The 276,953-nt window shown below is 37.0% G+C and overlaps 9 protein-coding genes, 2 long non-coding RNA genes and 1 other non-coding gene across 13 annotated transcripts; 8 read left to right on the plus strand and 4 right to left on the minus strand.

Annotated features, from left to right (window-relative positions):
• The first annotated feature begins 1,728 nt into the window (after positions 1-1,728).
• On the plus strand, positions 1,729-4,629 carry LOC134745448 (serine/threonine-protein kinase RIO1). The gene is made up of 4 exons (XM_063679490.1): positions 1,729-1,939; positions 2,220-3,362; positions 3,654-3,846; positions 4,259-4,629. Exons 1-4 carry the CDS (start codon positions 1,868-1,870, stop codon positions 4,414-4,416), a joined length of 1,566 nt encoding a protein of 521 aa, XP_063535560.1. The 5' UTR covers positions 1,729-1,867; the 3' UTR covers positions 4,417-4,629.
• Positions 4,630-5,133: 504 nt separating this feature from the next.
• LOC134745466 (ATP-binding cassette subfamily G member 4) lies at positions 5,134-75,528 on the minus strand. The gene is made up of 12 exons (XM_063679510.1): positions 75,060-75,528; positions 47,082-47,142; positions 30,325-30,445; positions 29,536-29,638; positions 28,964-29,118; positions 22,306-22,492; positions 18,957-19,071; positions 15,756-15,994; positions 14,613-14,751; positions 12,377-12,541; positions 8,846-9,102; positions 5,134-7,980 (listed from the first exon to the last, which is right to left on the minus strand). Exons 2-12 carry the CDS (start codon positions 47,134-47,136, stop codon positions 7,639-7,641), a joined length of 1,878 nt encoding a protein of 625 aa, XP_063535580.1. The 5' UTR covers positions 47,137-47,142; positions 75,060-75,528; the 3' UTR covers positions 5,134-7,638.
• Positions 75,529-82,188: 6,660 nt separating this feature from the next.
• Positions 82,189-82,264, plus strand: Trnag-acc (transfer RNA glycine (anticodon ACC)). The gene has a single exon. It is a non-coding gene; the product is annotated as a tRNA-Gly (tRNA).
• Positions 82,265-84,114: 1,850 nt separating this feature from the next.
• LOC134745461 (uncharacterized) lies at positions 84,115-99,111 on the plus strand. The gene is made up of 3 exons (XM_063679506.1): positions 84,115-84,506; positions 91,507-91,696; positions 98,972-99,111. The coding sequence occupies exons 2-3, from the start codon at positions 91,519-91,521 to the stop codon at positions 99,094-99,096; spliced, it is 303 nt and encodes a 100-aa protein (XP_063535576.1). The 5' UTR covers positions 84,115-84,506; positions 91,507-91,518; the 3' UTR covers positions 99,097-99,111.
• A 1,353-nt stretch (positions 99,112-100,464) lies between these two features.
• Positions 100,465-110,138, minus strand: LOC134745419 (WW domain-binding protein 11). Its single transcript, XM_063679454.1, has 11 exons — positions 109,924-110,138; positions 109,711-109,836; positions 109,372-109,469; positions 108,436-108,582; positions 106,919-107,032; positions 105,927-106,085; positions 104,823-105,026; positions 103,957-104,003; positions 103,487-103,650; positions 102,280-102,597; positions 100,465-101,984 (listed from the first exon to the last, which is right to left on the minus strand). Exons 1-11 carry the CDS (start codon positions 109,985-109,987, stop codon positions 101,773-101,775), a joined length of 1,653 nt encoding a protein of 550 aa, XP_063535524.1. The 5' UTR covers positions 109,988-110,138; the 3' UTR covers positions 100,465-101,772.
• A 3,547-nt stretch (positions 110,139-113,685) lies between these two features.
• LOC134745454 (arf-GAP with dual PH domain-containing protein 1-like) lies at positions 113,686-134,284 on the plus strand. 2 transcript variants are annotated; one of them, XR_010128182.1, is made up of 8 exons: positions 113,686-113,857; positions 119,090-119,315; positions 122,712-122,885; positions 127,295-127,471; positions 130,902-131,137; positions 132,074-132,268; positions 133,395-133,726; positions 133,838-134,284. XR_010128182.1 is itself a non-coding variant. In XM_063679496.1 (7 exons), exons 1-7 carry the CDS (start codon positions 113,776-113,778, stop codon positions 133,460-133,462), a joined length of 1,158 nt encoding a protein of 385 aa, XP_063535566.1. In that variant the 5' UTR covers positions 113,686-113,775; the 3' UTR covers positions 133,463-134,284. The 2 variants fall into 2 exon arrangements, 1 of the variants encoding a protein (XP_063535566.1); XM_063679496.1 differs by having other exon boundaries at positions 133,395-134,284.
• A 138-nt stretch (positions 134,285-134,422) lies between these two features.
• On the plus strand, positions 134,423-138,364 carry LOC134745467 (uncharacterized). Its single transcript, XR_010128183.1, has 2 exons — positions 134,423-135,832; positions 136,231-138,364. It is a non-coding gene; the product is annotated as an uncharacterized LOC134745467 (long non-coding RNA).
• A 2,544-nt stretch (positions 138,365-140,908) lies between these two features.
• On the minus strand, positions 140,909-157,188 carry LOC134745459 (basic helix-loop-helix transcription factor scleraxis). Its single transcript, XM_063679504.1, has 4 exons — positions 156,940-157,188; positions 154,412-154,499; positions 153,932-154,076; positions 140,909-141,294 (listed from the first exon to the last, which is right to left on the minus strand). The coding sequence occupies exons 1-4, from the start codon at positions 157,028-157,030 to the stop codon at positions 141,007-141,009; spliced, it is 612 nt and encodes a 203-aa protein (XP_063535574.1). The 5' UTR covers positions 157,031-157,188; the 3' UTR covers positions 140,909-141,006.
• A 5,331-nt stretch (positions 157,189-162,519) lies between these two features.
• LOC134745420 (glucose-fructose oxidoreductase domain-containing protein 1) lies at positions 162,520-165,497 on the plus strand. The gene has a single exon (XM_063679455.1). The coding sequence runs from the start codon at positions 162,726-162,728 to the stop codon at positions 163,926-163,928; it is 1,203 nt and encodes a 400-aa protein (XP_063535525.1). The 5' UTR covers positions 162,520-162,725; the 3' UTR covers positions 163,929-165,497.
• A 795-nt stretch (positions 165,498-166,292) lies between these two features.
• On the minus strand, positions 166,293-166,909 carry LOC134745422 (10 kDa heat shock protein, mitochondrial). Its single transcript, XM_063679456.1, has one exon. The coding sequence runs from the start codon at positions 166,782-166,784 to the stop codon at positions 166,473-166,475; it is 312 nt and encodes a 103-aa protein (XP_063535526.1). The 5' UTR covers positions 166,785-166,909; the 3' UTR covers positions 166,293-166,472.
• Positions 166,910-175,720: 8,811 nt separating this feature from the next.
• LOC134745423 (juvenile hormone esterase-like) lies at positions 175,721-179,630 on the plus strand. The gene is made up of 3 exons (XM_063679457.1): positions 175,721-175,887; positions 178,039-179,333; positions 179,431-179,630. Exons 1-3 carry the CDS (start codon positions 175,756-175,758, stop codon positions 179,606-179,608), a joined length of 1,605 nt encoding a protein of 534 aa, XP_063535527.1. The 5' UTR covers positions 175,721-175,755; the 3' UTR covers positions 179,609-179,630.
• Positions 179,631-218,815: 39,185 nt separating this feature from the next.
• On the plus strand, positions 218,816-247,262 carry LOC134745469 (uncharacterized). The gene is made up of 2 exons (XR_010128185.1): positions 218,816-218,882; positions 246,982-247,262. It is a non-coding gene; the product is annotated as an uncharacterized LOC134745469 (long non-coding RNA).
• Positions 247,263-276,953: the final 29,691 nt, after the last annotated feature.

Consider the following 276,953-nt stretch of genomic DNA (forward strand, 5'->3'; position numbering starts at 1 on the left):
CAACCCGCTGGGTAGACACTGTAAAGTGGGCCTGCCCCCTGGCAGATATGAAGATTTCTTAGATCCCTATCTACACAGGCGCCTATTATCAGGAAGGGAGAAAATCGTGCAGAATGGAGTCTTGGTGCACAAAATAACGACCTCATGTGGTCGCGGCCCTCAGTCATGAGGAACCGAGGAAAAAAAAGAAGAATATGAAAATTGTAGATTTTGATCGTTTTTAACTCCTATCTCCTATAGATATTTTAAACTTCTGGCCTTTGTAGCAGAAAATATCTACATATATAGGTAGTACATTGTTGAAGAGGCTAGAAAGTGATCTATACCTAGATGGATGAGTTAGTTTGAGCCCGAATAGCGTAACCTCTCTTTATCACTCTTCCATATTAGTGCGACAGAGACAGTTACGTTTCGTTCGCTACGGAGCGTAAACGGTTGGTATCTTGGCTAGGCACCCTGGTCATCTGGAAAGCGAAAGATATACGGAACGCGTTTCTACTACCCATTTCAGAGGCCAGCTACAGATTTGGTTTTAATGTAAACTATAGGTACCTAAACGGTTGGCATCTTGGCTAGGCACCCTGGTCATCTCTGGGTACAAGTATGTATATTTTCTTAACATAATAAACTGAATTTACTACTACCATGCATATAAAATTAAATATATAGTAGAGTGGCTATAATAATAAAAATAATGTTACTTGCTATTGAAATTGACAACGATCAAGATTATTCTTCTCTGCGTTCAAACGCGTTATAGTTGCCGGCGCTCGAGTACCGCGCGTCAACGCCGTCTATTGAGTGTTATTTCGTGAAATCGGTGAACGCTCCAGGGAATGAGGGCTCTTAATTCACATTTTTAATAATTACACAACGGTTATACGTAATTTTTATCGATATCAAGTAATAAAATTAATTTTATTTGTCCTCGCACTATTAAACGTCAGTTCAGATTTGCCCCCGTCAATCCGGTGTTTGTTTATAAAAATACGATAAAATGTATTTAAATATGGATAAATGATTTTTTTTATTTGCATTAATTATTTTTATTATTTTGACCCATGGTCTTCCACTGATATGCGTTAAAATTGTTAAATAACAAACGAAATCGTCAACGCCCTCTATACGAGAGTAGGCCAAAGGAGGTAGTGGCGCCATCTGATCGAGAATCGAATTTTCGTGATTTTCGAGGCACGTTTTTTCCTTAGACTGTATCCATTTATTTCTATTACTATTACGGAGTTATATCTATCTTTGCATAGACAGAGAGAATCATACTATCTTTGTCTTACACTAGTACTAGCTGCTAGTACTTATATCTTTGAGTGAGTTATATCTATCTTTGCATCGACAGAGAGAATCATACTATCTTTGTCTTCCACTAGTACTAGCTGCTAGGATGAGTACAGTTTTTGTTCTTATTTACTGTCAATTTGGTTTGACCGACTATAGCACTTGCACTGCGTGTGCTATCAAAGTCTTTGCAGACTTTTCTTGGTCTAACTTCTAGTCTGTGCGGAAAGAGAAGAGTCTTGGAATGTATGGGGGCTATGGGACCATTTATGGGACCCAATACATTCTATGATTCTTCGCTTTCCGAACAGGCTTTATCTATTGTCTATTCGACGCGATAGGAGAGAATGCTTGAGATTGGTTACTACAGGAAAAGTATTCATGTCCAATTCGGACTCAACGTGGAACGACACATTGCAAATTGACGTTATAAACGTCAATGTCAAGTGGCGTAAATCGTAAAATAGACTGGGAATAAAGAGCTCGACACGTGTTTAATAAATATTAAAATTAAGTGCGATTTTTAATAATTAGTTCTTGTGTTTTGACCTCAAACACTTTAAATTTTATTATAATGTCTGACGGTAGCGACGGCCAATTTAGCGATTACGAAAATGACATTTCCAATAAGGTTAAGTCAGTACGGGTGAGTTCGATTCTTACAGAAATATTTAATTGCAGTTTTAATTTATACTGATAGTGAATTTTTTCGATCAGCTAATAACTGAAGTTTAATTTCGTGACCAGTGTAGAACATTTGTATAATATATTATATTCTGCCTACGTAGTGACATAATTTTCGAACTTATTTCTCTGTCTGCATATAGATCTTAAGCTGTCTATAAATTGTTAACAGTCACTAGTTACAGTGGAAAAGCATGCATTAAAATTACTTAGAGAATCAACTTTACATTTTTCTTTTCCAGTTTGCTGAAACACTGGATGTCAAAACACTCAGCAGCAATGCAGAGAGTGACTATGATTCTGATGAATACTTCCAAGACTCAGATGATCCAACAAATAACTCGGGAAAACTTAGAAGTAATTCTCAGATACCTTCAAACAAAATCAGCACATTCCAGCCCACTGAAAAGTTGTTTAAAAAGTATGTTAACAAAATCAATGTCGATAGTTACGATCCAATGGACCGTACAAATAAGTTCATTGATAACAATGACAGAAAGGTTGACAGCGGCAGGATTAGAACAAAGGATAAGCATGACAGAGCCACCGCAGAGCAAGTCATGGATCCACGCACAAGAATGATTCTCTTCAAGTTGTTAAATAGAGGTATAATCAACGAGATCAATGGTTGCATATCTACTGGTAAAGAGGCCAATGTTTACCATGCTACATCTAAAGATGGAAAGGATTATGCTATTAAAATCTACAAAACATCAATCTTAGTGTTTAAAGACAGAGATAAGTATGTATCAGGAGAGTACAGATTCAGAAATGGGTACTGCAGATCTAATCCTCGTAAAATGGTGAGAACCTGGGCTGAAAAGGAAATGAGAAATCTTGTCCGAATGTACAATGCAAAGTTAAATGTTCCGGAGCCGATAATCTTACGAAGCCATGTACTAGTCATGACTTTCATGGGAGATGACGGTTGGCCTTCTCCAAAACTCAAGGATGTTGAAATTTCTCAATCACAAGCCAGATCTTTGTACCGGGACTGCATAATAATGATGTGGAAAATGTTCAACATTTGCAAACTCGTACATGCAGATTTATCAGAATATAATCTTCTGTACCATAAAGGAAATGTAATAGTCATTGATGTGTCGCAGTCTGTGGAACATGATCATCCTCATGCATTTGAGTTTTTAAGGAAAGATTGCACAAATATATCAGATTTCTTTAGGAAGAATGGTGTTGCAACACTAACTGTGAAGGAACTTTTTGATTTCATTACTGACTCTGCTATAAATGAGGGAAATTTGGAAGAATGCCTGGAGAAACTATCAGAAAAAGCATCTACAAGGAATTTTGAGGCAATGACAGCCCAAGAACAAGTAGAAGAAGAGGCTTTCAAAAATATCTATATCCCTAAGAGACTTACAGAGGTGACTTTTTAAGTTTGAATTCTAACTAATTAAAGTGTTTTCACTGGTCCCTTTTCAAAATCACAGATCTATTATCACAATGACTAAAATTTATTTTAAATATTTTGGTTGATTTTTGCAATAAATTACTATTTAATATTAGGTAAAACCTAACATTTGGAAAGTAAACTATCATTTAATTTTATTGTGATCTTACTAACATATATCTAAGGTGTTCATATATGTACAGATATGATTTCGATTTGTAATGGCGACTAATAACCTTCACATTTTTTTAATGGTTTATTACAGGTTATAAACTATGAACGGGATATCAACAAAGCTAAAAAAGGTGAAACGGAAGATCTAACATACAAGAAAATTGCCGGCTTTAATGAGGACCTTAGTACTGTCAATAAACCGCAGATTTTGGAAGAATGTGATATTTCAGGCAGTGGTTCTGGTAGCGACTCAGAATCTTCAGATGATGAAGATGGAGATTCACGTAAGTAATTTTTGAACAAACTTTTGTCAGCTGAATTTATATTACATTTTAATTTGTAACACACTCAATATATTTATTTCTTGTGCTTTTATTGGCCTTATACTTTTCTGTGAATCTGTATATTTTTGATTAGGTGAAGGGTCAATTGTCAAAACAGTTATGGAAAATACAAAATACAAAGTGTCAACCGCATTCCATGTCCCATCATCGACAAATTGACCATTCTCAACTTTATTTCAATGAGATAAGGTTCATCAATTGTCACGAAGTGTGTTGCTGCTGAATTGGCAGTTGATATTGGGATTTTAGTTAAATTTTCATACATAACATCTACATCTCTGGCACTTATTGTGTTAATAAATTACTTTACCTTATTCTTAGTTATTCAATTTAGCAATGTAAAAAATTTCAGATCCCAAATTTAAATCGTCTGCCCGACCAAGAGACGAATCTCCCAACACTAAGAAGGCAAGGAAAAAAGCAGTCAAAGAAGAAAAGGCAGAGAAAAGAAAGACGAAAGTCAAGAAGCACATTAAAAAGAGAAGGGACAAAGGTTCAGCGAAAAAGTAAAAAGGCAACTAACCTAAGTGAGCAATTTTAAAGGTGTCATTCAGAGAAATTTGTGCCTGTGATGAAGTGAGAAAAAATTACCTTTAATGAAAGGTGACGAAGGTCCCGATTTCTATAGAGTGACACAAATTTATATTTATGGAATAAATATTATACAGTATAAATAGGTATGAAATTATATCTACTTACAGAAGTAAAACAAAGATTTAATTTTTAGGGTTCTGTACCCAAAGGATAAAAACGGGACCCTATTACTAAGACTCAGCTGTCCGACTGTCTGTCTGCCCGTCCATCTGTCTGTCTGTCACCAGGCTGTATCTCATGAACCGTGATAGGTAAACAGTTGATGTTTTCACAGATGATGATATTTCTGTTCCCGCTATAAAAACAAATACTAAAAAGTATGGAATCGGTGGGCGAGTCCGACTCGCACTTGGTCGTTTTTTTTTTCAGGTTAGGTAAAGTTGCGCATGACAGGCAAGATTGGGCAATTTTGCGACCCCTTAAGGTATACCTTTAGGTATCCCTTCATGTCCCATAGTCTTGGAACACCCTGTATTCCCCACCAGAGAGCTATCTATGTCTTATTCCTATATAACAGTAATAAGACTTACTGGTTTTTTTTTGCAAAATTGCGCATGAGAGGTAGTTAAGCAATTACAGGGTGGAGTCAGGAGTCCGACAAATAATAAAACAAAAAATTTACTCATATCTGTATTTCCTCAACATTACATAGAAAGAACTAAATAGAGAAGACTGACGTTCCCTATTACCTCCTAGTGCCTCCTCATTGTTGTACGACGACGTCAAAGATATGTTTACATTTTTCGCCTTATTGCAAAGGAGTAAGGTGCAAAAGTGTGAACATATCTTTGACGTCGACTGTACCTAGAGGTACCTAGTATTGTATGTTTGCGTTTCATATAGTTGGTCAAGTAAATCTTGTCAGTAGAAAAAGGCGCGAAATTCAAATTTTCTATTGGACGATATCCCTTCGCGCCTACATTTTTTAGATTTGCCGCCTTTTTCTACTGACAAGATTTGCTTGACCAACTATAAGTTAAGGCTTTTTAGGTATGGAAATTAAAGTATCTACATATATATTGCAAATATTTTAAGTCACACAAACGAATTTACGCTCTCATTTAAAAACGACACGCTTAAATTACATGAAACTTGGCATGAATATTTGTGCCATTTTCGACCAAAAGGGTACTTATTTTCGCTTGTCAGTAAGGCGCTATTTCCATATAGCTTCAATTAGAAATCAACAAGCGACAATGTGGTACCTTTTGGTTGAAAACGTCACATTTACGTAACATATAACTTCCAGAGGCGGATTTGCAGTCTTGGCCGCCATAAGCCCCAGGCCTTTTAGTAACTACTAGCCGCCCATTTCTCAGCACCCATCATATACACGGTGGCTAAAAAATAAGTGCATTCCAGTTGTCAGGGAGGTTTTGGGATTATACTGAGCAACTTTTACTATGGGACCAACCCAGAAATCGCGAAAAAAATTTTGGCTGTTTCAAACATTTTGGTTGGTCCATTTTCTATAGGAGGGTAATTTTTTTTCGCGATTTCGTGGTTGGTCCCATAGTAAAAGCAGCGCAATTTCAAACTAAGTGTACAGAGACTGTCAATCTTCTCTTTACCTCTGCTTTACCTACTCTTTACAAAAGTACAAAAAATATTAAACCTTATAGGTACCTTATTTCATAAATATCTTCTAAACAGTCTGTTTCATAGGCTGTATGAGTTTTGGTGATATTCTTAATTATTGTTGTGGCACTTAGCTTAGCTGAATATTCCTTGAAACACAGTGTGCAAAGTAAAAAAGGATTCGTTATCAAAATATTTTTTGGAGACAGACACGGTCTATTCGTTAACAACAGAGAGAAGGCTGATATAGGTATAAAAAAAGATTATTATGAAAAAAATATTAATCTGTACAAAAAATAGAATGACTTGACGATTAAAGGATTAAGTTAACAGTAATATCAAGTTTTATTGTTACTCGCAAGCACGCAAGTAAACCCTTTGCGTATGCGTTATTGGATGCGGATCCGCACGCCGCTCCGGTGTGAGAGCGGGACATCTCACACAAAGTTACACCGGAGCGGCATGCGGATCTGCATAATTGTGTAAAAGCTGGGGAGCGTGCATACTTGTCGAATGCTAAGTCAAGTGCCATAATTTAATGTTAGGTATTTATTATCTTTACTGGGTTAATTATAATATTTTAACACCATCTTCAGACAAGAACTCACTTTGACAAATTAGGTAAAAGCACTGTCAAACCGTTAATCATAACTCGCATTTTTTTTAAACAGGCTAGTTCGGAAAGGCTCTCTTCAGTAAATCTAAACACAATAATTCTTTTGATTTGCTTTACCTATATTAGACGAGAGTAGAGTTCCGTTCCCGGGAACGGCACAACTCTAGACGAGAGCAACACACAAAACGCTCAATATTTCACATTTTAGTCTAGCTAGTTGTCAAATTTTCAATCTTTTATGAACCCCACTTAAAAATATAAGTACTAATTAAGCACAGATAAGAACAATACACTCTTACAAAACAAATAACATGAACTTAAAGCGGATGAAACTAATAGTTCAAAACAGCTTTAAGGGTCTTTAAAGCCCTATACGGCGACCTGCTGCTAGGTTTAACGATTCAAGTCTGTTTAATTGAGATTGTTTAAGTGAGTTGTAGATATTCCCAATAACAATATCAACAAACAACTCAAGGTTCTATACAGTTAGGTGTGGTTAACACACAGATTAGTGTTTATTGAGAGTTTGTACATTTGAACTCGCCATAAACATAGACACTAATCCCTAAAGTGAAGGTCAGGTCAGCCACACGCTTACCCGTATTGACCTTATCTTAATAATAAATAATTAAGCATCATTCAAGCTTAGCTTCATTTCATTTATCCATTTATGGTGAATTAGGGACTAAAATCTTACTTTAGGTAATTCAAGAAGTGTACCTAGATACTATGGAAAAGTATCTTTGGCTTAATACATTCCTTTCCTTGAATTAAATACGGTATAGACATTAATGTCAAGATTCCATAATTAAACTAACAGAATCAAACATAAATAAATTTTAAACTAAATTTATACCCTTAAGATCACATGCTATTAAAATCTTTGTACTGGCAAAAGCCATAAACTTCAAAACAATATCACAGAACTTAAACTAGCTGAGGAATCAGGTGGCAAACCGCCATCTTAGACCAATATAGCATAGTGATCTGAAGACGAGCATAATGCCAACCATCGTCATAATTTCTATCCAAACTGAGTTTCTTTCGATGTCTAAGTATTTCAATAAGACATCAGGTTTGGAGAAGTGGCAATAGACGTCTTTGCACTCCAGAGGCGTTCGTCCGAAGCCGAAGATGGTGAGGACCATGGCGACGACGCCGCAGCGGATGAAGGAGGTCTTCATTAGGAGGTTCATGAGGAGGGGGATGCGGTGTGCGAAGTCGAAGCCGTAGATTGCGAGGCCGAGGAACGGGGCGATGGCTGTTGGGCCGATGGCGCAGCCGTTCTGCAAATAAAGTAAGGTATAGTTATAGATAATAAATCCGTTTATAAAGTTTTATTTAATGAGTAACTATCGCGGTAACCGAAGACCATATTATATAGGCAAGCAAGTCAGATTAATAAACCCCTTGCTGCGTAACATAGACGGCTTTTTATTCTGACAATATCACACATTATTAATTTCCGAATCAATTTTAATATATTTCAGTATAGCCTTCCTAGTTTTTTAAAATCATTTACGATGTTTTTCTGTCAACGGATAAAGGATGACTCACGCTAGACCGGGCCGGAGCTTCCGGCGCTTCGTTCTCAACTGGACTCAATGGAAAGTACCACGTGATCACCCACATAGAAAATGACATACATGTCGGACGCCTCGGCTCGATCTAGCGTGAGTCGTCTGAAGAAGTAGTACCTTTGGAAGGTTTAACAGTCTAAAGGGGTTACACGTACAATATCTATCCAGTTGCTACATATTCTGCTGAGAGGGACAGATAAAGGTATAAGTATGTTATTTACCTGTCGCTCTTAGTAGCAACATAGCAGAAAGTGTCCGACGAAATGATGGATCTGATAACCCCTTAACTAAACACTGACATTTAGTATAAGAATCAATATTCGTTTCAATTAAGCATTTTAATTTGATCCAAGGGATGGCCCAAAAATACGTTGACAATTGACATATAATTTTAAAGATTATTAAACGATTTTTTTCAAAATGGCATTATTGACACTAAAAAACGAATAATCTTCAAAATACCCTCCTTTAACTTTGATACACAAATGCATACATTTGTGGAAATTATCAACAACTTCAACTATCAACCCTGTTAGTATAACTTTTTCTTTAAAACAGAGTTCATACTTACTCTAACATTAAATACTGATCCAATAGCCATGCCCATGCCCTCAGCCACCAGCGACACCACGTTTCCAATTAAACAGAATGCAATGAATCTCGCCACTTGGAAGGGCACTCCCACCATGAAGTACACAATTGTACAGAACACACAATTAAGCGTGATTTGTACTGGTAACTTGGACACTGTCAAGGCCGCGTAGTAAGGCGTGAGGCTGTACCAGCGGTTGAAATGCTCTTTTTTCACGAGTTTCACTTCTTGAGGATCTGAAATGAAAATTTAACTGAGTATTTTTAAAATAGCGCCATCTGTTACCAACAAGGCAAGAACTATCATGATTTATCTATAGCAGTATTTTATGCGTAGATGTCGTTGCAAACAGATAGTAGTAGAGTCGCTTGGCAGCAAAATAAAGTTTTAAGCTTGTTTTCGCAAATGTATATTTGGATTTTGACTTAAATATAAATCATGTACGAATTAATATAATGGGGTCATACACATTTTATTATATTCTTAACTCGTTCGCGTCTTTCCTGTAGACATTGCAAAGTTAAGAGAATCAAGCTAACTGCACCCTTACATTTACAGTACCTACTCAAATAAGAAAAACGTGATATAGTATGTAAACGGCTCGTTAACTATTGATGTTTTGTCTACCTTTGCCTGAAATGTCTAATGAATTGCCTTTCACTAAGTTTTATCTAATGATTTTTTTACAACAATGGTGTTCTTAAAACGGCTTTAACCTTCTCGACGCCGTGTCAAACACAAAAGCTGTCACTCGGACGCCACGCTACCGAAGTGTCAAAACTGAAATTGAACTTTATGCAAATGCATGTAGGTCTATGTTGCTCTGTGGTCTGTGATGGATTAATCGGTCTTTGGCGTTGGACCTACGCTGCCGATATATCCGTTATAGGCGTCCAAAAGGTTTACGATTTTAGGAAGTGACGTGACAAATTTTTGAAATAGGTTTTTTTTCTCTCAAATAATAACTATTTTCTCATGGTCGCTTTGGCATCTAATGATGACTAAAGTAAATCTTATTCATCTTACCTTATCAAATCAACAGCTAAGTACTCGTATCTAGCACATTCTATAATTAACTACAGTCAGCAAAGCTATTAGTTTAGCAGCCCTGCATACATATTTGTACGCCGTAGGGGTGCAAAGCATTAGTCACACAAACTATTAAGTTTGGCTGACTGTATGTACTAGTATTTTTCCTTATAATTTGTGTAGGTACCTAAATTAGGCGATGGAATGCGTCCAGTGGTAAACACGTTAATCATAAATTCATAAACCTAATTTACAAATGATAACAATTCCACAGGCATTAATTAGTGTCTAAATACACTTGTATATAAATGCATCTGCAGGGTGACAATTAACATGTCATGACAACTAGATAAGCAGTTGGATAAGTCACGGTTTGGTTAATGTCTTATTTAGAACTTACTGTATAGCTATGTCATACAATGTTACAATGCAATGTATTATTGAAACACTTTACGATGTTAGGCCATCAACACCGGGGCAAGGAGAATACTTTATGGAATCGTCATAGTGCATGTTGCCCAGAACAAAATTCACTACTCTTCTTACCCTATCTCACCTAATCTCCTTTTGTTACCCATAATAATTTTTAAGAAATAAAAACCGACTTCAATGGGGGATGCCGCTGAAAGTTCACTTATTGTTGATGGTGCACTCTTAGATTCCAGACAATGAAATGAAAAAGACAGCATCTTTTGCCTCATTATGTAGAAAAGGAGGTAAAACGACCCACTTTACTAGTAGCATTTCGTTTTTGTAAGGGTCGCAGTTCTAACCTAACCTAACCTACTTTTCTGATAGCATTTCGTTTCTGTAAGGGTCACAGCTCTAACCTAACCTAACCTACTTTTCTGATAGCAGTTCTGTTCTGTGAGAATCGCAGTTCAAAACCCACCCACCCACCTAACCCACTTTTCTAGTAGCATTTCCGGGTCCTTATACGAGTCCGGGTCCGTGTCCGGCTGTCCGGGTCCAAGTTTGGGTCAGAGTTCGGTCCGGGTCCGGGTCCGAGTTAAGGTCCATGTTCAGACCCGGGTCCGGGTCCGAGTCCGGGTCCAAGTTTAGGTCTGGGTCCATAAGGACGAAAACAAATCGCCAAACGTGAACTATGTGTCATTGAAGAGTTCCATTCTGATCATTATCAGCAGTTCCACTTCCAAATGTCACTTTTTTAAATGTAAATGCTGGATTTGTGATGAAAATACAAAAATCACTATATGTATGCCTTTCACATTTGAGGAGTTCTCTCGGTTCCTCGTGGGTCTCATCATCAGAACTCAAGCTTGACAAAAATATGTCTTAAAAACTTAAGTTGCTTAACAAACATAAAGAAGAGGACAAATCGCCAAACGTAAACTATGGGTCATTAAAGAGTTCCATTCTGATCATCAACTGCTGTTGATGATCAGAATGGAACTCTTTAATGACCCATAGTTTACGTTTGGCGATTTGTCCTCTTCTTTATGTTTGTTCCACATCCACTTCATCAAATGTCACTTTTTAAAATGGAAATGCTGGATTTGTTGATAAAAATACAAAAATCACTATATGTATGCCTTTCACATTTGAGGAGTTCCCTCGATTCTTCATGGATCCCATCATCAGAACTCGAACTTGACAAAAATGTTTCTTGAAAACCTAACTTGCTTAACAAACATCGTCAAGAGGACAAATCGCCAAACGTGAACTATGCGTCATTGAAGAGTTCCGTTCTGATCTTCATCATCAGTTCCACTTCCTCAAATGTCACTTTTTAAATGTAAGTGCTTGATTTGTTGGTGGAAGCCAGAAAAGTTATAAGGAGAGCGAAAAGGATGCACTTAGACAATATAGTCCGGGAAATGGAGACTGATTAGAGCAAACGAGTCAAGGAAGTTCTACAAAGAAGTAAAATCTTGTAAGAAAGGTTATCAACCCACAACTCAAGTGCTAGAAGACGTACAAGGCAACCTGGTCACGGATGGCGAAGAAATAAAAACCTGCAGGCGTAATTACTTTTAGGCGCTACTGAACTGCCCTCCGCTCGGACAGAGGATAATGAGGACGAGATAGTGGCACCCCCGAGTTTTGATTAGGAAAAACATACAACCGAATTGAGAACCTCCTCCTTTGAAATCTTGAAGTCGGTTAAAAACAAATAAAGGGCAAAATTATTACTATACGATAGTGTCAATGCGTTTTCCAAATCAAACCAGGAAACGCGGAAAACTATCCATGCCTAAAGTACCCAACTTTAAAGCCTTATTTTCTTTCTGAACTCTCCTACTTCTTAAAAACTTCGTGTTACAAAAACTTTTTTAACTTAATTTCGTATCTAATCTAACGCCTATCGTGCTCAGCGCATCATCGTGAACCGCGTCGGAGATGCACGAATGTGGACATTAGGCTGTATTAGCCACACGTCAGTTGACGATTTTGGTGGCCAAAGGTACCCTGTGAAGGGGCAATAGGTATATACCTATAATTAAAACCGCTAACACTTACAGACTAAAACTGGCACCATGATCTGCGTGTAGGCGAAGAATATGACGAGCCCCACACACATCTTGAGGTGGTTGAACATCTGCGTGCCGTCGTTGGCCATGTTCAGGAAGCACAGCCCGATCAGCACGCCGCACATCACGTGGTGGATCAGCTGGATCCAGAGACCTGGAAATAAGGTGTGAATGAATTAGAATCTTGGTTGGAATGAAACCAATTTCAAGGAAAATGAGACATTTTAAAGGGTATAGCCGTGTTTGTATGGGGCATCGGCCCCAGAAGCCAAATTGATTACCGTTTTGCCAATTTATTAGCTCAGATGTAAGATGCTATTTCACCAATGAAATTGACGGGTATATAGTAACAAATATCCCTAGATTTAGTCTCGTGTATTTTGATAACGGTCGGTCACGTACGTCGCATGGACCCTGAGAGACTACCACGCCAAGTTATGCTGGGTCAGATAGCGGACGTAAAAAGACCTGTTGGGCGTCCAGCTCTACGGTTTAAGGACTCCTGTAAGCGGGACATGGACAGTTTTGGCATTCGGACCGACAGTTGGGAGAAACGTGCTGAAATGAGACCGGAATGGCGTCACGACATTAAAGTCGGAACATCAAAGCCCGACGATGACTGGCTGGAGAACCTTAAGCAGAAAAGTCTTCGTCGTGCTCTACCACCTCCTGCGGACTCGCGTTTTGTGTGCGATCGATGTGGCAAGAAATGCCGCGCTGCGATAGGACTTTACATCCATCAACGGCGATGCAGGACCCCATAAACCCACAAGCGCCGCAACAAGCATCTACAACAGATGAGGTGTCCAATGATGATGGATTTTGATAACAGCATTTGCATCCGGCATGAACTAAGGACCGAAACATTGCTATCATTGTGACGACCTAGGCATCATGTTTATGTTTATTTTCTTGTGATTGAATCCGACGTTAGTTAATGTCCACGAAAATAGAACTTAATTATTTAGTATTTAAAGCAATAACTACAAGCGAACACAGTATTGCCAATGTTAATCATAAAATAGGACACCTTATCAAATGTAATGTGCAATTAATGCAAATAACTTTATGAGGTGTTTACTGTAACTAATGCAGACAATTATCGACTTTATTTTAATCTTTTTATGGTCGCTAACTAGGCACCTCAAGACCTGAAGACACTAGCCAATTTGTATTTATATCAATGCAACGGAGATGGCATTGTGTTTTACAATTGTTTACAATTATCATTAAGATTATTATCGAGTAATAATTTGTATAATGATTTACTATCCGTAATTGTGTAACTAATTAACTTAATTGGAATCAAATTAAGTGCCACAACTATTAATTATTAGTGTTCTACTTAACAGGATAAAAAAACCTCTTTACTTTAGAGATAAAAGAGAAAATATTATTTTTGTTCAGAAGAATGAAAATGAGAATCCGGTTAAGTGCGAGTATGTTTAAATCGCGCACCGAGGGTTCCGTGCAAATTTTCAATAAAATTATCTCATGTAACTATAAACACAAAATACTTTTGACTAGAAGTACCTACGCTCAGCATTATTATGCACAACGCCATCTATCGGCAAATCAGCTAACTAATATTACTCGCGTTTTTGGTTGGTTTGTCATGTGAACCGATTTCAACAATTTTTATTTTATTTAAAAGACGGTATTTTTTATTGTAATCTCATAGAAATTTCAAGTATAATAGACACGCAAAGGTGGCAAAATTACAAATTAAATTCGGGAATTTTTTTTGATACTTAATTAAAATAAAAGTTTTCAAGATAGAAACGTGATTAAATTTTTCCTATAATATTTATGATAATGTTAATGTTATGTAAAAAATTCATTATTTTTCATTGGTAAACTTCGGAGACTAGGGGGTGGTATTTTTTTACATTTTCCTTCATTTTCACTGTAAAAAAAAAAACAATAATTGTTTTCAAATGTGCAATTTTAGCTCTCAGGCCATTTTTTCTTCCATTACCCAACTATCGATATCGATAAAAAAATGTTTTTAACTCTAGCAAGATTGCGACAGTCTTTTGTTTTGCCGCGAAATTCCGGGCTCTGCAAACTGCAAATGACAAACGAAAAGAAAATGCATCGGGATGACGATGCTACGAAAAGTCACATGAATAAATATGTATTTCCATACATTTCAGTATTATTTAAATAAGTTTCGCTTGGAATTTCCTATCAACAATTGTCACTAACCTAAGTTTGGAACTAACCTTGTCGATTCCTGAATATCTGCGTCATCATCCGACACAGCAGGGTGTAGAATTGCTGGAGATACGTGGTCGGGTACCCGCATGAGTCCGACTGCTCTTGCACTTTCATCCAGTCCATTGACGAATTTATCTGTGAAACCTGTTTGCAACACGTGCTTCATTAAATATGGATAAAAACAATTTGAATAACAAATTTTCCCTGAGGCACTGACATTAAATATTAATTAGGTCGGGTCTGCGTCGGGCCACCAACGCGAGCGCTCTTTGAAAATGCTCCTCGTTATGGAGCGAAACATGTCGAGCAATCATCGACTTTATAAACGTGAGTGAGCCGGTTTAATATATTTAATATGGATAAAAACATACGTTTTTACTGCAAATGGTAGATGTTCTACTTCCCTAGTAACTCGCGTAAGTTTTTATACGGGAAAATGTTTTTGTTATGAACAAAGACGGACATGTCTTTAAAGAAATAATCGTATAATACAATAAGAAGTAGGGGACAGCTAAATACTCCATCAAATCTAAATCTGTATGGGTATATTTAATCAGTGATTACTGCACGTTCAAATACATACTTAATGTTAATAATGTGCCATTCTCAATCAAAAGGGTACTTATTGTCGGTTGTCAATAAGGCGCTATTTCCGTATAGCTTCAATTTGAAATCAACCTTATAGACAAGCGACCTTTTGGTTGAAACTGTCACATATGAACTCGCATATTTGTTCTTTAATGTTTCAATAAATAAAATTAAGTACTTACAAAAAAAACTCGCACATAAATATCTTCTAAGTGTAAATTCATGATTAGATTCCGTACCAGGGGGAGTGACAAATTCTGACAATAGGTAAGTACATAGGTAGCTATGGTCTATTGGTATTAATTATGTTCTTACTCTGATTAATTTATATTTCTGGGTCATACACAGATTCTAAAACAAAAATTGCAGTGTATGCAACCCTAACCTAGATAAGGTATTATACAAGGATTGAGTGTGTTGACAGATTAAAGGCATCCTCGGAAGCTATGGATTATTTGCATAAACTGCAATTTTTGTATACCTAGATACCTACTTAAACTTATACATGCATAATCATAATCTGCTTACCTAATGAATGGTGTTATTATTTTTGTGCTTACCTGACTAGTTAAAGAGCTGCTCGAAGTACTGCCATTATACTTCGGCACTTTATAAAGACACTTCTCGTTGCTCAGCATGATCTCGGTCTCCTGAGCCTCCTCCGTCTGGTAACATATCTTCAGCTCCATGTTGTTCACCGGCTCCGTCTGTTCGAGCTTTGATGATTTGTACAGTTGTCCGTTTAGTATTTCTTCGCATAGTAACGTTATCTTGTCGGGGTTTTCTGTCACTTCGATTACTGGAAATAAAAGGACATTCAATGATTTATAGCGTCCATTCTTTCCCATTTTATGAAAGGTTTAAATATGGTTCCTAAAGATTATGATAGCCGTTTGGAAGATGTCAGCTTGTATTAAATACGTCTACATTTATTGTTGTGCTATCTGTTTCTGGTAAAACATGTAAAAATAATAGTTTACGATCGAGATCTCGTTGCGAACGCGAACGCCGTGGGCCCGCCGCGCCGCGCCACGCTGCTTCCCTTCGCGTGTGCGAGTTGTTCGCACATTATATCGCCCAGAACTAGCTCCGACATAATTTTTGAGAGAATGAAAATTGTGAGCAGTTAAATAATGTTAAGACTTTTGGTTTATAGAGGATAACATAACAAGTAATATATTTTTAGACCACTACTCATAATTTAGCTAAGTACTGGTTTAAAACAACCTTGGCCTTCTCGTAATCGTAGCTGTCTCGGTTGGTCTTTACATTGTTAATTGTAACATTAGTTTAGGCAATACTAAAAGCGACCGGTCGTCATTTATTTTAATTGTTGTGTGTGTGCTCTCACGCGAAGTTATCATTAAGTCCATCCACAGTTCAGTGGCTACGGATTAGTAAACATTTTAAAACATACCTGGTCTACGTTTTACTTTGTTTACTAATCTAATACGACTGTGGGTACTACTTTTCCCCAACATTATAACTGTAATACTAACTAATAAATGTATTTAATCATAGAATCTGGTCACTAAATTTCACGAGAAACGGTTAAGCTTAGTTAATTGCGACCTGTAGTAGAACATCCGGACATACGAAAACAAAATGCCCAAGTCAAAGCGAAGACCTTCGCTAACGCTTCGGTCAATTATAAACTTAGTTACTAAGTTTGGTTTGCAGATAGTTATAGTCTCTTACTGTGGCGCGGTGTCAAACTACTGCGAAAATCGTAATTTCGTTATCTGCCTCTCTAATCTCTCTATTGTTTGAATATGCAAGAGTGATATAATCAGATTTCGTTTTCGATTTTCGCGGTAGGCCCTCAGAAAGGGAAAACGCTTTAGCTTGTCATTATAGTCACAAAACATGAGTTTTTTTTAATTACTTATTTTATTACTTACCCGAACTCAGTTCTTGCAAAGAGTACAAACAGTCTTGAAACCAGTTCACGAGAAGGTATGAGCACTTAGATTCGCTTTAATTTAATAGCATAAAAAAGTACTTGTTTTTATAACTTGAAACTGACGAAACGGACCAGGATGTAAGTGTGTTGTTTATTAATTAACATCATTTTATCCTCCTAAGGCCTAGCCATAGTAGCCATGCAACAAAAAAAAAGATTATTTGACCTTGAAATATTAACCTATCTCTGTCTCTCTCTCCTTAGCATTATTATTCCTATCTTATTGTGAGGTCTGCTTTTCTTGTCCTTTCTCTCCACTTAACAAAAACAACCCAAATAAATGAAAGAAATAAAGTTGATTTTTTTTTGTTCGAAAAACGAACGAAACAAAACAAATGCAACTGTGTTCCGATACTTCCGATTGCAAATTATTTTAATTTCATCGAACCTATGGGTAGGTTGTTACTTAGGAGGTTATAACAACAAAAATGTGGGATGTCATGCCACTCACGCATCGGCCTCCACAGTCACCAAAACCGTTGTCTAAACAGCAATTCATAAATCGTCTGCAATAGACGCAAAGGCCTGTGATGATTTATAACACCGTACGCTGCGTACAACGTCACATCGTTATGTGAAGAAAGCATTTCTTTCCGTAGAACGTGACGCTGCTACTTGCCCTACTTGGTGGCAGAAACTCATTAGTCAGGTGGGTTTTGGTGCCGTGGACAAGGCAAAGCAACACTTTGATGTGACAATATAGCGACAGCTTCGCCACGGTAGGTTGTGCGCCAGACCAACACTCTGAAGATAAAGCACCAAAGCGAAAAAATAACCCTCGTCTTCCAAGTTATACATGTCGGCGGCAGATCGTAAAACCGGGCATATCGAGATATTCCTAGGCATATCATGAAACGCCGCCATTTCACGATCTGACTAGCGACTACCGGCCATATCGTTCAAACCTCAACGTTTGACGATTTGCCCGGCGACGTTTAGACATATCAAATAAGTAGGGTGTGATATTCCTAGGCAGATCATGAAACGCCGGCATTTCATGATCTGCCTATCGATAACTAGCCATATCTTGCAATCTTCAAGGGTTTCAAGTGGAAAGATAAATAGAATTATATTGTATTAAGCGACTATATTTTACAGTTTTACAACAAAACAAAATGGAAAAACAGCTGAATCACATATGATGCCGTAGATAAACTAACAATTAAACTCGATCAGCTGATGCTTTTCCGCCATTTTGCCGTAAAACCAAACTACGAAATCGCCGTGAAGGGGTGATATGCCTAGGCAGATCATGAAACGCCAGCATTTCATGATCTGCCCAGCGACCACTAGCCATATCGTGCAAACTTCAAGTTAGTTGTGATATTCCTAGGCAGATCATGAAACGCCGGCATTTCATAGGTAGCTGTTTTTCCATTTTGTTTTGTTGTAAAACCGTAAAATATAGTCGCTTAATACAATATAGTTCTAATTTATAATTGATATTTATCTTTCCACTTGAAACCCTTGAAGATTGCACGATATGGCTAGTTGTCGCTAGTCAGATCACGAAATGGCGCGTTTCATGTTATTTTACGATGCGCCCGGTATGAAGCTAGGAATATCAACGAATGCAATTGGTATGATCGATCTGCCGCCTCTTTTATTAGGCAGATCGTGATATGCCTGGGTTATTCTTAGTCAGATCGTGAAAGGGCGGCGTTTCATGATATGCCTAGGAATATCTCGATATGCCCGATTTTACGATCTGCCGCCGACATATAGATTGCTACCGTGGTTTTTTTTCCTTTTTTCTGCTACGAGGGTTACTAGTGAGTTACTTGTGGCAGGAACTTACTAAAGTCAGCTGGGTTGTGGTGCCGTGGACATGGCAGACCGACGCTCTGCAGGTGAGGTACCATAGCGGAGGTGTCCCCCTGGTAGATGCAACGACCGTCAGCTAGCACGTACACCTGTAATAGAGATTTAATTAGTCATTTATTTACAAAAACAAACGGCATAAATACACACTCAAAACTTACATTTAAATAAAATGATTAAATCTATATACTAATAGGTTATAAATATTATTATGACGACAAAAATGTCGACGCGACGCTCTTATGAGTAATACTCGTAAGGTTGATCTGAAACCTCTCAAACTTAACCTTCGCTTCAAAGCCAGGCACAGGTTGCATCTCCTTCGTTATTACCCTTTGTTTTGAATAAGGCACAGCGTTGGCATTTTAATTTTTTTTTAACCGCACTACTGCTATAAATGTATACGCACGGTTAATGCATTTTACCTCTAGTAATTAGTAGTTAGTAGTTTTATAGTAGGGCAACCTACTTACACGAACAGTACAGTAAATGGCAAACCATGAAAACATGACATGTATAATGACACTCTTACACTTTGTTCTGTCAAAGTTTGTAGCTTAGCGGACTCTGAACTCATTATGCGAAAACGCATACATAATTAATAGCTTCGTGTTGAAGTACCATTAGCGACACTTTCGACGGAAACAATAGACAACAGGAAACTAACAATTGCAATTACAATAAGGAATTGAAATTTTTTTTGCGCCTTTAATATAAAATTGCAATTGCAGAATGTAATTAATTAAAATTTTAATTACATTTTGAAATTGAAATTTTAAATTAATTAATTTACTCAATTACAAATTACTTTTATTGAATACAAGTTTTCGATCATCTTTATTTGCAAAATCATATTAAAATTATGAATGAGCTCTAAGTTTGACTAACCTTACAAATCGTACACTGTTTGATTTTTTGTATAAAAATGTACCTAAATGAGTATTTTTGCAAGATTTTGTCGAAGGGGAAATAATAAATAAACAAAAACCGGCCAAGTGCGAGGCGAACTCGCGCACGAAGGGTTCCGTACCATTACGCAAAAAACGGCAAAAAAATCACGTTTGTTGTATGGGAGCCCCACTTAAATATTTATTTTATCTTTTTTTAGTATTTGTTGTTATAGCAGCTATAGAAATACATCATCTGTAAAAAATGCAACTGTCTAGCTATCACGGTTCATGAGATACAGCCTGTTGACAGAGAGAATGACAGACGGACAGACAGACAGTGGAGTCTTAGTAATAGGGTCCTGTTTTCACTCTTTGGGTACGGAACCCTAAAACACAGTTTTATGTATGGGAAATGCATGTTAGACTTTTATACCATCAGGTTTTGGTAAATGTATACAAAAAATGTTCTACTCGCGTCTGTAATGGTTGAATTAAGATTTCGTAAACCAAACTGTAATTGGGTACATTTCATGTTTTTCATTGTAACTGGTTACAGTTTGGCGATGCATAAATTTTATTTGTAAGCATGTACCCTTTGTGTAAATAAAAAAAATTTAGGCTCTCAACTCTACTATAATATTCATATCGAAATCACAGCTCGCCGCGGTCAAGAGAACGAAAACGAAACCAAAGGCAACGGACATCAACGAGCCCCCTTGTCAGTAGACTCTTACTTAATTTGTTTATTTATTCAGGTCGTTTAGTAGAAAATTATATTTTCGATATGTTCCTACATTTTCTAAGATTTTTGGGGGAAAGATATTTTATTATTATAACCACATAGGCTTCATAGATAAAATTATAAAAAAATCCGGCGTCCGAATGTTTGTTTTCGAGTTATAAATGTAATGATTGTTTTTTTGCTATAAGTCAGAAGATAATATGGAACTACATGTAGCAAATGCTCGTACTTCACGTGTAATTTTTTTCGTGTTCAATATGTCCGGGTCAGAGTTTACGTTGACCATCCATATCGCCTACTTGTCGACCATTCACCATACCTAATGACCGGTTATTACTACTTGAACCTTAAGGCTTAGAATGAAAGGCAGATATACTTTATGAATTTTATGAAATTATATGAAAATATTTTAATTGTACAGGCTTTAATCAAATAAAAAAAGTTTTTCTTTGTAATTACTCCACGTAAATTTGTTCATCGTCGTAAATTTAAAAAAGTTAACAAAGTAATTGAGTAAATTAATTACCAATTGATGGATGTAATTGCAATTACAAATTATGTAGCAAATTGAATTGCATGTAATTGAATTTTCATGTAATTCAAATACAAACAATTTAATTACAGGCGGTTCAACTAGTAATTAAATTACACAAGTAATTAATTGTGCGGTGTGCCCAACACTGCCAGTACGTACCGTAGTGCACTGCGAAGTTATTCACATCGCTTATAAGAGTCATTAAAATTTTGTTAAGTACTTTATGTTTCCTGTTCGAAGTTACCATGCGAACTTGGGCTTTATGATCCGTACAGTTCCATACTGCTTATGTACCTAGGTACATAAAATTAATAAGATAGAAAGATTTAAAAAAATAGAACCTAACTGAGCTTGTGACTCGCCAGAGCTCTTAAGCAATAATGAACACGCGGCCAGTCCATTGTTTCTTAGGATATTGTTTTCAATTCTAATCTCTTATTCAAAAAGTTGTTAACAATGATAAGCGTGTCACACGCTATCGGTGCCGCTTGTTTGAAGGCTCGTCGTTTTTACAAGCTTATATTTAACTTGCAATGTACCTATGTAAGTATGTATGTAAAATGTTTGTAAGGGTCAAATCTAGCAAGTTAAATTATTTCAGCTTTTCTAAGCTGACAGTCTGACAGGCCTTAAAGAGATTTCTAAACAGGGGAAAAGGATGATATAATTAAATTAAATCTTAGTATACCTACTTAACAAAGGACTGGCTGACTAAGTCTTACTTAAATGTTTGTATAAATTACTTTTTCGTTTTAAACGAGACCAAGCTAATTGGCACAACAATAGCATACCTACAATTTGCTCGAAGCTCACGCTGAAGATGTATGGCGCCAGCAAATTCGTTTGGTGAAGTAATATAATTGATAACCTATCCAGCTTATACCTGATCAAACAGCTCCAATAGAGAGGCAGCCGGCTGGTGGATGGTGCACACCACAGTGCGACCCTGCCGCGCCAACTGTTTCAGCAGCTTCACACACTGCACTGTGGTGACGGTGTCGAGGCCGCTAGTAGCTTATACCTGATCAAACAGCTCCAATAGAGAGGCAGCCGGCTGGTGGATGGTGCACACCACAGTGCGACCCTGCCGCGCCAACTGTTTCAGCAGCTTCACACACTGCACTGTGGTGACGGTGTCGAGGCCGCTAGTAGGTTATACCTGATCAAACAGCTCCAATAGAGAGGCAGCCGGCTGGTGGATGGTGCACACCACAGTGCGACCCTGCCGCGCCAACTGTTTCAGCAGCTTCACACACTGCACTGTGGTGACGGTGTCGAGGCCGCTAGTAGGTTCATCCAAGAAGAACACTGGTGGATTGTTTACTAGCTCGAGGGCGATCGATAGCCTGTCAAGGAAAAAACTTGTTAAATAAGCTGTGAAAAACTCAGTTGTTTTCCAGCTACACACATTTCTTTGCATGTTATTGTTTACATTTTTTGTTTTATTCTTTGAAATAATATCTTGACAGTCGTTTTTTTGTTCATCAACGCATTGTTCATGTAATTTTATTTGGTTTGTTGTACCTATAAGGTAAACGTCTTAGTGCCTGACGGCCTAATTTCAATTCTTGACACACCGTAAATTATCTCTATTGATCGGAATTAAGAATGAAGTTAGCGACTATATCGTCGGCCTGAATGGCATACCTCGTAACTCCATTTTTTTTGAAAATCATGTTTTGACACTTTTAGATAGTACTATTCTAAACGCATCCAACGGCAAAACTCTTAAATACCAAAAATAAACCGTTTACGTTTAAAAAGCAAAATAGAAAACCTCGCAACTCCCGACCGCCATTTTTGTAAAAAAAATACCTCGTATCTCCCCCCGCCGCCACTCCCATCAGTACAGTTTGCGATGGCGTTGCGACTGCTCGTCAGTTTTGTGTAAATATTTAGGAAGAAAACGGGTGCTAAATAACAGGTATGTGTAATAAGGTTCTACGATTTTACTGATTGTTTATTCTTGATAGATATTTATCATATTTAAACACATTAGACTATTAAAAATGTTGTTTGGTTGCGTGCCATGGACATACAAGGTTTGCTTCGCGTGGATCTTTACTTATGAAGATTAGTTACGTGGTTTTCTGCTGGTAACTAGATTTAAGAGCTTGCCTCTGGAGGCACCTTGTGGACACAAAAAAATCTCTTTTCAAGCCACGAAATCTGCTCATCGTGATGAGAACCGCTTATCATAAACCAGAAGCTTTGCCACATAAAATGTGTGTGGATCAATGTGGCTCTAGAATCCTCATTTCGGGATCTGACTAAGATGCGTGCGAAGCGTAGGCTATAGAAGGATTTGATTTCAGAGAGAATCCCCGACCGGAGGGTACAACAGCCCCATCAGTTGTTGTGGTCTACTTCGTCAGGTGGCTTCTTCCAAGGGACTGGAGAAAAACTTTTGACCCCCGATTGCTTGCTCAATGAAGCGTGTATTAGAGCATTGGAAGTCACGTCGTACTAGTTTGCCGATCTTCTTGTTTAGAGCCCGTCGCTGTGAAGACTTCTTCCACTCAGGGAGGGCCCACCCACCTTCCTTCTTCTTCTGCCATTTGGCAGGTGGGTCTTTCCCGTCGTTCCATCATGAGCCGGAGGGTTTCCTCTGAAAGCTTCGACTTCCGGCTTCCGGCTTTACGCTGTACTTCACAAGATCTCATACCTTCTTTCCTGAGGATTCCAACCACATTTTTGAGGGTCTGATTTATGTCAACGGCATTTGTGCTTTCCACGGCAGCGAATCGGTTATCCAGGTTCGACTGAAATGCTTCAGATCCTACAATAGTTTGGAGCAGCCTAGGTCGGAAGTCGGAGCCTGGACTTATCAAACGGACACGTTCGAGCTTATAGTTGAAATTCAGAGAGCCTCTAACAAGTCGGTGATCACTACCGGCGTTGAACCTGTTGATCACTGAGACGTCTCTGAATATATATGCTTTTTGTCGGTTACGATGAAATTGATCTCATTTTTTGTCATAGTATCTGGGCTCCGTCATGTCCACTTCCTTTGGGGCTTTTTCTTGAATAAATAAATAAATATTATAGGACATTCTTACACAGATTGACTAAGTCCCACGGTAAGCTCAAGGAGGCTTGTGTTATGGGTACTTAGCCGACTATATATATAATATATAAATACATAGAAAACACCCATGACTCAGGAACAAATATTTATTCTGTGCTCATCACACAAATAAATGCCCTAGAATGGTTGAAGAACGAATTTATTACCAACTCACTGCAATTCAGAGGCTTTTCTGTTTTTAAGTTTAATAAATATTTTTTATTTGCAAGTTATTTATTTTTCTAATCCACAATTACCTTGTTGAGATCGAAAGATTATCCTCTATTTTTACGGATTTTTATAGCAAAACTCTTAACTCCCGATTAGCTTTCTAGAAATTTTCAAGAAAAACTCGTAACTCCAAATTTTCCAGGTTCAGGTGATTTATAAAAAATAGGTTGTAACAATCTGATGGCTAAATTAAACTTAACATTATCTAAAAAAAATACTAAGCAAGTCTTCATGCAAAATTTTTGGTAATGAAGTTTTTTGTGCCTCCTGTAAAATTTGGTCAGATTGAGGTTTGCGATTTAGGCCGAATATATGTGTCGTTTTCAAGCAAAAGGTACCACATTGTCGCTTGCCATAAGGACGCTTTGACAGGTTTTTCGTATAAAGTTACAAGCAATTTTCGTCCTTATGGTAAGCGACAATGTGGTACCTTTTGATTGAAAACGTCGCATATATATATATAATGTCCAGCACTGGGACATTTACTTCACTTACGCACAACATGTAACTGTAACTACGCATACTTATTTTGTATGCGGGCTCCGTTCTGATAGCTACGCTGGTTCCCACTCTTTTTAGATTCAGAACGGAAGCTCTGCACGTAAATGTAAATACATATACACGTATATAAATATATATCTTTAGCAAGACAAGGCTTTTCGGTATCCTGAAATAAAAAGAACAATAAAGTTTTCTATTTTATTGTAGACTGTGTGTCACTAATGTGATAAGTATCTCGTGGCAAGATATCTCGGTTGATGCATTGCAGTAGTTAGTTCCATGCATTTGTCCAAACGTTGGCAATGCATCCAAACGGCTGTTAGGGTCAACGCCCCTGAAACAGCGACGGCAGTTGGCACCAACCTTCACCAACATCGGCCAATGGGTCAACAGCCGTTAAGCTTTCTGATTTACACATACAACCGGTGTCAAATATATGTACACGTGTCTCAACCTAACTGCAATGACATAAGGTACACAAGTCAAAACATATATTAGACGTCGAGGTAGCTACATATAACGTAATAGTTCGCAAGCAGTTCTCAAATTTCTCCGGAAGAACGTCAACAAAGGCGCGACATTTAAGTAAATCTTATTAGCGACAGATGGTAAATTCCTAAGGCTGCTGTTTTATAAAAGAAAAAATAGACTTCGATATACCTTATCCTTATAAGTAGGTAACTCATGTTTCGAACAGCAAAATTTACCTGGTTGCCGGCGACATTGCAGTTTTCACAAAAGAGTCACAAAAGATACAGTGGTATAAATAAAGCAATTGAATAAGAGCATTTCAGTCTGGCAATAATAATAATAATACGCCGAGAATATAGTCAGGTGGCAACCAAAACTCACTAATTACCACCACAAGTTCATAGTCATAGTGAACCATTACTAAAATAAGGTTGATTTTTGTTTAATTATTTTTAGTAATTAGTGAGTTTTCGTTGTCACCTGACGATAAGTGCATTACGCTATCTGTTTGTCTTGTTTTTCACGTCCACACAGTGTCGTTAATATTTTTTTTATACAAGTATTTATGTTTCGTTAATTTTAGTTACTTGCGTCCGTACCAGATATTTTTTTGCTCAATTTGTTTTAATTGATCTTTGCATATTATTTTTAGAGCACGACAGATGCCATTTTACTAAACTAGTTAACCTTGTTGATACCTAACATAATTAAAGGATTCTTAAACCGAATTAAAAAATATATTATATAATATACAAAAAATATGGCTTCCAATTTGTTTGTTCTTATATCATGATTTGATCACGTCTTAAGTCCTAGATTTCAATCATAAATTATATAATTAGGTTCCTAACCTTACCTAAGAAGTGGCAGCAAGTATTGAGGTATATTATCTGATTGGCAAAGAAATGCTAATGTGAAATGTGCAACTTCATCGGCTCAAGGACCCATAGTGATAGCTCGTCGCATTGACTACATTTCATGTCGTAATTAAAGTTACTATACTACTATATATATTCCTTTCAAATTCCTATTAGAAGGTCTACACTAGTGCCCTTAATAAAACTCGTAGGTATAAGTACTCGGCGTCGTCCTAAAAGAAGCGCCTCAAATTTTCATAAAAACCGGTATAACGTGGGGACAACGCTAGTAAGACGAAAATATTTGTATAATTTAGTATAGGTAAACGGTGGACCCCATTAAACATACAATACAAAATAGAGAAAAGCAGAGAGCAAGGTCGACAACTGTTTCTCTGTTTTGTTGACCTTGAGAAAACATTTGACAGCGTGCCTCGTGAAGCCCTCTGGGTAGTTCTGGGCAAGCTTGGATGTACGGAGAAGTTTGTAAGACTAGTTAGACTCCTGCATGACGATATGGAGTGCTGCGTGGCTATCGACGATGAACAATCGGACTTCTTCCCCGTTACGTGCGGGGTGAAGCAAGGTTGCGTCCTAGCACCCACTCTGTTCGCTTTGTATTTTTCGGTCGTAGTCCGAGAAGTCTTATCGACATGCTCCGAAGGTGTTCGCGTCCGCTATCGCACTGACGGCAACATTTTTAACCTGGCCAGATTTAAAGCACGCACAAAGGTCTCATACGCAGTGATCACAGAAATTATGTATGCAGACGACTTGTGCTTTGTGACTGAGTCCCCGGAGGGCATGCAGCAGCTCATGTCCAGTTTCGACGAGTCTTGCCGCAGATTTGGGCTCAAGATCAGTGTGAAGAAGACTGAAGTCATATCGCTGGACGTGCTCAGTCAACAGACACTGGTCGTTAGACTCGGCGAGGACCAGCTGAAGCAGGTTGACAAATTCCGCTACCTGGGGAGCACGATAACTTCTAAGTGCGATCTTGATGCTGAAGTTAACAGCAGAATCGGGGCTGCGGCTGCAGCTTTCGGTAGACTAGATCACAAGGTCCTCAGCTCACACGACTTGAAATTGGCCACTAATTTGATTATTTTTATTTTAAATAAAGTGACATTTCTAATAATATTGCATGCGCTAGGTAACCAAAACCATTGTACGTCGCAAGACATATTACAGAGAACAAATTGTTTATAACACCTGTATTCATTACCTGTAATGCAAAATTGATGAATAAATGATTCTAAGATCTCCGTACAGTGTACTGCCTAACCTTCTTTACTCTGCTGAAACGTGGACCGTTTATCGCCGCCATATTCGTGTGCTGGATCGATTCCACCTCAGATGCCTACGTAAGATACTGAAGATCCGATGGTCTGATCGTGTTCGGAATACAGAAGTGCTGCGTAGACCAAATGTGAGTGGTATCGAGGTATACCTCATGCGACGTCAACTTAGGTGGTGTGGTCACGTTTCGCGGATGAACGACCAGCGTGTGGCTAAGCACATCTTTTATTCTGAGCTTGAGGAGGGCAAGCGGAAACAGGGCGGCCAATTCATCAGATACAAAGATGTGCTTAAGTGTCACATGAAAAATTGTGGCGTAGAGCCCTCGCGATGGGAGCAGCAGGCAGCCGTGCGTACGGAATGGCGGGCTGCAATAAATGCCAAGATAACCGATTTTGAGTCTCAGCGGCGCTTAGAGCTTGATGCCAAGCGCGATAGAATAAAAGCCAGACCACCCGCGGCAATACCCTATAACTATGTTGATGGTGTGCTCACATGCCCGCAATGTTCGCGAACTTTTAGTAACAAGATCGGCTACATCAGCCACTTGCGAGCACACCAGCGACAGCAACGGAGTCGACAGCAGTCGCCGTGGCCGAAGTCGGCCGTGGAGTTATTTATATTATTACAAAATACTGTTTATTACACACTTCAATAAAAGAAAACAATACAAAAGAAAACAGAAACACAAGCAGAGGTAAACAACAGGCGGTCTTATCGCTAAAGACCACAATAAACAAAACATATTGTATTGCAAAAGGGGCAAGTTTCCGCAAATTTACGAGTAGTAAGGTTCAGTTTTTGGATTTTTTTCAAAATGACGGAACTATGGGGGTTTGGACTTTGGACGTCTACAGCTCACAAAGCCACAAGTTCAATAGTATTTAATTAAGATTGCAAATTATACCTAGGTACCTACATGTTAATTCAACTACATTGATTGTCCACTGTGTACGATTTAAGTATTTTTGTAAACTTTGTAGCGTGACCTCTAGAAAGATCAGTTACAACAGCACAAAATGTGATATTTATAATAATAGCGTAAGCTGTTTGAACAGAAGCAGATGGAGAAAGATCGTAAGAGAGAAAGTGATACAAAAGGGAGGTCACGACCCTCAATACTGAGGAATACGACGCAAGGAGGAGGAGGAAGCTGTTTGAACAAAATGGTTGAGCAAGGGAGTTGATGATGCTACTTACATAAATCATACCTTCTTAAAGACTAAAAAACCTGAACATTCAAGCGTCCTTAGTGTCATCTTTGTTAATTTTTTTAAATTTCTTGTATAACGTTAAATAATGGTGCATTCCAATCAAAAACGGTTACATTTAATATGAGAAATTTACGTTAACAAGATCTACTTGGATAATTATACTTTGGAATAGCTCACCTCTTCTTCTGGCCTCCCGAAAGCAAATCTGTCTTCGTATGCTGATGCTCCAGCAGTCCCAGCTCTTGTAGTATCTCCGTAGCGTGCGCCTGCGCTCCTCTAGGCAGCTTCAGTTTCGCTGCTACGTCCATGGCCTCTCGTACTGTCAGCAGAGGCTGTAAATAAATGTCAAATCTTACACATGTTTTTTTAGAAACTGGCCAAAGATTGACCCTACTTAACCTTATCTGATATTTAGATAGGAATAGGCTTAATGATCCATCAGACTATTCAATATTGCCTTGCAGAAACATGATTGTATTAGTCAATATAAAAATTACATACACAGACGATGAGAACGAATTCCTCTTCTAATTAATAATACCTTGGTGCGTATAAACGGAATAATCGTATATTGACAAACGCAAAGATGCACTCACTTTCCACGCCTGAATGAATTTTATCGTTATTATAAGAACGGGAATGATAGAATCCATTGGTGCAGTTCTAGCACATGCATCACAATTTGAAAATCCTTATGTCATTGATAATAATTATTTCAGCTGTCCAGTAGGCTTTTATTATTGTAATACCTGTAGTAGATCTTCTTGTGTGATGTAGCACGAGGAACGTTGGAACTGGTGCTCGTTTCGAATTTGTCCATTGACTAGGAGCTCGCCTGTTACCCCGACAGATCTGCATAATTAAAATGATATTGTGGCTGATATTTTGTGAAAACAAATCTAATCGAAGCTCATAGGTACCGTATAGTTGCCAAACCAAACATTGGGATGAAACTAATAACGTTTCCCCGGTTGCATTCTGATGAAGCTATAGTTCAATTCAGCTTCTAAAATCCAAGTACCTATTGACGTTAAAGATGTAGAAAGGTATGCTAACTATGCGGTTACATGCGATGCGTTACACATTTCTTAACTACTTTCAAATAAGTAAAAGAAAATGTGAAAGCACTACATTTTTGCATATTAAAGTATAGACTACACAGACAGACAGACAGGATAATATAGTTATGTTTAACAATACGGTCTATAGTCTGATTTTTATTCTTACGGAATAAATGTAAACAAATGTGTGACACCGGTGAAAAGAAGCTTTTGCAGCATTTTTGAGATATTTATATATTTTTTATATCCAGTTTCTATATTTATGCGAAACTTACTTTTATTATATTTCTAAGATTTTACTTCGTTGATAGAAAAAAATAAAAATACTTATATATTTTGTCCTTGGATAAGTTACTGCCTATTTGCCTGAGCGATTACCGTCGCCCATGGACTTTTGCGACACCACATGGGTTATAAGTGCGTTACCAGCCTTAATATGCGAGTACGCTCTTTTCTTGAATGTTCGAAGAGCCTTACCGATATCCAGAGATGGCGTTGAGGAGAGAGCTCTTCCCGGCGCCCGATGGCCCCATGATGGCCACCAGGTGTCCGGAACGGAACCTGCCGTGCACCCCTTTGACCACATCCCGCCGTTTTTCTGTAACAAATAACATTTAATAGTTATAATAAATATAGATTTTTGTATGACATGGAACTTGTCGCGTCGTATCGCTATCTAAGTACGTTCCTAAATAATCAACATAATTAGTTTACACACAAACATGCCACGAAGTTCACCTCAATTTGCGAGTGGAAACTATGTTCGATCCTTCATTGACCAGCTAAGTAGGTAGTAATAGCGACAATTGATATTCCGTACATAATTCACATTGTCACTCGCCATGACTTGCCATGATTAATTAAAACGAAAACTTCCTCATGGTCACTTTATTTTCTTCGTTAAGAATTCAACGATACATTATATCGTATAGGAAAGGATTAATAGCTGTTTGTTTTACAAGGGGGCAACGTTGTTATATTGTTTAACCTCTCGTGCTAATATTGATACCCTAGCAAGCGGAAGTGGTTCGAAAAATCGAATCTTGAGCGATGCGAGGGTTAAACAAATTTTGCGGTGGCAAACACAAAAAATTTCACCACACCAACACAAGTAAAATACTAATTGTAAAATATCAAACAAAATCAAAGCAAATCGATTCAAAATGAATGTTATTAAATATTTATCATTCAAAATCATAATTTCAATTTCAATTTTACCAGCAAACATAAGAAAACAACTCATTTGATTACTTTGTCTCACGTGTGGATAAAATGCAATTTTCTTATCAGTTTTTGAACAATCAAGAGAGCCTTAACCAGCTGGTGTGGTGAAAAATAATTTGTCACTCATTTCAATGCACAGGTCAATCAGAAACTGAAAGTGATTTCTAACTTTACACTTTGTTCCTACCTACACCTATTTACTTAAAAAAGCCTTTAGACCCTTTAGTAGGTATTTTTTCACGGATTTTATGGTTGTGGTTTAGGAAGGATATTAGGTAAATAACCAACCACAGTTGTCTACGCTTTTATCATCTGAACCACAAGTCTAATAAGTACAAGACAGTAACAAAGATCAGCATATATGTTGGAGACTATTTAAATTTTAGATCTTAACTAATCTCTCATGATGCGCCTAGAAAAAGTATTCAATCAACAAGGCCAGGTTAGCTTGTTGTTAATTTGCAACCTTAAAATGATCATGCCATGCATAGGTATGCTTTCAGCTCGCTTAGTTCCGCTAAAAACGTTAGCAAGGTTGGGCATTATGTCAAGACAGTAAAACAACAGCGCATAAATTTAAGTCAAACTGTCTTACTTGACACACATATGTTTACTAACTAATTACCCGTTCATCAAAGTCGCCAGTCATCAATGTCATCATTTATGGACATTCATACAAAAGAACGACTATACAATTACCGAAATGGCTACGGCGCTCTAGTTTTTGCGCCAATAAAGTAATTTAAATTTGGATCTAGTTATGTCATGCTCGAGTGAATATTGTATGTATGGAATGCATTGCAACAAATGAAACTCGGTGTGACAGATTGATTACAGTGATTAATAGCACAGACTGTGTTCCTGCAGTCCACAGGATTTAGAAATCGGGTAGGATTTTGCTCTACATTTAGTTTTTTTGCATAATGATTTTAGATTACAGAACTAAACTGTGCAAATAATAATATATGTAAATAATGTATGTGATTGTAATTATTTACTTCATCGAACAATCCCAATAAAACCAACCTATTCACTGTTTTTATGTCCCCGATACTAAAATTACAGTTCGATTACCTACTTACCTATCCAGGTTTGTGCTAAAATAACTGTTGGACTGGGCAGATTGGAGTAAATTAGAACCTATCTAGTATTGTACTAATACGACAATTGGTATGGGCGTGTATTTTTAATCGAACTGTCACTGTAGTATCTGAGACATAAAAACAAGTTGGTTTTAACCTTTGGGTAGAAGGTGAAATGGCAGTTACTAGTGCCTGTGCTAATTTATAGGATTAGGTTGCTGAGCCGACACCGGGCTCCCTTTTAGTAAGCTGTGGTAAAAAGCCGGAACAAAAGGATTCAAGTATCATAACCTTTAGTGTCGTACTATTTACGTCGCAGTGTTGTCAGCATAGCAATATCCGTAAAATAGCACCAAGTTTTATGACCTGAATTTCTCACACCATAACTCGAAAAGCGGTTAAGGTCCCACTTCTGTTAACATTTTAAGAACCTGGACACCTTTTTTTGACTAAATATTCATTTAACGCACTGTTTCAAAACCGAACAACAAAAGCATACCAAATGCAAATGTTGCACTTTACGTGTGTAATTATTTTTAACTCGGCATCTGCCACTGCAATTAAACTGCCAGAAAGAGCATCATGTACGAAATAGGTATAATTGGCACTACATTTACGCAAGGGAAATAATGGTGTAAGTTTCAAGGAGAGAAATTAACCTATAGTAGTTAGTTCAGTCAACCCGGATGGAGGAAAGTGGCTTAAAGTTCGAAAATGTCGATAAAAAGTAGGCACTCCTTTATCCCGCGTTAATACAATATAATACCATGAGTCAGGCGGTGGAACTGTATTCCAAAAGGTTAAAGTGCAGGCGAACGATCGACTCAGCGATATCTCTTAACATCGTAATATCCGGAACTCTATTGTTTTCCATATAGTTTTAAGTCATAATGTATTGTTTGTCCACATTTTCGTTAGTCATAATTTGGTTTTTCTCAAAAACGCGTAACTTTTCAGGATTGCCATAAAACAAACCTAACCTAACCTATCTATAGGATAACCTGAGTAAAATCTTGAAAAGTTAACGGTTTCAGAATTATGACTAGACAATCATTACATTAAGACTTTCAATAATTATGTCAAACAAAGGGACCCCCGTAATATCCACCTGAGTGGATCACCCATATCAAACGAATGTATCTAATTAGGTCATCCAGGCAATTCAATTCAAAGCCGTTTCAGAATACCAATAGATCCAGTAACATCCTCCAGAAATTGGATACATTTGTCCACTAAACCCACCAAGAGAATAATACTAGTCTAGCTATACAGTCAACTAATGGGATCTTTTGGGTATCTTGAGTCATATTTGTCTGATGTAATCGTTCCGTTAGATGATTCTGCGTTGTAGTTACGGTTCTTGTGCCTGAGTGTTTCCGAGAAAAAGCGTAGGTCATCAGCGTTCATAGAAAAATTGCGGGACACTTTTGGCCAAGACTGTAGACCGTGTATGAGTAGCGTACTTTAATTATGTATTCAATAAAACTGCCTATCCTTAGATTACCTACAGGACCGGAGGATGATTATGTTCCACCCGATCTTGGAGCCACACATATACTGGTTCAATGGAATCTGACGCTCGCCAGCGATATACAACCGATGAAAATAACTTGCAGATTGGTTACCTACACTTACCTACCCTGGGGTAATGTACCTATGAGTTATGATTATAACTTAACTATCTCTTACCAATAGCTTTTATGCCGCTAATTATGTCTTCGATACGCTCTGTAAGATTTACAGTCTTGTGCAAGTGCATGTATCCTCATGGAAAACTATAAATCAAATATAAATTGAAAGGGATGACCATGATCACGATGTCTTTAAAGAAACCAGGAGTTTTGGTTTCATATTTCATCAAAGCGTAATGTATTTGTTTTATTCGTACGTAAATACTACGTTACGTGCTTATCCGAACTTTATTATATTTTTTTGGGTCTATAGATATTTTACAAATTTCTTAAAACGATATAAGTACCTAAAGACACATGCCTACAAAAACTTCGTTGCCTCGGTGAAAAAGAAATCTAAATAACCGTTAAATAAGTCCTATTTTACCAGAAGTTATAATCAAATAAATAAAAAAGTAAGTACCTAGCTGAGGTTAAATACGTACAAGCATCCAAAAAAAAACGTTAAATGATGAGAGAGTCCGTCAAAGCTAACTCACAACAAAACACGGTGCAGAGTTAGCTCTGACAAAATTACAGCGTGATAGAATTAAAGTAACTGGTTATCGATTTACCGTTAAACGTCCCTAATAATCTATCAAAGAAACGGTCATATGAGCATTACAAATATGATTAAATCTATCAACAAGTCCGGTGTAAAAACATCTGGCTTTTAAAGCCAGCAGTTTTACGGTACTTGTACACAGCTCACAGTGTGCGCAGTTAGATAGCCACTTCATAATAAAGTCGGATATACCAGTACATAACGACTTGAGAAGCCCGGACCCGTTATATGACCTGCTGCGCTGCACTTGACTTAGTTCACTTGATCATGAACATGGCCTTCTATATTGCACATTACTATTTACTAAAAAGTAGTAAATGTGTTGTTCGTTTAAGCATTAGTAACTACCAAGGAACTACATACGAAGATACTTAAAGACCCATTAGGTAGTAGGCTTTACGATAGTGCAATAATAGAATTCACAAAGGATTCATTATATATTTGCTTTGGGTGGTTAGGTCATAAGTATTCCGTTGAATTGAAATAGGGCAAATATGTATTATGTTGACCGGACGTTGTAACATTATCAATATTAATGTGTCGCATTTTGCATTTTATCAGCAATGTTATTTTTTTGGTGAGTAACAACTGTATAGTGTATTTGTTATTGACATGGACGTTATGGTACTAGCTTATGTATTGTTTCAGCTTGGTATGGTATGGAATGGAGGGAAAGGTCAAGTAGGTACTACTACTGTGCCACTTTCTTGGTCCAGCTTGAACTGCTCCTTTAGGATGCAAACAGGAAATCGACAAGATAAAAAAGTCACTGGCTATATTCAATTAGAAATGGAAATTAATTGTAATAAAATGCACAACTGTCCCATTTGACGTAGTATATTCACATTAACAAGTATTATTAACCATGTATAATATCTAGTAATTATACAATTATCCACATGCCAGCTATTTTCGTAACCACAACCATTAATTTTACACCTCTAATTCCTCTATAAGCGATGCGCGTGGGCAAATGACTAGGGAAACTAGGCAAATTATAGATGAGTTACGGAATTTCATTGCTCGATTTTAGTGTAGTTTAACTGCGGTTTATATTACGGCATAGTTAATAATGTTTTCCTTGCAAATGTTTGTGGTGTCTCGAGAATATTATTTCATATTACTTTCGGTCACCGTGATATTAAATGGGAATATATCGAACGATTGAGATCCACCTATTCCAGCATTCAAGGTTAAAACGGGTAGACGGGGTTTTATTTATTCACTAAATAAATTAATAAAGTAAAGATTAAAAAGGACAGAGTGGACATTAACATGTTATTAAAAAAAGAGATTTGAAGGTTGTAATACCATTATTTGGGGATGCCTATTTAAAAAAAGCAGGAAACTCCCTTTGGCTAATAAGATGATGATATAATAGCAATTACAACGAGTATCAGATCGGTCGGTAATAGAACCACTTGTGACTTATTTATTTGCTTATCGTTTTCTGATTTGCATTTTCCTATACGATAGGAAAATCCACAGACTAATTTTTCTTACATTGTCAAGAATCAAGTAGTGCATAGATTACCATCTTACGTCAATAGAGGTACCAAATCTGAGGGGCGATTTTTGAATTTCGACCGCTCGCTTTCGCCACTCGAAAATCGGTGAAAAACAGCGAAACGCAAATTTTTGAAACACGAGCGATATAAATTGGGAATATAGTGGTATTCACCACTCGTTTTCATTTCTATTAGTAGAATTTAAATGCCTAGTAGTGGATATATTCTTGAACGGAATTTACGAAATCGAGCGGTCGAAATTCAAAAATCGGCCGCCTGGTCGAACGTAATACTTGTTCTAAGAAAACCATGAGCCAAACTTCATTTGTATGCCGGAACAGTTAAAACTGAATAACGCAACGAAGGTGACCGCAGGCCGACAAATGCATTTGCCACAGAATGCGTTAAGCGTCATGCCTGTACTGTGTACAAATCGTTTGTAACTAGTGAATCATGCAGGCACGGTTCTGTTGCAGTACTGACAATCCATCTCATTCAACTATTACAGCCATAAAGTTTCCCGTCTTGATACATGTGACTCCTCCGTATTTCGCCATCGGCATTCTTGTCAGATCTACTTTTTAAGGCGGAACGGAAAACTGCTGTTATCTTTTACTCGCTTATGTTCACAATATACTCGTACCTCTAAGGTGTCTCCAGACCGTAGCCCGGACGACCAACACTACGTCATAGTATTTAAAAAAAGTCGCTTCCTGCTGTCTGGATGGATGTCTATCCCTATGTATGCTTGGATCTTTAAAACCACGCAACGGATTTTGATGTGTTTTTTTTTAATAGATAGTGATTCAAGAGGAAGGTTTGTATGTATAATACATCAGCATTGCATCCGTGCGAAGCCGGGGCGGGTCGCTAATATTATATAACCCCCAAAACTTTCCTTGTCCACCGACTCCGGTCATTCTCGTTGTTCTGCCTATACTTAACTACTCCCACTGACAATATTAACTGCAAATTGATCGCCGCAGATAACAAAGATTAAAAGTACATTGACTTAAACGAACGGCCAATTAAAATCGCTACATTATGTCGGCGAGAAGGCTTTAACATGACGATAAGTGGGTACGTTTGGCGAGACTGTTGCGACAGTAATTCCACTCTTTACGAATGATCTCCTCGCATCGCTCGTCGTCGTACTAAAGGTGTCACTGGAATCATTTATCTGTATATTGGTAAATCGGGTGTGCTGCTGCTGTGAATGCAAGAAATCGAACAGTAGTCACAGTTTCAGAGCAGTTTCGTGACATAAGCACTCCATTTGTGAAATGAGTTGACTCGGTTATCCATAGGATTAAGAGTAGCTATGAGGTGATTTAAAAACGGATTTTTCTTATATTTAATGCAACTCTTACTCTTTATATTCAATCAGCCATCGGCATAATTGGTATTATTTATTACATTTTATACGGTAACTTTTGCGCTCCTGCGGTCGTCCATTGCATTGCACATTATCTTAAGGTAGTCAATTGCACATTATGAATACAATTAATTACTTTTAGAGAACGTGTTTCATAAAGCACTTCATTAAACCATATTTGTCCTACAATGTAATAAACATTACCTGTTCAATATTGCCATTTAAATAACTAAGTAGTCATATGTGCTCACTTTTGCTATTTTACAATTATAAAAGGTTAAAACACTTAATTTCGTCTCACGACGTCTCGCTCTCGAATGAATTAAACGAAATTGGACCTTAACATAATAATAAAATGAGGATTAGAGTAGTATTTAATAAAATAATTCGATTTGTTCTTTATATTTTGCTACAACATTCAAGTATTTTTTCAATCGGCATTAGTTTTACCTATAAAGGATGACTCACGTTAGACCGGGCCGTGACCGGGCCGGAGCTTCCGGCGCTTCGTTTTCTATGGAAAGCATCACGTGATCACCTGTCATGTCATAGAAAAGTAAGCGCCGGAAGCTCCGGCCCGGTCACGGCCCGGTCTAACGTGAGTCATCCTTTAAGGTGTCTTATAAATTATATGTTAAATGAGGATTATATATTAAACAGTCTTCGTAAACCAAGACATACGGTATGCCATTCCTTATATCGTGAGTAGGTAGAAGAAATCTTCCGATACACTAAATAAAACAAGAAACAAAAGAGTTTCTTGTTTTAACTTTTAAAGTTAAAAACAACATGTAGTACAAGCATTAAAATATAAAAGCTTTTTGGATCTTCAATGAATCCCATAATTTTTATAAATATTGAATAAATATACAGGTATGTTTATTGTTTACATGCCTGTAAATTAAATCATTTGCATATTAATCTATGGCATTCGTTTGTCACATAAGAATAATAATTATGTAGATATCTATCTTCTTCATCTTCAGGTGCCTCTCCAACTAATGAAGGTTAGCAGTCAACTCCGCATATTTTTGTTTGTCCTTGGCGAGGCGAAAGAGTCGGCCACCCTTTTAATCCCGGTCCATTCTCGGTTGTTACGCAACCACGATTTCCTTCGACCGCCATATTTCCCTTTTCCTGGTATCTATATACTTTATATAACAAAGTACCTAGAAATAAAAGTATGAAATCTGATTATATCGCGTATATTGAATTTATAATAGATCCCGACGTTTCGAACCCTTCACAGCGCTCGTGGTCAACAAAAAATTATGAACCATCATAGACTATAAACTTTAAGGCTGGTTGTACATGCAAAATCGGTTCATAAGGTTAGTTACACAAGGGTTATTATTTTTTGTATGTGGGTATTTTTGCACTTTGTAGTTTTTCCTCAGGCACCCGTTGACCACGAATGCTGTAAAGGGTTCGAAACGTCGGGATGTATTATAAATTCAATATACGCGATATAATCCGTTTTCATAGTTTTATTTCATGAGTAACTATATAGAGACAATATTAAAGTACCTAGAGTTAAATAGAAGTTTCTCCAAAGGATAATAACAAGAAATAAACCTGAAATATTGAGAAATAAAGCTGAAGTAAGCTGAAGTGAACTTAAATTGAAATCGTCTAATCGGCAAATACTTTACTGGAAATATTATAGTGTGGCAATAGTGCAACTACAGTGCCATTGCAATGTATAAACAGAAAATAAATTTCGTCATAATTATAATTCAGGTTATCTGTGTCAAATCCGTTGAGCCGTTTTGAGTGATTGAACTGGACTGAACAGTGTCCGTCTAAGCTTACTATATATATACACCAACTTAAATATAACCAAGTGAGGGAGTGTCATTATAAATGATGACATTGCCTCTCTTTGCCATTAGACCAACAAGCGCCCAATATCACAAAAGCTTGCAATATCACGTATTAGTAAGAAATACAGATCCTTCTAAAAATTGTCGTTTTTAATTTCCGCCTGTAAAAAGCATCCTGTATCGGCTGACGTAACTATTAATGCATAATATGCAGATAACCGTTCAGCCTTAGGATTGGTATAGCAAGTTCAACTAGTGCCTTTGACTTACACGTCTAAGTGGGTCACTGTCAGTCACAACGAGTATTGTAGATCCTCTATATCATGATATTTATTGCCTTCAAGCTTTTTCTAACAATATACATATGTATATGTGCATAAATTGTGGATAAGGATGACGAAGCCAGTAGCAGATACCGTCATTGGTTTGTGTGGCACAAAGTCTGATTTACATTTGTTTCCATCTGATAAAGCCTGGGCTGCGGATCGGTAGGTATTAAGGTGCAGTAGGTTCAGCCAGCGAAGTTTTTGAAATCTAAATAACAATACGGTTGGGAAAAAATTAATTAGCAATCTTGAGTCTCTCTAGTAACTTCATCGAATCGAAACCTGATTTTCTGACTTTCGCTCGATAGTAAAAAATCACCAACGAAATATTACAAGAGAAAAATCTTGGGCACAAGATTTTTTGGAGGCCGGAAAAGATAGCAAATATCCCTATGCCGTTTTAATTTGGCAAGCGATGGACCAGCCCTGTATATTTATGCATTGGAATTTTATCTGGCGTACAGCTTTTCTACGACTTGAGTCTAGACTAAAATTATTTTATATAAACCAATTTTATCGGTGCTGTAATATAATTTAAGCCTTTATTTCCGACAACCGCTGACTTAACTTACGTAAATTAATTTTACAACTTACTAATCAGTTCACTGGTGCAGTTCATTAGTCATTACCAGCTGCTATATGTCAATAACGTGATTAATTTTTAAGATAGGAGCAAACATGCGCAAATATATCCAATTTCCTTATTAAGATTAAACAGTTGCATAAGTTAATACGTAATTTAAAAAAAAAGCATTTATTTCAGACAACATGGTCCGTATTTTGTTAGCACATCTTAACAATTAAAAACATATCTACGGTTAACTTAAAAATATACTCAAATAACTATCTTAGGTACACAAACATAAATGCAGACAGGACCAGTGCCTTATTAGGCCACTGATTAATGATGGATGTGGTTGGAATGAAATTTAACCGAAAACACTAGTTTTACGAAAAATCTATTAATATGCTTTTTAAATGTAGGTAGGTATCAAAAAACTTGTACGCAGTATTTAGACATATATTAACTAGGTACCCCGAAAAGAGTTGTGTAGGTGTAGGTACACTTATACCTAAACAGCTGAATTGCCCTTTATCTTTATTTACAGTTTTGTTGATTACGAGTATATATCCATTTATTATCTAATATCCTCGGTATATTATTATTTAATTTCGTTTTGTTATTGTTTTATTTGTTTTACTTATATTCCATTCTGAGTCTCGAAGTCGCGTCTCACATGATATTCCATGCTGATCATTCGAATGGTTGCTGATGTTATAAATCTTTTGTCTTAGGTACTACTTTTTTTTAACTGATTATTATAATAATAATGTGCTCGACTGTAAATGTATCATTACGCATGCGAGGTGCAAGACTACAATCATACACAGAATTATCGGAATAATTAAGAGTAATTAACGTAATAAAACCGGCCAAGTGCGTGTCGGACTCGCGCACCGAGGGTTCCGTACATTACACAATTTACACAATGTATTTTTTATGTGAAACGTGAGTGAAAGGTAAATTGCGGTGTACGATTTATGACTTCTGACATTTTTGAAGACCTATCCATAGATACCCCACACCTATCGTAAGTTTCAGTTCTAAGTATGGGGAACCCCCAAAATTTATTGTTTTTTTTCTACTTTTGTGTGAAAATCTTAATGCGGTTCACAGAATACATCTACTTACCAAGTTTCAACAGTATAGTTATTATAGTTTCGGAAAAAAGTAGCTGTGACATACGGACGGACAGACAGACAGACAGACAGACATGCTACGAAAAAACAAGCCTGTTTCAATTATAGTTGGGTGTACCCAAGTGTAAAATAATTACTGTTGTTGTCATGGTTTAAGATTCCTACAATGTATGAACGTATGGTATTTCGGCATCATCCGACCAATAAAAAAAAGGATATTGCACAAACAGCAACGCTGGAACTACTTATTAACTTTGACTTTGGTCGCAATCCGCAATCAACTAGTGTCGAAAACCTGCCTTTCTCATTTTCCTTCACCGGAACGTACGCTACACTTCTTGTGAGACCTGTTTATTAGCAAATTACGAAGGACAGGTGATTGATAAAGTTTGTCAATCTGCACGCAAGTTCGAATCCCAACGAGACACAAAGAGGCCTCAGAAACATATAGTTTTGTAAGTACAGAGATAGGCATTTTTCGGCTAAATCTCGATTCGAATACGAATAATCAATGGGTAATGCGTCGCTAATACGATTAGGCAATTGTGAATACTTCAACCTTTTATAAGGATTGATTTATCCCGCGACGCATCGCTTCGCTTCGCGTTCGCGTGTTGTCCGCCTACGTAGCACGCTGCGTTATTCTGCGTGGATAAATTATTTTCGATTAATGGCCAAAAATTTTTCTGAATTTTTCATTCTCATTCGCGGAACAATCGGTGAAATAGAGTATACTATTAATAAAGACATGAAACGTTGGCCTCGCGGGGCGGCGGCTCCTCGTCCTCTTAGAATAAAATAAAATGTAAAAGTGTAACATATGAAACACAAATAGGCACTAACACTAACATCTTCAACTCATCACTTGTGACACAACACCTTCAGCTTACACAGTTTTTTTCTAGACACAAGTTAGCTGACACAATCCTGCGGGAACCGAAAGATGTAAACACTTATAGGTAATAAATGATTTCTAATTCTGATTTTGATTCTGATTCGCGGAACAATATTTTTAAAAATCAGAGAGCGCTTCGACCTTGCTATAAAGTGATTTCTGTCAATAATGTTAATAAGCGCAATTTTGTATAGGTACGGACTGTCTTTACAATTGACTTATCTTTGCTACTCGTAAGGAAGTCAAGGTGTTTATGGGAAGGCGCAAATGCCATGTATCCCTTTACCGATAGTATTAAACGTACCTACCTATATGAAAGCGCAATAGAGCTGTGGTGCCTGTGGTATTAGCGTCGTTGATAGATTAGGAGAGTGCGGTAACAATATGAATGTGTATTTGATGTTGTTGTTGTGTATGTGAATTTAATTTGCTTAATGTGCTGAGTAATTTATGTAATATTTATTATTTGCGTTTTCAGGGTTGTAAAAGTTGGACTTACATATTTATTCACCCCTCAGAGTACGGTCAGACTTAATAATCACTCTGTATATGAAGCTAAGGCTGCCAGTTAAACGGTAATTTTATTTAGCTTCATATTGTATATATCGTTAATTTATCTATACTATAGCTTCTTCGAATAGAAATTTAGTGTAAGTTAAATGGTCATTTTTGTTGTTTTAGTTTTAGAAATTAATCTTTAGATTTTAAATTTTTATTTGTACACATAGTTTGCTTTAACCTAGGGAAGAGCGGTGCCTCCCGACACAGGCAATTTTTTGCTTACCGGGCGGCTCCATCACCTAAATCATGGCAATTTGTATTTTAAATAAATAAAGATTTTTGTATTTTGTATTTTTTTTGTATTTTGTATAATTCATACAACAGATTACTAGCGTCCATTATACTACCGCATCGTACGCATCAAATACGCTTCGTCATCAAAAGTTATCTAAACGGAAATGAATATTTAAGTAATAAAACGATTTTCCACTGGTGGTTTACCTAAAGTGATATTTTATTATTAGAGGCAAAATAATCACTTATTAATCGATACTAAATATTGTGGGCGCCGATAAGGTTTGTTGGTAGGTTAGTGTTATATTACGAAATTTACACTAATTTGTCCGTGCGTACAATTGTAAATTATATTTGACATTACGTGTCCATTAATAAGCAATTGCTGTTAACGATTTGTGTATTGTTTTATAGAAGACTAATCAGGAATGTTATTCAACAACATTAATAATTAAGATGACGCATAAACTTTTTAAAAGACCGAAAACGTTCTGTCTTCCTCGCTCTTAAATATAAATTATAAATAGTATTAAAAAAAAAAAAGTAATATCCGCGTAAGTCCCACCATACACAGTTTCCCAATTTATTATTTGAACCTTATTAGGATGACTTTCGTTTGTTTTACAAAACAATGAAACATAAGTACTAGGTACTTTGTCTAGTTTTTGAAAGGTTCAAATTAGATTGAAACATAAATGTACATTGTAATGCACATTGGGCCTTACGAGGATATATTATATGGGACAATGTTACACAAATCGACCTACTCCCGCAGTGGGTAAGCTTAGCAATCGGAAGTCATGATAACATTCGCAACGGCCGACATTTCCCTAGGACGCTGTTACAGATATCAATACAGATTATAGAGAAATGTGAATGAATCTTCTTAGAATATCTGGGAGCATCTAATATTTATTTTGCTATTCAGCTCTTCAAAAATCTAACAACTTAGTCAAATATTATGGCTTATCAGCTTTTTCGATTTCGCTGGATTTGACTGGCTGGATTGAATCACGAAATATTTAACGTAAGATAGATTGGTGTCGGATTTCTAAAATTTATTAATATATACATAATGTAATGGTACATAAACATTAAAAATCTATTAAAAAACAGCTAGATTTCAATAATTAAAAGTATAATCAAGAAAAATATTGTGTTATAAATAGAAAGACCGGTAGGGATCAGTATTAAAGGCGCTTTGCTACTGGTACCTACATAGGTACAGCCAGCAAAGTCATTAGCTTTGCACCCCTGCATACATATTTCTATGCAGGGATGCTAAACTAATAGTTATTTATAAGTAATTTCATTAAAAATAAAATTTAATATTAATATTTTGTTTTTATGAAAAAATAAAATGTAATAAAAAAAATTGTAGGTACATGCTTAAGCCTAAAATCGCATGATCTTTGGGTTATCTATATCATCATATCAGCCCTTTATCGCCCACTGCTGAGCATAGGCCTCTCTTCCAGTACGCCACTTGTCCCGGTCCTGAGCTAATCTCATCCAGAAGTGACCCGCAACCTTCCGGATGTCGTCCACCCAACGAGCCGATGGACGCCAGGGGCTTCTTTCATTCGAAAGCGGCCACCATTCCGTTAACATTGGGTTATCTATATATATATATATATAAACGTAAAAGTCCTAACTGACTGACTGACTCACTTAAATCAACGCCCAGTCCAAACCGTTGGACCTAGAGAGCTGAATTTTTCACAATAGATACCTTTTATGACGTTAGTATCCACTAAGAAGGGGGGAAGGGGTGGCGAAAAAGGGGTTGAAAGTTTGTATGGAGATCATAAATTTTTTTGAGTGCGGGACTTGAAACTTTGTATAAAGGCATATTATTAAAATACTGGAAAAGTAATTTCAGCGTTTTTGAAAATTCATGGTGAAAAAGTGGTAGAAAGAGGTCAAACATTTTTTTTAAGTGCGCGACTTGAATCTTTGCATAAGATGTTATTAGAATACAAGAAAAGTGATTTCAGCGTGTTTAAAAATTCATCCCCTAAAGTGGTTAAAAGGGGTTGATATTTTGTCGTGGTCCTAATTTTATTTTAAGCTAGGTACTTGAAACTTCATAGAAATATATATATAATTTTTTTTTTTTTAATAACCTGTAGTATCCCACTGCTGGGCAAAGGCCTCTCCCTTAGATTTCCATGACTCCCGTTGTTGAGCTGTTTCCGGCCAGTTATTAGTGAAGGTGTCTAAGTCGTCCCGCCATCTCCGCCTGGGCCTGCCACGTCCGCGCTTCTTTTGCGGCATCCACTTGGTGGCTATACTAGCCCACCTATCCGGATGCATGCGGCAGACGTGACCTGCCCAGTCCCACTTCAGCCTAGCGGTCTTCTCCCCTACGTCAGCTATGCCTGTTCTGGAGCGCAGTGTAGTGTTTCGGATGCGATCCGAAACACTACACTGCGCTGATATATATAATTAAAAGAGAAAAAAAAATATTTCAGCATTATTGAAAATTCATCCCCCAAGGTGTTAAAAATGGGGTTGAAAGTTTATATGGAGATCAAATATTTTTTTGACTGCGGGAATTGAACCTTTGTATAAAGGCATATATTATTAGAATACAAGAAAAGTAAAAGTTTTTAAATATTCATCCCCTAAAAGGGTTAAAAAGGGGTTCAAAGTGAATCTATTACAAATGCTTTGAAACTTCTTAGAAAGGCATTGTATAAGATTCCAAAAAAGTTATTTCAACGTTCTTAAAAATTCAACCCCTAAAGGGGTTAAAAAGGGGATGTAAGTTTATATGTGGTACAAATTTTCTTTTAAGCTAGGAACTTGAAACTTGGTAATATTAAAATAGACGAAAATTGATTACTTACACCGTTTTTAAAAAGTTTGTATTAATAGTTTCAGGAGCGAATATTTTTTTAAATAGTGGACTTGTAAATCTTCTAAGAGGGTCGAGAGCGAGAGGGATTATATCGGGAACAATTTTTTTCAGTTAGGGTCTTGAAACTTCGTAGTTTGTGAATGACAAATTTCATGCGTTGTATAATTATTAACAAATGATTAACCGTCCCTACTGATATATTTTGCTGCATAGTGTTCTATATTATGCTCATGTAGAATATATAACCACCAACATACAAATCCACGCGTACGAAGTCGCGGGCAACAGCTAGTAAAATAGTAAATATCTGGGAGACCGAGCTTTGCTCGGAAAAGATAAAAGAACTGAAAAAATGCGCGTTTTCCCAGATATAAGACCTAGCTAGATCGATTTTTCGCCCCCGAAAACCCCCATATAGCAAATTTCATCGAAATCGTTAGAGCCGTTTCCGAGATTCCCGAAATATATAAATATATATAGATAGATAGATACATAGAATATACAAGAATTGCTCGTTTAAAGGTATAAGATACGTACATATACACATGTCAACAAGTTTTTACCACTTACCGGAGCAACGGAAAACATTCACGACCTTAGCTAACGCTTATTTTATAGGTGATGGAGGTCATTTTTAGGGTTCCGTATTTTGTACCCAAAGGGTAAAAATGGGACGTAATATGTTTCTCCGACAGGCATACAAATTTACTAAGACTCCACCGTCCTTCTGTCCGTCTGTCTGTCTGTCACCAGGCTGTATCTCATGAACCGTGAAATTAAAATTTTGAACAATTGAAATTTTCACAGATGATGTACTCGTATTTCTGTTGCCGCTATAACAACTAATACTAAAGTACGGAACCCTCGGTGGGCGAGTCCGACTCGCACTTGTCCGGTTTTTTTATAACTTGTGGGGCAGTGTGGCAAATTTCGAGCTTATTAGCATAGGTTAAGGCGCTTGTTTTCATTTGTAATAAATTAATAATAAATGTGTTTGGCCGACCTCCACCAAAAAGTCGTGGGATAAGTGAAGGGTACACGGAAAGAACATGTCTAGTCACTTTTATCGGAAAATGAGATTTTCATCTCAAAATGTAGAGCTCTTAATGAACTATTAGTTATATTTTTTGCTACCACTGTATAATATAATATGTGTAACACAACTTTTTTTTTAGTTAAAGAAGACCTGGTCACATAATTACCATACATTTTGACATGGTTCCAAATTTTAAAATTGCGATTACTCAAAATGTTACTTAAGTGACTAGACATGTTCTTTCCGTGTACCCTTCAAGTGTTCTACGTTCTTGGTACTTTTATAATATAAGTGCAGAAGAGGTGCAGTGCAATAATATATGACTAAAATTTTAAACGTAAACGTTGAATAAAGATTATCATCTGTCTTACCTTTTGATAAGCGACTGCATACTGTGTATTTCAAGTTCCGAAATTCCAAGTCCATTGTAAACTGAAACAAAGATTGAGATATTTGAATACAATTGGTACCTACTTACTTAGATAAATGACAAAAACATGAAATGCCATCTGTAGTACCTATCATAAACAAACAAACAAATCAAAAAAATCGATTTTGTACTCCGGTAGTCAACTGTTTCCTCAAAAGTTTGAACAAAGAATGAATTTATGAGAGGACCAGAACTTAAAGAATTAAGAGATTTGTAAACGTTTATAGTCTGCATCTTCTCAAATGATTGTTTCGCCAAAGACCCTAATCTGTTAAACAAAAGCCTTTGTTCCTTTTCTGTGTGCGCGTGCCCATTGTTGGTAAGCCCGTGGCCATTTGTAGAAGAGCGCATGCCACTCGCTACTGTCACATGGCGTAAGGTGAAAAATGTATTCACTATAAATTATTTTGTATGTAACCAAACGGCCAAGCCACATATGTGACGTTTTCAAAGTTCAAAGTTCAAAGTGTTTTTATTTGTGAGTATATGTCAAACTGATTACAGTGGCGGTAAATAAACCAAAAAGTACCACATTGTCGCTTGTCGATAAGGTTGATTTCGAAATGAAGCTATATGGAAATAGCTCCTTATTGACAACCGACAATAAGTACCCGTTAGCTTGAAAATGGCACATATTTTAACTAAGGTATAGAGTTTGTGAAGTTAGGGCCTGTAGAGTTAGAAGCTTGGCTCTACAAAAGATCTGATAACTTTTTGACAGTGCGAGCCTTATGGTTTCGTCTTGGCAACATTTTACATGAAATGTTTTTGGTGGGATTTCACATATTTTTGTAAGTTGCTTATGACAATCTTCTATCCCCTAATTTAAAGGGGGTAATTTACTATTAAAAATCCTAAAATTTCGTATCTTTTATACAATCTGGTTTTTACTGATTAAATTCTGTTTGTTTTGCTCTCAACTCTTAGATATGTTAATTCTATATAACTTGTGTACATGTTGCATGTTGTGAGAGACTTTATTTTGCATGGTGCAATTCAGCTAAATGCGTGATTTTTTTAAATTTATATCGTTTAAGACGTTTTGTTAACCGCATTTAACGCAAATAAAGAGCTTACTACTTACTACTACTACTACTACTTAAAACATGGCGGGACCTCTGGTTATAGGCATTTACTTTTACATTTTTAGGCTCGATAATCTAAGGTCGCTTAACATTTGTGATTGTGAAATAATTCAACAGTTTTTTTTTAATAACTGCTCTCGACCTTAAAATGTCTAGTCTAGATCCATTCACCTTTAAACCAATAAAAAACTGAATTCACAATCGGATTTTGGTACCAAAAAAGAATGCATACTAATTCGTATATTTACATATTCCGTTGGCGTCATACCCGTGACCAAGTTACAAATTCAATTCTAATGATTATTCGTTATACAGGCTGGCCAACTTGGAGGTATACAACTTTTTTTTAGCTGCCATTTTGTTTTCGGTAAATATGACAGTTGTTGCATGAAAATTACTTTGTATAGATACGGCAAATTTATTATGGAGCGTTTTACGGCAGAACAACGTTTTTTAATTATTAAAATGTTTTACTCAACCCAATCATGTATTGCGGAAACTAAGAAAATTGCGGCCAATGGTTGGTAAAAGTCATTTACCATCGCGGCTAACAATAGCTCGTTTAGTGAATAAATTTGAGAAGTATGGAATCGTAAGTCGTAACAGATAAAGCAGTTCCTCATCGTGTCAGCAATTACGACAAAATATTCGAGACAGTCACTGAGATAACGTAGAAAATGTGTGAAAATGTGATGAAAAAAAAACACGATGAAAAGGGGTCTGCCATGCTGCTAGAGGTGGACATTTGTCTGACTTTATTATCCATGTTTAATTGCCGGCCCTAAATACTATATATAACAAGGAAAACTTAATATTTTTTTATATTTTATAGAACAAAATTACAAAACTAAAGTGTATACCTGTTATTTGGCCACCCTGTACTTCTTTATATATGTACATACTTGTAAGAAAGGATGCATGTAAATTGTTCAGTTTGCGTCATACGCGTGAATAGCTAATTTATTTTCTTGACTACGAGTCTGCAACATGCTAATTACTAAGGAGCTACATTCGAACTGTGAATTAACTGTCTGTCTGATACTGATATGTTTTAACTCGCAACAACGCATCTCGCTCGGATATAAGTACACGGGCGACTAATGTCGAGATGATGTCAAATTTATGCCATTTTGTAAGCTCGAATCGGCATCTACTTTTCTACTGCTCAAACATCAAAATAATTGTGACTATGAAGTTGTTATATTAAACGCAACTATAACGTCACAATGAATTCACCTTCTTCATTGAAAAAACATGTTAAACCTTTATTTCAGTTTGTTCGTTTAAGTCTCATGGCTGTAAAACAATTTAATTTTTAGGGTTCCGTACCCAAAGGGTAAAAACGGGACCCTATTATTAAGACTCCGCTGTCCGTCTGTCCGTCTGGCCGTCTGTCCGTCTGTCTGTCACCAGGCTGTATCTCATGAACCGCTTCTGTTGCCGCTATAACAACAAATACTAAAAAGTACGGAACCCTCGGTGCGCGAGTCCGACTCGCACTTGGCCGATTTTTTCAATAGGAAACGAGCCTGTTCAAATGACTCCACTTCCACTACCGATCGGATCTTTCTAGAACATTGCGCACTTTCGCGCAAACAAGCTCTGTAGCAACGAGACCGTGCGCTAAATACGGCCAAGCACACACACTAGAGTGAGGCCTTGGGAATTCTAACTGAAGTAGTGTAGGTACTGCCTAACTTGTGACATCATTTGATAAATAAAGCTCATTAGGAAATCTGTTAGCTACTTCTCTTGAATTGTGTGTAAAAAAACATTGAATCAATAGCCTTCTGTGTGCCTCATGCCGACATCTGCGCCTCTGTTGTTTTTCTATACTTAAGCAACCGTCTATTCCACCTAAAAGTAGCAGTAGAACTAGTTAGAAAATAAAATGATGTAACACAAGTATTTGGACACAAAAAACAAAGTACATAAATTACCAGCACCAACAAAATTAACTTATTTCGGTCAAATAACGGAAAACGTTGTATACTATACGATGATTAACCCGAAACGAAAGTGGCAGAAATGCATGAAGAAAGTTGAATGGCGGAGAGCTGTTTCTTATTTTAACTTTTACTGTCACACGATGACACAGAAACACGTCAAGATGCAAAGATTTTGAGGCAACCCAAAGCCAAGACAATATTTTTATTACCTACTTAGCGTAGTGACACCAATGATCGACACTTTTAGGAGATAGTTGGGTTCTCTATAAAATTAGGAGTTATTTGTGACGTTTTCAATCAAAAGGTATCACATTGTCGCTTACCATAAGGACGAAATTATATTGTATCTTTATACGAATAACCTGTCAGAGCATCCTTATGGCAAGCGACAATGTGGTACCTTTTGATTGAGGTTTTACCATCATTAAGCCAAAAGTAACGACTGAGTATGGTGAGGTATATTCTTAAGATTTATCTAGGATGTATTATTTATATTATGTAACTATACACAGGCTAGAAGAAAATCCAAAAAAAGGAAAAAGGGTATAAATCTCCAATCATCGACACTGAACCTCGACACCCAGTTATCGACTTTTAATTACCCGTAATGTGCATCTCCCAGATCACCACAATGATACCTTAGTCGGTAATAAAATAAAATAAGTATTCATTTATTGTCTACAGTACCATAAAATGGGGTAAGTAGGGTTCGCGAGGTTGGATTATGATGAGGTTGGTGGGAGAGAAGGGATGAAGGGGGGGTGAGATAGGATTTTAAGGCTACTGCTACAAAAATAATGTATTCCAATTTAAAATGGAGCTATAGTAATACTCATAATTAAAAAAAAACGATCCAACAATCTTCCAAAATCACCTTTGTCCCAATCAATCCCATCTCACCCCAATTACGAGGGACTACGGGGTGAGGTGGGATTTCCTGTTTATCGGCAAAGTTATGAAATAGAACAACCTGAAATAAAATAAAAACTAAAAAACAAATGTCTTATTATAGTTAGTATATACACCATTCAGTTTGCATATGTAAAAATAAAATGTTATCGAGGTTTGAATGTCAGTTTTGCCCCTACTCACCCCATTTTACGGTACCCATTAGGTATATTACAAACATTCGTGTTAAAGTGTAAGTATTAATTATACAAATACACACACATAATAAGAATAATAAGGTCTGTGCGTAAAAGGGAACAGTCGTGGATTCAAAGGGAACCAAAACTTTCTCTGACTCTTCTCTTCTTAAGTCTTAAGAGTCTTAAGCATGTATTTCGCTTTCTGTGTTTTTTTTTAACTTTATGGTGCACAATGAAGAATATTTACTTACTTACTCTTTCCGCACAGACTTGCGAATTTCGGTGTTAGCGGTAGGCCCTCTGGTAGCTCTACTTTGATTAATCTATTTCAAATATCTACCAATCAGGTACATCAAAAGGAATCATATTAAATAGCTTGTCAAATGAAAAATGTTTAAAAAAATATATCCCTGGAAGAGATCCCTGAAATGGATAAGTTCGCCTTTGTACAAATGATGCGTTTTTCTCTTGTTTTATGTTTATTTTTGTACAATAAAGAGTTTTACTACTACTACTACTACACTACTATATCGACACGTGTCGATTATTGGAAGTCACGTTTGTGAAAACCAGTAATCGACACCAACAATTTCTATCAAAATAGTTAACTTTATACTTTATATAGTTATAACACAAATAAATCTCATAGTTCTTATAATAACCCGTGAAAACATCAAAATCGAGTAAATCACATTATTCACATTACATTGGGATTAACAAAAAAATGTATTCACTTCCTTAAGAATTTCTATTATTTTCAAATTCTGTTATTTTCAACAGATCTCTATTAGCCGCACTGGATTATCACGCTGCCATTTTCAAACAAAAACAGAGATTTCGTTCATTTCAGTGGGTGCCAGTCAACAGTGTGCTGTTTAGTGCACGGTGTTGCAAAATTAAGAAATCGGTTTCCTACTCTTATTACCTTCGGTAAAAAAAAGTGTTGGTTATTGGTTCTTGTCGGTCATTGGTGCCTCTACGTTATCTATGTCTATAATAGATAACGGAATTCTCCTTTATCATATTTAAAAAAAAACTCATTGAATATTCCCATAACAATATTATGCGGCTATATTACTGGTCAATTCTAGGGACTATATGGAAGCTTTTATATAGTAATTGTGCTTTTGCCCTATTATACAGCTGTTTTTAGCTATTATCCCAGAACGAGTCACGAATCCAATAAGGTTCGCTGCGCACAAGCATACAAATTTACCTTTGAGTATTACCTTACTCACAACGCACTATAGTGGTTAGCCCAGTATAAATTGAATTCGAGATCCGACTATTTGCGTTCTCGCACACCTCACTATAATAAGCTAGAGGCGATGCGCTTGAAACCTTTGCAAATAACAACCAAGACAATTACAAAGACATGTCCAAAAGTCACGTTTGCTAGGTAATTTAGTTAAGTTGGGTTTTGTGTTTGCGTAACCGCGTAAAATAATAGCGAAACGGTAAACTATTTAACGGCTGTGTACTATCTTAAGGCCAAATCGCGTTATTTTAACTGATTTGGGCAACAATCAATAGGTAAGTACATATATTGTTTTATCGCGATAATCCACTGATGCATATAGATTACCTTACCTTACGAAACAAATTGAATTCAACTAGTCCAACACACACGTCTAAAGTTTTACGGACAAAGTTTTACTTTACATATAAATGTGTTGATTAGTAGCGATTAGGGTTAGCAACCCGGATCCAACTAGCATCATACCCGGATCTGGATCTAGATTCTAGATACAACAGATCTTCCGTACTATTTGGAGCCGAATTACAAATCCTACCGGAGACGACAGCATTTAAGGAAAAGGTACCTACCGTCAAAACACTTGCAATATAGTTTAATCTATAAAAATTTTAAATTAAAGGAAAAATTTAAAAATTTACACCTCCGGCAGGACTTGAACTTGCGAATATTTTACCTACGCCACCCTTAAGGCGTTGAAGGAAGGGATGGAAAAATTCGCACACATCTGGTAGGCCTCAGTGGCTCAGTTAGCAGAAGCGATTGGACCGGTGTTCCAATGGTCGCAGGTTCGAGTCCTGCCGGAGGTGTAAATTTTTCAATTTTTCCTTTAATTTAAAAATTAATAATAATAAAAATAAAGGACGTTAGATATCTATAAATGTGTGTTATGTATGTTTTATTATGTAATAAAAGTACACGATAACGCTTACAAACTAATTGAAAGGGAAGGTGGCTCAGCTAATGTCTGTGCCAAAGCAACGGACGCTGTTATTCTGCCACCGCCGTATTTATATCTAGCTAAGGACAGTATAAACATTTACACTATTACATATAGGACATGATAGCAAAACCGAACAATACGCAGTGGATCAAAAAAGTGCTAACTAAAAAAAAAAGTTTGGAATAACGCTCGCAGACGTTTCTGCTTCATAAAAAAATTTATCTGGTACATCCTTAAGTGCACTGTTTTGCATCTGTCTCCGTTATCCGATATTGTCTCGACTATCCCTCTTAATTGTCTTCAGCATTATATTTATGTGACCATAGATATACTGTACCTATGTTTTCCATTATGCCGTGTAACCAGTATTTCAGTCAGAAGCCGTGTAACCAGCACTATAGACACAGTTAGATATTATTTTTCACACGTAACATGCCCATTTTTGTAAAACGTGGCTGTACCGCCTGTACCTACCCGCGATGGCGATCCTTTTGCAGTTACTTATCTAACTTTGTTCCATCCAATACATCAAGGAGGTTGAGCACAGAAAATGTATTAGTATTAAATTTCACTTTCTCCTGTCCATAATTACCGGATTTAGAGGACGCTTTTTTACAAAAATGGCTGAGTTTAAGCAAAGACCTACGTATAAGATGAATACAGTCTAAGGAAAAAACAAGAAAATTTGATTCTCGCACAGATGGCGCTACCACCAATACCAACCTTTGGCCTATTTTCGTTGAGGGTTTCGTTTGTTATTTAACACATATAAGTAAAAGAACATGAGTCAAAATCATATAAAAAATAATAAATCCTAATAGTGGCTCCTGTGATGTTGCTTATGTCCATGGGCGACGATGACTGCTTCCCATCAGGCGGCTCGTCTACTCGTTTGCTGACTATCACATAAAAAAAATACAAATAAAAAAATAATTTATCCATATACATATATACCTATATACATTTTTTGATATTTTTAATTTAAGTTTTAATCGTGTGTCGATAGATGGCAGTAAATTTACTATGACTACAACTATGACAGTACCCTTCTATCCTATATATTCTCTTTGGTTGAAGCAAAAGTAACATTAAAAAGGTGGTGAATTAATGAACTACATTTTTAGCCTTGGTGCATCCCTCATGTAAGGTTTAGTAAGATTTAAAAAAAACCGGCCAAGTGCGAGTCGGACTCGTCCACGAAGGGTTCCGTACCATTACGGAAAAAAACAGCAAATAAATCACGTTTGTTGTATGGGAGCCCCATTTAAATATTTATATTATTCTGTTTTTAGTATTTGTTGTTATAGCGGCAACAGAAATACATCATCTGTGAAAATTTCAACTGTCTAGCTATCACGGTTTATGAGATACAGCCTGGTGACAGACAGACAGACAGACGGACAGCAGTCTTAGTAATAGGGTCCTGTTTTTACCCTTTGGGTACGGAACCCTAAAAATAATGGTTAACCGAAGTAGGTATCTACAATTCTTTAGTTTCATAGTGATAGCAATTCAAGGTTCTGCATTGTTATGTCTGAAATTGTTTTCGCTGGATGTTGATAATTACCTTTATTGTTATCCAAGCCAAAGAAGTTTTCTGACGTTTTCCATAAACACATTAATCACCAACTCCATTTTCTTGGTATATGGACAATCTATTTATTTCCATCTAGTTATAGACTTTAATAGAAAATCATTTATTACCGATAACATTAGAATTAAGTAATTTACAAGGTTCTTGGTAGGTATATAGCTCGTGACATACCCAGTCTTCAACGTGAACTGTAATGTTGATAGTTCGTGGGTGACATTGCTACAAAATTAACAAAAGTAGCTATGGTACAGTCAAGTGTAAACAATATGGGTGAACTCATACTCACTCACTCATGTCCCATAGCTCTTATGTCAGCGAATTAAGAACTGTGGGACATATTTTTGAGTAAGTTGTATGCACCCATATTTTACAAGCTTTTATTAACCTTGCAATGTACCTAACTATATATGTATGTACGAGTCAAATCTTGCAAGTTAAATTTGACCCATTTCCCGACTTCCAATGGAGCTGAATATTTACATACATATTATGTAAGTCTGGTGACAATGCAATATTATAGTACCAACGAAATGATCTGATGTTGGAGACAGGAGGTGGCCATAGGAACTCTGTGATAAAACAACGCAACCTAATTGTGTTTAGGGTTTTTAGAATTGTCTCGATGAGTATTAGTTGCCTTTGGAAAGAAAAGTACAGTCAGCCCTAAAAGCTTGTACCAAAAATGAAATATTTACCAAAAACTTATTTACACTTGACTGTACAGTAATTCCAATGTTAGCTTCAGTATAGGATAGGTTATCACTGTCGTTCATAAAAAAAAATCAACAGAGTACTTCTTTGAGATATGCAGTCAAACAAGTGCCGCAACTGACACGCTGAACATATGTTTACCCAAGAAATTGTGTCCAAACTTCTATTAGCATTGCGATCAATGTTTTCTCCATATTCTCATAGCTACATAAGCGTGGGCGAGTCGAGTTCCATGGTAAATCAGTTTATCTTGAGTTCAGTACAACTATGAGTAATTCGAGGATGCTCTTATGCTGGATCAACTTACTCGCGTTCTACAACCAGTTGGAAGGCTACCTCAGCAAACAGATTTGAAATCGGTAGGTTCAAATATTTCTCAACGTGCACTCACAATAGGTTTCAAGAACATTCGGATATTGCAACGCTGGTTAAGGCGAAAAAACCGGCCAAGTGCGAGTCGGACTCGCGCACGAAGGGTTCCGTACCATTACGCAAAAAACGGCAAAAAATCACGTCTGTTTTATGGGAGCCCCACTTAAATATTTATTTTATTCTGTTTTTAGAACCTATTTATTTCAAAATTTTATATTAAAGGAAAAAATGGAAAAAGTTACACTTCCGGCAGGACTTTTCCACTGACTTTTGACTTTTGGCGGGACTTTTTCCATTTTTTCCTTTAATATAAAATTTGGAGTATCGCTCGCAGACGTATCTGCATGTTAAAAAATTGACCTATTTATTTGTTGTTATAACGTCAAGAGAAATACATCATCTGTGAAAATTTCAACTGTCTAGCTAGCTATCACTGAGATACAGCCTGGTGACAGACGGACAGACAGACAGACAGACAGACAGACAGACAGACGGACGGACAGCGGAGTCTTAGTAATAGGGTCCCGTTTTTACCCTTTGGGTACGGAACCCTAAAAACTAGCAAAGTGCAATTAGATTTTATCGACGTTGCGCTGTTGAGCAATATAGTGGGCATTAGCTTTCCAATTATTTTCAATAGCAATTTCGACTAATCTCGCAAGATGTTGGATTTAATGTATTTGTACCGGTTGTGGGAATTTATGTATGGCTTTGTATTATTGCAACGACATAAGGCCTACCAATGTTCGGTAAAGAGCGTTTGCACACCCGTAAATGTGTAGGTATAGACAGATAGTACAAATTGAATTCAAATCAAAGTCAAAACTGAAGTTAACTAAGAATTACCGGAGTTTAAGGGGTAGTTGTAGATCTAAATCCCATGACTTGGATGCTAACCTTTACACTTATCCAATCTTCAGGATTTTTATTTTATTTAGAAAATTACATTCCACTACGTCTATTATAGCCTTAAGAGTCCCCGGCAAGCTCGGCCGAATTGCACCTTCCCATACTAACGTAGTTCCGCTCTCATTTTAAAACTACGTGTTGGATTGTAATGAAACCTTGCACATACAATGACATGAGGTGTGTCTAGGCCTGAAATTAGTTTATATAGCTCCAATTTATAAAACAAACGAAAAAAAGCAAGAACAAGTTTTCTAGAAAGTTTCTAGACTAATATTTTTTTATACAATTTTGGTGTTTGACGATCCTTTTGTGAAATTCTTATTATTAAGTTTGACATATCTATAATAATTCAATGTTTTTATGAATAATAATAACTGCATCAATAAATTGCTCTGATATTTAGATTAAGGTAATATTTGTAAAACTTGACAATTTAAAAGTGCTTGTTGCTAGGCCTATTTGAATAAAGAATATTTTGACTTTGACTTTGTTTGAAAAACTTAAATTCGCTGTATTTTTCTTAATTATGGTAGGTATCTGAAGCTACATAAACTAATTACAGACATAGATATACCTTATCCTATTGTAAGTATGGGGTTCTTCAAAAAAGGAGTGTACAGGTTTTTAAAGGGTCGGCAACGCGCGTGTAATATCTCCGGTGTTGCAGGCGTCCATAGGCTACGGTAACTGCTTACCATCAGGCTGGCCGTATGCTTGAAATGAGAGCGGAACTACATTTGTATGGAGAACCGAGCTTGCCGGAGACCCTTAAAGCCAACTGACATTGTGCATTGCAACACTCAATCTAGAAGTCAAGCCCATGAGACTTATTATTATTGCAGACTTTATTTTATGGGAGTTTTATTATAATGAGTGCACTTTAAATAAAAACTGGACGTTACTTTGTAGTGGTAGTAAATATTATCATATTAGAAAATGAGTCACGTGCGGTTAAACAAGATTGGATCTTATTCTTGAAGCATAATGTGTATTAGACATTTATATTAATATATTGTATACAAGTCATAAACCAATAATCACGCTATTATGCACAATAAAATAGTTGTTAATGGTTATGGGTTATGACCTTGACCAGAGCATACCTAAAGGAGCATCGATCTATCTGCGCCGCATTTTCTTACGTACACGTGAAAGCCGTTAAATTATAGACCTGTACCGCTGGCTATATTTTGACCCCTAGGTTATAAAAATATTAAAGTCAATTCTGTTTTCGCTTATGAATACTTTGTTAAGATGTAAATCTTACATTTTGTTTTGTGTCATATATATAATTTGCTTTTCTAGTAATTTGTTATTTTGTGGTAATTATTTTTTATTTTGAATTATTTTGGAGAAAAAAATATTCGAGAGAAAACATGTAACTGTGTTGCATTTAGGATAGTGTTTTTAGTGTGAAAACATAGTTTGTGTCAATTACGTCCACTGCAATCTGATACTATGTCATAATATTCTAAATGACACAAAAAAAAATTAGAGTTAAAAAAAATTACTTAGGTCGAATTTAATCGTTTAAATAGGTCTATTAAATGATTTTGTGTCTTATTAAGGCATAGCTTCATAAGATATTTGATGATTTTGTTGTAACAGGCTGTCACCGTTACAAAAGAATATTAAAGATATTAGAGTTTACATCTTATTAATTTGAAATGCGGGATAAATAAGATGTATGAATTTGTGTCACTTGCATCCACTGCATAAACAAATATTACAAAAATATTATTTGCGTTCAAACGAAGCTAGCGGGCGGTCTGAATGGGCAACGGAGGCCGTGCAGGGTGGGGCCGCGGCGTGACCTTGCCGTACGCAACGCATGTTTACTTCGCCTGTGCGCCAAATTAACGCAACTTATTCAAAGAAGTTACGCAAACAACACAACAACAAGCAACAAGCAAACAAAGAATGCGTCGAATTATCTTTTATCTATTTAAAACTCATAGATATTGTACAATGTCACCATTATGCAAAAGAACTGTAAGTACATGTTTGATTTGCGAGCGAGCTGGCAACATTGCGCAGGGAAATCTTAAAAATGTCGCGTTTACGTGAACGCCACATACATTTGTGACAGTGATAGGGAAAAGGTACCACTAAAGTAAAATTTGGTTATTAATACCGTGACTTTCTTTCATTCTTTGATAAAAAAAATTGCTATTTATGCAACAAGTGCGGAAATCATCTTTACGCACGTGTATCATACAATGTTTTACTATGCATTGTGCGAGTAAATAAAAAAACATATCATGGCAAATAAGTTTAATTATTAAAAGGAGTGTTTTAAATCGACACGAGTTGCGAATTACCTATTCGCACGTGTATCGTACGTTTTACAGTACATATGGCCCTTTAAACTTTCGACATATGCACGGTGTGCTCTTTTCCGCACTAGTAAAAAAAAATTGAAAACAAAAAGCACTAGTGCGGAAAAGCAGTACTTTCCGCACGATATGGCTCCGTAGGAAATGCACTTTTCGAGCACATGCATTGTAAAAAAATATATAGGACTGTATCTCCTAAACCATGCGTGGTAGCGCAAAAATAATAAAATTTTCGTTCCCCTTTATGTAACCCAAAAGTAATACATGAAAAATACAATGAAAAAAAAGAAACAAAATCTTTATAGGGCTGTATTAGCTGTATCTCCTATATCGTGCATCGTAGCGCAAAAATAATCAAATTTTCGCTCCCCTTTAAGAAGCCCCTAATTAAGATTTAAAAACGCAAAAAAGAAAAAAAAAGAGGAAAAAATCTTTATAGGGCTGTATCTCCTAAACCGTGCGTCGTAGCGCAAAAATAAACGTTTCGGTCCCGTTTATGTAACCATTAATTTATATTTAAAAAAAACGCAAAAAAAAAAAAACAAAAAAAAAACTATAGGGCTGTATCTCCTAAACCGTCGTAGCGCAAAAATAATCAAAATTTTCGTTCCCCTTTATGGAACCCCAAACTAATATAAAAAAAACACAATGAAAAAAAAAAAAAAACAACAAAAAAAATCTTTATAGGGCTGCATCTCCTAAACCGTGCATCGTAGCACAAAAATAATCAAATTTTCGTTCCCCTTTAAGAAACCCTTAATTAAAACTTTAAAAAAAACCAGGAAAAAAAACTTTATAGAGCTATTATAGCTATATATATATAGATATAATATCTCCTAAACCGTGCGTGGTGGCGCAAAAATAATAAAAGTTTCGTTCCCCTTTATGCAACCCATAATTTATATTAAAAAAAAAACGCAATTAAAAAAAAATCATTATAGGGCTGTATCTCTTAAACCATGCGTCGTAGCGCAAAAATAATAAAAATTTCGTTCCCCTTTATGAAGCCCCAAAGTAATATACTAAAAACACAATGAAAAAAAAAAGAAAAAAAATAACAAAAAAACTTTATAGGGCTGTATCTCCTACACCGTGCATCGTAGCGCAAAAATAATTAAAAAAAACCCCTTTAAGAAACCCCTAATTAAGATTGAAAAACGCAAAAAAGAAAAAGAGGAAAAAAATCATTTTAGGGCTGTATCTCCTAAACCGTGCGTCGTAGCGCAAAAATAATAAAATTTTCGTTCCCCTTTACGGAACCCCAAAGTAATATACAAAAAACACAACGAAAAAAAAAAAAAAAAAAAAAACTTTATAGGGCTGTATCTCCTAAACCGTTGTAGCGCAAAAATAATCAAAATTTTCGTTCCCCTTTATGTAACCCCAAACTAATATACAAAAAACAATGAAAAAAAAAACAAAAAAAAATCTTTATAGGGCTGCATCTCCTAAACCGTGCATCGTAGCACAAAAATAATCAAATTTTCGTTCCCCTTTAAGAAACCCTTAATTAAAACTTAAAAAAAACCAGGAAAAAAAACTTTATAGAGCTATTATAGCTATATATATAGATATAATATCTCCTAAACCGTGCGTGGTGGCGCAAAAACAATAAAATTTTCGTTCCCCTTTATGCAACCCATAATTTATATTTAAAAAAACGCAAAATTTTAAAAAAAATCTTTATAGGGCTGTATCTCCTAAACCATGCGTCGTAGCGCAAAAATAATAAAAATTTCGTTCCCCTTTATGAAGCCCCAAAGTAATATACTAAAAACACAATGAAAAAAAAAGAAAAAAAATAACAAAAAAACTTTATAGGGCTGTATCTCCTACACCGTGCATCGTAGCGCAAAAATAATTAAAAAAAAACCCCTTTAAGAAACCCCTAATTAAGATTGAAAAACGCAAAAAAGAAAAAGAGGAAAAAAATCATTTTAGGGCTGTATCTCCTAAACCGTGCGTCGTAGCGCAAAAATAATAAAATTTTCGTTCCCCTTTACGGAACCCCAAAGTAATATACAAAAAACACAACGAAAAAAAAAAAAAAAAAAACTTTATAGGGCTGTATCTCCTAAACCGTTGTAGCGCAAAAATAATCAAAATTTTCGTTCCCCTTTATGGAACCCCAAACTAATATACAAAAAACACAATGAAAAAAAAAACACAAAAAAAAATCTTTATAGGGCTGCATCTCCTAAACCGTGCATCGTAGCACAAAAATAATCAAATTTTCGTTCCCCTTTAAGAAACCCTTAATTAAAACTTAAAAAAAACCAGGAAAAAAAACTTTATAGAGCTATTATAGCTATATATATAGATATAATATCTCCTAAACCGTGCGTGGTGGCGCAAAAACAATAAAATTTTCGTTCCCCTTTATGCAACCCATAATTTATATTTAAAAAAACGCAAAATTTTAAAAAAAATCTTTATAGGGCTGTATCTCCTAAACCATGCGTCGTAGCGCAAAAATAATAAAATTTTCGTTCCCCTTTATGCAACCCATAATTTATATTTAAAAAAAAACGCTAAATTTAAAAAAAATCATTATAGGGCTGTATCTCTTAAACCATGCGTCGTAGCGCAAAAATAATTTAAAAAACCCCTTTAAGAAACCCGTAATTAATACTTAAAAAAAAAAACAAAAAAACCAGGAAAAAAAACTTTATAGAGCTGTATCTCCTAAGCCGTGCGTGGTACCGCAAAAACAATAAAATTTTCGTTCCCCTTTATGCAACCCATAATTTATATTTAAAAAAACGCAAAATTTAAAAAAAAATCTTTATAGGGCTGTATCTCCTAAACCATGCGTCGTAGCGCAAAAATAATAAAATTTTCGTTCCCCTTTATGAAACCCCAAAGTAATATACAAAAAACACAATGTAAAAAAGAAAAAAAGAAAAAAAAAAAATCTTTATAGGGCTTGATCTCCTAAACCATGCGTCGTAGCGCAAAAATAATTAAATTTTCGTTCCCCTTTATGAAACCCCAAAGTAATATACAAAAAACACAATGTAAAAAAGGAAAAAGGAAAAAAAAAATAAAAAAAACTTTATAGGGCTGTATCTCCTAAACCGTGCGTCGTAGCGCAAAAATAATAAAATTTTCTTTCCTCAACCCTTAATTTATATTTAAAAAAAAAACGCTTTCACTAAACTGCTGTAACTCGGAAACTTAGAATCCACAAAGGGGACTTTACTAAATTATGACACATATTAAAGCCTGACCAGTAATACATGATCATTGTCAAGAGGGCGCTGTTCATTCTCATGTATAGGGTGACAGTTCAGTATAGTATGAAAAAATATTGTATTTAATGAACATCATCATCAATGTAATTAATGTTGCTTGCCACGCTTAAACATAACAAAAATCACAATAAATTGCGTCTTAAAATAAACTTAAAAAGTCTACTAAAAATTTAAACAAAAGTATTTTTTAAGTCGCTGATGTGACGTTCTCAATCAAAAGGTAGGTACCACTTTGTCGTTTACCATAAAGACGAAATTTGATTATATCTTTATACAAATAACCTGTCAGAGAAAGTGGTACCTTTTGATTAGGAACGTCACAAATGTTGGTCAGTATGAGGAGTGCAGCCTACAGTTTATTTTTAATTATATTTATATACCTACTACGGTAAGATTGATAAGACAATGTAATTATGCCTCCGAATGAAATAAATACACTGTATCGCAAAACTAAGTGGCGAGACAGCTCATAATGCCATCTCTTGGTTGGTCTTAACAAGGGTAAAGGAGATAGATAGTATTAAGATCTCAGTCGCCAGCTGATATTGCGGCAAGTATAATAAGCACCCCACCCGCGTAGGTACCCTTCCCCGCGCACGCCCTTCTTGCTCAATTGAGTTTTATTTTGCCAGATAGTAAAAAAACCGTGGATCAAAATGACCCAAATTATGAATGATGTCTCAATGTGGTATTATAATATTGTAGACGTAAACTTAATAATATGAATTTTTTTTTGTGGCAGATACAGGGTGTTAATTAGAAAAAAATTTTTTTTAAATAAAAGCGGTGGATGAATTTGACACAGATTTGTTTGAATAACATATAACAATGTTCTGTAAAGTACAACACTTCACTTACCGACTCTAATATTTTTTTAGGCGTTTTAGGATCAATATTAGGTATTTATTAAATGCCATTATACCCGTGGATGAAAATGACACAAAATGCGTGTGTACGTCGGAAGCCACTTTGCCTTTACAGGGAAACAAAGAATTTCGTCTCTAATATTTTTTTTACAGAATGCTGATTGAAAAAAGAAATACCTAAATTTCTACCTAAGCAAATACCTAGGATGACACAAAATATTATTTTTAGGTTTAGTATATGGTCTGGAAACTATATATAAAAAATAAGCAACATTAATATTCTTATAACCTCAGAAGTTATTGGTACAGGTCTATTAGTTAATTACATACTAGCGGGCATATTACATATTACATGGTGGCGGGGTGGCCTAGGGGTTAATGGCGTTAGCCGCGATAGCTAAAGACGCCCGTTCGAATCCGGCCTTCACCACTGGAGGGCTTCGTCACTTTTTCTTTAATATATGACATCTATTACAGTTTTTAATTACATACTATTTTCTAAACACATATACTTATTTGTCATTTAAAAATAGAGACTGAAGCTTAAGAAAAATCTGTTCCTAAAATACATTTTCTAAGAATGATAAAATAGTTATTTGTTATACAAGGGTGCAAAGTTGTATTTTACCCGCGAGTGTGGAATTGAAACACGAGCAAGCAAAAGGATTCTATAGTTGAACCACGAGCGAAGCGAGTGGTTCTAAAATAGAATCCTGAGCGTAGCCAGTGTTTCAACACACAAGAAGTAAAATACATTTGCACCCGTGTGTAACACAAAACTTTTCCCCTCACTATAGCGAGGAAAGTGCAACATCCACAGGCGTAAGATCATCTTCATCACATAAAAAATCTAACGTTTCTTATGGAATTTTAAGGTTATAAGACTTAAAATTATTAAATAAAGCTAAATTTGGTATTTTTTATTAGATTCTCAAACCATTTATTTAATGATAATTAATATCGAACGAACCGTTATTATGAGCGTTTTAAGTTTATCTGTCAAGCTACTTAAACATGCTCCATTCAAGGTCAAATTACTTTCCCCACTAGTGGATAAAATGCGTTTTTCCCCGCTTGTTTTAAAGGATAAAAGACGGCTTTCCGAGCTAGTGAGGGGAAAATATATTTACAGTACATATGGTGCTACTTTCTCGCACTAATGCGTAAAGAGCACTTTTCGTGCATATGTCGAAACTTTAAAGGGCCATATTTACTGTAAAACGTTGTACGATACACGTGCGAATAGGTAATTCGCAACTCGTGTCGATTTAAGACACTCCCTGTGGTCGTGTTTTAATTTATCGCCACTCGTTTCGAATTTCCTCTTTTCCGCACGTGTATCGTAAATAACTATATGAATTTAGAAACAGTAGCTAAGTCTTAAATTGAAAAACTATGTTTTATTCAAATCATAAGATGATAAATTTCAAACAAATGCGTGGGTTTTCAACACAACCTTATATAATATTTTTTCAGAATTTTTGGTTTTCGATGGGTTAGCAAAAAAAAAATTCAGAACGGTCTTAAAGATCTCTTTGAGGACAGATCGATCACTCGATAGAAAAAGCTTTAAGTATAAGGTAAAACCAAAGAGAATAGATAGTATAGAGTATTATTGTCATAGTAAATTTTGTAGTCACAGTAAATATACTGACATCTATCGACATGCGATTAAAACTAAAAATGAAAACGTATAAAAATATCAAAAAAATATACATATATGCATGTGATTTTTATTTATTTAAGAACGCCATATGACTTTAATTCATTTTCTTTCACTGATATGTGTTAAAATTGTTAAATATCAAACGGTCAACGCCATCGAACCGAGTATATAGGTAGGCCAAAGGTGTGGCGCCATCGATTCGAAATTACTTTTTCTTGATTTCCGAGGCACGTTTTTCCCTTATTAGACTTTATTTATCTTATACGGACTTACATATATCTTTGGTAAAACCATTTGCCAGAAATTCAAGGCCAGTACATACTTAAAATTGTATACTTGCACTTGAAAAAAATTAAATAATAAATGCAAAAATAATCATCAAAAACCATTTTTTTAATAATTTGGTTTTTTAATTTTGTCTTCGGTTACCGCGATAGTTACTCATGAAATAAAACTATGAAAACGGATTATATCGCGTATATTGAATTTATAATACATCCCGACGTTTCGAACCCTTTACAGCCTTAATTTGGTTTTATTTATCCTTCCACAATTTAGACAAAAAAAGTTAATCCACCACGTTCATATTGTGAACGAAATGTATGATTCATAATAAATAGGGTTCAAAGGTCCAATTAGAAATAGATTCTCGTTACATTTGTGATTAACACTAAACTCTCGCGTTTTGTACACATAAATAATGTCATTACCGGATCTAAAACCCCGGTTCGGGGTTCGAGGTATGAAATTTTATCGCGTTAGACCCGGTAATGACATTAATTATTTGTGATTAAGCTCGTGCTCACAGACGAAGATCGGCATGACGCATGACCCCGGAACATAAATTATACCTATTCAATTCGCTATCGGATCTGAATGTGCAATTAAGTACCTATATGCAAAAAGTATTAAATATTGCACACTATTTTCAGTGACGTAGCATCGTACGGGCGAGCGATTCGAACTTTAAGGGGCCCACTGATTATCAGTCTGCAGGACGATAGTAAATTAACCTCTGTTAAAACAAAAATTTGACAGTTCCGAACAACTGACAGGCCGATATCGTCCGGCGGATTGGTAATCAGTAGGCCCCTTTATAATCTATAACATTTAAACCTTTCGCGTTTTGAACACATATTAAATCACATTTACAATCGGGTATATCGCGAATTTATTTTGTTACCTTTATTTACCGACGTTTCGACACAGGTTTCACTGGTCGTGGTCGCGGCTAACTGACCGCTGACTGGCAAAATAAATTCGCGATAGACCCGATTGTAAATGTGATTTAATATGCCCTTTATAATTTGTTTGAAGAAATGTCACCGTTTACAGCTGACAGATCATATCAATAACCGTTTCAAAACAAGAAATAACTATCTGAATAGGCCTCCGGGACTCATTGCCCGGAGTCGGACAATAATTCGGCGGTCTCGCCGTTAGTCGATTTATTTATTTCAATTAATAAATTTTAACAAAAAAAACGTAACGCATTTTCAAGAGCGTGAATAAAGATTTGTACGGAGCACTAAAATTAAATCCGACTACAAAGCAGTACCTATGACATCATTTTATTGTCTTTATGAGCAGTAACTTCCCCAAGTTTCGCTGTTTCTTCGAGAGAAAATGCACGAGTTCCTATTTAAAAATACACAAATCACTATAGTTTGCCATATGTTGCCTATACTAGTTAAGGAGCTCTCTCGATTTCTCTAGAATCCAATCATCAGATCTCTGACGAAAATTTATTTTTTAAGGCGAAACAGTAAATTAGTAACAGTTAATTTGTGTTATTATCTTTTAAGTTATGGTATTGTCGTCATTTTTATCAACAATTACTTAATCAAATAATCACTTTTGCCTTGTGACTGTCATTTGTTTAATCTACATGGCCACTTTGTACCCGATTTTTTTAAATTGTACAATATCGCCTGGGAATCTTAAACAAAGGCTTTTGTTGTTAGCGTTTTCGGTATCTATTTAGTTGCGTCATTCTTAACTGTAGTCTCACTTTTTTGATTGTCAGTAACAGATAAAAATAGTAGGTATCTTTTACCTGCTCCCTTACTTCGCCTCTTAAGTTCAGTTTCTAAATACTTTGAGCTGTATGCAAACTAGAAGTTTTTGTTAAATAATTTTTAAGAAAAAAAAACCGACTTCAATGGGGGATGCCGCTGAAAATTAACTTATTGTTGATGGTGCACTCTTAGATTCCAGACAATGAAATAAAAAAGGCAGCATCTTTTGCCTAATAATGTAGAAAAGGAGGTAAAACCACCCACTTTTCTAGTAGCATTTCGTTTCTGTAAGGGTCGCAGTTCTAACCTAACCTAACCTACTTTTCTGATAGCATTTCGTTTCTGTAAGGGTCACAGCTCTAACCTAACCTACTTTTCTGATAGCAGTTCTGTTCTGTGAGAATCGCAGATCAAAACCCAACCACCCACCTAACCCACTTTTCTAGTAGCATTTCCGGGTCCGGATCAGAGTCCGGGTCCAAGTTTGGGTCAGAGTTCGGTCCGTGTCCGGGTCCGAGTTGGGGTCCATGTTCAGACCCGGGTCCGGGTCCGAGTCCATGTTTAGGTCTGGGTCCATAAGGAAGAGAACAAATCGCCAAACGTGAACTATGTGTCATTGAAGAGTTCCATTTTGATCATTATCAGTCATCAAATGTCACTTTTTTAAATGTAAATGCTGGATTTGTTGATAAAAAAACAAACATCACTATAAGTATGCCTTTCACATTTGAGGAATTCCCTCGGTTCCTCGTGGGTCTCATCATCAGAACTCGAGCTTGACAAAAATATGTCTTAAAAACTTAAGTTGCTTAACAAAACATAAAGAAGAGGACAAATCTCCAAACGTAAACTATGCGTCATTAAAGAGTTCCATTCTGATCATCATCAGCAGTTCCACTTCATCAAATGTCACTTTTTAAAATGGAAGTGCTGGATTTGTTTATAAAAATACAAAGATCACTATATGTATGCCTTTCACATTTGAGGAGTTCTCTCGATTCCTCATGGATCCCATCATCAGATCTCGAGCTTGACAAAAATGTTTCTTGAAAACCTAACTTGCTTAACAATCATAACGAAGAGGACAAATCGCCAAACGTGAACTATGCGTCATTGAAGAGTTCCGTTCTGATCATCATCAGCAGTTCCACTTCATCAAATGTCACTTTTTAAAATGGAAGTGCTGAATTTGTTTATAAAAATACAACAATCACTATATGTATGCCTTTCACATTTGAGGAGTTCCCTCGATTCCTCATGGAACCCATCATCAGAACTCGAGCTTGACAAAAATGTTTCTTGAAAACCTAACTTGCTTAACAAACATAACGAAGAGGACAAATCGCCAAACGTGAACTATGCGTCATTGAAGAGTTCCGTTCTGATCATCATCAGCAGTTCCACTTCATTAAATGTCACTTTTTAAAATGGAAGTGCTGGATTTGTTTATAAAAATACAAAAATCACTATATGTATGCCTTTCGCATTTGAGGAGTTCCCTCGATTCCTCATGGATCCCATCATCAGAACTCGAGCTTGACAAAAATGTTTCTTGAAAACCTAACTTGCTTAACAAACATAACGAAGAGGACAAATCGCCAAACGTGAACTATGCGTCATTGAAGAGTTCCGTTCTGATCATCATCAGCAGTTCCACTTCATCAAATGTCACTTTTTAAAATGGAAGTGCTGGATTTGTTTATAAAAATACAAAAATCACTATATGTATGCCTTTCACATTTGAGGAGTTCCCTCGATTCCTCATGGATCCCATCATCAGAACTCGAGCTTGACAAAAATGTTTCTTAAAAAACCTAACTTGCTTAACAAACATAACGAAGAGAACAAATCGCCAAACGTGAACTATGCGTCATTGAAGAGTTCCGTTCTGATCATCATCAGCAGTTCCAATTCATCAAATGTCATTTTTTTAAATGTAAGTGCTTGATTTGTTGATGAAAATACTAAAATCACTATATGTATGCCTTTAACATTTGAGGAGTTCCCTCGATTCCTCATGGATTCCATCATCAGAACTGCTTTTTGACAAAAACGGAACCAATCTGTATGTATATACTTACAATCAAAAAAAGAATTTTCAAAATCGGTCCAGAAATGACGGAGTTATGGAGTAACAAACATTAAAAAAAAAAAACCAAAAAAAAAAACATACAACCGAATTGAGAACCTCCTCCTTTGAAATCTTGAAGTCGGTTAAAAAATATGATTTCAGCTTTTACTTTAGCTTAAAAGTAACTTCCTTAGTACATTTAACTTTTGTCTATTACATTTCGGAAGGTTAGTAGGTATGTCATGACTTAGGGTCGGTTACACCAAACCGTCTATCACCGTTAAAGCGTTCGCTAAATTTTATTGTATGGGAAGTTTCATAGATCTCTGCTGCGTGACGGTGATCAGTCTGTTAACTGTGGTTGGTGCAACTGGCCCTTAATGAGTTCAAGTGAAGTCGACGACCAGAAACTTACCTAATACTTATGTATGTTGAATTGGCTTCAAATAAACGCATACGCGCCACGGGAGCGGCATTCGAAGATAAAAATCCTCGTACTGAGCCGGTAGCTTAGATTGTTTATTTTTAAAACCGTTTTTAGTTCTTAGGGTTTTATTCTAGGTAACCTTAATACAGATAAATTCGTGTTTAGGGTTCCGTACCCAAAGGGTAAAACATTACACTCTTTTCTTTGGGCAGTCGTGTAAAAACGGGGCCTACTACTCGTTAGACGTCTATTTTCGAGTGCCAGACTAAGTAATAAAAATTGATCCTTATGACAAATAGAAACTGGTTAGTTAACCAAGTAATATTCAAATAATGACTATTGTAATAGATTTTAAGTACCTAGTATTAAGACATAATGACATGTAAAAATATTTTTTATCAATAAATGATCGTATCGTATCTATATCTTAATTAGTCATAAAAGTTTCGTGGTTGTTCATCTATTTTTTCTCTTTATGTTTACCTTACGATATATGAAACTAAGGTAAGAAAAGTAGCATTTACCAAACCATTGTAAAATGCACTCCATTCGGTTAAATTAAATAAGTAAGTACCTTCCTTCACCAATGTTAATGTTACGTGTACTGCGGACTTGGCATTGGCACACAGCGTAGAAAACTACAGCAGACGTAATGTTTCAAGAACGCTGCTCGGGGAAAATGTTAAACGATCTAAACTTGTTGAGAATTTATGTGAAACCTATAAGACTGTATATTTTTTTAAACAATTGTTCGCATGCACTAGTGCGTATACAAGTGAGTAATAGTACTTAAACAATTATATTTTTTCGTACGTTGTCGCAAAACTTAGGCCAAAACCTAGACAAAAATTAGTTCTGTTAAACTTATTTTTGTACCTACTTTTCATTTAGATAGTTATTTGGTTACCTATTGCCTACCAATGCATAAAAAGAGACCATGAGGTTAATTCGAACTTAAAAATTACGTCATTTTGATCTAGCTTTGCTATGCTTCTTTTGCACGTTACAGAAGTATTCAAATTTTCAGCTCTATCGAAAACCGAAAGTGGATCAAATTTAACTTGTATACGATTTGATTATAATATTTATAACACTGAGATAGGTAGATGACATTTCTATACATACAACATTTTTATAACCAATCTTATCATGCTAATTAAGCAATACCGAACCGACATTGTAATGTTAATTAACCTACTAAACTCTCAATAGTTCAATGTCTTTACTGGATTAATCGATACACTTATATAACTAGTTATGTTTACTAATATACACAATATTGATATTGTATAATTAAGTGAATATTTTCGAAACTGTAAATTGCAGCGAAACCGGTATCATTTCAATAATGACTATATTGTGTCAATAGATATTAATTACCTAATTTGCTATGCTAAAATATTCTTAACAGAAATTCTGAATGTATATTTTTCAAAACTATTATAATATTACGATGAGTGATTTTAAGTTATACACATTTATTTAAGAAATTGTACCTTTATTACATAATTAGTGATCATAATATAAAGGTTAAAGAATGTCATTTGTTAGGGTTCCGTACCTCAAAAGGAAAAAACAGAAACCTTATAGGATCACTCGTGCATCTGTCTGTCTGTCCGTCTGTCTGTCTGTCCGTCTGTCACAGCCTATTTTCTCCGAAACTGCTGGACCAATTAAGTTGAAATTTGGTACACAGTACACATTTGTAAGTTTGTGACCCAAAGATGGGCATGTAATGTACACAAATGAATTTTAAACATGGGAGCCACTTTTGGGGGTAAATGAGAAAATTAAAAAAAAATTTTTTTTTTTTCAAACAATATAGTGTTACATGTTACATATTAAATGAAAGAGCTTATTGTATCTCAAATATTTTTTTTTATAATTTTAGGATAAACTGTTTGTAAAAAATAACAAACAGTTTATCCTAAAATTATTTTTAAAAAAAATTGAGATACAATAAGCTTTTTTTTATGATGAATAGGCAGGCGTTTGACCACGATCCCACCTGAAAGAAAATCAAAATTCTGAATTCTGAAATTCTGGTATTCAAGAAAATGGGCAAAAAATGACCATCCCCCCCCCCCCCCTTTATCTCCGAAACTACTGGGTCTAAAATTTTGAAAAAAATACTCAAAATAGTTCTTTACCTATAGATCACAGGAAAACCTATTAGAAATGTGAGTCAAGCTTTAGAAATGTGAGTCGGACTTATTAATTATTTCGATTTTGATCCGACCCCTACGGGTTTTTTAAAGACAATTCGCTCATGTTTCACATAAAAAATGCATTCGGAACCCTTGAAACGTGAGTCCGACTCGCACTTGGCCGGTTTTTTATTTTAGTTGCGTTTAATTTAACTTTGAAGAGATCTTAAAGCATAGGGCAATGTGAAAATCGGATGTCGGATACGACTACAAAGAAGCAAACAGAAAAAAATGCCTTTTTATATTTTTTTGATATTTAATTATTGTTTGTTGTTCAAAAAAATCGTTAATAAAAGGACTTGATGCCATAGTCGGATCGGTCGGTCTATGTCCGGTTCGATAATCGGATCGGTCAATGTGGAAATGCTCTTAGCTATAACAAAAAACCGGAAAAACGGTCCATTTCATGAGTTCTTACACTTAGTACCGTAAACCGGGGTGAAAAGACACGATTTTCAACTTCAAGGACGATTTTCTCGGCGAGGACTTACTTTAAAGTCAAAAAAATCTGACTTTTAGGGAGTTTTATTAACTTATTTTAGTATCAATGTAGAGTATAAAATAGTCTACTATATACGTATCATAAAAACTCGTATTTAAATAAACCGACTTGAAAGAAAAAGTTCAAAATTACTCTATTCACCCCGCGATTTCTGGTGACCCCGTTACCTAACTACTACTGGTTTAAGTATGTACGTGGTACGGTACCTTACTATTGGTATAATAATATATGACACATCATTAGACGACATTAAATGTGACACATTTAAAATATCTGCTCATATGTATTCACCATTTTATTGAACCTACTGTTTATGTATACATGTATCTTCACTAACAGTCTAACAGTAGGTAATTCGCACAAACATTCTAAGTGACACCAATTCTGTGTCAATAATATGTTCATTACTGTCTCAACATTTTCATTTAGCTTTTATTTGTTTGGATATGATACGGTTAGGGCCCACCCATTACCAGTCCGCCGGACGATATCAGCCTGTCAGAACAAAAATTTGACAGTTCCGAACACCTGACAGGCCAATATCGTCCGGCGGACTGGTAATGGGTGGGCCCCTTTAGAGTTGGTCCAAGATAAGTCTGCAACGATTTTGATAGCACACGCAGTGCAAGTCTTATTTATACGTCATAATTTATCAGTTTATTATAAATGTGTTTATTAAAACCAATACTATGGCCCGATTTCAATTGAAACTGCACAAAGAGAACCATATAGTTGATCTATTGTTTAACAATTGCTTTAAGAGCTCTGAGGGCCTACCGCCAAAACCTCTATTCGCAAATTGCGGGGATCTTTCTCTTTCTCTCTCTCCAATGAAGGCGTAATTAGTGACAGAGAAAGATGCCCGCAGTTTGCGAAATTCGATTTTCGCGGTGATAGCACTGTTCTTCAACGTCAGCATGTAGTGGCATTACCTACTGTGAAGTAAAGTCGGGTTAAGTGAAAGTGATATTGATACTTGCTACTACTTGGGTATATTTATGTTAAAAGGGTAAAAACATAATTAAAGACAAAGAAAAGGACACTGTACCATGCTTTTACTAGACTGATCCCTAACGGTCATTATAAAGAACGTTACGGTTGGTTATGCTATGTGTACATATATACCTATATGTATTTAATTATTTATTTAGTAACATCTAGCCTTGGGCGAATGTAGGAGCAGGATGAAGTCCCTACAATATTTATTTATTAATAACACGAAAGGATCAAGACTGGAAAGTTATACGTAAAACACGATGCCTCAAAAAAGGTTCTGTCTGCCGGGTATCTTTTGTTGTCACTACTCGCATTGTTTACGGCTAATGATAATTAATGACGGTCTCAAGTGGAATCGGGCCATGGTATAAGAAATGGGGTATACCTATACCTACTTAATTCCGTTAGATTCTCAAATACTATTGGAATATTTTTAAGTAGTATCTTTATACACAGTTGTATCTAGTTGTATTAGCATTAAAACCACAATTTTTTAAAATTGTAAGTCGCATATTATCTTTATAAACTTTTTAGGAAGTGGCATAAAGTTTGACTTTTTATACGTAGGTAGGTACCTACCTGCCAGCGAAATCAAAGATTTAGACAGGCTGGTGAGTTCAAAAAAAACTTTGGGCACAAAAAGTTTAAACGGTACGTGGTTTAAAAACATATTTGTTTGTGATGATAGTGACATTAAAGGATGACTCACGTTAGACCGGGCCGTGTCCGGGCCGGAGCTTCCGGCGCTTACTTTTCTATGACATGACACTCACGCGATGCTTTCCATAGAAAACGAAGCGCCGGAAGCTCCGGCCCGGACACGGCCCGGTTTAACATGAGTCATCCTTAAGATGACATTAATCTATCAATGAATATATTTATCGTTACATAATATATGTTCTATTACACGGAGTATTCACGTGGTACCTATTAATTATTTACGCCGCGCAATTTTATTTCGTACCACGGTACCACGTGAATACTATTTAAAATTATCGATTATAACAATTTATAATCGATAATTTTAAATGATTTTAACCTGCTACTGGGGTCAAACGATGGATGAATTAATTGAATTAAATCTAATTCACCCTAGTAGCACACATGTTTCGATCGAACACAATTAATTACACAAATGACGCATAGGTTGCATTACTAATAAAACGCAATAGGTATCAACGCAACGATGCAACTAGGGTAACGATTCGATAAACAACAGATTTAATGAGTATAAACACCGCTAATATTTGAACCACTTTTATAAAAAGAGCTGAATAAAAAAACGCTTTCACAAAACAAACTGTAGCTAGTAACTAGAGCTACTCACAATCAGTAGAACTAAATATAATTAGGTAGGTACTGTACCTAATATTATACTTTGACAAAGCACAACGGGCCCACAATATCCAATTTTTTTATTCAGACTAATCAATACGAAAAGAGAGTCACACAGCAAAATACCTAAATTAATGGCAAGATTTTTTTTAAGTAATTAAAAGTATTTCTTTGTTCTAATTACACAAAAAAAAACATTTCAAAACTAGAATGTACCTAGGTACCTCTATATATATATATATATATGTACCTACTTGTATTTTTCTGAAAAGGCATGAAAGAGAGAGTATGCGGTATAGATTATTGTATGCAAATTTCACATAAATTTCACTGACCTTTTAATTCCGGTTAAAGCGCTTACAGTAATCGCATCAGCAAATGGTTACTTATGAAATAAACTGCACAATTATCACCAATTATTAATACATATAGAACGATTTATTATTTAAAAAAACTTCAAATTGTTTTAACGTCAAATGCACATCAGAAACACTAGAAAATCGCGGTAAGTACGCACGAACGAAACGCACAGCAATAAACAGTTGACTGGGCTCTGGCAGAAGGGCCGGATGGTGAACTTGTGCGGTGGGAGCCAGCACAGTCAGCTGCTGTCAAAGTGGAGCGTCACGGCGCTTGCGCGGCGTGCTCGGCGCAGGCGTGCTCCGAAATAACAAACGCGTGCATTCAGCGAGCCACGGGTTATAACAATGTCAACATTGATACATTACGCACAGGATGCATTGGGAACAATGATGTTTTAATTCATTATACAGTACAATGAAACCAACGGCATACACAATGTGTTTGCTCTTTGGACTTTTTGTGATAGCCTATTTAATGTTTGAATAGGAAATAGAATGTCTGGCTTTCTAATTATACTGCGTACTTTAGTCGTGACACTTGAACAAGAATTCTCTGCCAGCGCTATATTTTATTTTATTTTTTTAATCAGGTAAATAGGTATCTATACGTACCTTTTCTCGAAGCGCTTCGTCGTTTTTTTGAACCCTCATAACTTGGGTTTGGATTATACCAGATAAACAAAATTCTCGAGATATGATTTCAATAGTGGTCTTATTTAACATAAAAAGTTTCAATTGCATAGCTCTTATACTTTAGATTTTATTGATATCTAAAAAAAAACGATTTCGTCACTCACTGTGTCATGATACTCATGATCATAAAAGTTCTTAGGGTACTTCCTGAAGTGCTAGAAATCTGAAATTTGGTATGTTTTACCCCCGAACCCCTTAAACTAAAATTTTGATGCTATAGAGGTCTGACAATCGATATTGGCACTCCTTGCTATAAATAATAAAATACGTATTTCTGGATTTTTATTAAATAACCCCCTTCCTTTAAATTAGGGGATGGAAGATTGTCATAAACAACCTACAAAAAGTAGTGAAATCCAATCAAAAACATTTTTACGTAAAATGTTGCCAAGACGACCATATGGCTCGCACTGACAAAAAGTTATCATATCTCATGTAGAGCCAAGCTTTTAATTCTACACTCCCCAACTCTACAAGTCACAGACTCAACACCTTAGTCAAAATATGTGGCTTGACCGTTTCGCTACGTCACATGGGAGCCAGGGTGAAAAATGTATTCACTAATTCACTGATCATTGCTTTTCTGTTATACAATATTCTTGTAAGTACTAACGAAACGGCCAAGCCACATATTTTGACTAAGGAGTAGTTTGTGACTTGTAGAGTTGAGGCGTGTAGAGTTTGCAGCTTGGCTCTACATGAGATCTGATAACTTTTTGACAGTGCAAGCCATATGGTTGTCTTGGCAACATTTTACATAAAAATGTTTTTGATGGGATTAAAAATACTTTATACTATAAGGCTTATAAATAGACTAACACCATAACAATAACCTGCCTTCTTGGCCGATTGGGTAAAAAAATTAAAGATATGATATTTATGTTCAGTGCCAATTTTTATAGAAAGTTGACAACACACTACGCTACTGAGTAGAGGTAAACTTTCACTTGACTACACGCCACACAAAATGTAGAGATAAATAAATACACCGTTGGTTTTTAAAAAAGAGGATTAAGTACTGAATAGGTTAATATAATCTACCACATCTACTGTTGAGCTTATTATGTATTAGGTAGTTGCAAGACTTGCAAGCTGACGATAATAGTATGTGGTATATTTAATACCTACATACAAAGTAGAGGGTAAGAGACTAAGAGTACCTAACATTGACAACGAGTCTATTTCTAATTTTGTGGCTCTAATTTGTAATACTTTCGTTATTTCTTTTACAAAGTTGTTGTTTAACCTCTCCTGCTAATAATTTCAAGCCACGACGGTTAAACAAACTTTACTATCGAGTAAAACACAATATTTTTTCAACACACCTTAGCGAGGAAAATACTAACTGTAGGTAGGTATAACATTAAAAATCGAATCCAAATGTAGTGTAGGTATAACATTAAAAATCGAACCTAAAAATAAATATCTTTTATCTTTTATCTAAATGAACGCTATTAAATGATTATGATTCAAAATCACTAGATCGCTAGTTAAAAGTCAATTCTATCAGCCAACTTGAGGGAACGACTCAAAATTTACATCAAATTACTTTGTACCTCTTGCGGATAAAATGCAAGTTTCTTATCACTTTTTGAAGAAAAAGAAAGCCATTACGAGCTGGTGTGGAGAAAAAAAATATTTTTAAATGTACATCATGGTTGTGAGAAAACAACTAATTTGAAGTAAAATAAATGAATTATTTACTAATTTATTTACTTCAAAGATGAATCTTTAGGTCATTATCAGATCTATCGGAGCGGCCAAGGTGTTCACAATATCTGAACACGCACTCTAACGCCTTGACAATAGAGGCGTGTTCAGATATTTGTGAGAGGCTTGGCCGCACCGATATATCTGATGGCGACTCGACTGTACTGTGATACCGTGAGGGCGACTCGAACTTTATAATCTTTTACAGTATATACAGTACTTTACCGCACTAGTGCGATAATTAGCACATTACGAAACTATGTCGAAAATTTAAAGGGAGATATGTACTGTAAAACGTTGTACGATACATGTGCGAATAGGTAATTTGCAACTCGTGTCGATTTAAAACACTCCCTTCGGTCGTGTTTTAATTTATCGCCACTCGTTTCGAATTTCCTATTTTTCGCACTTGTATCGTAATGTATGTACTACCTATTTTTGAAACAGTTCAGGTATTTTCGGTTATTTAATGCCGGACGAATTTGGGACTAGTTAAGATACCACGAAAAAACAACTTTTTTAAACAGATTCTTGAAGTATTATATGGTGTAAATCGTTAAATAATAACCGTAGTTTAGACCTGAATATTGGTAATTTTTAATGTTTAACGGTTTCAATTTTGTACCTGTGTATAAATTTAATTGCTTTAAATATCCATGCCAAATTGCAGCTTTCGAGCCCTAACGGTCACAGAAATCGAAAATCATTTGTTTTCTGGCAACTAAAGGGGCACTGACTATCAGTCCGCCGGACGATATTGGCCTGTCAGTTAGAACAAAAAATTTATAGTTCCGAACAACTTACAGGCCGATATCGTCCGGCGGACTGATAGTCAGTGGGCCTCAGGTCTATAGATAGGCACACGTTACAAACTAACATAATATATATATCCAATAAAATTTTCATAAGCTAAAAAACTCATGTTCGCGACACAGTTTTCTGTTGCGGTACACGATTCGGCAGATTCCCACGGAACCGCCGAAATACCACACCCTTCGGCCAGAAGTCCGCGCTTGCGATGGTTTACTAACAAGCTGAAGTGAAGTATAACGACAGACAGACGGACATGGTGATGCTATAAAGGTTCCTAGTTAACTATGGAACCCTAAATAAAGGGCCTTAAATTTAGATCCATTAATATGGCACATACCTAACTGAAATCCCTGTCTGTCTGGTCTGGTTAATAAGTAGGTACTTATTGTTTATACTTTTCTTTTGGGTAGAAATTCCTTGGACACCTCATTAACATCAATTATACAATTAGTAAACATTATATTCGTAAATAGGATAGGACGATAGGACGGACATTTTTCAAATACCGAAGTTGTTGAGAATATCGATTCATTACACGTCATGTTAGTATGTCAATGTGTCACTAACTTCAAACAATTCAGACATTTGATATTTGATAAACAATTTAGCCCACAGCACTATCATACCGGATGGTATGTCTGTGATTTAGGAAAACACAAGTCGATGGTTAATTGTATTAAAATATATACAATAATAAGAATAATACTTAATATGGTTTTATTTTAGTTTGGGTGATAGTAAAACGAGATACGTTTAACCTAAACAATTAAATAAACAAAATTAAACACCGATTTACGTAATTTCGAATACCTAACCGGATGTTTATATGACCGGGAGGTCATATCCAATGCAAAACTTAAATTAGAAACTTTAATTAAGGTCGTATTTTAATTACTAGATATAAATGGCTATATTTACATTCTTCGTCATAAGTGATCTTGAATGATTCTGATAGAGAAACGTGTTATAACCTCGGCATTGGCGGATCATCGAGGCTTTGATGGAGTGGGCTTTGATAACTCGCAAAAATGTATCCCAAGATGTCCCAAGTGATAAAAGTGTCCCGAGATTTTTATTTCCAGTCCGTTACCATTTTTCATAGACTTTGTATGACGGTAACGAAATGGGCGGAACGAATTGTGTATCGATTAATTTATGGAATTTTTCCTGTGTAGAAATAACATAAATATTCCCAAATCAAAAAAAAGTGTAGTGTACACTGTACAGTTACCTTTACAGCTAAAATTGCCTTTTAAACGGGCGTGATCCTTTACACTGATGAGAAATGAGGTAGCCACCGCGGCGCACAAAAGAAACAATGCCTTTTGTTTAACAGCTCAGGGTTTGGGCGAAAAAATCATTTGAGATAATTCGTACTAATTGTCCTGTTTCAATAAATTATGAATGGGTGGTATTGGCAATTTTGTGTAACTACCTACTCCTCATAAAAAATAATACTCGTGACTTTATTAGGCATCGTAAAGTTAAAATTCTATAAGGCGTTCATATTTACTAGTCGGATGCCCTGTAGACTCTGGGCGTGGGTAGACTTTACACATGACACACGACATTCCAATTCCATGCATTTATTTGTATTAAGATTCACACGAACCGGCGTAGCGGCCTCCATACAATCGAAGTTACTCGCTCATTTTAAAACCACTCGATGAAATGAAATGACATGATTACATGAAACTTGACGTGAACATTCGAGTAACAAATGTAATCTTATCAGTTATCAGTCATTCCAAGAGCAAATGTGTTTTCGAGGTAATATAGGTTGTCATAGGTCCTAGGTATTAACCTAGTCTACGATATCAAATACGTACTGGCATTGGCCTGAATAATATACGTATCTGTGTGACCGAGCAAACTTAAAAAATAGTTTTGTTTTACAAGGGGGCAAAGTTGTTGTTTAACCGCTCGAGCTAATATACCCGAGCAAGCGAAAGATGCCAAAATTGAACCACGAGCGTAGCGAGTGGTTCGAGAAAAGGAATCTTGGGCGTTGCAAGGGTTTTAAGGCACGAGGGTTAAACAAACTCGCGGCGAGATTCGAGAAATGAATAGTAAAGATATGTGACATTTCACTGTAAAAGGTACATTATGGCGGCTGGCGCTTACGTCGCATAGCGTCGCAAATTATTGCGGCGCTATGTGACGTAAGCGCCATCCAATATGAATTGGAGCGGCGTTAATAATAGCGTAAGATATAATATGTGGCGTAAGCTCCAACTGCCATAAGGTACCTTTACCCGTGGGACATCACATATCTTTACTATTTCATACCCAGTGAATATCTAATTCGTTTCCCGAATCGCGCCGTTTGCCTCCGAGTGTAACACAAAATTTTTCACCACACCAACGCGACGAAATAGGTAGGTACTTATAAAATCAAACCAAATCAAATCCAAATGAACGTAATAAAATAATTATCAATTAAAATCATTATTGGAGTCAATTCTACGTCCGAATTCAAAATTTGCATCCGATTACAACAATCAAGAGGGCCTTTACCAGTTGGTGGTGAAAAATATTTTATTCAAAAATGAAGTTTTTTCATCCCAGTAAGTGCTTCTTGATAGTTAATACATTTAATTTAAACGTTTAAATAATGAACCTACCGTCCTTTTTTGATATCGGTTTAAATGTAAGAGCTTATGAGCCTAAAATTGCAGAAACGCTTATGACGTTATTCATAAACGCGTTACTGGCCCGAATTTCCTGAATCGTTTGTCTTTATCTGTCATTTTGACTTATGTATTTGTAAGAAAGGGATAAAACATAATTTAACTAAATAAAGATTTATAAATAAGGGAGTTAGTATTTTTGTCACTAAGGGTGGTATTTCATCTGTCCAATTTGCATTGCGTCTCACTCTCTCATTAAGCAAAATTAGAGACGCAAATACACATTGGACCAAGATCTTAGACAGATGGAATACCATCCTAACTTTCTACCTGCTAATAGGGTGCCTGAAATGTCAGGACTTTTGGTCCTTTGTCAGGATTGCTGGGGGACTTGGAGAGTGTAAGTTTTTTAGAACCCTCAACTATCCACTAAAAGCTGGTTAAAAGTGTGGAGTTGAGAGAAGGTTATGTTGTAGCTGGGCATTTTCACTTAAAAGTGTCCCATGTACTTTTTTTCGAAAATCCATCAACTTTTGGGTTATTTCTACTCAGAACCACGAGGACTATCGAATAAAATAAAATAAAATAAAATCCCCAAAAAAATTTCCGTTTTGTAACGCATTTTCACATAAGTACATTTTGTATGGACCGTTACAAACTGACACCCAAAATTTGTATGAAAACTGGCGACACTTTTGTTCTTTGTCTCATTCAATAGTACTCGTGATTCTTAGTCTAAATAACCCAAAAGTTGATGGTTTTTCGAAAAAAAGTAAATGGTACCATTATTGCTGAAATCCTGCTGCAGCATATGGTGGCGAGTTAAGACTTCGCAATAGAAATTATCCCGGAAATGTCAGGATTTTTAGGTTGATGTCCGGACCTTTGTCAGGATGTTCCATTTTTTTACATGGCAACCCTATCTGACTACCTGCTAATCAGTTCAAATCTACTTTTGACTTTGCCTTAGACGGGTAAAATAAAAACAGCTAATTTCCCTTCCCTTGCAATGTCCGTACAAAACACGTGGTGCGTTTACACGTGGATACTGTGGTAATAGAAATCTGCAACATTGTAACAAGACAGAAATATATCGGTGTCTGATTTGGTATTTTGACATTGGCCCAATATACATTTAATTATATATTTGGCAGATACCGCAGATGGCTCATGATTATGAAAACAATAAACAATTATTGTAAATTTAAAAGTGGAAAAATTACTTATAGTGGGAAGATTTGCTGACTATGGATGAGGTCTTGGTGGCTCAGTTGGCAGAGCGCTGGAGTACCGATCCAGTAGAGTTCGTGAGTTCAAGTCTCACCCAAGGCAGTAATTCCACTTTTAAATTTATTCTAAGCTGAATAGCATCGTTCGCAGACGTTTCTGTTTGTTAAAAATTAATATAATTATTGTAAATGTGAAAGTAATACTTATTGTAAAAAAATCATCAGGCGCTACTATTTGTTAGTGGGGCCTGATGTTTTTTTTGCGCAATAAAAATCTGTCTCGGGGCCGACTAAAGATAATCTTTGAAACCAAAATAGAACATAATGATTGGTACATGTGATTTGTCCGCTATGTATGTGTCAAAGTTATCACTTATTTATCCGCTGAAACCTTCAGTGTCACACGTGACCAAAACACCAAACTAAAGGGGCCCACTGACTATCAGTCCGCCTGTCAGTTACGATATCGGCCTGTCAGTTGTTCGGATATGTAAAACTTTTGTTGTAACCGACAGGCCGATATCGTCCGGCGGACCGTCAGTGCACTCTTAAAGGGGAAACTATAGGTATTCAGTAGACAAATGTGAACCGGGCTTTACGCTGGCTCCTGAGGACTTGGACTACATTAGTGTAATTTTGTCTATAGTTCTAAATACCTACATTACCTACCTTCACTCCTAATCACAACATACCATGACTCGGCAATAAAGACCCTTAAAATAAATCTTACATTAGGGTATTTGACTGTATTTAAAATAAATTATTTTACACGATGGAAGAAATAAAGCACCAGAAGATTAATAGAGAAACGTAGACAGCAGTTATTTTAAGACACAATTTCTATTTTAAAACTCGTATAGTCGAGTTCGTAATTTGATCGTGACGTCACATGCTAGTGTTTTATATAAATCCCATATTATTTAATCAAATCGTTTTGACAGTTCGAAAAAAGAAACTGATTTGACTAATAGTCAAATACCCTTTTCTCGTGCTCTGAAAGAGGGTTTTCGTTGTTCTCAAAGGTGTGCAAAAAATCATACGTTTCTGCACTAGAGCATTTTACGTTCTAAGTACGATTTTTTAATTTATTTACGATAAGCAATTGAAATTTGGGTTTAAATGGATTTGTTACACAATTTCCATTCTGATATATAAACTCCCCAATCCATAAATAACGATATTTTTGCCTAAATTGTTAATTGAAAGTATCCTCAAGAAATACTATAATAGTTATCTGTTTTACAAAGGGGCAAAGTTGTTGTTTAACCTCTCGTGCTAATATTGATACCCGAGCAAGCGAAAGATTCCATAATTGAACCACGAGCGTAGCGATCAGTGTCATTTTTCACCACACCAACACAAGGAAAATAGCAACTGTTAAATGTCAAACAAAATCAAAGCGAATCAATTCAAAATGAATGATATTAAATATTTATCATGCAAAATCGTCATTTAAAAGTCAATTCTACCAGCCGACATAAGCAAACAACTCAAAATTTGCATTTGATTACTTTGCCCCACATGTGGATGAAATGCAACTTTCTCATCAGTTTTTGAACAACTAACCCTCTATCCTATATATTCTCTTTGATAGGTACATTTGTTCAAAATACGAGTCAAGGAAACAAATAGGTATTTAAGCTTAAAAATACCAAGTAGTTTCGATATATATAATAATATATAATAATTTCAAGGATATAATTATGCTATAATTTGAATCTAAACTGTATAAGCCCACAACGTACAGACTATAAACAACGTACAGAATATAAGTGTACGCCCAGAACGGGCAGAACTAAGAGAGACAGACGCCACCAGACCGTAACCAAACAATAATTACTCCCTAGTAAAATCCGCATCATGAATAATTAGACACATTTACCTCCTTGTCGCTTTAGCTCTCATGACGCGCCCACCTAGTATCATAATGCACTCACATTTGCCGTCTAAAGTGACAGAGTACTAAACTCTGCAGATATTCATAACGCTTATAGGTCAGTTGATAAAAAAACTAGAGGCCGATAAACGTTGCTCCCGTTCATATTAATAACATGTTTACTCTATATTTTTAGAGCGTGTTAACTTCATTAGGAACCGCACGGCTTTGTCGAGAGGTCCCTGCACTGCAAAACAAAGTGAGAAGTAGAATATTCAATCAACGAAATTACGAAGCGAAATTGCTTCTCAACTTTCCGTATTAAAATCTGTGAGCAAACAAGGACTGATTGAAGTGATTTTAATAGCCTGTGAAATATTTTATTTACCCTTTGACTATAAAAGCTTCGGTGTTTTTTCGCGGACTTCATTAAAGCGTTGACCCTTTCGTCAGAACGTCAGAATACCAGGTGAGCTGGATTTAAATATAATAATTATTAAGCTAACAAAAAAAATACGTAGAAAAAATTATGGAACTCTGGGTTGTTTTATAAATGTTTTTACTTGCGGCAAAAAGATCACATATCTACTAACAATGAAATAGCGAACTAAGAGCATTACGATTAAATTATCTAGCTTAATATCTATTTAAGCGTGTGTCCTGACTGATTGACTTACTGACTGACTGACTCATAAACGCAGAGCCGAAACTACAAATGCTAGAAAGTTGAAATTTGCACACCAGGTTACATTTGTAATGTGTACAACCCCTAAGGGGATGAAAGTTTGTATAGGGTCCAAGTTTTATTTTGAGCTAGGGACTTGAAACTGAAAAAAGTTATTTTATTAAAATAAAACTAATTCCAGTGTTTTTGGAAATTCATCCCCTAAGGTGGTGAAAAAGGGGTTGAAAGTTTGCATGGAGATCAAACATTATTTTGAGTGCGGGACTTGAAACCTTGTGTATGGACTTAATATGGACATATTACTAGAATACAAGAAAAGTAATTTTCAACATTTCAAAATTCATCCTCTAAAAGGGCTAAATAGGGGTTGAAAGTTTGAATCCATTACAGGCACTGCTTGCCCTTAGAGCTGGTCAAAGACGCCTAGTCTTACTAAGATGGCATATAGTCGAGAAATTCGGACGGGCACCGCCGTGGCGGGGTGGCCTAGGGGTTCATAGCGTTAGCCGCGATAGCTAAAGACGCCGGTTCGAATCCGGCCTTCACCACTGGAGGGCTTCGTCACTTTTTCTTTAATATATGACATCTATTACAGTTTTTAATTTATATATAGTAGTGTGACTACTTTAAAAAACAGAAATCAAAATATTTAATAAAATAATTTGATTTGTTCCCAAAACTTGTCCATTACAGATGCTTTATCATCATTGGCCACAGCATCTTTACAGGTGATAGTTGCGACTGGAGGTATTTTGAGGAGGTAGTCTACAGTCTACATCGACTGCGGTGACTGTATAGACCAATGGCCAATCGACATTTCTTGCCACACCGATCACAGATGTGTCTTGACTCCTGGAGTGGTCCAGCAGCTCTGCGAATTCTTTTCTGCTTAAGGTGGTCCAACCAAAGATCGTCGTGCTTTGCCATGCCTTCCCGCAGGTCACGACGCCACTTGGGTCTCATCTCTCAACTTCTTAGAAAGGCATAATATAAGATTACAAAAAAACCGGCCAAGTGCGAGTCGGACTCACACACGAAGGGTTCCGTACCATTAACTATAAAAACGGTCACCCATCCAAGTACTGACCCCGCCTGACGTTGCTTAACTTCGGTCAAAAATCACGTTTGTTGTATGGGAGCCCCACTTAAATCTATATTTTATTCTGTTTTTAGGATTTGTTGTTATGGCGGCAACCGAAATACATCATCTGTGAAAATTTAACTGTCTAGCTATCACAGATCACGAGATACAGCCTGGGGACAGACGGAAAGACAGACGGACAGCGGAGTCTTAGTAATAGGGTCCCGTTTTTACCCTTTGGGTACGGAACCCTAAAAAGTAATTTCAACGTTCTAGATAATTCAACTCCTAAGGGGGTTAAAAAAGGGATAGAAGTTTATATGTGGTCAATTCAGCATTGGTCTTTTACCAAATTTCAAATTCAGCTAGGAACTTGAAATTTGGTAAAAGGGCATTATATTAAAATAGACGAAAACTGATATCACCGTTTTTAAAAATTAATTCCCTAAGTTGGTGGAAAAAGGGTTAAAAGTTTGCATCGGGAACGAAATTTTTTGTAAATACATAGTGTACTTGAAATGTCGTAAAGACACAATAATAGAAAATACGAAAAGGGACTTCAGCGTTTTTTAGAAATCTATTCCCTAAGGGAGTTAAAATGGCTTTTATTGAAAGTTTGTATTACTTAATCCCCTAAATTGGTGAGAAAAGGGTTATTAAAATAAAGTTTGCATCGGGCGCAAACAGTATTTTAAATGTGGAAGTGAATTTTTTTTTTATTTGATAGGGGGGTTGAGAGTCTTGAGAGGGATTATATCGAGAACAATTTTTTTCACTTAGGGGCTTGAAACCGTCCCTACTGCTATCTTTTGCTGCATAATGTTCTATGCTCATGTAGAATATATGTTACGGGCTCACGGGTAATGTTAGAAGTTTGATTAAACTTAAGTTTACCCGGGTATAACTAGTTTTACCCAAGCCTTTTTAAAGTCCGCAAAATTGAAAAACAACAAAAGTTTTGGGTAGACCTAGTTGTGTATGAGTAAACCCCGAATTTTCGGACTTTACCCAAAAGGCTTGGGTAACAGTAGTTATACCCGGGTAAACTTAAATTTAATCAACCTTCTAACATTACCCGTAACATATAGGTATAACCACCAACATACAAATCCAAGCGTACGAAGTCGCGGGCAACAGCTAGTATACTTATAAAATAAATAAAATATGTTGACATGTATTTATTTATTTTTATTTGGAAAGCAAACAGAAATAAGTGAGCAGGAGATGAGTTTACAAATACACATTAAGGACATTCACTTATTTCCTTAACGGTCCCGACGGAATCCCTGCTATTGTCTTGCGAAACTGTGCAGCCGAGTTGTCCCCAATATTAACACGCCTGTACCGCCTGTCGCTCGAAACTGGCGTAGTACCTTCGTGTTGGAAGCTTGCAAACGTGCAACCTGTGCCCAAAAAAGGCAGTCGTTCAGACCCAGCTAATTACCGTCCAATCTCAGTCACTTCCATACTCTGCAAGATTATGGAGCGTGTACTGAACAAGCGGCTCCTATCATACCTAGAGAATAACGATTTACTCAGCGACTCTCAGTATGGCTTCCGCGGGGGTCGTTCGACTGGAGATCTTCTGGTGCATGCTACTCATCTTTGGAGCGAGGCAATTGAGAGGCACGGTGAAGCCCTTGCGGTATCTCTCGATGTCTCTAAAGCATTCGACCGGGTCTGGCACGTAAGTTTGGTGAGCAAGCTTCCAGCATATGGGATACCAGTTGGCCTGTGCAACTGGATTGAGAATTTCCTGAGCGAACGTTCCATTCGGGTGGTGTTAGATGGCTACACATCTGACCAATGGACTATTAACGCCGGCGTTCCTCAGGGCTCAGTTCTGTCCGCGACCTTATTTCTGCTACATATCAACGACATGCTAGTCCCAGATACTTTTGGATATGCCGATGATAGCACTGTCGTGGACAGATACCTCTCCAATGCTCGGGCCAAAAAAGATGAGGTCCAATCTTGTCGACAAGCTATGGTGGACCGTCTGAATATGACACTTAAGACAGTGTCCGATCGGGGCGACGCTAACCTGGTCAAATTCAACGCAACCAAAACGCAGGCGTGTCTGTTCTCTGCGAAACGGAGTCCTTTCGGCCTGACTCCTACTTTCCGGGATGTATCCGTACCGATATCCAACCATCTTCAGCTACTTGGCACGAGTATCTCGTCTAACCTGAGCTTTGGGGCGTTTATTGAATCTCTGGCCAAATCTGCAGCTAGACGATTGGGCGTCCTCTCTAAGGTCAAGCGGTACTTCACACCGGGGCAGCTTCTTCTGCTTTACGTAGCTCAAGTCCGGTCGTGTATGGAGTACTGCAGCCACCTTTGGGATGGGTCCGCCAAATATCAGTTAGCCGCCTTAGATTCCATAGACAAACGCGCTAGGAAGCTTATTGGAGATGCGGGATTAGTAGAGGCTAGACTGCAGAGCCTTGAACACCGTAGAAAGGTAGCTTGTTTATCGGTGTTCTACAGGATACATTTCGGGGAGTGTGCGATGGGATTACATAATTTAATCCCCCCATCTCCATTCTGCCACCGTGGGACTAGACGCGGACTTACGTTTCACCCTTACGTCGTTACTCTGCCACTGATTCGTACTAAGCGCTATGCATCCAGCTTTATCATGCGAACGGCTAAGGAGTGGAATTCACTTCCTGCAAATATATTCCCAGTCCACTATAACTTGGATCTTTTTAAATCAAGAGTGAATAGACATCTTTTAGGTAAGCATGATCCATCCTAGACTGCATCGGCACTTACCATCAGGTGAGATTGCGGTCAAATGCTTGCCTTTTTTTAATAACAAAAAAAAAGCTCTCACTAAAACATGTAATGGAAATATACTACACTTAAACTACTCTTAGGGTACTAAATACAGTTACCAATTTACTAACACTAGGTGCAAGCTCATCAAACAAAATTATGACTACTAAGGGAGAGAGCCAAAGTAAAAAAAAAAAAAAAAAAAAACAAAGCATGTAGAATAAGTTAGTAGGTATGCAAAAACATACATGAATCTTTAAAATACTGGTTGATGTTTTTTTGGACTCGCCCATCAAGGATTACGTACAAATTTAACTATTTTAAGGGAGAGAGCCAAAGTAAAAAAAAAAAAAAACAAAGCATGTAGAATAAGTTAGTAGGTATGCAAAAACATACATGAATCTTTAAAATACTGGTTGATGTTTTTTTGGAATTTCCTGATTGGGGTCAGAAAAGTTACAGTTATCCAAAAATTTAATCCATCACATCGTATGATTTCCCTTACGGGTCACGGGACAGGCTTTGCCTAGTATGGGGGTCAGTATAAATTGTAAATGCTGTAATATTTTTCTTGAAATAAACTATTTATTTTGTATTTGTATTTTGAACCAATTCAAACCAGCAGATAAATATAAGTAAATAACCATTTAGCGAATTGCCCTATTATATCAGTAAAATATCACCTTTAATCCCTTGTGATAAACAGTCATATGTGTAGGACGTAAACAGAACGACGGTAATTTTCCAAAGTAGGTACCTAAACAAAATATCCGGGAGGATTAGTTCCAATAAACAAAAGGTAAGAATTAACCTTAACCTCTTATGCAGTTGTTTCTTAATTTTATTATATTGGATATATGTACATAGTACATACTAACTATAGTATATTAACCTATAGTATTTTTTTTCAATATAGGTACTAACCTATATTGAAAAAAATCAACCTAGCATACAGATTCTAATTGAGAGAATTCGTTATTAGCTAGCGTTTCTAAAAATATACAAACACTGTTTAAAATAGTTAGGTACCTAAATATTAAGGAACGCCTTAAGTTTAATTACCAAGTCGTTTAAGATAAGATAAGATAAGATAAGATATTTCTTTATTGTACAACCGTGTTACAGAGGTGTTATGTGGTGTGATACATGTGAGTTTCAACGGTAACCCAATTCGGGTATACAATGGACACTTAAAACTAAAACTTAAAATTAAAGTTTAAAATTAAAGATCTCAATTTTGAGGCACAACGTAGAGGTCGAGAAGAAGGTCGTTATTTTCAAATAACGACCTTCTTAATCAATCAGTCTTATCAATCAATCAAGATTGTTTTATAGAATTTACAACCAATTAAATAAATAGTTAGAATAGATCTGTGTGTAAGCTCTACATAACTCAAGATGAGCTACGTACTTTTAAGTTTTTCAATTTTAAAGTTTCTCTTTGGCGTAAAAACGTCTAATCGGAAACGGCCTTTACTACTTTGTGTTAAGGTTTGTTATTGTTATGATAGACGCTAGTAAACAGTGTAAACACATGTGAACGCTGACCCTTGTTACCGCGACATTCGCGTGATCGCGTCTATCTCTCACGAGCACAAGTGGACTTTTGTACGCTATATAAGAGCGCGCGAGCGGGTTGTTGCACTGCACTACGTACAATTGACAACTGTGTGGTGAATCTCCTTCACGCGTCGAATGATAATTGATCCCTATAACATTTCCTCCAATTCGCTTTAGGATAGGCTTAATTTAAAAAATAACTAAGAAATATGTTTAAAGAAATGTGTTACATTTCTAAATAAATTCATGCGATATACATATCTACTTCAAAAAAACCGACCAGGTCCGAGTTGGACTCGCCCATCAAGGATTACGTACAAATTTAACTATTTTTCCTTTTTATTTTTACAAATTTACAGTTCTGAGATTTTTCCCTGTATTTGTAGTGTAAGACGATACTACTTGCTAAATTTCATAGTTCTAGGTGAACGTGAAGTACCCTATCAATTTTTATTCCCTTGAGTGTCAAAATTTACGCTTTTTGCGGCATAAAGGGCCGCATCCATTTTTTACGTTCACTTAGAAATTTGATTTTTTGACAGCTTCTAGGGACTGTAGACTTGAGTATATGGTTTTAATTTCAACTCAATACCTCCACGCGTCCCAGATAAAGGGTCCTGACAGACACACGGGCGGACTGTCAAAAAAATGATCCTATAAGGGTTCCGTTTTTTCCTTTTGAGGTACGGAACTCTAAAAATGTCTACAAACATTTTACGTGACAGCTGCTGCATATAAAAAGAACTGTCAGAAGGATCATTATTGGACGCGCGAGGTATGTGTGTTATCGGCATAACATAGCTAAAGCGTCCCTCTTATGTTTATGTGAGTGAAGTGAAGTATTCGGACAGACGTTTCATATTTTGTTTATTGCGATGTAAGGTTTGCAGACTAAGTAATTATTTATTTATCTAAGAAGTTTGATTAACGCCGTCCACTTGTAATTTATTTTTCATGACTGGGATACCAGCTCGCCGCTCTACCAACTGGACTACCGAGACTCACCCGTTTACAGAGAATATTCCCACCATATCTATAAAAATATCAAGAATAATATTAATTGATTCAGACCTATTTATGTAACAAATATTATTGTGAAAGTTCTGAGACGTAAATAAAGTAACATTAAAAAATAAAAAAATAAACGTTATAATAGTAGGTACTTAAGTCCCAATAATCTCTAAAAATACACGCCAGCAGCTGTTACTTCTTCCTCATAAACTCATACTAGATAAGAATCTGTACCTAATTATGACGAGAACAGTTAAAATGTCTATTGTTCATTGTGTCCATTCCACGTATTGGCTAAAGAAGTTCTAAGTAGGTATACTTACTTATTAAGTATTTATTTCTATTCCACAGGAACTAGTCAAGATGATGGGGAAACTCCTCCTAGCGTTACTGGTCGCTTGCAGCTCAAATTTCGCGTCTACACATATCGTGACGTCAGCACATTCGGACCTCGCGTTCCTCAGCTGCGTTAGCTCGTTGACTCACACCGTACAGACCACTCTATGTCCTATGTACGGCAGGATCGGGGAGTATCCTATGGGCAAGTGATTTATCCCTACAAATATTAATAAGTAAGGTCAACCGGGGTAAATGCAACTAAGGATTTATTGAGTCTGTTATCTATTTCTCGAATACGATTGGTCGAAATTAGAAATGCTCTCTATGTTACGTTTTATTTCCAAGTAGCTAAGGCTTTTATCCCTAGATGACGGGAGCACTTGAGATTCACGTTGTTTAAAAAAAGAGCTCATATAGACGCAATAACACCATATAGTTGCATTTATCCCGGTCGACCTTGTCTGTTACAGATGTAGTCCATAATAGTTTTCCATCGTACTTTTTCGGAAACGTTTGTATTTGTCATGCTACTTGATTGAAATATCAAGACTCGTTCGTACGTTTCCGTGAAAATACGATAGAAAATAATTGTGCACCAAAACTCGTTTGTACGTTTCCGTGAAAATACGATAGAATTAATTATGCACTACGAACAACCTTTATTATACGCTTAAGAGAGACCACATAAGAGAGACTTTTGAGCGTCGTAGTCTAGTCAGCGCTATTGAAAATGGTGTCGTTGCGCATTGCGCCAACGTTGCGTCGAGCAGCAGCCATAGAGTTGACTAGACCCGCCCGACCCTCAGGAGTAGCTAGTGTGGGGTTTCTCTCAACCGCTGAATAAGCTATTTTATTTCATGAATCCGTTACAATAAGAAAGTTAAAAGCACAGTTTGTATTTTTATTTCATCATCATCACTTTAGCTGTGGCCTAGTCTCACCCAGAAGTTTTTCCTTTGTATTCACACGGAACCCTCCAATCCCTCCATTTTGCGTGTTCTGACCCGCACTTTCTAGTTATTTTTTTCTATTTCATAAGCTTCTTTTAATCAGTTTAATCTTACTGTTGAAATATTTATTGTGTATCTATACTTGAATGTTTTTAAGGAAAACGATAATCAAACTATCTCGCATTATTATTCAACTATTATCTTAAAAAAATATAGCAATATCTTTTTTCAACTGCATAATATTTATGTGAAAAGTCTACTGATTAAAGTGATTATCAGTTACTTACGCACAATATACGCATTTCGTGCATTTCGTTCAATAATATCTCCACTACTAGGCATTTCAATTCTGCTAATAGAATTGAAAACGAGTGGTCAATACCACTAGATTCCCAACTTATATCGCTCGTATTTCGAAAATTAGCATTTCGCCTTTTTCCACCGATTTTCGAGCAGGGACCGGCCCGCTATCCTTTACAGGTTTTGTATGGGTTTGTAGGCTTAACTCACCATACCCTTTGCCAGACGAAACCCTTTCATTTTGCTTTTAAAGCCCTTATATAGGTATAAACCTAACCCATTTGAGTAATCGCTAGCCCCTTACAAACCCCTTATCATCCGCTCACCAACACCTTGCATATCCCTTGTAAGGGTTAGCCTTATAAAGGGCTTCCCTTTTTGGCATATAAGCGTGCTAATTTAAATCGTCTACCTTGTTCATAAAGCAAACATTACTTCGAATCCGGCGAGCGATCGTCGGTGGCAGCGGCGGCGTTCTTTGACTAGATATACTAATCCTGTCTCTTTCACGTAAGGCTGAACTACGACCTTACTAAAGGGAAAGCTTTATAAAAAAGCGCTTAATGATAAGGGTAACCCTTATTTTTGGCTAAGCTTTTCGGTTAGGGGTAGTCAAATGAATATATGGGCTTGAAGGGGCTTGTGGGCTTGCAGTTCAAACTGGAAAGTCTTTCAATGTGTTAACAGTGTGACGCCCATTGAAAGGCTTTTATCGCGGAAAGGGTTGTTCGGTCCCTGATTGCAATATTTGTAGCGATAAGTTTGTAAATACCTTTTACTTTTACCCATTTTTTAGGTACCGAATGTGAACATTGTGAACCGTGTGTACGCCCGATACCACCCCGAATCTGACGCCGCGTCCCTTTGCGTGCACGACCACAGATAAGGACTTGAATTTTGACAACCCTAAATAGCCAAAAGGAATAGTGCCATGTATTAGAAAGGGACCACATGATTCGTCCCTGAACCGCTGTCAAACTTCGGTTTTGTAGGAAGTTTCCTTTCTGTACGGTAGTACATACTATTATTTATTCTGTGCTTACATCAACCGTGTACGCTCCGAGCATGCGTTTCGTGACCGGGGCGTCAGGGCAAGCCAACTAGCTATTATACAGGTTGGCTAAAAAATAAGTGCATTCCCGTTGCCAGGGAGGTTTTGGGATTATACTGAGCAACTTTTAAGACGCGGCGGTCCCAAAATTTACCCTCCCATGAAAAATGGACCACCAGCCAAAATGTATGAAACAGCCAAAAAATTTTTTGCGATTTCGGGGTTGGTCCCATAGTAAAAGTTGCTCAGTATAATCCCAAAACCTCCCTGGCAACGAGAATGCGCTTATTTTTTGGCCACCGTGTAGGTAGGTATAAACTGTAGAATCCATCTAAGCTAGTGCAGTTAGCAGCGCTGCTATATATTATTAGCATGTTATTATAACATTATGTTATACATATACGTTTAACATATTTCATACGAATTTTACGTTTATGGCGCTTCCACACTCCATCATGCCGAGTCGATACAGAATAAGCTTACGTATCGTCTTACGTAGGCGAACGACGCGCGAACGCGAAGCGAAGCGGCTAAATCAATCCTTTGATTCCCATAGAGGTGTCCTACGTAAGCGATCTCGTTGCAAACGCGACGCGGGGCGAAGCGGCGCGATTTGCACGCGAACGTCGGGCGGCGCGACGCGGCGAGACGCGTCGCGGGCGCGATCAATCCATTTGATTTTTTGACGCGAATACGACTCGGCTAGAAGCGTGGCGCATGTAAAATACCGGATTTGATTTGATTTGTCGACTCACATTTGATTTTTTATAGGTTTTACTGTAATCTATAGGGAAAAGAAATAAAAAATATTCAGATGCATGGAAATTGGCATAAAGGAAGCGCCAATAACGTATATTATAAGGCACTTACGACTATTGTGAGTTCGCTGTGATAATGACTCGAAAAAGTAATTATTTATTATTATTACATTTTTTAGGCTAATTGCGAGGTCTACAGCTCACAGAGCCCCTAGTGTCGTTTATTGAAAGAGCGTTAGTTAGCGAAGGTGTCCGTTTCCGATTGTCCGGATGTTCTCATCTGCAGGTCGCATTTCTTAATAGATTTTCGTGAAATGTGACGTTTTCAATCAAAAGGTACCACATTGTCGCTTAAGATAAGGACGAAATTGGATTGTAACTTTATACGAATAACCTGTCAGAGCGTCCTTATGGCAAGCGACAATGTGGTTTTTTGATTGAAAACGACACAAATTTTGTGAGCCGGTTTGGTAGTTAGATCTATTTTTTTATCGTTTCCTATTTATTTCTATATTGAGATAAAGGACTTAAGTGCCTGTAACGTCAATGGCACTTAAGACTATTGTGAGTTCGCTGTGCTGTGAGTATTGTGTGTTCAACTAATTAAGAATTATTATTTTTATATTTTTCATCTTAGGGGTTATGAAGCTTATCGCGAGGTCTACAAAAGCTCACAGAGCCACTAGTTATTTTATTTTTATTTCTTAAAATTCACGACAATAGCACACAATACAAAAATCTATATTAAATAAGAAAAAGGTCGATATCTTTCTAGCATCAAACCCGTGCAGGCGTGCACGTGTATTATAGACGCGCCCACTTCGGACAAGGCCATCGCATCGCGCCGCGCCGCTTCGCATTTGCGCGAAGAACGCTCACCTAGGACACTTTCATACGTATCAACGGTTTGTTTCTTTCTTTCTTCCTCGCCGGCCGCCGCGTGGGCCGCCGCGTCGCGCCGCGCCGCTTTGCGTTCGCGAGTTATTCGCCTACGTAAGACGCAGCCTTAGATCGATTCTATTACATAGCGGTAAAGCGTGGAATGAGACAGTAGGTAAGCCGCGTCTCGACCCACTCAACAGAACATATTTTTTAAATACGCACTGAACCGCTATCAATTAGATACCTACAGTATTTACTACAGTTTATCACCCATCATTCACACTGTGTAATACTTGTTTATCACTACTTGTGTACATGATCCGGGATAACTTTTTCATTGACCAATGACTGTGATAGTGGGTAGGTAAGTGGGTCAAAATTCTTTTCGTTGTCTTGTTTTTTGTCCCCAAAAAATGTGACGGAGTGGAGGTTTTTGTATAGGGTGTAGTTTTTAATATTTCTCAAGATAATTATAATCTACAGCTAGAAAGACATGCAATAGCACTCAACTTTTTTTATTTATTTGATGAAAGACAAAAATAGAAGCGTGACAGACTGGTTAAAAAACAAGACCACGAAAAGACTTTGGACCCAGTAAACAGCAGACATATTCCGAAACGTAAAATATAAAACAATTTAATTCCAACAAAATATTATTACACTCGAACAACTAAACAAGTACAAGCGTGGATATCAAATTGGTATTAAAATTACCTTTTCTGAATGACCCTCATTTTAAAACGACTAGCTAGATTGCTCTGAAACTTTGTACTTACAAGAGGATAAGGTATATCCAGGGACCGGCCCGATATCCCTTATCGGGGTTTTATAAGGGTATTGCATAAGGCTTAACTCACCATACCCTTTGCCAGACGAAACCCTTTGTTTTGGTTTTAAAAACCCTTATATAAAGCTACCACATTTGAGTAATCGGTAGCCCAAATACCCTTACAAAACCCTTATCATCCGCTCACCAACACCTTGCATATTGCTTATAAGGGTTAGCCTTATAAAGGGCTTCCCTTTTAGCATATAAGCGTGCTAATTTAAGTCGTCTACCTTGTTCATAAAGCACACATTACTTCGAATCCGAGCGATCGTCGGCGGCGACGGCGGCGTTCTTTGACTAGGCACGTATTTTCTTTCCTTTTCATACACTACCGTAGATATATACTAATCCTGTCTCTTTCACGCAAAGGGAAACCTTTATAAAAAGCGCTTAAAGATAAGGGTAACCCTTATTAAGAGCTAGCCTTATTTTTGGTTAGCTTTTCGGTAAGGGTTAGTCAAAGGTAAGGGTATGAATGGGCTTGCAGTTCAAAAGGGAAAGTCTTTCAATGTGTTAGCCGTGTTTAAGTGTCGCCCATTGAAAGGGTTTTATCGCGGAAAGGGTTGTCCGGTCCCTGGGTATATCTATATCTGTAACTAGTTTATGTAGCTTCAGATACCATAGTTAAAAAAATACAACGAATTAAAGTTTTTCATACAAAACTTGTTTTTGCTCTATTTCATTTGTTTTATAAACGGGAGCTATATAAACTAATTAGAGACCTAAATATACCTCATTTCATTGTATATGCAAAGTTTCATTACAATCCAACACGTAGTTTTAAAATGAGAGCGGAACTACGTTTGTATGGGAAGGTGCAATTCGGCCGAGCTTGCCGGGGACTCTAGACTTCGTTTACTTACATTATTGTACCTATATTTAGCAAACCAAAACGTCGAGGTGTCTAAGTAGTTGTTAGGTACAGTAATAATCAAATGCGCCTTTAATCCTACTATACGCCTTTAATTTGGACCTATGAGTTGTCTGAAAATAAACGCATTTTTTTAAATTCCTATTTAATTTTAATTTAATTTGATGCATTTTTATTCTTTTTTAAAACGAAATTCCTTAACGGACGGTTAGCCGATGGGGGGGAGGGGGCTAGGCGAGAAAATGTGTAAAATTTAGCCGTCACAGCCCATACGATTGAGAAAGAAGCAGAATGAAAATAAGGATGAGGATGACAGACACGAAGAACATGAACATAACTGAACATAAATGAACATGAAAACGTCACCCACTCTTTCTTAACTTCGTTCCAACCCAGTGAGTGTTCCAAGACACTCATTTAGTTTTTCTTCTACGAACGCTTGTATCGTCAAATAGGTACCTATGCTGCTTTCCATTTCACTAACATTCAAGAACACCAGCTAGCTCAGGGATTATATTTCATTCTATGCGAAACTAAGAAATTAACAAATTCTGTGCTAATGAAGTTTCATATTCGTCATGTTTTCCAGGTTTTAATTATATACAGTCCGTTAACTCTCAGAATGACATTAGTTTTTCGGGTAAAATCGGAGGTAATCGCGTAATAGAAAATGACAGTGTCTCACCTGATTTAGTTGCAATCAAACACCCAAAGACTGCAGTCGTCTTTTCAGCCTTAATATAGAGTAGTTAATACCACCATAACTAGTAGGTAAATATTTAATTTTATATTTTTCGGCAATTAATTGAATGGGGACTCGTCTCAAAAGGGTATTTCTATAAATGGTCAATCAGGAGCAATCATATATATATAAAGTGTATAAATATTTTTGAAAAGAAGCGGAAATTTTTAAGAAACGTGATAATTGTAAAAATTTTAATAAAATTCAAGACCAACACAAGGGTGATAGAAATAACAGGAATTTCAAAAAATACATTATTAAGAAAAATATTAAGATTCATAGATTTCCCGAATTTGATTTTTTTTATAATTTTACCATATGAATTGAAATATGTGACTGGTATTAACAACTCTTTATAATTTCCGCCAGAAGTAGTAAATGACGGTGTGACGTTCTGTTTTCAAATTATCTCCGGACGAATTTTAAATTCTGATTGTATTTTATTTAGATTATGACAAAAAGTCAAATCGCAATATAGTCATCAACCGAATATTAAGCATAAGTAATGTCATTAAATTAGGGCTTATTTTACGTTGAGACAATAAGGTATCCTTAAGTTTAAAACTTTTTGTGAGCTAATAAGAAAGCAGAACAGCAGTCTCACCTTCGCGTGTTACCGCCGATGTATCTTTCTAAAATCCGAAGGTCATTCTCAGAGTTAACGGACTGATATAGATTCGTAATTACCTTTTGTATACAAGAAACAATACAATATTAAACTGGAGGCTGTATGCCTCAAACTGACCAACATTTCAGCAACTTTTTAAAATTATGAGATTTTTAGATTATACCTTTTTCATACTAATTAAATATTATTTTCAATGTACGCTGCCATCTGTGTGTTTGACGTTGCTTGTCACCCTTAAAACATAACAAATGTTGCAATACATTGCGTCTTAGAATAAACTTTAAAGTGTAATGAAAATCAAAATACAAGTTTTTTTTTAAAGTTGCTGAACAAATGTTGGTCAGTTTGAGGAGTGTAGGCTGTACTCCTGAGCTGAGCTTAATTTAATGCTCCTGTTACAGGAAACACCCGGTATGATCTAATCTAAGTACAAAGGTCCTAATTTAATCCACTATTTATTTTTCAGAGTACATGCACCCCGCTTTGGACCCTCGCGAGGCGGAGACAATAAGAAGCTGGGAGTTCCGGAATAACATGAAGAGATGCTGTACGAGACCCTGCAGCATCTCCGAGCTGGTCGCCGTTTGTTAAACGAATGAGGTGAGGTACTGACGTTATACCTAGTGTTTTTATTTTGCTAACCAAAACCGCCAAAGACGTTAACTAACGCGCTCGGCTACAGTCCAATATCAAACCTTCGTGCCAGGAGAGCGAGTTGAGCGGCCGCTCAAGACGCGAGTGTGACGCAGGCCCAAAATACGGTTCGTTTTGCTTTTGGGTAAAAAGCTTCAACGAAGGGCGACAAAAGCCGATTTCGCTCTACCCTGATCAAGGACTCGGGCCGGCACTGCTTCGTGCATTTGACGACTGGTCTGGCCAGAGTTAACCTGGCCAGGCGTGGCTCACTCCGCGATTTCGTCGCGTCGCTACAAGTACATGCGGCCCACACCAATTTTGGTGTCTAGCCATAGTAGCTGCCGCGCACCGCTTACGGAACGGACGCGTGCTCGCGCTTGCGCCACCTTGCGATCATATCTGTCGTAATAGACGCGTTTTGTTAGAGAGTGAATCTTCTCTATACATAGTACTATTATTTATTCTGTGACCTGGAATTTAAGGAATGAGCATTATAGCCATTTTCCCTTTTTTGTAATACCACGATGGATTAAGATTAGGACGTCGCTTAATTATGCGTCGGTTTAAATATATTTTATTGTATTTCAGATACCATATTCGTGTATATCAAGATTTCGAAAGAGTGACCGGATCGCCGGCTTGTCGTATGCAACGCAGTTACCTTTGTACCTTCGATTTATTTAATGCAAGTGTATTCAATAAATATAGTTTTAGTGCAGTTATTTCTTTTCGTAAATGTATAATGTTATTCCTACGTACCATGACCCTTTCCGTATGAAAAAAAAAGAATAAGTTTTTTTTGGTGTGTTATTATAGGTTCGTAAATTACCTAATACCTTTTGTTTCAAGTTTACCGCGCCTGTTCGAGGATAAATAAAAAATTTAAACATAAATCTCCTGTATACCTCAAGTCCCTCTTTCAATATTACGGCGTTTCAAGTTAGTGAAATAGTAGATTGTACAATAAGGGCATAAAGCGATCCATTTTCATCCGAGGCAATTTATTCAAATAGTACGATTTTCTTTAGTCTTGAATAAATACGGTAAAATAACAAATATTTTTTTTAAATATTTTTGTATGTATATTTTACTCACAATCGAATTGAAAAGCACAGTGTATAATTCAGGCATAAATGTTCATTTTTATCCTCGACTCTATTGGGCCTCGCTGCGCTCGGACCAATAAATTGCCTCCGGTAAAAAAGGGATTGCTATATGCCCTTGTGGTACAATCTACTATTATGTGGTTACCGTGTATCTTGGCATATATTTCATTATGCAAAGTCAAATAACGGTAGAGGTAGTTTATGTTAAACAACTCGATACTTAACAATAATTGTATTTCATGATACTTAATTTAATACAGACACTGTATTTATTTATAGATATTTTATCTCACGATAACACAGCGAGACAAGATGCAGTCTCCGGCAGATGGCGGTAGGGAATGCAATCTCGCACCAAGATTGGCGATTCGAGATCTCGCACGAAATATCTGAAACGAGATTGGGTGTTTCGAGATCTCGACCGTCAGACATTCGAGATCGAGATTTGACAAAGTAATTAAAAATGTGTTATTTTAAAATCTCTAAGAATTCCGTATGTACTATTCTACTAGTCATGTTATATTTTGAAAATAAAAACAACAAATTATTTAAACATTTAACAACAAACCAACCTTTATAAATAAAAATTTACTTAGCGCTACTTTGCATGTGCCATTTTAAACCCCTAGTTAAGACTAACTTCACTTAAGAAACCGCGTAACAACAATATTAGGCACTAACATGCTAAGTTGATATTTTTGGCAAGCACTGAGTAACTTACAAACAAATGTAGAGTAAGCGAGCAAAAATGATACAAATAATTATGGATACGCTAAGTTCCCCTGATTCTTCCGCACACTGCTTCCGCACGCGCCACATTACTTTTATTGTCAGCTAAAGTCGGTCGCTAAGGTCATCAAGGTCAAAGATTACACAAAACAAAGTAATTCACACGGATCAATCTTCCAATCTTGTTCGAGATCTCAAAAACATTAATCGAGATCTCGACCAATATTGCAATAATCGAGATTTCCTGTCAACGAGATTGAATCTCGAAAATTCGTGCGAGATCTCGCGAGATCTCGAAATTGCGAGATCGAGATTGCATTCCCTAGGTGGCGGTGGTGGGAGATCCGTATTTTTTTTTAATTAGAAAATTTCTAACCTCAAAAGTAGTGGGAATTAACTTTTTCTTCCGAAATGATAGGGTTCCTATGATATCTAATATTGCGGTGCAATAATATGTAAACGACACTATAATTCAGTGCATAGTAACACAGATTTAATTTTGGAGGAAAAAAGATACCGCTACTTTCGAGGTTATAAAATTTCTAATCTCGTTGCAATTAATACTTACGAATGATCAGCTCATTGTGTCGGCGATGGTATGTAAATAGTTTCATTGATTGTATAGTCTAAGAAAAAATTGCGCCTGACTGTATGTTGCCGTACAGCGACATCTTTAACTCTCAAATTCTACGCACGATTACTTAGACTACTCATCATAAACAATCAATGAATGTTTGGTATAACTCAATCATGGGCTCGACTTCGTGACATAAAATAGTTCCACTTCCCCATTCATCTACAACAAGCCCTCCATTTCCTTCATGAACTGCATGTAAGCGTCGTCCTTGCTCGGGGCCTGCTTGGGCACGCTCTCGGGCCGCTGGATCGCCGGCTTGAGTTTCGTGTTGGCTTTCTTGTCCTCTCGTTTGACGCGGAGAGCGGAGGGTACGAAGCGAGTTACGTCCGCCGAGAGATTGCGGATTTGGGGTTTGGCAGTGATTGTGGCTCCTGGAAATAAAATAACAACTAGAGTCCGTCCAAAATTAGATGATTGCAATAGGTAATTTCCCTAAATACATGCCCTATTACCATATTATGGAGTAAAACTTTACATGAATAAAAGAACCTTGTATTTACGTAGTTCCTTCCCATATATATTTTTACAAAACGTTTTTCTGGGAAGTAAATATAGGTAGTTGATGATTCTTAAGGTTAGATTACGTGCGTATATTTTAAATATTAGCCTTCGAGCGGACTCTAATTTTGCATACGAGATGTCTAACGAATCGCCACGGCACAGTACCTTGAGGCCCGTCCTTCTTGTGTATGATGGGCGCGGCCATGAGCACGGAGGGGGGCATCTGCTTAGGCGGAGGCGGCGGCACGAGCGGGCGCAGCAGGCGCGGCGGCGCGCCGGGCGGCGGGCCGGGCGGGCGCAGCATGCGCGGGAGGCCGGCCGGCGGGCCCGGGGGGAGGCCGGCCGGGGGGCCCGGCGGGAGGCCGGCCGGGGGGCCCGGCGGGAGGCCGGTCGGCGGGCCCGGCGGCGGCCCGGGCGGCGCGCGCGACGGCAGGCGCAGCGGAGGCGGCCCGAGCGGCACGAGGAGGGGCGGCGGCCGGAGGCCTGGAGGAAAAAGGTTACAATTATGTATTTAAAGATTCATAGAGGACCTGCAGTAGATGTACACGGGGTCCTTAGCAGGCATGGTTTTACTTTGGACGCCTTCTGCCCCATAAAGAAATAGTTATTAGCAAAAAACATGTACGGCGACCTGCAAATGTTGAGCAAAAGAATACGATGCGACGGAATATATATGGACAAAGCTCTCACTTTTAAATCCGAAAAACGAACCATATGACTAACACACATCACTGAAAGTATACCTTCTCCATAAATATGGAGTATATTTTTGTCGCAGCTTTGAATATTGCCCAATACACCATTTCCCACTATTAAAAAAAGGTTGTTTTTGGTCAATAAACGTTTTATTTAGCTAAAAAAACGTTGTCAACATGTGCGCAGTACAGTTGAGTCGCTCGCGGCACAATCCCGTGGGGTCGTTTTTGAGTTGTCAGACTTCTATAGTAATTCTAGTTCGTTACAAACTCCTGCCCTAATATAATAGCAAAAGAGCTATTTTATGATCTATCTAGATTCAACGGTGGCGCCGTCTGTCTCATCTCGGCGCCCGGGATCCTAATATGAAATCCGAAGGCACAGCCACGTGACTTGGTGGACGTATTCAAGCTTGCTAGTTATCGCGGCGAGACATAAGCCAATCGAAATTAAACTTTACTACAAAGGTAATAAAGTTCTTTTAAACATATCAACGGTGGGGGCATCTGTCTCATCTTGACCGCCTCGGCCTCACACGGCATTCTAGTGTGAAGTCTGTAAGCATAGACGCGTAAATATCTAGCAGTATTGAATTTTTTGCGCTGTCATAGTTAGACTTTATAGCCAATCCAAATTAAACCCTATGACAACGGTAAGAGAGCTGTTATTTATGTACCTGGGGGAATCAACGGAGGCGGCATCTGTCTCATCTCGACGCCGGGGGGTTCTAGGATAAACTCCGGAGGCATAGCTGCCATAGCTGGTGGAGGCATTGGCGTTTCATTATCGCTATCGGAGTCGCTATCGCGATGGCCACCCGAACGCTTCAGTGCTGTCAATCTATAAAAAGATAAAGTGTGAATAGTGTTGTTATTGTTACCTATTGACTGTTGTTGTGTCAAAAAAATTACAACGTAACAATATTTAAAAAATGTTAGAAGACCAATGAAAAACAAATTAAGTCAATAGAATATCGATTTTCTGAAGGTATCAAAATATGTAGGCGTTAAAATTACTTCAAATCAAATATAAGTATGAACGATGCAGTGTTATTTATATAAGTATTAAACAAGAATATACGGGCCCTCTTGTAGTAAACCATAACGGGTATATAGTATAAAAACTATAATAAGATTAATAAGGTACCTGGCATTCAAGTCCGCCGCTCTATCTCTTTCTCTCTTTCTATGCACCTAAAAGTAAAACACACTTTAAAAATTCGGTCTTTGCGATCGAAAAACAAGAAAGCTACCCTGTGTATGTATTCAAAAAAGGTTTTTTTGGAGATTACGGGCAAAAATATATATTTAGCAGTTAAATTGAGAATGACAAAGAGTAAAATAACAGTCATAAAATACATGGTCCCACATCAAATTATGCTTTCTACTTCTGGATATTAGTGTAGAGCACTTGATGTCGTGAAAGCCGATATAAGCGTAAACGGGCTCACACAAGAGGACGCCCAGGATCGCGCAAAGTGGAGAAAGCCCGGTAGGAAAGCGGACCCTGGCAAAGGCCGGGATAACGCTAGGTAGAAGAAGAAGAGTGTAGAGCACTTGAGGAAAAAGTGCAGAATGATTGATGATTGTACAACAAGGGCATAAAGCGATCCATTTCTATTTTCCGAGCGCAGCGAGGACCAATATAGTCGAGGATAAAAATTGACATTTATGCCTGAGTTATCACTCTACTTTTCACTTCGATTGTGAGTAAAATATACAAAAATATCCAATGTTTTAGGTTATTTTACCATAATTATTCAAGACTAAAGAAAATTGTACTTGGTAGTGTCGGGGGTGCGCCGGGCACGCTGGTCGGGGACGCGCTGGCAGGGGTGGCAGTTTGTATGTCAGACTTTGGACTTTACTGCTAAGTCAATAAGGGTCGTAATAGTTTTACTTAATGCTCTAGAACATAATAAGCAACTTTATGTCGTCTACGCACGACTTAAAGTCGAACTTTACGAGCATCAGAAGCGAAAATGTATATTTTTAAGTTTTTTAACATCCTACCTCCTCCATTTCCTTCATAAAGTCATCTATATTCTGCCCGGACAGCGCCAACATTCTCTGCTGCAGCGACGTCGGTTTGGGGGTGGCTTTGTTCGCCAGCTCCGTGTCCTCTTCCATATGTTCCATGTCGTGGTCCATGTGTTCCGGTTCGCCGTCGAAGTCCTCTGAAGCTTGGGGGAGGCTTGTCGGCATGGGGATACATTTCTGTGGAAAATTCATTGATCTTTGTAATAAAAATATATTGGATAAATTAGAAGATAAGGAATCTATAATAATTATAATTGACCGAGCGTTAACAAAGGTCTCCGTTTCAGCTTTAGCAAAAATGCTTTCGTATGTCCGGATATTCTCAACTACAGGCAGGGCTCGTAACCGGTATTTTTTTTAAACCCCGAAATAGCCCAATATTTTGAATTTTTTAATGCTCATTACGTAGGACTGAATCATGTATTTAGGAAACAATTTTGCATTATTAAAACGTCCCATTAAAAATGAAATTATAAACAAAAGAACGAATAAGAACGTAATAATACCGGTATTTTTGTATGGAGCAAATACCGGTTTCCGACCCCTGACCTGTAGGTCTCATTTCTCAACCGATTCCCATTAAATTTGGTAAGCAGGTTCGATAATTATACGTAGGTAGAAAGAGAATATATAGGATAGAGGGTTACTGGCATAGTAAATTTTGTAGTCACGATAAATTTACTGCCATCTATTGACACACGATTAAAACAAAAAATTAAAACGAAAAAAATTATATAGATAAAGATAAAAGATATTCGTGACGATCTCAACACAAGTACGAACATGTACAGACAACAGCAAGAAAAGAAGAAATAATCAAGTGTGCATCACGAAATGGACCCAACTCAGCATAATGCTAGCTATAAAGCCAGCGCTGGTCTTCCGTAGGGCCCATTCGGTGATGCCAGCCACGACAGATAACACACAAAGAAAAAAATAAAACAATATGGATAAATGATTTATTTGTATTTATTATTTTTATATGATTTTGACCCATGTTCTTTCACTGATACGTGTTAAAATTGTAAAATAACAAACGAAACTGTGACATATTTGTGCATTTGGTTGTTGCCTTACCTCTCCAGGCGGGCCTTCATCAGGCAAGTCCGAGAACCGCAGACTCTTCTTCTCCTTGCCCGCCTCCTTCACCTCTTGCACGGCCTCTAGCAGCAGCAGCGCGAAGTCCGGCGGAGGTCCGGGCGGCACGCCGGGGGCCTCTGCGCCCGCTGGCCTTTCCTGCGATTTTACACTTTATTAGAGTGGAATAAGGTTTACATTAACAACTTTTGGGAACAAATCAAATAATTTTATTAAATATTTTGATTTGTATTTTTTAAGTAGTCACACTACTACATATAAATTATAAACTGTAATTTATATGTAGTAATTTATAAAATTAAAATACAATTTAAAATTAAACCGATAAACTGTAATAGATGTCATATATTAAAGAAAAAGTGACGAAGCTCTCTAGTGGTGAAGGCCGGATGCGGCCTACAGAGCCTATTACAGTTTATAAGGTTTACATGTATGGAAATCTAATAGAAAAAAAAGATGTGTCCATTTTCAAAATGGTCAATATGGTGAAGACCGTCTATCAGGGCCGTGTTGCATAACAAACTACAACTAATATTACAAGCGGAACTCCTTTTCTAATAAGTGGACTTAGAAAAGGAGTTCCGCTTGTAATATTAGTTGTTGTTTATTATGCAACACGGCCCAGGTATCAGGTAAAACAGTCTACAAGCTTTTTCGTTGGTTCTAACCCTTGCGTTTTTACACATACTCCGCTTACAGGAAGTCGGTAGAACAGAAGGAGCAAAGCTCTTCTGACTGTCCCTAAACAAATACAACATACCAACCAACAAATACCTTACGTAAACAAATACCTTATGACGGTCTATGAATCCAAAAATTGTATCTTCCCCATATTGACCTCATCGCGATTTTGGAAACTATTGAGCACATCAGTATAGATAACTACAACAGGCTAAGTTACAGTGAGTTGCAAAATCATTACCAATTACCAATGAGGTAATCACTTTGAGGCAATGAACTTTCATACTCACTTTGTAGACAGAGTCCTTTTTGAGAATGGGTTTCATTGGCGCGCTAGGTGGTGCTATATCCATTGGCATTGGAATTTGGGATGCCATATTTCCATAGACATAGTTCTCAGGCATCTACAAATAAATACATCCTTAGGTTGTTGTTTAGTTACAAGTAACACCACAAGTAGATTCTCCTCTTTTGTTCTACTTTTTTAGCAATAATGCTTTTGCTAAAAAAGTAGACGAAAAGAGCTGCATTAACTCCTTGCATATTTTATAAATAGTTTTTATTCAAACTTACTATTTCACATTTTTTTTATATAAATTAAAATATATCTTAGATTAAGTACAAATATTTTATATTGTATTCTGTTACCCAGAAATGAATGGCTATTTATTTTTAGGGTTCCGTACCAAAGGGTAAAACGGGACCCTATTTCTAAGACTTCACTGTCCGTCTGTTAGTCACCAGGCTGTATCTCATGAACCATGATAGCTAGACAGTTGAAATTTTCACACATGATGTATTTCCGTTGCCGCTATAACAACAAATACTTAAAACAGAATAAAATAAATATATTATTTAAGTGGGGCTCCCATACAACAAACGCGATTTTTTTGCCTTTTTTACGCAATGGTACGGAATGGTGCGCGAGTCCGACTCGCACTTGGCCGGTTTTTATTATATAATGAAAACTCCAAGTAGGATTAATATTTGTAGTCCTTTTTTCAAAAATTATGACTAATCGCTGCCCCAATATTACAGGGTTCTATGTTTCACTTTTATCCAACTGAAATTTGAATTTTATCATAGTGACTAGTGACATTAAGTCGAATTTCAACTAACTTGAAAATGTAACATAGAACCCTGTAATATGGGGGCAGCGAAATTACCTCCATCAGAAATTCTTAGTATGGAACCATTGTAGGTAAAAATTACAAAACTTTATATTAAACAACAATAATAATAATACGAATTGTAGATGTAGGTGTCCAGACCGCTAAGCTTAAGTGGAACTGGGCTGGGCATGTCTGCCGCATGCACCCTGAAAGGTGGGCCAAAATGGTTACCGAGTGGGACCCACGGAACACCATAGATGGTGCTGGCCGGGGTGCAGGCAGGCCGAAAAGGAGATGGCGGGACGACTTAGACGCATTTTATCCGGATTGGCGGGACACTACAAACGACAGGGTCGAGTGGAGGAAACGAGGGGAGGCCTTTGCCCAGCAGTGGGACACTAAATTAGGCTAGTAAAAAATAATAATAATAATTAATTACATAACAGAAAACTTCTCCAAAGGGCCTCTACGTGTTGGATCTGTATCCCCACGCACGCCTATCAAATGACCGGGATGTGTATACCCGTGAGTTTATATGAGATACAAATAATAATAATAATACAAGCCCCATTGCTTTCATGTGCAAGAGGGATAATGGCTATAGTCCCCACACTGGCCCAATGCGGGTTAGGGACTTCACATACACCTTTGAATTTCTTTGCGGATATGTGCAACCACAACTGAACAATACTCACTTGTAATGTAGGTAAAGGGATATCATCTACTTGCACAGATTGAGCCAATTTCACAGACTCGTAGTATGAAATTAGATGAGCTCTCCTTTTCTCATATTCCATTTCTTGCCGCTTCAGCTCAACCCATTTTTCCGGATCATCTTTGTCCTGCGAAATAGGATTTCGTATCATGAATCCAAATCTATTATGTGACAAAAACATTCAAAACTGTGAAAACACATTACTTTTCTGGAATAAACAGCTTCAACTATGATGGATATGTAACTTGTTAAATAATTTTAATTCTTTCTCACAAAATTAAAACAGCAATGAGAAAATTTTTGCACTGTGCTTAACACATTGAGTGCCGGCAAAGATAGATATAACTCCGTAATAGATGGATACAGTCTAAGGAAAAAACGTGCCTCGAAAATCAAGAAAATTTGATTCTCGATCAGATGGCGCCACTAGTTTTGGCCTACATTCGTATAGAGGGCGCTGACTGTTTCGATGGTTATTTATAATTTTAACGCATACCAGTGAAAGAACATGGGTCAAAATCATATAAAAATAATTAATGCAAATAAAAAAATCATTTATCCATATTTAAATACATTTTATCGTATTTTTATAAATCTTCATTTTTAGTTTTAAAGTGTGTTGACAGATGGCAGTGAATTTACTGGGGTTACAAAATTTACTATGACAGTACCGCTCTAGTATAAGTTACTCTATGGTGCCGGGAACCCGCCCGGCGGGCACTCTGTTCGTAGTTTATTTCCTCTACAAAGCAGGAAAGCGCTAGACTTGGCTACGCGTGTAGCGCTATGAAAATGTTCGCAGTCAATGCGTTAAAAAGCAGAATTGAATGAATAAAGGTCTATAGTGCACACTTTGTTTAAAACACTGAGTATAAATAAAACAAATATTTTTTGTCTCCTTTAAATCTATACTTACATACATCTTGAGCACTCTATCAAATGTTTCTCTCAACTTTTTTCTCTTCTCTTTAAGTACTTTTTCATTTAATGGTGATGGTTGTAAAACATTGTATTCTGCAAAACAAAAATTTATGAAAATTGATAGTATGGAAAACCATATCTTATATATCTGCTCTCTTCTTTTTCTACTATTTTCTTTGTGACAATAATAGTGTCAGCGTAAGAAAGAGATAAGTATATGTTCTTACTCCGGGAAGTTTTAATGACACTACCAATTTTTCTAGCTAAACATTCTTCCTTGCCTTAAGATTGGAACCTTAACTACACAAATGTTCCCTTATCTGTTTATGCTCACCCATTTCATCAATTTTCTGTAGTTCTTCTAATATCTGAGTCGGATCCTTCATTTTCAACACGGCTGCTCTAACCATTTGCCTTTGCCGCTTGTTCTTCTTCAACTCCTTCTTTCTGGCCTCTTTCCCTAGAGTCAAATAATACGTTTAATAATCTAATATCCAAATATAAACAGGAGTCAAAATGCGAGAAAAAACTAATAGTATCCACTTACTCGCTTGATCCGTTGGATTCATGTATTTACCACTTTTCGTGGTATTTATTGATCGGCGCCCCATTTTTACGAATTGTACCTAAGAACTAGATCCAATATATCCTTCACATACAAGTCTTCTCACGACTCGTAATGTATTTCCTAAAATCTAAATAGACCAAATAATTCGAAATGGTCAGAACCAAAAGCATTAGCGCATTTTGACAGTATACTGTATCGCGTTGACAACCCACACTACCCACAGATAAAAACCAAATCCTATCCGTATCCTATCTTTGGTAAAGAGCGTTTGAGACTTACGAAAAAACGCTTACCCCCTTAATTCATAAAAATTTCGCGCCTTTTCCTACTGACCAGGGCTGTTTGAGTATCTTCTTACTTTTTGCCTTATTCCCATTATTTGGGGTCGGCTCTCTTCGTTCTCATGCGCCAGGACCGTCGGTCCCGAGTTGTCCATGGGGTAAGTTGGGCTCGTTCCAAGTCGCGGATCACTGTTGCCAAGTCATTGTATGTATTAAAAAAATAAAGGTATCTAATATTATTACGGTTTTAACACCCCCTGGCACTGACTAAAATAACCGACTTGGTTTCACATTACATCTCAAAACTTTTGTAGTACAAGAACTGCGATGCGAGACTTGCATCTTTTTACATGTAATGTTTTTGATGGGATCTCATCTCTTTTTGTACGCAGTCCTTTTTTTCGTGTACTCGTACTATTTATACACATATCATAATTATACACATCTTAATTCATACTCACGTCGTACAACGTCGTGTACCTACACTTAACCTACTAATTGTAGGAACTGCAAACGTAACATTGTTATCGCATATATTTATATAGGATTAAAAACTTACTTGTGCAGTTATTAAATCATTAAAACGTGACTGATATTACAGTATTTTTAAGTTTTTATTGGCTTAATACGCTAAAAACTAATTACGTTTCAAATTTGGAGCTCGTGGGTCTGCTAGAAGTACCTTAGGTTTATGATGATTGTGAGTGAGTGTGTCAGTAACAAAACTAAGGAACTTTAACATGCAATAATTCTTAAACTACATGTTCAAATTACATGTTATTGAGAATATATCTTATCATGTTATGCTCTGTACGTCACTGAAAATTCAGGGTTCTAGCTTTAGCTATCACAAAATTACAGGACGTTGAAAATGGCCTGAGAGGCTTCGTGAAAAGGATGGTACGGCCGTGCCTCTTTGTTTTGCTCGACTTGGCGGGGGCACTGCCGTGCCCCCAGATTTGGTTAAAAGTAAATTTTAAAAGCTATCAACAGAGCTGTAAAAAACTAAACAGCCATATAAGACTGCGCATGCAGTAAAGGGTTAAGTTTAGGTTTAAGATAAAGTTAAGTTACATCAACCGCTAACACAAACACAAAGGAGCCTCGTCTGCCAACAAACCACTGTGTGGTTTGGCAGAAGACAATATGTATTTATAGCTGGTCAAGCAAATCTTGTCAGTACAAAAAGGCGGCAAATTTAAAAAATGTAGGTGCGAAGGGATATCGTCCAATAGAAAATTTGAATTTCGCGCCTTTTTCTACTGACAAGATTTGCTTAACCAGCTTTAGTTGTACGAAAGATTTCTGAATAAAAGTTTTTTTTTTTATAAAGTGAAAATCGCCACATTGTGTTTGTAAAGACCAAAATTGTCACACAAAATTCAATGCTAGAGTTAGGCCAAGAAAAGTCTGCAACGATTTTGATAGCACACGCAGTGCAACTTGCAACCCATTTAGTATCGTACAAACTACAAACGTTCGACTGTGGGTGTATAAGATTGTGTATTCCTTGTGGTTCCCGCCTTATGAAATCGAGTAAATACTATTCAACGAAAGAAATCAAGAATAATTTATTTTAACAATTTACTTACGATGCGGGATTAGTAAAATTAAAACAATTACCAATTGTTCCAGCCGGGGAAATAGACACTATTTTTCAATTTTGTTTCCACTCAGTTGCTCGTGGGACGGTAAAGCAGAAGAGTACACCACTTTTCTGCACTAGAACAGAAACGTATCACTTTCTGCGCACTTTTTAGAACAACAATGACCCACTTTCAGAGCATGAGATATGAAAACTATATACTTTGCGTTAATCAAAGAACTTCGAACTTCTATATTTCGTTATTTGCGTAATCTATTTCTATGGTAGAGATATGATTATAATTTTTCACCTCAGCAGCTCGAACACGCCTACTTTCGTCACTCCCTGGAGTGAGGAAAGAGCTACAAAGAAGGTTTTTAATTTAGTAAAGGCCATGAACTGCCACTTCATACTTCTATTACAATTTTTTTTTGTTTCTCTGTATTATTCTGTGTAATTCGGAATACATTTTCACTACTGAGGTGAAAAGCTATATATGTACAACACGAGAGCAAAGTTATTTTACATCTCGTGTTTTTGAGTCCCGAGAAAGCGAAAGATTCTATAATTGAATCACGAGCGAAGTACACTCGCAAGAAAAACCAACTATGTTCTCTTGTTGGACAAATAACTACATATATCATTGTCACCTGCAAAAATGTGAACTCTACAGTGTGGCTACCACCATTTTGGCACCGACATAAACGCTATCGAGATTTCGAGAACGTATCTTACTTTCTATGCGTCTCGCTCGTACACGCATATTAGTGCGAGCGAGATGTATAGAAAGTAAATTACGTAGACGTTAGCGTATATGCCAGTTTTGACAGTGTCAGTGACTCATGGTACGGGCTCAGGACAGGGGCGCTCAAAAATAAAATGTCGTAAAACCGACTCTATCTCAATTATGGTAGAGTTGTTAATAGACTGCTTATTCAATTAATTTGCAAAACTTTTCCAATACTTAGCTGTAGTTACCTAATTCCTTTTCTGTCGAATAAAAACAACCTTCGCTTGTTATCACGTGGGGCTCCGATGGCGGACGAACTATGTATACGTAGCGAGTTCAGTGAACTCCACGTAATCTATCGCCAGCGCTAATAGGCAAATTTAATTTATCAACTTCAACTAATACATTTAAATAGATAAACACACTTTAGAAAAAACCTTGAACATTGATTAGACAAGGTACCTAACACTTTTTAAATATAATACAATCTCTCTACTTTGCCTTAAGAATCTTAAGATTGACTGGTAGAGTGAAGAATGCTTTTGGCGTTAAGTCCACCTTTTGTACGATAAGTTTCTCTTTTGTGCAATAAAGATTTAATAAATGATAAATAAAAGTAGTTAGGTTTACATATAAACCTAAAGTTTTTTTCAATTGTCTGTACTAAATAAAACTATGTGTCATAGTTTATAAATAGGACGCGAAATAGCGGAATGAGAAATCAGATACGTCATTCGTCACAAACTGATTGGAAAATCCCCACCCCACCCTAGACATTGCAAAAGCTAGACAAATTAAACTCTACCACTCCGCCTAGATGTAAGTACCTTCAGCGCGTAAACTACAACTACGTTCATACATAACTATAGATTCTCTGTAAGTCTGTATATTTACGCGAGACGTCTCTTTTTGACTTGTATCACGTACTACGCCATACACACACACCAATACGATTTACGAGATCCAACTACTCACTGGTTTCATTCATGTACCGAAACTAGACCTCTCTTTCTATCTCATTCAAGCGTATCGGAAACGACTAGTGTATGAGTGAAACGGCGAATCATTCGATGACACGAAATGGCGTTTGTTGAACCGAACGTCGCCGTGCGTCGTCGGCCGTCGGTCGAAGCGAAGTCTCGCTCCCTCGCGCATTGGCAGAGAACGCGTTAGACTTTCGAACGCAGTACGTACGCGAGCGTGTATGTCTCAATTATTGATGCAAAAGTTGCACGATGGTTGACCATAACGAGAGATTGTTACAGGAGTTACAAACGAAAAGTGGGAACAATGTTTGTGCCGATTGTGGAGCCGACGGTACGTGAAAATCAGTGATTATTTAATAGTGATAATGTTTTCGATGTGAAGCGTGGTATTTCCATGGGGTGAATAGGCGGGGGGGGGGGGGGCTTAAGTGCGTCCATGCTTTGAAGTTCAGTGACCTCGGAGTAAAATGCTTTCAATGAAAATCAACATAGAAGCACAACACGTTTTTGAGCAAGAGAATTAAAATAATCCTTTGCCAAATTTGGGTAACGTAAGAGCGGTAAGGAAGGATACGTGTGTTGTCGGTTCCGCAAGGTGCATGGTGCACGCTAATTGAAAATTGATTTTGTGTGACCATGCGAACCGCCTCTACTACGTCTCTATTTGTGATTGTTTTGTACTTTTCTAATTGAAGACTGACCCGAATGCTTACTGAATAGCCTAAGAGAAGATATTATCCTAATCATCAAATTCGCAAACTAGTCAATAATGGTTTAAACTTTTAAAGACGCATTTTCTGATATCAAAGCTCATTTTAGTAGATAGCAGACTCGCTTTTATTAGTGTTTACTTGTTTAGTGAATTACACAACTGTTATTATTGAGATGACCAAAACGTAGCGTGGTGTTATTTACGATGTACACCAGAGGCCACGGAAGCAAGTGTGCGTTGGTGCGTTGTGATTGTGAGATTGTGACGTTCGCGTCTACGGTTGCTGTGTGCGTGAGCAACACGGATGTGTGTAGGGTAGGCCCAGCAATGCAGCTTCAGCAATAACCTATCAGCTGGTCAGTCAATGCTAAACAGACGTGCATATGTATGTAATCAATAGTAGGAGAGAGGGAAGACTTTTAGCTTAACTTTTATTGAATGTGTTTATTAAGGCCGTTCTATCGGTTTGCCGCTGTCTCTGTCACATTTCGCAAGAAAGAACGGGAAATATCATGCGCGCTAAGTGTCAATTTTGATCGAATTTTGTCGATTTTTATTTATTTTAAAAACGTTACCCTGCTATTTCGAAATTCGAAAGCTATGAAATTACTATTTAAGTTAAGATTGTTTTTTCTTCTTTATTTGTTTATAGTATCACATAATAAATAACCGAGTAAAGTTGGATTAAAAGTCCGAGTTAGAGGTTACTTTGGGAATTAATTGTATCGAGCGGTGTCATAATTCGTGTATCGGAAGCTATTATATTAAAGATAATATAGTCAAGAACTACATATATTTTTTCCACGTCTACGAATATCAACGCCTCTTAGAAAAACAGGATCATATAAGGAGATTTTTCGCCTTCTGGCTCAGGGAACCGCCTTAAGCACTATTTTTAGGGTTCCGTACCCAAAGGGTAAACGGGACCCTATTACTAAGACTCTACTGTCCGTCCGTCTGTCTGTCACCAGGCTACCGCCAGGCAGGCTAGGCAGGATGAACCGTGATAGCTAGACAGTTGAACTTTCACAGAATTCACAGATGATGTATTTCTGTTGCCGCTATAACAATAAATAGGTACTAAAAACAGAATAAAATAAATATTTAAGTGGGGCTCCCATACAACAAACGTGATTTTTTTGCCGTTTTATGCGGAATGGTACGGAACCCTTTTTGCGCGAGTCCGACTCGCACTTGTTTTTTTTTTTTCGCTTCAACTCTGGTGTAAGTGGTGTAACTTGTCGTTGGATAGGTCTTCTAAAATGAATACGGGTTATACGGGTTTTAAAAAATATTTTTTGATAAAGTGAATATTTTAGGAAATAATGGCTTCGAAAGAAAAAAATTCTGTGTGGATTTTAGTTTCGTTTCAACCATTTATGGTGTGGGATGTTTGAACCATCGGTCCAAAAAATATGAAAAAAAGCACAAAAATAGTGCTTTATAAACACATTCAATAAAAGTTAAAACAATCGTGATCAGTTAAGCCGGTTTTGAGTTATCGCTAAAAGTCTTCCCTTCTTATTTTATTTAAAAGCCTGGCAACCCTTATTTGTCACCGGATATTCGCACGCAACCCTATACCACTTATTCGCAATAAAATGAATTACCATCATTTTGATATATAACTCAAGCGTCAGGCAGATGAGTGCAATTATCGATATAACACCTGTTTAAACACGGCAACCACATAATAGTGACCGGAAAAAGATAGGCAACCTAATTTATTCATGTTGTACAAGTTGTATTTAATTTCGATTGGTACTTATTTCGATCGTCAGACAAGTCAGTGACATTTTAAGAAAAAAAATATGTTTTTTTTTATTAATTATAAATAGGCTTGACCGTATTTCTTTAGGCAACCTTATTTATTTATGTTCAGGAACATATCTTCTTTGAAAAAATATAAGTTTCACCCGCCAGGCGAGGCGTATCGGTGAAGGTCGGCCATATAGTGTAAGGTGTACGCAAAAAAAAACCGCAAATCGATGTACAGTTTAGCCGTTTAGGACACGCATACTAGACGTCAAAACAAAATTGTTGACCCGCAGTTCCTAAAAATCTTTCCTTGGGACCGGAGTACTAATCTTTTTTGTAGGGGTTTTTTTTTTTTTCAGAAACATATGCGTGTGACAAATGAGTAAACTGTACATAGATTTGCGGTTTTTCTTTGAAATTAGGCTCGTACGGCTTCCACTATAACGTATCTCAGATCTCAGACTTCAACCTTACGCAGCGCTCGGCTAATCCATTCCCTGTAGCAAATAAGCTCTGTTGCCGATGACTCACCATTTGTTTGGGTGTGACTAGGTCCTATACTTACCTATAAAAAATTCAATTGTTTTCATGATTGTCGGATGTTGACGAATGTGGGCAGTTTAAAAACGGAAACGGGTAGGTTTCACGTAGGTCTTCATCATAACACGTATGTTTTGTTTGGTTTATGGTAGAGAATGGGTTATGGGAGTAAAGTGCGCTGTTGGGTACATGTTGCGCAATACTATTTTTGTTCCTATTAATTGGTAACAAAAAGCTTTTTTTTATTTTTCATTTATTTTTTATTTAAAAGGCACACTAAACATACAACATTCTATATAAGTACTATAAGAACATTAAGAGGCAAAGGAGTGGTGGGGTATCGCAAAAATGACTTAAAGCTGAAACAAATAAAGAAATTAAACATAGGTATGTAACAAGCATAATGTGACTTAATTAGAATAAATATGAAGGGTTGGTAAAAGTAGAAACAATTGAATACTTAGGTATGTTTTAAACAAAGAAATCAATTTAACAGGAATCAAACTAAAATATGTTTTCTAAAATATCACTAGGTATTGAAGGTATCCTTCATAAATTCCGATAAACAGTAGTTTTGAATCCCTTGTACTTTCGAATCATATTCTCATTTCGATCAAATTTAATAATACCTAAATAAACAATAATTAAAATGAGTAGTTAGGTAACCTGCAAGTTGGCTAAGTAACCGCCCAAGTTTGGTCTCGGCGGGAGTTCATTATTTATAAACTGCCCTCGCGGTGTACATTTTTAGGGTTCTGTTCTGTGTGCAAAATGCGCTAACCATGCGCAAACAGATTGCACCTGTCACATTGTCCATTATTTTGATTGAAATTGCCCAGAAGAGTTCTACATATTTGAAATAGCTCATTAATGTAAATAGGTAGGTGACATAGAGTTTTAAGTATAGGTACACACCTACGAAGTTATCCATTTCAATTGCTCTTAAGTGTAATACAATAAATAGTGCAGGTTCCTAAAGATTGTTATACAAAGAAAGTATAACTATTTAATATTTACATCTTGCTCTAATTTTTTTGTACTACAATTTCTAGCAACGAAAACTAGTACCTGACATAGATATGTTATGGCTCTACACGATGGCCCAAGGTAGGCCAATTTAAGGGACGCATTTATGCGTTAGAGTGAGCAAGTAATATTGCTATCTCATTCCACCGCATAGCTGCGTCCCTCAGATTGGTCTACGTTGGGCCATCGTGTAGAGGAGCCATTACTTAAATGTTCATGTCAAATTTCAGAATGCAAAAAATGGGCGGCGGCTAGGTTTGCCTGACTCTTAACTGTTCACAATTAATCAACTTTAATTCTTCTTCTTCGCCTAGCCTTTTCCCCTATCATCAACTTTAATAAGTGAAGATATGTTTGTCGTGTTTACTCTTGTACCAACTCCGTTTCTTATGATTTGGGCTTATCACACGCATCACCCGATAACTACATAAATGCCACGGGTACAAACAAATGTTTTCGCTACGCTAATGTACTACAATCCGAAGTAGGTACCTTTGTTCTATCACTTCCATCGTTTGCCGGAAGCGTTCGTCTCGCCCAAACAAGTATAGGTTAGTGTTGGCTAAAGGGCTCGGGTTACCTTGCAAGGCTTGCAACAAATCGCAAACGAAACCTTACCCAGATAAACATGCATGTGCTTGATTATGATCTTTAAAACTTTGTTGCTAGACTAATAATAAAATTTGATGTCCATACAAACTTTCATCCCCTTTTTAACCCCTTTAGGGAATGAATTTTCAAAAACGCTGAAATTACTTTTCTCGTATTTTATCAGAATGTCTTTTTACGAAGTTTCAACTTCCTAGCTTAAAATAAACCTTGATCTCCATACAAACTTTCATCCCCTTTTTAACCCCCTTAGGGGTCTCCGGCAAGCTCGGTTCTCCATACAAACGTATTTCCGCTCTCATTTTAAAACGAGTAGCTAGTTTGCTCTGAAACTTTGTACTTACAATAGGATAAGGTATATCTATGTCTGAAATTAGTTTATGTAGCTTCAGATGTCTACCATAGTTAAAATATAACCGTTTAAAAATACAGCCAATTTACGTTTTTCATACAAAACTTGTTTTTACTCTGTTTCGTTTGTTTTATAAACTGGAGCTATATAAACTAATCTCAGACCTAGATATACCTCATAGTGTGTGCAAAGTTTCATTACAATCCAAAATGTAATAGTTTTAAAATGAGAACGGAACTCCGTTTGTATGGGAAGGTGAAATTCGGTCGAGCTTGCCGGAGACTTAAGGGCCGAATTTCTCAAAATCGCTTCTTATCTCTTGTAGCCATTATAAATATAACCCGGTGTGCAAATTTCATTTATCTAGCTTTTGTACTTTCGGCTCTGCGTTGATGAATCAGTCAGTCAGGGGCCTTTTCGAGATGCACAACTGTCAGTTTCGGCATCCACATCAGTTCAACAGTGAATGATTCGCCAGGACACGCGCATTTATATATATAGATTATGAACTAACACTATTAGTTATGACACGAATGCTTATATTATATAATTTATTCCTCTTCCAGACCCAGACTGGGCTTCATACAACCTGGGCATATTCATCTGCATGCGCTGCGCCTCGATCCACCGAGGCATGGGCGCTCACATCAGCAAAGTCAAACACCTCAAACTGGACCGTTGGGAAGACTCGCAAGTGCAGAGGATGAGGGACATTGGGAACATCGTCGCGAGGAACAAGTATGAGGAGCGCGTCCCGCCTTGCTACAGGAGGCCTACGAAGAACGACCCACAGTAAGTTAGGCGTGTTTGTTAGGCGCTCTGTTCGGTAACCAGCAAAGTGAAACACATCAAACTGGATCGTTGGGAAGACTCGCAAGTGTGCAGAGGATGAGGGACATTGGGAACATCGTCGCGAGAACAAGGTACACCTCTGGGCTGGAACTGGACTGATTGATAATGATAATGGAACAGCGCTGGGATGTTTGAAAAAAGAAATAAGTTAGACAGGTTGAGTGTTATTGGCGAGGAAAACGCTCCTTGCCGGTCCTTTGACTCGCGCCAAAAAAACCCACAAAATAGGGAGCGGTGGGCATGACGAGTAGCGCGGCCACACTACGTCTCTGCCTACTTTCCATGCCACTCGTCGAGTATGTGGCCGGGGTATAAAAAAAGTCAATAAAAATACGAAAGTGCACTTGATTGAACTTCCCCGAACAGTCGAGCTGCCAACTCATTTGAATTGTAATGTAACCATTAGGTACTAATTTTGCAGGGTACTTATATGGTTAAAGTGTTATTATATAAATGTTTTAAACCACACGATATCGTTCTGTAATAAGTACCTATTTAATGTTTTTACACGAACAGTATAAAACATGGAGGCCGAAAAACCCGCAGACTGCTGATAAGTACTAGGCATCCGGCAGTTTTGCAGTCAAGTTCGCCAGGTAAACAAGAAAAACTGTAAACCGGTTTTTTTCGTACAAAGTGCTTTTTGAAAGTAGGTCGAGAATGAAGCGTAAGTATGTGAATACGAACAAATCCGTGACACCTCGTTCATCAAAATCAGTTCAATAATTAGTTTAGAGGTTACGGTGGAATTAATACACGCCACAAACATGCCCAAATACATATGTATAGCTAGTCGGGTAAAAAAGTAAAAGGGTTAGGTAGGTACTACTGGTGCAGTTTTGAGCCACCTTTGAATAAAAATAAAGCGGGGCAGCTTAATTGTGGCTTGTGGCGAGCTGTCGGGGAGTAATGACTCCACGGACCCGATTGCTCCCGAGAGTCGGGCAGGATCTCCGTCTCCGGCGTGTCTTCGGCGATCGGAGTGGACCCAAAGGGGACTCTCGTCTCCGGCTTGCCTTCATTGGCCGTCCTGAGAGTAGGTGTTAGAGCTATATGCTCCAGTAGGGGTGGAAGTGAAAGATGCATAAGACGCTAGTTGGCACAGTGGCTCACACCGGTGTTGCTCCTGGTCGTCTTTACGACGGCAGTCTCAGGGGCCCATCTAGTCAGCGGCAATAGTCACCGCCTGCCTCGATAACGTGTGTTGGCAGGTGTCCGGACCTCTTTACAATAGCCCAGTCGCATTGTCCACCCAAACTTCAATTCATAGACAGGCACTTATACTCATGAAATAAAACTATGAAAACGGATCTAGAAAGTGCAAAAAACGAAACGAAACATCGGGATGTATTATAAATTCAATATACGCGATATAATCCGTTTTCATAGTTTAGTTCATGAGTAACTGCGCTATCACGGTAACCGAAGGCAATATTAAGGTAATATTAGGTACTTATACTGTTCACTTTTTCAACAATAGTCCCAATGCCTGCTGCGACCGGTTCATGGGTGTCTATTGTGGCGCCTGTGAACGGGTTCCAGCAGGCGTTCTACATGACATTAAAGTTCTCCAAGGGGCCCCCCAACCCGCGTAGGGGGCGTAGGGGGCTACGGGTTGGATCTATATCCCCACGCAAGCCTATCAAAAGACCGGGATGTAGAGGCCCGTGAAATCCAAGGAGATATTTTATTTTTGTTTTATTTTATTTTATTTATTAGGAAAACTTACAGCTGAAGTAACACGTTAGGTAATAACATAGAAGCAGTGAGCCAATTACAAGTTTCCACAGATAGAAACTGCGTAAAGTGCATGGTGTGCGAAATTACAACTAATAATACTTACTAACTTATAAATATACTTTACTGATCTTACTAGAGAGGGAAAATTGGTTTAAACAGTTAACAAGAAGAACAAAAGAGAGAAAAAAGAAGAGGATAGAGATACAATGTTGAGTTAACACTTTTTCCACTGTTAACACTTAACAGTGGGAAAAGTCCTGAGTCATTAGCTTACGTATCGAACTAAAGCTATCGCAGAACAGGTCGATGAGATGAGAATGAGAATGATTTATTGAGTAAGTACTGTCGTGTACATTTGTAGATGGTAAATCCTGATACAATTTATTAGTTTCAACCAAATGATACTCATATTTTACAAGTGTTTCGCTTCTAAAATTAGATTTAGTAAGACCGTAGTCAAAACAAGAGTATTTGTCATAAGAACTTCGAGCATTTCCTGGCGAGTAAGCCAATGGCATTTCCTGTAAAACGCTCAGATTGACCGACTGACAAGGCGATTGTTTGTCTGATGCACTAATGGGGCCTGATGATCTAAGTTGTTTGTCTTTAGTGTACATGGCCATGGATTACGCATTGTTAGTTATTTATGTGCAAAACAATTAAAAACTAAATACATAAAAAACACAAGTTTTGTTTTTATAGGGACAGACGAGGTTTGCATGTAATCAAAATTATGAAAAGATCCAAAATCATGCTTGAGAGTCTACGCATATTTTTTAGGAGTTCGTTTTATGATATTCCACGTTAATCAAAAATATTTTGATAAAATAATTATTCTACTAATTCTAGGCAGAGAAGTAACAATAATGAAATAAAATTATGCGAAATTATCTACTTTACAGTTAAATAATAGTTATGTAAGTCGTGTACATTAGGTAATAAATAATGTAAGGTCTCTTTCCTCTTAAAGCCATAGTGCCATCAGAGAAATAGTAGGCAACCACATAAGTTTTTTTGTACAATAATAGGAAAATGATAGTTAGTTCTTTACAAATCAAAAGTTTTGCGTGTCTGGCAGAAACGCCCACAAGGGTGGAATGGATGTGTGTGACTCACTGTCTATTCACGGAAAAGCACAAATCACTGAGAAAGCGAGCGGGAAAACCGAATGGTGGGGTGGCGACTGACGCATAACTAAAACAAAAATAATAAGAAAACTTTATTGAGTACTCACTTACGGGTGGTAGTAACAGTAGTAGTATATTCGTCGGTCTTTTCATTGTTTCATAAAATCTTAAAGACTAAATACGCTAATTATAAAGTACCTATACAGACCACAGTAACATTTTTACAAGTAAAATTTTCGTACTAACTAGCAGGTTAAGAGCAACATTTTTCATATTAGTCCGTAAATTATCCTCAAGGGGATGAAGGTTCCAGCAACAATCTTTGGAGCATCGCGTGAACCCATAATAAGTCCAATCATAGCCGCTGCTGTGAATATCTAAATATTTCTTTATACCTGTTTTTGTGGCAATCTTCTTCTTAAATTCTCATCAATCCAGCAGCAAGTAAGTTAACCATTCCTACTTCCAGAGTTTTAATCGAGCAATGGATCCGCGCCAAGTACGAACGCGAGGAGTTCTGCCACCCCGAACGCCAGAGCTACCTCTCCGGCACCATGGAGGGGTTTCTCATGAAGAGGGGAAAGGAGGACAACCGCTACCAGCTTAGGAAGTTTGTGCTCAGTGAGAGCGAAGACACACTCAAGTGAGTTAAAAAAAGTTACACTGTAAAAATATCTGGGCACCCTAATACTGGTATAAGAAGTAGATAATGAATGACGCGCGGTGACCAGATATTTTGTGTTTTTTATAGCTTTGGCTTTATTTCATACGATGGGCTTAAAATTAATGGTTCATTGCGGAGAAAGCATGGAATTTTCCGCTGTGCCTTTACAATTTACATGTCTTATAAACCACCATTTAGCAGAAAGAGATTAATGCTTTTAGTTGTATAGTTGCATCACGATCGAATGTGGTTTAATTGAAAATGAGTTTAAAGAGAACTCGAAATGTAAAAAAAAAAATAGGTTTACTACATACAGCCTTTTATGTATATAGTAAACCTATTTGAAAATTATAACTTTCAATATCCTTAATCGAAATAGTCATTAAGTACTTTTTCTCTTTCGTCATTTAATCTCTTTTTCAGTAAGTACATTTTATGGATACCTATATGGATCGAGATTTGTTAGTTAGACAGTACCTAAGTAATAAACAAGCTCCATGCCAACTTGAAATACCTATCCAGATATTTGTGTTCGCTTTCCTGTTACTAATTTAGAATACACAGATCTTTTAGACATAAGTTAGCTGACACAATCCTACGGGAATAAAAAGATGTAACTCTGCTAATTGATAATAAACGATTTCTCATTCTCATTCATACTAATTTAGGTAAATTATCCATACAATTTGCAAAATAAATGTAACGTACCTTACCCTATTATAACAACTTTATTATTTTCTAACGTGTAATATGTACATACCTATCATCACAACCATTTCAAGTTTCAAACATCACTGCCTGACATCTCAAGACATCATGATTCATTAATAATCCATATAAGTATTCTATTTTCGTCCACTGTATGTACCAACGGGAAGATTGTTATTCTACAAAAATAAATCCGGTCTTAAAATCACCAACATTGACGATTGTTTGATTCAGATAGGAAAACTGAATAAGAAAACGCTTAATCATTTTTCACTTTAGGTATAATTTATTTAAACACTGTAATGCTAAAACCAATAATTAAGACTTGCGCGAACATATAATACAACTAATACAATAAGCCAAAAGCAAAATGTTTTGAAACAATTGAATATTTTAGCAAAGCCTTGCGAAAAATAACACAGAACGCAGTAAGTGATAAATCATAAGATTAAAAAATAGATGATGAATTGGCGATTGATATTAGAACGACTTAGCTTGTTTACCGTGGTCTCAGATTGATAAGAGATTAAAATAGGCAAGATAAAACCATGCGTGTATCTAGGTCAACAGGTGCCGCGTCGTGACGTAGTCGGTGTACAAATCCCATCGGAAAAACTCCACGCCCCTGTTACCAACGTTAAAAGTAAATCTACGTAAAAACTGTTCAAATATTGACTGACTACGTAATTTTGAACTCATCGCCAACCAAGATAACGGCGTCACATTTTGGCACACCCATCTTAAATAGATGGTAAACAACGCTATGGCGGAATCTTGTGAAATTGTGACGTCGAGTTACATCCATTTTAGAGTCCTTTTTGTGATGTCACCTAATGGGGCCTTTTAACAAAATTTATTTATTTGAGGATAACAGTTGCCAAGCGAAAATGTAAATGGCAACTGAGCTGTCAATCTCATCGTAAGAATGGTACTTATAAATTCTTATACTTAAAGTACTTACTTAACATTGCAGAATCATGTAAAATCATATTTGTTTTAAAATAAGTAACCGTAATAGTACCTACTTGTAATTGAGACAAAAAATAATTTGGTGACGTTATAAAAACAGTTTCAAAGTAGCAAAACACGCAATTGAGCTATTAATGAGCTGTCAACTCATTCGAGCCAAAGCGGAATGCCTAATTTGTAACCATTAGTTATGTATTTGAATTGTGATATAACTAGAAAAACCTGGATGGTACCGCAATACCAACACTAAGTGACTCGTACGCATAAACAGGAAAATTGTAATGTTCCGTTGTATTCTCCTCGCGTTTAGTTTATGTCGCTTGTGTGGTACTCACGTTCGCATAATTTGGATCGTAATGTTATGACAGAAATATTTGCAAGAATTTGAGATTATGAGCATGAAATGTATGAAGTCAATGAAGCTTGATTGATACAAATTGACAACATTTCGAACCACTATCATGGTAAAATAAATTAAATTAGATTATACCTTAAATTAAATTAAACCTTAAGAGTGAGCCCTATTTTGATCACAAAAAACTGCATTCTAAGATACAAATACTTTTTAGGTACATCCGCTCCACCCTATCCAATAATTACTTGAAAATTATACAAATGTTACTTTTTAGGGTTCCGTACCCAAAGGGTAAAAACGGGACCCTATTACTAAGACTCCGCTGTCTGTCCGTCTGTCACCAGGCTGTATCTCATCAACCGTGTTGAAATTTTCACAGATGATGTGATTCTGTTGCCGCTATAACAACAAAAACTAAAAATAGAATAAAATTAATATTTAAGTGGGGCTCCCATACAACAAACGTGATTTTATAGCAGTTTTTTGCGTAATGGTACGAAATCCTTCGTGCGCGAGTACGACTCGCACTTGGCCGGTTTTTATTGAACACCTAATAAAATCATGTATAAGTAAAGAAACATTTTTAGTTTAAGGCACATCACATTTGAGTTTTATATTTTAGAAAATCAGTGTGAATCACTATGGTTACTTAATAAATTCAGATGAGATTTTTCCTTACAAAAACACAGGTGCCATAGACAATATCTTAATTCTCTAAATAAATTCGACTAGTTTGTAATGTGCTGATCATATTGTTTTACGTAAGCGTTAATATTTGTGAAAAATAATAACTTGTGTTTTTAAATTATGCAAAATAAATAAATAATAATTTAACAAACATTTTATTCACACAAATACAGGCAGTAGGCAGGGTGTCTTTCTAAACATAAAACAATTCAAAACTAAATTTAATCACTAAACGTAAATGTCTTAATTAAACATGTATAAAATAACTACCAACAGTACCAACTCACTGAAACCCGCCCCCGGGCGCTCCGGACGCAAAGGTGCCCATCACGCTCGCTGCATTGCCGCGTTAGATTGCGATGGACAGCCTTTGCATTAGGACGTAAAATATATAACATAATAGTATAAGTCGTTGTTTTGTTTGTACATATACATTTGTTTAATTTCCCAAAAAATGCCGTAGCCTAATAAAATATATTTTGAAATGTTGTCAATAATGTAGGTCTCGCTACTTATGCCCTGGTTGTCTAGGTATCAGCATCCATCAGACGGCTGTAGCCGATCCGCGAGTTGTCTTGATCAGTTTTTCTCTCGGCTCCGCGATCGGATCAAAAACTTTGGTCGCTCGAGGTAAGAACGTGCTATTTAAAATTTAAACCTTAATGTCTAAACGATTCAATCGAGAAAAAAATACTAATTACAAATTTTAACTCAACAACAAACACTTTGAGGTAAACAATTGTTAATATGTTAGCATCATTATCATTTCATTTTCATAAATCATTTTCATCAATCATAATCATTATCATCTTATTACATAACCCTTAATGTGTAAACTAGAATACATTTTAATCTATGTTTCCTAATGTAATGTCAGGTAGAGTATATAGATCTACGTAATTGACTATTCGGTTAATATGATTTATTTCAACCCTTAGGGCCGATACAGGCGGACTGCAAGACTGCAACCCGACTGCAACTTGTATGGGCAGTTGCAGAGTGCACTTCCCATACAAATTGCAGTCGGGTTGCAGGCCGTCTGTACCGGCCCTTACACGTTAAAACAGTATTTGTGTCGTTTTCAAACGCCACTTGGTCGCTTGCCATAAGGACGCGCGGACAGAAAGATACTAGCAAATTTCGTCCTTATGGTAAGCGACAATGTGGTACCTTTTACTTGAAAATGTCACATTTATCGCACAATTACACTTTCCTAGATGACAAACATACCCTACTTGACCTTACTAAAACATACAGTCACCAAAAAAAATCTATATCTAGTCAATATCGAGATATTTTCCGTTCGTTGTTAAATATTTTGGCAGGTAACTGTACTTTTTAAGATTCCGTACCCAAAGCGTAAAAACGGGACCCTATTACTAAGACTCCACTGTCCGTCTGTCTGTCTGTCTGTCGCCAGTTTTTTCAAATTCAAATTTTCACAGATTATGTATTTCTGTTGCTGCTATAACATCAAATACTAAATACAGAATAATATAATTATCTAAGTAGGTAGGTACTAATAATCTAAGGGCTCCAATACAAGAAACGTGATTTTTTTGCCGTTATTTGCGTGCCCTTACCCTTCGTGCGCGAGTCCGACTCGCACTTGCCCGGTTTTTAAATTCTGTCTTTAAACTAAAATTATCGATCTTTCCATCACGTCCAGGTACCATGTAAAAGAAAACAAAGAGCCAAAGGGAATTCTAAAGCTGTCGGAGTTGAACGTCGCTTTTGCCCCCTCGAAAATCGGCCAGATGAACTCCATGCAACTTACATTCATGAAGGACGGAACCACCAGACATATATACGTCTACCACGAAGACCCAGAAGTCATCAACTGTTGGTGAGTGCCTGCTACCATTTTATTTATCTAAAAGTAGAAAAGTAACAGAGCAATCTAGCTAGTCGTTTTAAAATGAGGACGGAACTACGTTTGTTTGGAGAACCGAGCTTGAAGGAGACCCTTAAGAGTCACAGTCCTTACACTTATTTGTGACGTTTTCAATCAAAAGGTACCACATTGTCGCTTGTCGATTTCTAATTGAAGCTAAATGGAAATAGCGCCTTACTGACAAGCAACAATAAGTACCCTTTTGGTTGAAAATGGCACATTTTTTGTTTAAACCCATTGTTTAGGGGTTATCAACCTTTTTGTGCGTTGAATTTTTATTATCTTTATCTGGAAGGCATTTCGCGCCCCTTGCCATTTCGCCAGGCCTCCCTAGAGAGCAGGCCCCATTAGATTGGAAGTCTTGCCTAAAAATATTAAAGAATATTGATATATAAGCAGGTGGCTCAATGCAGATTCGGCTAAATATTTAATATTTCCTGGGTTGTAAATTATCTGCATTGCTGGTTATCAATCATGTTTGACGGCAAATTCTTTTTGGAACAAAATAAGGAATATTGTTTCAAAAAACAATTAGCATATCAAATAGTATATTTTATGAATAAATGGGTAAAGTTAGATCAAGCTAAAAAAATATCGTTTATTTCAGGTTTTAAGCTCATAATACAGTTACAGTTTAGTTACTAAGTTGGCAGCTATTTTGATAACATAATCGTACAAATGATATTTCAAACGTCATAATTTCATAGAAGCTGGACGTTTAAAATAACAGTTGCACACCCTGTGCTATCAAAATCGCTGCTAACTTAGCTTGGTCTAACTCTGATAACAGGTTGTGTAAATAAATAGGTAATATCTACAATTTATGAAATATCATTTAAGTATTTATTTTGAGGTTGTGCAATAGAGAAGATTTGTATTGTATCTATACTTTGGTAACACTAGGATTACTCTTAAAAGGCAGGAAACAGATGTTCGTTTTTGTAGCTCAGTATAGGTAATAAGAGTGCGCATGGCACTTGTTTCATTCTATTGAATACTCAGGTATACATGGTCATGGTCTATCTACACGGTCAAAGCACCAAAATTATGTATACGTGAATAGATATTTTAGTCCCTTTATCCGTATCGAATTGTTGGCCCTTAACTGCACCATCGGCGTACCTGGAACTTAATGGAATGGGATTATAGTGTATTGTGTCTAACTCATAGAAACAGTTGACGGCTAATAATATAACACAATAGTGGTGTTATATTACGGACTTAAAATAAAGAGAAAAAAGGATTTATTTCAATCTCTGAAAGCACAGGTATTCTCCGCCTACCTGGACCTTCATGGGATTATAGAATTCATTACAATTCCTACTAACAAACACTGGGTAATAATATACATATGTATTATTACCGCTCACCAGCGTGGTATTATTAGTCGACAGAAAATATTAACAAAAAATAAACGTACGCAGTAAGTACAGAGACTCTTAGGGTGTCAACCTTAATAGAGAGATGGGCTCGGATTCATTCCTGTCATAAAGCAAGTCTAAAGATAGTGTGGCAGGGACAAATCTTGGATTAGTAAACGTAGATAGGTGAATTGCAAAAAAAATGTACATAGTTAAGGACCTGAATTAGCCTGAAGTATTTTTTTATTTTTTAACATAAGATAATATTTATTGAATAACTGTGTACAGAGATGTTGGCAATAATACATTTAGGAAGCAACAGTTTGTCCATCACGGACGTACAATATACTTAAGACTAACCTATAACTAAATAACAAAATTAATACATGCATGCACTATTATCATAATCGTCAAATTCTTTCATGCTGTAGAACACCCTACTAATAAGCCATTTTTTTAGTATAGAATGGTTTTAAATTGTTTGCATTCGACTGACTTTATTTCAACAGGCAACTTGTTAAAAACTTTTATTGCTGCAATGTAGGCACTTTTATCCATAAGTTTATTGTTCACCTTTGGGATACGATAATTATATTTATATTGCACGCGCAAGTTATCATTAATTGAGGACAGTTTTGTGAAATACTTCCGTTGTGTTACGACAATTTTAAGCCGTTTCTATTTAAGTTATATGCATGAAAGTGTGTTAACGTATGCTTAAAACTTATACGTGTATGAATTAAGTACAATAAATACAATAAAACAAAATTTACATAGTTAAGTTTCGTAAAACAATTGAATCAATTTACTTAAGACTGCACTACGCTTAATTACGTAAAATTTATTTGCAATGCACCCAGATACTATGACATTATTAACATTAACTTTAAACTCTACATTCACAATGAATTTAAACTTTATGTAACTGCACTGTTTAACGGTTAAAGTCACTTTAACCCCTTAATCAGTCTGATAAGCTGTCACATCTGTTGTTGAACCAAAACATACCGACCGAGCGCATACTTTCTATAAATAACTTATTGTTTATTAGTTTCAACCAACGGAATACCAAAGGCTCGTCTGGAAATAGGTAGTTTTACTAGCCAACATGTACGGAAAAATACTGTGGCATATTGACAAACAAAATGTATTTGGCATGCAACTGAACACACGATTGGGAGAACCACTGTAATGTGATGTGATGTCATGCCGAGTGTGACAGTACGTATTAACGACCAATTTTTTTCCTATGAAAAAGAGTGACAAGAGGAGGGGTCTAACAAATCGAAATTTTGTGTGATGTAATTAATGAACGACCCCTTAGCGAGCTCGATAACGATGAGAACCGCGCTGACTTTTCCCGGTCTATGGTTGTTGTTATTGACGTCAATATTTCAATAAGGCTGTTTGTTTTGGAACAAAAACAACACACTGTTTATTTGTTTACTCAATCAAGTATTGTTTAGAAATAAAATGTGATTCATTTTAAACCACTACACGTTCGACTACTTACTTTCGTCTCCTTTAATATGAATAAGGAAGGAAGTACGAGTAAGTACCAACCCAAAGTAACCCGTCGGCAATTGGGAAGATTTCTACTTACAAAATACCCGGAAATGCTTGTTGACTCTATGGGAAATTATTTAGTCTACTATGCGGGCACGATAATAGGGCAACCGCAACTGTCATAAAAGTACATCTACTTAACCGGATATTTTAAAATAAAATACATCAGCAGGTAACAAATATAACTATTATAATAAAATCTGAAGTTTTCACGCGCTCTATGGCCCGTTTCAGCTACATTGAAACTAAACCAAACATAAACAGATTGAATCTTGAGTATATTTCGTCTAAAATGGGACATTAAATATCGAATAGTTGACTAAAATATAGTTGTAACCTATGAAATCACGTTTTTTTACATGCCGTGCATTATCGTTGCTTACACTTTCTTCACCAAGTAAAAATATTATAATATCTGCGCAAATAGCCAATAATATACTCCATTTTTCTTCCAGGTACATGGCAATACGCTGCGCGAAGCTCCACCTCCTTCAAGTCGCGTTCCCCTCAACACCACAGTCTGACCTAATCCTCCGCCTGCCCAAGGACTTCGCCAGAGAAGGCTGGCTCTGGAAGACCGGGCCGAGGTCTTCAGACGCGCATAGGCGACGCTGGTTTACACTAGATCAGAGGAAGCTCATGTACCATGATGAGCCTTTGGACGCTTATCCGAAAGGAGAAATATTTATTGGTATGAACTTTATTTATCTCCTATTTTGTTTGCTACTTTTGTGTGATGAGCACGGATATTTGTTCCTGAGTGTTTTCTGTGTATTTAAGTATTTATAACATATTTTATATATCGTTGTCTAAGTACCCACAACACAAGCCTTATTGAGCTTACTGTGGGACTAAGTCATTTTGTGTAATAATGTTCTATAATACTTATTTTTATTTTATTTAAGGCAAGAAACATCAACATATTACTTCTCCTGATAACAATGAATGTCTTACCGAATCAAACATTTTATAAGGGCAAAAACATCGTTGGGGAAAGCATAGAACCTTGCGGGATGTCAGTGTTTATTTCAATACGTTTGGGATAGTTGTCATCGAAATGACCTCTTATTATATCTGCCGGACGAGTCCTACTAGCGGCTAGTGCGTACACAATTCGGTAAATCGGGAGCCTACCGTTGTTATTAATGAAACTTCGTAGAAAACTTTGGTGCCAAACCCAATCGATTGCCTTTGCTATGTCTAAGCACTGGCAGTTTTTCACATTAACCCTGATAGAAAAGCAAACTCTTTATGAAAAACTAGGCCAAGTGCTTTAGATGGCTAAGCACCCTGACAATGTGTCTCATTGACTAAAAAAACATTTCTATGGAAAACTGAACCTCTTGAATTTTGCGCCCATGTCACTATAGTTCAAGTCTGGATTGAAATAATGCCTTTGTGCCTTGAAATAGTTACACACTGATTACAGTGATTACCTAAGGATGGATTCCATCTAGCCAATTTCTTTGTCCAATGTGTATTGCGTCTCACATTTTGCATAATGAGAGAGTAAGACGCAATGACATTGGACAAAGGAATAACACCCTAATATAATTTCTTATTGAACTCAAATTAAAAAAATTGTGTTTGAACAACAATGTACAAATTGAACTTGTACTATTTCCAGGCCACGAATCCAACGGCTACTGCATCAAAGTGTCCAACACCGGCAACGGTTGCAAAGAAGCGCGCTTCTCCTTCCAACTGGTGACGCCGGAGCGGACGTACTGCCTCGCGGCCATCTCGCACGAGGAGCGCGCCGGCTGGCTCGTGGTGCTGCAGCAGGCGATCAAACGGCCGCTGTCGCCGCAGGACTCCACTAGTAAGCGTCAAAATTAACATTGCATACTTTTTACCATAGGCTTGATGACAAATTTTTATTAATGGTATCAATCGATCAGATTTGTTTTTGGGATCAAATGTCTGTATGGGACCCATTGTATTAAATCAATACAAAAGTCAGAAATTAAGTCCGACAGTCGTACTTCACTCGCGAAACGCTCCTAACAAAACGATAAGCGAACGTGACGAAATGAATGAAATAAATAAATAAATCTTGAATCTTGAATGTTTAGAGTATAAGTAAAATTGCGATTTTGCCGGTGAAATATTGCGTCTATGCATATAGTTCCAATACATTCTTTTTTTGGATAAATGCAAGGAATCGAGTGGTATTACTACTTTTTGGAAGTTAAAAAAAAAGCATTAAATTTTGTACAGTCGAGTTCATAAATATGTGTACATTTTTTCACCTTATTGCAATGGATTAAGGTGAAGAACTGTGTACATATTTATGAACTCGACTGTAACTATTTTGATCCTGTATTTTTTTATCATTTCCATATATTATTTTAATATCCACATTATTGTGATATATTGCTCATATGCTATCTATTTTACTAGATTTTGTTATATAATTCAACATAGTAGTAGTACAAGTATATACAACACCGACCTATGGATATAGACGGTGCAAGAAACGGTGAACTACTCGAATACAATGAATTCGCTCAAATACCCAAATCCCAAAATCGCACGTAGTCTCGCATCGACTAAATAGAACTTTAGATTAGAATGTAGTCAATGTAAATGTAGGTAAGAAAGAGTCTCGGTAAAAGAGTCTCTGCGCGTTATGTTACGGTGGTGGACACCTATAATCTCGGATCATCATTTAAAAATCTTTACTAGTTCCTACTCACCCCTTCTCTATACACCGCAGTCTTAGTAGCCTTAATCCTTTTATAATTTTTTGGTTCCTATTAAAAGCAACATAAAAACCGATACCTAAGAGCTCGTATCTTTTCAACTTCTACAACTCTCCTTTTAACTAATTTTATGAGACTGAAATGTCTGCATGTATTAATACTAATACAATTACTTACAAGCAGTCATAAAATAGGCCCTTGGCCCATTTCTATCGGTACTGAGCTTTATATGACTTGTTTCAGTTGAGGCGACCCTCGTCCGTAAGCGCACCACGTCCAACTCCACAATGAGCATATTCTCAGGAAGGTAGTCGCACTGTCCACTCTTATGCCACAGTCGTAAGAGGGACCGATGCCGCACATTTCCAATAAATAGGATTATTTCGTGTTCCGTTCGAACCTGGAATGTTTTTCAATCTTTTCTAATTTTTAAATGAATATTTTAGTGTAAGTTTTATAACAAAAATATTTATTTGATTTTATAGAATTTAACAATACATTTTTTAATCGTTATCGTTTTGTATTAGATTGAAATTGCCAAATAATTATACATTTGACGTGCACTTTTTAGGATGGTATTCCACTTATCCAATTTATTTATCCATTGTATATTCCGTCTCACATTTTGCTTAATGAGAGAGTGAGACGCAATGACATTGGATAGGTGCAATATATACCACCCCAAGACATTTGTATAATAATAGACAAATTAATTATAACAGACTACGAAGTTGAGTAATATGTGTCGATTGAAAAACAAGATGGCGCTGTACGGTGTTGTGTATATTTTGCGGCGACTGGGTCTGGGTTGTCAAACTTTTGACAGTTCATTTACCACAATAATATTTCTGTCAATATTTTCGATATAAGTATACTTTTCCACTTCTTTAGTCTATTATAATTCATCTTTACCTATAATTTAATCATATAATTCAGATAACTATCGATATTTTGTCTTCGTTATTATGTTTTAAAATCATGTGTTTACATAAGTTAAGAATGTTTGCTTTTCGTATTTAATATAATTATGACTGAATGTTAAATTATTATCATTTTATTGTTTAACTCTCATATTAATGTATATGAATGTGTTTGCGTACACTTAGAGAATACTGGCTATGCGCACAATCTATATGTTAAGGATGACTCGCGTTAGACCGGGCCGTGTCCGGGCCGGAGCTTCCGGCGCTTACTTTTCTATGACATGACAGGTGATCACGGCTCTAACGTGAGTTATCCTTTATACAGCTATTTCAAAATAACAATGAATACTTAATCAATAATCATGCAATACTTGTAAATTATAATATTCGTTCGGGTTTATATTAAATCATATTAAACTGTAAACTAAACATAATATTTATATAAATAACTGTGCTCTCTTCTTCATGGTTAAAAGACATTCTACAGGGAATTTGTATATTGAATAACTTTAAATATGTCGTAGTTATGTAATAATGGAAGTAACACGTAATTATGAACTCAAATTATATTCACTTGCATTTGAGTAACAACATTAGGTATATTCTTTAAAAAATATGGACGTAACTCTATATTGGCGGTAATCATTTTAGATGTGTTTGATATTGGCTAAGATTTGTTAGGTAGTGATATTCCTCATCATAACTAAGATTAAGAAACAATAATCATCATATTTATAAGGGTTAGGCAAGTTTAACGTCGTGATCACCTTATATAAATTAAAATCAGCGATTTTTTATTAAACACTGAGCTTTAATTTCAATATTATATGAGTTATTTACTGTAAAATTTAAAAGAATATTACAGTTTTAATAAAGTAATAAAATTATAATTGTAAGAGAAACGGAATAACATATTATCGACTCTACTGTAAAAAAACGTTGGCGCTCATCCGTAAAAAAAGGAAAATTAATAAAACCTACGAATTCCAAAACAGTTGAAATTAAATATACATAGGACTAGGTGCAGTTCATCGTAACTCTGCAGTAGCCTAAATAATACAAACTATAATCAATCTCTTAATCCAGGAGTGCTTTAAAAAATCAAAAACTGATCATAATGATTTTGTGCGAGTTTATTCAGTGAAGGATAGTATAGCCAATATTTATATCATTTGAATCAAATCAAATTGATTACTTTATTGATGTAATTAGCTCAATTTTTGGCTCTTTAAAAAAATGTATGAATTAGTAATAATTGTTTATGTACATTTTTTTCGTCGCGTAAGATTTAGTACCTACTGCAAAACAGAGCAATAAAATGTTTTAAATAAATTAACAAGCAATGCTTGCAAAATGTTTAGCTTTTGTATGTGCTTGTCTATATGATTTGTTATAATAGTGCTAGGTAGTGTGCATTATAAAGTTTGGTTAGCCAACAAGGTTTAATTAGAAAAAAATCTAAACAATTTCGCTAAAATAATGTTGGTACAGCTATTAAAAAGTTATTAGAGAAAACTAGTTAGAAATCGATACATAATCGACTTTTTGTAGTTTAGCAATACTCTTTTGTTGTGTCAAAAGTTCGTAACGCATAAAGCGTTCCGACTAAGTTATTTATATAATCATCACATTATAATAAGCAGATTAAAAATCAAAGCTAGGAGACTACCAAAAATAAGGTAGGTTTAATATTTTTATTATAAACGGTATACTATGTAACACTGACGCAGGAGGAATAGCTTGAATAAGTAGCATAGTGTGTATAGTATGAATTTTCTTAAATTATTTTTACGCCTAAGAACCTAATCTGTTAAACAAAAGCCATTGTTTCTTTTGTGCGAGCGGTTAGCTCCCGTATAAGCCACGCGGCAAAGCAACAATGTCCTTTAAAAAGCAACTGTATCGTGGTGGTTTTAAGGTTCAACTCTATGTACGTCTAACATGTTTTGGTAATGTAGGACGATCGACCACCTCAATGAAGGCGAGCGCTTATATTATTACATAGATTTGAACCAATACGATATAGCAGCAACGACATTGTTGCTTTGACACGCGCTCAAAAGCGGAGGCTGACAGCTCCCATAAAAGAAACAATGGCTTTTGTTTAACAGATTAGGGTCTTAGGCGTAAAAATCATTTGAGAAAATTCATACTAGGTATATGAATATGATTCATCTAGGTATAGTTCGACTTACCTAAAAAGAGCTCCGAAGTCCGGACGCCATGCAGCACGTACGCTCTTGGGAGCTCTTTTAATCTACGTCGTCTTGTGGAGTGGTGGCATGTTGCGTGATAACATTGTAATTAGAAAATTCTAGACTAGCACTTATTACCGACATTTAGAAGGCTATCGGTTTGTGTACACTGTACATGGTCATTTAGTAAAAATACTGAAACACGACGCAACACGTGGCATGCTGTGACAGAGGTCATCTCGTTGTCGGGCGGACGAAGGGCGGACGTGTACAATATGACTAACTGTTGACATTTTTATTCAAATCATAAAAAACTTCGATGTCACGAAAATAAATATATTTAGAGATCCAAATGTTTGAGTATGTATTTTGCTTAGTTCTGCAAGTAATCCAAAAAGTAAAATGTGTTCAAAGCCGGTTTTGAATATAGACTGTAAAACTGAACTATTACTAGCTTAGTTCTGTAGCTGAGCTATAGGTTATAGAACTGTTTTTTTTGCTTAGTATTTTTCCGAATCTCGTCACGTGTCATGTAGACAGACATCCAGCATCGCAGTAACCGCGTTGGTATACCAATTAGTTTAGAACTAAGCTAATGTCCAAAACGTTAATTTTGTAGGTGAACTAGTAATTTAATTCCATTTAATCCCAATAATTTTCTACATATTAACGTAGCTACAGATAAGGCGTAGCTTTACAATTTATTATCAAACTAGCCATTAGTTTTAGTAACATAGTGAAATTAAATAGTTAAAAGCATTTAGACAATTAATTTAACCACAAGATCAAGTAATGATTCCTATGTAATGTACAATTTTTTTTAGTGACAAAAGTAACATTTTCTAGCTTTTATTGTGGACATAAAACACGCGTCTTGGAATTATTATCAGTAAACGCTTTGTGCAGAGGCAAGTAAATAATAAAGAATTGTAATCTCTGTACAATATACATAGCTGGCAATGTAGATGGCATGACATTAGCAAGATTTAAGTTTCAATATTTTTTATATTGTGCTTTGATGTCTGTTAACCGGGTGAAGATAAATAATAAAATCGCCAGTTAACTCATAATATAATTTTTCTACTCAGCGACTGTAATGGTTAAATTAAGATTTCGTATATCAAAAATATAATTGTGTATTTATCATGTATGGGCTCCCAACTCAACTATAATAATCATTTCCATACGCTGTAGTCAACTATCAAAGAAATTGACCAATCACGTGCCGCCGCGCTTCCATAGAAAAAACATAAACGCGCGACTATTTTTGTCTACTGAGATACTCAGCAATTTTCATTCATTATTTAGGTTTTATAGTAAAAAAGTATTATTTTAGATGACTCGTAGAAAAAGTATTGTATACAATAGTTATATAATCAAGCTTATCAATCTCGTAGTGTACTCGGCTGAAAAGCTATCTAGTATATCACGATTGTATAAAATACGATTATTAATATTTTTATATTATTCCTTTACAACTACGAAGGTTGGGTCTGACTCCCTCTGAAATAATACAACCCCGTTTGTAAGCCATAACGCCATCTACATTCTAGCTCGCCAATCAATAATGAACTGATAAAATTAGAGATTATGGTTTTATTGCAACGCCATCTATACATAAATGACAAATGCCACTTAGTACAGAGATGTCCAATCTCATAGTTGACTCGTCTTTGGCGCTGTATATACAGTATCCCTATCTCATTGCCACAAGTAGTTGTAAGTTGAACAACTGTATGTATGTGATGTGTTGTGTGTAATGCGCCATTTAGACGGTGCGATTTTCGTTACATTGCGGTATTTGCTCGATCAACTGGATTCATTGTACTATGTAGTTAGCAATGTATCGAATATTGCATGCCAAGTTCTTGATCCGTTTATATGGGACTTATCATTGTCGTTGCATGCATTTAATTACGCGATTTTTACAGTCATGACGGGAACGAAATAGTTATGTGTTTTAGGTACAAGGGGGCAAAGTTGTTGTTTAACCTCTCGTGCTAATATTGATAACCGAGCAAGCGAAAGATTCCATAATTGAACCACGAGCGTAGCGAGTGGTTCGAAAAATGGAATCTTGAGCGTTACGAGGGTTTCAAGGCACGAGGGTTAAACAAATTTTGCCACCGGGTGAAACACAAAATTTTTCAGCACACCTACATCAATATAAGGAAAATACTGAGTGTAAAATATCAAACAAAATCAAAGCAAATCAATTCAAAATGAATGTTATTAAATATTTATCATTCAAAATCATCATTTTAAAGTCAATTTTACCAGCCAATAAGGAAACAACTCAAAAATTGTATTTGATTACTTTGCCCCACATGTGGATAAAAAGCAACTTTGTTTTCAGTTTTTGAACAATCAAGAGAGCATACCAGCTGGTGTGGTGAAAAAAATTGTGTGATGTGGCGGGAGGTCCGTCCGTCGAGTATGTGCATATACAAATTTTCTTGTCCCTGCCCGGCCCCGACCGGTAAAAATAACGTTACCTAAGCAGCTTCGTTTAGACCGTAACATCATGTCTAATATCTATTGCATTAGTTATAAGTTTAGAATTATGTGTTTAAAAGAAATTTTACCAAAACATTGCCTCGCTTAAGTTTTACCTACATTACAATTTACGATTTGTTGTAAATAATTTAAACAATATTGTCTGTTGTGCTCTGGCATAATAATACATTACTACCTATATAAAGTATTTATAAATAAACTTTTCACCGGCTACTATCATGTTTTATTTGAAGAATTTTTATTTTAAGTGATGAATAGTCAGGCGTTTGACCACTGACCACGATCCCACCTGATGATAAGTGATGATGCGGTCTACGGTGGAGCACGCTTACCTATGAGATACCTATTAACTCTTGCCTTGAAGAGCCCCAGATTGTACTCATGCGGAAACACAGACTCGGGCAGGGCCACGCCAGAATTGTCAGATAATGACATTAATAGGAATGGTTTTAATTGAGCATCTTATTATGTAAACATCATTACATGACAGTACTCTACTTGGTTTAATAAATCTAAATCTTATGGCTCCTCTACACGATGGACCATCATACTGGCCCACTAAGATGGACCAGCGTCGGTCACCACTGTCACCGGTTACGTCAACCAGTACCAGTTACTACAAATTAAGCCAAACGTTTAAACTGCTAATGGTAGTGGGCGCCACTACCACAATCTGAGGGTCTACCGTGAAACAAGAAAATTTCTTTATCTAACATCTCTGTCACTTGCATATTCGAGCGATAAAGAGGCAGATAACGAATTTTGACGGCTTTGATGCATCAGCATCAATGTTATATTTTATTATCTCTGAAAACTTGTCAAAAACCAGTTAAAGGTACAGTATGTGCACTCTGGTAGCAGAACATTGCAGTAATCCCGTATTGTACCTACCTAAGAAACTCTAGAAATAGTCCTCAGTTTTTATAAATGGTTGAGCAATTACGAGATTCCCTGAGCGATCTATTTTTGCGGATGTCAAACACTTAATTCGTGTTTGTTTTGTCAGGTTCGCTGCGTTAACGTATTGGGTTACCATTTCACACTCGCGGTCGGCTTTCTAATATTGTATTTCCTCCCACTGTTACCCTGTAGGTAATGTTCCCAAAATATGAATTTAAGTGATAGGTTTTTTCCGACTGACCCAGAAGAGAGTGTAATGCATTTTGAATGCTTGGATCTAAGTATCCATGTTCACAAGTGTATATAGGCAGGTAAATTGATGTAACTAGTACGTACCTACCTACAGTGAGGTTCGAAATTATGAGAATGAATTCCATTCATAATTTGTCCATGCAAATTCGAACCTCACTGTACAACGTACGTACTTACTTATATATTTACCTTTCTTTGATATATACCTAAACCGATTTGACATGTAGATATTAGGTTAAATATAGGTACTGGCCGCTGTTGAAAGTACATAAATACATAATATAATTTACCTACCTTCTTATGTCTACCTGTCCTGTCCTGTAGGTATTATTTATGTATTCAGTTGTTTTTAAATATGTATTCACTTATTTCTGGAATGGGTCATGTCATACATACTCACTTGAGTAAAATATGAATTTGCTTAGGTACGTATATTTTTGATGTAAATTAATACGCTTGTAAGGCACATAAGTGTCGCTTTAAAATTTCTTTGAAGTTTGATATTGTTTGACAAGTCACCACTTAGTGTTAATTTTAATAATTATGGCCTTGTTTTTGAACAAGTAATCTAATCATGCTACAATGACAATATCGCTTCTTAGTCGATTAATTGCTCTTGGCAATTCCGTCAATGCTGTATCAAACACTTGGCAGACGAAACCAATGGGGTCCAATATCCTTAAACTGGGGTCTCAACTCTACTTCAATACCTAATTAATATATCAATAGAATCTAGCCCGTCTATCTGGGGTTCATAAACTTGTTCTTGTGGCGGTTTTCTTATGTATTGAGAAGACGTGTGTCGACATTAATAGCAATTGTAAGTAGGTACTCGCTGTAGGTATTCCCAATTCACCCTCCTCCATTGAAGTGCCCTCATGCCATTTTCGGAAGCGCAACCGCCCCCGGCTAGAAAATTACTACCTTTCCGTCGGCAACCGGTCTTGAAGTCATAAAAAAATCTCAAAATAAAAGTAGGGAATATCATAATTTATTAAATTTAGACATACATAAATATTTTTATTTATCGCTTATTATTTTTACTTAACCAATATTTCTTTAAATTATCTACGAGTTGTTAACCAAGTTATCAGAATAACTTCTCATTTCGTAGTAATTATTTTTATACCCATAATTAGTACAGTACGAGGCTGGGTTGCAGTTTGTTTCGTTCGGTACATCCTCGTACATTTTGTCGTCATAGTCCTCGTTGTATTCCTGTCCGTAGTCACAATTCATGTTTTGCACGTTTTCTGGGGGTTGGTTGTTTCTGTTGTCAGGTTCTGTGGTGACGCTCCATCGTTGCGATATGGAGCAGCTCAGTGATCCGCCGTGCTGAAAGGCGAAGGGCCATGCCTGGAATAAAAATTAAAACGATCCATTACGTAACACCTAGTTGAATTATGAATGTTTAGAAGGCCTAACGAGTTTCTAAACTCTGTTGAATAGATAGATAGAGTAGGTATTCTTTATTGCGCCACTTTTCCGGCTCTACATAATTTTGACCTAAAATCCTGACCTAAGTAGGGGAGACTGGGGTAGGTTAACACAAAGATAAGTTGACACAGTGTCCATATCTCGCAAACTATAGACGCTAGAAGTATGACTCCCAAACAAGAAATGCTTCATTTTCCATTCTAACCAACCTTAGCATACGTGGATTAGGCCTCAGATGAGCAGTTGAGTATTACAGGGAAAAGAGCTCTGGCAGAACTTTTTATCATATATTGTGGACTTATCAATGTTTTTAAGGCCGTTCCATCGGTTTGCCGCTGTCTCTGTCACATTTCGCAAGAAAGAACGGGAAAGATCATGCGCGCCAAGTGTCAATTTTGATCGAATTTTGTCGATTTTTATTTATTTTAAAAACGTTACCCTACAATATCGAAATTCGAAAGCTATGAAATTACTATTTAAGTTAAGATTGTTTTTTCTTCCTTTTTTGTTTATAGTATCACATAATAAATAACCGAGTAAAGTTGGATTAAAAGTCCGAGTTAGAGGTTACTTTGGGAATTAATTGTATCGAGCGAAGTGTCATAATTCGTGTATAGGAAGCTATGATATTAAAGATTATATAGTCAAGAACTACATATATTTTTTCCACGTCTACAAATATCAACGCCTCTTAGAAAAACAGGATCATATAAGGAGATTTTTCGCCTTCTGGCTCAGGGAACCGCCTTAAGTAAACTCCATGTATTATTAATCTAAATGTGCAAAGAATTGCAAACATCTGAAAAATACAAGGGTAAGTATATTATGTTGAAAGTTTGAAACACCTTGTTGCAATGCAACGAGGAGAGGAGTTACAATAACATATATCTACACACATAACTAGGTACCTAACGTGAAATCAGCTAAAAGGCCGTCAGCAATTGTTGTAACGAAACGCAAGGCTTCACCGGAGACTGCGGCGAGACGGGGGCGACCTCTGTTGATGATATTCTCTCTAGCTAACGTTGTGACATTGCAACTTTGAACTTGAAACAAGCAACATAATTTTCTAATTTTTATATATGTACTTGTGTGGCAGAATACAGTACATTTCTATTTTTAACAATTTTTTATTCTGCCTGGTCCTTCTACAATCCTCAACATGGTCTTCGATGCCAGATAATTATTTGAATCAGCGAGCTACGAGATATTAAGGTCCAAGGACCGCCATTACGGCTGAGACAAAGAAGAAACGCATCGTGTTGAATATTTCCTGCGCATCCAACATACCGGCTTTCCAGTGAGGAGTGCAGCTTGAAACATCCCGAGGCGGCTATATCTTCATCCATCAGCTACGAAGTGCTCAACTGTTCTACCGTTATTCCGGAAAACTACAATCCGACGACGTCGATAAGGAGTGAACAGGTTAAGAAGAGCTAAAAGTGAGTCCGTTCCTTTAATATATGTCAATCATTTTACATAAGAAGCATTAATAACTATTTTCTATAATATTCCTCTATTTGACACAATTTACAAAGAAACTTATGCTTAAAAACCCTATATTAGGCCTTTAAACAATAACCGTAACCTATTTAAAAAACCACGATACAAATAAATCATACTTTAAAACTCAAATAAATCTCAATTACATAATTGCATAATAAGTGCATCGGTCGAGCGCCGATAAACGTTTTTTTGCCATAGGTATCTAACGGTGCGCCCGGCCGACATAGGTACTTATCGCCATAACTTAGCCGGCCTGCTTATAGTAAACAACATCGGAGTAATTAGCATTAAATTCGTAAGAAAGTGTTTGTTTATGTTCCCGGTTCATTGTGCTGGTGTTTTTGGTGAAACAGAGTGTTGATAGTGCTAAGAAGGTAAATACTAAGTGCAATTTAAGATGGATGAAGCCTTGTTTAAAGAGTTAACTAAGAAGAGGGGTCATATTAAGTCGCGATTAACTAAATTTTCAGGTTATATACGCGAGTTAGCCGAAAAAGTATGGTGTGCGGCTCAGGTGACGGAACTGCAACTTCGGATTGCTAAATTAGAATGTGTTTACAACACGTATGACGAGATTCAAACCAAGTTGGAGTATATGGCGGAGGATGACGAGGCCCAATTGAACGAGAGGTCTGATTTCGAGGATCTGTACTACTCGTCAGTCGCGGCGGCTAAGGAATTAGTAACCATGCATACCAAGGTCGCGCCTAGCGATGGGGTTTCCGACAATAATACACGGCGTCATCCACATGTAAAATGTAAGTTACCTACCATTACTTTACCCAAATTTGGAGGCTCGTATGATACATGGCTTGAGTTTCGCGACACATTTGATAGTTTGATTAATAATGACGACTCCATCGATGATGTAAACAAGTTTCATTATTTGCGGGCTTCATTAGAAGGCAGTGCCGCGGTAATTGTACAATCATTAGCATTATCTAGTAGTAACTATAAAATAGCTTGGCAATTATTATGCGACAGATACAACAATAAGCGGTTATTGGTGAATAATCATATCAAGGCCATATTTAATATAACCCCAATTACCAAGGAGTCATCGACAGCTATTCGGCATCTTATTGACGCGATATGCAAAAATATACGTGCGTTAGCGACCCTTGATGAACCAACCACCCATTGGGACACATTATTAGTGTATATAATATGTCAAAAACTTGACAATGTTACTAGACGAGAGTGGGAGGAGTTTGTGCCTAGTTGCGAAACAATTACTTTCGATGCTATCATACATTTCCTCAGCGATCGTGCGGATCTATTGGAAACCATGGCGATGGATGGCCCCGAACGCCAGCGCGTCCTGGCCGCTCGCCGCCGGCGCCGGCGCTGCCTCCGCGGCGCACGCGCGCTCCGCCGTGCAACGGGTAAAGGAAAAATGTTTCGTAGGAATAGATGAACGTGAAACCGATACTGTGAGTAGCCCACTTTTTACATATGAATGTCCGTTATGTAAGCGTGGTCATTGGTTATTTGAATGCCCCGACTTTCTCGCGTTATCTAATCAAGAGCGTGCAGATAAGGTTCAAGGGATGAAAGTATGTTTGAATTGCTTAAAACCCGGGCACATAGCGAAGTATTGTAGGCGTGGTCCGTGCAAGTCGTGTTCATTACGTCATAGCTCACTTATACACGTGGATAGGTTACCGTCGAAGGCTCCAGTAGCAATGCCGGCGATAGAAGTGACTCCTAGCAGTCCGAGCGAGCACGACGAGCCTGCACCTGACCCCGGCTGCAGTGCTAACGGCAGTTTCTTGTTGCCGGCCCATCCTGCTTTAGAAGGTCAAGTCATACTATCTACTGCGCTAGTAGAAGTATATGATCGCGACGGTAAACCACACATGGCGCGCGCATTTTTGGACAATGGGTCTTCACCTAATTTTATTAGAGCTGACTTTTGCAAAAAACTGAACTTACCTATTAGGGAGGTAAATGTGTCTTTAACTGGTATTCAAAATATTAAGTCGACCCTACATAAATTATGTGACGCAAGGTTTTCATCTTTGTTTGACAAAAGTTTTAGCATGAAAAGGTCATTTTACGTAGTTCCACAAGCTACATGCGACTTACCTTTGGAAAAGGTAAATGTATCATTGCTAGACATACCTAAACATTTAGTCTTGGCTGATCCTCAGTTCCACTCGCCGGCAGCTATCGATCTTCTTCTTGGCGCCGAGGTCTTTTGGGAATTAGTAGGTAACGATAAATTTAAATTGGGACGAAACAAGCCCATAGTTTATGAGACCAAACTAGGTTGGGTAGTGTCGGGTCATAATGCTGGTAATCTTAACTCTAAAAGCATTTGTTGCAATTTTGTTCAGATGAATAATCAAGATGACGAATTGACGCGTTTTTGGAAGTTAGACGAAGCAACAATAAAACCCGCGACGGCTTATTATACCAACGATGAACGGGCTTGCGAGGAACACTTTGTTAAAAATACCTCTCGGTTACCGGACGGTAGGTTTATGGTTAGGTATCCTTTAAAGCAGCCTGCATCTTCGTTGGGCGATTCTTACGAGCGGGCAAAACAATGTTTCCTGTCGTTAGAGCGCAGACTAGAACGGCAGCCGCAATTAAAGCCGATGTACAAAGATTTTATGAACGAATACGAGACTTTGGGAGACATGTCCAAGGTTACTTCCAATGAGATAGTAGGAAACTTTTTGCCTTTTCACGGCGTGTTACGGCTATCTAGCCTCACGACAAAGCTCCGGGTCGTATTCAACGCTAGTGCGCGCACGTCTACCGGAGTAACGCTGAACGACATTCAGTATGTAGGACCTACTATTCAGGACGATCTCATAGCTATCTTGTTACGGTTTAGGCAATACCGCTTTGTGTACACGGCTGACGTGGAAAAAATGTATAGGAGGATAGTCGTGCACCCTGACGATAGGTATTTGCAACAAATCATTTGGCGCAAGGATCCATCTGAACCTCTGTGCGTATACAAATTAAATACGGTCACCTACGGTACGGCCAGTGCTCCGTTCTTAGCTGTTAGGTGCCTTAAACAGTTATCACTGGACTGCTCGGACCCTCGGCTCACTGAAATCATTGCCCATGACTTTTACATGGATGACTTTTTGTCCGGGTCTGATACTGAGCAAGAGGCCACCAGCATTATAACTCAGGTTAGTGCAGTACTTAAAAGTGCCGGTATGAATTTACGCAAGTGGCGTTCAAATGAACCTAGGCTCATAACTGAACATAATGACGACTCTAGAAATCTAAATCTAGGCAACTTGGACGAAAGTAAGACGCTAGGGCTAGGTTGGAAAAGTGGAGCCGATGTCTTGTATTTTACTATCGACTTTGGAAAACACCCTGAAAAAATAACCAAGCGGTTTATCCTCTCCACAATAGCAAAAATATTTGACCCTCTAGGTCTTTTATCGCCGGTTGTCATTCAGGGTAAAATCCTGCTACAGCTTTTATGGCTTTCACGAGTTTCTTGGGATGATGAAGTGCCTCAAGAGATTTCTCAAAAATGGCATAGTATAACAATGTCTTTACCGGAATTAAACCACTTATGCATTCCTCGTAGTGTCGTAGGAATCCACGCGTCGCGAGTGGAATTCCACATTTTTACGGATGCATCTCAATCTGCGTACGGAGCTTGTTTGTACGTACGTACTATCACTAACACAGGAGTAGTTACTCGGTTACTCATGGCAAAGAGTAGGGTAGCTCCACTTCGGCCGGTAACTATTCCGCGGATGGAATTATGCGGAGCTTTGATCGGAGCACAGCTTTACCAAAAAGCGCTAATATCACTTCGCATGAAAGCAGACAGTTGTACATTTTGGACCGATTCCATGATCGTGTTAGGATGGCTTAGAATGCTACCAACCCAACTCAAAGTATTCGTACGAAATCGCGTAGCTGATATACTCGAAATCACTGGCGGTTGGCCTTGGCGACACGTACCTACTAAGGACAATCCAGCGGATCTGGTCTCACGCGGCCTTGATGCGGGTTCAATTGCTGCGGCTGATATTTGGTGGAACGGTCCAGCATTCCTACGTAATGACGAAGAGGACTGGCCCAAAAATCACCACGCGAGCAAGGATAGCGATGAAATTAAGGCTGAGGTAATCACTGCAAATGTAGCGAGCGAAGCTGTACTAGATAGTTTCCGCTACCGACCGCTATCAGAATTGAATCTTACGAAGTTTTCCAATTTTACCAAACTCAAACGAGTCACCGCTTACGTTCTGCGGTTTATCAATAACGCACGACCGGGTAGTGTGAGAAATTCAGGATTCCTTAACACTAAAGAACTTCATGCGGCTATGAATATTTTAGTAAAATTAGCGCAGATAGAATCATTTTGCTCATATGATGATGTTAAAAATAAAACTGTACTCAAAGCCAAAGATCCGCTTACAAAGCTGAATCCTTTTGTGGATTCTGAAGGACTTATGCGTGTAGGCGGAAGACTTAGAAACGGGCCTTTTAGCTTTGATAAAAAGCACCCAGCTATCTTGCCGAAAGGGCATTTTATAACGGTGACATATTTCAATGCCGTTCACATCATTTTGTTACACGCGGGACCTCAAGCCATGCTAGCATACGTAAAGTCTACCTATTGGCCAATCGGTGGTCGTACACAAGCTAGGTCAACATATTACAAATGCATCCTGTGCACTCGTATGCGCGGTGCAACTATTGCGCCACTTATGGGCAACTTACCCTCACCGCGAGTAACGCCAGGCTTTCCTTTCGAGGTTGTTGGCGTAGATTATGCCGGTCCTATACTGGCTGCGTCTCGAAAGGGTCGTGGTAGTCAAACCATAAAGGTATACATCGTGATCTTTGTGTGTTTTAAAACTAAATGTGTACACCTTGAGCTATGTAGTGACTTGTCTGCGGAAGGTTACATGGCGGCGTTGAAGCGATTCGTTAGTCGCCGCGGTTTACCTTCTGACATATACTCCGACAATGGAACCCAGTTTGTCGGGGCGTACAATGATTTAAAGAGATTCCTTACCAGCCATGCGAAGACGTTATCTGAGTCTGCAGCCAATGCCGGCATTAGGTTTCACTTTATTCCACCATATTCACCACACTTTGGCGGTTTGTGGGAAGCCGGGGTAAAATCCACTAAACACCATTTAGTTAGAGTCTTAGGTAACTGTCATTTAACCTTTGAAGAGATTTATTGCGCACTGTGTCAAATAGAGGCAATTTTAAATTCAAGGCCTCTTACTCCTTTAACCAGCGATCCTTCTGATCTGCTACCACTTACTCCAGGCCATTTTTTAATTGGACGACCACTCACAGCTCTTCCGACTCCCTGTCTGACAGAGATTCCTGCATTGAGACTGACACGGTACCAGAGGATCGAACAATTGAGGCAACACTACTGGGTTCGCTGGTATAAAGAATATGTTTCTGAACTTCAGGAGCGAACCAAATGGAGGCAAGCCAAGGGTCAACTTGCTACCGATACCATGGTCGTCGTCAAAAAAGACAACCTGCCTCCAATGAAATGGAAGCTCGGCAGAATAGTTAGCGTCATCCCTGGATCTGATGGCATCAATCGCGTGGCCGACATCAGGACGTCGTCTGGGATCATCCGTCGTGCGTTCAGCAAAATATGTCCACTGCCAGTCGAAAATTAACTCTTAAGTTGAAAGACCAAGCTTTCAACGTGGGCGGGCATGTTGTAACGAAACGCAAGGCTTCACCGGAGACTGCGGCGAGACGGGGGCGACCTCTGTTGATGATATTCTCTCTAGCTAACGTTGTGACATTGCAACTTTGAACTTGAAACAAGCAACATAATTTTCTAATTTTTATATATGTACTTGTGTGGCAGAATACAGTACATTTCTATTTTTAACAATTTTTTATTCTGCCTGGTCCTTCTACAATCCTCAACAGCAATTATTTAACTAATTTAAATGTTCACCATATAAACAAGTGACACCCCAATGACTCCAAAACCGAGGACCCCCCAGAATCGTCTAAACCGAGCAAGTGTGAATCCGTTTATTGCACTTGACCGCACTTTTTATGCACGAACACTCTCCCGACATCGACACATGTTCGCATACGTGCAAACAATATTATTTTTATACACCTTTATAGTTTAATTTGTGAAACATTGTTTACAGTTTTTTGTCGTAAAGACTCAACAGTCTAACATAGGTATGTCGAGATATTAGATGTTTTGAAGCTGCTTGCCCTATCGAAAGCAAACGAACCAGTGTCAATATATATATATATATGTTTAAGAACATATTGTAGAGTATTTGCGACGATGTTGATTTATTCCGCCCTTGAGATAATTACGTCAATCTTACAAAAACTTTTGCAATATAAACATAGGTAGGCACAATTTAAGGTATGTTAAAAATCTGGTTTTTTACGCATAAGAACCCTAATGTAGTATTATCTGGTAGGTTCCTATTTTGAACGGTAGCAGTTATTTTTTAACCGTTTACTATTAGCTTACCTACTTGACGGAGGTAAATATCGTAAACCCCACAATTAACAAAGACTAATAAGTGAGACAAAGGGGTAAGCGAAACAATAAAACATCAACGCCCGGAGATAAATTTTATTTATACCAGAAACAGCTGCAAACTTTTGGTCAGCGCGCGTAAAACGTTTGTTGTTGTAATCTTTTTGTTTCTATCTTCGTCATTCCTGGTCCTGAAGTGTTTATGTCGGGCGGAAGGACTTCTTTAAGTTAAAAAAACATATGTTTGTTTTCTTTGGGCCTAGGTTATTGTAAATTTGGAACACACAAGACGATTGCGTAACTTTTGCTGAAGAACTATAGGTTAATTTGTCACACTAATCAGGTGACATTCAGGACTATCAATATTCTTTTACGGTACCTACTATACTTACTATTCAATACGACAAAGAATCAATATGAAAAATATTCCGTTTAGGAGGAATTTTAAATACAATTTTTCAACAATAGATGTTTATTTCCAAAAATACAAATAACAGAATCTTGGGATAATTAAGAGACAGATTGAAGAAAATAGAAAGAAATAGATGCATTGAAAGTTTTTTTTTGTAAAAATAAGGTCAATATCAATATGCCTGGCGAAAGGACTATGTGAAAACATGTTTTTTTATTGCTCTGGTAACTATGGTAACACGGAATAAGTGTCTAATTTGGCAAACAGCGATTGGTGTGATAGATGCCTGAAATTGTCATACCTACTACACTCTGTGCAGTCGGGTAAAAAGCGTTCGCGCTGAATAGATAGGTAGCGCTGAAGATGTGGTTGTCCTCAGCTGCTGCTTCGGAGCCTAAGCTCTGCTGAAAGTACAATACCATGCCAACTAATACTAAGTTATTTTCGCCACAAGCATTGTTGATTAATCGAATCTTTTTTATTCCAGATGAATAAAAACCGCGTCTATAAACGTCAGCCCGCGGTCCCGCCCACATGTCGCACGGGATAATTGTTGACAATTTATTCCCTGTCACACTTGTCATCTGCTAATTCGTCGGCCACGCCACTGAACCGCAATGAATCAATGCATACGCTGACATGCGAAATATATGGACACGGGTTTTGGGTGCATCGGGTGATTTAAGAAAGTAAGGAAAAAGAAAGTAAACAAGATATTACTTTTTAATCGCCCCGTTTAAACATTTCAAATTCAGGACTAGCTGCAAAGGCTAATAGTTGATTTTACGTTTCAGTCTAGTAGCTCAGTCGATGAAGCGAGGTGCTGGTATCCCAAAGCCGCGAGTTAAAATTTTAATCAAGGTGGTATTTTTACAGTTTTTCAAGAATTGTAATTTCCCACATCTTGTTTCCAAGATCTTGATCCTTAATAGTGGCTCTGTGGGCTGTAGACTTCGGGAGCATAGCAAAACTGAATAACTGTATGACTCCACCATTTTGAAAAAGTCTCAAAACCTGAGTCGACAAAAAAATTTATCCTCACTTCTCGCAGGACAGAAACCATAAAAATACCCACCACATTATCGACAAACATATTAATACTGTATGTATTGCAATACGTATGTACATTTTAAAAACATGTAAGGTTAATTGTCTATGCTGTTGATTAATTACATGACGACTTCCATATTTTTGTAAGCTAAACGGCCGGCGGAGAGACAGGTACAAATGGATATGGCGAAACTACATACCTAGTATAAGGGTCCATGTAGATTTTATGATTTTAATTTTTATGAATTTTATATATTGTTAATTTAAAACAGGCGAGTAAAGTTGACTAGTGACATTCTTGTTTGTGGGTCGATCAACTTTTTTATGTCATCACGTGTCCCAACAAAATAAAAAAATATATCTTTCAAGTCTATGCGTTTTTGTTATTTATCACGTATGTTATAATGAATTAACCAAAAAGTCCCTCTAACTAGAACTTAAAAACAAAGAATTATTTTAATATGTCGATTCTTCTTGGTGACCCAGGAGATTTTCCATACAAAAAGAGCGTGTCCCAATCGCGTATCGGCTTTGGTTTCTATTTAACAGTGTGAAAAATATATTCAACCGTATATCATATTAACCATTAATTAAAAAGGTTTTTACATATAATTTACCAGTTAAATGCTAAAAATCCGCAAACATTAATATATTTAATATTTGTTATTATGTCCCAAAACAATGGCTTATTTTTAAGTCTCCTGACTTACAAAACATTACAATAAAAATAAAAATCATTTATTTCAGACTAAAAGGTCCATACATGGTTAGCAAACATTACAATCTTAATACTAGTGTTAGTACCGCATAAAAACTAAAACTAAAAACTAGACGGCGAGTGCATGCAGCCTCTGCCAACGGTTGAGCATTTTCGCACTCCATGAACACGCCCAGAATGTTGGGGCTGCCGCGCAGGCGACGCATCAGTGAATAATTCCAACGAAGGCAAGTTTACAACGTGGCATAACGAACCCGATAGGCAGCTGATCTAAGTATCCAGCGTTGCAGTTACTTTTTTAGTCGCAGACCATTTGGTCCGGGGTACGAAAAGATGTAGGGTAGGCTGTAATAATTTTCGGTTCACTATCTTACCGTTGACATTTCGAAAGTAATTTAATCTTTTATATTACTTTAAAGCTAATTAGATCTATCCTGGGTCCAATATGTTTATAGTTTATTGAAATACGTTCGTAGGTAGTACAAAAAAAATACAGTTTTCTTTTAAATGTCTTTTGGGTCACCGTTCTCTCGGGTCACTTTTCTGGTGACCCAAGAGACATTTATTATGACTCAGGAGACTTTTTTTCTTAACACTGATTATTTTTCTCCTTTGTAGTGCAATTATTAATTGTGTAATCCAAAATAACTTTAAACTGTTGATAATACACTACTAACTACTAACTGTACTAGTAACTGTTGTTACTAACACTATATGGATCAAAATGATTCGAAATAAATAATTGAATTGAATTGAATTGATAATGAGTAGAAATGGAATTGAATTGAATCACAATATACTAAACAGCAAAATTTGTCAAAATAATGAAATTTATGCGCGGCTCGTATTCGCATACAAAACTTTGATTATAGTTCTACGTGAAATATATAAAACATAAAAATACATACAAATTCAACACTTTTTTTTATAATTAATATCTTTCTTGATAACAAAAAAGTTGATCGTCCCTCGTATGGAAATAATTGAAAGTCCATATGTTATACGTCGTCGGTCGTGTCGCTCGCTAAACGCCAGGCTGTCGTCGGGGATTACGCGACACGTTCCACGAAGGTGTCGTGACGTGATCGATTGGCGGATTAACACTTCAAACGCCTGATTTACAACATTTACATAGTGGTTTTTGGAATGTTGGTTAGATTTTATAATTTGCAAGCTGTAGGTGCAAGGGTATTTGTATTTAGTGAACTATTAACTACTTAAGAGTCCCAGGCAAGCTCGGCCGAATTGCACCTTCCCATACAAACGTAGTTCCGCTCTCATTTTAAAACTACGTACCTATAGTATTGTAATGAAACTTTGCACATACAGTGACATGAGGTATATCTAGCTCTAAAATAATTTATATAGCTCCAGTTTATAAAACAAACGAACTGAATAAAAACAAGTTTTGTATGAAAACTTAAATTCGCTGTATTTTTAACTATGGTATCTGAAGCTACATAAACTAATTACAGACACTAATTACCTTATCCTATTGTAAGTACAAAGTTTCAGAGCAATCTAGCAAGTCGTTTTAAAATGAGAGTGGAACTACGTTTGTATGGAAAACCGAGCTTGCCGGAGACCCTTAAGCTCTTTTTCAAAGAATATCTCACAAATAAATATAGATCTCTACTTTTTAACATTGTGCGAATTAGGAAAATGGGCCTTATGCGCCAGAGCTTGAATTGAGGTGTGATGTGTGATCTGAGCTCAGCTAGGATAGCAACATAGCAACTCACGAATGTGTAGGGTACCTATTTCCTCTACTACACAACGTAGCTAACCGAAATATATATCGGTTTTTATTTTGAAAACATTTTGAAATCCATGTCGAGATCACAAATTAGGTTTTTTGCGAACTTCGATTTTCGCGGTTATAGCCCAGGAGAGAACTTTTTGACGTGATGACACATTCCAGTTTCAATGGAGCTTTGTGTTATAATCGAAATCGAAAGTACGCTGAATGAAATACCTACCTACTTGCTGGTTGATTGGGCGCACTGAATGCGCTGAGCACAGCTCATGCAACAAGGCGTGCTATGTATGGCCGATGGCGCAGCTAATAATGTGTCCACTGAGTTAATATTTAGCCGCCAAGAGCAGCCACCGTATTAAAAGAAGATGTACTTACTTGCCAGGCTATTTGGGCCTGGCGTGTGTGCAGAGCGGGATTCATGCAGTAAGAAGGCGCGGAAATGTGCTATGTATGACGCAGCCAGCCTTAAAATGTGTCCAGTTTCGACAAACTCACAGTGTTTGCACTAACAGGTACCGTACATTTTGTAACTTACGAGGCTATTTTGGCGGGGCGCTAGTCGTAATTTTTGACTTAAAGTTTTGACAGTTTTATTCGGTCGCTAAAGAATTTGCTTACCAGGCTGATCGGGCGGGGTGTGTGCGCTGAGCGTGGCTCATGCAGTAAGGCCCGGAGGTGTGCTATGTATGACGCAGCCAGCCTTAATGTGTCCAGTTTCGATAGCTTTGTGTCAGCCGGGACCCAGGGAAGGGTGGTTTTCAACCTGCGAAAATTATTTATTATTAATTAGCTGTTTCTTTTCATTTCACGTTGCGGTTTATTAGCCAGAAATTCGTAGGTACTTCGACTGATATGTAACAGACTTATGTACTAATGCTAAACCTACGCTTTAAATTTTTGTATATATTCTATAGGATGAAATGAGTGGTATTGCATTAGTATACCTAATAATAAAAGTTGCGCGAAACATCGCGACAATAATATATACCTAATTAGTATACCTACGCTGAAAATGGTTTCAACTAGTTCCAAGTGACATTATATATTATATTGCCTTAGAGGTAAATATTACTACAATTAATTTAGGTAGATAGTTACCTGCAAAATGCCTTCGAGAGCACCCTCATCCTGGCTCGCTCTCGTGCGTTGGCGGCGTTTCTGTGCTGCGGCTCCTGCGAACCTCGACCTGTATACAAATAGATCGAGTGTAGACTTCAGACTTCACTGAAAATTCTATGCGATCTGCGTTAGGTACATTGCGGCATATGTAATCGATCGATTGGATTTGTTACTTAGCCGGCAATTATCTTAAATCGCATGCAATTTGATGCAATGTGAGAGGAGCCCTTAAAGGTGCCGTAGGTTCAGAGAGCGGAGTTTTTGAAAAATCGTACCGCTTTTTTAGATCACAATACGGTTATCAAAAATTTAATTAGCAATCTTGAGGATTCTCTCTAGTGATTTCATTAATTCAAATCCCGATTTTTTACTTTCGCTTGATAGAAAAAAATCAAGAACATAGGTCTAAAACGCACTTAAAAAATTTGTAACAATTTTTGCACAGAGGCTAAAAATATGAAAATTGCTTCTAAAAATGCGCAATTTGATTTTTGAGGGAACTCATCTATATTTTTTTTTGTTAAAATTCAAAAACATGATATCCTAGGTCCCGAGCTCGCCCAGTCGCACATCCATCTCGCTCAGAGACAGGCCGTAGTCGATTTTGGAGCCAAAATTTAAAATTGATAAATTTAGTTGTTGAAATTATACACGTTTTGTTACGTAATATCTAAATAACAAGTATTGGTTCAAGTACGTTTTCTCATCTTGCCTTTTAATAATGAGGTCGCGAGCGTGCGTGACCAGTAATATATGAAGAGAAGGGGCAGTTTTTAAAACTTCGTGGTAAGTTATACAAATTGATGTATAAGAATAGTTTAAGCAAATGTTGTAGATTGTTCAAGTATCCAAATTACGTTGAAATTAAGTCGATTTTCAGAGAAATTGTTACTTGTTTTGAAGTAATTTCTGGAGAAAATTGAATTCGTTAAACTTTCATTTCCTCGAACTCTAAGTCATATAACAAAAATGTAATCTGATAAAGGTCAAGTATAGAATATGTGTAATACAAATTTACCATTTTTAGCAGTCCAAACTTTACGAAATTTACAAATAAGATCGACAAAATCAGTGCTTTACGCGCGTTTACCTAAACGTCCTTCAGAAAAAAAATCATTACTAATTTAGTGAGTCTGTTTTCAAAAAAATTGTCTGATAAAAGGCAAGATAAGAAGACGTGATAATAGAAACCAGTACTTGTTATTTCAATTAGGTAACAAAAGGTGTACAATTTCATCGACTAAATCTATCAATTTTACATTTTTGCGACTAAAATCGACACCGGCCTCTTAAGTGCCGACACGGTGAACCACCAAAATCCCGACGGTCCAAGCTTTTCCTAACCTTGGTCGGGGTGCAATGCAATTTGGTGGTAAACTACCATTGTCTACACGGGTGGCGTTATATTTCATTCATTTATTTATTCACTAACAATATACATTGTGTTTGAATGTCATTCTATATATATTCTATATATATTATGTAAATCCAATAATGACGTGTAATATGAAATATTATTATAGCAATACAATCGTAATTAACATTAAATATTAAATATAAATAAATCAAAAAATAATATTTACAATAAAAACCAGCAAAGTCACTTTGGGGGGCCTTTCTTAGAGTCCGTCGAAGCTAACTTTGCACCGAGTTGAACAGAACAAAGTGAGGGCGTTCATTATAAACGATACAGTTTCATTGAAATTTGACATAATTTATGACATGCCTCACTTTGTCATTGTGCATTGTAATGTGATAGCGCTAAGCTAATTAATAAAACTGATTAGTTTTAAGCACCTTAGTATCTCTAGTAGAGATTAAGTTTTTTAACAGACTTCAAAAAAGATCAGGTACTAGATTTGTCTGGGTACTTTGGGGTACTTCGTTTTTGCGTGTTATTGTGCATTTACACTTGGAAAACATAATTTGGCAGTTATACTGGGACGCTGATGAAGATTATAAAATGATGGTATAAATTTTTCAATCAATCAACCAGCTGTGCCAGTAGTCTAACATGCAAATATACACCTACTTGAATTGAAAAAAAAACGGACAAATGCGAATCGGACTCGCCCACCGAGGGTTCCGTACAAAAACTTATTTATTTTTATTTTTTACAAATTTATAGTTTTCATATTTTTCCATGTACTGGTTGTGTAAGACGATATTACTTGCTATAAATTTCATAGTTCTAGGTCAATGGGAAGTACCCTATAAATTTTGATTCCCTTGAGATTGTCGAAATAATTTTTTATAATTTTTTTAGGGCATAAACGGCCGTATCTTTTTTTGCGTTAGCTTAGAAGTTTGATTTTTTTTACAGCTTTAAGGGACTGTAAACCTGAGTACCTTTAACTCGATACCTCCACGCAGTCCGCGCTTTCCCGAGATAAAGGGTCTTGCTTGACAGACAGACAGACGGACAACAAAGTGATCCTATAAGGGTTCCGTTTTTTCCTTTTGAGGTACGAAACCCTAAAAACCCTACTAATTTGATCACCACTCACCTGAACCCGACTGAGAATCGTCAAAGGAAAAATCATCATCGTCCTCCCACCCCTTTTCCACTGGCGATTTGCTCACTCTTTTCCTGGGCATTTTACACTATTGCACATCACCACAAACACAAATAAATTAGAAATTAGAACATTATTTTTTAATTTAACGGTCCTGGCGGCTACGAAGACGGTTATCATGTGCGATGCGCACGGGCAAGGCGGGCGGATCTTGGGCGGTGCTTCGTTCGCCCCACCCGCGCGGTCGGCTAATGAGAAACCTACCTACTGAAATCGTAATACATGGAATTTTGTATTTTTGTTGTGCAAATAAACCGTTCGGCTTTTGTTTAGGTTGTGCTTTGCATTGAACTGAATGTTTTGTTGCAACTTGTAATTTGTAATGTAACTAATAGTATCTATAAAGTGAGTGAGTGAAAACTACCAATATAGTACCAATCATAAATGTTGATTGTTGGTAGGTAGCAATTTTTGCTCAAAGATTTGTATTTGCAACAATTTTCTTTATATTAAATGGCATTTTCATTCATTTTAACGTTAAAGTACCTAATACAGTTAGCACGACCATGCACGACTTAAGTTGTGTTTAGGCGCCCACTGACTATCAGTCCGCCGGACGATATCGGCCTGTCAGTTGTTCGGAACTGTCAAATTTTTGTTCTAACTGACAGGCCGATATCGTCCGGCGGACTGATATTCAGTGGGCCCCTTAGTCACGTCTACATACAAAATGTAAGGAATTTGACATTGACCATTGACCATCAGTTTTGTGACGATTGCGAAGTGATCAGTAAAAGAATGATTGACTTACTATCAATATAATATTTAAGTACCTTGCCTGCTATTGGCCTGTAATAAAACAAACCTACCTATATACGTAATTAGACTAATTAATGCCTACTTTACTATACCTAAGTACTTAACTATTTATATATATATTACTATATATATACCTACATGCTTCCTTTGTACATGGTTTTTTTAATATAAGAAGTAGAGTAAAATATAAGTATCTACATAATATAATACTATATTTTACTCTACTCCTTATATTTAGATAAGTATCTAAGTACTTTGTAAATATTTAGGAGTGTAAGGAGTGTTGCTCTACTCGTAATACCTAATACTGAAATGAATTCATATATATTATCATTATTATTCATTATACGTATAATACAATACAATACATTCTTTCATTTTCTGAGATATCACATATTATTAAATGTTGTCGAAAGATTAATTAGCGGCGTCACAAGTGAGATAAAAGATTGACAGCTCGGCACTTCCGTGACACGCAATACTTTACTCCGTATACCCTCTACATCACACGTGCAGTGCACCCTTCGGCTTCGGGCGACCTGAAATGTGAACCGAATTGTTTCTGTTCTAGACATGATTTTTCTTTCATTAGATTATTTTCCCTCGAAAAATATTGATATACATCCATATTATCCGACCAAAGACATATATACATGGAAAAAGTTTATCAGATCTTATGTAGAGCCAAGCTTCTAACTCTGTGCGTGTGCCCTTACTTCACACTTCTACACTCCCTCGAAAAATATTGATATACATCCATATTATCCGACCAAAGACATATATACATGGAAAAAGTTTATCAGATCTTATGTAGAGCCAAGCTTCTAACTCTGTGCGTGTGCCCTTACTTCACACTCTACACTTTATAGTCAAAATAGTACCTAACCTACTACAAATAGCAGCTGCATTTATGATAAAAGATTTTGGTTTTCTACGAATGGCCAGTTTTTTTACTATTTCCTTATATTTGAAAATTCTGTCTTGTTTTTTTTTCAGATGGTTCTTCATCTTCATCGAAGTAAGTTGATCTCACCTCGTGTTGACTGGTAGAAATGACTTGAAAATGATGATTTTGAATGATAAATATTTAATTGCGTTCAATTGGATTTGATTTGTAATGTTTTACAGTTAACAGTAGTTTCATTGCGTTCCTGTGGTGAATTTTTTGTGTTACACTCGGTAGCAAAGTTTGTTTAACACTCGTGCCTGGAAACCCTCGCAACGCTCAAGATTCCACTTTTCCATCCACACTCGCTAAACTCGTGGTTCAATTTTGCAATATTTCGCTTGCTCTGGTATCAATATTAGCACGAGGGGTCAAACAATAACTTTGCCCCCTTATAAAACTAATAAGTAATAATTATTCACGTGTACCTATATTGTTGGATTGGGTCGTCAGTCGTCAACCCTAATTGCGAAGGTGATCAGCAAGCCCCAGCAGTGAGGTGTTAGGATTGCCGTAAATAGGATAGGCTTAGGGTTATCTCTATTTATTTTTTCGCTTGAGGTAAAGGTAATAATGTAAAAGCCGGCGGTCAAATCGAACAACGGTGGAAGCGACGTTACGCTTGTCACGACCTGTCAGACAGATATACACATCTTAACAACCATAGGAATCGGGAACCTATTCCTATTGGCGTTATCCTGGCTTCTGCTATGGCTATGGCTCACTAATGAAGCCTAAAGCGCCTAAAGCCCACTTGGCAACCGAATCTCAAGTTGGCACAAGCACTGGTTTTTAATAAGTATAATACGCAACAAAAACAGCATTTCAAAGAAGTTGGAGCTCATTAACATTGCCTAGGGGGCCGATTCTCTGGGTCTAAAACACCTTTCCTTTTTACAGGTTTCTTAAATAGTAGATAGTAGGTACCTACGTTTAGCTCGACCTAAGGAGGATGAGCTTTGTAGACACGGAATCTGCTTTTGCCCCCTAAATGAATTTAAAGTCTAAACGTATTTCTCATGTCGCGTGTCGTCGTCCTTGAATTTGCAACCGTCCTCAGGCTCTATCGTTTACACCCATAGGATGTAAGCTTGTTTGTCACCATCATTACAATTCTAAAACATCGGAACACAAAAAATATTCTGGTGTGTGCCAACCCTAAGACACCAGGTGGCTGATATCAAACATTGAGTTTACCGCCCGCTTTAAGCGCCATCGAGTATTTGTGACTTGCTCTACTGTTTTCTCAACAAATGTTATTCTTTATCCCACTTACAAGAAAATCCAGTTATTCAATTAATTTTCACGAAAATATAAACTGTTACTTATAAACTGTTAAGGCTACTCTGGCACAGCGACCTTATCGGTAGAAAAAGTTATGTGTTTCAGTAGGTATAGTAACTGCGTTTACAATTAACAGTTTTGTGCTCGGCTCGACCGAGTAGTTTGTTCGCGAAATCTTTTTTTATTCTAGTCAGGAGAGGCAAAGGAAGATAGTCTTGAAGATAATCACAGATGTGAAAGAAGTTGAAAAAGTGTGAAGAAAATTGCTGTCACGTCATATAATAGAGGACTAGTCAAATGACTGGCAGAACAAGGAAAAGTGATCAGATACTCCATCAACAAGGTAATATTAAGTAGGCACCTTAAGTATTGACGATGATCCTGGGGCAAAAAAGGTAAAGTACCTAATGAGTTTAAAGGCCTCCTTGGCATCTTCGGCGCTCCTGTTCATATACAGGGTGATTTCGTGTTTCGCGATTTCGGGGTTGGTCCCATAGTAAAAGTTGCTCAGTATAATATACCAAATAACCTCCCTGGCAACGGGAATGCACTAATTTTTTTGCCACGGCGTAGGTATATATATACCATATACATAACAATGATTCTGACTATTTTGTAAAACAATAATAATAAGGAACACCGGGCCTGCGCTCTACCAACTACCAAATCATCAGTTATCGAGACTTACCCGACAACGCCGAATATTTCCACTGACCAAAAATCTCCCGTCTGGGTATAGAAATATAAGAATATATAGTTTGCCAAAGGACTGTCTCATTTCAAACATAGACAGAGATGATCATACTATATTTGTCTTACACTAGTACTAGCACCCAAAAGAAAAGGATGAGTATAGTTTTTTTTGTTCTTATTAACTGCCAATTTGGTTTAACCAACTGTATAATGGACGTAATGGTCAGTTTTTCATTTGTTAGACTCAAACCTGGCGGGCTGTATCCATCTAACAACAACTTTCGTGGTGAGAAAGAGAGGCCAACAGAGATTATAGGCTACAGATTTTTATGAAACGTGACCCAGGAATATGTGGTTAAAGTCCTTAAGTTTTTGGCGCCCATCCTGTATATTCTCCATCTGAGCCAAATCTACAGCGACTTTGCAGCTACAAAAAGTCAGCATCAGCACAAGGGCAGCATATTAGAGTCAGAACAAGCTAAGAGAGATTTTGATAGCTCAGACGGAGCACGTGTTAAGTAAACGTCATAACTTCATAGAAGTCTACCGTCTAGGCATGGAGACTATACAGGTGTGGCCTGTAATAGGAGCAAAAAATTTAACTGTAGGCTGAACTCCTCATACCAACCAACATTTGTTCAGCGACTTTTAAAAATAACTTGTGTTTTGATTTTTAATACCCTATAGAGCCTACTTAGCGCCACCGGAGAGATTAGGAAATATTATTTTTGGCTGAAAGCTGGTCTTGCTGTAATTCCATACGATTAAACAATTTATCTCTTGTGGCAGTCTTTTAATTATCTCATACGATCTCATTTTTTATAAAGATTATATCAAACAACTTTGTCAGTAGAACAAGGCGCGAAATTCCATTTTTTATACTACGTCGGTGGCAAACAAGCATACGGCCCGCCTGATGTTAAGCAGTCTCCGTAGCCTATGTACGCCTGCAACTCCAGAGGAGTTACATGCGCAATGCGCAATGTGTTGATTTTTTTACGGGCCTAATTTTTTTAAATTTGCCGCTTTTTTCTATTGACGAAAATAGCTTGACAGACCCTAGACTGAAATGAAAGAGGGCTACCGCGTTTAATTTCGCCGCTAGCGGCGCTAGTGTAGATTGAGGTTTTCAAAATGTCAAATGCATAGAAGTTTTGCGGGTTTCAAGCTTTTTTATCAGGAGTTTTCACTCAGATCTTTGATTAATCATGGTAAACAATAGATATAGCTCAATAAATGTTAGTGGTTAAAGAGTGCCAACTAAAATATATGCAAAATTAAACAGGTTGAAAAAATGGCACATTTAAACGTTAAAATACCTGTGTATAACGTATTGATTTAATAAAAATAAGCATAGAAGAATTTTGAGATCAGTTTTTCTTGGTTTTTCTGGACCTACATCTACAGTGGCGCCAACAGGTGAGCACAAAAACGGTAGCCCTCATTGGTTATGGCACAATGCATGTCTCGAATAAAGTTCGTCACAGACGGAGCGATAATATATCGGCAGATACCGTAAGATACGGCATTTGTTTGTCATATACACACACGGTAGATTAATCTGCGCAAATCGGACTCGCTACGATTTATAGTTACGTGTGTAGTCGGCATTAAATATAGCTGGTCAAGCAAATCTTGTCAATAGAAAAAGGCGACAAATTTAAAAAATGTAGGCGCGAAGGGATATCGTCTCATAGAAATTTGAATTTCGCGCCTTTTTCTACTGACAGGATTTGCTTGACCAACTATATTAACTATATATTTCGCTCCGTCTGTGACGCTTAATACTGGAACACTTGTTATGTCAAATTGACGTTGACAATTCAGACAATTGTCAGTGCGTATTTACCAATTTTTTATCGATAAAGTTGATTGTTTCCTTAATATACTGTCAAAAGATCTTAAATCTGTAATAACATTTATTATAAATATAATTGTTGTATCGAAAGCAAGTTAACATCGAGCCAGTTAACTTTCCCGACTCGGTGCGCAGCAGCCATGTGTGAATAGTTATTATAACCGTTAGGAATTTAGGATGCTGCCGGGCATCGGAGTCTTCGGGACTGGCTCAGTCGCCAAGGTGCTTGTACCATTTCTGAGAGAAAAAGGATTTGCTGTCGAAGCAATATGGGGTGTCACCCTGCAAGAGGCCGAGGCTGTCGCCAAAGAACTCAAAATACCGTTCTTCACTAACAAAATCGATGATGTCCTCTTAAAGAAGAATGTGAACCTTGTGTTCATTGTTTGTGCTCCTAATTTACACGCTCAGATTTCTGTAAAGGCCTTGGGCATCGGCAAGCATGTCGTTTGCGACAAACCAGCTGGGCTTTGTCAAGCTGAAGCTCTTAAAATGGTGCGCGCCGCCCAGTACTACCCCACTCTGATATCAATTATCAACCATTCACTGCGATTCTTGCCTGCGTTCAGCCACATGAGGAAATGTATCGAAGAGGGTTATCTTGGAAGTCCAGATGAACTAACTCTGATGGATGTAAGAGTACAAATGGGCTCTTTATTAGGGGACACATACAACTGGTTGTGTGATGACACTATGGGAGGTGGTACACTAACGTTAGTTGGCAGTCATGTCATAGACTTAGTTACGTTTTTAACTGGACAGAAAGTTGTTAAAGTACATGGAGTATTGAGAACATTTGTTGAGGAGACTACCAAAGTCAATGGCATCAGAAAAATAACAGCACCTGATTTCTGCACATTCCAACTGCAAATGGATAAGGGTTTGTTGGTGACGGCCACTCTTAACAACCACTTGCCAGGGCCCTGCTTCAACCAAGAGATATACATGTGTAGTAAGATGGGTTATTTGGTTGTCCGAGGTGGGGATTTACATGGTAGACTGCACAAACCTAATTCAATAAAAATAGAGGAGGAGAGCAAAAGAGGCCATGAGAAAGAGGAGGTTATTTATGTTGATGTGGAAGACCTGAGTTGTGCGTCTAGTGTCATTCCCAAGCCGTATATAAAAGGCTTATGTAAAATGATTAGTGCTTTAAAAGAAGCCTTCTTGCCTGTGAAAGAGCAAATGGATTGGATAAAAGAACCAGTAAGAGCTGCTGCTACATTTGAGGATGGGCAGAGGGTGCAGGCGGCAATGGAAGCCCTCCGCCAGTCATGTGAAGATGGCTGTTGGACTTCAGTGCAGTTGTTGACGGAGCCCCCAGATCCCAACCCGGCTCTGTCAGCTGCAGTTCGCCGAACTGCTATATCTTTACAATAGATTTGCATTTACAGTAGCTGAAAATAATCTATCATATTTTTTCAGATACATTTGCATATTTTTTTTGGTAATTTCTCAAAAACGGCTCTAGCGAAAAGGGCAATTCGATCAAACTAAGGTACATTTGTAAAATAATTAGTTTGCCTGGTAGCCCGTTGGGTATTAAATTGTAAAGTAATGAACCAATTTAATTTTCAAACCAGGCGAAAGAGGGTGAAAAATCGAACCATCTAGGTTTTATTGTTGGTAAGATTCGCTTTTGAGTGTCCTCAAATAAGAAATTCGATATTTATAACATACTAATTGGTGTGTGTGTGAAGTACCCAATCCACGTGCAGTGGGACGTATGTATATTTATATGATTGTGATGATGATACAATCATTGTTTACATGATATAAAGCCTAATTTCACGAATTTTCGAATAAACGCCTTCACAAAAATAGGAATATGATAGATTTTGTGCACTGTAAATCAAGTTATGATATGCCATTATCAAGTACCTTTATTACATTGTAAGCATATTATTTTGTTAATGTGTATTGTTCCATGTATTATTTTGCCTGTCTGCCATGCTAATTTAAATGGGTAGGTAGGTAAAAGGCAAAGATTTCCTATGAAATCTTACAGCATTCAGTATTCTGTTCAGTTATTTCCAATGTCTTGTAAGGTATTATTTTGCAGTTATGCACAGTATTATAGTGGATGAGGATGATAAAATTTCATCCAGTCACAGTCATATTAAAGAAGTAATTTACTAATAGGGGATATTACTGCAATGTTCTGCCACCAGAGTGCAGCACAAGCCTTTTTAGTAAACCATAGAGTAACTTATACATGTACCTTTAACAGGTTTTTGACAAGTTCTCAGAGATCAAGGCGGTTTGTTTACAGAGGACCCACTGGGAAACGCGAATCCGAGATTTCGCTATCTGCCTCTTTATCGCTCGAATATGCAAGTGACAGAGATGTTAGATAACGAAATTTCGATTTTCTTGTTTCCCAATAGACCCTCATCAGATTGTGGTAGTGGCGCCCCCAACGCAGAGTTTCGCGTAATATGCCCTATTAAATACCTATCAACATCATAGTTTCTAAGTTTTATACAGTTAGGTAATGATCACTAAAAAATATTACTTATAAGGCCAACACAGACAGTCTGATATTGTTAGTTTTCATTTGACATGCAATTACTGGCCAGCCTTTTTTTAAATAAATATTTTATTTAAAGAAAAGCTACAGCTCGAATGTAGTCAAGTCTGTCTGTCCTTAGATCTGGGTCAATCAATAAAAATTACCTGTATTTTTGTAATAATGAACCAAGTTTTCATTTGAATTCTCATTATTAATAGCATGCTAAAAATTGCCTTGTTAATTTAACATAATTTGGGCTATTTTAAGTAGAATTGTGCTGTTCCCAGTAACATTTCCCATTTTGTATGGGGAATGTTGACCTCATACTTGAAACAAAAACGCATCTCTACTATAAAAATTACAGTTCAATATTGAATGACTAGAAAGGAATGCCAAATGGTCAAAGGGTTAAACAGATGTATTCACTGTGATAGATAAAATTAAATTTGCGACGAGTTTTGTAAGCCTTTTATTTACACTTCCTTAATCTGCAACAGTTCATATAATATATTGATTTGGAATGTACAGTCATCAGCAGAAGTATCTAAGCAAACAAGCAAGTAGTTCACATAACAATCATTGCCATTAACATGTTCGCTGTGGCAATTAGTTTATCTGGTAATTTAGCATATTTTGCATGTGGTCTTTAAAACTCATACCGCAGTAAACATGTTATGCCAGCACCACACTTTGCTGTATTTGGCAAATATTCGTGTTGCATCCCTTTTGTTTTGTATGTCAAAGGAAAGAGATGCAACACGAATATTTGCCAAATAAGGCGAAGTGTGATGCCAGCAAGAGAATAACAGTGACAGTAGCCTACAGCTTCTCTGGCTGCGGACTGTCAGTCATAGACAGAATTTAAAAAAATTGAGTCCTTTATTATGGACCCAGTAAGTAATAATACTGTTCAATACAGGTTTTTTTAGGTTCAAAAGGAAATTTCTTTTCATGGATGAATTAGGAGTTTGTTAATTCATAATTAGGTGGTAAATATTCTGTGTTAAGCGAGGTTTACACTAGCAAGAACTTGCATGCAATTTTCATTACATTGCTGTATCTGATGAACATTTTGAATGCAGTTTACCTTAGTAGTCAGCAATGTAACGTAAATTGCATGCAAGTTTTTGCTAGTCTAAACCTCCCTTTAAGACTGCCCTTCAAAATTGGTATTCCATTTAATGTAACAGGTTAAGCCCCAAATCTGATTTAAGTTCTGGTAGAAAGTGAAATAATAGTCAACAAATTTTAGTAACAATATTATAATAAGAAATGCAATGGAGATAACATTATGTCCATGTTTCATCAGCAACCAACATATTACACAATCACATCATGTTCATACACTACGATTTCTAGTATTTATGACTAACCAATTCGAAACGACGTAAAATTTAAAGGTATGCACTAATTTAGTTGTCGATTTTCGCCAGTATATCAGATTCTCTGAAGAGGTGGTACTCCTTTTCTTCGGAGTCTAAGGAGACCTTGGTGCCGCCGTATTCAGGGAGGAGCACCTTGTCGCCGATTTTCACCATCAGGGGGACGAATTCTCCGTTGTCCTTCCTTGCACCAGGTCCCACAGCGATGACTTCTCCGTGGAGAACTTTGCTTTGTGCTTTTTCAGGAAGCACGATACCTCCCGCAGTCTTGGTCATAGCCTCAGCGCGTTTAATTAAAACACGATCCAAGAGAGGAATCAGTTTCCTTGCCGCAGATGCCATTTTTAGATAATTTGTGCCGTTTGACAGAGATTAAAACAAGTGAAGTGCAGAGCGGTTTTAGGTTATCTGCTTTCAATCTAGAAAATTCGCATCGGGAGCCGAGCCGGCGAACGTACTTTGACGGGCGGAAGGAAGACTAGCGCCATGTGTGTACAGGGTTGCCATTAAATTGTCTTCAGTTAAGGTAAAAACTATCTCAGACAATGCTTAATTGAGTTCAATAAAATTATAATTAATATATATTTATTTATGACATACGTTTTCAAATATTTCATATTTTAATAAAAATATATATTTTTTTTACAGGATCCATCTGTTGGCGAGTAGCTGAACTACATTCAGTTAATAAAGCTGTCAACAGATGGCAGCTAAATTAAAATAATATTTTTAATTATTCGTGTAGAGATGGCGCTGTAATTCAAATTCCTAAGTTAGTTTTACTTTAATTCTATAGATGGCGCTGTCAGTGATACTTCCACATTTGTACACCACAAAGTTCTTTTTATTTTGTTGTGTGACTGTTGTAAAAGGAAGGGACTAGGGAGTGTATAAAAGAGAAAATCAGAAACTTTTCAGAGGCTAAATAGGTATGTACTTTCCAGTATGGATTGGACACGCTCAAAAGAAGAAACACAATTAAAAAAACCCAATTTAAGTAATCAGATTTTGCCATTTAAAAATCCATCTCGACATTCTCGACTGGCCTCGGTGGACCGAAAGTCTTTTTATATTCACATATGCTGCTATGTATGTAAATATAATAACACTTTTGGTCCAGCCTATATATAAAGAACTTGAGCTTATGAGGGATCATATTTTTGGTCTTGGAATAAGAGAATTAAGAAATAAGAAATAAAATTTAATTAAAGCTGAAAAATCTGCTAACGCATATTCGCATAATGATAGAGTGTATAGGTAAGTGTTGTTTTGTTTTGGAGTTCGAAGGTTTGAACCGATGTGCAAAAGGCGACAAGGGACGGTTTCATTCAGAACAAAGATAGATATAACTCCGTAATAGATGGATACAGTCTAAGGAAAAAACGTGCCTCGAAAATCAAGAAAATTTGATTCTCGTTCAGAGGGCGCTACTAGTTTTGGCCTACAGTCGTATAGATGGCGTTGACGGTTTCGTTTCTTATTTAACAATTTTAACGCATATAAGTGACAGAACATGGGTCAAAATCATAAAAATAATTAATGCAAATAAAAAAATCATTTATCCATATTTAAATACATTTTATCGTATTTTTATAAATATTTATTTTTAGTTTTAAAGTGTGTCGACAGATGGCAGTGAATTTACTGGGGTTACAAAATTTACTATGACAGTACCGCTCTAGTATAAGTTACTCTATGATTCAGAAACATTAAATATCATACAAATTTAATCACAATGTAATATGAGTGCCTTGCTTGCTCAAGAGGGAGTGTAGTGTACCGTGTATCAAGTTGGCAAGGAGCGCAATCGTGAATTTTCAGATCTCAATCTTCTGACAGGGAGTACCTATTAATGTATTGAATTGATAGCTGTTGGATCTATACATTAGATTAGAGACGATATAAATATTTATTGTTTTTAGGGTTCCGTACCTCAAAAGGAAAAAACGGAAAGGGTTCCGTTTTTTCCTATAAGGGTATAGGATCACTCGTGCGTCTGTCTTTTTGTCTGTCTGTCTGTCTGTCTGTCGGTCTGTCTGTCTGTCTGTCTGTCTGTCCGTCTGTCACAGCCAATTTTCTCCGAAACTACTGGACCAATTAAGTTGAAATTTGGTATACATATGTATGTTTGTGACCCAAAGACGGACATGTAACGTAAACAAATGAATTTTAAACATGGGAGCCATCTTTTGGGGAGTAAATATAAAAATTAAAAAAAAAAGTTTTTTAAACTATATCGTGTTACATATCAAATGAAAGAGCTCATTGTGAGAAAATCAAATATATTTTTTTCACCTCAGCAGCTCGAACAAGCCTACTTTCGTCACTCCCTGGAGTGAGGAAAGTGCGACTACAACACTACTAACAATGTAGCTTTTTAATTTAGTGAAGGCCATGAACTTAATACTTTTATTGCATTTTTTTAATGGTACGGTACGGTACGGTCCGGTCCGGTCCGGTTTCGTCTCGTATCGTATCGTATCGTATCTTATCGTATCGTACATATTATAATACTTTTTTTTTCTGTTTATTCTGTGTAATTCGAAATACATTTTAACCTTTAATATGTTCTCACTACTGAGGTGAAAAATTATGTGTGCAACACGAGAGCAAAGTTATTTTACATCTCGTGTTTTTGAGTCCCTCGCTACGCTCAAGATTCTGCCTTAGAATCTTTCGCATTCTCGGGACTCAAAATAAACACTCGCAAGAAAAACTGACTTTCCTCTCTTGTTGCACAAATAACTATTTTCTAATTTTAGGATAAACAACTCAGAAGTTATTAAAGAAAATAGGCAAAAATGACCATCCCCCTTTTTCTCTCCCCCATTATTTCTGAAATTACTGGTCTAAAATTTTGAAAAAAAATACACAAAATAGATCTTTACCTATAGATTACAGGAAAACCTATTAGAAATGTGCAATCAAGCGTGAGTCGGGCTTAATTACTAAGTTTTTGAGCTCGCCTGATAATATGCAGTCACCGTAGCCTATTATATAGAAGCTTGAAACGCCAGGGGGCTTAGCCAGGGGGCCTAAACAAGATGACAATCGTTTGAAGAAAACGAAATGAAACTGTCGTCTTTCTATCACCCTTCCATATTAGTGGAGACAGAGCGTTTCGTTCCGTTTCTATGCGAACGATTCTAATCTTGGCTAGGCCCCTAGGGCGGTTACGTGCACGTTGCCGATCCTATAAAAACCTAAACACTCTTTTTCAAAAATATTTTTTGAAAATCCCATCCCATTGACAGTCCATCGGAAAAACCTCGGTAGTGAGAGAGCTTATTCCGCAGCCGGAGCAACGGAGGAGCGTCGGCGGGAGGAAATTCCACTGAAACTGCACATTATTCACCCTACAATTTAGGTTCCATTGTGTGAGGATGAACGCCCTGCCGACGGCGAGCTGTGCGGTTGTATAAAACGGCCGTAGGCATCATGTCAAATAATTTTTCAGGGCGCAGCCAGTCCATAGGCGATATTACTGCAACGTTCTGCCACCAGAGTGCAGCACTAGCCTTTTTAGTAAACCATAGAGTAACTTATACATACTGTACCATTAACAGGTTTTTGACTAGTTTTCAGAGATAATAAAATATGGCATTTATGCATCAAAGCGGTTTGTTTACAGAGGACCTATCAAGCAACGCGAATCAGAAACTCCGCTATCTGCTTCTCTATCGCTCGAATATGCAAGAGTGACAGAGATGTTAGACAAGGAAATTTCGATTTTCTTGCCTCGCGATAGACCCTCAGATTGTGGTAGTGGCGCCACCTACGTAGAGTTTCGCGTAATATTCCCTATTAAAAATGTAATGTTTATTCAAGAAACATACCTATAGTCATGTACCTACTTCTGCCAAACCACAATGTGGTTGGTTGGCAACCTGAACGTACAATATAAAATATAATAATGTTTATGTACTTACATAAAGGTGTAATTTATACTGGTTGTATTTCAGTATCAGTATTATATTTTACCTTAAAGAAAACACCGTCAACCGTGCCTTATTTCAGCGTCGTCAGTCAAACATTTTTTATCGATCATACTATAACTATCGTTTTTGGTCATCCAACCCAAGTCATGTCCGCGTCAAGTACGCAAGTGCCGGCGCCGTGACCGCCGCTGGAATGCGCTCCGGCGCCGGCCAGTCTCAGGCACACCTGCGCGCTGCCGACACACAATCACAGCCACCCATACATGCGTAATAATCTCGTATACATATACGCATGCGTATGCGCATGTGCGTGCGCGCATCGCGATTTATGACCGCCTCCGCATTTATGCGGCCACATGAAAGCAAAGAGGGCCTATTGTTTACAGCAAAGGGTTTATGGCCAGTTATTGTCTTACGCGTTTGACAGTTGAATGTTAATTGGTGGTTAATCGGTTCATCCTATACTTACCTATAATGAGATCATTCTTGTTAGTACAAATAAAACTTAAATATCTTTACATAATTAATATAAAATTAAATAACTAACTTAGAAACTAAAACTAAAAATAAATAAAACTAATCTTAAAATAAATAACTAAAAACTATACCCCTGCGGCATGGTGCTGCTGTAGATGCTGGCAGCATTACCTGGCTGTATCGCAAAGCTTACTCTTTGGGCGAGGAAGCTGCCAGCTCTACTATCACCGGTGGTGACGTATACTATTCTTTTAGACAATTCCTTAAATAGTGTAGACGCGTTCGGACCCCACGGGCCAAGGGTCTCGACGCCAGAAGGTACGAAATCGTATTCAGGGCCGAGACCCCTATGTTTTGTCTTTTTTAATTTTTCATCCGCCTCTGCCGCCGCGCCGGTTTTTGCAGTAGTGCCTTGGAGATGAGACGGGGCTAGGGTGTCTACACATGCGGCGTCCCACACCAGCACCCGTCCCATCTTCCACAGAATTAGTGACATTCCGTCCGGTCTCTTAACATCGTCTCTTACAATACCAGCAGGCTCTAGAAGAGCTGGCACGTTGACGGCGGAGAATATCGTTAAGCGCGGCCGGCGCTCCTTTGGCAGGAGAGCCCGTGGTGTCCGAGGACGTCGACGACAGTGCCGCAGGAAGCTCAGACCCGGACGCCGAGTCGCAGGCAGGCCGCAACACGCAGTGTGCAATTCCAGGAAAGTGCCGGTATGCACCGACGGGAAGGCGTGCAGCCAGGCGCCGGACTCCCTGGAACCTGCAGCTAGCAGTCTGGCGCGTGCAGAACCTGTGCTGCGGCTTAAAATACTGTCATCAATAATTTTGCATTGTGTGTAACTATAATTTTGTGTGCCTGAACTCAGGTGACGGACCGTACCTAATGTACCTAGGTAATTCTTTCAGAGGTAGACCTTACGTCACTGTTATGTGGGAGTAAATTGGCTAAATTATTAGATAGAAAATGAGCATTTCATCACGGAATAAAAATGATAAAAAAATACAAGACATCTAGCCTATTGTACCAATTTACCAAACAGCCAAAAAAAAACCCGATCTCAGTGTAGGGCTATAAATAGTGTCTAGAAGTTGAAAACATAAAGGTTGCCAAGGATCACGAGCACAAAAAGGGGCAAGCTATGATAGCGCCATCTCTGCAAAAACCTTTGACAGTTGCCAACCCCATTATCTGATTTCAGTATACGGCTAGACTTAAGGCCGTGTGGGTCACCACACTATCCTATCCTAAGAAAGAAGAGAGATTTGAAAACAAGAAAGCTACTATGTATATATAATATACCTACCTACTTCATTGCTGAAATTACGCTGAAAGGATTTGGCACGCGCCTGTTATCATGTACCTAAAGTTTTAAGTGAAAACGTGTTTTCCCTAATCAAAACTAATTATCCGTACTTATCGCCTTGGTGAAAACGGGTTTTTACTAGTTACGCGTTTTCGCAAAGTGCTTTATTGGTGAAAACTAGTCATAATCATAATCATAATCATTTATTTGCACATAAAAAGGGTTTCAACTAAGATTTTTAATAGTCAATATTGCTGCGACGACGAGCAAAGTGAGCGGACTTATACTTATAAGTAGAAGTAGGTAGTAGGTACCCGAGTCCTATATTCCGGCATTTAGTCTGCACGTAGTATTCAATTAGCGATAGCCGGAGAAAAGTCATAAAAACATTTTATGTAATCATTAAAGAGAACAAAATAGAACCTAATAACATCATAATACATACCTTAAATGTTTTTCGTTATGATAACTTATTCAAGGAGAAATAATTGGCCGAAGCCCGCACGAAAGATTAGAGAATCGACAAAGCGAAATGAATAGACTTGTAAAAAGAGTTTGTATAGAGTGGAAAAATGTAAAAAGACCAAATTGTATACAGGTTCACACGGCCTGCTGACGCGAATTTTGCAAACAGCTCACGTGTTCGGTGTAGGGCGACCATGGGTCGTTTTTGAAGAAGTTATTGAGACATATCATTCGATAGAGCAGGTGTAAGGTGTAAGCACTCGTCTGCTCGTTTGCCTCCTATAATTTTATATTTTTAATTATTATTGGATATTTGAAATGTGTTGATTATTTTTATAGTTTTTTTTTACTTTAATTAATGATTTTAATGAATTGAATACATTATGTAAATCAAATTGTGACGTGTAATATGTAATATTATTATAAATAAATAAGTATATCATAAAAAGAGCGTTTTTTTCTCGTATAATTCCTAACTATTACTATAAGTAGGCTTTAACTGCTATGCTGTAGGCCGGCTGTAGGACAGTTAATGTTTCCGAAATTTCTCGCCTACTTTAACTCAGTAAATAAATATGCTTCAAGGCGTGCAGTGAGTTCCTAATTAAGTAGGTAGGTATATTCATTATAACTTTATTTGAGTCTTGTTTTCTTGAAAATAACATTTAATAAAAAAGATTTATAGCTACACACGTTTATCCAAACGAATACTAAATTTAAAATCGAAATGCTGTTCCCAAGAAGCGGTTTACATCTTCTTACTAGAAACCATTTCAATATGTACCTCGATGCCTTGGTAAGTTGATATTTTTCTTTAAAAAAAAATCTCTTAGACAAAACATAACCGAAGGTAATCTAGGCATTTTCCTAATCGGGCCTGGTTACTTTACAGTAAAAAGTTGCGATAATAGCCGTACGCGGATGTTCAAAGCGGACAAAATAACACAACAACCACAGCCTGGCTGTATAGCCTTATGTACACAGTGCAATCTTGCGTGGCTGTTGAGGAAATGCCGCAAGTTCCTTATGATTCAGGAGACAAGAGCGTTTGTTGGGATGGACGTGTTTCGGGCGGCTGCGCGGGCGCTTGGCAGTGGGTCTGGAAGAGATCGTGGTCGGTTCTCACGCAGGCGCACAGGTGCGCATCCGGCTATCTCGATGCAGGATTTGAATCAGTTTAGTGTGAAGCGTTCTAATTGTGGACGCGAAACAAAGCCTTTAATTAGGCGACCTAATGTTTGGAAAAAACATTTGCACAAAATTGTGCTGGTAACTCAACTAGGTATTCATTTTGCACATTTTTAGGAATAACTTAGTTTCAGTCAATAAGTACTACTTGCAAGATTGTAGTTCAGTCAGTGTCATTTACTATAGTCATTCTCGCACTTTATACCTACATGAAAATGAAAATGAAAAAATGTCTCAAATGTATACTTTCTGATCTGATGTAATTCGGTTAGGTACTAGAATAATAAATGGTTAGACAGCATTAATTTTTAATTTTAAAATCACGGGGATCTAATTTTGGCTCATAACCTATATGTAAAATAAAACAGGATGACGCGAAAAATCCAAAATTACGGCAAATAAGTGTATGTGTAAATACAATGAGCGAGATATGTACTTTTTTTAGGTTATTTAGGAAATAATTAACATTAACTGTAACTAGCGTTTAAATGCGAATAAATTTGGTTTTACGGAGGTTAAATTCAACCCTTGCTAACGCATTTTTGTACAATTGTGCTACGGCTAAATTGACGGGAACGTATTACATTTTTCCCAAAACGTGTGTCTTCTGCTCGCAGTTGTTCAGGTGGCTGGCGCGGAGGCTGCGCTCTCGTGACACCGTGTTGATGACCATATTAGTTTGCTCAGCTGAGGCGGCCGGACAAGACAACGCTCACTTGTTTATTTTAAACACAATCAAAAACCACAATAACCATCAATGCCTGATTTCATAATTTCAGCAAGCACTTAAATATATAATTATATAATGTGGTGGCCAGATGTTAGAATGGACCATTTCATGACAGCATTTTATGGCAATTATTTCATGAAATAATCGGTTGGCCACATCATGAAGAAGTCAAACCTAACCTGACCATATCATGAAGTGATCAATTCTATAATGCCATTTCAAAAAATTATCAAATTCTATGATCTGGCCTGGCCACGGCATTTACAAATACATTTATCGTAAGTCAATAAGTACATTGTACAATAGACCAAAAGTGCGGACACATTCTTTTGATGTTTAATCTTATCTTACTTTTCTCACCAGCGGGCTGCACAATACTTTAGCATAATGTTTAGATTCCTAGGAGCTTTATTGAAAACTTATTGTCTGATCTTCGGTAAGAAATACGTACGTGGGAAATGGGTCCTAGAAAGAGCTTATTGTACCTACATAGGTACTCACTACATTTAGGTACTGTAAGATCTGAATTTTTATTCAGATCCCATTATTAGTTATATATGTATTATAAAAGCTGGCAATTACTCATAAATATGATAAGCGTTACTGGGCGTAGACAAAAATAAAGCAAAAGAATACCAAGGTGGAAGTAGTTGTAGACAAGTAATGCATGCGTTTATATGCGGTGGAGGTCAATAGAAATCGCAAATAATGTAATCAAATATGACAAATTTTTCTTAGCATTTGACGTATAACCTAAAAGTTTTAAGATGGTTGTTTTCATTTAAATACTCGTAAGTATTTAACATTTAACATATATTTTAAGTAGTATTTAACTGATATATGTAAATAAAAGATTAAGGTAAGTATATACTGTAATCATGTAATCATGATTGTCTACAAAAAATGCGAGATTACGAAGAAATTAAGGTACCTAAATTGGTTTGTTTACATTATTTGCAATTTCTACTGAACTCCACTTTACACAGAAACGGAACGACTACAATATTTTATTTAGCAAACATACTGAAATTCACGCCATCTAGTGATCGGGCTACATTCTTTCTCACAGTACAGCCAGAGCCAGCCAGACACACAATCGCCCCACTCCGAGACTGGCTGGTAACTGAGCACCGAGTGATCGACCTTTCTCGTCGAGTAATTCGAGGTTATTCATTTGTTTTCTATCACTCTGATATAACGGTCGTCATGGCAAACCCTGTTGTTGATATTAACGAAGGCAAGATACGGGGTTACGAGAAGAAGATTAATAACAAAGTTTACTATGGATTTAAGGGAATTCCGTACGCCAAGCCACCTATTGGAGAGTTGCGGTTTAGGGTGAGTTTTACAGACAACTTTCTAGTAAAAATGTTCGCACTTAGTTTTAAGTATTCTACAAAGATAGATATAACTCCGTAATAGATGGATACAGTCTAAGAAAAAAACGTGCCTCGAAAATCACGAAAATTTGATTCTCGATCAGATGGCGCCACTAGCTTTGGCCTACTCTCGCATAGAGGGCGTTGACGGTTTCGTTTGTTATTTAACAATTTTAACGCATATCAGTGAAAGAGGTATTCTATGATAATTCTGACACTTGTAGCAGTGGTCATAAACAATTGCTTGTTTAATTCGTTCTACTTTACGGTCCGCGTTTAAGGCGTACCAGCAATAAATTGTGCATTATATATATATAACTGTACTTATATTTACACATAATGACTCCAAGATAAACTTGCACTGATAGTCGATCGGTAAGGAACATTGGTAGCTTGCGGCTTCCAAACAGGTGGTTTATGGTTCGAGTCCCGGCTTGTACTAATGTGTTTTCGGAATTTACGAAGTTCTGGGATCACCATAACTGACCACGCCACGCCATAACCAAGCTGGTTGTTATATAACGTTATATAACATCGTGTGACAGGGACAATTGATAGTATTGACAGTATTTTATCACGTTGTCCTGTCACACAATGTTAAATAAAGTTGTATAACATAACAACCAGTGTGCGACCACGTTATGTGCTACTAGTAGTGTAATTTGTTAATTACCAGTTTCTCGTCGTTATTTTCAAAGGTGCGTTATCAGACAGGTTAAGCTAGTGATGTGACACCTTACCAGACAGTTTAGGCTAGTGATTGAGATTCCAAGAGAAGAAGCTTCTTCTAGACTTGGAATTATCGTAGGGGATAGTGGGTCACGGGTAACAGTGAATCTTTTGCAATAACTTTACTAAAATAACTTGTACTTTTACGCCCTCCGTTTGTCTAACTAGATACCATCTCACGTTCAGAACTAAAATTCGCAGTAATGAGCATCGGCTACCACGCATCTGTAAAACTACATATTTTTTACATGATTTTCAAAAGAATCGTTTTCTTTATGGCTTGTGATTACAAATTCATTGATTATTGTAAATATGTTTTTAATGTATGAAAAATCGATTTATTACCTTATTTTAAGCATAACCAAAGAAATATTTTTTACCATCAATGGGGAAGAGTGGGTCATATGAAATTGGGTTACAGTGGATCAAAGAAAAATCGGACGTGAAAATTAAAAGTTTTCTTTTAGGGAAATAAATCATAATACTAGATGCACAAAACTAATATAAATCTTCACACAAAGAGCGAAATCTCTGGCCTTCAGTATGTAGCCAGTATGCAAAAAATAAGATAAAAAAATCATAGCACACTATGAAAAATTATGATCAACGGATATGATCGTGCACATATATCATAAAACTTAATCTTATTTTAATGGATAAATGCTCAAACAATCCAGTACCTCTTATCGTTTTTTTTTAATTGGACGGTGATCCACACACATGGGTAACAGCATAGAGTAACTTATACTAGAGCGGTACTGTCATAGTAAATTTTGTAACCCCAGTAAATTCACTGCCATCTGTCGACACACTTTAAAACTAAAAATAAATATTTATAAAATACGATAAAATGTATTTAAATATGGATAAATGATTTTTTTATTTGCATTAATTATTTTTATGATTTTGACCCATGTTCTTTCACTGATATGCGTTAAAATTGTTAAATAACAAACGAAACCGTCAACGCCATCTATACGACAGTAAGCCAAAGCTAGTAGCGCCCTCTGAACGAGAATCAAATTTTCTTGATTTTCGAGGCACGTTTTTTCCTTAGACTGTATACATCTATTACGGAGTTATATCTATCTTTGGTAACAGTGAATAATTCTCCACTTTTATACAAATTTCATATTATTTTATTTCTAGCCTTTCTTACAGCTTTTTTCTTAATAAGGTTAGATCGATACTCTATAGACTTAGATAAGGAAACGATACAATTTGAAGTTAAAATGTTGCAACTAACGGCTCCTAGAAAAAAAAGTGATTTACTGTGACCTGTGACCCACTCTCCCCTAAATATCGTATTGACACTGGAAAAGCAATAGTCATTTTAATGTTTAGTTTAATGAAATATAATGCAAAATATATTTTATTCTAGGTTCCGGAACCTCCGGAGCAGTGGGAGGGAGTGCGGGATGGGACTACTGATTGTAACATCTGCATTCAATTTGACAAAATGTCCAAAGCTGTCGTAGGCAGCGAGGACTGTTTGTTCCTAAATGTTTTCGCCCCCTCACTGCCAGAGGCGGGAGGGCCCAGAGCGCTGCCAGTCATGGTGTTCATCCACGGCGGCGGGTTCATGTTCGGCTGCGGCACCGACCCCTCGCACCTCGGCCCGGATTGGCTGGTGGAGCAAGACGTCGTCATGGTCAGCCTTAACTACCGATTGGGCATTCTTGGATTTCTTAATCTGGATCGCCCTGACGCTCCGGGCAACATGGGACTCAGGGACCAAGTCCAAGCCCTAAAATGGGTACAGAAAAATATCAGCAAATTCGGTGGTGATCATAATAATGTCACCATATTTGGAGTAAGTGCTGGTGGCTCTTCTGTTGAATATCTTCTACTCTCACCAATGGCTAAAGGCCTTTTTCATAAAGCTATTATGCAATCTGGCTCCACTCTACTGAATTGGGCCATAAATAAAAACATGAGGGAAATAATTAAAAATTTACCACAAATGAAAGATAATAATAATACAAACGATGATGAATTGATACAAATACTAAAGAGTTTGTCTGGTAAAGATTTAATAATGGCATCTATGACAGCTCTGGAAGCCACTAAGAGGAAAGGTGGACTTTATTTTGGGTTTGTACCTTCAGTTGAAAAACCTAGTGGATGGGAGCCATTTTTAGATAAATCTCCCCTAGATTTATTGTCTCGTAGTGAATTCACACGTGTCCCTGTCATGACGGGCTTCTGCGCTCGAGAGAACATTTTGCTGCGGTTTTATGCTCCGCACTTGCTAGAAAAATTAAAGCAAGATAAAATATTTCTGGATCATTTACCTTTTGAAATTGATAACGGATTAAAGGCTGAAGTTGAAAATAAATTAAAGAAGATATATTTGGAAGCCGAGAACCGCTACGGGGAAGACGACGAATATGCCATAGACTTTTTCTCGGACGTCGATTTTATTGCTGGCATTTACATTTCTGCTACGTTGATATCGAAAAGGAACCCTTCAGTATACTTATATGAGTTCGCCTACAGTGGAAAACTAAACTATTTGAAAGTAAAGCTTGGGATCACATCTCCTGGCGCTTGCCATGGTGACGACTCCGGATACATTCAGCCTTCTGCCGTTGTACCCACCAACAACATATCAGATACCGACAAAACGGTTAGGGACAGAATGGTGATGCTGTTTACCAATTTTGCTAAATATGGGTAAGTGCCTAAATTAATTTTTATGCGATTAGTTAGCATATTTTTAGTTTGACCCTTTAATCTTTAAACATAATATATGTCTTTTGATTTTTCGCAGAGATCCCACTCCGGTTGTGGACAATCTCATTACGACCAAGTGGGAGCCCCTAGGGCCGTCAGGCCGCAGCTTGTTTATCGATGACCAGCTCACCATGCAGGCCTTCCCTTATACAGCGCGGACTGCGCTCTTCGAGCAACTATACAACGGTCAATACGGACCTAAATGTCACTGCTAATGTTCTGTATTCTAGTATTACAGTCTTCATCTATTAAGTCAATAATTAAACAGTTCCTTTTTTGTACATGTTAGAGCTGTAGCTCCTAATCCTCACAGGGATTGGACTCAAAAGTTTGGTTGGCTCTTCTAGTAAGTTCCACTGCGCTGAATACTCGTACATTGCTACGTGTGGTGTTAAGGTGTTATCCAGGAAGTAAGGCCATAAATCTGACCGCCTACCGCCAACATCGAAAATTCGAAAACCATTATCTGCCTCCCTATCGCTCATCGCATATTTGAGCGATTGAGAGGCAGAGGCAGATAATGATTTTCAATTATTCGATGTTGGCGGTAGGCCTTCTGATATATTAAACACATACGATACGAGTATACAGTTTCGAACTATCTGAAACATAGACAACGTTTTGCATCACCTTTTGGTATGGTATGCAAGTTCGCCGTTGGTTGTAGTCGGAATAGATCGGCTGGACGCAGCTGTCAGGCCGCCGCGCCCCCCGGCAGGATCTTGAAATCTGGCCCCGTAGACAACATGACGATCGCTAACGCCCCGTAGCGAACGAAACGCTACTGTCACTGTTACACTAATATGGAAGAGTGATAGAGAGACACAAAGCGATTCGATAGCGAAGCGCAAGCGATTGTCACCTTGGCTAGGCTGCCTGGCCGGATCGGAATGCGCTAATACCATTACGGGACACTCACTATGGCCGCGTGGGCGGCGGAGCTTAAAACATGCTTAGAATTAACTTAACAGGTATCGTTTTTAAGTAAAGTTTAAGTGGCTGTAAAATCTTTTACTGACCTAAGTTTTAAATGATAATTTTGATTGTATTGTTAACTTCCTGTAACCTGGAGTCCGTTACTCCGTGCACCTACTTACCTACCTACCAACTTATTAGATAGGTATATACTTGAAATTATAATGTACTTATTGATAATGACCCGGCTTAAAAAAACGTCGATTATGCTTAAACGAAAACAAGGTCTGGATCATGGTAAACCAGTAGGACCTGCCACATTTAATATAAAATAATAACATAAAAAAAAAACTGCAAATGGTGGCGTATAAGGCGTATTTCATTATTTACTGAAAAATACGGATAAACTATTAACGTAGATTTAGTTACTAATATGATATTATACCTGTGCGGTAATCCGGCAGCGGCAGGCCGGTTGTTGATTACTAAAAACGTCAATTACTTAGTATAAAATATCAGAATAGATTTGGAACATTTGTTTTAAATGCAGGCAACGCAGCTATTGCATAAGTAATATGTTTTCGTCAGGATTTAAGTAAAAAATATTATTAAATATTATATGTAGTTAAATAAAGTATCGTTCGAAGGCTTAGAATATAGGAAGATCGGAAGAGACATTTGAGCGCGGAGAAACCTCGGCCGCGGCCGGCGCGGCGGCGCCAGCGGGGCGCGGTGTGAAATACTCAGGTGCATCCGAACCTGCCCACGACTAACCACAGCGTGCTCCAATCTCGACTCGAGTCAACTTTTCTTGTCATATTGAATGATGAAATTTCATTTTCATCGCAATGCATAACCCTGCAACGCACTTATGTTATGGCATCGCATTTGTCTCTAGACCTAAACATAATATATGAAATCATTTCACAAACAATTATTGAGATTTACACACAACTCAAGACCTGATTGGTTATGTGGTTTAACAATCATACCACTTCGAATCGTTCATAAACTTTATTATGTTATAAATTAAAAACTTTCCATAAATAATTGATAAAATAACGTACCTAAATATTATATTTGCATGAAAATTGTTTTTCCATAAATCAAGGAAATGTCCGTCAACATATGTTTTTTATCGTAAAGACACGGCTAGTGTGGGTTGGAACCTCTGTGGTTCCTACAGTTATTATAAGTATACTTAGGGCCAATTAGATCGCTATCGGGTCCGATTTCGGGCCCGACGGCGGGCCCGGTCCGAGCAAGAATATTTTGTCTCTTATTGCCAAAAATTTCAATATTGTTAACGATGTGTTGATATTTGGTGAAACGGAAATAGTACATTTCGATGCTAGTGCGGAAAGTATGTCATTAAGAATGACATTTCCGCACGTGTATCGAACGACGTTTTTTAATACAGTTGCGAAAAAATAAGAAAAACAACAAGTAAGGAATTCGAAACTCTTATATTATTAATTCTGTGACATCATTGACATTGACATTATAAAGAGGTGTTTTTTTAGCTGGGTGTTATTATTATTGAACCCACTTCAATGAAATTTTTTTTTAAATGCATGTTCTATAAGACAATTGTAAATACTACTGACACACATTGACTAGACATTGTACTATTATTACCCAAATATCGTTAATTACGATTATTTGTGTATCGTACATTTATAAAAACAATATCGAATGTTGCCTTTGGAAACTAAAAGCAGAAAGAAAAAACGCCTCTTCTTTGACAGGCGTTCCGTTCCATTCAGACTTATTAAGAACGGTTTTTCAATATTCAATATAAAAAAATAGACGTGTTATAATACTTATAATGATGAAGAGGTAAGTAATAAAATATGAAATATGTATATTTTTCGTATTCTTATATTAACAGTAGGTTTTTATGTTGATTACGACGTTTAAAGCAAACTAATATTAACACTAATCAATAAGTAGTCATGAATTGGAACAAGTATAAATTAAAAAAAATTGGAAAGTAAAAAGCACTAGTTCGCGAATACCAACTTTCCGCACGCTAAACAGCTACGCAAAGTAGCACTTTTTGAGCAACTGTCTTAAAAAATATTTTTTACATGTCAAATATAGTTAAAAATATTCTATGACATTCGTACTATTTCCCCTCTGCCTATATGCCCTATATGGCGGTGCGTGTAGTGACTAGTATATAACTCGTCCGTACACAAAAATAGATCGAGGTGTGCAAGATTTATCTTTGACGTGTGTCATTTTCTATGTATTTGTGTCGTCATTACAGATTGGATTTTGTATGTACGGTAGTGAGTAAGAAGTGCGCCTGTGTGCACGTTTCCTCCCGCAAAAATGGCAGAATGATTTGTACGGTAAGATATCGCTTGTGCTCCTCCCTCCCGACTTGTACGGTGTTGCTCGAAGAGATGTGCTGATATTCTTGATGGCGCCGACGTCGGGCCCGATAGCAAGTGTGGATATAATGTGTTTTAGATGTCAAATATTGTTAAAATTATTCTATGGCATTCGTACTATTTCCCCTCTGCCGAAGCATAGGCTAAACTGTGCATATATGCCCTATATGGCGGTGCGTGTAGTGACTGGTAACTCGCCGTACACAAAAATAGATCGAGGTGTGCAAGATTTGTCTTTGACGTGTGTCATTTTCTATGTATTTGTGTCGTCATTACAGATTGGATTTTGTATCGGTAGTGAGTAAGAAGTGCGCCTGTGTGCACGTTTCCCCCCGCAAAAAATGGCAGAATGATTTGTATGGTAAGATATCGCTTGTGCTCCTCCCTTCCGACGTGTACGGTGTTGCTCGAAGAGATGTGCTGATATTCTCGATGGCGCCGACGTCGGGCCCGATATCAAGTGTGGAACTGTGGATATAATTTGTTCGGAATAAGAAGAGTCGTGGAATGTATGGGAACCAATACATTATATGACTTCTCTTTGGGCACAGATTCTAAACAATAAAAAAAATCGTGTATCGGTGTTGTAAAACCGAAACACACTGTGTACAAAACCGTCTCGAGATCCTTTCACGGCTGCGCGTGAGTCGTGATTTGATTCCCACACAACAAACCATACCGTCATCCCTCTCTAACTCCTGTCGCATAAGCATTATTGTCTCTTTCTACCTGGAAAGCCTTTCGGTTTTGTTGATGCCCAGACGACACAATAAATTATCTTTTAGTTCAATTAGCTTGAAAAATGCCTTTAATGTTTCTGAGTGTACACAATAACTCATATTGTTGTGTTGTAAAAAAGGATACCGGTAGGTATACAATTCTATGAGGCAGTCGGCATGTTTATAGGTATTATTGCTATCCTATTGTTAATTTTTATTGAACTACCACTGCTTGTTATTATAATAAAGGTTTCAATAGGAAAGTATATATGTACCTACATTAATAAATAAGCCATATTTTTTTAAATATATTTTTAACTTGCCTACAACATAACACAACTAACTTAGGTAAAACTATTTGGGTAAGCACGGTCGCACTTAGAGGATACCGTCGTGTTTCGTGTCTTCGCCTGGATGGATTTTGACACTTTTCCCAAAAAATCTTTCAAATTTGAAAATTAGCCTTATGGCAAAAAATACGTTTTTGAGCACTCCGGAGTCCGGACTATATAGGTATATATACGCTCAGTTATACCATTAAAGATTTGAATTTCATTGGTTAACTTTTCTGTGACTTACATTTTACATTACACATGTTAAGTCTTATCTTCTTGGAATGTGTTAATATACTATGAACCTTAACTACACCAGACTAGGCATATTTAAAAAAAAACAGTGTAGTAGGCGAACTTTGATAACAGTCTGAAGTTGTTTTCATACATTTTCTATCATGCCAAATAAAGGGGAGTAATGGTTTATAAGTATAAAACATTAATTATTTTAAACAAATTGTTTAATATTTAAACAAAAAACGTATCTCTTTTTGCTTATTATTATTATCGTAATTGCGATCAAATCAACCTTATTACTCAAAGTGAGACATAAAAATACCTACTTGGTACTTGGTACCTACTCAACACACATATACACAACCAAACACAAGAAAATATTTGAATTTGTATATTGTAAATATATAAAAGTTTAGACGCGTACAGTTGTCTAAACTTTTTTCAAGTAACGAAATGGTACTCTTAACGCTGTATCCACCGTAATAAGTCGTTTGATCGATGGAGACCCAATTATCAAATAGCTGACATTTGGCTCGGTCGCCTACTCGCCTTCACTAAATAATGTAATGCATTGTGCACAATTGTACCCATATTTGTTAACAATGGGCCGCTACATATTGACATCTGGTGGGTCTTCAACTAGCAGCACTGAGTCAAAAGACCCACTGCGATTTACTGACAAGTTATGCTCCTATGTGCTTTAGCTCTTTAATCGTAGGGTCGAGATTTAAATATAGGATATAATATATCGTTTAACCCCCCCTGTATTTAATACTGCACTTTAGTGGTCGGAGTTAAAGTTAAAATTCCTCCGGTGTAACAAGGAGTTGAAATTGCAGGATGTTAAATATCTCCGAATTGCCACTTGTATCATAATCGCGCGGCTTTCGAGGGGTGGCGGTTATTTGCACTTTTTGTGTGTTTTGCCAGTTGGCGCAAACATAATGTAATTTGTTGACATGTACTTAAATCAGCACAATTGAGATATAAAACATGCGATGCAATAGTTTAGTACTGGGATGAACGGTTATTAGGTGGCTGAACAAAAAACACGGTAAGTACCTATGCCATTGTGAACACGTACTAGGTATGGTTTTCAAGAACGACTGACAAAAATAAGTTTTTATGCCAAAAGCTACAATTATTTTTGTTTAACTATTTATAGAGAAGTAAATAAATGACAGCAGGCCAGCAGGCAGCCAGGCATCGCCATATTATGGGTGACTCCCGGCGTGATATCTACTTGCGTAACTTTTCATTTTCCCACATAAAACTTGACACCTTTAACAATAAAGCGGAAACGGAAAATTTAAAAAACTTTTTTTAAAAATTACTTTAATTCATTAAACTAATCATTGTAAGTAGTTGACATTATTATCTGAAGACTACTTTTATTACTTAACTAGCTTTTGACCGCGACTTCGTCTGCGTCGAGTTAGTAATTTGGGTAGCTTTTTATCGATTTCCTATAAAAAAAATTACCCCCCTTTCTGGGATAAAAACTACCTTATGTCCCTATACCAAATTTCAACTAAATCGGTTCTTTGTATAGAATAGAATAAGATTTTATTCTTAAGCACAAACAAACAAGACAATATATAATCTCAGCATGTTGCTGGTGGCTTTTAATAGCATTCACGATGTAAGTCTCTCATACGATATGACCGAATATTATCGATTTATCGAATTAAAAATATGAAAAGATGCTGTACCTACGATGGCAAGATATCATTTGATTAAAAGACAAATACTTATATAGCAAGGACCAGATTGCAAAATTCACAGTTGGGAAAATTTTGTTCGGAAAACAACTACTGTTTGTTAAAATCCCAGGACACTATAGAACATTAGGTTTGAAACGCTGATTAACATAGGTAAGAAACAGAGCTCTGAATTATACTTGATCCATTCTTATTAGCCAAAACCTATTAGTGTTAGAGTTAGACCAAGATAAGACTGCAACGATTTTGATAGCATACGCAGTGCAAGTGTTATTTATACGTCATAATTTCATAGAAGTTTGACGTTTAAAATAACACTTGCACTGCGTGTGCTATCAAAATCGTTGCAGACTTTTCTTGGTCTAACTCTATCATATTTCGTAAATCACTTGCAGCTGCATTCCGAGAAGGGACACGATTCCGGACTTCGCAAATAAACCATTCCAAATAATTAGAGGGAACTGTTGATAATTAGCCAATTTGGAGTTTTTATCGCAGTCCTTGGCTAGAGCGGCTCGACCTATAAAACTGTTGCAAACGTCCAAGCCGACGCCGTTTACTAAAACTGCCGAACGGCATTCGCTGGTAAACAGCGTAGATCCGCCCACCTAACAAGCGCAGATTTTTTAATAATTGCCACCATCTGCAGCGGCAGGGTAGATCTGGAGTTTTTGCAGATTCTGCATGGACCTATCCCTAATAGGCTGTTGTGAAACCAACGGCGCTAAATTACAACGCGAATAGCCGGCTGCAGACTAATGGGCGAGATCTCCGCTTATTTAGGCGAAAATTATGATTTGTCGTTCCTTACTATATTAGGTATCCTCATGAATATTATGTGGAAAGATTCTCAAAGACGGTCCGCTACAAGGTTAACTCTATTTCTAAAGATAAACATCAATAAATAGGTAATAAATGAAAAAATAATGTAGGCAGGAGAAGGTGGTTAACACCGGATTGATAAGGAAATTAGATCGGATCCTTACATAATTTTGGATCGATATATTTAAAAAAAGTTTTAATAACAATAATCAGCAAGTAATTGACTATCAATCAATCAACCAATCGTTTATTGATAACAAAGCGTTACGGCTTACGGTGCCTCATTTGCCATTTTCTGTTTAGTACATACTACATCATACATACCTACAAAGATTATAATGACCTATCCTTACTTGTTTCACAATTGTAGGGGCCGTCTAAGCTAACTTTGCACCGAGTTGAACAGAACAAAATGAGTGTCATAATATACTCATTATAATCGACATAAATCTTGCAATAGTAGCATTACGCTAACCATAGAGTAACTTATACTAGAGCGGTACTGTCATAGTAAATTTTGTAACCCCAGTAAATTCACTGCCATCTGTCGACACACTTTAAAACTAAAAATAAATATTTTAAAAATACGATAAAATGTATTTAGATATGAATAAATGATTTTTTTAATTTGCATTAATTATTTTTATGATTTTGACCCATGTTCTTTCATTGATATGCGTTAAAATTGTTAAATAACAAACGAAACCGCCAACGCCATCTATACGACAGTTGACCAAAGCTAGTAGCGCCCTCTGAACGAGAATCAAATTTTCTTGATTTTCGAGGCAAGTTTTTTCCTTAGACTGTATCCATCTATTACGGAGTTATATCTATCTTTGCGCTAACTGAGTGTCCTCCGTCTGTGCTATCTAACTTGCCAGAGCGATTCTGCGATGGAATGAGAAATAGAGGGTTTTACCAGCTATCTGGTTTCATCCCCCTTCCCCCTAACTATATAAAGTACAGTGCAATGATAAGTGTATTGCATCAATATGCAAAGAAGTTTGTTTTCCGTCTATGCAAGTAGTGATAAAAACACTCCGTTCAATAAACTAGACATCAGGCAATATTTGCTCGAGCTAGATTGCCCCTTATAAGTAGGCAAACATTTAGGATCATTAATGGGTATTTTCCTCGGGTTTATTTGCGCAGATCAAACCACGACGTGTTTGTCGTCGTGCCTGGCTCGTCGTAGCGAAGGTTTAGCGATGACCCAAACAATATACATTCATATTTATAAATACTTATTAATAGGTAAGTACATTTTATTTTATTAAGTACCTATGTCAATTAAATACGGATATTTTTCGGCAGTTACGTAGTCGACTCGTACCTAAGCTCGTAACTATTTATTGGTAACTAGCTGTGCCCGCGGCTTCGCCTGCGTGGAATTCGGTCTGTTTCAGTAAGCGGCTAATTCACCCCTAATTTATCTCCCTGTCCCCTGGAGACAGAACTTAAAGTAAAGTTGACAGATGGATACGCTAGAGGACTGTAGTCCAGATAAAATATTTTACAATTAGGTACCTACCACCAAAGATAGATATAACTCCGTAATAGATGGATACAGTCTAAGGAAAAAACGTGCCTCGAAAATCACGAAAATTTGATTCTCGATCAGATGTCGCTACTACCTTTTGCCTACTCTCGTATAGAGGGCGTTGACGGTTTCGTTTGTTATTATTACCTAACAATTTTAACGCATATCAGTGAAACATGGGTCAAAATAAAAAAAATATTAATGCAAATAAAAAAGATCATTTATCCATATTTAAATACATTTTATCGTATTTTAATAAATCTTCATTTTTAGTTTTAAAGTGTGTCGATAGATGGCAGTGAATTTACTGTGGTTACAAAATTTACTATGACAGTACCGTTCTATAATATTATATCCTCTTTGCTACCACTAAATAAAATTACACTACAAAATGAATATTTTTTTTGCCCTTATTCAAATTTTTGTCGTGATTTAAATGGCATAGAGTAGTATAGGTGTATTTCGAACGATACAGTACCATTTTTGTTTAACGTCCTTGACTGTACCTATGCAAATCGGGTACACTACATAATTCCGAAATTTTTTATTTCGAATTTTAGAATGTCGAATTTTATCATTCCGATTTTTAAATGCTCGACCCATCAAAATTCCGACTGTCATAATTACGAATGATGAAAATCACGAAGATTTATATTTCCGAAAACCCAAAAAGCCGAATATTGTAAATTCCGAACTACATAATTCCGACTATAACAATTCCGATGGTGGCAAACACCGAATTTAACATTTACGATTTTCAAAATCACGAATTCGGAATTGCCCTTATTCCGAATTAACGTGATTCCTATTTTAAATATCCCAATTTTTAAATTTCCACTTTTCTGGCAACAGTTCGTTTTCTTGGGGGTCGCAGTTCTAACCTAACCTAACCCACTTCTAGCAACAGTTCGGGTTCGCAGGTTCGCAGTTCTGTCTAATTTATTTATGCCGAATTTTTATGCCAAACATATTTTATGCCGAATTTAACATGATGCGGCACGAGAGGTACCCGTAATAATTACTAAAACGTGAGTCTTCATTTGAATAACACGGATTTCATTTTTCCGATCTTGTAAAAAACCGAATTTCTGAATATCGAATTATTTTATTTCCGATCGGACAATGATTTTTCAGAATTTAGGAATTCGGAAAAAAAAATATTTTCGGAAAAGTGTAAAATCGGAACTTTAAGCTTTCTATCAAGTGACAATCGGATTTTAAGTTTTCGGAAATAGCACATTCGTGATTTTATTCCATCGTGTTTTTAAAAATCGTAATTTTGATATTTCGGACTTAAAATAATCGGGATTATGAAAGTCGTGGTTATAAAAATCGGAAAAACATATTTCGGAATATTTGGGTGTTCCCATCAAAATCATGTCATCCAAATCGGTCCTCCAGTCAAATCAGTCAAAGCGTCTGCCCCTTTTTTTTCGGAGTTTGAAATGCATCTGCCCCTACGACTTGTTGATGGTCATAGCGAAGCAGACGCTCACGGGGACCTGTAGGCGCTTGAAGCGGAACGGGAAGTTGCTCGGAATGAGAAGGATACGCGGGATGAACACGGCTTCTCCGGCGCCACACTCCGTCAGGATCTGCGCCTACATATGTATTACGTACGATATATTTGGGATCACAATCGAACTCGCGCTGGCTTGCCGTTTCAGCCGAAAGCGAAGCGACCTGCCTGGCTAGAGCGCCACTGAGTCTCTCACCGTGGTTTTTCTCAGTCTCCTGAGACCGTGCCCCTTGTGGCCGCAATGCATTGCGAGACTTTTGCGAAAGATTCGATTTTTTTCGGCAAGGCATGGTAACGCGTTTAAGTCCCAAATCGTTTGACATTTACTGAAAAATGATTTTTTTAAAGTACCCACCTTCGTGACCATTATTAAGAGGAAAGGGCACGGCCGCTTCTCCATGCAAACGCAGTCTCCATTTTTTTGGTTAAAAACTACCCTATGTTCTTCCACGGGACTCAAACTATCTCTATACCAAATTTTATCTAAATCGGTTTAGCGGTTTAAGCGTAAAGAGAAATTAAAAAAAGTTTTTTCATATTTTTTGTGTTTTCACTCGGGAATGGTATCATTTTGATATCATAAATGAATTCGGCATACCCGATTTATACAAAATCGATACCTAACTTGGCCTAGTAGCTAAAATGATATAGTTATCAAGATAAAGTTTTTAACCGCTTTTTCACCACCATGGGGGATGAATTTTTAAAAACGCTGAAAGTAATTTTCTTGCTTTTTAATATAATAACGTTTTGCAAAGTTTTAAGTTCCTAGCTTAAAATAAAATTTGCACCCCAAGACCCCTTTTCAACCCCCTGAGGGGTTAAATTTCCAAAAACGTCAAAATTAGTTTTTTTGTAATCGTCTATCATACCTTTCTAAGAAGTTTCAAAGCATTTGTAATGGATTCAAACTTTCAACCCCCTTTTAACCCTGTTAGGGGACGAATTCTTGAAAACGCTAAAATCACTTTTCCTGTATTATAATAATATGCTCATTATACAAAGTTTCAAGTAACGCACTCAAAAAAAAATTGATCTCCATACAAACTTTCAACCTCTATTTCACCTCCTTAGGGGATGAATTTTCAAAAACGCTGAAATTAGTTTTCTTGTATTTCAATAATATATCTTCTTACGAAGTTTCAAATTGCTAGCTTAAAATAAATCTTGAACCCCATACAAACTTTCATCCCCTTTTTAACCCCCTTAGGGGTAAAATTTCTCAAATTTTTATAGCCTAAAACCTGGCCGTGGATTTTTTCGACAGATTAGTAAAGTTTGCATCAAAATCCGTTCAGCCGTTTTCATTTGTAGCGCGGTCAAATAAACAGACAAACAGATAAACAGATAAACAGACAAACAGATAAACAGACAAAAATTCTAAAAACTGTTGGAATGTGTTCTGTTATCGATTCTAAGTATCCCCAGGCAATTTTTTTTCGAATATCTTCCATGTACAGACTTTCGACCCTCTTCCGCTTTATCCGGTACTTTAAAAAAATCATTTTTCAGTAAATGTCAAACGATTTGGGACTTAAACGCGTTACCATGCCTTGCCGAAAAAAATCGAATCTTTCGCAAAAGTCTCGCAATGCATTGCGGCCACAAGGGGCACGGTCTCAGGAGACTGAGAAAAACCACGGTGAGAGACTCAGTGGCGCTCTAGCCAGGCAGGTCGCTTCGCTTTCGGCTGAAACGGCAAGCCAGCGCGAGTTCGATTGTGATCCCAAATATATCGTACGTAATACATATGTAGGCGCAGATCCTGACGGAGTGTGGCGCCGGAGAAGCCGTGTTCATCCCGCGTATTCTTCTCATTCCGAGCAACTTCCCGTTCCGCTTCAAGCGCCTACAGGTCCCCGTGAGCGTCTGCTTCGCTATGACCATCAACAAGTCGTAGGGGCAGATGCATTTCAAACTCCGAAAAAAAAGGGGCAGACGCTTTGACTGATTTGACTGGAGGACCGATTTGGATGACATGATTTTGATGGGAACACCCAAATATTCCGAAATATGTTTTTCCGATTTTTATAACCACGACTTTCATAATCCCGATTATTTTAAGTCCGAAATATCAAAATTACGATTTTTAAAAACACGATGGAATAAAATCACGAATGTGCTATTTCCGAAAACTTAAAATCCGATTGTCACTTGATAGAAAGCTTAAAGTTCCGATTTTACACTTTTCCGAAAATATTTTTTTTTCCGAATTCCTAAATTCTGAAAAATCATTGTCCGATCGGAAATAAAATAATTCGGTATTCAGAAATTCGGTTTTTTACAAGATCGGAAAAATGAAATCCGTGTTATTCAAATGAAGACTCACGTTTTAGTAATTATTACGGGTACCTGTCGTGCCGCATCATGTTAAATTCGGCATAAAATATGTTTGGCATAAAAATTCGGCATAAATAAATTAGACAGAACTGCGAACCTGCGAACCCGAACTGTTGCTAGAAGTGGGTTAGGTTAGGTTAGAACTGCGACCCCCAAGAAAACGAACTGTTGCCAGAAAAGTGGAAATTTAAAAATTGGGATATTTAAAATAGGAATCACGTTAATTCGGAATAAGGGCAATTCCGAATTCGTGATTTTGAAAATCGTAAATGTTAAATTCGGTGTTTGCCACCATCGGAATTGTTATAGTCGGAATTATGTAGTTCGGAATTTACAATATTCGGCTTTTTGGGTTTTCGGAAATATAAATCTTCGTGATTTTCATCATTCGTAATTATGACAGTCGGAATTTTGATGGGTCGAGCATTTAAAAATCGGAATGATAAAATTCGACATTCTAAAATTCGAAATAAAAAATTTCGGAATTATGTAGTGTACCCGATTTGCATAGGTACAGTCAAGGACGTTAAACAAAAATGGTACTGTATCGTTCGAAATACACCTATACTACTCTATGCCATTTAAATCACGACAAAAATTTGAATAAGGGCAAAAAAAATATTCATTTTGTAGTGTAATTTTATTTAGTGGTAGCAAAGAGGATATAATATTATAGAACGGTACTGTCATAGTAAATTTTGTAACCACAGTAAATTCACTGCCATCTATCGACACACTTTAAAACTAAAAATGAAGATTTATTAAAATACGATAAAATGTATTTAAATATGGATAAATGATCTTTTTTATTTGCATTAATATTTTTTTTATTTTGACCCATGTTTCACTGATATGCGTTAAAATTGTTAGGTAATAACAAACGAAACCGTCAACGCCCTCTATACGAGAGTAGGCAAAAGGTAGTAGCGACATCTGATCGAGAATCAAATTTTCGTGATTTTCGAGGCACGTTTTTTCCTTAGACTGTATCCATCTATTACGGAGTTATATCTATCTTTGGTGGTAGGTACCTAATTGTAAAATATTTTATCTGGACTACAGTCCTCTAGCGTATCCATCTGTCAACTTTACTTTAAGTTCTGTCTCCAGGGGACAGGGAGATAAATTAGGGGTGAATTAGCCGCTTACTGAAACAGACCGAATTCCACGCAGGCGAAGCCGCGGGCACAGCTAGTACTATAATAATTTCATGTGTTTATTTACTTATATAGTTGGTCAAACCAAATTGGCAGTAAATAAGAACAAAAAATATATACTCATCATTTTCTTTTGGGTGCTAGTACTAGTGTAAGACAAAGATAGTATAATATAGTACGTCTGAAATGAGACAGTCCTTTGACAAACTATAGTTATTCCTTGTCAGTTTATACTATTATAGGAAAAATTCTCCTATATCTATTAAGACAATAATCTGCAATATCAATAGAGTCGGTGGCTGCTTTAGTGCTGGCCCGCTTACGTGAGATAGTGCGCATCCAGGGAATCGGTTTAATCTGAGTCAATATTGACGCGGTGGCGACGCTGTGGGAACGCCGCGGTGTGCACAGGTGGCGAGTCTTCAAACATCACATACAGGAAGTATATTTTCGTCATTCTTTAATGATGGATTTAACAGGTTCACTAGATTTGGATTAGGTAAATGAGACTGCTTGTGTGCATTATATAGGTTAAATCTATGTAATAAGTAGGTACGTACCTATAATTATTTGTAATATCGTACACAATAAGACTCACTTAGTCGCCATGCCTTAATGGCCACCAATAATTAGTGCCTACGATTCGGCATCGGGTACAGTGAAAATGTTTTCGAGGTTAAATAGTGCGCAACTTTGTTATTTATTTTATATTTTCTTACCACTTCTTCTATATAGATATAACTTAGATAAGTGGTATTTTTATCATGTCCTTTAATCTACCCAATGAAGAAATTTCGCCTCCCATACCTATGTTCAGCTGCTCTCATATGAGTGGGTGGGTGTGGCCTATTTTTGCCTAAAAGTAACTCTGCTACTTCCAAATCCCATTCTGTTCATTCTCATGTAAGTCAAATCATGCTGTATGTAAAATCGCCGTGTTTAAAAAAAAAGATTAAATTGTCCGAGTTTATTGCCACTGGCAGGAAACTTCCACTTACACTTGTATTTTCAGGCACTATGTCTCATGACTCCAAATAGGAATCGGTTTGGCACACTGCATTCCAAATACAAAATTTTGTTTAAAGGTATGCTTGAAATGTCTGATACTTTGATATGACCAAATGACTCACAACTTGATTGAGTTTGTTGTAATTGAAATAAAAACGGATCGTATCAACTTTTATTGATTTCGTTTTCCTTATATAAATAACTTTGTTGAATGCGATCCTAAAACCCTAATGAAAACATGTCTACCACCAACTCCACCAACTGTCTGTTGGACTCAGATACCAACTTACATTTACAATGCCTTATCTAGATGCTTTATTAGCCGGTACCGGTTTTGTTAATCTAATTATGCGTACTCTTTTCAATGAGTTCAATGGTAGATATATCATTTATTGAGAGAAATACTGGTTTAACCAAATAAAGATTTACTGAAAGCTGGAAATTCTAATCTAGTCTTCTTACTGCATTAATTTGCAGACTGTAAACACGCCTATTGCATAGTTTGATGCTTACATCTGATTTATCTCCTAAGCTACAACTCGCTTATATGCGATGCGAGAATACAAGTAACTACATATCAAAGGCGGTTCTATCGTTACTTGGCGTAGTTTACGAGCGGCATTTGTCTGGCGATTGTGAGGCTGCTAATAAATTTCTCCGGCCCGGGCGAGTGGGCGTGGAGAAAATTGACATTTTCCTGTGCAGGTGTTGTGCGGATTTTCTATACTAGCGTAATGAGCGCGCGCGCACCTGCCGCCGCCGCTGCGCTGATTGCGGCCGCAGCAGTTTTTGCAACGTAATGACATCCTGCGCAGCCCAGGCTGTAATAGAACACGACCGATTTGTTATTAGAAATTGAAAAAAACTAATTAAAGTGGGTAAGTAAAGATTAGGCAGTATATAAGCAAGAAGTGTGGAAATTACGATGTAAACGTTACGATAATTTAGTTAATTGGCAACCGAAAGCGTAAAACAATATCCTTAGATACCATGTCTCTTTTAAGCATACACACATTGCAATTAAGTTAAACATACAGTTTTTTTTGCGCTAAGACAATGTTCATTACCGTCTGCAACGCATTGCGATATTGTGATATTTTAACGGGTCTATCGCGAAATATGTGTTCAAGACACGAATGTTTTACTCCTGAAATTAACTTAACCTAAACGGGTTAGGTTAGATTCTGGGTTAGGTTAGGTACTGCAGGAGCTTATTTTGACTTTCATTTCTGCTTTATGTTTGCGTGTGAATAAATATTTCACTCTTTATGATTTAAATAAATGCTTGCCACTACGTACGGCTAATCTCAGTACCAGCATTCTTATTTAAATCCAATAGGATTCTAATTGGATATATGATGTGACGAACTCACTTGAACTGCCGGCAGCTGGCGGGTGGGCGATCTCTGCGTAATGAATGAGGTAATGTTAGAAGCAATAGTCTTGATTCAAATGTGTCGGTAAGTCGGTACAGTCGGTATTTAATCAAATCTCGCGCCGCGCGCATTGGCCGCCGCCAGCAGGTGCTCGCGCCGTTCCTATTAGAATCGTGTTAGAGGGCCCGTAATTATTGGATGCTGCCACCTGCCTCATGCATGCTTATTTATTAAACTATTTAATGTTTACGGAAATCGCGTCTTCGTGATGCCTCATTTAAATACTCCCCTAGCTTGCTGTTAGGCTAGGTTCAGTAAACTTCACAGGAAGGAGCGACTTGCAAACTCGGACTTTATCACCCATGTTTAATAGAATGATAATAAATGGTTTATGATACATACTTATATACTTCATAGAATGTACAGGTACAGGGCTACCTAGATTATAGAATATAGCTTATAAAGTTAGGTTTCATAGATTTTGTATGGTTATATAGATATAAATAGATTGACTGAGCTGTCGCTGAATATCGATCAACATTCATTTTTTGGCAGATTCATTCAAACCTAAGGCCTAAGCTTAAAAATAACTTGCAAAATCGTAGGTGGGCGCTACTTAATTTTGCATGTTTAGTGTTTAGGTACCTGTAGTTTCAAAAAACACAATAAATTACTTGACATTGATGACTAATTAGGTACAAGTATAAACTTCATTAAAAAGAAATTATAAATGGACATGATTTTTGAAACTTCTTCTAACATAAAGTTACTGTCTGTAACTATGTTGTAAGTATGTACCTATTTCAAATTACAAATGGGCGAATTTCGAACAAAAATTACGCGACTAAGCTTAGTTAACGCTACGCTTAAGTAGCTACTTAGTTAAGCGTAGTTAAGGACCTGTAAGATTAATGTCTTAAATAAGTTAATTGATTCCATTGTGTAGCTGTAGACAGTGTACAGGTCCTTTATTAGGTAACTACCTATGTACATTTTTTGCAATTTACCCAAGTGCAGCTCCTTCTAGCCCCAATTTTAAAAGTTTCATATCCGAATACTCTTTATTACTGATTACAAAAAAGAATTAAGTGATGCTTTTATACCTATAACAATATTTTAATAATATGTACTTAATTTCGCATTTAGTGAATAGATCACTAATTAAGGTGTTAGTTTAAAAGGTATTATGGTAGTAAAGGTCTCTTCTACCATAAATACTTATATACATAAGTAGGTAGGTATCACTTAGAATACATTACTTTACTTTAATTATAATAAAAATTAATTTCTTATTATCTTCATATTAAATATTTACTTTACTATACCTATATTAAACAGAACGCATACGCGCATCATTAAGATTCATTAAAATAATGCCACAAGTTCTATCATCCTTTATTTACGACTCGGCATATTTTACAAATACAAGGAAGCGACATTAAAACAAGTTTAGAAAAGAACATAAATAAGAGGCATGTAGCTGGGAGGCTCTAACGCTGCTCTAACGGCCGCCACCTGCCGCGGCACTTTTTAATCTTGTTACTTACCATGCCTTATATACGTACGTCTAGAATTACACTATTACACTGCACGGGAGCAAGAGCAACGAATACACAGAACTGGCCAAAACTAAACTCTTCTTTGTAGTTTTACATGTATGTAAAATGTATAATTTTGGTGCAATAAAGAATATTTACTTACTTAATGCACCAATACAATAATGCATAATGTTGTTAGTGCACCGTCGGTGAACACTTTCAAAAATAGATTGGATACACATTTTAGAACTTTAAAAAGTGCAAAATAAAGTACAAGTGCAAGCTGATGCGTGTATATCGAAATATACACGCATCAGATCCAAGAGCTGCTAGTGTATCAGAAAATAAATAATATTAATAAATAATAATAATCTAGTTATGTACAGTCAGCTGCAGAGAAAAGGTGCCACCCTTGCATAGAAGTTTGTATGCAGCGTGGCACCTTTTAACTGCAGCTGACCGTACTTGCAAGACATTGTAAACTTATTGTTACCGCATTATTAAATTTACGTACGTATATGAAGGTTTTTTACAAACTTTATTCGGCATATTTTGGCCAGAACCATAATTTAACTCGAGGAAGTGACGAGTAGCTACCGAACTTTAAGTACCTTTAATATCGTTTCCTACCTACAATTGTGATAAGTCACTAGTGTCACTACTTACGACGACTTGGCTTGACGTCACTACGACAGGGCATAGAAGGTGACATGTATAAATAATTGCAAATTTTACAGTTCGGGCGTGACATCGAATTGATCGAATGCCAATGCCAGTCACTTCACCTAGTTCACCTATCAAGTATCAATTTCTCGAGTCAAATGGGGACGAGTGCTACGTGCTACGAAAAAACTAGAGCGCTACGAAAGGAGCAAGCTTACATACTTACACACGATTTTTTTTAATTACCCCTATGGCCTACATCTAAACAGACAAACTGTTTTTAACTTTTTAGTCATCATCATGATATGGATGATCGATTATGGCGTTATGAGCGTATGCCTAGGTCTTCACAAGACAATAAAATTACTTATTTTAAGAGACGCTTTACAATAGAAACGACGTAGATAATAAAATTGGTTATTAAATCCCTATTAATTACCGCTAATTAACCACGCTTCTTTTTATATTCTAAGTACACTGTACAATGATAAATGCTGTAGGCGAGTGTTAAATTTTAATAATCCGCGTTTAAGAAGCCGCGGAGCCTGGGGTTTATCGTACTATGTTGTAGGGCTTCAAGGTTTTGCGGCCGTTGTACTCTCTTATTAAAGAGGAATGTAAAATATGATTCCTGTGTCTATGGTCGGTCATAGTCCTGCAGTTAATAGAAGTGATTTGAGAGTCTAACGCCGCGAGCGCTGCTGCGTCGTCCTGTCACCTGCCTGCGTTCCCGCCGAGATTGCAGACACCTGTGCGCATGCGAGCATCTCGATGTTTGCTTGTCACGCTCGGTGTTGAGTGTAACGAGTGTTAATAAATGTAGACTAAGGACCAGTTGCGCCATCTACAGATAGAAGTTGATCAGTTCGTCGATCAACGTCTATCTGCACATTTGCAGTAAATTATGAAATTTCCCATAAGTAGGTACAATCAAATTTAGATAACCTTAAGACGGTTCCAACTTCCATGCAATCGGCATAGTTACGGATAAGGAATATGATTTATTTGCCATTTTGTACCTTCGTAATAATAATATAAGATCCTCGGCTACTTTCATATTGATTGTCACTGTAACAAGGCGCGAAGTGACACATATCAAATTGCTTGACTATACATTTAATGCGACCTACATACATCATACATAGGTATTTAAGCCAGCTTGTCGTCAGCGTCAATACGAAGAAAGTGTGAAAATACGTCCATACTTATGTCGGGTATGCAATGCACTGCGTGTCTCGCATGCCGCTACGGCCAATACGGCGATGTCGACGCACGATTACATTACTACGGACAACTTAATCTACATATGACCTTTAATAGTGACGAAAACTCGAATAAAACATCACCACATAGGATTACGTTACATGCGACGACAATTTCCCCGATAGCTCTAAATCATGACGATCTGTGAGGTGATGTATTTGTGCTTGTTTGCCTTGCAATACAATACACGCCTACACGCCTTACGTCATGATTGTTTTGATAACGGCTTTAAAAGATTAGGTTGCTATCATATGTTTTTTTGTGAGAAAACCACGAGGTCGTGTAAATAAAAATGTTATCTAACTTCACTATATATGTATGTATTATCTATCAATGATTTTGGCACCTCAGTCCTTACCATCCGACTTGCCCTGTTTTTAAGTTAAAATAACTAGTTCTCTTCTGAAAACTTGCCTTCGTCTTGGTTTTTTTTAAATATTTGGTTAGAGATTTGGCCAAGACAGTTATTAGTTTATGCAAGGTTTCAAATGTTTCAATATAGATATGTAAGTAGACCCGCCTATGACTCGTGAGCATTACATCGTTTTTAATGTTATTTCTTATGAATCAATATTGTAAATACATTCGTACCCGTTAGTATGAAGGTAAGGCAGGCTAGATTATTTATCCTGCATTTGGGTGCGTGTTACCATTCAGTTCGCATTAGAATTAGTAGCGGCTACCGACGGGGCGCCGGATTAGTGTGAGCTATGGGCTATGGGACAACTGCGCTGGCGCCGCGCGCCGTGGCCTGCATTATCGATCAACTATAAAGAGTTGTTCGACTAGGTATTTAATATTTATTAACTTCCAAATTAGCTTCATTCATGGTTCATTATGGTATTGGGCTGCATACACCTGACAGTTGCTGTTTCACAGTTATTTTAATAATAGGTAAGGTATTAATTAGGTAATCATAACAAGTGACGTTAATTTTACGACGGATATCTACATAGGTACGGTTTTAGTTAAAATTATACTTTAATTTAAATATTTGAAAAGATATATATATTACGTTTTTCATATTAGCTAAGGTCGTTTCGGTAAAGTTGGAAAAGTTTACAGGGGACAGGCTCAGAACGTTTAAGGGATAAATTTAGACTCAGGCATACATATTTTTATACCATATTTGACTAAACTACGAGGCTACAAGCTGACAAATTGATGTTTATACGTTGAAAAAGATATTTAACAACATTTTTCTTATTTACACGTCTTTTCAAATTGTCATTAAAAATTAAAACTACATTCATTTAACTAATACAGAACGTATTATCTTCAAAATATTTTCCTGTATAGGCTTTGATTCACAAATGCAAAGGTTTGTGAAAATTATCTGTCCAATATGCCAAAGTAAAAAAATGTTGCCAACGTATTTTTTGGCCAACCTGTAAACAGCGGAATGCAACTTGTTTTAAACTGCGCTAATGTTAGCTTAGGTACCACTACATTTCATATTTAATATTTTATTTGTTCGTCAACTCCATAACTTTCTCAGACAACGTCGCTGGCTGCCTCTGGCCAGAGCGGTTGTCGCGTGATTGCGGCTCGATTTGAATATCGTTACGGTGTCAACAATTTTCATGCAGAACTGTTAGAGCCCGCACTACCGGTGAGACTGGCCCAGCGAGCATTAACCACTTTTGACCTGGTGCTTATTGCCATAATTTTAAAATTAAATTTAGTTAACATTTTTTTCCACACATAAAAATATCAGTACAGGCTGAACCCAATGCGATAATGTGGCAAAGCAAAAAAATAAATATTACAGTACAATAAGCAGACAAAAAACAAGTATCTGTAATGTAACTAACAAATCAATTTTTTACCTACGTACTACCTATTCAATATAACAGTTAATATTTAATGCTACTTTTGTGAATTCATTCATCGTACATGAGAATAGGTGAGAATATTCAGTAAACATGTCTGGAACAACATTTAAGGTCCTCTCATCGATTAATCAAGAAGACTGAGACGTTCACCAGATTCGCCGTCAGATTATTTAGTAGGAATCGGCACTAAAAACATTATAAGTTTAAAACCTACCTAAACTTAGTTTAAAATAAAAATAAACCCCAGAAATTAAAAATCCTGGAAAAAATTATATATTAAAACATTAATTTGAAATATGAGTAACTAAAGGAGTATAATACTGCGTACAGTTAAAATAATCCAAATAATTAAAGGCAAATCCGACTTTATTTTGTTAAAGGCATGCTAATTTGATTGCAGTTGGTCTCAAGTGGAATATAGCTCCCAGGCCAGTGTGGAAATCACGTCACATCTTTATTACAGGATAAGTCCGTGTCCGCGTCTTCATTACCCGCCCTATTAATAACCAGCCGAGACTGTTATCAACATCAACCCACCAGCTTTTAGGTATGTTTCTAGGAAGAGAACAAGTTTTTTATACCTACCTATATTGTAATTTAAGGGCCGTGGAATAAAAGATTATATGCGGATTAGATAATTATATTGATTTATCTTTTATAAACACTGGGAAACAAGTACAGGTCTGTTCATGTTCAAAGAGAGGGTATATAAGAATTGCCACAGTAAAAATAATGTAACTTAGTGTTGCTACATTTCAATGATAACTCGATTTAATTAACTATCGATTTGCGTTTGATTAAATTATTGTGATTGATTTTTGTTTATAAATATTAAATAAAACCAACACGCCCCCTCAAAAAAATAATCACCTATTTACATAAATTCATGTAGCATCAATTCAGAGACCGTATATTACTTCCGAGTGTATGCTGGGAATTACATTATGATCCAACATTCGTTGCAAGGATTAGGGAAACCCAGAAAAACCTAATCAGACCATGTGTATCAAATTAATTAATCGTATTAAACTATGACATTTTGATTTACTCTGTATTTTTATTACATTATCATTATAGAAAATCATTTAAGCACAGTTTTCAATCATTACAATAATAGCTTATTCAAAACCCATCCTGCTTCTCATCTTTTGAAAAGTTACTGCAGGCAACGGCTTCGTCAATACATCGGCCAATTGATCACCTGTGGGAACATGAATTAATTTTATTACATTTTTCTGAACTTGTTCCCTTGAGAAATGATATTTGATGTCAATATGTTTTGACCTTTTGTGGCAAGTTGGATTATTAGCTATATTTATGCATCCGTTGTTATCTTCAAATATACCTATAATGATTGGGTCAGTTATTTTTAAATTAATACTGTTTGCAAGAGACTTAAGCCACATTGCTTCTTTAACTGCTTCATATAAAGCCATATATTCAGCTTCAGTAGACGATGCTGCTACTGAAAGCTGTCTCTTTGTACACCAAGTAATTGTGCATCGCTCAAATAATTGAAATACATAACCAGTAGTACTTCTTCTGTCACTAGTATCACTGCCTCCCCAATCAGAGTCGGCATACCCACTTAAGAGGTTTTGATAGCTACCTCTTTTGTAGGTTAATTTTAAATCCATAGTACCTTTTATATACCTAAGTACCCTTTTTAGACATTGCCACAATTCTTGATTATTATTATTTGTATACCGACTTAGTATATTTACTGAAGCACTCAAATCAGGTCGTGTACATAACATGAGATACATTAAACATCCTATAAGGTTACGACAAGGGGCATCATAATTTGTTTTTGAGTTTAATGCCTCATAGTTTAGTTTTGCTTCAGTGGGGGTCGACACGGGATTACATTCACTCATGTTAAATTTACTAAGTATAGTTTGAATGTATGCACTTTGGTCTAAGGTAATAGTGTCACTGTACCGTGTTACTTTTATACCGAGAAAGAATCGAATGTCCTCAAGATCAGTCATTTCAAACTTAGTTTTTAAGTAATTTTTAAAATCATTCATTATTTGAATATCGGCACACACTGACCAAATCGTCAACATACAATACAACGTATATATTTTTATTGATGTCTCCTTTATCTAAAATATATATACATCTATCGACTGACGAATTTTGAAAGCCTTTTTCTTTAAGTGATTTCTCGAAGACCTCGAACCAACACCTCGCAGCCTGTTTAAGCCCATACAACGTAATTATTTTTATTTAAAACACCGTCTGGAACTTTCATATATATTTCTTCTTTTAGAGTTCCATTTAAAAACGCTGTCTTAACATCCATGTGATGAATCAACAAGTTATTTTGATTAGCGAAGCTAATTATAAATCGAAAACTAGCTATTCTAGCAACAGGTGCAAAAGTTTCATTATAATCAGTCAAGTATTCTTGGCTAAAACCTCGAGCTACAAGACGAGCTTTATACCGTAAAGGCTTTCCAAATCCGTCACTTTTAATCGTAAAAATCCATTTACAATCGACTATGTTTTTATTCGCGGGTCGTGGTACAAGTGTCCACGTGTCATTAATTTTTAATGAGTTTAATTCATCCCTAACTGCCTTCTCCCACTGAGGCCTATCATCAAGGGTTTTAATTTCATGAAATGTTTTCGGTACTTTACTTGTGATTGACTGTACACTATACAAATAATCATCATCAATTTCATTATATGACACAGGCGTACGACCTTTAAGCCTATCACTTCGCCTAGGTGCACTTAGGTTCGACTCATCACTATTTACAGGTGTCTCCGATGTATCAGAGTTTATATCAGTTTCAAGTGGTTCATTGGAATTTAATCTGCGAATTTTACTTGGCCTGCCTTGCTCATCAACTTTCGAATACGTTGATTTAGGAACGTGTGTCTCTTGAGACTTTTGCGATACTGATTTTGGCACAAGGGCATTATCAGTTTTGTCCTGGGAATATTCAACTTTACTCCCTTCTGGCCTTGGCCTGGACACAAGAAAATTCGTCTCATCCACCACAACATCCCTGACAGTAACACACTTTTCGCATTCTGTGTTCCATACCTTATAACCGTTTGGCTCGTACCCTACCAATATGCCTTTCCAAGATTTATCATCAAATTTAGTTTTACCGGTTTTATTATGGACAAACACAGTTGAACCAAACACTTTAAGGGTTTTGATACTAGGTTTTTTGTCGTGCCACATCTCATATGGTGTTTTAGTTTGTTTTAAAGCCCTTGTTGGTGTTATATTGATTAAGTGTACAGCAGTTTGAACTGCCTCACCCCACAAACATTTATTCAATTTAGCACCAGTTAACATAGAACGAGCCTTTTCAGTTATTGTCCGCACCATGCGTTCAGACACACCATTTAACTGTGGAGTCCTAGGTACTGTTAAATGATAAGTTATACCCTTTTCCTTGCAAAAATCTTTCATGTCGGTAGATAAATATTCTCCACCGTTGTCACAATACAAATTTACTAATTTGAGGTTTAACTTTGCTTCACTTTTTGCAACAAAGTCCTTAAACGCTGAGAAAACGTCTGATTTATACGTTAATGTATATACAACACAATAATGTGTATACTGATCAACAAACAAAACAAAATAATTTTTGTTGTCATTTGTCGGTGGAGTAATAGGACCGCAGACATCCGAGTGCACAATGAATAAAGGTCGTTTAACATAACTTTTATCCTTAACCTTATTAAAGGGTAGTCGCGTCTGTTTCCCATTTATGCAAGCTTCGCACAAATTGTCATTTGGAACAACTTTTTCAATCTGTTGCATGTCTTCAACCATATTATTCCCTTTAATTTCAAGGAATTAATTTTACTTACATGACCTAAACGTTCATGCCATAATTTGTAAGAATCATTATTGCTTTGACATACTTGGGAAACAGACTGATTTATTCTGGCAGGCAAATCAAAATCTACGACAATTAAATTGCGCGAAGGTTTACCTGTCATGATGATCTCACCATCACTCGTGATGTGGCAGGTCCCATCTGGATAGAATATTATTGTGAAGCCAGCCTTTTGCATCTTCGAGACTGACAGCAAGTTGTGTGGCACCTCCGGGCTGAACAGTACGTTCTCCAAAACACCAGGGACACCGACATTGCTAACGACATTAATATGGCCTCGTTTTGTTGCTGAAATAAATATATTAGTTTTAGCAATAGACATTTTTACAGGTGTACTTAATGTTTCGCAAGTATTTAAAAGATCATCCCTGTTTATAAGATGTTCCGCTGCACCGGAGTCCAATAAAAACGTCACTTTATTTGCGTTATTTTCTTGCAGGTGCTCGCCGGCCATAAATGCAAATCCAGAGAAATCATCTGACGTCGACGCTTGATTTAATTGAACATTTTGAACTGTTCTCAGCCTGTCCGAGTTATTTTGCTGGTTTTTGTTCCTCTTGAAGTAATAACAATCATTCTTAGTATGGCCTTTGCGACCACAGTGATGACATTTAACGAAATTCGATTTAAACTTTCCTTTGAACCTTTTATTATTTTGTCGAGGGTAGTTATGATTAGGATTTTCATCGCTAAATTTCCGTTTTTTGCTTGTTTCACCTTTCTTCTCAACATGTAACACTTTTAGGCTTGTATCACTTCCATCATTTTTCAATTTAACCTCATGATCTAACAGCCTGGTTTTGACAAAAACCAAAGTCAGGTTATCTTCCGTCAAAGTTTCAATAGCCGTTATAACGCCGTCATAGGATCCAGGCAGGGTCAGCAACAAATGCGCAACCTTGTCCGTTTCGTCTAATTTTGCCCCGGCCGCAATCAACTCCGTGATTAAATCATCAAATATAGTAAAATGTTTTACTAGGGACATGTCACCCTGTAGCTTCAAACATAACAGTTTTTTTCTTAAAGCCAATTGAGTTGCTAAACTTTTACGTTCATATAACAAATCAAGATTTGTAAACACTTCTTTGGCTGTAATTGTGTCATTTACAAATCCAATATACGAATCAGATAAATACTTAACTAGGATGTTCTTCGCCATTCGATTGTTGCTCATCCAGTCCTCGTCTTGAACCGCGGGAATTTCGTTGTCAATTACATCAATCACATTTAATTCACTGAGCAACGATCGCATTCGAAATTTCCATATACTATATTTTTCACCATCAAAAGGCTTAATGTTCCGTTTTTGTTTAAACTTGTCCATTGTTAACGGTTATAATTTTTTTTTTGCTATGACACTTTCCCTTTACACAGATTTTAATATTTACACTTTTACAATGACTATACTACTTTTAAAATGCTGGACACATAACCTATTGTAATTTAAGGGCCGTGGAATAAAAGATTATATGCGGATTAGATAATTATATTGATTTATCTTTTATAAACACTGGGAAACAAGTACAGGTCTGTTCATGTTCAAAGAGAGGGTATATAAGAATTGCCACAGTAAAAATAATGTAACTTAGTGTTGCTACATTTCAATGATAACTCGATTTAATTAACTATCGATTTGCGTTTGATTAAATTATTGTGATTGATTTTTGTTTATAAATATTAAATAAAACCAACAACCTATACCATTTTTAGGGTACTTTGTTGTCCGTCCGGCCGCCTGTCCGTCCGTCTGTCTGTCAAGATTTGGGGAACGCGTTGAAATTTAAACCATATAATCCCTTAAAGCTGTAAAAAAATTAACTTCTAAGGTAACGTAAAAAGAAGATACGGCCGTTTATGCCGCAAAAAAAAAACGTATATCTCGACACTCTCACGGGAATCAAAATTGATAGCGTACTTCCCGTTGACCTAGAACTATGAAATTTGGCAAGTAATATCATCTTACACTACAAATACAGGGAAAATCTAAAACTGTTTGTACAAAAAAATTAAAATATAGTAAAATTTTGTACGGAACCCTCGGTGGGCAAGTCCGACTTGCACCTGGCCGGTTTTGATTTTTTAAATTTGTACTAAAAAGTGGACTGAATCAATTTTCCTTTTCCAAATAGGTACGTTAAGTAGGTGGTGTGCGTGGTAACGTTTTGGCAAAGATATAACTCCGTAATAGATGGATACAGTCTAAGGAAAAAACGTGTCTCGAAAATCACGAAAATTTGATTCTCGATCAGATGGCGCCACTAGTTTTGGCCTACTTTCGTATAGAGGGCGTTGATGGTTTCGTTTGTTATTTATAATTTTAACGCATATCAGTGAAAGAACATGGGTCAAAATCATATAAAAATAATTAATGCAAATAAAACAATCATTTATCCATATTTAAATACATTTTAACGTATTTTTATAAATCTTCATTTTTAGTTTCAAAGTATGTCGATAGATGACAGTGAATTTACAGTGGTTACAAAATTTACTATGACAGTACGTACCGCTCTATCTTATTATATCCTCATTGGTTTTGGGAAGGGATTATTGTAGGTTGTAGGTATATAAATTTTAGGACGCTCTCTTTTTTAGCTCGTTATCGTGATTCCAAGTAGGAATAACTATAAAATCGGAAGAAAACATACACAATAATTATGTAAATGTAGGCGTGTAAAATGCAACTCCAGAGGAGACTGTTTGGTTATTATTATAACTTATAATTTTTGGTAGAGTTGAAGGCAGACACAAAAATGTATAAAATAATTAACCTAAAAGTAGTTTCAAGTTATGGGAGTGCAAGAGGCCTATGAGAAAATTAACTGGCCTACTTAAGTAATTATTTAATCTGAAACTTGTATAATTGTTTCTACGAGCCTGCTTGACGCTTTAGCGTATCGTCTCTTTGTCGGCATTACAAGCGGTAGGTACTACCCAGCGGCACGTTTCTGCTATTGAGGTCAACTTAATTAAAGCCTGTCTTTTTTAATCCATTCCCTATTTAATGGTGTAGAGAATTATTTTAATAGCTGTAACAGACTCTTCTATACATGTAACACCTATAAAAATGATTATCAAAAGCCCCGTTCATAGGGCTATTGGGAATCTATTTGGAAATTGTATTAAGACACAAAGACTATAACATTATTAACATTACAAAGAAAATTATGGGAATGGTTTTCTTAGTATACACGGTGGCAAAAAAATAAGTGCATTCCCGTTGCCAGGGAGGTTTTGGTTAATGAGCAACTTTCGAGAAAAAAATTTGGCTGGGTCGTACATTTTGGCTGGTCCATTTTCTACAGGACAGGAGGGTAATTTGTTGTTGTTTCACAAATACCTTGTAATCTAGGTTTCATACAGAAATGAACAAGCAGTTTTTGAACCATCATTAAATAAGGTAGTGTGAATCGTACATAATAACTTCGTAATCTTTTTAGGTACACTTATGTCAATTGTCATCGTAAGTAATGATAAGTAGTAATTAATAGAACTTAAATAAGCACCATAAATGTCAAACGGCCTAACCAACAAAGGACTAATTTGCATTTGGTGATTTAACAAAACACAATTAGTATTTCAGGCAACTACGAAGCTCATAACTCGTCTAGGCAGCTGCAAGATTCGGACAGCGGGTCTGCCTTGGGTTTTTACGCATCGACTGGTTTGGGCAGAAACTGCGTTAGGAATTCGGCCTTAGAAGCTTAGAATAAGCTTATCGGATTTGCTTGCTGACTTTCCATTTTAGTCACAGAAACTATCGAGAAAATTGTTTACATACTTACCAACATACCGAGCACATAATTAACGTTAAATACCTTAAGTAAAAAAGGTCAATAGTGTGGCAAAAGCAAAGGGGGCAGACTAGCTGTCGCAGCGCTGGTTTTCATTTCAGTTCAACCCTAATTTTTCTAATGTCTTTGCCTGAAAATTCTGGCCGTTTGCAGCAGGTAAAGTACAATACTCTGAGTCATGTTTAAGAGAATATGTATATGTATATGTATTTAACTAAACTTAAAAATATGTAAACTAATAAATTTAAAAATATGTAAAGATGCGTCGCGTTGTTATGTTTAGTTTTTATCTAAATGGGAGTTAATAATGCGCTGTCATTGAAAAACTCATGAGATACTTATCTGAGCCGTGTGTAACACACCAAATATTAATTCATAGTGACTGCTTCAAGTGATAAACCGAGTTAAAAAAAAATACGTTTATTTCAGACTTCATAATGGTCCATACATAGTTTAACATTGTTTTTCGCTGAGAATAATAATATTAACCATGGTATAGTTAGGTAAAGGTTTGCGCGAAAATTATAATGTGCTGCAAGTGCATACTCATTCATGCATTTTTCCTAGCGCGACGCCTACCTACATCTAGGAGGATATAACCAAACGGAGTAGCCATTAACAGGCATTCCCCTCTGTCGAAAATAGTCGGCCAATGGTCATACACAATGTATGGACTGACGTTTATCTGACATGGCTATTTTGACGTTACGTATATACATTTCACGTTCCCCTCCCCCGCAAAAATTGGCAGACTTTTTTGTACAGCAAATTACAGACGTGGCGGCTCCGTTTGGTTATATCCTCCTAGACCTACATAATAAAACCCAATTGGTATCATAACGTAGCCGTCCTCCATGGAGACCGATGGAATTCGCGAGCCCTGTGGCATGCGGTCTATGCGGCCCACCAGCATTTCTCTGCGCATTACGCATACCCTTCTAATCTAGCTACCGACAAGACAACAGCCATTTTCGAGCTACACACAACTCGCCAGCTGACTGGCCGTCATTGGGCAAGGCCGGACCCGACAGATAAAGCCTGTTTAACTCTAATTGATATTACTATCATGATTTATTACTACCATTACTCTAAAATGAGCAAAGATTGCTTAGTATTTATAGTGGAAATTCAATTTACTAATTTTACCTGAGGGGAAATCTCGTAAAATTAACGTGCTAAGCTGCAGCTGCGTTACACGGAGTAACTGCAGTAGCGCGAGTAGGGTAGGACGGGACAAATTGAAACACGTTATAATTGAAACAAGTGAAACTTAATAATTACAATACCTATGCATGTGACATGTGACGCAATACTCAGGCTATGCGGTCAGTCATTCTTACATCCTGGACCAATAGCGCTCGAGCGCGCGAGCAAAGCAGTACCTAGTCTTGAGGAGCCGTTCAAAAATTTTGCGGTATAAAGTGAAGGACCTGTGCTCTCATACTTTTTCGGTTTTTTTTTACTTATGTATTTTGACTAATTGAATTATTTTATTGTTTTGGATGGGAATTATGGAATATTTTAACTGCCATTAAACTGCGATGTAGTGTTGTTTGTAAAGAATATTGGTTCTTGAAGTAAAACATGTGACGTGGGGACGGTTGAAACAACGTATTCGGGGACGATTGAAACGTTATAAACGTCCCCGCGTTTTTCACAAGTCTTACAAATAGTTGATTATTGATATTTACTTCTTTTTTTTTAAATAATACATGTTTTGTGAAAAAGGGAGTGACAGTAATTTTATTATGGTCATGATTGAAACATTGTTATAATTCAAACTTATGACTTTTGTAATAAACACAATTATGTATTTCTCCTAAAATTCCTTATCGTCATATCTTGTTGTTGCATTAAAACACGCTTGATAAAGCTAAATGTATAAGGTAATTTTTTTTTAATCACAATAAAGAAGTCTAGATATCTAACAATTATTTTTTGCATCCCTTTCTTTGATCATGATCTTTAGACGCAGATAAATTGTGAAATGTTTGTAATTTATTTGCGAACTTTAGTTGATCTCGTTGAATACCGTGATAGTTATTTAGAAAAGATTAAAAATAACAAATTATCTTTCATTTTGCCGAATATATTAAGGTGTTTCAAACGTCCCCACATAGTGTTTCAATTAACACACCTATGGGGTCAATTGAACCACTCTTCCACATTGTCTTTAATTCCCTATCATTAGGTAACCATGGGCATAAATAACCTAAAATAATACAGGCACATACCCTTCTAACTGTAAAAATAAAATGGTTATAGGCGGTTAAACAAGTGTTTCAAACGTCCCCGTCCTACCCTACTTAGTTATTCAGTACGAGTACGGGTAGTAAAGATAGTAATTGTAAGTATGTCTATTCTGTATAGAATCCATCTAGTTTTTAATTCAGTATCTTTTAATTATGACCGACAGAGTTGAAACCCTGAAGAAAAGTTACTTAATAATGTAATTCTGTAAACAAATAGTTTATTATTATGTTAATGAAACTATAGGTCTTATTGTATATCTGCAAGTTTAAACTTATCTGTATGTGACTGTTTGTTTCCTAAATAAATTAAAAAAAAAAAAAAAATATTATTAAATGCTACAGATACCAATCAATACATATTGCTAAAGTTTGTTAAGTAAAAATACTTACTGAAACGAATGATGTAAAGTGAACTACAAATCGACTACCTAGTAGGTAAACATTATTACAGGGATTCCCATATAGCTTGACTATCTTATACAAAAAAAAACGATAAAATAACGAGATCATACATATCCGAATAGTAGAAAAATAAGCAGTTATTAATAAACGAAGCGCCTGTTAAAAACATAGGAGCAGTGTGGCCAGCCGGGCCCGCGGCGACACTGCATGCGTTGCTCATTACATTACTCAGTTCTTAAGAGCAGGGCTTCATACTTTCACAAGAGCAATCATAATAAAAAAAATGCATTTAATTACAAAACAATCGTCGCTCCTGTTAACCACCTTTCTCTATTTTTTTCCATATCCAAAAGAGCTTGGCTTTCGCAGAAAAATCGTAAGATTATCAGCATTATTATCGTTTATATTAATATGTACATGCCATGCCTTGGTCAGCGCAAGCAAATTAATAAATAAATGAATACCATATATCCGAGAGCGGTAGCCGCGGCGACGACCAGGCGGCCGCACACCTGCGTCCGCGCATCTCGCAACACACAAGCGAAAACAAACCTTAAGATTAATCATCGAGGGTCTAATCCGCGTTGCCACCGTGCGACACTCATTACGAATCACGGATGTAACAAACAAACTATTCAAAAGTCCATAACAGCAAAGCGAGATTTTTACGGTCAACGTGCATGTATTGAGATTTCTGACCAAGAATTATTTACTTACTTTTTACCGCGGGTTGGGAATACTTGCCAAGTTGGAAACGTAACAGATCTCTTCACTAAAATTAATCTTCATGTCTAATGTACTGGACTAAACTACCTACATTTATAACTCCATTGTCATTGTTTTTTTATGCCAAAAAATATGTTAACAACTGAGGAAAATTAAATTAGTACAATATCTCATCGACAGATGGCGCTTTAACGTAAACGTTATTTCACGATGGTCACCTTCCCAGTCCTGACTAATAACTGATAAAAACCTACAAATAAAGCATGAACATCAAATCTGTATAAGTTTATATTAATACGGCATAATTTTAATAGTACACTTTTGGGCAATTTAAGAACTATGGCTGGAAAACTGTCCAATCGTAAATCGCACTATTGAAGTTTTGTAGCGACTGAGTATATATACAAAACGTATTGTACTTCAGTGGGAGTTCCAGCCAGTTCAGCTTTCGGGGTTACTTGCAGAGCCTTCATGGTTCCTTTACCCTGTGGAAAGTCCCCGGAGACAGGGTGGAAAGCACCGCGCGGTGGCCGCGCAGGCCGGGCCGGCGCCGTAGGGGGGGAGACCCGTGCGGGGCTCGGCCCGTAGCGTTGCTCAGAGCGAAGCCAATGCTGAAGAAAGTTTCTTCTAACTAAATGGGGCTTACTCGGTTTGGAACTCTTCTTTTTCAGTTTTTGAAATAGAGCTAGTGGTTTGTGATCTCTTTATAACTTTTACTGACTTATATTATTTATACTCACGTCACGGAGTCATCAGAATGACACACGGTATGCCAACTTTTATGTATGTACCTAGTAACTAGTAACTAGGTACATACATATCGTCGCGATTATCGAGTCAAATGGGCCTCAAGATCAGTGTTGGGAATATATAATGCAATTGAATGCAATCATTGTTTGTTTAGTGCGAAGGTAAATAATGCTGACAACATGTTTTCATCTTGATTGTTGCGATATTTATGATGTTGACTGTATCCGTCCGGTTTTTTTAGGGTTACTTACTTGTAATATTCATGTTCATGTCTCATGCTAACGCGCGACTCTAATCGCGACATCTGCTATTGTCACCGCGAAAGCACCGGTTATGTTGATTGCGAATTGTAATTGCACTTCCCGTTGTCGTAAAAATCACAACTTTCTATAACTAAAGACAAATACATACAATTACTGTTATACAAATGAAGTCATAAATGTAATTGTTCTTCAAATTCCTGGTATTGTTTATTTAATCTTTACTGAATTTTCTTACAATAATTTCCTATTTTTAGGGTTCCGTACCAAAAAGGTACAAAAGGAACCCTTGTGCGACTCTGTCCATCTGTCTGTCTGTCACATTGCTAAATATCTCGAGAACTTAAGCTATCGATTTGAAATTTGGAATAATCATGAAAACGCTAACCCAAACACATTGAAAGTGTAAGTTTTTAATATTTTTTTGTATTAATTATGGAAAATGCCCATAATAAAGAGGGAGCAGAATTTTAAAGTCTAGTTGCTAGGTCGAGTGGGATATCATTTGAAAGAGCTCAAACTGAATATTACAAGACCAATTTTTTTTTATAGTGAAAACGGCACTTACACGGCAGGCGCACTTCGCCCCCTTCACCTTATTTGTACTGTATTCGGACTTGGACATTGGACACGGTGTATGCAGACTAAATTCCGTGCCTAAATAAAGCGTTTTCTATCAGTCAATAAATTGTTAGTTGTTTTGGAACGAAATGTACATGTTTAAGTCAAATCAAACATTACAGATGTGGCAGTTCGTACTACTTCGTACAACTTGGCCAAACTGGTCAATGTAGAGCAACCCCAAGTTTGGTACGGCGGCTTTGCATTTTGCATGCCGTTCCAGAGCGGACTTCGAACATTGGTTTGACATTATGAAAAGTATGTCGTAATTGTACTACCATATTAGCTTCTGCCCGCGCCCGCGACTTCGTCTGCGTCTGCGTCTTCCATGTAAAAACTGTCTTCATAGCAAAATATAATAATTAAAATAAAATTAAATCAAATTGTCATTTATTTCAGGCCTAATACACCCATATGTGTTAGTAACTTACATAGCTAATAAAAATAATGTTAGTGCAATTACAAAACAAATTAACATGCAAATTAACTAATGACTAGGAGCTAACTTAGGGCTAGGACACACCGGATGAGCCTTATAAATCTAACATATCACCACAAATTATCATCATTTTTGACTAGAAAATGCAACAAATAATTAAAACTCAACACAATACAATTCAAATTAAATAATTAAATTAAAAATTCAATAAATAAAATTCAATAATAATTAAAATTACAATTATTACAATTAAAATTACAAGTATTCACATTTGTCAAATATGTCAAATATGTAATAAAATAATAATTCAGCTTTTATACGTCCCACTGCTGCGGGGCTAAGATGGATGGCTGTCTATCATTTGTCACCATACCTGTCACGCTCTAACAAGTACTTAAGTGCGAAAGTGACTCATGATATGACAAGTGACAAAAACGCGACCATGATAGCGGTGCTGGGCACAGGCCTCCTCTCACTCGCGAGAGGGTTTGGGCTATAGTCCCCACGCTGGCCCAATGCGGATTAAGGATACACCTTTGAATTTCTTTGCGGATGTCAAACGTAGGGGGTTTGACTTTTTTTTAGATTTTTTGATTATTGTAAGAATTAAAAGACAAATCAGATTTCATACAAATTTTTAAATGCTCCTAACTTTTATAATAATCAAGAAATTAAAAAAAAATAACAAATGTAGGGGCATAGCTGTGCTTTATATACAACAAATTGTGTCAAACTATTTTCAATTATGTTAATACCCAGAGGAAAATGAGGACTACGTGTGTATGAAAAGGCGATTTCGCGCGGGTCCTCCACTTTCGTCTTAAATGACGCGTGTACGCGTGTACTTGTGTGCCCAGTAAATATAGAGTACTTAAATTGAAATATGGTATGATGTATGATGTAAAAATTGATGTTATAAAAAAAGTGATAGAGACCTCCGGACACGTTTTCTTTAGTAGGTGTATGAGATCTATTTAGGTCTATAATTTAATTTATATATACTCTTTTTTCAGTAGTGTCGTGACTACTAAAAAAAGTCACAAATCAAAATATAATAATTTGATTTTTGTTCCCTGGTTGCAAAGAAAACATGTTCAAACAAGTTACTTACTTGTAAACGAAATAATCGTGAGAATCACCACAAAAAAATCAATCTTACCTATTTATCAAGCATGTTGCACGGCACGCTGCACCTGTGGGTGCGCGGTGATCCAATGCATCCATTTGCCATTGAAATTGCCCCGTCGTCGTCGTCAGTGCAAGTTGCAACGAGTTATCTCCGGGACCTTTTTCACTGCATTGTAATTCAATAACAGGACGAATGACTTGAAGTTTAATTGCTATGTAAATTTTATGTCGCGGCCTCCTACAATGTTTTATATTCTCTTTAGTCCTTCTTCTGATACCAAATGTTATTTTAGTAAGTGAAATAGGCCCCTGCTTATTGATTTTTAATATTTATAAAACTGGTTGTGGCCGCATGATGTCCAATGTGTAGTAATTTGATTTAACTACCTTTTTATAAGGTACGCACTTCAAAGCAAAGTAAAATATTACTGAGTTATATTTATTGGTACCCAGAGCCAAAAGAATATTAAAAAAATCTGTTAAATATTAAATCCAAGAATATTTACAACCAAATAAACTTTCGATCCACATTGAATGTAAAGGTGGTGCTCGAAATAACTCTTATAATCGCAAATTGCCCAAATAAAAAGAAACTGATTCATTAAATCTGATAGAGGTAAATTACGGCCGAGAGACCATCGCTACCTCAGAAGTCCGCATTTGGAATTGGTTGCCACTGAATGGGAAAGGCAGCCCAAAATTACCATTTTTATGAATTAATCGTTTTAATGAGATGTTAGTGAATAAAATGAGAGGTAGCAATCTACAAGCGTAGCAATCTTTCACAAATTGCAAGTTTTACCTAATTATAATCAAAGAGAATAGAGTGTTAAGGCTTATTGTCATAGTAAATTTTGTAGTCACAGTAAATTTACTGCCATGTTTCAGCATAGGATTAAAACTAAAAATGAAAATTAATAAAAATATCGATTTAAATATAAATATATGGATAAATGTTTTATTATTATTCTCTTTATTTTTCTTTCATCTTAGGCTAGGTTTTTATAATATGGATATAAAAATAAAATACAAAAACAATATAAAATACATATAAACATATTATAAAAACCTAACCTTATTTATTATTTTTAGAACGTCATATGACTTTGACCCATATTCTTTCACTGACACCTATGTGTTAAATTTGTTAAATATCAAACGGTGTCGCTACCTACATGACCATACATACGAGTACGCCATCTATTCGAGCATATTTTTATCTTGATTTTCCGAGGTACTTACGTTTTTTCTTAGACTTTACTTATCTTATACGGAGTTACATATATCTTTGTTATAATCTTTAAAATTGCTATTCGCTGCATGATAGAAGACATGTATCTACATAACGAAATTATAAGCGTTAGGAACTCGAGCATAATATTATGTACCTACTTAAGCATCTAGAAATTTCGTTATAAATATTTGGATTTTTCAAGTTGTCAGAATGTACAATAGAGCTCTTCGTACAATTGCAAATTTTGGAAATATTCCAACTAGGTATAACAGCGAATGACTCGAACAAAATGTCAAGGTTTTAACACTTTGATCTGCAGCGATATAAATTTTTAACCTTGCATTTACGGAATTTGTTAACGATATAGATGTAATTGTATTAAAAGTCAGTAGGTACCTTATAATTATATCGGTCGCACTCGCACTACTTTCTCGGCTGCGCGTGATCGCAGTAGATCACCGAGTTGGGCCTGCGCGGGCTTTCGGAAATTGCCCATCATTACCGTCGCCGGTTATGGTCACTGGACCCCGGGGCCGGCGGGTTATTTCTAAATGGGTCCGAAAGTATTTGTATCCTCAATTCCTCAGTACACTGCTCATTCAACTTTGTACCATAATATTTATCTATAAGTAAAAATATTTATTTAAAATGACTATAAATGTTATGTAGTTGATTTTACAATGCGCTTATGAAGTTCATAATATGAACGTCAAATAATGCTACACCGGCTCTAACCCTACACCACTGTCCGAGAACCCTCCTCAATGAGGGCTATCGTTTTTTTGCTCACCAGTTGGCGCCTCTGTTCAATCAATCAATCTTTATGTAGAATGGCTCCATCGATACTGTCGATGATTTCGCCAACGTCAAAGTGGGATCCACGTGGGATCGAGTTATATTTCTTCAATCTTGATGTAAATCAGCCAGTGTACGGTAAAAGTATAAATAATACAATTATGGCCTCTAGGGCTCTATCCAGATACGGTTAGAGGTAGAAATTCCAAATGCTCTTAGAGCACGACGTAAAGACTAAAGAACAGCTGTCAGTCATTTAAGTGACAAGTGACATTTGACATTTCGAACTATGGAAAAGACCACCATCTACACTAGCGCCCCTAGCGGCGAATTCATACGCGTTAGCCCTCATTGGAGGAACGTGAACGTAAATGTTGTATGAAAAAGTAGAGCTTTTATTTTATGCAACTCTCCACGAGGAAAAGTTGAGTAGCAAAATTGATAAAATTTATCTTACTGCTTAAGTATCATATTGTTACATAAAATAAATTCATGTTTGACCCATTTAGTTACATATACAGGGTGGGCACAGGGATTCCGACAGACTTTAACCGTGGATTCCTGGCAGTGTTACGAAAGAAAAATGTTATATCAACATGGGTCCAAAATTGCCTAATTAATTTACTTAATTTCTGGAACAAAATAAATCAATTAACGATAGTACTAACTTGTGAACGTATCTTTAGTTTGAAAGAGTGAAAAAGACAACATGCGACACCAATATGACACTTTATAGTCTAGTTTATAGCAGGTGACAGGTAAGTTTACTATTTTTAACACTTCTGCTTTGCATGTGTGATTGTTTGTGTCTTGGTATGTATGATTACGTCACATAAGGGCGTGTTAGCCTTGAGTTTTTTTAACTTCGAAATTACTTAAATAATTGAATATCTCGTAAATTAGGCTTTCTATGGCATTGTTATATTACTTTTTTTTTATCCAAATAGGCACTAGAATTCATGGTTAAAGTCTGTCGGAATCCCTGTGCCCACCCTGTATATCTACACCACATAAAAATAGTATCACAGAGAAACGTTGTGATAAAAGAATTAAACGTGTGGTAGTCATGTTATAGCCAGTTACTCTTATTGACGTCACTTTTTTCCACATTATCCTCCATTTTTAGGGTTCCGTAGCCAAATGGCAAAAAACGGAACCCTTATAGATTCGTCATGTCTGTCTGTCTGTCTGTCTGTCCGTCCGTCCGTAACCGTATGTCACAGCCACTATAAGAACTATACTGTTGAAACTTGGTAAGTAGATGTATTCTGTGAACCGCATTAAGATTTTCACACAAAAATAGGAAAAAAACCAATAAATTTTGGGGGTTCCCCATACTTGGGACTGAAACTTAAAATTTTTTTTTTTCATCAAACCCATACATGTGGGGTATCTATGGATAGGTCTTAAAAAATGATATTGAGGTTTCTAATATCATTTTTTCTATACTGAATAGTTTGCGCGAGAGACAAATAAGTAAAAATAATATCCTGCGCACATATATATCAATGTGGTTCAGTAAGGGGGCGGACTGAAAGTCAGCGCTGTGCGGTCAATTCCTGGTGAAGTGGCTAGCGCAGCATATGCTGAGCCCGCTCCTTTTGTCGCGCATGCCAATTTTTTATGTTATTCGTTTCCTGTAATTTCTCTTCTGTTGTGTGGCAATGAATGTTTTCTTATTCTTATTTTTATTCTAAAATGTGTCCACCCCCCCCCCTGTAACTTCTAAAATAAGAGAATGATAAAACTGAAAAAAATATATGATGTACATTACCATGCAAACTTCCACCGAAAATTGGTTTGAACGAGATCTAGTAAGTAGTTTTTTGGGTTCCGTACCTCAGAAGGAAAAAACGGAACCCTTATAGGATCACTCGTGCGTCTGTCTGTCCGTCTGTCACAGCCTATTTTCTCCGAAACGACTAGACCAATTAAGTTGAAATTTGGCACACATATGTAAGTTTATGACCCAAAGACGGACACGTAATGTAAACAAATGAATTTTAAACACGGGGGTCACTTTTGGGGGGTGAATGAGAAAATTAAAAAATAAAGTTTTTCAAACTATATCGTGTTACATATCAAATAAAAGAGCTTATTATGAGAATTTCAAATATATATTTTTTTATAATTTTAGGATAAAGAGTTTAGAAGTTATTCAAGAAAATAGGCACAAAATGACCGGGAGAATGGTATCTCCGAAACTACTGGGTCTAAAATTTTGAAAAAAATACACAAAATAGATCTTTACCTATAGATCACAGGAAAACCTATGAGAAATGTGCAGTCAAGCGTGAGTCGGACTTAATTACTTAGTTTTTGATCCCACCCCTACGGGTTTTTTAAAGACATTTCAATCGCGTTTCACATAAAAATACATTGTTTAAATTGTGTAATGTACGGAACCCTTGGAACGCGAGTCCGACTCGCACTTGGCCGGTTTTTTTAATACGTCATTAATCGTAAACCGCAATTTACCTTACACTCACGTTTCACATAAAAAACCGGCCAAGTGCGAGTCGGACACACACGAAGGGTTCCGTACCATTAACTATAAAAAACGGTCACCCATCCAAGTACTGACCCCGCCCGACGTTGCTTAACTTCGGGCAAAAATCACGTTTGTTGTATGGGAGCCCCACTTAAATCTCTATTTTATTCTGTTTTTAGTATTTGTTGTTATAGCGGCAACCGAAATACATCATCTGTGAACATTTCAGCTGTCTAGCTATCACAGATCACGAGATACAGCCTGGTGACAGACGGACAGCGGAGTCTTAGTAATAGGGTCCCGTTTTTACCCTTTGGGTACGGAACCCTAAAAATACATTGTTAAAATTATGTAATGTACGGAACCCTCGGTGCGCGAGTCCGACTCGCACTTGACCGGTTTTTTATTATATTTGTAATATGCATTATATATCTTACTAAATTAATGCACTTTATCTGGCGGTCCGGATCCGGAAGGCACCTGCTGCCAGCGTCCAGTTACTCGCAAACCAATAATTTACTGTAACGCTCCGGTAATGTTCGCCTCGCTCTTGATTTTTTACTCCTTTCCACTTTTTAAGGGCATGCGCTGTAATGTAATTGAACGGCCGATATGAGTTTCCAACTGTTACCCAATTACTCCTGCGATCAGGCTATATTCGAATAACTGCATCCAAATGCACGGACCGTTTTTCCATCGTTAAGATTATTTATCATTATTTTAGACCTCAAGAGGTTATTTGGGTAATGTACTCATGGCAGCATGGCTCTAAATTACACAAGCGTGTGCATTCTTTAAATCGAACTTCATATGAAAACAATACACGTTACAAAGGTACAGACAGACACAAACTAGTAGGAAGTTAATAATGATTTAGTAATTAATGTGTTAATTAATAAATATTTCAATAGGTTAAACTTAATGTATAACGTCTTGCCTCTTCGGTCTTTATGAGGAAAGGGGACGGCCGCTTTTCCATCCCTAACAGCATTTATACGTCATTATGACGTCAGCAACGTCATTATGACGTCAGCAACGTCATTATGAGCCATAATTACGTAATTATGACGTTGCTAACGTCACTTTGCTACCTGGGATACAAACGTAGGCCCCATTTTCCTCTCTGGATATTGGTACTATGAAAAAAAAATTGACATAATTTGATTACCTATATTAACCATAGCTAATATAGATGATTATTGTAAAAATTAGGAGCGAAAAACAGATTTCATACAAATTTTTAAATGCCTTTATAATAATTATTATAATAATTAAAAATTCGAATAAAAAAATCAAACGTAGTGGCATAGCTGTGCTTGATATACTTACAACAAATTGTGTCAAAATATTTTTAATAATATTAATAGACAGGAAAATGAGGACTACGTTTGCGGGTCCTCCACTTTCGTCTTAATTATAGTCGTGTTAATTAACTTTGAAGTACTAACAGTTTCATATCAAGAAAGTAGTTTATGGCAGTTGATCGGCAACTAGGTAGGTCTATAAAATAATCAACCGGCAGGCCGGTAATTTATGATGATTGTCAGGGCTAGCTCGGTTCGACAAGAAGCAGGAAGCCTGTTAATAAGGAAACACTGCTGTGACTTGTAATGTTTAGTTTAACCATTGTCAGTAGCGGTACAGCATACCAAATAACTTGTAATATGTGTTCTCGCATGTTTTCAGATACGTGTAATACGTATGACATATGACATACTCATTGCATTGTGTGGATCTGAACCTATTTATACGGAAAGTGAGTAGGTATTTTCATGGTGTAAGATGCAAAAGTTTGCATTTATTAGGTACATACAGGATTTGTAATTTTGTACTAACATATTGAAATACTTATTTTTAGCAAAGTATAGTGGTATAATGAAAGAACTAAAAACCTATTTAAGAAGGTAAACTTCATGTGAATGTAAAACTCAACAACGCCTTCTACATAGCTATTTGGAGATTGTTTTAGCAATTCCAAAGGAGCAACGACATGACAACAACACAAAACCGGCCGCCGGACTCGCGCACGAAGGGTTCCGTACCATTTAAATTCACGTTTGTTGTATGGGAGCCCCACTTAAGTAATTCCTGTTTCTACCCTTTGGGTACCTACGGAACCCTAAAAAGATACAGTTTATTAATAAATCTAGGTATACCTAAGGTATTAAGTAGGTAGTTGATAGACTGCAGTTTTTGACAACACTCGTGCGATCCAGAATAATCTCAGAAAACTCGTTATATGTAAATGTTCAGAGACTATCGGCTTATATGATGCCTAACAGAACTGTCCCTCTGTCCAGCAGAGCGGCGCGCGCGCCGCGACGGGTGCGCCCGAGCACCGCGCCGGCTCCGGTTACCGCCAGACGCCGGTCTGTAGATATCAACTTACCATCAGTGCACACTGCACCACTAATCTGACTTAAACCTTCTCTATGTTACAGGGCATTTTTTAAGAAAAGAACAGCTATTTCTGTAAAATACAAATAGACACATTATGTAGGTAAGTACTTACGTACGTAAGTAACTGTGTGATATTTGGTGCCGAAAGAAAGAGTTTCACATTTAAAATTAGTTTTTTATTGTGACTTATTACCATCTCATATATGTAATTCCGAAGAAACGATTGTAGTAGTTAATTATTTATTTATAAGATTGCTGCGCCCTTGCATGCTTTTGACTGGCTTTATAAACGTGAGTTAAGTTAGTACATGCTTATTGTAAATTTGTAATATTGGGTTGCAGTGTACTCTTTCTTTTCGTACTATGATGAGTATCAAAATTGCGGCAGTAATTTAGGTACATTAAGAAGTTAACGAGCCTGAAACGCCTTTGTCCCTGCCTTATTTGCCGCCGCACGCTTGCGCCTATAGGTAGATACAACCTACTTCCAGTGTTGACCGAACGTTAATTGCAATTAACCATTAACCAGTACAAATTGTATATTGTACAAACCGAAACGGACGGTTACAGTTTACGGTTCAATTTGTACTGGTTAATGGTTAATTGCATTAACGTTTCGGTTCGGCCAACACTGCCTACTTCCATGGAATTCACTGGAAAAATATTAAAGCAAAATTCACACAATAATATGGTACGTAAGTTAACTATCAATGTGGGACGCTACATGCGTGGATACAATGGCCCCATCCCATCTTCATGGCAAGTCCGTCTCACCGGGTGCGGCTGCGGATGCGGCTGAGCGAAGAAAAAGGGCTAAGTAGAAGTACAGCCGTATCGGCCAAGAATATAGTTTTAACCCTTTTGGTGTGGAAACACTCGGCCCGTGCGATCCCGGTGTCCTGAAATTTTACGGAGCCTTATCAGAGGCTGGATGTGACTGGGGACCGTAGGGCTGGCAGCTTCCTCGCACAGCTCATTAGTATTGCAATTCAGCGGGGTAATGCTGCCGGCATCTACGGCACCTTGCCCAGGGGTGAATTTTTATTTTAGTTTAGGTTTAGGGGTGTTTTATTATCATGAATTTAGTTACGTTTAGTTTATTGTATGTGATATATGGATTCCGAATTCGAATTGTCCGAAATAAATGAACTTTTTATTTTATTTATTATTTAGTTTATACTAGCAACCCGCTCCGGCTTCGCACGGGTTACACAAAACCTTTACAAACTATACACTAAAACCTTCCTCAAGAATTACTCTATTCATAGGTGGAAACCGTATCAAAATCCGTTGCGTAGTTTTAAAGATCCAAGCATACATAGGGACAGACAGACAGCGGAAAGCGATTTTATTTTAAGTAAAGTAGGTACTTTACATAGGTATGTAGTGCAGTTTTCATACATAATTTATATTTATTTGTTCCAATAGGTAAAGTTTAAATTACTATCAATCCGATCTGTAAACGTTGGTGGTGGTCTTGCTTACAAAATGAACCTGGCTAATTGCATATCGATTAACCCAAAATCATGAGAGGAATCCCAGATGAAATCAGTTTAATGCAGCAGCATGAAACGAACGAGCATCGTTAAACGTCGGTGCATTCAATGTAACGGTAAACAACACGATCCGTGCGCCGGCGCCGAGGCCGCGCAAACCGTCGCACCTATGTGCACCATTATTTTGGAATCGGCATAGATTACACGCATCGCAGCCGTTTCCGGCAGCGACATGGGATTGATTTTATGGTAATTTCTAATGCAAATGGGGTGACTTTGTTTAATCATATGACAGTTTAATTTTGCTGCAATCAGAGACACTTGACTCCCTATTAGTGTTTACCGTGAGAAAGTTTCAGATTGTTCATGGGAACACTTAAACAATAGCAGGTTTCTTTCTTAAATATGAAAATGTGTTTTATTATATCGAAATGCAACAGGCTTCGTCATTATTCCTGTGCGATGCTTATAGGTGAAACGGTAGGTTGTGTAGACCTGAAATACTAAAATAGAGTCGCTTCATTATGTGGTCGGGCACAACAGGTTATCTAAAACACGCATGCAGTTGCAGTACTTGCAGTAGCTAACGGCACTCGATTTGGCGAGGAACTGGTTGGCGGAGGCGTGAGAATGGTAGCTCTCGGGATATTCTCATGGCCATCCTGACGTCACCACGCACCTGCAAGCCGTCGACAAAAGGACAATGTCGTTAAGTGGTTTTCCAATTGCGGTTTCAAGTTCATACGAGTTGCGTTGGCCTTAGGGCTCCGGGTAATTGATTGCGCACTTGCGCAGTAAAGATACGAATTGACGTTTAACTGGAGGTGCAAAACGTGTGTTTATGCTTCAACTCAGGATATTGTAGCTGAACTTTTGTAGATAATTCCTATATTAACTGAAATTTAGTATTCGTGCAAAGAGAGTTATTATTACTTTTTGATAGGTGATTGTGTACCGTCTTCGAGCAAGACGGAAGGGAGACGGCATACGTACTATTTCCCCTCTGCCGAAGCATAGGCACAACCGTAGTTATGGCGGTGCGTGTTGTGACTCGTCCGTAGCTCGTAGTAGTCCGTACACAAAAAGAGATCGAGTAGTGCAAGATTTGTCTTTGATGTGTGTATTCTATGTATTTGAGTCGTCATTAGAGATTGGATTTTGTATGTAGTGAGTGAGAAGTGTGCCTGTGTGCACGTTTCCCCCTGCAAAAAATGCTAGAAAGATTTGTACGGTAAGATATCGCTTGGGCTCCTCCCTTCCGACGTGTCGGAAGCCGGTGTTGCTCGAAGTGTACTGTATACCTAAACAAATATCGTTGTCGATATCGTCCGGACTATATTATGTACAAAAACCTTAATTACCACATTGTTTTATCTAGAGTTATATATATCTATATATCTATATTAAAAAGACCGTAGAAATAGAGCTTTAGAAAGACATTAAATGAAAACTATAGCGAACATGATCAGTTTAACCGTTTTCGATTTATCGCAAAAAGTCTCCCCTTCATAGTAAGAAGACGTAGAGCCACAGTAACCGTACATTACGAGATTAAATGGGTCTTTAAAGTTATTTAGCATAAAATGTAAGATAAAAACTAGTTATTTTATTCATTCAATTGTTATTTAATATTTAATTTCTCTAAATAGTTTCATTGGCTGAATGAGTAATGCCATTGACTATTGGCAGTTTTAGAACGAAAGTAAAAACGTAAAAAGAACGTAAAAAGTAAGAGGGAATTTAATCCCGACGATATTCATACTTTATTAACAAATCATGTAAAATGTTGCCAAGACGAAACCATAAGGCTCGCACTGGCAAAAAGTTATCAGATCTCTTGTAGAGCCAAGCTTCTTAACTCTACAAGTTTTTTTTTAACCCCGGGGTAAATCCGTTAGGGATCCCACCCGGCCCGGGAGAAGCCGAGTGGGTATGTCCGACTCACACGGACTAAAACCCCTGGGGTGTTCCGACGCTCGCTTTTGGTCGGGGTTACGGGAACAACTTTGCAGACCTCCGAGCCAAACTCTACAAGTCCTATCCTAACTTCACAAACTCTACACCTTAGTCAAATTATGTGGCTTAGCCGTTTCATTACTACAAGAACTATTGTATAATAAAAAATAATGAATATTAAATCAATTTTTCACAGCAGCGAAATGGCCAAACCACATATTTTGGCTAAGGTGTAGAGTTTGTGAAGCTAGAGGACTTGTAGAGTTAGAACTTTAGAAGCTTGGCTACACAAGAGATCTGATAACTTTTTGAAAGTGCGAGCCTTATGGTTTCGTCTTGGCAACATTTTACATGAAAATGTTTTTGGTGACATTATACATCGTCAGGTGACAAGCAAAACTCAGTAATTACTGAAAAATAATTAAACAAAAATCAACCTTATTCGTATAATACTACGGTTCACTATGGCTATGAACTTGTGGTGGTACTTAGTGACTTTTGCTTGTCACCTGACAATGTTATGACCAGATATGAAAAGTCTCCGATTGAAAGTAAGTTCTAAGGAAAAGAATGTGGTTATACGTCTATTACTTTATCTAATTTTAATTACTGATTATGCAAATTTGCCTTGTCTTTTGGTTTCCTAGTATTCGATATGAAAAGTAGGTTGTTTAACTCGAGTGAAAGGCACCAAGCATCATTTCATCCCTTTGTTAACAATCTTCTATACTAATAGCTCCAGTTTAGCCTATTGTGACGGAAGGGTAACTACGGAACCCTACACTGAGCATGGCCCGACATGATCTTGGCCGGGTTTTTTACAAGCTTTTATTTAGATTCACCTGTCCCGTTGTCTGTGTGTATCTAACCTAATCAAATATTGCAAGTTAAATTCGACCTACTTCCCGGTTTCCGATGAAGCTAATTGTATACATAGGTATGTAAGTTGAGTGACAATGCAATATTATCGTACCATCGAGCTGATATGGTGATGGAGAAAGGAGGTGGCCATAGGAACTCGGTGATAAAACAACGCAACTAATAGTTATTAACAACATAACTAATTTTAATTATTTATATGTCTAAATATGCCACGATACGCTCTGCGCCATCAAAAGTATTATTTTTAATTTATTTTCAATATTGTGTATTAGGTCTTTATACTCTTTATACTGTTCTATACGATATTTTTCTCGACCAGAACCCATGCATACATGGTGCGCTATTTAAAAGATCCACAACTTCGTCGAAGCGATTATGGCGTATAACTGTATGATATTTTTTGTGGTTGAGTAAATAACAAAGTACGTGGCATTGAGTCCAATATAATCAGATTATTCTCATGACGTGTAATTAAGTTTTAAGTGCGCTTCACGCATCGATAACGGCGCAAAAACTTGCCTCGAGTAGACGTGTCGTAAATAACGAGTGCGGACGACGCCGGGCCGCATTATGTCGCGCTTGGCGACATTGTCTCAACTTGTTGCCCGTGCGCATGTCTAGCACACTCGACTAGCTCGTAGCAAGAAACAATACAAGTCAGAAAGTGCGTCTATTATCTATTTCTGGACGCAGAAAAACTATCTTAATCTTAAATATCTTAAGTAATGTAAAGTTAAGTTATTTCAGTAAGTATCAATATCTTAGTAATAATGATTTGAGTAGCAGAGTAACGAACATGCTAGCCGCAGCCTCAGAGGCCGCGGCGTGGGAACGGCGAACAGGTGGCAGGAGTAGGAGCTACTGGTCTCGTCAAACTGCGTCGCCAATCTGGGTATTAATTCGCCCGAATTGGGACTGAGTGTTCGGAATTGATATTCAGCTCGTAAGGAAGTTATTAATTACAGCACTGTTTTTATTTTGATGATAAGCAGGCAATTTAACTTACAGATATTAATAAACTATCCTCCGCCTGCTAGCCTCGTCCGCGTAGTAATGTATAAAAACTGGGTTGAAGTTGTGAAGTAGTGGTAGTGGTTTATTATAAAGATAAGTAGATATTGCATCATGTCACATATTTATTTTACGGTATTCTAATTTTAACATATTTTACGTAAAGGAGAATTTCATAAAGCATACAAATCATTAACAAGTCTTCAGGGGGATTGTAGACAGCAGGTGCACTAATTGCTATGCTTTGCACCTCATGAAAGTCATCATAAATCTGCCGATTGTAGATTGTAGTCCAGACTCGTCCGCTCAGAAAAACGTCCATGTCCACTCTGACGCCTCGCAATCTCCTCGCCATTCAGCGCTATTAGTTACATCCTGAGCGGTCTAATAATAATCGGAGTAAAAAGGCTAGATGCATAAAAAACGCATTTATTGTGTAACAGACGTGTGGGAACTGCGGACAGGTGCGAGGATGAAAATGAGCTTCTGTGCAAGTCTCAGCTCGGCGCGATCACTGCTCTCTGATTTATTATTGGAACTGACTACTGGTCTTGTATAATCAATATAATCATTATGCTTAATTATTGTATCTAAGTACCTGTCTGGTACTTATCTAGTTTATAAAGGGTGTCCCAAAAAGGACGCAAGATTTGAAATTGATGAAAAACAAATTTTTTTTCGTTATAATACATTTATATATAAAATCTTGAAATACATAAAATAGGGTTATTTGTGAAATAATACGTCAGGCAAATGTCCTCCTAGGCTTTGCTGGCACATACGCACTCTTTTGTCAAAATTTTCTATGACCATTTTGCATAGATGCGGCTGAATTTCTCCGATGCAGCGTCGAATTTCCTCTTTTAAAGCATGAGTGGTTGTGGGCTTATTGGCATAGACTTTAGACTTTAAATAACCCTAAAGGCGTTTAATCGCAAGATCTAGGGGGCCAATTCTGATCACCGAATCGAGAGATCACACGACTAGAAATTTTCGAACCGTACCCGCCAAACTTTCATTACTTTTGAAATATTGTTCAATATTAAAAACGCGTTGATCTTTCGTATAACCCGCCATTTTTACAAACCTTAAACATTCAGCTGTCAAAAAGTTTTTTTTTAGGGTTGTTAGCACTAAAATACAAAAATGGCGGCAAATTGAAATCTTGCGTCCTTTTTGGGACATCCGTTATAAGAACATTTTATGTGTTTTCAATCTCTTATAAATAATAGTTTAACTGCGAATGCGGAGTAATAATATAGCATCTATATGATTAGGTGGTACTTACATACATATACGAGTACCTCAGTTTCACTTTTCATGCTAGGCATAGGTTTGATTTTCAGATTATCCAAGGCAACAGACGTCAACATCAAACGTCTTCCACTACCTATGTGCCTTATCTAACTTTATCATCACTATAGGTACATAGTATAAAACAAAGTCGCTTTCCGCTGTCTGTCCATCCGTTATGTATGCTTAACTAGATCTTTAAAACTACGCAATGGATTTTGATGCGGTTTTTTAGGGTTCCGTACCCAAAGGGTAAAAACGGGACCCTATTACTAAGACTCCGCTGTCAGTCTGTCCGTCCGTCTGTCCGTCTGTCTGTCCGTCACCAGGCTGTATCTCGTGATCTGTGATAGCTAGACAGCTGAATTTTTTCACAGATGATGTATTTCGGTTGCTGCTATAACAACAAATACTAAAAACAGAATAAAATAGAGATTTAAGTGGGGCTCCCATACAACAAACGTGATTTTTGACCGAAGTTAAGCAACGTCGGGCGGGGTCAGTACTTGGATGGGTGACCGTTTTTATAGTTAATGGTACGGAACCCTTCGTGTGTGAGTCCGACTCGCACTTGGCCGGTTTTTTTAGTAGATAGAGTGATTCAAGAGGAAGGTTTATATGTACCTATAGTTTGTAAAGGTTTTGTGTAAATTAGTTAAACAACGCATGCGAAGCCGGGGCGAGTCGCTAGTTTAGTATATTTTGGAACTGTACTCATTGATTGTATTATACAAAATATAAATAGGTATATATAGTTTGCTGCATCCCAACATGATTCATAATAATAAATTCCTCTAAGAATAAGTTACGACCACAAAGGACACCGCGTGAAGTGACTCACCAATATTGAACTTGCTGATGAGCGGCGCCACATATTACGTTAATCTCACATTCTTTTTCATTCCTTTTTCCCCCACGGGACAGGTCAGCATAAAATGTAACAGTTTTAATAATTTTGGAAATAAACTAGGTATATGTATTTGTATACATTTGTCAAAAAAGTATCTGTCAAAGTACTAGTGTACTAAATAAGTGACTAGCGTATACGCGGTAGCTGTAGCATACATGATGTAACATAACATAACACCAGGACGAGTAGTGGAGATGATGGGAGGTACGCCTTTACGCAGTTAGTAGGACACAAAACAAGCTATAGAAAAATATATAAGCTCCTAAATTTTCCATTCGTATAAAGTTTGATTCGACCAGCCAACCGATCACACACCGATAAAATGTCGACATTTTTACCAAATATTCGTTTTTTAGGGCTCCGTACCCAAAGGGTAAAAACGGGACCCTATTACTAAGATTCCACTGTCCGTCTGTCCGTCTGTCTGTCTGTCACTAGGCTGTATCTCATCAACCGTGATAGCTAGAGAGTTGAAATTTTCACAGATGATGTATTTCTGTTGCCGCTATAACAACAAATAGTAAAGAGTACGGAACCCTCGGTGGGCGAGTCCGACTCGCACTTGGCCGGTTATTTTTTTGGTATTTATGTCAAAGAAGTCGATTTGTTTGTAAACATTGTTGAGTAAATAGTTCTATAATGTTGAGCGGCACATTTCGATTTATTGACGTCGTACTCAAAGTCATTTGCGGTTTGAATCGCTTTTGTGACGTCAATCTATTATTGCTGCATTTGCTTCCCAAACATTCGCTAGCTCGGGTAAACTAGCTGTCAATAACGCAATCAGAGTAATCAGACCAGACGGAGGTGGCAACTATTATGGAACCAGGTTGCGCACCTCAGGAGGTCTTGTGCGTTTGTTTATCCTACGAGGATTATATACGAAACAAATGAAAAGCAATCGTTTGCGAATCTTGTCAACGCGGGAGAAACTGGTTAATGAAAATTAACGGCATTTTAACTTGTTTTACAATCAATGCTGTTTTTAAAATAACACTAATTTTAAAAAGTGACAGAAGGTGAAATGGCTATTTTATAATTATATGATAACCACATCACCTTAATAATACTTCACGTCACGTTCTTTAATCAAAGTGCTAACTAATAGATACTTATATTATAAATATAGGTAACGAAAAAAAAAAAAATTTATATATTCGATTACCAAAGTTTTGATGAAAGCTATTTGAGCCCCGCATCTTTCATTGGGTCAGATCTCACATGTGCTTATCTATCTACCAGATCTACCTGCTGTTATTTACTTCGACCTATTATGTTGTATGGAACAAACTTGTACCTAAACAATTCTCTCGCCATGGGCGATCGTAATTTCCACGCTTCAGAGTTAAACTGTTTGTACTGAAAACACATTTGCCTTGTCAGATGTTTGATCGGGCCGTTTAATGGTGGAAAAACATTAAATACGCAGGTTACGTTTAACATCTACGTCTGGCGCTTTTGTTTTGTTTGTAAGTGAATATACAGTGCACGCAGAGAAAAGTTTTTACAGGCACGTGCCTAAACACAGTTTAATTATTTCCCTTATGTATATCTTAAAGGTTTACTGGTGGAAATACTTATATATATAAGTAGTTTATTGCCAGGTGATTTAAGTAACATTGTACGTGCCAAATATATTACCTTTAGTGCTTGTTGTTGTTAGTGTTATTGATTCTTATTGAAATATCTATATGTTTATGCTTAATAGGTACTTCTTAATAACATCAGGTGCCTGACGGTAGGTACATAATATGTAATATGGCACGGTACGGTTATATGTAAGTAATAGTAATTTATTAGCTATATTTGTTATAACCATATGATATAATAGTAATTTTTTGCTCTTTTAAAGACCAAATTCTCCCCTCATCTACTCAAAGGTTAGCTGGAAAAGATCCCTTATAGGGATAACTTCGCCTTTGTACCTTTATTTTTGTCAATTTTATGTAAACCTGATGTGTTGTGTACAATAAAGTGATTACTACTACTACTAATGCAAAAAGCAAACGTAAAAGTAACGTGAATACCGTAAGCAACACTACAAATAAGTTTGATAAATCTATTCCCAATCCACCAGCAGTTCGGATAAAGTGGCAATGACACGGACCGGCGACGACGCCAATCGAGCGCGGCGCGGTGGTGGCGCGCGGATATCCTCCGGAGGATACTCGTGGGAATGGTTATGGTTACCTGTCCGCTAAACTGCTGGTCCGAGTAAAACACAGGGATATTTATGAACCCAATCAATATGTTAACTGGTACCTAATTAAAACACAGTGAGCGTGAAAGTATGTTGAATTTGGCAATTAAGAAATAATGGACAATCACTGGACAATTATAAAATAATAAAAAATAAAATATTATACATAACGGATAAAAAAATACATATCTAGGATTGTATGTATGACTAGTTGTAGTTTAAAAAAGTTACAAAAATACTACTAAATTATAAAACACTGTGCAATTGGTACAGATTTGTACCTATACCTTAGATCTCGGCGGGCATATGGTCATGCCGGGAAACAACGAGGTTAACAATAATAAGTGCACGGGTGCGCTTGTAACGATAGGTACGCGCGCGCAGATGTCACACTCTTTGACACTGCGGAGGTCAACTGCGACTATTGTGTCACGATTGACATGGAAGATGGAACGCGCACGGTTTGCATAGGTATACCTACTAATATTTTTGCAAGAGCCTTTCAAAAAGTCACGTGTAGGTACGCAGGTATATACCCAATTATATCATGCTAGCAGAATTGTATATTACCTACTTCTAATACCGAATAAAACTATAATTAAGCCCTAAACTAAACTAAAATTAAAATAAGTAGGGCACCACGGCCTCTCCTGCCAACGAAGCGCTGGCCGCTTCTCGAGGCATGTTGACCTCGATGCACATTATCCGCCGGTCTCCTGGGTCAGTTAATGTGCCGCCACGGCATATCAAGAACGGACCGCAAGAGACTGGATGGGATGTCACTGGTTCCGTGGAGTATGGAACGGGTGCTAGTTTGGGATGCTACGTGTGTAGACACACTGGCCCAGACAGACTCAACATCGGTGAGGGCAGCGGCAGCGGCGGCAGAAAACACCAAGGTAGGGAAATACAGCGGTCGCGCGGCGCTGAGTATATATATATTTTTTTTTTAAATACCACGACGGTGGCAAAGAAGCATACGGCCCACCTGATGGTAAGAAGTCACCGTAGCCTATGGACGCCTGCAACCACCAGAGATATTACATGCGCGTTGCCGACCCTTTAAAAACCTGTACACTCCTTTTTTGAAGAACCCCATACTGTAGCCCCTTCCATAATTTTATTCCATTCCATATTCTTTAGATTTAATATAGTTTTATTGTAGATTTATTTAGTCTTCTAATTATTTATAAGTAAGTACTAAACCTTTTGTGCCTTAGAACTGCGACGTTCAAATAATATTCACACCTGAACGAAGATGTTGGATTTATTTTTGAACTATAGTTGGGTGGTTTTATAAGTCCCCGGCAAGCTCTTTTCATACAAACGTAGTAGTTATATCCGCTCTCATTTTAGAATTACGTGTTGGATTGTAATGAAACGTTGCACATACAATGTCATGAGGTATATCTAGGTCTGTAATTAGTTTATATATAGCTCCAGTTTATAAAACAAACAAAATAGAGCAAAAACAAGTTTTGTATGAAAAACTTAAATTCGCTGTATTTTTAACCGACTTCAAGATTTCAAAGGAGGTTCTCAAATCGGTTGTGTTTTTTTTTAATGTTTGTTACTCCATAACTCCGTCATTTCTGGACCGATTTTGAAAATTCTTTTTTTGATTGTAAGTATATACATGCAGAATGGTCCCGTTTTTGTCAAAAAGCAGTTCTGATGTGGGATCCATGAGGAATCGAGGGAACTTCTCAAATGTTAAAGGCATACATATAGTGATTTTAGTATTTTCATCAACAAATCAAGCACTTACATTTTAAAAAAGTGACTTGATGAAGTGGAACTGCTGATGATGATCAGAACGGAACTCTTCAATGACGCATAGTTCACGTTTGGCGATTTGTTCTCTTCGTTATGTTTGTTAAGCAAGTTAGGTTTTCAAGAAACATTTTTGTCAAGCTCGAGTTCTGATGATGGGATTCATGAGGAATCGAGGGAACTCCTTAAATGTGAAAGGCATACATATATCATATCATATCATATCATATCGTTTATTGCATACATATAGTGATTTTTGTATTTTCATCAACAAAGGTTCATTTACATTTAAAAAAGTGACAATTGATGAAGTGGAACTGCTGATGATGATCAGAATGGAACTTGGAGCTACTAGAAGCTCGAGTTCTGATGATGGGATTCATGAGGAATCGAGGGAACTCCTCAAATGTGAAAGGCATACATATATCATATCATATCATATCGTTTATTCTTGTCCGTTTGTTTGATTTAATATCTTGTCTTTTTATTAATTATATAACAATTCAAGTCTTGGAGACCCTTTACATCTCTGGATAATTTGATGATCTTTTTTATTATTATATACATTTAATCTCTGACACCTAGAGACTTTTACATCTCTAAACAATTTTAGTACTTCTGTTATTTGTATAGTTTTTATTAGTTTTTTTTTGCTTGTGTAATTTAACATTTATATTTATGTAATTATTTTTTGTAATTTTGGGTTAATTTTATTGTTTGTAAAAATTGTCATGTAAAAGTGCCCCTGTGGCCTATTTTCTGAATAAATGTTTGATGTTTGATTGCATACATATAGTGATTTTTGTATTTTCATCAACAAATCCAGCATTTACATTAAAAAAAGTGACAATTGATGAAGTGGAACTGCTGATGATGATCAGAATGGAACTCTTCAATGACACATAGTTCACGTTGTTCTCTTCCTTATGGATCCAAACCCATACTTGGACCCGGACTCGGACCCGGACCCGGGTCTGGACATGGACCCCAACTCGGACCCGGACCCGTACCGAACTCTGACCCAAACTTGGACCCGGATAGTCGGACACGGACCCGGACTCGGATCCGGACCCAGACCCGGACCCGGAAATGCTACTATAAAAGTGGGTTAGGTGGGTGGGTAGGTTTTGAACTGCGAATCTCACAGAACAGAACTGCTATCAGAAAAGTAGGTTAGGTTAGGTTAGAGCTGTGACCCTTACAGAAACGAAATGCTATCAGAAAAGTAGGTTAGGTTAGGTTAGAACTGCGACCCTTACAAAAACGAAATGCTACTAGAAAAGTGGGTGGTTTTACCTCCTTTTCTACATAATTAGGCAAAAGATGCTGTCTTTTTCATGTCATTGTCTGGAATCTAAGAGTGCACCATCAACAATAAGTGAACTTTCAGCGGCATCCCCCATTGAAGTCGGTTTTTTTTTCTTAAAAATTATATTAGTTATGGTATTGAAGCTACATAAATACGGATATAGATATACCTTTTCCTATTGTAAGTTAAAAATCTGATTATTGACATGTCTTTATGATTATGATACTAGTCAAATTTTAAATTTTAATGTAATAGTAAATGTTTTATGTAATATAAATAAGTACGGCTCACCCGGTATTGTATTGTCCTAGTCCTAGCTCTAAGTATATTGATTTGCATGGTAGGTTTTAATTAATTGTACTTTTTAACATTAGTATATAAGTTTTTTGTTACTAACACCTCTAGGGGCCATGCCTGAAAATAAATGATTATTTAATTTAATTTAATTTAAAAAAAATCAGAGCAATCTAGCTAATCGTTTTAAAATGAGAGCGGAACTACGTTTGTATCGAGAACCAAGCTTGCCGGGGACAATCAGAACATTAGGCTTTATAACTCTGAAAATTGTGTATATCCACAGTAGAGACGTGGACCTACATAATTGCTGTGCACGTTTGACTCCTATTCCTACTTTTAGTATTGAAGACATACTTACATATAATTATGTAGATTCCCGGGCTCGAATCCTGGTATTTCTGTGTTTAACCATAGACATTTAATTTTGTTCCTAAGTTATAGATGTTTTCTATGTAGGTTAGGTACTTACATATATTATATTAGTATTTATCTCTATCTGTCTATTTAAAATAACGTCTTCTCTTCTTGTACCCACAATACGAGGTTACATATATTATTGAGCTTATTGTGGCACTTTAAGTCGATTTGTGTAAGATTGTCACAAAACATTTATTTTATTTATATATTATATGTTTACTACAAATATTTGTATATATTTAATATGGTTTTTAAGATTTGACTTAGACACTTCAATTAAATACAAAAAATTCCCACTGAAAATTGCGTAACCCATAAAATTATTAAAATATATTTATATTGGGTGGTCCCTATTTACTAATAATATTCAATCACCACCACGTCAGCAGTTGCCAACGAATTTTAGCATCTGTCGGCCGCAGCCGCCGATGACATGTGCGCAGAACAAGGCATGGGTGAGGGGTGAGATTTCCTCACCAGGTGAGCCAGGCAGCCCGGCCATATGGGACGAGTTGGGGAACCCCTTACAGGTGCCGCGTGCCCTATGCCCTGCGACCGTGCCAAGCCAAAACGTCCTATCTCTATACTAGTCCCGTGACATACGGCATTTTAGCTCGGGACGGCATTGCAGTCAATGGCGCTTTGTTGCCCACTCCATTGACTGACGTGGCGCGCTTTTTCGGGAACCAGTATCAAAGTATTGTTTACTCTGTATTTTGCAACTTTGTCATTGTGCTTATACTCGATGTTGGCAATTACCTATATGCATATCGAAGTGATACCGAGAGTATTTATATGTAAGTTCGCAGTTTTCAAGGTGAAATTGCAAACATTTTTATATTTTTATGCAAGAGCTCAATTCAAAGTAAATTTAGTCCTTATTTGGAAAACAAAAAATGCAATTACCAACATATCAGACATTTGAATTCAGGTTATTACAGTTTATCAAGTCAGGCTTAGAGAAATAAAATAGGTAGGTAACTATACCTTTTATATGTGATGAGATCTCGGTGAGATGCCACAGAACACCTTAATACAATAGCCCTTGAACCTTGAACTACCTTTTCTAGCCTTGGTAATAGGTACTTATTATTTCAACTTGATCTCGTAGGGTTCTCTCAAGCAGTATAAGTTTAAACGTTCACAAGACGCACCTGCACTGGTCCCCTCTGAAGCGACGTCTTTCCCATGATTAAGATTCCCGAAGGACCCCAACAGGTGCCGCGATTAAGGTCAAGAAGTTCCCAGTGCGCCGGATCAGTGCTCACGTCCTTCCGACCGTGGATGACCGTTGCCCGAGGATGAATTATTCGGGTAATTAATTCAATGATAGAAACATAATAGGGAAGAACGTCAATTTGAATAAAAAAAGTAATGCAAATTAATATTGTCCCTTGCTGCATTTTTTTCTGGAATTGGTGAATCCCTAATGTAATTCCTTGTGTAAGAAACAACAATACCCACACGTGTCTCTGGTTTCACGTCGACGCCATAAACTTCATACAGATATGTTGCTGTCCCCATAAATAATTTCCATGAACGAAATCTACGGCATCAATAAGAAGGCCTAACAGAAGGTCTGTGCAATCAGAGCTAATTCTCCGCCTTCCTTGTAGAACCAAAACGCGGTTATTAAATCTGTTGCAGTTAAACGTAATATCGACACGAACCATCCAACAACTTGTATATTATAACTACACCACTCAGTCAAGTGTGAGTTAGTAAATAAGTTTTAGCTGTAACTATTATAAACGGTGGGCGACGATTAGCGCACACGAGGCACTAATAGCTGGCACAGGATACAACGTAACTGCTTCCTCATTAGCGGCAGTAATCGCCGCTTCCGCCTCGAGGGCTACAACTCCATGTCACAACTGCCACAAAATCCGTAATAGGCAGTTGTTAAGAATGAAGCCCACTGCGGTATCTGCAGCGCACAAATGCCAAATAAAAGTGGTTCAAATCGGAGGTTTCATTGTGAAACTTATGGTTTCAATTAAACGTACTTTAAAATCGGACAAGTGCTAGTCGGACTCATAGTGGCAACATAAATACATCATCTGTGAAAATTTCAACTCTCTAGCTATCACGGTTCATGAGATACAGCCTGGAGAAAGGCAGACAGACAGACGGACAGAGAAGTCTTAGTAATCCCGTTTTTACCCTTTGGGTACGGAATCCTAAAAACGTACATACGTAATATACGTAACATATGCGCCGCAGTGGGGTTACGTACAAATACTTACAAAAGTGAAGATGTTAAAGTTTTTCATGGCTGTGTATGCGCGAGTGTAATTTAGTTTATACTGCATATATTATTTGTTCAAAGAAGTTCAAAATAAATTTGTATAAAAATAAAAGACTAACCTAAACTAAAAAATATATTAAAAGGTAAGTAGGTGCCTAATGACAAACACAGTCTAAGGAATTTCGAACACGGCTTAAGTTTGCATCGCGCAAGGATTTACGATCTGCTTGTGCGCGTGATCGTGCGGTCGTGCGCCAGGTGCGCAGACGCATAATTGGCGCGCACCGCGGTGCCCTCGCGTAATTGGACGTCATTTGCGGAAATTGAGCGCCGATTGGCTGATATAAATGTCACGTGTAACTCCGACTCGATTAGAGCTTTTACAAGAAAATTGCTTTAACGTCTATGTTTAGCGACCATGAATCCTGTCTCCTTTTTACTCTCACCGGTCATTCACCAAAAGGCATCAGCGTGGAACGAAGAAGTATGAATAAAAAGGTGCGGCAAGGAATCACGGTGCGTAAACACCCTACACGGAGGAAGCGGAGTCGACTCGTAATCACGGCAAGAAGTTAGTGATTCAGACAATTGAATAAAAGACGTTGGGGAGGAACTCTGCCGCCTGGCCACCCTCTCCGGAAGTCCAATTTAAGTGGGTGACTGATGCGTTTACTAAACTGATTTAAACATTTAAAGACACATACCTACAAACGTAATACAACCAATCCAACCAAATCCAATCCAATAGTCCTTACGACAAATGACACTGTAATAACACAGCGTATAAAAACAATATAGGCTGGAAAATATGTCTCACGTTTTCTTCTTTGGAACCTTGGACCCTATTTGACTCGAGAAAGTGACAGCGATTGACGCAGCCGCCATAATTAATATTATGATTTAAACCGTATGATAAAGGCGATGTCACGGCCAACTATATAATATACTTACCTAGTTTTGCAAGAGCAAGACAACGTCATATCGAACTTTAAATAAGCCCTTTATATTAAACGTGTTTAAGGTGCTTGTGTAGGTATGGAACTTAAAATATGTATGTCTTGTGTCTTGTCTGGGCCACAATGGTAGGGAACAATTGTTTTCCTTCCTTCACACAAACTTGAATTAATTTATAGGACACATTCACAAATAAAAATAATCTGATACGTGACTTCACAAGCTCACTTATTTTTACTTTCTCACTAAAAATATAATACTTAGTCACGGTCACGGCATTACGGTTTCATTATAGTACCTTTAGCGTCAATTGCCTTATTTAACATTAATCTGATGTACATAATACTTACACGATCCTTACAGGAATCACGCCGGCTGAGCATGGGGCTGTCGTCTCCGAAGCGAACATATCGCACCCGTGCCCGTGACGATGCAACCTGATTGTGCGCTTCGCTGGCCAGCAACGAAGCCTCCGAATGGAACTGCATTCGATTAAATTACAACCTACACCCGTGCCGTGCGGTATGAAATTGAATAATCATAGTATCGTGGTCTTGGCTGCACCGGTAGCCGCTAAAAGGATTGCATTAGGTATACCAATTCCGTAATCAATACTTCATACTTGTAGGAAGCTCCTCTGTCATCGTAATGCCCCTCATGACGTATTATTCGTATCCGTTCCTAAAAATTCCAGACAAAATGAACAGGTTTCTGAAGGGTCGGCTACGCGCATGTGATACCCTCTGGAGATGTAAGCGTCCATAGACTATGGTAACTGCTTACCAGCAAGCCAGATCCAGATTAAACCAGAATATAATTTATATATACCGGGTGTTTCCTGTAACAGGAGCGATAAATTAAGCCGTAGGCTGTACTCAAGCTGACCAACATTTGACAGCAACTTTTAAAAATAACGTGTTTTGATTTTCATTATACTTTAAAGTTTATTCTAAGACGCAATGTATTGCAAAATTTGTTATGTTTAAAGGGTGACAAGCAATGTCAAACACACAGATGGCAGCGTACATTAAAAATAATATTTAATTATTATGAAAAAGGTATAATCTAAAAATTTCATAATTTTAAAAAGTTGCTGAACAAATGTTGGTCGGTTTGAGGCGTACAGCCTCCAGCTTAATTTATTGCTCCTGTTACAGGAAACACATGTATAACTAATTTTAATTAGGGATCCGTAGGTAATATAACTTGTACTTGTAGAGAACCACCTTTCCCGAAGTGTAAAATTTTAGAATATAAATAAATGTAAACTACCTATAAGAAATTACATAAAGAAATACATAAAAAAAATTAGAGAAATGTCGAAATACGGAGTCGAAGAAAACAAACCTCAGATGATATATTCACAGTAAACCACTAAAACAAATATTTTTTTGACATTTATTGTTAAAAAATTGTATAAAATTAACACTCGAATCGAATGTATTAATTACATCCACAATACTCAAGAACCCAAAATCAAAGTTCACTACACTACACTTTACGGACGCCGGCGTCTTCGGTAGCTCCCGTTGTGGTCCCGACGCCCGCCCGCCGCAGAGCCGCCGTGTTGATCTCCCTGATCACCTCTCGCCGCACGTACTTGACGCACAAACTGCTCAGTAACTTCACCAGATAGTACACCGTGATCAGCACTATCGTCACTATCACCAGCAAAACGACGATATCGCAAAAGGACAGGCTGTCAGACACTTCCAAATGTGCGTGCCCATGTCCACAACAGGCTCTATTTGCATCAATTATATTGTCCATTCTATACGCATTTCCACATTCCGCCATTGTAACGTGCTGCAACCTGCGACGCGTGACAAGTAAATTCAATTGCAATAAAATAGTTCATCTACATTTTGCAACATTGCCACAACGTTATGCCTTTCAGTAAAAATGCCAACGACTGCGTAAATAAGTAGGTGAACGCGTGAATTTCGAACATCAATATTATTTATGTAGATATTTTCGTACTTATTCAGAAACTGTTTTCGTAAACGAGCTACGTTGTTTTGATTAAAATTTAATGTCCTCTGCATAAATGCGTGTAAAAATTGAATATTTTAGCTTTACCACATTCTGAAAGTGATTTGCGCGCTGGAGCGGCGATCGCATCGTGCATCGTGCAGCGCAGGCGGCTCCGCGTCGGACGGAGCAGCGATTTCGATTCAAGTTACATTTTATGTTTGCGCCGACGCCACTAAACCTTTTGTTAATATAAAAGCGGTCGGTTTATAATGCAAGCGAGATATTTTTCAGATTGCTGAGGCACGCAAAACCAGTTCTTTAAGTCTATGCCGATTCTCGGGTCAGCGCGGGAATGCAACACGAGCAAAAAGGCTGTAAGCTAAATCGCGCTCCTTGCCTGAGTGGAAACAAAAGCCTTTGTTAGGTTCCGAGTATCCAGCTTGGAGGATTATGTTTTGGAATCGACTAAGCATTTTCATGATCGAATTCTACTCTAACTGCTCTAAATTACCTACGGCTTTAAATTACCTAATATTTTTGGAAATCTGAAAATGGGAAAGCAGCTATTAATTTCTTAAGAATATTAGAGACCTTACTTGTCGACTTAATATAAGGTGATAATTAGCATAATAAACCTCTAATACCTACTCCAGAAAAAAAAAGTTACCTTTCAGGCGCTAAAAAGTAGGTAATGTAATGTGTAATGTAAGTGGCATTAATGACCGACAGGAACCAATAACCGACACTTTTAGTTGTTATCCGAGAAATTAATATTTAACACTAATAAATGTCTATTACTTACTTACTTACTTGAAGTCATTATTTGTTTATATTCATGACTTAAAAGGCAAATGCATCCATAGGTACTTAAAAGCTATACATATGTATTAGTCTTTAGTATCTAAACATTTCTTAAAGGATGAAGCTTTTAACTCTGTAGTTATTTATTTTCTCACGTAATGCAGTCTCTGCTTCGACTGACTTATTTTAAAAATTACAATAGCCTTAGTGAAACGGCAAATAAACACGAGTTTGATTAATGTGTTGTTGCATAAGCAATCAAGAGAGCGCGTGATGCGTGATAGAGCAAGCAATTAAAGTAATCGCGTCGCAACAAACAGCTGGAGCTGATAGTTAATAGCGAGATGAATGGGAGAGTGGCGCCTCGCGGGTTATCGCGGGTCGCAGCTGCGCTGCTGTTATGACCGCTTACTGAACAGTCACCTTAAGAATCCCTATGTAACGGTAACATCGAGATTCTCAACTACTATGAGTGTTCAAAGATCACACTTAATAATAGTTCCTCGTTCCTCGTAGCCAAATGCTCGGAAAACGTTGAGAACATTAACCATGCGCGAGCGCCGCAATTCCGACCGAACTGCAACGCTATCATTTCACTCGACCTAGCATTTCACTTTGGCAATCACACAATTGCAAACTTAAAGTCATTGCATGTATACAATTCATTACATGATTCGATATTTATATTGTGCCTATGCGTAAATATGAGTACTTACATAACTTTTAGCGGATTACCTACTAATGATGATCAGCGTAAATAAACAAGTCGATATTGCATATTTATTGCATTCCGTCAAACAGAATCAGGCTGCTGATCCATCAATGAGCGCAGCTGCCGGCTACGGTCCATTGATAATGTTATGACTTTTACCAAGTTTTCCGTCAGTCGCAACTAGCTGTTATTCATCTTCTTTATTATTGCCATTTGCTGTCAGATATCTAAGTATAAGAAAGGAGATTCATTAATTTATTTATTTACATACATACATATAATCACGCCTATTTTTTATTTCTATTTAGTTAATTTATTTAATTGCTATATTCTTCTCTTACTGCCTACAACAACTCGGCAGTTGTACTGATGTACTGGTTCCTGTTACATTTTTGTTTTATGTATTTGCCTATGCTTACATCGAGGTATACTAAGTGTTTAAAATATTTTTTAAATGTAATAATTATTTCTGAGAAGATGTCGTAGGACTCGTAGGTAACAAGAAATTTCGTATTTCCTCCGTAACTAGGCCAACGCACGCTCCACAGGCTATAAGTAGTTAAAGTTTGTCAAAAATTAAGCGTTATCAGGAGATGAACTGAGCTTTTATTGAGCACGCGGGCAATGAGCGAGGTGTCGTATCGCGGGTCAGGTCGCGGCGGCGCCAGCGCGCCCGCCGCGCAGCTGCGGGGCTGACGCACCATCCACAATACCCGACTATCACTATTGTTTATTCTTACTCACAATAAATTATTATAAACTCGTACTACATAGTTATTCATGAAACCCAAAAACACACCGACCTTGTTCTTATATACAAAAAATATTTAAAGAAAATGTTGTAGGAGGAAACATTTGAGAGGACTCGCGAACGATGTATACACACATTTTCAACTTTAGTATAAGTCACGGTATATAGACGTGTAGAATTTATTGAATATCACGACAATTGAACAGAGTATTCGTTGAATGATGATATGACAGCCGGCCGCTGCGCCGCGCCGCCACAACAAACAAACAAACCGTTTACCGGAATAGCTGCACGTGTTCTGTGACAAATCCTCTCACACTCTCATTATTATGGACACTCCTACAGTTTTATTTATTATTAGTACTCTTTCTTCGTTATCAGACCAGGCCAGTCAGTGACTATTTTATAGTAATTTGGAAGATGGAGTGTCCGTGGTCGTGGCTTGCGCGCCGGCGCCTCGCCGCGGGCAACACAACTCGCTTAGCATTTACCCACCTCCAGCGACCTTGCCAACTACGTAGGTATAACTGTGTTTTTATGTACTTCACTAAACCGGCTGTATTATGTAGATTGGTCTCTAGTATCAGAATAACTTTTATGACAGCTGATTAGTTTTCATTCTATATAATGATATTAATATTACACACATTTGCAGACTAATATATGCATTGGCGTCACAACACTCACAAAACATGGATTATCTGAGGAAAAACCTTGATTGGTTTCTCGAAACTCGATAATTTCGGTTCGAATTTAGTATCTCGTGATGGAATGTTGTCTGTTGAATTATGTAAATAGTCATTTGAGGTCACGCGGGTCCTTCCTCTACGGCCTTGCACCTGGCAGCTGACTTAACTCGGTTAGATGCCTAACTCACTAAACATTATGTATCGATTCTGAGCTAGTATTATTTGAGCTCTAGATCCGAGACGTTTGTGCATAACCGGAGCTCACACATGTTGCGGTTTGCCTGAGGCCTTACGTCAAATTTTGCTTGTCAATAACAGCCCAGCGCTTCACGGCGGTCACACCCGGAACTCGCAGATAGTCCTGCCTGATACGACATTAACGACATAATACCTCTTACATAAAGACATAATTTAAATACATATATTCCTAGTTACTTGAAACACATCTCCAAACGTACCTAGATGGAAATACCCAAGGCTTATACAGGTGTTGCTGATGCTAGTTTAGTTAATTATTCTCTATGAAAGGTCGTGGAGTCTGTGATTTAGTAGAGAGACTAGGTACCTAATTATCATATATTATAAATAAGGTTACGATTGTCATCGAAGTCTTTAACTAAATAATTACCTAATATTAAATCGCGAAATAACGTACAATAATATCCGTTTACAGTACATCTGGTGCTCCATTACGACACCCTGTGCTATAATAAGCACATTACGTAACTACGTCGTAAATTTAAAGGGCCATATGTACTGTTAAAACGCTGTACGATACACGTGCGAATAGGTAATTCGCCACTCGTTGCGGATTTCCTATTTTTCGCACTTGTATCGTAAATAACTATTGGTTATTATAAACATTAGATTACCTATTTGGAAGTCTTGGTGAGGACTGCCCTAGAAGTATAGATGCATGTCTAGTAGATAAGTTAGTTTTAATACAAAATTGTGTACATTGAACTTTATTTGTTCTCCGAATAAATAAAATAAAAATTATATTGGAGATTTTTTTACTTGTGACCCTGAGAAACTGACTAAAGTGTTGGCGGTTAAAATGTCACTAACTCCATATTTAAATAACTACCTTTTGTGCAAAAAACTGTGACGGAGCAGAGCTCGGTAAATGTTTGTATTGTTGTAAATCTTTTATTTAAGTGTCCTCGTCACGTTTTTAAGTGTCAACAATTTGTTTGACATGTGTCTGGATTATGGCTCGTAAAATTGGTTATTTACGACTAAATATATTGAATTTTAAGCGGCATGCAGTGACGAGTCAGATCCCAGAAGCACAAAATTATTTGAAATTACGTAAACGTTATCGAGATATGAATTATAAATTTGATGGTGTGCTGACTTTAATGGTGATTGGATGTATATTCAAAATAATCTATTTGGTTTTATAATAGCGATTGCAAATATTTAAAATTTCAATATAACAAATTCAACATTTGTAGCCGTTTCATATGTAAGAATCCCGACAACACATATTTTGACGATAGTTTAAAGATTAAGAGTCAGATATACATGCTTTTTTCTTTATAAAAAAAATCTTTTACAATATCACAAAGTGGATCTCGTACCTCCAAATAAACTCCATGTAAGCTCGCTTACAAGAAATAAGTGGCCTATCCGTTTTACGTGGACATAATATTTAGTCATAAAATCCGTTCAACAATAAGCTCTTACTTGAAAGCATTCGTCTGCGTCACACTTGCGTGGGTCATCACCGCCGCCGACAAAGGGTTACCTATTCAACGAACGCCCATAAAACTTATACGTTCTACTGTTAACGTGCCTTCAAACAATCGAGTAGTCCGTCTGTCCTAGTATTGGAGAGGAAACCTCGTAATTAGAACTCGGCTATAAAACAACCATCAAACTTACTCAGGAGGAGTGTGTCGCTGTTAAAATTCGGGCAACTATAAAATGTTATTTCAAAAATCTGTATGATCTTTTTCCCAAGTAGTTAGAACACAGAATCGACAAGAAGGTTAGTGTTGATCCGAAATTGTCGGTTGGCTTGGGTGTAAAATCCGACCGCTCCATAAATTACGTTTTGTATGACAGAGCACGTTGTTACAAGAGTTTTTACAGTCCGCAACAGCGCTGTCGATTAACTTGCATCCAGTTTTGAAGGCTGTGGTTATCATAAAATATGTAAATTACGTAAACAGGTTATTGTTTTAGTTTGCATAAATAAATAAAATTTTCGGTTATATAACAACGTTAGCAGAGGAGGTTGGCGAAAGTTGTTGGGTCTAATTTTTGAAATATATATTATTTATTTAGGCATTTTGGAATAACTATAGGTACCTATTTACGCATAGAGTTTTAGAGATATTGTATCAGCTGTGTTCGTTCAGGACACCTATTAGTTTTTTTTAATATGCTAATTTTATTGTTAGGTGTCCCCGTGATATCATAAAATGTATTTAACTACATTATGTGTCGAATAGCAAAATCTTTTTCACTCCTATTAATAATATGAACAAATTTCTATTTACTAGTCCTTTCAGCATAAATTTTATGGTTAAATTATCTCTGAAAAAGAAAATACAGATTTGTTGTCAAAAAAAGATACCTGCTAACATTGTTAAATAGAAGATTACTTTGAAAAAATCTCGTATCTCATACTACTTAAAGTTGAACTTGTTGAAACGCAGTAACATCTTTTTTTTTTATATACCATGTCGGTGGCAATCAAGCATACGGCCCGCCTGATGGTAAGCAGTTACCGTAGCCTATGGACGCCTGCAACACCAGAGATATTACACGCGCGTTGCCGACCGTTTAAAAACCTGTACACTCCCTTTTTGAAGAACCTCATACTGTAGCCCCTCGGGAAAATACATACATACATATATCTGTATGCATCTCATACATAGCCTAACTAACATACATATAACCACCTTTTTAGGGTTCCGTAGCCAAATGGCAAAAAACGGCGGAACCCTTATAGATTCGTCATGTCTGTCTGTCTGTCCGTCCGTATGTCACAGCCACTTTTTTCCGAAACTGTAAGAACTATACTGTTGAAACTTGGTAAGTAGATGCATTCTGTGAACCGCATTAAGAATTTCACACAAAAATAGAAAAAAAAACCGGCCAAGTGCGAGTCGGACTCGCGAACCGAGGGTTCCGTACTTTTTAGTATTTGTTGTTATAGCGGCAACAGAAATACATCATCTGGGAAAATTTCAACTGTCTAGCTATCACGGTTAATGAGATACAGCCTGGTGACAGACAGCTAGACAAACAGACGGACATACGGACAGACGGACAGCGGAGTCTTAGTAATAGGGTCCCGTTTTTACCCTTTGGGTACGGAACCCTAAAAACAATAAATTTTGGGGTTCCCCATACATAGAACTGAAACTCAAAAATTTTTTTTTTCATCAAACCCATACGTGTGGGGTATCTATGGATAGGTCTTCAAAAATGATATTGAGGTTTCTAATATCATTTTTTTCTAAACTGAATAGTTTACGCGAGAGACACTTCCGGTAAAATGTGGGTCCCCCCCGTAACTTCTAAAATAAGAGAATGAGAAAACTAAAAGAAATATATGATGTACATTACCATGCAAACTTCCACCGAAAATTGGTTTGAACGAGATCCAGTAAGTATTTTTTTTTTATACGTCATAAATCGTAAACCGCAATTTACCTTTCACTCACGTTTCACGTAAAAAATACATTGTTTAAATTGTGTAATGTACGGAACCCTCGGTGCGCGACTCCGACTCGCACTTGGCCGGTTTTTTTCCTTTTGGTTGACAGTACAAGATACGAAATTTTTTCAAAGTAAACATATAAAAACATATAAATACCATAATAATACTTCACCGATTGGATTCACAAAACGTTGGTGATTAATGTACCAATATGTGTAAGATATATAATATAAATAAATATGTACCAAGAAGAATAAGAAGTGGCCCTTGTCTACATATTTGTGTGTGTTGTGTATAACATCGAAGTATGTAATTATTTATATTGAATCAGAGTAAAAAAATAGACCAGCATTTTTGTGAATCACTATTTCTACATTGTATACACGGGAGATACTTCTTGCCTATGTGTTTGCGCTATAGGTATCTGTTAAGGTGACTGTCCATTTGTAACTGCCGCTGCACTGCAGTTGCGACGTTACGCGGTGCCGCACTACTGTAGCAGCACGACTGCGGCTGTTGCGGCGTGCAGTCGCGACAGCGTTCGTTGATGGCTTGTCAATGTCAAGTCATATAATGTCAGACGTACAAATAAAATACTAATTTACTTTTGTATTTTTTACGTGAAGAAGCGAGTGACGATAATGCTACATGCTACATAAAAAAGAAGACCAGTTTGCCTTTCTACAATAGTCAGAGTCCGACGAAGGCAGCTACGCAATATTAATAAAAAATCTGATATTTAATGGTGATCCTTTATTCAGATAATATTGCCGATTAAATGAAAAGCAATTCAACATTTAATGAGACTTAATAATTGACGAAATACAATCAAATTACTCAAATAAAATTAATGCAGAGGAAAAATTATTCTTAACATTAAGGTAAGTTCACAATGTGAAATTTTCTTCCCCATCCTCTTGCCTAAATGCGTGACCACCAGGTGACCACCGCACACAACAATCCGATGCGATAAATAAAATTATTTGTAAGAGCTATAAGTAATTGCGCAATTTACACTTCATATTGTCAAGTTTCCTATTTGAAACTGAAACACAAATTAAAATCCCTCTTGTGTTGCAGGTGTCCATGGGCGGCACGGCACTCTTTATGATATGACCGTGCATCCATATAAAACTTGACGGGCGAGACAAGAAATCCTTTATGAAGAAAGCTATTGCCCTCACCTTGGCCGATAGAAAGAACTTCAAATAAATTAATTTGAATAATAAATGGTTTCCTCGTGTTGGTGTGATGAAAAATTGCGTGTTGCACTGTAACAAAGTTTGTTTAACCCTCATGCCTTAAGACCCCCGCAACTGTCAATATTCTAAATTTTAAACCATTCGCTTCTCTCGTGGTTCAATTTTGTATCCTTTCGTATGTTTGGATATCAATATATTACCAGGAGGTATTAAACAACATCTTTGCTCCTTGTAATAAAAATTAATGATTGCTTCGTTTATTTAGCTCAGGAATGGCTTTGCAAATTTTGCAATGACAAAATTAGAAAGTGTCGCCATAAACGACATTATATAATATGATATTACGACTAGAGTTGCCAGGAATATTCGGCAACTATTCGGCCTATTCGGCCACTTTGCCGATTATTCGGTATTCTATTTGCCTCTCTATCGCTCGTGCCCTGTCGAGCTTATAGCTATCCTCGCAAAACTACGAAAAATTAAAAGAACAGTTTATTTAATGAATTTATCATGAAATGATAAAAAAAATCACGTAGGAAAATATAGCTTGGCCAGGATTACGGAATATTAAGTAATATAACTTAGTTTTATTGGATGTATATACTATAGTAACTACATCCAACTCCAACCGTAACTTGGCTGAAATCAGGGTAGCAAAAATACAAATGCAAGTTACATCATATATTTTGTAAGTGATTCGATTCGTAAGGAGATTTGATTCTTAAAATTGTAACAAGCGTCCACTGTTAAGGACGCTTAGCACCTTGTGGATTATTTCTACCTATTTGTTACCATTGGTTAGATATTGTATTACATGCCAATTTTGCTTAATTTATTTGATAAACATAAATCTTAATATAATATAGAAAGAGCATAATACAATACAATAGGTATTAATAATAAATAACATAATAATTAAAACTAATAATAAACTAAACATCTAATATGCGCCTCCACCCTGCATCGTACCCGGCTCAAAAGTTCCCATGATGCCTGCAGCATTCCCTCGCTGCACTGCATTTGAGATCTGTTGAATCAGGTACATTTTGCTAATTATAGGTATTCTGCTATTTCAGGTCATCACGTGTGGTCAGGTCATTTCCTTTTTAGATACGGCTGTGGGATATGTACAAATTTCTAGAGAAGGCGGAGAATGTAAAGTTATAGCAAGAATAGTGCCTGGGCATAGATTTAATAACAAACTATGCAATTATTTTCTGGTTCAACAAGAGTAGAACCTACATCAACTTCAACTGAATGCTAATAAACAAAGCCCTCATTGTCAACCTCACGTGCAGAACATGTTGAACATATAATGTATACACTTTTTTGGGAAACAGGTTTTTCCTAAATTAATAAAAAAGTAAAAAATAAGACTGTTTTATTTTTCACAACTCTTTATTAACTTTAGTTTTGTCCGCCATGATCATGATATCAGCAGCTTGAACCTTGAACTGCAACTTGTACCTGGAAATTATTATTTTCAGTTTCATCAAATAAGTTACATACTCGTATATGTATGTCTGTTTATTGAATTTAACTTCAAAGCAGTAAAACGGAGCTAGTAGGGCACAAGCTGTGTTAAACGATTTGTCTTTAGATATTCTGGCCACATCATCACAGAAAATAAATAGGTAATAGTGATCCGACCACAAAAATGGACTTTTAAATATTCGTAGTAAAATAATATTAATTTTATACTTACATCGACGTGATCCTCACAGCAATAATGTGGTAACAACTTGAAGTATTCCATTCCACATTTACTTCACGACAACACCGTCTTTCACGTAGGTCTTCGCGGACTATTATTTTTGTAAATCATTCCCACGAATGGGAACAATGTTTTTGATATATTAAGCAATCAGAATCTACTGTTTAGGGTGGTTTAGGTATCAAAATTATAAATCAAATCGTAAAAAACTAGCGGTTTAACTGAAAATTTTCATTATGACAATTGATGACAATGACAACTTTGACGTGAGTGACGGATTTATTTACTATGGTTCGATAACTTTTATTATACGATGATTCAGCCTCGCGAGAAGGTCAAACTAAGGTCATCAGTATATTTGTTGAAATATCTTCAATCTTCGATTATTATATCGCAGCAAATGTCGGAAACTGTTTAAAAATCACGAAATGGTTTTCGAAATAGAACATTTAAAAAAAAATGAACAATCCTAATTGTGCATGCATACAACTAGCGCGGTGCGTGTTGTACACAATTATTGTGTACAACACACACGTTTCCTAACTGGCTCTGTGATATGGCTCAATATAGATTAGCAAAAAAGTTTACAGTAGGGACAGTCGCCATCAGATATATCGGAGCGACCGAGGTGCTAAAAATATCTGAACACTAGCGCCTTGACAATAAAGGCGTGTTCAGATATTTGTGAGCTCCTGGGCCGACCCGATATATCTGCGATATATGGCGACTGTACCATCGGGGTTGTATATCCTTGGGTGTAATAAGCTCCTTATTAGAACGTAGTGGTTATATCCTCTTTGCTTAGAACTACTCATATCTGTGACCCAAAGACATTTCAGTGCAGGTGACAGATTTGACGTGCGGTCTGCAGCCGCAGTTGCAATAATACACTAAATACGCAAAAATGGCCATGCTACGTGCAGTCGGCCTTGTCATTAATTTTACTATGGAAATTGACAATAACACCGACGTGTCGGAGCAGTAGTGCAGCTGCGGTTGGGAAAACGTTAACATCACCATATTACGTGCAGTCGATATCGTCATTCATTTTACTATGGAAATTGACAATAACACCGACGCGTTCAGGCCGCTGCAGTAGTGTCGGAGCAGTAACGCAGCTGCGGTTGAAAATGGACAGTCACCTTTAGTTTGGACATGTTGAGTGGTAGCCGGTAGCGCAGCTGACAGCGACGTCGCCCAAGTGGCCGGCCACGTGTTGCCTGCCAATAACTATTTGTGAAACACCACGCCTGCCTATTAATAACGTGTACACTGTATTTATTGTCTGTCTATTATAGACAATACAATGACGTTACGTACTTATGAGGTAATCTTTGACGAGCGACGAACGCTTTGGTACAAAGTGTACAAATAGACGCTTAGGTATAAGCGACCAACACCTTGAAATATATTCATAAGGATATTACTGAAACCATAAATTACCAACAAAAAATTATAAATTAAATATCGATAATCATCTGACGACATCAGTGACGTCTGCATTGTCTAGTTGATGTAGGTATTCATTGTATTCAGGTATCTAAATAATTAATAGACATTCGATGTCTGGTGTTGGTTGGCCCTTTAATTCGGTAGATTTCGGTGTTATTTTTTTTTTTAGTTGTGAACAAAGCTTCACTGTCGCTAAATTAAAATTGGAACTGTAAATGATGTAGGTATTTGTGTCGTTTTCAAGCAAAAGGTACCACATTATCGCTTGCCATAAGGACGCTCTGGCAGGTTTTTCGTATAAAGATACAAGCAATTTTCGTCCTTAATGGTAAGCGACAATGTGGTCCCTGGTGGTGGTTTCTTTTCTTTCTTTCTTTTCTTTTCATGATAAGTACTACTCTTTTTTTCAACACACTTGCTCAAAACGACGTTTTTGTTCCGTCTATTTTTCAGTATATTATAACACTCGTGCTTTTTCATTATATTATCCGACTGACTTAAGAAGGTGATTGCTAATAATATGTATGAAAACGGAGCCTTCTTAAATTGGTCGAGTACCTCGATTTTACCATGCGGACTTGCGGGCGCCGGCGCCCGCCGACCGCCTGCCGCGGCCCGGGCGGCCCGTCATCGGCCGCGGTGAAGGGCGGCAGACAGTATGACAGATTACTAACTGTTTTAACAATAAAAATTTAATTAATAAGAAAGTTTATTTTTTTTCCTCGCAAGTGTGTTGAAAAACGTCGTATGAAACGCGTGTGCATTGGTCAATACACACATCGGCTTTCTTATTGCGCGCTCGCTTATAATGCCTCGTGTGTAATGACCAACTTAGCACACTTGTATCACAATGTACTATTTAAATACATAGATGTTACTTAAAATCTGGCAATTGTATTGTATTGTAGTTCGGGAGATTTTCCGCAACTCGACGACTGGCGCCTATTTTGCGTGGCAGGAGAGGGGTGGGCTAGTCCTGCCAGACCAGCTCCTCGAGGAATCCTATCAAACTGTCAATGTTTTCATGCAAATTCTGTCGTGATTACCTAAATCCGTAAGCTACCTAACATGTGCTATACATATATAACTAATGCTTTTTTAATTCAGCAGTGAGCAGTGCCAGATACTCCTTACTAAGTCTTATGATAGAGCGCACATGTGGAACCATACGCGGAGCGGCGTACTGACAGAAACAGAAGCTGCGCCTGCGACTGCTGAACGGCTCCACATGACGGCCCCAACAGTAACTAGCCCTGCAGACGCATCAACAAACTGTAAATAATAACAAGTATTTAATTTAGAATCTTCATAAATTGTTATCTATAATCCAATAAGTACAGACACAAGATGGTCGAAAATTTGCACTTTCTCGGTACTTTCAAAATTTTTGCCAAGTATGAATGTCAATATATAATACTTTTTAAACATGTAACCAAATAAAATTTGGAATGTTACCTTGTTATCTATGTATCTACGTAAAATTCATGAATACATAAATTATGTAATAATTTGTTAAAACTGAGACAAATAAAACATTACCAAATTCACGAATTTATAGTGTTAAATTACAATGTTTATATTTTACATAGGTAAAATATAAACACCAACAGGTCAAGATGAGGTTATTTTTCATATAGATGAACAAGATTATTGATTACCACATAAGTTTCCATTATCCTTATTTGTCACAGCAGAGAAAAGCGCATACATTAAATTACGTTAGATACGTAATCAATATCGACAATAATAATTTATCAATTCATCACGTTTAAGATTTCCCTCTCATGCATAAACCCAATTAGCAAATACAGACCTTGGACCTCGAACCGGAAGCACGTGCCCAGATTTGCATACAACTACCTACTAGAGGTTCGTTCGTCATATAAAAACATTTATCTCAAACTTGCAATGAAGTAATAATAAAAATATAATGATGATGATGATGATTGTTTCATGTCCTAGTGTGATCCTATTATTCAGTGCGTAAGGTATTAAAGGAGAACAACAATTTGATTATTTTTGCGCTAAGACGCACGGTTTAGGAAATACATTCCTGTAAAGTTTTTTTTTTTCACCAGATAAAGTTATTTAGTTATGCAGAAATCTTTATAGGGATGTATCTCCTGCGAATGTATTATAAATTCAATATACGCGAATCCGACCGTGGATCCGTTTTCATAGTTTTATTTCATGAGTAACTATCGCGGTAACCGAACTTACGCTACAAGTATGTTAAAATCATAAAATGTAATTTAAAAGTACAATGCAGCTTGAGTTGGTTTATATTGTTTGTATAATCCAGCACTATTTCAAAATAATAACCGTTCTTTTATTTTTTACCATTGATGATCGCCCGTCCAAGTCACCAGTCGGAATCGCCTTTAGAACTGACAGTTGGCATCAGCGGAGACTACAAAGAGATGTTAATCTCGAGTCTCCACTCACGACTATATTGTCTTTATTCTCGACCACGCGAACGTGTTCTATCTACGATTCGGACCTCGTACGTAGATGGCCAAGATTGCAATTTTGTATGACGTAATTTTATGTGCCGGTGAGAAGGAATTCGACACACGTTTTATGCTTATCCGCACGCCGGATCGCTTTGTTAATAAACGCTTACATAAAAGGGTTTCGGTCAGCCAAAACGACACTACAGTTAATCGATATAATATGTGTATCAACATTTTTTGTCTAGCGTAGCCTCCAAATATTGGGTCTTTTTCGGTATATTATCATATATTATGGCGTATAATAAATAGGATAGGCAGGTGATTTCACAAAATCCACTGCTATCTGACCTTCCAATCAAGAGAGAGAGAGCTCTAACTCTTGTAGGTATCGCTTTCTTCCCAACCGGTGTTTTCATTCACGAAAAAGCAGGTGTAGGTACCTACATTAGAGTTATTATATAGATGAGTTTCTAGAAACTCATTGGGGTCAATCCATGGATTGAAATCTACGATTGGAATGATCTCTGAACATCACACTCCTGAACGGGTCGCCCCGATTAAAGTAATGTGACCTATTTGTGACTTTTATTTACCTAGTGTTGTTGATATATAGGGATCAAAGCGCTCCCTATTGAGGCACATGTGCTGAATCTGCGTAGCACGTGGCAGTGCCACAACGGCGCGGCTGTCGCGGCCGCGGCTCAATGCCTCCTTGTGCGCACATTTGATACGCACATGCGTTTCATGACACGCACACGGCGCGAATATTTTGCCGAAATATGTACCGCGTTCGAAAACTAGGATAAGATCAATTTCACAGATAAAATCATAGTGCCCTAAGTTCTGCTCACTTCAAAATATGTATTAATTCGCCGTCTTCTTTTTTCTTCTTTTTACAATTTTATTGCTTGAAAAAGCTAGCGATCTTGCTTTCTTGCCTTCCAGCGATACAATGCTGGCCTATCGGCAGACAAGTTCTGTTAAATATGATTTTGAAAACTGCGACTTTCTGTAACTTTTCCGAACTTCAATTATGTTAGTTCCGAACTAATTAAACTGAATGGAATGGTTACAGGATTAATTATATGTACATGTAAACCATACATACCTAGATAGACCCATTATGTACCGTACCAAGCTTTAAGGCTGACTGTGCCCTGGGCCCTGAAAACCCGCAATGATCAAACTTGCAAACCTTGTCTCATATGCAAACCGGACACGTATGTGCCGTCCGTCCGCCGGATGCCACATTACAATACGCGATTATTTTTAGCATTCGTCAAATATATTATAATTATATTCTAAACGCCATATGAAATAGAATATAATTAGCATCATCATCAAAAAACCTGTGACCAATTATGTAAAGAATACCTATTGCGTAACACTCCTCCCTCCAGTGTTTGTTAATTTTTACTGTTTTGTTAAAAATAACCACTACCAATTGAATTACTCTTGCTTTTAAGATACACACAAGTGTTTGTGACGGAATACAGACGACGGGGGCATATTCAATTCCTTAGCAGTTCATATTGGCAAATTGCCTTCATGCAAATGAGAAGGTCAGATTGTAGTCGTTTTTATAAACAAATAAAAAAACACCACCGTCAAGTGTCAAGCATCGGCCTATCGGCCTGGTTTCCCCGTTTATAATAAAATTTGTCAGAAATTTCCGTCTACGTGACAGCGTGTCACGCGCGACTCACGCACCGGTCCGTAGACAGCGTGTCCGTCTGACATCGTGACACCCTGATTGCTAGACAGCGAATGCCAGGCTATTAATACAGCTTGATGCGAATGCTACACTACACTTAACAACCTTAATCTTTAATGGAAATATTCAATTAAAGTGGATTTTGCTATTTTCCTATAACTTAAAAATAGCAATACCATTAATTAGCAGACAGCTCTGCTAGTGCTAAGTATAAAATTGGTTTTACGCTGTCACCCTCCTGAGACGACTCTATAAACGACACCTCGTACTGTATCATATCTCGTTGATAGATTTCAAGCTTTGTCGATGCTGTAGAATCTTAAAAAGCAAGCAAGAAAAAGTACACCAATATGCGACACACTACAAATAAGACCAAAACTAAAGTAAGGTTATATTAGTGCATTCGATGGAACTTGTTAAAATCTTCTACTTGCATCTAAGTTTGGTTGACAAATTATTAGCTACCATTAACAAAACCGTAATTAAAGATATCTTTTAACAGCGCACAATGAGTTGGTATCGATATTTCTGGAACTGAACTTTGAAGCAACTGCCACCATCTGCAAGACAGATCCTGATACAAGTGTATTCCAAAAATCCTGCAGTCCACATGTTACGTGAGAACGGACCTCGAGCATTTGTTCCCCAAAGAAAGCACATTTAATATTTTTATGATATGCTCCTCGTTAGCAACACGTGGATCTCTGCTGCGCAGATTTTGAGTTTCTACTGTGTTTCAAATGGGTAGTTGTAAAGTTAAATGGCGTCCGACATCTGTTTGTTTACGTTGTTTGCCAGGTCAAAAATCTACTTATAAAAGGTGACACATCACGTTTGAATAAATGTTACTCTAATTTTTAGGTGTCTCGTGTCCACTTCAAACGTCTGGAGTTTATTTCGATTCGCAAGCTGACACATTTTCATGTTTCATTCGAAAATTACAACATTTGTCCTGCAACAAAAAGAAAACATGAAACAAAATAGTAATATTACGAATACTTAAAACATTTCGTTGTAATGGTTTTTTTTATATTATGTATAGTTACACCCAAAGCATAAATTTTAGGTCTGTGGTTACACCTTGGGTCTTAAATGGGCAGGTTGGTGGGTAAGTACACAAACATGTCTATAACGCTATAAGACCTCCTTCTTGAGTGTTTGACATCTGACTGGCAAAAGGTGCAGTGATAAAAAAAACATAACAACTTCAAAGTACCTATTACTCGTACTAGGTAATGTTGGTACGTTTTCTGGTCTTCTTAGAGAAACTGGGATAAAAAAGTGATAACCACCAAACTGTTGGTAAGTGCACGTTTTACTTTAAAGCATTCGCAGTACATAAAACATAAAATATGTATTAGATGTATGTATTTGTCGTGCAAATCTCTCGTCGGACAGTCGCCGGTCGCGGCGCACGCATCGCCGCGCTGCAGCTGCGCGCACACGTGCGTCGCGGTATCTCTCAATTTATGCGCTTTTGTTACCGACAACCACCTAGAATAACTCACGGCATTGCTGTTACAGATCACTCAGGATAGCTAAGGAAATTATTTATTTTATTCTGATCTTTTCATGTCGAATCGCAGAAACAATAACAACCGAGAAAAAGAAATACATGATTTCAGTTTTCAGTAATAACTCAGAATGATTTACGGGACAAATAAGTGTCTTTCGAAAGAAATCTGTTTAATAGTTTTTGCGTGATTTAGTAACAAAGCATCCTATTTTATATAACAATTTCAGATATATAATGTGATATACTTAGTATGTTTTTACGACATAGTTAAAAGACACATTCAAATACAGATTTGCTCTAGTTAACTTCAAGTAATCTGAATTTTTCCACTGAAACCGGCATTCTTGTGCCTTGTGCCACTCTGCTACTATAGTGCCGGATTAACGAGAAAGGTACTGCACCTATGTACTGGTACTGGCCGTTATCATAATCGAGTCCTGGCGTGAAGGTTTTATTGAACTCGGCATATGGTCCACTCGAGTGCTATCTAGCTCACATGGAGCTAATAACCCAGCAGCCACCGAATCGCGGCTCATTACGCCGATAGCATATCGCGCAACTGTCACGGCTCAATGAGTGTGATGGAACTGGTGGAAGCGCCGTAGGTAGTGCTTTCGCTAATTAATAGATAATTATGCCCACAGATATAATAAAGGCAATGAAAAGCACGACAAAAAACGCAACTTTGACGCCATTATATTAGTTTAATTGGAAGTAACGAACTCGAAAATTATTGTTGGTTGCGTGAAATATTTCCTTTTGCGTTAAATATTAAATTCCAAGACTTAACACTGCCTCTCCTAAATATAGCTTCTCGTTTTTTAGTCCGATAAACTTGAGTTTTGATAGATTCAAAAGGGGCAATGAGTTTTTTACAGAAAACCAAAAGTGGTTACGTTTTTAGGGTTCCGTACCCAAAGGGTAAAAACGGGACCCTATTACTAAGACTCCGCTGTCCGTCTGTCCGTCTGTCTGTCTGTAACCAGGCTGTATCTCATCAACCGTGATAGCTAGACAGTTGAAATTTTCACAGATGATGTATTTCTGTTGCCGCTATAACAACAAATACTAAAAAGTACGGAACCCTCGGTAGGTCTACAATAGTCCCAATGCCTGCTGCGGCCAGTTCATGGTTGTCTATTGTTGCGCCTGTGCACGGGTTCGAGCAGGCGTTCTATATGACACTAAAGCTCTCCAAAGGGCCTCTACGTGTTGGATCTATATCCCCATGCAAGCCTATCTAAAGACCGGGATTTATAGGCCCGTGAAATCCAAAATGGAGAAATAAAATTCATTTATTTCAGACTACAGAGGTTCACAACTCCACACACACGATCACATTTTAATTACAATTTACAATTTTATACCTAAATGAATAAATAACATCAATTATTTTTATTTTACATGTAGTATATACTGAATTATTCATTATGTTACGGTAAAAACCTGTTTAATAACTAGTTTTCCGTATCGCCACTGGTTGTCGCCCCAATGAAAACTAGGTTTCCGTAAGGCCTCGGTGAAAACTAATTTTAACAGAGATTTGTCAGTCAAAACTAGTTTTCACAGTCTCTTGGTGAAAACTAGTTTTGCTAATCGTTGAAAAAATATTTTTGTGAAAACTAGGTTTTACTAGACGAAAGACGATGCACGTAACGTAATTTACATTTTATCTTTTCAAAGTTAACATTATAAAATAATTGAAGCTGGTTTACTTTGCGAAAACTAGTTTTCACCGAGGTATGAAAAACTAATTTTCACTAAAACCAGGTTTTAAGGTAACAAGTCTATATAGTGGCTACCTACTTCGTCTCTATCATGGCCTACTTCTCAAAGCCAACTTGCGTTACGACGGCCTATCGAAATATTATTGAGTTTCATAATCACCATTTAACCAAAACATGTGTCAACAATCAAAGCATGCCTTCTTATCCAGGCTGTTAGTCATGATGTGTTTATTGTCTTAAATGCATCATTTTTTATTTCATTCAAAGTGATTTGCTATTCTGTAGAAACATAAATCGGATGGGTACTATGGGTAGCTCGGTCGTTATCTAGAACACCATTAAATGAAAGCACACTGTTATCACGGTTACCATATGGCATGCCACTGTCGGTGATAAAATTAGATGCCTATACAAAATAGAGATGTATTTGCTAGGCGGTGATTGTTAGTAAACTATTGGTATGTTACGAATGTTACGATAAAAACTACTAAGCAACTAAATTTGTACGTATACATAAATACAACTTGTGTTGTATTATATTTCATTATAAGTTAACAGATTAGAACATTAAACATTACCTACATAATATGTGGATGTCCGACTTCGTATTATCTATATGTATCAATCACACAATTGTATTTTTGATTTTGACAGACAATAGGTAACCTATGGTCAAAACTAACATTACCTGTGAGTAACTGGACTGAAGTGGTTATGCCGACATCCACGATCGTCTGGATTTGATAATAGTATGTAAAATTACCTGTGATGGACCAGATGTTTTTTTTATATTCCAGTATTTACTTAATTATAGTTTTTTCTCAAGAAAACGCTGTAAAGGTGTGGCCGATGCTACATTGTTCTCTGAGACAAGTACACCTACCTACACAAACCCCATGCACATCTGCACTGCAGCGTTATCTAAAGTGATAACAGTTGAGCGGCAATGTGCCGCACAGATTTGCCAGTGCGCACAAATGTGTGCATTTCCTTCCACGTGGCCCGTGGCCCGCGCCTGGGAATCCTAGCACATGGCCGATCTATTAAACTTTACAACTAGCTCGGGAAAGGTGATCGCCAAATGTGCCAGCTTCGTTCCAAGGACGCGTAAATGAACAGCAAGTGTTTGTATTTCAAAGCTACTTACACTATTTAATAACTAAACTGCTACTACTTACTTTGGGTTGCTTTAGGGTTAGCTACTTCTTTCAAATCTTGTCGTTATGTACTATTTTCGTAGTTTGTCTACCATATCCTATTTATCTCTTTCACTTGCTTAAAAGTTAGCTGGAAGAGATCCCTTAAAGGCATAAGTTGGCCTTTATACACATTTATTGTATTCTCTCTTTGTTATGTACTTGTTTTATGCAATAAATTTTAATGTTTAATACTACTCATGCTACTTTGGGGCGGAAACTGAACAACAACACGAACCAACAACATTTCTTACGAATTGTAAATTATTTTGTTAAATATATAAAATGTAGAGCATAAAATAAAATTCAGGAGTAGTTGAGTTAAGACGAAAGAATGACAGTTGAAGAGCATGATGACACGACACGAGTGACGAGCGGCTTCTTTGTTGTTGGCCGCGGGTTGTTTTGCAAATCACGTCACTTTTCGGACTGCTTATTTATGTAGGTAGAACAAACCTGTCGCCTGCCTGTCGCCGAGAAAACTTTAAGATGAAGAGGTCCTCGTACTTAGGTCATATTGAAAGTTCCTATAATCTCAAAAACTGTAGTAGATACCTAGGTATGCGACACTTTGTTTTATAAGTAATCGCTTTTCTAAACTCTTTTCACCCAAATACAGACAAAATAGACAAACGTTTATTTTTCACTGCGTGCTCTCTTATTGGCTCATTATACATATAAACTTCCAGTACCTATTGCCACCTATCTAAAGGGGTGCGGAAAATTTGTTTTTTACTTATGTACCATTTGTACCGTATATTATGCGAATAAAGGACTTTTACTTTACTTTAAACTAATTCCAAGATTTCGCATAAGCACTACCTACTCGAATATTTATAAAGTCGACTGCTCTTTTGCGTTTCCTAACCGAAAGTAATCTCAAAAGGGGACCTGAACACACGACTGAAAATAAGGGCGTCGAGATGACTTAGCTGATATTAGGAAACACAGTTATTCATTTATACACTTCCAGATATTTTGTTTCCTTTCTGGCTGTACAATAGCAGAAACCACAGTTTTCCCACTTCTTTAACTTCAAGGCTTCCCACCGGTCTCATTAGCATCGCAAACGAATCATTAATCTACGCAGCAAGGTTATAACCCTTCAGAGCTACAAAGAAAGAGCGGTACTTAAAAAAGAAACGTAATTCTATTCTTAGTTTCGTAAAACCAGACGCAGATAAATGACTAAATGTCAAGCGAATAGACAGTCGCGTAAGAAAAGCGGACAACTCCCTAATCAAATGAGTGGACAAAAGCTGGTCCATCTTACAAAGTTGGTACAAAGTATTACTGATCCGGTTCTGCGACGTTGATGGGGCCGTGCTCAATTATAATAATAATAATAATAATAATAAAGCCTTTATTTCTCATTTACATAGTTACGTTACAATTTACATTTTAATGAATTAATTTATATATTTATTTTTATTGAGGTACCCAGTGTCGGGCAAAGGCCTCCTCCAGCTCCTTCCAGTGTGTCCTGTCTTTAGCCTTACGGGTCCAAGCATGTTCAGCCACTTTGGTAATATCATTAACCCATCTTTGCTTTGGCCGGTGGGCTGCACGCTTGTCTTCAAGTGGATACCAATGTAGAATCTTCTCGCTCCATCTATTGTCGGTTGTTCTTACTATGTGGCCTGCCCATCTCCATTTCAGTCTACATGCAAGTTCGGCTGCATCTGTTACTTTCGTTATTTTCCTAATATCACAGTTTCTTCTTCTGTCACGTTTTTTAATATTAAGCATACTTCTCTCTGTAGCTCTCTGGAAAACATTTATCTTTTGTATGATGTCTTTGGTAAGTGTCCAAGTTTGGCAACCATATAGTAGTGTTGGGAGTACTATTGAGTCCATGGCTTTCTTTTTTAAGTGTATGGGGAGTTGTGACTTAAATATTGTTTTTAAGGACCAGTACTTACTCCATGCTAGTTTTATCCTTCGGTCGACTTCATTAGATGTTAGCTGAGTAAATGATATTATTTTTCCTAAATATATATATTGGTCCACATACTCTATTTGGCTTGATTCTGTTATAATAGGTATTTTAGCACTGTTTGTCATGGCAAAGGTTTTTTGTCTATTCATCTGCAATCCACACAATTTGCTTTCTTTTTCTAATGTATTAAGCATGTAAACCAAATCCTCATGACTATTTGCAGTCAGAACTATATCATCAGCAAAACGCAGATTGCTTAGGTATTCACCGTTGATTTTGATCCCTTTTGTGTCCCAGTCTAACTTGCGAAATATTGATTCCAGAAGGGCTGTAAATAAATTTGGTGATATAGGGTCTCCCTGTTTTACTCCTCTGTGGATATTAAATGGTTCTCCTTTTTTATCCAATTTGACAGCCGCCTTGCTATTTCTGTAGATTTCTTTTAATATATTAATGTATGTTGTTTGTACTCCTTGCTCTTCTAGCGCTTCCCATAACGGCTTGTGGTGTATAGTGTCAAACGCCTTTGAATAGTCAATGAATGCTATGTATAATGTTTTTCTATATTCAATATGCTTTTCGATGAGTTGGGTAAGGGTAAAGATGTGGTCAATGGTGGAGTAGTTTCGCCGGAATCCTGCTTGTTCTCTTGGTTGGTGGCTATCAAGCACTTGTGATATTCTTTTCAGTAATACTGTAGCAAATACCTTGTAAACAGTCTGTTGCAAGCTTATGGGTCTGTAGTTTTCTATAGCTGTAGGGTCACCTTTTTTGTAAAGTAGAGTTATAATTGATGTTTCCCATTCTTTAGGTATTATTTTCTGTGTCATTATTTGATTAAAAAGTTTGGTCAAGACTGGTGTGAGTGGATCTATAATTGCTTTTAGGATGTCGTTCGTAATCCCATCTTCTCCTGGGCTTTTGGTACTTTTAAGTAGCTGTATCACGTGTTTTATTTCAGTCTCAAGGAATAGTGGTATGTTTTCATCGCTATGGTGGACCAAATTTTGATGGCTTAATTCATTATTTTGGTACAGTTTTTTATAAAACTCTGTTGCCGTATTGATAAGCTCTTCTCGGTTTGATATGTTTTTGTTATTATGATGTAGAGTCATGAGCCAAGGTTTAGAAGTATTTAGTTTGCGTTGTGCTCTTTTTGTTGAAGCTCTCTTTTCCAATTCCTCTTCTATTATTTTATAGCGATGATTTTTCTGGTTGCGCTTAATTTGTTTTTTGATAAGTTTATAGAGGGCTTTCAGTTGATTCCTTTCGGAACGTGTTCTGTTTTCTTTGTTTTTTAGTCTATTTCTCTCATTTATTAGTTTTTCAATATATGGTGTGATTATAGATTCTTCTGATTTTTTGCGCACAGGCAATTTATTTACTGCCTTTTTTATGTTTTCTGTCAATTTCTGATATGCTAAATCAATATCATCAAAATCCACATCATTTATGTATTCCTCCATGATGTTTTTCAAAGATTCTTTCTCTAGTGGATTTAAATTTTTCATTGGGTTTCGGTAACCATTTCGTGATTTTCTTTCGACTAGATCCTGATTGATACATGCGCGCACAAGTCTATGATCTGTAGGAAATGTAGTATTAATTATTTGCACATCATAAATATCTTTAGTATTTTTAGCGAGTATAAAATCAATTTCGTTTTTAACATTTCCTGCTGGCGAGACCCAAGTCCATTTGTACTTAGGTTTCTTTTTAAAAAGTGAGTTGGTGACAAAAAATTGGTTTTCGAAGCAGAACTGTAAAAGTGTGTTTCCTCTTTCATTCCTCTCACCATAGCCCCATGGGCCCATAACTTTTTTGTCTTCTGCTGTTGGTATACCAATCTTAGAGTTGAAGTCTCCCATTACTATTGTATTTTTTGTTGTATTTTCTAAAGCAACTTGAAGTTGTTCATAGAACGCCTCTAGGTCTTCCTCACTTGAATTTTCTGTCGGAGCATAACATTGTATTAAGTGGTATGTTTTTTGATGTAGGCTTATGTCTAGGCGTATAACACGATCTGATATAGTTTTTATATCTATTATATTGGGTTTGAGATATTTTTTAACAAGGAATCCAACTCCGTTTCTTCCACTTTTCTTGCCGTGGTAAATCATAATGTGGTTTTCATTTTCAGTTATTGATTTCCCTTCTTTTTTCACTTCTGACAAGCCAATTATGTCCCAATTAAACTTCTTTATGCTGTGTTTAAGTTCTAACATCCTTGTTTCTTTCACTAAAGATCTAACATTCCATGTGCATATATAAAGGTATTGTTTTTGTTTTTTAGGGTTTGCTGGAGGGTGGTAGTCTACTGCCCCCTCGGTGACCGGCCGTACTGGGGGAGGCTGTTCGTGTTGGTTGATTATGTTTTTAATGGTAGTGGTAATCCGGTTGCTAACGCTTTTTTGTAATTGCTATTTGTTGTAGTCATTCTTAGACGACAGGGCATATGCGCCTTCTCTCATTATATCAAAGGCATTCTTATCCTGATCTTGATATTTGTTCACTTTTAATGGTCTACGGACTTCTCTGTTTGCCTGTGTGCTAGTTTCTGGTGAAATTATGAGAGGTCTTTTGTTGGAGGCTGGTTTTTTGGGTTTCACTATAAGTTTATCATGCTTCAGGTAAGCTATGTTCCCGTTTTCACGTTCTTTTTCTAAATCTTTCAGAAGTTCCTTTCGTTTGGCAATTACTTCTTTTGAAAAATCTTCCTTTACAGTTAAGCCACTTTTTAATTTCTTTTTGTTATATAGTATTTCGTTGCGCACCCAGGTTGAAATAAATGTTATAAGGACTGGTCTTATTTTTTCACTGTTATATCTGCCGAGTCTTTGCATGCCTGCTATCATGTCTACTTTTAATTCTATTTCGAGTTCGTTTGACATTTGGCTACATATTTTTCTAGTAGTTTCGTAGTTTGATTCCTTGCTTTCTGCCCAGCCGTACAGGATCAAATTATTTCTTTTATTTTTATTTTCCAATGAGGTTATTTTTGACTCTAAGGTTGACACTTTTTCCTTAAGGTATGTATTTTCTTCTTTTAATGGTTTTAATTCTTCTTCAATGTTGTCTATCCTCTTAATTAAGGTATCTGTTTGCTTGTTAATATGTTGTTTTAGTTTTTCGAACAATTCGTCGTTGTTCATCTTGGTTGCGAAACACTTCACTAATGTCAGAATGACTAAGCGGTTAACCTCACTTTTTTATGGGAGATGGTTATTCACTGTTTGCTCGTAGTAATTTCGGTAATCAATGGAGTTTATTATTTGTGTAGGCACTTTGTAGCTAGTTTTCCACACTTTAGCAGTATATGATAGTTTTTTAGTATCACTTTCGAATTATTAGAGTAGGAGCAAACAAACTTGATGTTGACGTTTTGACAACCGACCACAGCGCCCAAGTCGAGATGACTTAGCTGATATTAGGAAACACAGTTATTCATTTATACACTTCCAGATATTTTGTTTCCTTTCTGGCTGTACAATAGCAGAAACCACAGTTTTCCCACTTCTTTAACTTCAAGGCTTCCCACCGGTCTCATTAGCATCGCAAACGAATCATTAATCTACGCAGCAAGGTTATAACCCTTCAGAGCTACAAAGAAAGAGCGGTACTTAAAAAAGAAACGTAATTCTATTCTTAGTTTCGTAAAACCAGACGCAGATAAATGACTAAATGTCAAGCGAATAGACAGTCGCGTAAGAAAAGCGGACAACTCCCTAATCAAATGAGTGGACAAAAGCTGGTCCATCTTACAAAGTTGGTACAAAGTATTACTGATCCGGTTCTGCGACGTTGATGGGGCCGTGCTCAATTATGCAAGTCATAAAGTCCTATGCCTGTGAGTGCGACGTGTCCGTCTTAAACGCAATTTTTCAAAACATTGTCGCATCATTTTTCATGGCGTCAATCAGATCGCTTTTGTGGACGGTATCAGTCAGGGATGCCACACAGACAGTTCAGCAAATTTTACAACGGCGATCAATTTTTTCCTAGATTATAACAACTGTTATTCATTGATATAACGGCCTCTTAGCCTAATCGGTAGTGACCCTACCTACGTAGCAGGAGGTCCCGGATTCGAATCCTGGTAAGGGAATTCCCACCAAACACCAAACATTTTTTTCCCGAATTATGGATGTTTTTTTTTTAAATGTATATATTACATGTATGTACATGTTTTTTATATTATATTATAGTCCGTATAATATTTAAGTTAAAGTTTTTAATTTTCAAAGACTGATAATATACCTACCTACTATTACAACAAAATGCATTGTCACACTTAGGTTGATAGATATATAGGTACATACATGTAGCTCTCGCCCGATCCCACCTAACAGGTATATTTGCGAAATAAAACATTTTCGATAGGTACAATTAAAAAAAAAACCTCAATTTCTACCATTTAGAAATTGCACTCGAATAAGGATTTTTCTTCATTGATTACGAGCATGTTCAACCCTATAGCAGCCCAAAAGCTATCTCATCAAGTGTTAAACAGAGTGTGAGTCAATGAATATTTTTTATTGACGCGTCCAACAAGTTTACCCCGGGTCTCTGCGACTGCTATTGCAATACTTCGCGGGCAGATGAAATACCCCATGGAGGCTGCTATGCAAATTACAACCGTATCCTAATTCTTATAAAGTTCTAATCTCTTTAAAACTGAATAATATTTCTACTATTTGAATTTTAGACTTGTGATGAAACGCGCAAAGTCCAAATTCTAAAAACTCTATTCCCTGAAAATCTTACTGAAGACAAAAGTCATGGAAGTAATGTGCGCGAATGAGATCCGCGGGATGATGTTCTTTCTTGTCCGCTTCTTATGCAAATATTGACACAATGTTGCACTCATTAATCACGGCAAACGTCAGGGGCCGCTGAAGCAACGGAACGTGTTTTGTACATTTGTTACATCAAATAGTGGTATATCTAAATGTCAATTAATCAACTTCTTACGATCTTACGCATTTCACACTTTCGCTATTCACCGTAAAAATCCAAACTTAGGCTTTTGAATATACTAGTAAAATGTATGAAGAACGGAGATATCCACCGATCAATGATCTTTTGGATGATACTATTATAATGTCCATTTGAACACAGAAATTGATTGATGTGTTTGGGTTCATAAATCAACAGAAATTTAAAATGGCTGCATTTTGCCGTTGCTGCAATAGATAGATAGATATATTTAATTACATTACCTAAGCAACCATTAACTGAAAAATATTTTAATGGTAACAATGCTTAAGTCCAATTATTAATTAATCGCAACATGAATGTGCGTGATATAGTAATTCAACTCACATTTACAAGCTCAGTAAAGGTGTTCACCATCTGATGGCTAGCATTAACAACTTGCAACAAAGGCTTAGCATAAACCGGAGGTAATAAAACCATTTATAGAAAAAGAAAAAGCACCTAATAACGAGTAAGTTTTATAGCAGTAGCGTTTGTATCGGTTTGGGCGGGCGCGAGCGCGGCCTGGGCGCCAAATGTTCGCCCGATATAGCGGTGCGCGCACAACGCGGCTTTGTCCTCGAATAGCCGGACCTCTGCACATGCCCAACAGCTGCACTTGGTTTTAGATGTGCACCCGCCGAAAGGCCCGCAAATGACTCATTTAGTAATGACGGAAAAAAACACATTTAGAAGGACTGAATTATACCTCCTAAACTTACAGGCCAATTCTGACGTAGTACACTGATATCAGAATGACATCTTACTGAAGTCATTCAGTTATCGTGCATTTTCTATGTCTACGTCTTAATATTGCAGCAAATGATTAGTGACTATACTGCTACAAAATAGGAAATAGGTAAGTACATAGAAGGCACAGTATTATGAGTGGCTAAACTTCAGTAGATATAAAACATGAAAAGCGCTTTTGCACTTGTGTTTAATAAGTATATTTTAAATATTTCTTTTGTCGAGCGTCTGCATTGTAAATTTATGTTTACGACTAAGATTACGACAACTACTTTATGGCTTTTATGCTCCAAGACAAGATATGATTCTCACGATATCCTACACCTAGGCGGAGTTCAGCCTTATCCAGAACGATAACGCGCTAGCGAGACCACGCCTATCGATCTAATGACAATGTGACGGTACAATTGTCGCAATAAAATAGTAACTTTATTAGGCGTTTGCATACAGACAGCTGTAGTTAGTCGCGCGCGCAGCTGCGATTGTGTGAAAAGCGCGGCGTCGCCATTCACATACGCGCAGTTGTGCTGTACTGATTTCATAGGGGAGCGAACACCTTGTTAAGCCCAAACAAATGTTGCGTTTTCGACACAAACGGGAGCTTTCCTTAAAACAGTCCCTGTTTTTGTTTCGCCACCGTAATCACTGCAAATATTAAAGAAGACGCTAAACTATATATATTTTTAATTTAAAGTCACGGAAGTCCATGGCAACAGCATGTTTAGAAGTATATTCTTTGTCGAAAAAAATGTTACAGTTAGTAATTCCATACATGATTGATTTATACTACCTACTACCTATGTGCATATATTTAATAATTATCATCTTAAGGTAAAATTAACAAAATTTGCGATGTGAAGTAAGCTATGACACTTCTGACTCTTTCTCGTGTCTTTGCCACGTTTTTATTTAGTCAGAATATTTTTTAAAGGCTAACTTTTTAGGTGCCTGTGACGACAGGGGTCAGAGTAAAGGTGACATTCGGATGTCAGCTGCAGCTGTATTAACTATTGTTGTGGCATTACGGCTGCATAATAGGTACTGGATAAACACCACAGCAGCAGTAACGTCGCACCAGCATTGCAGCTGCAGTAGTTTCATCCGAATGTCACCTTAAATTGCAAAGTCATAACATACCGATGGTACTTACGTTGCGCGACATCAAACAACATTATGTAATTGTACATTTTTCATCGCGATCGTAACTTGTATGCTTTCAATGCGCCTGCATTGCACAACACGCCGCGGTATTACAATGCGCCGTCTAAGAAAACAACAATAACAAACAACGTAAAACCCCAAACAACCGAACAATAGCCAAGAAAAAACTCCACAAATAAACCAATAACGGCGTCAATGCGGCGCTATCGCATCATCGCAATTAGGGTCACGAATAATTCACGCCAAAGGTCTAAGGGCGCTCTTTTCACTAGAAAAAACGGCAGACTATAATATGAATTAAAACCCTCATAAGTTTGAAGTGAATCAAGATATCGGTCCCCATACACACCTGGCTTTCACCCCGCTTCCACGTCTATTACCGTGGTATTGCATAGTACTTCAAAAAGTACAATAAAGCGACCACGGCTCATTGGTTCCGTTAATAGCTCGCAAGTGCCGAACTATGAAAATACATATGGAATTTGCATGGCGAATTTTAGGTTTAAAGTACAAATTGTTTGCGCCCTTTGATAAGAATCTTCGATTGTTTGCGTGAGAGCATTTAGAACCCGAAATTTTCTCTATAAGAAATTGGTGGGATATATATCCAACCCTTCTTTTATTTATTTTGGAAATAAATTCTAAACCACCTTTTTTTTATCATGTGATAATTATTAAAATAATTCTCGGTATGTCACTGCCGCTTAATATGAACCTTAATCCCTGTGTCAAATTATGCATTTCGCACCCATTCATCAACGGCAACGAATGAGCAAATCGAATCCGTCTAATGGCACTATAGCTCTTTTATCACGCGGCCGAGTTAAGTGCCTGCACAATAGAGGCGGCTCCCACGCCGTGTCACAACACCCCATAACTGCGTCCACTGATAGCTACTTTATAGAGACCCCTGTTCTTGGATATTTGTGACTAACACTTGAGGGGTCTGGCTACACTGGATTTGTAGGGTGATGTCGAACTGCGATCAGGGTGATTCAATCCTCTTTGATCCCTAGTTTTCATTATAATCATTATAATGTCGATTGTGGGAAAATGACACAGTTTCTCTTATGATTATGATTCAGTGGGTGTTTCGCTTTGACAGCGCAATCCATTCCCTTTGTCAGACTATTACCTATATATATATAACTAAAAATAATGAATCTTAGTAGTAAATATGTATAAACTGGGATATACTACAGGCATACTGCATAATATACTGGTAGTTAGACATTGTTATCAGCAGCAAGCGTCAGTAAAGTTAATGAATGAACAAAACAGCCATGATTACATTGAACAGCCAATACCAGCACGTAATAGACAAGTCACTGAGGTCATGCGGGTGGCCGCTCGGCAATTGTGATTAATCGAACAATAAAAAATATTGCGGTTAGCTGGGTAATTGAGGATTTGGGAAATAAAAGAAAATTCCTATGGGAATTGCCGTTTTGATGTTCGATTTTCAAGATACGTTAGTTAGACTAGTAAATATGTAGATACCTAATGCCAAAGAGTAGAACGTATAGGTAATAAAAACATTATTTGTTTAGATTAGAAACAGTAAAACGAGTAAATAAAACCTATGTACCTTCGTAGCTTTAATTTATGTATTCATTGATTTTCAGGACAACAACGAATAAAATAAAATAAATGTTTTATTTCATTTATTGTTGTCGTGAAAATCAGGTATCTGTTTCTAAATATATAATAACGCCTATACATAACATAGTTTTCTGTTATTTAGATTCCCAGGAGCGAGCGGTCTCCCGCCCGGTCGCCTGCTCTAATCTGCTTTCTTGGAAAGTTTACTTAACACACACATACAAGTACCAAGAAAAAGTAGTTTTTCATAAAATACTCGTGTAGTAGTTAAACCCACCCTCTCCCCGAAAATGTAAAACTGTCACGTGACGGCCACGTGCCGCCCCCCCCCCGCCTCCTCCTCCACCCCGCACCTTCATTAAACTGATAGAGTGTTTGTTCCTGGTGCACGTGGACGGACGTCTGCATTATTAAATGCCTTTTACGCTTATTGCGAATTAAAACCTCCTTTATCCATGTTATTAATCTCTAGACGGGGTGAATCGGTCGACAATTCAACATCCATCACTCTGAAAAGACCAATCCTATGACGTTACCTTATTGAATAATCCAGATCTATTAACGAAATAAATATATGTTGCACATATCAACTAACGGTTGCATAAATTAAAGTTATGTCAGATATTTTGAACACTTTATCTCGTCAATAGATACTTTACTTACACCATAATCGTTTCGGTTAAACCTAATCCAGAGATTTTTACAGGAAAATTACTTGTACCTTGTACATATACCTACATAGGTAGTAAATGTTCCTCTTTAAGTGCTTAAGTCAATATTTAGTTTTTACGACCTAACCGCGCACACTGCATTTATTCTCAATGCTTGTACCAAACCATTTCATGCATGAAGCAATACATATCCGACCTTTATTACATATAGTACCTAGTAGCAAATATTCAGATCAAGTTATAGCAGAATCAAACCAAGGTATAATGATTTGTGAATAGGTCAGGTCAGGCTCTCGCTGAGAAGCCTCACCGCCCTGACGCTCCCACGGACACGTACTTACCTACTCTTAAAATTAAACCGCGATTTACTTCTTCATACTCTCACGATTACCGATTTTATTACCTATGATTATGTTTTTTACAATTTTGTAATATGGTCCGGTAGCACCTTCGTTAAAAATGTTACAGACATTTTTGTTGAAGCACTAACTGAAAAAAAGGAATACGGGGCACAAGTATGGGGGGAGGGAAAAGTCATCGAACTACATACTTGTTTTCACCTTTTTTTCATGTTTCTATCTGATAGGAAATTTGAAGCTAAGAATCAGTAATGATTACGATCATTGTCCCATTACCCAGAGGTTGGACCAATATCATCATTGGCCCCAGCATCTTTACAGATGATAGTTGCAGCGACTAAAGAGGTATTTTGAGGACGTAGTCTACAGTCGACATCGGCTGCGATGACTGTATAGACCAATGGCCAATCGACATTTCTTGCCTCACCGATGACAGATGTGTCGTGACTCCTGGGGTGGTCCAGCAGCTCTGTGAATTCGTTTCTGCTTAAGTTGGTCTATCCAGAGCTCGTCGTGCTTTGCCATGCCTTCCCGCAGGTTACGACGCCACTCCGGTCTCATCTCCGCGCGTTCCTCCCAACGGTTAGCTGGAATGCTGAAGCCATTCATGTCGCATTTACAGGAATCCTTGAAACGGAGTACGGGTCGACCAACCGGTCTCTTAGCTTCGGCAAATCTCACTAATACTCTAGAAATGTTGTACCTACTATGTACCTACCTATTTACTGACCTGTAAAACATTAACTTTTATCAATAAATGTCTTGTATTTTGTATCTTGCAATCTGTCCGAGCATGACTTCACGTGGCAATCTATCAGGGTCCATTCACTGTTTCAGCATAGCCGTTATGCTGTTGCATTTGGTCTTTGAAAGAACAGTTTCATTAGTTACCCGATCATTCCAAGAACCAACCAACCAATAAGAAAGCTGTCAAACATAAAGTTCACCTCTCGCTAAGGTCAAGAAGAGTGATTGATTTCATAAAGGCAATTAACCTTATGAGTTATATATGTTATATGGCGTTTATAATCTGACACGATGTACTCTCTATAATTTGTTGTTTAGTTTGCTTAGATACTATATATTCGCAATTGATTAATTAGTAGGAGATACGTTATATATGGTCGACCTTCACCGATACGTCTGACGGATGAAACTTATATTTTATGAAAGAAAATATGTTCCTGAATATAAATAAATAGGGTTGCCTTAAGAAATATGGTCAAGGCTATTTTTAATAAATTTTTTAAAATAATTTTTTTTCTTAAAATTTCACCGATTTGTCTGACGAACGAGTCGCCTTTCATATTGTACAAGTTGTATACTTTCCATGGGAACTTATTTCGTTCGTCAGACAAATCGGTGAAATTTGAAGATAAAAAAATATTTTCAAAAATTTATTAAAAATAGCCTTGACCATATTTGTTTAGGCAACCCTATTTATTTATGTTCACGAACATATTTTCTTTCATAAAATATAAGTTTCATCCGTCAGACGTATCGGTGAAGGTCGACCATATATGACGTCATCACGTATCTTAGACTAAATGTGATACTGCTTTGCAGATGAATGGAGAACACGATATTGCATCTGGTTTTGTCTTTACTTCATATTTAGAAAATTATTATATTTTACGTTAATTCTGTCCGCTACTTCGCCTTTAAGTACTTAGGAAGTAGGTCTATCAGTTATTGCCCCTGGTAAAAGTTGCTTTGGAATAAGAAAGCGTATCTAAATATGATAAACAATTCCTATGTATCCCTGAAGAACCCTGATCTCAATGGTCATCGTCGGCGCGGGCGCAGGTCGGCGCGCGTGCGCTGCGCGTCCGTAATTATCCCGCGACCTGTGACCCGCGTTCCCACGCCGGCCAGTTCACACGAGAACCCCACGCTTCCCATCGGAACTTGTGATTTTCCGACCTCTACCGCTGAGAGCCTTCGGATTTTTGGTGGTCACGTACCGAAACCTTGTTGGCATTGGTAATTTAAAGCAATTTTGAACTGAGTGTGTACTTTTTGTACCAAGATAGTGGCAAGCAGATATACGGCCCGGTTTCTGAGTTGCAGGCATATTATGGTCGCGATTTTTCGACATTATGTAACATGTTATAGGTACCTATACGTGCGCGGTAAGCTCTACCAGAGAACGCCTCACCTGCTGGTAGTGCCTTGGGTACATCCAACTCTAGAGGTATTAAAATATATGCGCATTGCTAAAACCGTCTGACACAGGTCTCGACGCCAAAACAGCAATCCGTCAATCAATACATCCCAAGAAATTTGCCAATCTTCTTTTTATTTTCTGTAGACATTCATATTATTCATGGCTTTGTAAGCTGGAAATGCTCAAATCGGGATTCTCTAAATAGAATAGAATAGAATAGAATTTCATTGAATCAAGTAGGACAATCTCTTTTGAATCGTCAAAAGTACATTACAACTAAATTAAAAAATAAATAACAGCTTACAAAATACAAAATTCAACAATTAAAATTTACTACCAATACAAATGTGAACAAGATGAGATTCTGCTGGACCTTATCTACAGATTCACGAAAGTCTTTATGCGAGTCCTATTCCAATAAAGATATCGTGTATATGTACTATGTAAAGTGAGGCGGCAAAAACGCCGAGCGTGTCATATGAGATGCGGAACTAATGCAGCAACAAAGGATTTGGATCTCAATCAGTCCCGATATACCCAATGGATTCGAAGAGGAACAAAGCTAGAGGCTATGCGCGCACACGCCGACACGTGGCGGGAAAGCGCGTAATGAGCCCGCACCTGCATGGCGGAATTAAGGGATTTCTCGCGCCCTCCCGTGGGAGCGCTGGCGACGGAGGGCGCGGACTGGCCCTATTCCCACTCCTTCACACAGCACATTCATTTTAACTCAAGTCAACCAATATCACTAGGGCTCGATCCAGCGCAATTTGAAAACACGACCGACAACACTTATATTGGTTCTCATTCGTCAGCGCTGCTGGTGCGCTATGGGAATACTCCTGTACTGTTTGCTCACCATCGTTCGTCAACATCGACACGCGCACTGCCAATAACGTGAGCCAATATAGCTGGGCCAGCGGCGTTTTATGATCCTGGATATTTAGTTACTGTCTGTCAATATTAATAAGGCAACACTGTGGGAACTAATATTCGAATAGATCCAATCTGTATTGATTTTTCTGATATGCCTTTATTTAAGTCTTCAGACTGCACTTTGATTTATATACAGCTCATATAGCTCTATTACGCTTATATCATATCAATAATCACACTATTTTCAACGCTATCAGATGTTTCACAATTTAACCGAAGCCCAAGTATTATATTGCGATCTACCACTAAGAGTCAGTTGCCGAGCCTATTGTCTCTCAGATTTGAAAAGCATTACACAAAACATGTCGTAATATGGGCGAATAATGCAGATCAATCAGCCGGGGTGCGCGGGCGATGGGAGCGGCGCGTGCTCGGCACTCCCACGGCACGCGCGGGGTGGACCGGCCATAGGGGCAGAAATCCTAACCTATCCGTTTTAATGACAACAACACTTATTACCTGATACATATTAGTAAACATTTGAGGCATATGTATAATTGCAATGCAATAATTCGAAAAATTTAGCAATGTGTATATAACAAAACAAACCTATATCTAAAATTAAGTAGGTTCTACTTGTCCCGTTACCCTATGTTTAACATTAATAGATAATCTGTGCCAAGCACCACTTGTCCCTTGTACCTTTCCTGTTTACAGTGCAAATTAAGACGGTCATAAATTTTAAGGTCCTCTGACATAATAACAGATATTGGGTCCTGTCTCGCCATTTTATCACCTGATAGAACAAAGCGATTAGAGATGCTCAGCAAGCGATTTTTTTCGCGTCTACACCTTCATCATATATTTACACAGACATAAAAGCACCTTACTTTTCAAAGTTCTTAAGGTAGATTTATCTGGCCGCTAATTTTTTCCATAAACTTTTTTTGTACTTGTCGCCACCAAATCGACAAAAGGGAATACCTGCTGCCCTAAGACAATATTCCGAAACAAATTGCACTGCAAGGTGCGTTTGATACGGCATCGAGACAGTGCGCAAAAAATCGTACGTGTTTAGACAATATCTATGGCAACTAATTGACGCCTGTAAATCTAATATTGGCAATAGCTGGTTTCAGCTCAGCAATAAAAGATTGAAATAACAAACTGTCGTTTTAACCTGTGAACAAGACTAAACTATGTATTATTGTTGGACTGAAACCATTGTGCTACCAAATGTTGGTCGGTTATTTTTTTTACTTTGTTTTTTTCTTTAAGATCGATCAGCAAAATGTTTAAAAAAAAGGGGGAAATAACCCACTTCAATACAAGATACCCGAACAGATTAGTCCTACCAAAAACTAACACAAAAATGAAAAGAGTTTGCTGTTACGCGATGTGCATTAAAATATTTAATAAACTGCCCGAGGACATTAAAGAATTGCCCCTTAACAGATTTAAAAACAAATTGTACGCTTATCTGACCCAACAGTGTTACTACAATTTAAAAGACTTCCTAAATTACGATAATGTACAAACTAACTATTAAAGCAGTAATATTAGATAAAAACTTGTATAGTTTAATATTTATTTTATTAGTGACTTGTTGTTTATAATTGAATAATTTAATTGTATATTTGAAAACTCTGACATGTTTATTCTTTGTGACCTATTTATATTTTAATTCTATTAAACAGTTTTTATTTTAATGTTTTATTCTCCTTTAGAAATTGAAATCTTTTTATGAATGTCAGTAATTTTTCAAATATACATAACTGACTATACTGATTATATTATTTTAAATTCCGTTTTTAATTTGTAATTTGATTGTGTTGCTTTGTTTCTTTTTATTCTTATTTGTTTACATGTAATAACCGTTAATAATTTAACTAAATATTTAAATAGTAATTATAAGTTCAGATTTAGCTATTAAGGAAATAATTTGCATGACTTATTAAAGTCTGAATGTACGCTCATTTAACCATTGTAACACCACAATTGTACTACATTTAAAGCAAATAAGTTACTATTACTATTACTACTAATGAATGTAAGAAGAAATAATAATTATTTTAAAATTCATAGCGGTAACCGAAAGCAATTATTTTCCCAGGGAGTCACTTTGACTGTCCGTGATTCGTCACTAAATTGCGTTATTTGAATCGCATCACTTAAATATAAATGGCGTTCCAA

This window comes from Cydia strobilella, chromosome 11 (genome assembly GCF_947568885.1).
Source record: "Cydia strobilella chromosome 11, ilCydStro3.1, whole genome shotgun sequence".
Taxonomy (NCBI): Eukaryota; Metazoa; Arthropoda; class Insecta; order Lepidoptera; family Tortricidae; genus Cydia; species Cydia strobilella.

What these genes read in the sequence shown, in the direction of transcription:
- LOC134745422 (XM_063679456.1), bottom strand. Translation starts at nt 166,784, where the DNA reads ATGGCATCTGCGGCAAGGAAACTGATTCCTCTCTTGGATCGTGTTTTA.
- LOC134745448 (XM_063679490.1), top strand. Translation starts at nt 1,868, where the DNA reads ATGTCTGACGGTAGCGACGGCCAATTTAGCGATTACGAAAATGACATT. An exon ending in TCCCTAAGAGACTTACAGAG is followed by an intron (nt 3,363 to 3,653) that starts GTGACTTTTTAA and finishes GGTTTATTACAG; the next exon opens with GTTATAAACTATGAACGGGA. An exon ending in TGATGAAGATGGAGATTCAC is followed by an intron (nt 3,847 to 4,258) that starts GTAAGTAATTTT and finishes AAAAAATTTCAG; the next exon opens with ATCCCAAATTTAAATCGTCT.
- LOC134745423 (XM_063679457.1), top strand. Translation starts at nt 175,756, where the DNA reads ATGGCAAACCCTGTTGTTGATATTAACGAAGGCAAGATACGGGGTTAC. An exon ending in TTGGAGAGTTGCGGTTTAGG is followed by an intron (nt 175,888 to 178,038) that starts GTGAGTTTTACA and finishes ATTTTATTCTAG; the next exon opens with GTTCCGGAACCTCCGGAGCA. An exon ending in ACCAATTTTGCTAAATATGG is followed by an intron (nt 179,334 to 179,430) that starts GTAAGTGCCTAA and finishes GATTTTTCGCAG; the next exon opens with AGATCCCACTCCGGTTGTGG.
- LOC134745419 (XM_063679454.1), bottom strand. Translation starts at nt 109,987, where the DNA reads ATGGGGCGCCGATCAATAAATACCACGAAAAGTGGTAAATACATGAAT. An exon ending in ATAGAGTGCTCAAGATGTAT is followed by an intron (nt 108,583 to 109,371) that starts GTAAGTATAGAT and finishes CCTATTTCGCAG; the next exon opens with GACAAAGATGATCCGGAAAA. An exon ending in GCCTCCGTTGATTCCCCCAG is followed by an intron (nt 102,598 to 103,486) that starts GTACATAAATAA and finishes TTTTTCCTCCAG; the next exon opens with GCCTCCGGCCGCCGCCCCTC.
- LOC134745454 (XM_063679496.1), top strand. Translation starts at nt 113,776, where the DNA reads ATGGTTGACCATAACGAGAGATTGTTACAGGAGTTACAAACGAAAAGT. An exon ending in GAGAGCGAAGACACACTCAA is followed by an intron (nt 122,886 to 127,294) that starts GTGAGTTAAAAA and finishes CATCACGTCCAG; the next exon opens with GTACCATGTAAAAGAAAACA. An exon ending in CCAGAAGTCATCAACTGTTG is followed by an intron (nt 127,472 to 130,901) that starts GTGAGTGCCTGC and finishes TTTTTCTTCCAG; the next exon opens with GTACATGGCAATACGCTGCG.
- LOC134745459 (XM_063679504.1), bottom strand. Translation starts at nt 157,030, where the DNA reads ATGCCCAGGAAAAGAGTGAGCAAATCGCCAGTGGAAAAGGGGTGGGAG. An exon ending in CGATTCTCAGTCGGGTTCAG is followed by an intron (nt 154,500 to 156,939) that starts GTGAGTGGTGAT and finishes ATTTGTATACAG; the next exon opens with GTCGAGGTTCGCAGGAGCCG. An exon ending in CTCTCGAAGGCATTTTGCAG is followed by an intron (nt 154,077 to 154,411) that starts GTAACTATCTAC and finishes TAATTTTCGCAG; the next exon opens with GTTGAAAACCACCCTTCCCT.
- LOC134745461 (XM_063679506.1), top strand. Translation starts at nt 91,519, where the DNA reads ATGATGGGGAAACTCCTCCTAGCGTTACTGGTCGCTTGCAGCTCAAAT. An exon ending in GATCGGGGAGTATCCTATGG is followed by an intron (nt 91,697 to 98,971) that starts GCAAGTGATTTA and finishes TTTATTTTTCAG; the next exon opens with AGTACATGCACCCCGCTTTG.
- LOC134745466 (XM_063679510.1), bottom strand. Translation starts at nt 47,136, where the DNA reads ATGGACTTGGAATTTCGGAACTTGAAATACACAGTATGCAGTCGCTTA. An exon ending in ATGCAGTCGCTTATCAAAAG is followed by an intron (nt 30,446 to 47,081) that starts GTAAGACAGATG and finishes TATTTGTTACAG; the next exon opens with AAAAACGGCGGGATGTGGTC. An exon ending in GATCAGTATTTAATGTTAGA is followed by an intron (nt 7,981 to 8,845) that starts GTAAGTATGAAC and finishes CTTTATTTGCAG; the next exon opens with AACGGCTGCGCCATCGGCCC.
- LOC134745420 (XM_063679455.1), top strand. Translation starts at nt 162,726, where the DNA reads ATGCTGCCGGGCATCGGAGTCTTCGGGACTGGCTCAGTCGCCAAGGTG.